The 243,793-nt window shown below is 42.4% G+C and overlaps 11 protein-coding genes across 22 annotated transcripts in view; 7 read left to right on the forward strand and 4 right to left on the reverse strand.

Annotated features, from left to right (window-relative positions):
• LOC311017891 (myelin transcription factor 1-like) overlaps positions 1 to 18,342 on the reverse strand; it is a 22,091-nt gene extending 3,749 nt beyond the window's left edge. For 2 of the 3 annotated variants that reach the window (XM_084016538.1, XM_084016536.1), the window contains exons 1-19: positions 18,143 to 18,342; positions 17,136 to 17,204; positions 16,819 to 16,873; positions 16,186 to 16,228; positions 15,849 to 15,917; positions 15,398 to 15,630; positions 12,322 to 13,431; positions 11,105 to 11,224; positions 10,752 to 10,842; positions 9,911 to 10,024; positions 9,603 to 9,820; positions 7,898 to 8,100; positions 7,604 to 7,819; positions 7,346 to 7,494; positions 5,475 to 5,537; positions 1,609 to 1,677; positions 1,355 to 1,417; positions 1,182 to 1,265; positions 1 to 85 (exon numbers count right to left, since the gene is read on the reverse strand). The exon at positions 1 to 85 is cut by the window's left edge and continues 137 nt beyond it. In XM_084016538.1, coding sequence (XP_083872664.1) covers positions 1 to 85; positions 1,182 to 1,265; positions 1,355 to 1,417; positions 1,609 to 1,677; positions 5,475 to 5,537; positions 7,346 to 7,494; positions 7,604 to 7,819; positions 7,898 to 8,100; positions 9,603 to 9,820; positions 9,911 to 10,024; positions 10,752 to 10,842; positions 11,105 to 11,224; positions 12,322 to 13,431; positions 15,398 to 15,630; positions 15,849 to 15,917; positions 16,186 to 16,228; positions 16,819 to 16,873 — 2,985 coding nt within the window. In that variant the 5' untranslated portion in view covers positions 17,136 to 17,204; positions 18,143 to 18,342. The remainder of the gene's footprint in view (positions 86 to 1,181; positions 1,266 to 1,354; positions 1,418 to 1,608; positions 1,678 to 5,474; positions 5,538 to 7,345; positions 7,495 to 7,603; positions 7,820 to 7,897; positions 8,101 to 9,602; positions 9,821 to 9,910; positions 10,025 to 10,751; positions 10,843 to 11,104; positions 11,225 to 12,321; positions 13,432 to 15,397; positions 15,631 to 15,848; positions 15,918 to 16,185; positions 16,229 to 16,818; positions 16,874 to 17,135; positions 17,205 to 18,142) is intronic. The other variant, XM_084016537.1, reaches the window with a different exon arrangement.
• A 3,183-nt stretch (positions 18,343 to 21,525) lies between these two features.
• Positions 21,526 to 35,927, forward strand: LOC311016736 (protein-serine O-palmitoleoyltransferase porcupine-like). Its single transcript, XM_084014655.1, has 13 exons — positions 21,526 to 21,605; positions 22,212 to 22,348; positions 22,591 to 22,783; positions 23,302 to 23,345; positions 25,243 to 25,424; positions 25,506 to 25,636; positions 27,949 to 28,074; positions 29,927 to 30,027; positions 31,025 to 31,101; positions 32,681 to 32,744; positions 33,066 to 33,151; positions 33,975 to 34,085; positions 34,588 to 35,927. Exons 2-13 carry the CDS (start codon positions 22,213 to 22,215, stop codon positions 34,687 to 34,689), a joined length of 1,353 nt encoding a protein of 450 aa, XP_083870781.1. The 5' UTR covers positions 21,526 to 21,605; position 22,212; the 3' UTR covers positions 34,690 to 35,927.
• Positions 35,928 to 36,767: 840 nt separating this feature from the next.
• LOC311017132 (organic solute transporter subunit alpha) lies at positions 36,768 to 46,604 on the forward strand. Of its 3 annotated transcripts, none has more exons than XM_084015300.1 (7): positions 36,768 to 36,959; positions 41,918 to 42,069; positions 42,839 to 42,912; positions 43,051 to 43,206; positions 43,364 to 43,499; positions 43,812 to 44,064; positions 44,974 to 46,604. In XM_084015300.1, exons 1-7 carry the CDS (start codon positions 36,893 to 36,895, stop codon positions 45,393 to 45,395), a joined length of 1,260 nt encoding a protein of 419 aa, XP_083871426.1. In that variant the 5' UTR covers positions 36,768 to 36,892; the 3' UTR covers positions 45,396 to 46,604. The 3 variants fall into 3 exon arrangements, with proteins under 3 accessions (XP_083871426.1, XP_083871427.1, XP_083871428.1); XM_084015301.1 differs by having other exon boundaries at positions 43,388 to 43,499; XM_084015302.1 differs by having other exon boundaries at positions 43,391 to 43,499.
• A 903-nt stretch (positions 46,605 to 47,507) lies between these two features.
• Positions 47,508 to 60,269, forward strand: LOC311017141 (histone-lysine N-methyltransferase SUV39H1-like). Its single transcript, XM_084015313.1, has 6 exons — positions 47,508 to 47,616; positions 48,316 to 48,464; positions 52,481 to 53,137; positions 56,352 to 56,498; positions 58,145 to 58,274; positions 59,476 to 60,269. Exons 1-6 carry the CDS (start codon positions 47,598 to 47,600, stop codon positions 59,607 to 59,609), a joined length of 1,236 nt encoding a protein of 411 aa, XP_083871439.1. The 5' UTR covers positions 47,508 to 47,597; the 3' UTR covers positions 59,610 to 60,269.
• A 5,579-nt stretch (positions 60,270 to 65,848) lies between these two features.
• On the reverse strand, positions 65,849 to 76,248 carry gpr173 (G protein-coupled receptor 173). 2 transcript variants are annotated; one of them, XR_014597628.1, is made up of 3 exons: positions 75,445 to 76,248; positions 70,652 to 72,877; positions 65,849 to 70,555 (listed from the first exon to the last, which is right to left on the reverse strand). XR_014597628.1 is itself a non-coding variant. In XM_084015719.1 (2 exons), the coding sequence occupies exon 2, from the start codon at positions 72,675 to 72,677 to the stop codon at positions 71,493 to 71,495; it is 1,185 nt and encodes a 394-aa protein (XP_083871845.1). In that variant the 5' UTR covers positions 72,678 to 72,877; positions 75,445 to 76,248; the 3' UTR covers positions 65,849 to 71,492. The 2 variants fall into 2 exon arrangements, 1 of the variants encoding a protein (XP_083871845.1); XM_084015719.1 differs by having other exon boundaries at positions 65,849 to 72,877.
• A 24,053-nt stretch (positions 76,249 to 100,301) lies between these two features.
• Positions 100,302 to 127,428, forward strand: foxp3b (forkhead box P3b). Of its 5 annotated transcripts, none has more exons than XM_084015924.1 (13): positions 100,302 to 100,324; positions 100,656 to 100,697; positions 109,942 to 110,099; positions 112,940 to 113,000; positions 113,266 to 113,431; positions 114,968 to 115,060; positions 116,315 to 116,402; positions 121,218 to 121,292; positions 121,409 to 121,559; positions 123,553 to 123,629; positions 124,358 to 124,459; positions 125,778 to 125,899; positions 127,173 to 127,428. In XM_084015924.1, the coding sequence occupies exons 3-13, from the start codon at positions 109,944 to 109,946 to the stop codon at positions 127,201 to 127,203; spliced, it is 1,122 nt and encodes a 373-aa protein (XP_083872050.1). In that variant the 5' UTR covers positions 100,302 to 100,324; positions 100,656 to 100,697; positions 109,942 to 109,943; the 3' UTR covers positions 127,204 to 127,428. The 5 variants fall into 5 exon arrangements, with proteins under 5 accessions (XP_083872050.1, XP_083872048.1, XP_083872046.1 ...); XM_084015922.1 differs by having other exon boundaries at positions 127,190 to 127,428; XM_084015920.1 differs by lacking the exon at positions 127,173 to 127,428 and adding an exon at positions 126,985 to 127,150.
• A 1,682-nt stretch (positions 127,429 to 129,110) lies between these two features.
• Positions 129,111 to 133,889, forward strand: trappc6b (trafficking protein particle complex subunit 6B). Its single transcript, XM_084015925.1, has 6 exons — positions 129,111 to 129,316; positions 129,403 to 129,470; positions 129,844 to 129,961; positions 130,078 to 130,161; positions 131,582 to 131,675; positions 132,165 to 133,889. Exons 1-6 carry the CDS (start codon positions 129,236 to 129,238, stop codon positions 132,194 to 132,196), a joined length of 477 nt encoding a protein of 158 aa, XP_083872051.1. The 5' UTR covers positions 129,111 to 129,235; the 3' UTR covers positions 132,197 to 133,889.
• Positions 133,890 to 134,998: 1,109 nt separating this feature from the next.
• LOC311017316 (guanylate cyclase activator 2B-like) lies at positions 134,999 to 139,291 on the reverse strand (the record flags this gene model as incomplete). The annotated part of the gene is made up of 3 exons (XM_084015567.1): positions 134,999 to 135,063; positions 138,327 to 138,522; positions 139,220 to 139,291. 3 exons carry the CDS (start codon positions 139,289 to 139,291, stop codon positions 134,999 to 135,001), a joined length of 333 nt encoding a protein of 110 aa, XP_083871693.1.
• Positions 139,292 to 142,253: 2,962 nt separating this feature from the next.
• LOC311017871 (putative beta-lactamase-like 1) lies at positions 142,254 to 152,585 on the reverse strand. 3 transcript variants are annotated; one of them, XM_084016508.1, is made up of 7 exons: positions 152,450 to 152,585; positions 152,149 to 152,289; positions 146,797 to 146,900; positions 146,561 to 146,714; positions 145,913 to 146,133; positions 143,457 to 143,562; positions 142,254 to 143,281 (listed from the first exon to the last, which is right to left on the reverse strand). In XM_084016508.1, exons 2-7 carry the CDS (start codon positions 152,241 to 152,243, stop codon positions 142,303 to 142,305), a joined length of 1,659 nt encoding a protein of 552 aa, XP_083872634.1. In that variant the 5' UTR covers positions 152,244 to 152,289; positions 152,450 to 152,585; the 3' UTR covers positions 142,254 to 142,302. The 3 variants fall into 3 exon arrangements, with proteins under 3 accessions (XP_083872634.1, XP_083872632.1, XP_083872633.1); XM_084016506.1 differs by having other exon boundaries at positions 146,561 to 146,718; XM_084016507.1 differs by having other exon boundaries at positions 146,561 to 146,718; positions 152,149 to 152,303.
• An 11,977-nt stretch (positions 152,586 to 164,562) lies between these two features.
• On the forward strand, positions 164,563 to 222,815 carry LOC311017870 (ephrin type-B receptor 2-like). Its single transcript, XM_084016505.1, has 16 exons — positions 164,563 to 164,725; positions 196,639 to 196,703; positions 197,696 to 198,380; positions 208,034 to 208,189; positions 210,230 to 210,565; positions 210,684 to 210,808; positions 213,722 to 213,884; positions 213,981 to 214,089; positions 214,524 to 214,591; positions 214,741 to 214,863; positions 216,201 to 216,448; positions 216,731 to 216,946; positions 217,077 to 217,226; positions 217,575 to 217,768; positions 219,625 to 219,780; positions 222,325 to 222,815. Exons 1-16 carry the CDS (start codon positions 164,626 to 164,628, stop codon positions 222,431 to 222,433), a joined length of 3,003 nt encoding a protein of 1,000 aa, XP_083872631.1. The 5' UTR covers positions 164,563 to 164,625; the 3' UTR covers positions 222,434 to 222,815.
• Positions 222,816 to 232,944: 10,129 nt separating this feature from the next.
• Positions 232,945 to 243,442, forward strand: lrrc38a (leucine rich repeat containing 38a). The gene is made up of 2 exons (XM_084015212.1): positions 232,945 to 233,782; positions 243,116 to 243,442. Exons 1-2 carry the CDS (start codon positions 233,155 to 233,157, stop codon positions 243,361 to 243,363), a joined length of 876 nt encoding a protein of 291 aa, XP_083871338.1. The 5' UTR covers positions 232,945 to 233,154; the 3' UTR covers positions 243,364 to 243,442.
• The last annotated feature ends 351 nt before the right edge of the window (positions 243,443 to 243,793 follow it).

Here is a 243,793-nt window from a genome sequence, read left to right on the forward strand (position 1 = left end):
TGCCAGCGGACAGCCGTAGGCACTGCGGTGGGTGGCGTACTTCCCGCTGATGTGGCCCAGACTGTCACAACCAGGGACTGGACACCTGGAGAAGAAAGATCTCATTGGTTGGACTGAAGCAGAGTAGTGATGGAGGTGGCAATCTAAATGTGGTGTCTCAGGAGTGTGTAGTAACACGTCGGTTACTCTAAGCGTCCACTATAAAGTGTAGTTACTGACTTAAAACTACACCGAGGATGCAGTGATGCAAGAGCACGGAGAGAGAGTCTGTAAGATAACTGGTTCACTTCAGTGTTCATCTCCAGCATCGGACAACTGAACACTGAGAACACCATGTCACTCCACTCATCAGCACTAAAATGACAGGCAAGGTGCACCACGGTATGTAGTTCCCTATCTAAGATAAGGAACAGAATACATAACATATGAATGTAGTTATCATAATGTCAATTATTTCAATGAACCTGAGAATGTAATCCACAAAAATAAATATTTAAACCAATCTTACAATAGAAAGAGAATAAATTATGTCCAAGTATTATTTATGACATCAATAAAAGATTGATTTAGATTTTTAAAATTAACCTTAAATCACATGCCTTAGTTTATTGAAAATAATCTTATTTTACTCTCCCATTTACTTTTGACTAAATGTCCTAACATTTCCTATTTTCTCAACGCTACAAATCTATCCTTGATCTCGCTTTCCATTTTCCCTATGGGGCATTTCCATTGTATCTATATATATTACATCTAAGAGAATGAGTTTACAGTTTGAAAATATAACTAATATAAAAAATATAACTGAGTTAATGCCATGACGACTTGCCTGTCATACGGCGGTATTTTCTTGTACACATTTGGTCCTGAATGAAAGGTCAGACTTGAAACTAGAGATTGAGACCATAAACTCATGTTTACAATTTTTACTGAGATAATAAAGCAAGTGAGGATCAGGGTCATTTTTCTCATTGACTTCCATTCAGTCAGACTACCGGAGGAGTTGCCCCCTGATGGTCAGTAGAGATAAAGCAAGTTTAAGCTACTTCAGCTTTGGCTTTACTTTTCAGAATCGGAGGTTGGAGTCTGGTATGAATATCTACAATAAGTGAATTCATAGCTGCGGTACAGTGAACATGACGTATTAATTGCTTGGTTGGTTTGTAAGAACAACTGTTCACCTCAAGAGCTCGGAGTCTTCCTTGTCATCCTTGGTGGGGGTTGATTTGACCCCGCCTTTCTTGGCTCGAGGGCAACCGGACAGACTGGCAGAGAGGAACAGAGAGAGGACTAATTACAGTGTCCGTCTGAATAGAGACAGCGGATGATACAGCAGGCAGAGCAGATCCCCTACCTTCTATGTGACGCGTAGTTCCCGGTGATGTGTCCTGATCCATCACAACCTGGAGTCGGACACCTGAGACACACACAGACGTTCTCTTACTCCAGAGGCGTACGTTGTCAGCAGACTGTCTCACTAAATCATTAGGGCTCAGTGTTTTGACTAGCGTATATTAGTGTTAAAGGAGAGCAGGGACAGAGCTGTAGCTGCAGACTGAGTGCTCAGTGAACATGTTGGAGGTGAGAGACAGGAGAAATCAGACATACTTTAGTTCAGCTGTGTGGGCAGCCATGAGGGTCCGAAGTGATTTATCAGCAAGAGGACAGCCTGACAGACTGGAAGATAGGTCAGAGAGAGAGCGTCAGAAAACCAGACTGAGAACAGGATGTCTGAGTATGAGTGAAGGAGAGAACCACAACCTGAACTGGACTACAGAGCCAGGACAGGACTGGGCAGCACACACACAGGGCTTATCTGGTCTCTAAAGTAGTAGTAGGGTGTGAAAATTAGAGAGGCTAAGTCCCGCCCCTTCCTGTATTCCCCTTGGGACCTTCATTTCGTAAAAATATATATACAGAAGTCGATGGTGAGAGACAAATAATGTTCTGATTCCGTTCGAACAGTGCAATGTCACGTTTGTTAGTTTAAAAGATAATTTTGCAAATCAAGAAAATTGCTTTTTGTGGTTGTATTGTAGTTGAAGTATGGTCCCTTTCACAGCTGGTAAACTATGAGGATGTGCGTCTTTGGCAACAGAAGTATGACGGAGTGCAACAGCTTGTCAAGATACAGAAGAAACATTAACCACCAAAGATGGCGAAGCAACCTAAACAAATAGACTTACCAGATCTGTGCGTAATTAGTGAGTGAGAAGAATGTTTTAGCAATATGGCCACATATGTACATGTATTTGTTGTGTAACATTACACCAGCGAGATCATAGAAGTCACTAGATGATCTAGCTACGTCATCTGTGGTCATATACAGAACGTCAAACACCACGTAGATAATAGCTTTGAGTTTGGCGAGCTGTTGGCCGGGGCGGTGTTATCGACTCGTATGACAGCAGAGCAGAGTGGCATCTGCACCGCTGTCATACGGCGCCACTAACATGCACTAAATGCTCTGCTATGTGTGCTATATGAACAAAGCAGGGATAAGCTGTGATAACAACACATACAGAGGGAGAGTAACTTCTGACTTTGCTCAGCTAGACATTACTCAACTATATCTTTACACAGACAATAGTTGCTGATATATTAATGCTCTGAATGATAAATACAGCTCTTTTAACAAGTCCTTCAATCTATTTTAATATTTGTGTTTACAACCATTTACTGAAGTTACTACAAGCTGAAAGTCACCAGTTAACTTTGATTCTGACAACCGAACATATAATAACCAGACTCAAACTCGTCTGGATGGCTGGGATAACGCAGCAAATATGTAAATATGAAGACGACACATCCAAAAGTGAGGTGTGTGTTCAGTACCAGGATGTAACGTTACTATAACAACAGGTCTCTCTCTGTGTTGGGTACCAGGATGTGACATTACTCACACTAACAACAGGTCTCTCTGTGTGTTGGGTATCAGGATGTAACGTTACTATAACAACAGTTCTCCCTGTGTGTTGGGTACCAGGATTTAACATTACTATAACAGGTATCTCTGTGTGTTGGGTACCAGGATGTAACGTTACACACACTAACAACACGCTCTTTCTTTCTCTTGCCGCTGATAAAAAGTTGCTGGATAAAACACATCAGCTAAGCTTACATTACATTAGTAATGGAATGTAGCTAAATTAGCTAGGTAGCTAGCAAGACAATCTAACGGCTCTGATAATGACGTACCTAGCTAAGTTAGCTAGCTAGCTAGCAAGCCAAGCAAACAGCCGTGTTGGTGACAAACCTAGCTAAGTTAGCTAGCTAGCAAGCTAAGCTAACTGCTATGTTGGTGAAGTACTTTGTGCGAGAAAGTTCACGGAACACTTGCACAAGAAACGAAATGATACAACTACAAACCTACGACACACTGAGACTTTCTGGACATCAAAAATGATCTTTTAAATTTACAAACATCATAACATCATTTGAGTAATTCAAAGTACAATTCAAACAGGATCAAAAGATTATTTGTCTCTTGCCGTTGACTACCGCACATATTTATTCCTAAATAAGGAAGGGCCGGGACTATAGCTTATAATGAACGTCAGTGTGTGTGTGTGTGTGTGTGTAGAGTCATCTCAGTCATCCAGACAGAATGATATCAGGTGTAAGTGAAACATCCCACTAGAAGATGATTTCGTCAGAAAGACTAAAGGTATTTCTCCAGGTCAGATGGTACATGGAGTCATGTTCTTGCTCCAGGTGTTACAGTATAGCCGTCTCATTCGAACTGAACAGGCCATATTTGAATGGAGGTGAAACATCTTCAACTTCAATTCAGTAAATGATTTTACTTGGACCCATTTCAATGAACACAAGTCATATCAAATCATCTGAATATAGTAGCCTAATATATGGAACTGTGGCAAAATTCTTCCAACTCCAAGAAACAAAGCTAAAAGACAAGAGTTTATTTGTTGCAGATACTTATGCCACAATTAATTCATGCTCCTTCTGTAACACAAGAGAGCAGCTGGTCAAGCCACTGCTTACACAGTTCTACTCACAGTCTACCTATAATCTATATTCCGCATTTGGGGGCATTAGAAAGTGTAAAAATGATGAATTTGACTGATTCATGTTTAATATGAAATACATGTAGTCATAATGAATGTGTATAAATTGCATTAAAAGATCTTTGCTATCTGCCAGCCTGTGTACAGGGCCTGATGTATGAGGCTTATCCACCAACTTTCCAACTTCCAACATATTGCACTTAAAGAGGAACTAAACCCGAGTTTTGACTCTAATCTTGAAATAAAAAAAATGTCTCAAAAAGGTGAAAAAAAACTATCAACATGCAGGGGCAAGTGGAGAGACATGTCCAGTCACGTCTATCTTTGGCTCATTTTCAACAACCAGTGTATCATTCCAATCACAGCACAGGCCTTTTCTGTGGAGGTCAAATTAAACCATCAGCATTACATCTGGTGAATCAGAGTTACTGACTATCTGCTGATAGGAATGTGTTTTCCTACACCATGACAAGAGTGTTGAAGCATAACTTTTACTGATTTAGAGGCAGGCTAGTTAGCTAGCTTGCTTGCTAATTCCATGCTACAGTAACAGAGCATTAAAAAGCACGGGGTCATCCCTATGTTCCCTCAGCACAGGGGTGACCCTTCCCTAATGCACACACCATGTTGTTGCTGTTTGAACAGGCACTGCAGTGTACAGAATAAGTAATAGTAGTAATAAGTAATAGGTAGTAGTAATAAACAATAGGTAGTAGTAATATGTAATAGGTAGTAGTAATAAGTAATAGGTAGTATTAATAAGTCATGCAGTAGTAGGACTGAGGGAACATATCCCAAAAGCACCACATGAACTGCTGGGCTGGTCTACTTGAACATGAAGCTGGGCATCACTGTTTTTGACTTACCCTTCAAGAATGCTCTTTACATTAGCTTATGCTAGTCACTGGCGCAAATGCTAACTGCTAGCATGCTAGCTGTTGTTCTGACTCTGTTTGTTGATAACGGAAGCTGACTCCAGATGGGCTAATAGTATAAGTAAATCGCAACAGCTGGGTTTCAACCGGTAGAGAGCAGTCGCTATGTATATTGATAACACAAATCATTTGCACTATAACACAACTAAATACACAGATACATGGGTTTTCAGATGAATAGAGCGGTTTGGGGGTTTAGTTACTCTTTAAGACAGCTGTTTATTTGGCCTCCTTGTGGCTTGTTTGAGCATAAAATGTATCTATTTTGGTCGAACACTTAAAATAACTTCAACTGCGTTCATTAGAAAGAGGCCATACTGAATGACAAGCAGGCATCCGTACTGGTGAATACTGGCCTTATTTAAGCTCTGCGTCATTCTTATCTACCAACTATTTCACCAGGCTGCCAGTAGATGTGTTGAGTCTTTCCAGGAAGTAGAATTTAGTGGAGCTTGTCATTCATATTAAACATACTTGGCTGCTCATTTCCAAGTCAGGGTGCAGGTCTTACCTTCGATGTGATGCGTAGTTGCCAGTAATGTGTCCACTGCCATCACAGCCTGGGGTGGGACAACTACGGCCAAGACACACACTCACAGATCAGTGATCAGTCGGCTTATACTGACTTGCCAGAAAAAAACAAACCATAGGCTATTTCTACTTGTTTTTGTTCCACAAGAAATTTAAGTTGTCAATATTGAATCTCACTTCCAATATGTCTTTTTTGGCGACTCTGAACCTGCTGATGGTAAGGATGGACATATTTGATAAGTTGTACGACTGCAAGTTTAATATACTGTGCATTAAAAATATAGCAATACATTCATGTGATGAGGACTGTTTCCCATTCATTACCTGGACTGTGCAGTTTCACAATGAACTGTACATATTTGACTCAATTTGTCTGCCTGGGGGATTCAAATGTTGCTTTTAAAGTGCACCAGTTTGATGCATTAAGCTTTAAAATGTACAAAATATTCAAACAGTACCACCATTATTTATTAAACTAGGGTTAACACAAATGCAGTGGTTCAATCAGCAACATCAGCAGTGAACGCAGTGTATGGATGTGTGCTGTGGAGGTGTGGAAGTTGCAGAACCAAAACACAACGATGCAGAGTGGAAGCAAGCTGTGGGAAGGGAGAGACAGCTTTTATATCCTGGAAGGCTCATGTGAGCGGAACCAAGCCAACAACCGTGGGAGCAATGTCAACGCTACTTACACATTGACATTTACAGTAACTGGCATGTGACATGAACACAACATGAGGTTTAGAGAAATGCATTTTGGGTCATGGTTGCTTTGTTGTTTGATGGACTTATAAGCGGGTGTTACCACCTGAACTTTGATGCTCTTGCTCCCTTTAAACTCTCTTTGACTGGTGATAATGTTTATATATTAATGTTCCAGGCATCTCTTCTGACTAAAGGTGTGTTCACGCCAAACGCAAAGCATTTGTGTAACTCGTGTGAGTTTGACCGTGAGTTCATTGGTGGTTTATTTGTCACTCGTGCTAGACATTCCAGAGAGGAGGAGGCAGGGCTTCCCTCCATGTAGACACCAACCAGGTTTCCTCCATCATGGCTGAAATCACCACTATTACTGCTTTATGTTGTAAAGTCCCAGATACGGCGGGAAACCAAATGCCATCCTGTTCATGACATCATCCGGAGGTGCTCGGTGGATTTCACCAAGCTTGATTCACTGGAGTGAGACTCACGTCGGCTAGTTTACCACAGCTGGAGGAACCCAGAATAAACAATTTAACTGTGATTTAATATAAATAATCAGATGAAAAGGATGCTGAAATAATTCCATAATGATGGTGATCGGTAAAAAGTGTGAAGTCGTGCTTTGTTAGGTCCGTCTGCAAGACCACAAGCTAACTACTTTTAAAACGCTTGTTTTCTGAATGGAGTCTGGTTGATGGGTGCTAGGCTATGCTAACATTTGAGCTGCTCCATCAACACTCCAAATAAGGTCATCTCGACATAAATACGTAGAGACCTTGTTGTTTGGACCACAGACAGTCTCTGGTTTCTCCACATAGTCTGGTCTGGTCTCTGGACTAATGTGAGCTACTATCTAGACCTCTGGGGGACCACAGGACCCAGGAGACAACATTTATTTCCTCCATTTCTGATTCTGGAGACAGAAGGAGAATCTGAAATGTCCCTGCTCAAGTTAAAATATTTCAATCCGCAAATTTTGCTTTTCTGACTTTTTGCCTTGCCTTCTGCAATGTGACGTGATTTGTGCATTTGCATCGTGCCGTGCGGAAAATAAATTTGCTTTGCATTTGGTGTGAACAGAGCATAAGAAAGATCAGTTAATAACTGAACCATATTTTGATTGGATATGTGGTGAACATTTTTACTTACATAAGAACCTCTTTTTTGCTGTCTTTGGGCTGAAACTTGACCTTGAAGCTGCTGGTGGTGACCTCACCGGGGTACTTCCTGTCCTCTAGGTTCTCCTGGTCCTCTTCCTCGCCATCAGATGAGGTGTATGATGGAGCTGCATATTCCACCTGAAGCAGAGTCAAACAGGGGGGGACAAAATCCGGTAGGGTTTTTTTTAAATCATTTTTTGATCAGAATGTCTTTTCTCCCAGTGATGTGATTTCTGCAAGCTTGTACCTCTTCATGGTTTTCCTCTTTGACTCCACTTGGTTTGGTGAAGTCTAGCGGCCCCTCCCACTCTGGCTGAGTGTGGCCCTGAGACAAGGTGGCTCCAATGTGTTGAGAGGACGAGGATGAGGAGGATGAAGGCTCTGAAGGCTGCACGCCCTCCCTCTTGGTCTTCTTCATGCTGAGGTCCAAGGTGCCGTTCTCATCCACTTCAATGTCCGACTCCTACCGGGTTCAGACATTCAGTCACAACTAAATCATGTCCGAGGAGAGGAGAATGTGTGTGAATGAAAGCCAGCGTACCTTGGTGCAGGGCTCCCTGGGCTTGGTGCTGATGGTCTCTGGTCTCTCCCAGCAGCGGGTGGACAGGTTGAGGATGGCTGTTGCTGCCATGTGGGCTGCCTCTGCATCTTGGCTGTAGTCATAACTACTGGAGGATGAGGCGCTCTTCGAAAAGCCTCCCGACACACTGTGACTGGGGGAGGAGGCCTTCGGGAATGATTTAGCTGTGTGGGAACGGAGCAGAGAGCAGAGCATTCAGTGGCCGCATCCTCATCATTTGAAGACAGAATGCATCATAGCTGCCAAAACATTTCAAAGACTCCTTCCAATGCAGCCTAGAAATGTGGCCTTATTTTTCCTGGATTCAGAGGATCCAGCTGATGGATCCTTTACAGCCCAACCTATCCCAAAGTTCATTGCGTGCCAGGGGGTGACTGGATTCTAATCAACATGGCGTCTACGAGTGGAACTGCAGCAGGAGATGAAGCAGAATGCACTCTCGGCCTGAAATCTATCATGAAGCATGTCCTCCATCAGAATAAACAAGTAAGAGATCTTATATGATCTCTGGCTCCATTTGAATCCAATGACGTTAGTTACTTCTTGTACCAGTAGTTGGTTGCTAGGCGACCGGAGCAGCAAAGGTGACACAAACAGGGACACGGTAGCTAAATGTAGCTATTTAACTCATTCACACACATTCACACGCCAACACACAGGGGCACTTTGTGCTAGTGGACTGGAGGAGCCGGGGATCGAACCACCGATTGTACGTCAAAGCCACAGCCGTCCAGTTTGTGGACTACGGTTTTGAAATCTCGAGTTCAGCATTTTGGCTGTGGTCATCTTGGAATTGTTTTGCAAGCAGTGAAGGAAGTGACCATATTTGGACTGTGGAGGAGCGACGGGTGGATCTGATGAACACAAGCAGCAGAGCGTCCCCCTTTATGATGTATTTTTTACACTGTCCAGGATGACCTTTTTATAAAGATAATTTATTCTCTCCTTTCTATGAATCTGATTTTTAGTTAGACCTTGTGTGAATACCTGTTTTCATTTTGATAAAAGTCTGTGAGACAATCTATAGAAATAAGTTCAGGACATAAACAATTCATTCAAACCCAGTATCTATACAGAAGAAAAACTAAAGGCTACACATATCTTGACATTTAAAATGTTAAATGCTATTCTGAGTCCCGAGGCTTAGATGTGTTTGTGCTCTGTCATAGTGGAAAGTAAATGTCACATCACAGAGAGATTATTACTGTAAGAATGCTGTTGGAGCATTTACCGTGCTAATGTTGCTAAGGTTCATCAGTGGTGTTTTACTATTACTGAGAATGTAACTGATTTAACTCCATCATTGATTAGTCATTGTGAGGGATACACCGGAGAAAACTGATATGGAATTATGTCATCAGTCCAGTCAGTGTGTTTAATGTTTCATCGACGATCATCTGTTTTTGTGCCATCCTATGGTCCATTTTGACTTTTGGACTGAGATATGTATGCAGTGCCACTTCAACAGCTTCAACAGCAGGTGATGATTGCACACAATGTCCCTGTAAGTTATTAATAATAATATTCTGAATGTTATAAGTCACTCAGGCAATGCACATCACAGACAGCTACAAGCTTACAGAATTTCTGTTCAAAAATCCTGTGCAGTTTGAAGTGCAACATCATGTGAGAATGAAACAGAGAATGGAGGTGGAGAGTGTCTTACATTTAAAGGCTTTGGGTGATGTTTCAGTGCTGCTGGGTGTCTTTGGAATTAGCATACGCTTTCCAAACACCTGGACATCAAAGCTTGCATAGTCAAAAGACACCTTGGAGTATTTCTCCAGCTCCTTAGCCAGGTTAGCTCGAGGCGTGGTGGTCACCGTGTTGGGCCGGTAGCTGCCATACTGAGGGATCTCCAGCTGTTTCACAAAACACATGGGCCTGCAGGAAATGCCATTAGTTACGCACTTTCCCTGTGACACGGATGTAGTTGTGTGTACGATGCATTTACATGGTGAAAACAACCCTCACCTGAGCACTCGGTCAGAGTTGGAGGAGGGTTCACTGGCTGAAGGCTGTAAAAGAACCTGCTTGTCCTGGGTCTTGTTCAGCTTCGTTGCCGCTGCGATGGGGCAACCGGACAGACTGACGGGGAGACGTAGCCAAACATTCGCATTTAATGGCACAAACCTCTCATGAATAAGAAGACATCTAAGACACAGACAGGAGTTTGAAGTATTGCTACGCCTTCTAGAGGCAGTGTAAGTATGTGTTAGTAGTATTAGATAAGATCGGCTCCTCTCTGGGTTTCATTTCATATTTTGTGCGAATATTGATAAATATTGGTTTTCCCATATTCCAGAATGTGGACCATTACTGACAACTGAACATCTGCCAAACCATAGATTACATAGGAGCATTGATGTGTATCACATTCCTCTCAGAGCTCAAATACAAACTCCAGCCTTTTCCTTATTTGTTGTCAGCAGCCCATGGCAGGTCAGGAAATAATCACAAAATACAATTTACTGGTTTCTCATAATCCTCAACATAGTCCTCTGTTTATAAGCTAACATGTATGTAGTTTACTAAACCTAACTGTACATAGTTTTGCTTTACGCACTCATTTTACGCAGATATTTTAAGCCCAACCGAGATGTTTTTTCGAACTTTGCGTAATTCTGCCAGACTGACAGAAAAACAAGAACTTGGAGATTCAATTTGGTGACTGAGTTACCGAAACGACAGAGAGGCTGTGATGATAGAAGTAGACACAGGTTCAATGGTCACCTTTGTTGTGCTGGTCAGGCCCGTGTGGTGTGTGTGTGTGTGTGTGTGTGTGTGTGTGTGTGTGTGTAGGTGTGTCATTAACCTGCGGTGTGTGTTGCGGTTACTGTTGACATGGCCTTGGCCTGTGCAGCCAGGAGTCGGACACTTCAAGACGTTCTCATGCATGGCCAGGACTACAGACACACAGCAGACACACACTCAGTCCGTTTAGCTCGTCCAGATGTTTCACATCATTAGCAGCAGGAAGACAACATTTCAGTGTTGGAAAAAACAGTAGTGGTAATCCAGGTAGTAGTATTAGTATAGTATGTTTGTCTATAGCAGAAGGAAGTAGTAAGAATACAAATGCTGTAGTAGTTGCTGTTGAAGTGTGTTCTTTGACACCAGCAGTGACTTGTTCGTCCTGGCGGTCTATGAAAGGCATCGTGTACTCACTCTCTGGAGGGATCCGGTCTTTGTGAGGACATCCGGACAGACTGCGATGGTGAGGGTACAGCCCAGTCACATGACCTGTCCCGTCACAGCCCGGGGTCGGACACTTCACCTCCTTCTTCTCTGAAAAGAGGATGGTGTGATTTAGATGGAGTTACAATGAGTTCAATCATGACAGTAAGTAGTACGAGGACGCCACAAATGACTAAGTAAATAAAGTATGGACCTTTTTTCTGATTAAAAGCAGCAAAAGGACTCCCATGTTGACTTGTCTTTTAACCCTTCTAATACAAGACCGGATTATTGGTAAATAACAAAAATGCTGAACTAAAATGGTGAACAATGCACACACGTCCAGCAGTGTTCATAATCCTACTAACACTAATACTGATAGTGAACATCTCATAGATATGTATAGATATAGATATCTATGTTATTATCATGAAGCAGTGTGTCAAGTTCTTCTTGTCAAATAAAACAATAAAACAAATGAATTAACCAATTCAAAATAAATTGTTAAGGTATAAGATGGAATGACCGAGTTCATAATGACCATCCCCATGCTCTATCATGTGTCATTCAGTTGTTGCAGCAGTGTTTGGAGATTCGGTGTTAAATTAAAAATGTTTTGCCACTTTTTACCAGAATTGATAAAAAATGATCAAAATCCCTTCAAATACCACATTAAGATACCAAGACCTTGAGGAACACCACAGTATAACTGCTGCGATTTGGCATCTAAAAGTTTTGACATTTCTGCAAGAATTGTAGTTTGGCTGATATTCTTCTAACACAGCGAGGAAAGCCACCCGTCCTCTGAAGACCTTCACGTGTGGATGTGAAGGAGCAGGTGGTAAGAAGACACAACAAGCACCATCATTGGGGACGTTTTATAGACTGATTCCAGTATTTTTTGACTTTATGTGTTTGATTTTGACTTTTAACTTTTAGCTTATATAGATGTTTATTACAGGGCGATCACCGGACAGTATAACAAAATCCAAATGATAACTAAAATAAATAAAACCCTAAGGCTTCTTGTTGTTTGTGTAGGAGTGGGGACTCTGCATATAGTCTTATTGGTCTTGGAGTTGAAAACTGAATCAGTATCGAAACAAAATAAATGGATTTGGGTGATGAATCGAATATTTAGACCTCATATGTAGTATTTATGAACTTGACCACTTTGAGCTGTTTGATAGTAGTATGAGGAAGGGTACCTTTGCTGTAGTGGGCCGTGCGGCGGCCTACAGCGGCAGGCTCTGAGCCCTTGCTGGAGCTGCTGTATGGTTGGTAGTCCGGGGAGCTCCGGGCCTCCTGGCCTCCCTTCACCTCCTCTGCCTTCAGGGCGATGGCCTGCTCCAGCAGCCCCAGGTTCCCCCGAGTCATATCCCAGTTCTCTGAGTCATCTGTGATTCCTGAGCCCTCAGAGACACGATCCTGCTCCTCTCCTTCCTCCTCCTCCTCCTCCTCCTCCTCTCCTTCCTCCTCCTCCTCCTCCTCTTCCTCCTCCTCCTCGTCTTCATCCTCGTCATCGTCCTCCTCGGAGCGGAGTTCTATAACCACTGTGGTCGGGGAGGCTTTGCTGGAGTCTCGGTCCTCCTCTTCTTCCTCCTCCTCCAAGACCTCGCCTATCTCCTTCCCCTGCCTGTCATCCTCCTCTTCCTCTCTTTCATCTTCATCCTCCTCCTCCTCCTCAGTCATAGGAGTGATGACCTTTTCTTCCCTGAGTGACATCTCAGCCTCAGATTCCTGAGTGCGTGGACTCAAAGTGTAAATCTCTTGGTGAACCTCACTCTCCTCTCTCTCCTCTCTGTCCTCACCCTCCTCCTCTTCCTCCTCCTCCTCCTCCTCCTCCTCCTCTTCCTCCTCCTCCTCCTCCTCCTCCTCCTGTTCCTCCGTCTCACTCTGCTCCTCGGTTGGATCTTTGGCCTGATGCTTGTAATCTCCACTGGAGTACTGGTGATCAGAGTTTTCCTGGCTCATCACATGTCTTTCTATCACCTTCTCTTCGACAGTAACCTCGTGCCTCTCTTGCTGCTCCTCCTCTTCCTTTTCTCCTTCTTCTTCCTCCTCTTCTTTTGTCTCTTTGAGCTCAGGTTCTTCTTCAGGTTGCTCTGGTGCCTGATCCTTTGCCACCAGCTGACCTTCCGCCTCCTCCTTTGTCCCTGTTTCCTCCTGCTGGTGATCGTCAGTGACTGTGACTGGCTTCGCTTCCTCACTGGTTTTCTCCGTTTCGTTCTCAGGCTCTGACTTGGAGCTTTCGTCGTCTCCAACTTCAGCTGGAGGACGAACGGTTGTCTCCTCTGTTGTCACCAGTGAGCATTCTGCTGTGGATTCAAAGTACAGATCAATGTTACTGTCATTGTCCTCCCTACATGGTAGCATTGTGACCGGCCTTATCTGACTGCTTTAGCATTAATGACTCCTGACTCCAGTCTGTGTCTACTCACATCCTTTCCTCCCGTCAGCATACAGCACACCCAAAACCATCTACTGAAGCTGTCAGTCCTCTGCTCACTCTCTTAAAGCGCCATTTAAAATGGTTCAACAACTTCACTGAGTCGCCTGGTAAAAGTTTGGGTGTGAGAGCCTCACATTACCTTCATAACACCAATACATATATATATGTATATGCAATTGCATTTATTTGATGTTTTTTTATTGTCTCATTTGAACGTCTTCCATGTTCTTGCCTTACAAGATGAGACGTAATTGTCAAAAAATAAGTTACCCGTTTTTGTCATTACAATACCTGGTTGATTCCTCAGATTTCATGTGATTTCATGAAACGTCCTTAATGTTTCTTTGTAAATTGAATATGCCAGGCTGAACACCCATGCGCCGTCCTCTTTGTTTACCTTTTTTTTGTTAAACACTTCTGGTAACCCTTTGTTTAACATCACAATGCTATGAATTGTGGGTAATTGCCACAGCCAATGTCGCAGCAGAACTGTATTTGCACAGTATAAGCTGGTCACACACTGGAAAAACAACACTTTGCACTGCACACAAACATGTTGTAGAAGTATAATCTCCTGACCTTTGACCACTTTGTGTGTCTGATGGTGGTTTAGTGTACAAAGTGACCAATGATGTGGCTCCTCCAGCATTAATCAGATAATGGGAGGAGAACGGGGAGGACCAGCACAGGTGACAGTGTGATAGCCTTCTCTCACGGTATCTCAGTTATCTCAGAGTGTTTACTGATTTTAAATTCAAGAAGAAATCATGTAATCAATTGTGGTTTCTGTTGTGCTGCGTTAATGTTGCTCTTGTGTTGTTGCTGATGCAATCGCCTCCTGTTTTGTAATATTGGATATATACTGGGAGTGGACTTGTTTTGAGGCGCGACCAACATCACTTTGGTCGTTTTCCCCGGGTGATCCATATTGGTGATCTTTTACTTCCAGCACCGTCATCCGCATTTTCATGTGTATGTGCGTTATTTTAGGCCAAATACCTTCAAAACGAATGGCATTCTCATCATGCCATCATGCTAACACGCTAAACTTTAATATCACACTAAACTATTATGATGGCCAACGTAAACGAAATGAAGAGTCTGTTAAACATCAGCATGCTAACAATGACAATGTTAGCATGTTAGCATTTAGCTCAAAGCACAAGTGCTTAGTACAGACTGTGGACTCTTGGAAACCATTCAGCTGCGGTTTTCAGACATCCTTAAATCTGGTTATTGGCTGCCGTATTGCAACAATTTAGTTATTATTATTTAAAGCAGCCTAAAAATTAGGTAAGGGATGTTTCTCCTAAACAGGGGTGTGTTCCAGAAAGCTGGTTGAGCCCCTGGCCTTGAGTTACTGCTGTGTTAATGGAATAGGAACAATTACAACAATATTCTTCTGCTACATAAACACACTTCATTTTTGTTTTTGTTATGTTTCTATAATGTTTACTTTTTGGTGAATTATTAAAGTCGAGCTGATATAAAAATGAACCCTTTAGATCAGTTCCCGGTCATTTTCTTCACATATTTAAAAATATACGCTGAAGATTTACAAAACAAATGTTTCATATGAAAATCGAATACTTTTTTCTTCCAGCATTATGTCCCGCCTCCTATCCTGTTTAACCGGGACATCGGACGCTGGAAATGCCAATCAGCTCCACTGTAAATGGTTCTAATGCTGCAGGCATCTAGCAGTGATTCAAACCAAACGTTGACGTGTTGAAGTGAACTGGTCTGATGAGAACCACATGAAAGTGAGTCAGGTTCCTTCTTCTGGCTCTACCTGCGATCTCTCCAATGATTCATCGTTTGGTTTCACTCACTTTTTGTTGACTCTGGGCTGCTTTTTGTTTTGTCTTTCTTATTTTCTTTGAGGTCTTCATCTTCCTCCTCATCCTCCTCTTTTTGTGCCTCTTCCTCTTCTGCTGCGTCGCTGTCTGCATTGAAGCCTTCATCTTGTATGGCAGGCTGGTTCCTCCTCTTGGGAGCAGACTGGTTCTCTTCAGCCTCCGCCTCCTCCAGTTTCCTCTTCTTCACTATTGGGCATCCCAGTATGCTGAGGAAGAGAAGGTGGCTATGTAAGTGAATGCTAAACATCCGACATGCTGACACTTTTAGCATGTCAGGCTTCTAGCGGTGCTGTACCGTTAGATGATAACAATACAATACAAGGCTTTTGTCTTTCCAAGTGCTGGTTCTGTCTGCTTTTTAACGTCACAGAAGCATGAAGCTCTCGGTATGTGACCTGTACAAAACACCGGTAAGAACACCTACCTTCTATGCCGAGAGTATCTTCCACAGACGTGACCTTTGCCATCACATCCAGGGGTGGGACAGCTGCTGCTGACACACAGCAAGACAAACACACACTTTAGACACACAACACACACTGCATACACCTTGATAGTGTTCGGTCGAAGCATGAAATAGATTAGACAGACAGACAGACAGACAGACAGACAGACAGACAGACAGACAGACAGACAGACAGACAGATAGATGATAGATAGATAGATAGATAGATAGATAGATAGATAGATAGATAGATAGATAGATAGATAGATAGATAGATAGATAGATAGATAGATAGATAGATAGATAGATCACGTACCTTAACTCCTGCTTCATCTCTGGTCCCACAAGGTCTGATGACACTGAGAGGAAAAGCCACAGGAGAGTCAGCAGTGCAGAAATAAAAGTTGCATGAGAGTTTTGAGTGTGAAAAGGCAATGGTGCTTTTATTTCCAGGGACTTTTACTCATGAAGCATTTACACATTCAATCCTTGTACACTGAGCACAATGTTCCTTTCTGTCTTCAGGAGGTGTCTGAAACACTGGATGACCAATCAGCCACTGACCTCCAGGGTCATTGTCTGCACAACAACCACTGCACATTGTCGATCAAACTCGTCATCTTCTAAACATTCATTCATGTTTGGAGCCAGCACATATAAAATGATGATATTCTAAACATACATTATATCTATGAAGCGGTGTATCGATGACTCACTGTGAGGACGTAGAATTAGTTTGCTTTTTTTTTACTGACAGCCACGTCTTTTTCATTGTTGCAGGGTTTGTTTGTTTGTTATTCTGTCATGTATGCATTATGCAGCTCATCAGTGTCACATCCAATGTGATGACTGTGTGTGTGTGTGTGTGTGTGTGTGTGTGTGTGTGTGTGTGTGTGTGTGTGTGTGTGTGTGTGTGTGTGTGTGTGTGTGTGTGTGTGTCTATACTAACCCCGATTTCCTTTTGAACGGGTTCGTGTTCGTGTCTCTGCGGTGTCTTGGCTCATCTGAATAATAAAGGGAGACAAGATCCATAAGTGATGGATGGATTAAATAGATAGATAGATAGATAGATAGATAGATAGATAGATAGATAGATAGATAGATAGATAGATAGATAGATAGATAGATGGATGGATGGATGGATGGATGGATGGATGGATGGATGGATAGATAGATAGATAGATAGATAGATAGATAGATAGATAGATAGATAGATAGATAGATAGATAGATAGATAGATAGATAGATAGATAGATAGATACATACATTGATGCTGGTTAATTGGCTCTCCCCAGGTCCACCGGTGCCTCAGTGTCTGACCTTTACACTCATTGTCTGTTGAGTGAAAAACAGAAAGAAACTTTTAATTAAAATAATAATTTCACTTATTGACTTAACGGCCCTGCTATGAAGCATTGCTGCAAACAAACGATTGATTGAAACGATGATTCTGGCATACATTTTGGAAAGTGTTTTGGTTTTAATACATTAAATCAAGAGTTCAGTACCATAATAACATATATCATTAAAGATGAACTATGCCTATGATAAACGAGTATATATATACATCTATACATACATATATATATATATATATAATGTGAAGATACATTACAGACAGAAAATATATCTGTAAATATACCGTGTTATGTTGTCTCTGGGAGATTCCTCTGTGCTCTCGGATCGAATACAAAGGTATGTAATGGCTGACAGCTGACAGCGGACAGCAGTGGCAGCCTTTAAACTGTCAGCATGGCGTCACTTTCTATGTGAAAAGCTACATTTCAGGCAGATTTCACACAAAAAGGACCATCCAGCGGAGAGCAGGCTCCCGGGCTGCTGCCAGCGGAGACGCAGGCCGGCTCGCTCACCAGGACGAGGCCTGTCTCCGCTTCGAAACTGGCACTCTGACAAAACACGAAACATACAAAGGCCTCGATCCGCTGTTTACACTTTGTTTGGGTTTTTTTTTTAATATCGATTGGATCGACGCCGGGCCGCTATTGTACGGGCCGGAAATAATCGCCGACAATAATAATCTGTTTAAAAGCTTGACCGTGCGCGCGGTCGGACCGTGCACGAACCCGTCTCCGCGAAAAGGAAACCGCGAGAAAAAGCGTGCTGACATCCGCGGTGGGAGAGCCTTTATGTCGCCTCGCCGCGTCCTCCTTGCTCGGCGTTCAATCCACCGTCAGGCCTGTAGCCAAGGCCCCGGAAAATACCGACAAACAAGTGCGCTTCATGCTCTTTGTCACGCAGACATAAAGCCTTACCTTACGCTCAGACTACAGCACTCCCCTCCCCCTCCGCGTCCACATCTCCGGACAAGCAGATGGACGTTCTCCGGCGACTGCGACCACAACAGAACCCGGGGGAAGGGGCTGAATCAGTGACGGCAGCCTCGGACCGAGCCCAGCAGCCGCGAGATGTTCAGCACCATGGACAGAGCGAGCCGAATCTTCAGCACCATGGACAGAAAACCCCGCTGTACTGCCCCCTGCAGGCGCACAGGAGAGCTGCAGCCGGACGCAGCTCGTGCAGGGGCCGCCCAGCGTGGCTGCTGGAGACGGTCAATATTTCAGGAGCTGCAAAGCAGCTGGAGGACGGGGACTAGGAATCACCGAGAACACCCCTTAGTCAATAAAACACCCAGTAACTAGTTCAAACCAGCTGAGACGTGTGGCTGCACATATCTAGCAGTTTCCATTCATATTTATAACCCCAAAGCAGTGACGTTGTTTGGCCTAATTTAATTCATCTAATTAATAATTTGTCTTTTTATTTTATTTTTTAATTAAATAAAAATAATAAATAAATAAAATTCAAATTCAAAAATTCTATTTTTTGTCTTTATTTTCAGAATATTCTCATACTGATGAAAGGGTATACATAGAGTTTTAGGATTATAACATCATAGTCTGTAGAAAGAATAAACTGTACTTTTCTCTCTTTTTTACAGACATTGTATCCTCATTTTGCTGGAATAAATACAGAACAAATACATACAAAATACAGTAATCTGGGTAAAGTTCATATTTATGGTGTCAGATTTCACTGTGGCCTTTAAACCAGTCTTGGTTGATTCTACTGTATACTTTATGACAGAAACATGACTGAGCAGAATCCCACTCTGATTGAACCAATCTACAGGACAGGAACTGTAATTAAAGTACATTCATAGACCTGCAGTTTATCTAATGGAGAGAGGAATTAGATACGCTATCACTTTAAGACACATTTACATCATCAGGTTCTCAGCATGCAGCTAATGTGTCTAAAAGTTACCATGACAGTAACTCTTGTTCAACAGAAGAGACTGGAAGAAGACGATGTCTGCTGCTTTTAACTGGTTACTAGCTGGACTTCTTCACTGGTTGTTGTTCTAATACAAGATTGTTTATGCTTCTACTGGGGGGCTAAGCCCCCCCTGTCTTAAAATCCTAGTGACGTCGCTGCCCCAAAATCACAAATTTGCCTCAGAGGGCTTTAGAATCTGTACAGCATACAACATCCTTTATCCTGGAAGAGAATAAGGAAAATCTCCCTAAAAACACCCTTTAAAAGGAAGAAACCTCAGGGAGAGATACAGAGAAGGGATCCCTCCAGTTTGGACAGAAGTTAAATAGAGTAAACAATAAAAATGAACAACAAATAACATCGTCAATCCATATATAACATAAATTACACATGTAATGAGAGCAGTAATAGCAGGAGTAAGAGTAATGGCTACTAATGATAACAGCAACAGTGGATAAACTTTATTTATATGGCAACTTCTTTATTACATGGGTTACAAAGTGCTGTACATTAACATAAGCAGAAAAAAACACAAATCTTAACTATCTACAAATAAACGAATGCCGAGAAGAAAGCAAACAACGACCAGTGAGCACACAGATGAACACTAGACCTTCGAAATGAGAGAAAAGTCCACTTGAATAAGTGGGTTTACATACATTCAACTCGCCAGCCAGTCACATCGTCGTTTGTTGCTGCCCTCGATATCAGCCAATCAGAGCGCAGCCCTTTGTTTTCCTGCTCAGCCAATAACAACAAAAGAAAATTATTCACAATAGAAAAACAACTCTTAAAAATATACCTATTCAAATATGAACATATAGCTTCATTGTATTGATATTTAGTATTTTGTATAAAACTTCCTTATTATTGCTAGCAGTTAACAATAAATACATTATTATGAATGAATGCCTTCCTGTTTCTCACCTGTCTGATAATGGAACATTTATAACATTGAGCCAAGAGCTGTGTAGTTTTTTATAGTAATACTGTCATATGATAACATAACCACCTTTCCATACAGCTTTCTTCATTACTTAACATGAGTACCTGGAGGCTTGGTTCTACCATATATATATATATATATATATATATATAGTTTGATTTGACTGTGTGTATTGAGCATCTCATTAAACATTAATCCAGTCCAGTGAAAACTTTTGTTCCCAGTGACTGATGGGCAGCATATGCTCACATCAGCTCCTGAAAAAACACAGCAGATGCTCGAGCTGCAATACCCCCTCATCCCTTTACACACACACACACACACACACACACACACACACACACACACACACACACACACACACACACACACACACACACACACACACACACACACACACACACACACACACACGGGCATTAATCCAATTAGTCAGCAATAATACATTTCACACAAGCTGCTAGGTCAAAGCAGCATATGATGATGTTATCAATATACATATACAGTACTCTAGTCAAAGTCAAGGTGTTTTATTGTCATTTGTTCAGAAAACACAGGGTCATTCCGTACATTGAAATTCTTTTTGCAGGAAAACAATACGTATTATGCATGAAATGTACATAATAAAAATATACATAATAAAAAATAAAAACACAAGAACATACTATAGAATACAAATATTGAGTAGAATAACAATGGACAATGAGGAATATACCTATTGAATATAATAAGTAAATAGATATGTAATTGGCCTAGCTTACAGTGGGGGAATGTGGGTACAGGGCTGTACCAGGATTACTCTATACAACAGAAGGTACAGTATTAAGAGTACCACCTGCATCTGTTTTTAGATGGGAAAGCCTCGAAGAAACCCACCCAAAGAGTAGAACATTGAAACTCCATTTAGAAAAGGTCACTATTTGAACCCTGGACCCAGGAGGTGACAACACAAACTACCATGCTGGTGTAGAAGCAGTAACAGTTCCTGTAGCATTAGCGTAGTAATGGCACTATCAATAGCCAATGACCATATTATTAATAGTTGTGCCAATAGTAATAGCAGTAGTTCTACACAATCACAACTCGTCATTTCATTATGATATTAAATCAGGTGTCATATATCATCCCATGACGTCTCAATGACATAGCATAGTATAACACATAAGCAACATAACATATCATAGCATAGCATAGCATAGCATAGCATAGCATAATAATAACATAAGAATGACACAACATAACAATTACATAACAAAGCATACCATAGCCTGAGAATAACATAAGAATAACATACAGTCATAGCCTTACATATCACCATAGGGTCTCATTGCAATACAATCTCAGCTCCAGCAGGTGGCGGCAATGTACCGATACGCTGGTTTTTCAGACAACCATCCCACCACCAACGAAGAAGAAGGTGAAGAAGAAGAAGACGACGAAGAAGAAGAGCGAGGCGTGACAAGAAGAAAAAGTAGAGGAAGAGGGGACGGAAGGTAACTGTCCAACTTTACTTCTCAGGGCCCAGGCTGTTATGACTAACAGTGATAATATTAATAATAAAAAAACACGTCGCTGTCGTTAGCCTCGACAGTTGAGCTCGCATCGTCGGGCCCCGCCACATTTCACTGAACTGCGCTGATTTGTGTTGAGGTCTAAAGTCAACTTAACCACGGGAAAGTCAACAAGTTAGAGGTAGCCACGTCTAACTAGCTAAGTGGCTAACGCTATGTAGCTTCTGTGTCTGTGGTGACAAAGTTAGAAAAGTTAACTGTAGCGTTAGCTTTGTTCAACTTTGTTACTTATCAGGGAGTTCGGCGTTGTTCTTCCCGCTCAGGCCTAAAGGTGGCAGGCTGCGAGTCTGCGGAGGAGCCGTCCGCTTGGTTCACCGAGCTCACACTAAAGCCCTCCATATCGAAGCCAACTTTATTTATATAGCGCCTTTCGTGCAAAATTGCAATCAGGGAGCTTGACATTACCATCAATTCCTCCCTTTATGGAGGTTTGTGAACTAATGTTCAGAAGTGCTAACTTATTAGTCCAACCCTGTGGCTGTTATTTAATTCCCCCCTGTGTAATAGTTTGTGTGTGTGTGTGTGCAGGATGGACATGTCAAGTCGGCTGGAGGTGTGGCAGCAGCTGGCTGAGAGCTGTGGGCTCAGTACAGTCCAGCAGGGCGTCCAGCAGGTCTGGAGGCTGCTGCTGCTCTGTCTGATCTGCAGAGTCTGCTTCCGACTGGGTGAGTTGCACTGACTGCACATCAGCACGCCTTTTAGTGTCGGCCGAGATTGCATTGTAATGATTTTCTACTGCCTCGTTAATTAATGGTTAATTCATTTCCCAACCAGTCAGTAGATTTTCAGTGTTGTACATGTTTATTTCACCTGACTAGAATCACACGGATTCAACTGATGAGATGTGTTTCAGTCTCACGTAGGTCTCATTAATGGACACTTGTGTCCTCCTGTTTGTGTGTCTTAGGAGACGTGTCCACTGTGAAGCACGCCGTGTCTGTGTTGACTGGGATGTACGGCCTCTTCCTGTTCTTTGAGCTGCACATGCTGTGGGTGCTGTTGCTCAGTGTGCTCTGTTACCTTATTCTGCTCCTCACCCGACGCTCCAGCAGCAGAGGCGTCTTCCTCTCAGCCATCATCCTCATCTACCTCCTCGTTGGGTGAGAACATATAGTTTCCTGCAAACTGAAGTTAATGAAGGAACTTTAAAAAAACAAACCAGGCGTCAATCTCCGGTTCTGAAAAGTGAAGCCAAAGCTGAAGTGCTTTTAACTCTCATTCTGTCTACCGGCCATCGGGGGGGGCGACTCTGATCACTTTATCTGAAATGCTTCGCTAAATTGGAGAAGTCTTGATTTAAATCAGGAAGCAACTAAGTAAGTAATTAGGTTGGTTGGTAGCCGAATGTTTGAGGCGTAAAAGCGAGCCGCAGTGACAACCCTTCCATATGGAGGTCATGTCCAATGTACTTGGATGTGTTGTTTGTGAGTGAGATGTGTGTCTGCCAGCAGTAGTATGTCTGTACACTACCTCTTGGAGATGAACCATTACCTCAGTAACTTTGTGCAAACTCCCCATTAATCAATTGTAGAAGTAGTCACTAGTCATGCAAACTTCCACATTGCTGGTGCAGAATGTAAAAGTCTTCTCATGTTCGTTTTCTTCCTCTTCTTTTCAGAGAGTTGCATTTGATCGACATCGTGACCTGGCATAAAATAAGAGGTAACTGTTCTCTAATTTGGTCAGAGAATATTAATCTTGATTTCTACACGACTGCAGTGTTTCCATGGCTACTACATTGTGTCTGGGATAAAGCTTCTGGGTCATTCCGTGTCATTTCATCAAATGCCTCCCACCTGACCATCTCAGAATGTCCTGAAAAAATTCAAGTACAAAGACACACTTGTTAATAGGACAAATCCAAAATATTAGGTCTCTACTGTCAACAGTTTTCTCATGAAACATCATTGAATGAAGGGTAGTTTAGACAGTTTTTGGCATCATGCTCTGAAAAGCCATTTTTAAACAGCAATATCTGGAAAACTATCTCACCTGTGGCCTTCAAAATTTCTACAGTGTATATCTGTTACTAATAGCCTCCAAACATGAAATATCAGGGGTGTAGCTCAATGATAACCTAGTATGGTAGGTACTTCAAATGTGGCTTGTTGAAATAAAGTAGTACATTTGAAGAGTGGCTGAGCTCCCATTTTTGCAGAAAAAAGACTTCTATCACTTCTGCCTCTATCTCTGGTTCACAGATATTAAGGCTCAAAAATGGAAGTAAACACATCTTTGCCCAACTTCAGAGTCATATTCCAAAAAACACATATCAGGTCCAAACTTACTTTTTTTGAAAGATCATATTCTTGTTAAAATCATATTAAAAAATCTGGAGGGTGTTTTGCCTCATTTTGTCACAGTGATTTTTTAAAATCCTGATATTGGTGGGGTTTTTGTGGCTGGTTTTGGTACTGCATGTCCTAACAGCCTACTTGTAAACATCACTGCAGGGCAATTCAATTGTGTTTTTTACCATTTACCAAAGACTTACATGTGACTAAATGCTACTGATAAATTTAGCCTTACGAAAACATTAAAATGTAGCACAGTTGTAGTTACAGAGGCAATAAGTCCTTGAATGTGAGTTAAACATGCTGAAAGCAGCTTTTAATGTCTTGAACCATGAACAAACACAGCATAATATTGAAGACTGCACATTTTGTCATACTTTAAGTATATCAATTACACAACCAAATCAAATAATCTTAATTTGAGCCTAAAGATTTTACATTACAGTAGAAAAGTCTCCAAAGTTTGATATTGAATAACAGTTTGTCTCTATGCTCACTTATATTTTGGATTTGCCCTATTAACAAGTGTGTCTTTGTACTTGAATTTTTTCAGGACATTCTGAGATGGTCAGGTGGGAAGATTTTCAGAAATTTGATGAAATGACCCTTCTCTGTTAGATGTCGACAGCATCAGCAGGGATTTGAAGAGCATCTATTGAACTTTTTCTACAACTATTTACAAACAGTAACTTGGAGATTATTTTTAATGGAGATTGGAAGGATAATTAAAAAAATTATAAATACATTTTTAAAAGGCAACATTGTGACAGTCGTGTCTATCTGATAATTCCTGGAGACATTTTTTAAATCGGTTCTATTTTTCATTTCTCTACCATAGTAGTGAGTTTGACGGGTTATTCAAGTCACTCTTGTGACCATATTCACGATTATCCCGATAATGGACCTTTTTCATCGCGATCCACAATAAAACCCACCGTCCCGTCCCTCGTGGCGACATTCCCGGGAAAAGACGATGCTGTTTGGATCTCTAATGCTGTGAACACTGTGGAGATCTTTAAGATTGTAACTTTTCTTCAAATCAAGAAAAGTAATATTGTTGAATGTGTTTCTACCTGAAATGCATTCACTAAAATGTTGCCACAACCTCAGTATTCAGAGGGAAACATCGGTATGAATGTTTGTTCGGATCAAACAGCCACATAATGTTTCAACTCAATAAAGCAAGATATCAACTTTTTCAGTGTGTCCAGCCTTGGTTCTGGTAGATCCGGTGGGTTTTTTAAGTGTGTGTGTGTGTGTATTAGGCTCTCAGATGGTGGTGGCCATGAAAGCTATCTCTCTGGCCTTTGACCTGGACAGAGGAACAGTGGGCAGCCTGCCCTCCCCAGCTGAGTTCCTGGGCTACGTTCTCTTCGTGGGCACTGTTGTCTTTGGCCCTTGGATCAGCTTCTCCAGTTATAAGAACGCCGTTGAGGGCAAGAAACTGGTGAGTAGTCCAGCTTTGTCTGTGTGCATGCTGTTAGTTGTGTATGGTACTGTGGTGTTCATGATGGCGTTTGTTCCTCAGAGCTGGTTGTGGCTGCGGAGTTCCTCCCTCAGCCTCCTGAAGAGTCAGATCTGTCTGCTGGTCTCCACCTGCGTCGCTCCCTACCTCTTCCCTTTGTTGATCCCCATCCATGGAAACACAGTCACCCAGAAGTAAGCACTTTTCATTTGAACATGCCAATACAGCAGCAGTTACAATGCACAGGTGTGTGAACATGCGGTCTGTCTTTCTTTCCCTGCTTCCAAGATACATTTGAGAAAGTAAGACTTTAGAATTCACAGGCTCCCATCAGTCTACTGCCGTGTGTTAGAAATAGTACTGATGGGATCATGCTGCTCCGCCCCTAATTATGTTCATATTTCTAAAAAGTAGCTAGGTCAGTTTAAGAGTATTGTGCTTGATAATCAGTATTATGTTAGTAATCGATGATCAGGTTCGTTGACCAAAGATTCTGAACTCAAGGTCCACTTGAGTTCAGAATCTTTATCCGTTGATGGCCTAAAGGTGCTAAATGCGACATTCAGAGCATATCTATTCCCTCCGCACAGCTCTCAACATGGCGACGGCTGAGCCAGCGGCTAGCAGCTAACAGTGCTAACAGTGCAAACAATGGCAACAGTACTGACGGAGCTAACCGTGTTTATCTGATGCGCTATGCTTTCTCTGCTCTACTCCACTTAAAGGTGTCATTAACACACTCATCCAGTACAATGTGTGCTAAGATAAAAATAGTCACATCAATCCAATGAAATACTTCAATCCATATTTGTTTAACCTTTCACAAACAACATCATCACTGCAGTTTGTTTTGTTAAGCTTTTGTCTAAAACCCTCAGAAGCAGGTACTTATTTGGCTTTACGGTGCAAAACCTCTGGTATAGTCCTTTTATGTCATGTGATAATACAGGATCTGTTATGGTGTGTGAAGCTCCTCCCCCTGCGTTGTCTACCTTATGTGTGGCTACATGGAAGCCCCACTGGGCTGCTGTTGCACGACTTTTGGGAGTGTGCGACTCCACTTCCTGTAGTCTCTCTTCACCTGCCTTCCTTTCTAGGCGTGGAGCACCTGAAGCCAGGCTGGGTATAAGAGGGCCCCTGAGAGGGAAGATTCTCTCTCTTTTTGAGAGCCTGCACAGCACAGGTGTGCTTCTTCCTTTGGGGAATTTCTTGTTTTTTTCCCCAATTGGTTCCCTCCCCATCATGTCTTTGGACGTGCTGGGTTTTGTGGGTTTTGGCAAGGAGACGACCGGTAGCCTAGTTATGGGGTCTACTTTTGGTTCAATTTAATCTTCTGTGTTGATGGTTTAGGGCCCATTGCGAGGTTCACCCCCTATCTTCCCCATCTTTTGTTCTGTTTGGCTGCAATCTCCAACCCCTTTTGTTTCTCTCATTTGTACTTTGGGTATGTTTTTTCTAGGGCTGTAACGATACACCAAACTCACGATTCGGTTTGTATCACGATTTTTGACTCACGGTTCGATACAAATTTCGATATTATTATTTTTTTTAAATTAAACATTTGATTTATGTAAGATGCAGATTTGGCGTGGAGGGCGTGTCTATCTGTTAACTGAACAGGTCCCTCACTCAACTAGTGTAGTGATTACTACAGAGAAAATGTCCCACAAAGCAACGTTGCAGAACCAAACTAAGGTAACGTAGTAACTGTAACTGTCTTTGGCAACGTGGAAACAAATACCGTAGCTGTATGTGGAGAAGCGTCCTTCCTCCCGCCCGTCCTACCGACTCCTCCTCACATTTCTGCCCGATAAACAGCGTCTGTCACCGGCAAAAAAAACTTTAACTCACCGAGTGTTTATGATGAAAAAAAATCTCTGCGACGGTCAGCCCTCCGGACCGAGACTTCAGTGAACTTTAGCCTCCGTCGGGTTTTGAGTGACAGGGAGACTCCAGGGAAACCCCTTGAAAACGCACACACGTCATCATCATGACGTGTACCGGGACGTCTCTTTGCGCTGCTCTCTGTGAATTACACAGCGGTTCGTCTTTACTCCAGCGGTGCTTCGCTCCGTGTGAACGAACAACGGCGGAGAATTAGCGAACGACCGCTGCGGTGTTAATGTGGTGTTACTTACAGCTCATAGTGCTGATCTGGACCGGAAGTTGTGTCGCGATTCTGCCTTCTCGTGGCGCGAGACAGGTTCGTGGATCTGAGTGTCGCGATTTCAGCTTCGATACGTATATCGTTACAGCCCTAGTTTTTTCTTTTTCTTGGTCCTAATGAATGAAATACAAAAAGAGTCTGGCATCAGTCTCCACATGAGCCTTTTATTGTTTAGGTAACGGTCTGTTTCTAAAATCCTGTTACTTCACAAAGTGGGAATAATCAGATCACTTTAGTGCCTGTAAGTAATGTGTGCCAGAGAAGCACTTGAGTTCAGTTTAAAGCAGGTTAAGATTGAGATCAAAGAAACTAAAGCTGATGTGTCTTTGCCTGTGACAGGTGGCTCCGTGCTTATGAGAATGCAGTATCCTTCCACTTCAGTAACTACTTCGTGGGTCACCTCAGTGAAGGCACCACCATGCTGGCTGGTGCCGGCTTCACCGAAGAAAAAGACAACATCAGATGGTAAGCTGGGCTGAGCTGATGATGGTCGACTACAAAGTGAGATTAGTGGCTTAGTGTATGTTGAGATGGGGGAATATTAAAATTGAATCGCCACGATTATCCTGACCAAAATATTTGCAATTCACGATATTATCATGAGAACTTTTAAAATGTGCTTAAACTCTTAAAATGGCACTAAAACATACTGGAATCACTTCACTGTACATTTAGTTTAGTTTTATTGAATCACAGAGATAACTTTTATTTTAGTTGACATCCATTTTAGTGAAGAACAAATAAAATCAAGCGTAGCGTTAGTTCTGGCAGGCCACGACGTCAAGCTCTAAATCAGCAGCAACAGCGTAGCTGTCAAAACCGAGGAGATCAGCTGACGGCTCAGCTGACTCCCCGTACCCGCTTCCTATTGGGAAATTGCATTCAGAGCGCGCTATTTAAACCGCTCTAGCCTGACCTCCCTCATTGCTTCTTCTGCCGGCTTTTTCAACCCACCTCCACCCCAGCTCCTCCTGTCATCTGTTATGTACCCTACCATTGTTCTTGTTGGTCTGCTCTGTCTGGGGTTTTTCTTGCTGCTACGCTCCCTGCTTATGCCGTTCATGATGGCTCATGAAGGGCAGGAAGGTGCTCTTCCTGCCTCAGGCTTTCCACGCAAGCGCGTGGAAGAGCAGGGAGTCCCAGAACAGTACCATACCGCCAAATGAAACTTGTGCAAATAAATAAAGATTCTTTTTGACAAAGTGGTCCTGACTGAACCATTTTAATAAGGTAATGATAAATCATAAGATCTCCCTGCATAAATAAAACGTTTTTAGAGTTTTTTTAAGACGTGTTTTACTTTCTGAATATTTTAAATGGGGCTGAAATCTTTACTTATCCACCATGACAGTGAACTAGACAGCTTTTTCAAGTCACTCATGACGATATTCACAATTATCCCAATAATGAGTGCTTTTTATCCCTACCACCCCTAGTTGACTCAGAGGTCAAACAATGTCACACAGCTGGCAGTCTTCTGAGCTGACCCGACCGCCACGCTGCTCTGGAGGAGCTTGTTCAGAGATTTGGATTGAAATCAGTGAAGCGTCTTTCACTACTCTTCTCTGTGCCCAAATTGTAAGAGCATCTCTCTACTGGAGAGGGTTTAGAGACCCACTACATCTGCTGGGGGAGTACAGTATAAATACAAACTTGTAGCAGTACAGTACTAAGCTGTGCAAAAACAGTCGTGAAGAGTGTTTGACAAGGAACTTGCATGCATTCTGTTAATAAGTTATAACACTGTACGTCAGGCTGTTCACAAACGTGTTCTTGCTTTCACTGATCTATTTAGTATCTCTGTAGAGAGTTCTCTGGCCATTTAAGGCTCTCCATAAAGGCTCTCATTTCTTCCACTTTGCTTCCTGTAATGTTAACACTGAATGTTACACAAAACACCATCCATGCAGTAAAAGAACGGTGTTTGTATTTATGCTTGGTCCTGAGTTGCTGAAGGTGGTATTGCAGCTAAACAAAGATAAGTCAATTGGTATTTGTTATCACAGATAACTGAATCCATCAATCATATTGATTCCACTTTGATTTGGCCACTTAAAGTGATTTCCATGGATCCTTCATTATGACACAGAGCTATAAAAGTATGATGTTTGAATGTGTTTCATCAGGTTTGAAGTGCAAGAGCATTGAGTGGTTAAATGAATATATGAACTTAATAATGTCCAGCCAGCATTCCTCTCCTGCCTCATTCGTATGGACTGTGTTGCATTTTGATGTAATCATGTTTTTCTCTTTGCTAGTTCAGTTAGAGCGACCTGTTCCTCTTGATGAAAGGATGCAAACGTGTGTTCTTCTGCAGGGACATGAGTGTGGTGAAGCCTCTCAGTGTGGAAATGCCTCGCTCCATGGTGCTGGTAGTGACGTCCTGGAACATCCCCATGTCCCGATGGCTGAAAACCTGTGAGTCCTAGTTCAACACTCCAATTACCCCAAAAAAGCACACACTCTTTTTACCACTCTCCCCGTCTTTATTCAGTGTCTGGGTGTTTTCCTGTTTCGAGAATTATGAGACAGCCATCTCCATTAAAATTTGGCCATAAAACCCTGTCGGGTGTCTTCATCGAAAACACTACTTTCTGAGAAGCGGGTGGATTTCTGTCAACGGCAGCATTCAGCCAACCTGACAGTCTCTGGTTTCTCTACATAGTCTGGTCTGGTCTCTGGACTAATGTGAGCTACTATGGTAGACCTCTGGGGGGCCACAGACGGTCTCTCGTCACAGACAAGAGACAACATTTGTTTCCTCCATTTAGGATTCAGCATCAGGAAGAAAATCTCATTGCTGATTTGCTTTCAAAACACAGTGTCACGCAAATTTCACGACCAAGTTGAATTATTTCAACTTGACTCGATTTCAACCCCACTTTGTACCAGGCTGATCAAATGTGATTTTAATCTTAATTAGATTGAAATCCTTCTTGTAATGGTACATTCTTCAAATCTTCTGTTTCACTCTGAAGCACGTCACAGTACAGAAGCTGAAGACGCCTTAACGTCCGTTTCATGGTCCCCAGATGATGATTTCTAATTTTTGGGGGATTCTCAGTTGCCCATAACCATTATCAGACTGCCTTCTTCACTTAAACACATGTATTTGTGTTTATCTGATCTTAATCTCCTTGTATGTCCTAACTGTTGAGTGGGAGATTTTGAGCAGTTTCATCTTATTGTGTTGAAGCTGCAACAATGAATCAGTTGGTTGACAGAAAATGATTTGACAATGATTGTCAATTCATTCTATCATTTTTATTTAAGCAATAATTAAATTAATTAATTCCAATTCCAAAATACTTGCTGTTTTTCTTTGTTTTATATACATAATAGTGTTTACATGTTTTTATGAAAGTTACATTGAGCCATTCTGATGTTTTCCTGTGTTCTGTCCCATGTTCTCCAGATGCCTTTAAAAATGCCATGAAACTGGGGACTTTTCCAGCCATTCTGGTGACGTACACAGCCAGCGCCTTACTGCACGTGAGTAAGATGACGCAGAGCGCTTTACAGACGGCCCATTCTGAGATGATCTATGGTGGAGACTTTTATAAGCCCATTGTCTTTCATTTTATTAGTTATAGTAAGTTTTATTAGTAAGTTAACGCATAACTTCAGGCTCTTGCCATCTATGTGGGTCTCTAAGTGTTGAGCTTTAAGGTAGACCATGGTTAGTTGTACACTAGATAGGAGGGGTGTAACCCGGCCACACACACGCACGCACGCACGCACACTATGGCGTCAGAATCGTTTCATATTACTTGCGCAACTATCAACTGAACGCGTCACACCCGCGTGCTTTGACGCCTGTGCAGCACACAGCGCCTGACGTGTAATGTAGTTTCCTCATTGACTTATAATGGTCACGCGTTCACGCGCACGTTCACGCGTGATGGCTGCTGCACGCCTGTGATCACATTACGCGGAGTAACAGTGCGTAACATTCATGCGTTTTTTAGCGAACGCACGCATTAACGCTCGCATGAAGATAATTGAACATTTTTGTCAGGCGCTCACATGTACGCGGAAACGACGTGCGCAGACTCTGTCACGCGTAACAAGAAGCTGCGTACATATGAAGCAGCGTGCGCACGTCTGTCTCTCACTGTTTGACAAATGTTGTTACGCGTTCACACGCACGTGCGGTCGCAGATTCTGATGCTGCGCGGCCGGAAGTTGATCTGCTGTGCGCACCTACTCCGCGTAACATGAGCGTGTAATGTAGTTGCCTCCCCTGGTTGACTGAAATGAACAGGCCAACTACATTACGCGTTCAAGTTACGCGGAGTAGGTGCGCACAGCAGATCAATTCCGGCCGCGCAGCATCAGAATCTGCGACCGCACGTGCGTGTGAACGCGTAACAACATTTGTCAAACAGTGACAGACAGACGTGCGCACGCTGCTTCATATGTACGCAGCTTCTTGTTACGCGTGACATACAACCTGCGCACGACAACGCACACACGCACGCATAACAAAGTAACCATGCGTTCACACACACGCTGCTGCGCATCTTTCTAAGTGTTTTGACATCGATTTACCTTCACACACACACACACACAATTTGGTTGTAAATCTGACGTGAGTGAGACACAACACACAGGATCTGGCTTCTCATTTACATTGGCCATGACGTAGCTAGCCTGCTAGCTGGTGGAGAATGTGTCGTGAGTGTCCTCGCTACTAGAGACGCATACTTCCTGTCCACTAGAACGCCGTCACCAAGAATGAGACCACAAGTCCTGTACTGAAAATGTGGAGTAGGGATAGATGTACCAGCTACAGCCCTAATAGACACTGATGCTTTAATGAGAATCCATATAATAATAATAATAATAATAATAATAATACATTTTATTTGTATAGCGCTTTTCAAGGAATCTCAAAGACACTACATATACAGTTAAAAATCAATACATTTAAACAAGTACTATTAAACACAGGGAGGCTACAAGTGAGTGCATATCATATCATTGAACAATGCATTAACATAGAGATATACATATATATACATATGTGGGCAGTAGATCTTGAACTTCATGTGCTGTTGGTTTTCTTCAGGGTCTGAGCTTTCACCTGGGAGCAGTTCTACTCTCGTTGGGCTTCATCACATATGTTGAACACGGTATGAAAAACATATCAGCTTGTACATGAGAGTATATTTAACTGTTTGAACCATTGAATATAGAGTAGAACTATTATAATAGAGGGAAATTTTACTTTTACATGCACAGTCTCTCAATCAATCAATCAATCGACGGCACAGTCAATCTCAATTGATTGTGCCGTCGATTGATTGAGATTCAATCAATCGACATTACATTTTTGTGACTTAGTCCTGGAGGGCTGACCCTGACTGCCCTGAGGCCGATGACTGTGCTGTACTCTGACACTACTGTGACGATGTTAGCCAGTCATAGTTGTTTGTTTCTCTCCTTATCCTCAGTTTTGAGAAAGAAGCTTGCATCCATCTTCAGTGCCTGTATCCTGTCCAGGCCCTGCACCTCTGACTGCAGCCATCAGCACAAGAAGGTACAGCTGTGTGAGCAATGCTGAGCAATCCAAACATGCACACACAATCAGGTTATCATAATAACAGACGCCTCGCAGTGCAGCTGAGCCTGGTCTGGGAGGGCGGGTCCCTTCAGGGTCATGGAGACAATATTTGGGGTGGATTGTAAAGCTCCTTGAGACGAAGGCAGTTTATTTGGCCCTGAGACACTTTCTCACAGCTGTAGTCATGGTGGGAACACAGCACGGCCCGGTGCCTTGCTGCTAGTGGGCCAGATATGGCCCCAAGGTTTTTTCTGTTGAATCTGGCTTCGTCATCCCACAGCAGATTCTTCTGTTTTTCAATTGTGGCCTTTTTGTTTTTACATTCCATTTGGGCGGCATGAGGGCGAGTTGTCCACCAATCAGTTCGATTCCCTGCTCCTCCAGTCCGCATGCCGTATCCTTGGACAAGATACTGAACCCCAAATTGCCCCCGAAGGCTGTGCCATGTGAATGTGTGTGAATGAGTTGGATAAGATTAGGTTCCTCTGCTGTCAGTGGATGAATGTGTGAGTAAATCCACTGAATGCCGTGTAAAGAGACATGTGTATTATGCTTATACTCTATATTTATTTCAGAATATTCTGATTCTGTGTTTTAAAAGCCTCAATTCTTTAGCTGTGAAACATAAAGGCAGATTAAGTTTCACCATCGCTGGTTTAAAATGTGCAGTGATGTCACAGCGTCCTGTAATACTCCCTTACATCACTAGTTCTCAGGACCATTAAAGGTTAAAAAGATGGAGAGAGAGACTGAATACGTTGTTGCGGTTGTTTCACAGTTGTTCTTCTCTGCTCTGTAGGAGTACTGGGTGATGTTGCTGAACTTGGTTTTCGGTTTCCTGGCCATCTTCCACCTCACCTACCTCGGCTCTATGTTCGATCCTGGAGTCGATGAACAGGAAGCAGAAGAGGTCAGTACAACTCCAGGACCAAGGAGTATTTGTATGCCACGTTCACGCTGATGTTCCAACGGATTCAGTGTTTTATATTATATTCAGGCAAAACTGATTGTTCTCTGTGAAGTTTACAGGAGGTGATGTAATCATCAACTGTCCTTTCATGATAACATAAACTATTTTACATCGAGTAGAGAATTGAGCTGTAGTCCTTCAACATAGCTGGTCTGCTAATTAGGTTTTCATTAACACAAAGTATTGAAAATGTAGTGTTTTGGTATCCGAGTCGGTATTGTAAAGTTTCAAATGAAACCCAGGCTTAGCAGGGAGACGAGCTGATTGGCTCCAGCCGCCCATATGCAGTTATAGATAATGGATGGATTGTTGTAATAATGTCTCTAATATTAGCCCGATTCAAACAAAGGGCTGGTTCTCTCAGTTGAGGCAAAGAAATTGAGAATTGACAAACTGCATATACAATTTATATTTTGAGTCTGACTATTGCTTCTGTCTGCAGGGTTACGCAGCCATCCACACCATCCAGAGGTGGTCTGAACTGAACTGGGCCAGCCACTGGGTTGTGTTTGCCTGCTGGGTCTTCTACCGTTTAATTCAGTGAGGTCAATGGAGCAGGTGGGAAGGCTGGCAGACACCAAATACTGGATACAGTTGGTTTGTGCGTCTCATGATCAGATGGGAAGTAAGGACGAGGATCTGCTCAAGTGGAAAGGACCGTGGGACGGAGGGTGGACGGCGTCCGTACTGAGGTGGACCTCGTCAGACCGGTTTAGAATTATGACTAATCTGTTACGGAGAGAAGGATGGAGGCAGAGTGAGAACATAGCACATAAGTATAGGGAATGAGCCCTGCAGAAAAGCATCCAGTGATTTGATTGCATTAATAATATGACTGGAGGAAAGAAAGAAGCAAGGAACACATACAAAGGCATCCATGCTTTTGGAGACGGGGAGGTTGTATTTGTAATTAGTTCCATTGTAATGATGGTGTTGCAATATCCAAAAACATTTCAACAGTTTTGCATGCGTAGGTACATTTTATCTTTAAAGGGTCCATAACTGTAAATGTTCATATGTTATTCATTTATTTTTGTACTGCTGCTATTATGTTTTTCTCTTAAATGTGTCTATGAATGTAAACAAGCTGGTATGTGTTTTTTACGGAAACAGCATAGAAACGGTTTGACAAAGCCGAGATGTAACCCTCAACTATGATTATTATGGGTGTTTTTCTGTTTTTATAATCACCTACCTCAATTAAAAAAAAAAAAAAAAACTTAATAAAGTATATAATCAGATATGCAGCAGTGCTACATAGTGCTGCATTTACAGTTTCACATTCTTGTGCGTAGAGTTGCACATTGTCAACCAACAGAAACTTCTCCTGTGTGCCAAACTGTTACCACGTAACGGCGGCTATCACCAAAACACAAATAGTCCCACTGAGAGCCACTGTTTGGGTTTTCCCTTCTGGTTGCTGCCGGTCCTGTGATGAGGACCAGCTCCTTATATAGATAACAAAAACACAACACTTGTTATTTTCAGGTGATTTATATTCTAAAGAAAACAAACTTAATAGTTATATAATCCATTTCTGCCAGTGGAGCCCCCTGAAATAATCATCAACAATCCAAATGTGGGACAGTCCCGATGTCCACACTCCCAGACTAATTATCGTAGAATTATTATTATAAGTTTTTACTTATGTCACATGCTGCCTTTTAAATGACTGTTTTATACTATTTTTATTTTTCATACTTGGATGTTACATTGTTGGCATTCTGTGGACAGCAAAATAAGAATTTCATTGTCCAGACAAACAGGCTTCCTTATATGACAATAAACACTTTGAATCTTGAATCTAATGCTAAGATTCTTTTGATGAAAGCAAGTATTCAAACAAAAATACATTTTTATTTCTTATTTGAACTCTGTGTTGTTATGCAAATAAGCAAATACCAACGTAAAAAGGATCATATTTGAGTTTCTGAAGATTTACACTGACTTTGGGACGGCTGGAATCATTTTTTAGGACCTGGAGTCCTGCTGTCAATTATAGTTCCTAGAAACAAATCTGATTGGACAGGTCACGCTTAAAACGATCTCGACTCATTATACAGCATAACGAAAGGATCATCTATTACTCCCGACTTGTTCTTACTGAGACGTATGATTCTGCCCTTTAAAGGAGCATGTAGGTGAAACACATCCAGCAGTCACAACACATTATCATTCAGCTGGAGAGGCGATTGTCTGATCTGATGAATGGGAGCTCTGTGTTTTGGTCTCCACTAACTCCTCAGCTCCTGAATGCTCCACTATGTTTACCAGCTCATCACTGAGTCAGTCTGGAGTTTGCTGCTGAGCAGGCTGTGAACAGTTAGATCAGAGCTTGAGTAAATGAAAAATATGCATATGCAAATATTAATCTGACTAAAATGTAACCAACTGTTGATTTAAATATAAGTAAGTAGGGTTTTGAATGACTGGTTCTTCTTAGATGAACTTCTCACCGCTCACAGAATGGACTTAGATCCCCCCACCTGTCCACTTACCTGGATCTAGTCAATCATTAACGTCTCCAGCCAGACAAGAACCGCTCACGGCAACGCGGAAACACCAGGACGCAATCCAAACACCGTGGACTCTCATCCCCAATCCAGAGAAGCTACAAGGTTAGCTTGGTGCTGTGTCAATTGCTCGGCCATTAGTCAATAGAAGGCTTTTGTAGTTGATTGTGATACATTGGCCTGCTGAAGTGTTGTGTGTCAGGAGGACAGTGTAGATGACCTTTCAAATAGAGAATGGGAAGAGGGGCCAACTGTAGCTGGATTGGGCCTGAGATCCCTCTGTCATCACACTTCTTCAACGGTAAGTAAAGGTCTCTACTTAAAGGTTTTTATGTGGGTTTTTTTACAATCACTAACATCCTTTTGAATCTGTAGCCACATTTTCAAAACACATTTAACACAACAACTGCCTGTTGTGGGCCGTTAACCCACTTCATGTTGTTCACCGTCATATAACGTGTTTCTAAAGTGCTTCAGTTTGCCAACATGTCTTATTTACAAATGCTTGAACACAGCATGCCAGGGAGTACCTAACGTAATTAAAAACAGATGTATCTGTACACCAAATAGCCCCCATTTAAGGGTTTATTTGCACTCTTCTTGAGATTGTTTGTAAAACCTAATGTTCAAAACCTCGAATACAGTATGGAGCTATAACAGCGGATTAGCATTTTTATATGAACACATCATGCAAACATTGAAAAACAGGACAGGATTTTGTGTTTTCTTCCCTAGCTGTGTCTGCTGTTTTTTTTGCATTTTAGTTTTATACATTTGAAATCACCTTTGTTTTTTTGTGGATCACTGGCTGTTTTTCAATGTCGTCGTGGTGTGATTGACTATTTCCTCCTGGATAGAAAAAATGCTTGTGTTTTGAAAGATATAGATTTGGTATTGAGTCCAGTTTGCTATGTTATGATTGTATGGAATGAGTTTGTATAGGTTCTCTATGTTCAGGGCATTAAAAATAGCAGAAAACAAGTATTGTCTATAGAGAGGCTTTCCCCATCCAGTGTGCCTCATGAAGAAATAAAACTACTGGGAGATTTGAATAGTAGGCCTACTATGAATTACAAATATGATGTTTTTTCAATTTAAAAGATCACGTTGAATGTGAAAATACTCTCAATGTGTTGTAGGTTCGTCATTGTATCATTTAGTGTGAAACTGCTCAGTGAACTTCTTCTCTGGTCTCTCACAACGTACGTCACCAACATGGCCATTAGCTAAGCTAATGGCCATGCTAGCTAACTTAGGTTCCATCCCTAATGTAACATTATCTTGAAAGAAGGTGAGAGACCTGTTGTTATAGTAACGTTACATCCTGGTACCCAACACACAGAGAGACCTGTTGTTATAGTAATGTTACATCCTGGTACCCAACACACAGAGAGACCTGTTGTTATAGTAACATTACATCCTGGTACCCAACACACAGAGAGACCTGTTGTTATAGTAATGTTACATCCTGGTACCCAACACACAGAGAGACCTGTTGTTATAGTAATGTTACATCCTGGTACCAAACACACAGAGAGAGATGCCACTTACCACACTGTTGGTGGAAACTCTTTATAAATATGTATTTTCACTGTATTATACTTCAACAGTTGCACTATAAAATTAAACTTTTTCAACACGGAAAACGATCCTTTTAATTGAATAAAGACATCTATCAGTGTAGTCAAATTAAATGGTCATCTGACAATGATCTGGAATGCATTGGTGTAACTGTAACTCTTTCACCTCAAATGTCCTTTGTCCTTGTTGCTTTGTACCGCCCACCCTCCTCCAACACTGGATTCTATGAACATCTGAAAATCTTGCTAAAAGAATGTGATTCAAGGAAAGAGCTCATACTGATGGGTGATTTCAATATCAACTGGGAAGATAAGAAAAATAGGAAGGCCCTCAAACAAACTACAGACCATTTTGATCTAACGCAATTGGTTAAAGGGCCTACCAGAATAACAACTTCTTCGAAAACCCAGATTGACCTTATCTTTTGTAACAGACCTGAAAGAGTAATTAAGTCATTTAACTTCATTACTGGACTCTCGGACCACAATCTTACCCTAATATCTAGAAAACTCACAAAGAAACGGTTCCAAAGTGGTGGTACACGATTTGAGCAATTCAGGATCCCTAAAAATGAGCTAGATAATTTTAAAAGTGCTGTACATCAAACTAATTGGACTAACTTAATGCCTAAATGTGGGCTAAATGTGGAAGAAGATTGTAGTATATTCACAAATGAAATTGAGAGCATAGTACATCATTTCACAAAAAAAGTCAAAGGTAAAAAAAAATCAAAAGAGGTTGCTACCATGGTTGAATTCTGAAGTACTGAAATTAATGAAGGATAGGGATCTTGCGCTCAAAAGGTCGTTAATGTCAAATCGGGTGAATGACAAACGCATATTTGTTACTTTACGGAATAAGTCCACTAAAGAGATGAGGAAAGCCAAAGCAAATTTCTTTATAAGTATCATTAATGAGGCGAAAGGCAATACAAAATTAATTTGGACCCAGATCCAGAAGCTCATGGGGTCGGATAATCGAAGGCGCAGCAGGCAATTAGAACTAAAAGACAATGGTAACCTGTTGCAAGATCCAGCAGATTTGGCTAAAGTATTCAATGAATACTTTATTGATTCTGTCGCTGAGATTACACAATGTTTCCCTCACACTTGTGTGAATCTCATACCAATTAATATTACTTTGCCCGTTTTTAACATCAATTGCATCACAGACAGTAAAGTTCAAATGCTCGTAAATTCCCTCAAACCCTCCACAACAAAAGATGTTTATGGTATGGACTCAGCCATGCTCAAACATCTTAAAGATGTATTGGCACCCCCCATTACACAGATCATCAATCTGTCAATCTCACAAGGGGTATTCCCAAAGGTTTGGAAGACAGCCGTTGTATCACCTATTTTTAAGTCAGGCGATTCTCAGGCTATTTGTAATTACAGGCCAATCAGCATCTTGCCCGTGGTGTCCAAGGTCGCAGAGAAGTGGGTAGCAGAACAACTCATTTCCCATTTAAACAACAGCCCCTTTTCACTGCATCCCATGCAATTTGGTTTTAGAGCCAATCATTCTACAGACACTGCCAACTGCCTCTTAATTGAAAAGGTTAAGTCTATGATGGACAAGGGAGGTACTGTTGGGGCTGTATTCTTAGACCTTAGAAAAGCTTTTGACACAGTAAATCACAACATACTCATTTCCAAACTCTCCTCATTCAATTTCTCCAATAACGCCCTCAAGTGGTCAGAATCATATTTAATGAACAGAATCCAGTGTGTGAATGTCAGCAATCAAAAATCTTCTGCGCTGGATACACTAACTGGTGTCCCACAAGGGTCAATACTAGGTCCACTTCTGTTCAGTCTTTATATAAATGACTTGCCCTCTGTGTGCTCTGATGTAGAGATTCAGCTTTATGCTGATGACGCTGTGATTTTTACACATGGCAGCAATAAACTTCAGGCTGCAGCAACACTCACCAATGCATTGAACCGCATCTCAACTTGGCTAATTCAATCATGCCTTCAGCTAAATACATCAAAAACAGTCTGCATGTTTTTTTCCAAAAAGCAATGTAGCACTCCAGACCCAGCCATAATGCTGTCAGGAGTAAAATTACAAGTTGTCTCTGAGTTCAAGTACCTTGGCCTCCTAATCGACTCTCAACTGTCATTCAAATCTCATGTAAAAAAAGTTGGTCACAGGGTTAAGTTTAACTTATCGAATTTTCGCTTTATTAGAAATTCAATGACAACTGATGCAGCAAAGATTTATATGCATGCCATGATAATGTCACATTTCACATACTGTTTGACCAGCTTCGCACAAGCCAATAAGACAGCACTTAAACCACTTGAAACACTGTATAAACGAACCCTGAAAGTCCTGGACCGGAAGTCAAACACCTACCACCATTGTCTAATTTTAAGAAAGTATAAACTTCTGAGCTGGGAAAACCTAATAAAGTATGCAAATCTTTGCCTTATTTTTAAAATTTTGCACAACAAAGCCCCCCCACCACTTCAACAGTGTATCACTCAGAGGTCAAATACAAACCGGACAACCAGAGGCTCGTCCCGGGGAGACTGTGTAGTACCCTTAAGAAAAAGTGCCTTTAGCCACTCAGCGTTCTCAGTTACAGCGTCGCAGGAATGGAACTCACTACCATCTCATATTAGAGAAATTAGTTCTTACCGTCCCTTTTCAGGACAGCTGAAAATATGGCTTAATGGTCACCAATTATGTACACACTAGGACTGCAATTGCTTCTCCTGCCGACTTCTTGGTAAATGCTGTGTCCTGCTTGCTTGTCTCTTGTGTGCTCCTGTCCTGTGCAGGTCATGTTCTAAGTTAATTGTGCTGCATGTTTGTGTTGTTATGCTGCTATATATGTTTGTTCTGCATGTTTGTGTTCTATGCTGCTGAATGTGTTTTTATTGTAGGTGCATTTGTCCTGCTCTAATCTACTGTTTTGTGCACTTTCGTATAATGTTTAATGTACACTGTGTTTTATTGTCTGCTTATTTTATTGTTGGTTTGCCATTGTCTGTCAATTCATTCTTACTACTATGTTGTTTTTTAATCTTTGTTTATATGCATTTTATTTCTGTAATTTTAGGTTGCCTTTTGAATATCTGGCAGGGGACAACAGACGAAAACTAGCCTCTCAGGCTAACTCTGGCTCACTTACATTTTGAATGTTGATTAGTGTGCAATGTCCCTGAACTAAACCAATAAAATAAAAATAAATAAATAATTGACAAGCATCACATGAGTAATTCATGGCACAATTCAAACAAGAACAAAAAAATCCCATTTTATTGAGTTAACAAAGCTTCGGTAACAGTTTTTAGAGCTAGTTATATTGACCTTAAACAAAAAATACCCACTACCATATCACGTTTACTATTTATAAAGTGTCATCGTATGTAGTACCTTTCTCTCAAACTATTATACTGGCAGGCTAAGCTAATATTAGCTTGTCGTAGCAAGACGCTAATGATGGCTATTGTAGGTCAGAGGTCAACTAGATGTTCAGGTCCTGCCCCCTCACTCCTTAACCCCCTGGTCTACAGGCTGCAGCTGGACCCTTCTTGTGGGTTGGGCTGTTAACGCTGTTGCTGTGTCGAGTTAACTCTTTGGCTGTCATTGTGTGATGTATAGTGTTGCCGTAAAGTTTAGTGTGTCTTTGATCACACTCACTAAGAAGATGTATTTTCTCAGCCATTAAAGATGAGCTGTGGCTGTTCCTCATCCCTGCCGGCCTGGCTGTCATCTTATTGGGAGTGTTTCTGGAGGAGGTGGGCTTCTTCCTGCGCCACATTCCCTCGTCCAGACGAAAACGCCTCTACCTGTGGATTCTAGGGATGTACCCGGTAATGTCAACCTCCTCATTCCCACACAGAGCTCCTCCTCTGACAAAGGGCCGGAGCCAGATGTTGGAAAGATTCAGGGCTCAGTCCAAGCCCTATGGGGGAGATTATTTTCACATTTACAGTGATAGCTTTATGCTCTATTTTAGTTATTTTTGATAATATAAAAAAATCTGTACATAATTAGGGAAAGACAGTTGAAAAAAGGTCCTGTTTAGTTTATGATCATTCTCCACTTCCGCCACCAGAGGCAAACCGCCTACTCTACACAGGTTAGAGTAGGGCCCTATAATGTCCACGATGCATAAAACGCAGACAGAATCATGGAATTTGACACATGTTCATGGTCTCTGAATGACAAGGAATTAAAATTAGAATATTTCTTCAATACATTTCTCATATTTTCTTCTTAATTTTTTGAATTTTGATTAATCAAACACATGATTAGACACCATTTGATGGAAAAAAATCTCTTTAATTCTAAAACAGAATTTAAAAAAATTAAAATAGAAAAATGAATAGAAAAAAGACCAGGGGGATAGTACAGTAGCAGGAGTAGTATTAGTGGTGACAATTTTAGAGCGGACAAAGATGACAATCTTTTCCCAGTTTCTAGGTCAGTCGGGGAAATGACATCAATAATTTTACGATTTGGGGCTTTTTAGAAACATCCCCAGAAAGACTTTCCCCCTCACAGCTGGAGATGTATTGCATTTGTTTTGCTCTATGGTGCACTGACATTACGTCTCCACGAATGTGCTTTCCTTCTCAGGTCTTTGCCTTGACCTCCCTTATCGCGCTGTATGTGCCGCGCTCTTCCTCGCTGTGTAATTTCATCGCCTCGCTGTGAGTTAACAAGATTCAAAGGTTCAATTGACAGATTTTACTGCCATTCTAAAAACAAAAACAACAAGATCTCTGCTCACATAAAAGTACATTAAGATGGATTTAAGTGCTGAGAGACTGTTGTATATTGCTGTGCAGATATCACTCCATCACCTTGCTGAAATTCATGGGCCTGATCACAGACTTCTTTGGAGGGAAAGCTCGTATGCTGGCAGCTTTGTCTGGACAGCAGGTATCTCCAGATCCGTTCCCCTGTTGCTGCTGCTGCTGTTTCCCAATGGTAGCCATCAACAGGTACACACATCTGAGTAACACACTGCACTTCACAGGAGCCACGTCTTCAGAGAGCTTTCAGTGGCAGCCCGGGTCACATATCTGTGTAGAAATATGGACAATATCACAATGGAGTCTCATGTGCTTGTATTGATTGTATGAAACTGACATGTTGAAGCTTCGTCCCTTCTCTTGAGGTTAGCAGCAGCCGTGGCTGGATGATGGCCGCCGTGCTGCAGCTCTCCGTCGTCCGCAGCATCTTGTTCTTCGTCACTCTGGTCCTGTGGACCGACGGACAGTATGACTACGGTGATGTGAGTCCTTGATTTGAAATGAATCTGTGTTTATTTTTAAGCATTAGTATGAGGTTGTAATTTTCCATATTCCCTGTTTATTTATTATCAAAGTCAACACTAGATGTTTTTACAACCTTATTCTAACATTTTAGAACATTGTCAAAATAGTATGACTCAGCAAATGTTTGCATTGAAATGAGTACAAAACTAAAGGCTAACAAAACGTGAGGCTGAAATGAAGTGATGGTCAGGTCGTCTAACGGTGTGTTAACAGTTTGGTGTGAGGGATGAGTTGAAGGGTAAAATGATAACCACCTTCTTGTCCTCCAGGTGGATTCAGTCAACCCCAACCTGTATGTGAACGGTATTATAGGTGTGTCGACCTTCGTGTCCTTCTACGGCCACCTTCTCTTCTACAGAGCCACGAGGAGCGCTTTACATGGCTACGGACTGAGAGCCAAGTTCATCTGCATCATTGTGGTGTTGGTGCTGTGTGGCCTGCAGAGTGGCATCTTAGAGACCATGGGTGCTCTGGAGGTTATCCCCTGCACACCACCCTTCTCTGTCCTGACCAGGTCCCAGTGTAAGTCCACCTCACTTCATTGTTCACTAAGCCTGGTCTGGCGTGTGAATGACACGACGCTGTGTAAGTCATTAAGTTTGCGTCTGTACTGACTGCAACTTAAACACATACGCAGGAGGACGCTATGCTCAGACACATGTGATGTGGTATCAACAGCGAGAAAGGTGGATTCCCAAAGTGTCGCTGAAGTTTTTTTTAGTGATGATTGGCTTGGTCAGTGCTCCTGAGCTTCACATATCACGCTCTACATACACCTTCAGCATCACTGATGCATGTGTCACTCATGTGTCAGTTATGTGTCAGTGACGGCATGTCAATATACGCTTGTTACATGAATAGTGTCATTTCAAATGAAACTGCCGTCTTCACAGGAAGTAAGGTGCACAGTGTTCACACATTTATCGACACCTACAGTCACTGTGTGTTTTCATTTTGGTCTGCATGTGAAAGTCAATGAGAACCTTCACAGAACCCACACTTGACAACACTTACATGACACTGACCTTCATGACTACAGACACGGATTATCTAGTCTGAAATGGCTGCTTAATAGAGAGCTACATGAGAAATTACTATTAGATGAAAACTAGCCATTGTGCTAAATAAATATGCACTGTCAAATAAAATAAATAAATTACAAGTTCATTTAAATACTGAAGTTCTAACATGTCATTTTTTAAAGTTTAAAGGTTTCTTTACTAACCCCTAAAATAATGTAACCAAAACTAATAGACATAATTCTGTTGAATAATTACAAATAAATGCTTTGATGAATGAAAACTGATATGGCACTTTGGCAGCCAAATTGAAAAGAAGGTAACGATGATGTGGCTGTTTCCTCTGTAAGGAACTGCATTGTAGATGTTGAACCCTTTGAACCGGTGCCTTGTGTCCTCTGTCCACCCTCAGTGATCTACCACTACTGTGTGATCGTGGAGATGTTCTGTATCGGCCTATATGCCCGCCACACTTTCCGCAAGGTGGAGCCGAGCGTAGTGCGGGAGGTGGAGGGGCCTGTCGGTGTCTGGCAGGTGGAGAAGGCTGTTCAGACGGACTACGTTCAGGTGACGCATCGCGAGCCTGGCCTGCGTGGCCGCTGCCCGGGTGGCGCCGCCAATCCCATGTACCGCAGCGACAGCGAGGACAGCCTGTGCAGGATCGAGCACGCTCCTCTGGATGGTTTCACCTTCCCTCAGGCCAGAGTTCAGCAGGCAGGCAGACCAGAACCAGTGGAGCCCATGTCTGCAGAGGAAGCTGGTGTAGATCTGACCCACATTACTGTCAAGGCTGATATTAACCATCAGGACTTTAACGATGTCACTATGGTTTGACTAACTATGGAAGACCTTTAACAAAAGACTAAAGTTTAAGCTTGAGGGCTGCACACGCTGTCCTATGATGAACAGAGCAGATAGTGACACATTTACCTTCAAATTACAGGAAACAGAATGAGGAAGTATTCACCATTTGCTCTCACCAGTATAAAAGTATTGATACGTCTTTCACTCTTTAATCCCTAGATGGGTGTGCAGTGACCTAGTCCTATTTTTTGCATTGTGGTATATATCATGTGTAAATATCATATTAAAAGGCATGAAGAATACATGAGAACTTATAACCTACGGATTTCAAAGGGCTTGAAAATCCTGTACCTCAACATACAGATGAATATCCCTGCTGCATGTACCAGCAACATGTGCTTGATGTACTCTGGCTTGGATAGTACCTCATTTATACACAGTGTTGGATGAAAGAGTCAAATAATGGTCCTTTTTGCCCAGGTTTACAACTGTTTGTACACTGGTGTTTCATTTAAAGGCCAACTTAAACAGATCTGATGTGTAAGTCACATGACTGGTACATCCTTTGATAGGAAAAAAAGAAATATATGTTGGATATAATTTTATTTGTGTTTGGCTCTCTGTCTAAACCATTTGGGGGACTTGGGGAGTGGAGCGGATCCCAGCTGACACTGGAGCAAGAGTACACCCTGGACAGTTGGGCAGGATGTTCCAGCGCAGGATTTACACTTTACCTACTTCGGCTACATTTATTTTCAAAGTATCAGGATGTAACCTACTTGTCGAGTTGACTGACAACAGAAAAAGAAACATATTTAAATGAGAATAACCACACATGCGTAAGGCACAATGACACTGATGTCTGACTGACAAAGAAGGAATAAATTATCATAGTATAGCCATTTTTGTATCATTTTGAATTCAACACGGAGAGGGAAGTTTTCAAATGTCTTGAAATGATGTGGACACGTTTTCAAACATAAATGAGCAAGTTCAACATACCCACGGTTATCTGGCTTATCTAACCCGAACAACTGTGATCCTGCTAAACGGTCCTACGACAGTGGTTATCAACTCAGGGTTTCTCAGTCTGACGTTCACTCAAAAGGGGCTGAGGTTTTCAGCATCTGACCAATCACAAACATGCAAAAGTCTACTGTCAGAGTGGCATACTTTTCAAACGAGGAGCAAACAATATTAGACAGATATGAAGACATTACACACATAATCCAGACAGAAAGCAACCGTGTTGCAGCTACCAAATAAAGGAAGACAGCTGGCAAAAAATCACTGAGTGTGTGAATATATAAATGAATTTGACTATATTACATTTGTCTGTAATATTAAATTGGTGTGGTGCTTAGATGTATTCTAATAGATTAGAATAGAATAGGATTATGCAGAACTGTAAAACACGACTCGGATGCTCTGTAATCTGGTTGACGAAGATGACTCAAGGGGATTTATGATGTGAATATTTGACCAGAGAATATAAACTGACCCCGGGGCAGAAAGAATAAGGCTTAAATATTTTCATACATGCCATAGGACACAAGCAACCCATTCATTATATATAAAACTCACATGTAGCTCATTATAGTCAGATCTATGTCGCTAGATGGGCAATGAAATAAGTATTTTCATTTACTCAGTCAGTGATTCTTCTTTTGACTGCTGTCCTTTCTGCCTGTGGCAGTTTAAAATGTTTATTTAAGTCTGATGAGCCTGATTTGTGTGTGTGTGTGTGTGTGTGTGTGTGTGTGTGTGGGGGGGGGGGGGGGGGGGTCTTAACTCCCATGGAATATAGCCACGCGCATGCGCACAACTCAAATAATGTATTCTCGTAATTTAGGTTATTTGCGATTGGATAATGTGGAATTTAAAAGGGACTTGTTCAACCGGATATGAGCGACGCATTCGGCTCTCGGCTAGTTTTAAAGTTCCCCTGTTGTTATGCGGAGGAGGAGCTATGGGGAGTTGTGATAGTTACGTCGACAGCGCACAGGCCGCTCCGTCCATCCTCGGAACTAGGAGGTTCGTAATTCTTTGTGTGAATTCAACTAGCGTTAGCTTCGTAGGCCGTCTCTTCCGGCCGACCCTCCAGACTAAATGTGAACCAATGAGAAGGTTGACATATGACGCTCGTCCAATCAGCAGCCGCTACAGTCTACTCTGCAGCAGGATCCGCCCCACCGATGTAGTTTCTCCTATTTTGGCGGCTTTGTGGAAAACATGGCGGAAAATTTGAAAGGTAAATTATGAGCACTAACTATGACTTTATATTTCGATATATATGTATTTGTTGTTATTTGGTACACTTGTAAGCGTAAAGATCTACGATATACACGCTTTGTGGCCCCCACTTCACACAACACGACCGAGAGTTGTTGCATTATCGTGACTCTGGGAGGCAACTCAGTCGTTCGTAGTACTTGCACTTTCTCACAGCCTCTATTGTGAGGAAAGTCTCCGCTTGTGAATCCAGATCAACTTTGAGTCGGTTTATAAATAATGCTGAACTAGTTAGTTTAGCGCCTTGCTGTGTGGTTTACCGTAACGACCGAGCCGTAGCTGTTGTTGGTGGTTTAACGCGCCATTCAGCGCCACGTACATGTAGACATGGATTTAAACGCGTTTCTGCTTAACGTGATGCTTCTGTGAGGGGTATGTATGCGACGGGGTTCACTGGCTCGCCATCAGACTTCCGTGTTTTGCGATAAATTGTTCAGTTATCAGATCAGAAAATTAGATCTTCCTTTTAGTTAAAGCCCTCTTGGCACGGTTACATGTACGCCGAATTAACGCGTGCATCTAAACAATATTAACTACATTTGTGATGCTGCTTTGCGCGTCCAGCAAATGAGCAGTGTGAGAATCGAGTGACTTTTACGTGGAGTTTGGTGTAGGCTCGGTGCGTTTTACTCTCTGTTAAGAGGAGTTGCTGTGTCAGTTTGCAGCGTGCCTTGGAAGATGTCCTGGGATGAGCTGGAGGCGCTGTGTCGCACAGAGAGGCTCCACTGTCAACAGCTCGGGGTGAAACGAGCCAACGTCAACGAGTTTGATGTGGAGTTCCTCTGCGACTACAAGAGGACCAACAAGGTAAACCATCTGTCCACTCACCGTTACAGCTCGGCTCATCACTATATGGCCTGTACACTTTACAATGACTTATGTCCTAGAAACTGTCTGAAGCTCCAGGCCACAATGAATCCTTGAGATGATGATTCCTGCTGAATCAGTTTAGGGTGATGGTGTAAATGTCCCAGTATTCCTTGTGTAATTATTATAGCCATACACACTTTATAATTCAGACTGAGGCTAGTACTTGTCTACTCCGTGGGTTCTTAACTTTTTCCTCTAACGCCTCCTCACTGTACTATCTTGCATCCATGCTTTGCTCTGTAGTCAACTGTGCACTCCTGGAGACGTGGTGCACATCGCCTTCTTGGGCCTTATTTATGAAATTGCATAGGATTCATTCAATCAAATAAAACTTTATTAACGACACGTTATTGGCAATGCAGCATACTGTGAAGAGTATGGACTGGTAGGGAGGCAGGCAAACAGACTGGCTGACACCCTCATATTAGTTAAGGTATATGTGTCACACTGAAGTGACTGGAGAAGGTGCAGAGATTATGATTATAATAATTGCATCAGTTAGTTAATGTGTTTGTTAGGAAAGTGAATCTGATTTCTGTTTTCCTAGATCTTTTAAAATGTTTTATGGAATCATTGGATTTCTGCAATAATACATGTACTATTAAGTTGACTATTAGAACAACAAATATTATCTCTAACTATGTATATGAAAGTAAGATGCCCTTGGAGTCATCCTTTGGATTATAAAACATTTACAAAGAAGTCTTGAACACCTTTGGGTCATTCCGTGTCATTTCATCAAATGCCTCCCACCTGACCATATCAGAATGTCCTGAAAAAATTCAAGTACAAAGACACACTTGTTAATAGGACAAATCCAAAATATTAGGTCTCTACTGTCAACAGTTTTCTCATGAAACATCATTGAATAAAGGGTAGTTTAGACGTTTTTTGGCATCATACTCTGAAAAGCCATTTTTAAACAGCAATATCAGGAAAACTATCTCACCTGTGGCCTTCAAAGTTTCTACAGTGTATATCTGTTACTAATAACCCCCAGACCTGCAATATCAGGGATGTAGCTCAATGATAACCTAGTAGGTACTTAAAATGTGGCTTGTTGAAATAAAGTAGTACATTTGAAGAGTGGCTGAGCTCCCATTTTTACAGATAAAAGACTTCTATCACTTCTGCCTCTATCTCTGGTGTTAGCTTAAACATTCTACAAAATATGGTTTCTCTCAGATTATTAGTTTCACAGATATTAAGGCTCAAAAATGGAAGTAAACACATCTTTGCCCAACTTCAGAGTCATATTCCAAAAAACAAGGATCAGGTCCAAACTTACTTTTTTTGAAAGATCATATTCTTGTTAAAATCGTATAAAAAAAATCGGCAGGGTGTTTTGCCTCAATTTGTCACAGTGATTTTTTAAAATCCTGATATTGGTGGGGTTTTTGTGGCCGTTTTTGGTACTGCATGTCCTAACAGCCTACTTGTAAACATCACAGGAGGGCAATTCAATTGTGTTTTTTACCATTTACCAAAGACTTACATGTGACTAAATGCTACTGATAAATTTAGCCTCCCGAAAACATTAAAATGTAGTGCAGATATAGTGAGGCAATAAGTCCTTGAATGTGAGTTAAACATGGTGAAAGCAGCTTTTAATGTCTTAAACCATGAACAAACATAGCATAATATTGAAGACTGTACATTTCGTCATACTAGTATATAAATTACACAACCAAATCAAATAATAATCTTAATTTGAGCATAAAGATTTTACATTACAGTAGAAAAGTTTGATATTGAATAACAGTTTGTCTCTATGCTCACTATGAGGGATCAAACATTTTTTATCTTTTAGATCCAATTCCTTCGTCACATTCATTAATTTGGCAGTCACTTTACAAATTGTCTAATGTACATCTCTGCTCTGTTGTGCTCATATTTTTTTTACATGCGCCCAGTTTCTGTAGAGGGAACGTCAATCCTTGCAATTCTATGCTGCAGTGGGACATTACACATGTCTTCACTTCTTGGCCAGTAGAAACTCTTGGCAGGGCCATGTGGGTGCATGAACTGCACCAGTACATCTTTATCTGAAACATCTCTGATACTTCCTATCCACCATTTCTGATCATAACTCACATATTGTCTCATAGTGAGCATAGAGACAAACTGTTATTCAATATCAAACTTTGGAGACTTTTGTACTGTAATGTAAAATCTTTATACTCAAATTAAGATTATTATTTGATTTGGTTGTGTAATCTGTGTGTATGTATATATTTAAAGTATGACAAAATGTACAGTCTTCAATATTATGCTATGTTTGTTCATGGTTTAAGACATTAAAAGCTGCTTTCAGCATGTTCAACTCACATTCAAGGACTTATTGCCTCTGTCACTATAACTGCACTACATTTTAATGTTTTCGGGAGGCTAAATTTATCAGTAGCATTTAGTCACATGTAAGTCTTTGGTAAATGGTAAAAAACACAATTGAATTGCCCTGCTGTGATGTTTACTAGTAGGCTGTTAGGACATGCAGTACCAAAAACGGCAACAAAAACCCCACCAATATCAGGATTTTAAAAAATCACTGTGACAAATTGAGGCAAAACACCCTCCCGATTTTTTAATATGATTTTAACAAGAATATGATCTTTCAAAAAAAGTAAGTTTGGACCTGATACTTGTCAGTTTTTTGGAATATGACTCTGAAGTTGGGCAAAGTGTTTACTTCCATTTTTGAGCCTTAATATCTGTGAAACTAATCATCTGAGAGAAACCATATTTTGTAGAATGTTTAAGCTAACACCAGAGATAGAGGCAGAAGTGATAGAAGTCTTTTATCTGCGAAAATGGGAGCTCAGCCACTCTTCAAATGTACTACTTTATTTAAACAAGCCACATTTTAAGTACCTACCATACTAGGTTATCATTGAGCTACACCCCTGATATTCCATGTCTGGAGGCTATTAGAAAGAGATATACTCTGTAGACATTTTTAAGGCCACAGGTGAGATAGTTTTCCAGATATTGCTGTTTAAAAATGGCTTTTCAGAGTATGATGCCAAAAAACGTCTAAACTACCCTTCATTCAATGATGTTTCATAAGAAAACTGTTGACAGTAGAGACCTAATATTTTGGATTTGTCCTAGTAACAAGTGTGTCTTTGTACTTGAATTTTTTCAGGACATTCTGAGATGGTCAGGTGGGAAGATTTTCAGAAATTTGATGAAATGACACGGAATGACCCCTTTGGTAGATGTGTGAGTTGTCTGATTGAACACTGCAACATGCAGTGCAAGACATTTTAGTCAAGACAACTTAACCATCTAAGACGGCTATGAGAGCAGAGTTGTAATACTTTTCTGCAACAGTTTTCTTAACTCGGTAAAAAAAAGCTCCTGACGAACACTGTCAGGAGCTTAGTGGATGTGTTTCAATGTGTTGCAAACCCAGAATATGCTCTTTTAAATAGTCTTTCACTAACATAACTGTTGTTCCAGACAGTATATTAATATACAATGAGACAGTATACCTTTATCATCTGTCAAGAGATTTAGCCATTTACCATTTATACTGTGTTCTCCAGGTATAAAACAAACACTTCATACAAAGTAACTATTTACAAAGAGGACTTTCTGCCATCTTAAAACATTACGCATTTAAATGGATTCAAATATAGAGTTGCCCTCTCAGACACAATCAAGCTTTGCTGAAGGGGATGACAAACTTCCGTTAAAAGTTTAACATAGTCGTGTCACATAGTGCAGATGAAGAAGTGCTTTATCTTGAGGTTTCCCAGAAAGAAAATGAACTGGTGTACATGTTTATGTTTGGAAACATTCAGCAGGCTCAGAGAAACATTAAGCCGGGCGTGCTGGTTTGGGACCGAGTTGTCCAACCAATACAACCCATCTGCATTGATACATAGATTAGAATTAGAAATGAGAAACAATATCCAATATTTGCTCTGAATGGAAGTTGTGTGTTTCAGGAGGAGTTCTACCTGGTTAAGTGGAAGGGCTTCTCAGAGTCTGACAACACCTGGGAACCCAAGAGGAACCTCAAATGTCCCAAACTGATTAAGCAGTTCCACCTGGACCTGGATCAGGAACTGAGGCGTCACAAGAGACGTTGCAACCCTAAAAAACTGGATAAGGAAGTTGCCTCTTTCCTGGTCCAAAAAGCCAAAGTCCGCCAGCGTCTGCAGCGCTGGGAGGCCCATTTAAACCAGACACGTAACCACCCAGGTCGCATTTTTGTCACAAATGAAGTTGACTTTGAGGGCCCTCCAAAAAACTTCACCTACATCAACAACTACAAAGTAGGCCCGGGCATCGTGCTAGATGAGATGGCTGTGGGCTGTGAGTGTAAGAACTGTTTCGAGGAGCCGATAAATGGCTGCTGCCCGGGGGCCTCTATGCACCGCATGGCCTACAATGAGAGAGGGCAGGTGCGGGTCCGGGCAGGAAAGCCCATATACGAGTGTAACTCCCGATGCAGCTGTAGCCCCGACTGCCCCAACAGAGTGGTGCAGAAGGGCATCCAGTTCGACCTGTGCATCTTTAAGACGGAGAACGGCCGGGGCTGGGGCGTCCGCACACTGCAGCATATCAAGAAGAACACGTTCATCATGGAGTACGTGGGAGAGGTAAGACCTGGGCAAAAACGGGTGTCAGCTCTTTTTTTTAAGTTTTTTGACTGGGGTCGAGAGAGACTGAGGAAATCCTGTCTGTGACAGCAGAGTCACTCGCCATCTTCCGCAAAAGACTTGAGACTCACCTGTTCAGACTAGGGTTGTCACGATACCAGAATTTCAGTAGTCGATACCAATACCTGTGAATTTCCACGATTCTCGATACTAATTCGATACCACAATTAAAAAAAACAAAAAAACAACAGGACCCATGTACTTTTAAATTCACTAATTTATTGAAAACTGCTTCAAACTGTCAAGTATTTAACACCACTGTGCTTTAAGATCTTTTTGCACAGAATTTAAATTGCAGTACCAGCTGCCAACAGACCTATAGCCATCCAGTATAAAAACAAACAATACTGTGCTTATAAGGCACTTTTTGCATGTCGGCTTGTTTGAATCAAGAATTGCTCCGGATTCATCCGCCTCGAATGCAAAATATTTCCACACGCGACTCTTCGCACCTGTCTTGTCGACGAGCCGACGTGTTGTGCTTTCGCTCCCACCTGCTGAAGCCATTTTTTTCGAAGACGGCAAGTTTTCTTCTTCAGCGCCGCTTACTGCGCTGTGCTGCTCACACGCGTATACTGCCCCCGTCAGTTCCGCCAAGAATCGACACGGCTCGCCGAGTGAAAAGTTGTATATTCGGTTCTGACGTTACCAGAAAAAAGCAAGTATCAAATTATTTTTTTCGTGTCGGCATCGAATTGGTACCGAAGTATCGGTTCTTGTGACAACCCTTGTTCAGACTTCACCTCGACTCTGCATAGCATGACCCACTTTCACAAAAAACAACAAACAAACAAACAAAAAACGCACTTTTATGTTCTTACCTATAGCACTGATCATAGCACTGTTGTTCTTAAGGTATCCTTGCTGAACAGAACAGCTACTACTTTACTCAGACGAGGAACTAACACTTGTCATATTTTTTAGCTCTTACTTTATCGGCAATGATAATGAGAAAGGTTTCTTTCTTTCGACAAATGTGCTTATTGTAAGTCGCTTTGGACAAAAGCTTCTGCTAAATGCCTTAAATGTAAATGTCCAAAGTCTAATAAGTGTATATTGTGTCTGTATGAGTGCAGTACTCAATATTAAACAATCTGATATGGACTGAACTAGAACTAGACATGCTTAAATGTAAACGTAAGTTCAAAACTTTTGGTGAGCATTATCTTGGTACACCATATTATTAACCAACTATTCACTGAAACTAACTACAAATCCTCGAGTAGAATTACAACAGGATGTAAAACCTCAAGACTTTGTTCATAATTCTTTGGTAGCTGTGTTTATTTAAATTTAAAGCTTGATGATACAATACACTTCATAATTCAACCTTTGCCAAGCACATAACTACATACATTTTTTTAATATATATAGTTAGGCGTTATTGAGCAGGGCCAAAACAAACAAACAAGTTGACACGACTCACCACTTGTGTGGGTTGCTGAAGTACTTCTGCTATTTCTCTGCAGGTTTTTTCTTTCTTTACTTTTGTCTTGACAGTCCTTTGAGGAAACATCAAAGAGGCAGGAGCGGTTGTTGCCATAGTAACAGAAATGTTTCCTCCATTTCACAATTCACAGCAGCAACATTGCTTGTCTTTTGCTCCGCCGTTGTTTACAGTGTGCAGATCGCTCTGTGCTCCTATTGGTCAAAGAGATGTGGAAGGCAATAAAAGAAAAATCAAACATGCTCGACGTTCCGTCGGGACGGCGAAGACGCGACGACGGCAATCGTCTCCTTGGAAACATGACATGGTCTAACACGATTGATTGTCGCACATGACACCGTCTTTGACTACACCATTGTTTAGAGTTGTGCGTGCCTGTGTGGCAGATTATGTGCTCCTATTGTCAAATAGGTGAGATATCAAAAACATTTTAGTTTTACAGGAAGAGGGATTATGAATACATAAATACCGATATTTGCGTCTTGGTGCAGGGACACAAGATAAGAACTTGAAACATTCACTGTGTCGTGAATTCAATTTAATTTCAACTCAGCAAGCTCAGCATCTGCACACAGATAACGGAGTCATCGCTGTGAGCCTGGAGTCGGATCTAATCCATCTCGTCTTAAACACTCCTTTCTCTACTGACCTCTGCTGGTGTTGCTCTCCTTCGTGACAGCCAGGTCTAACAGTGCAGCATTTCACTTCTCTGAGAGTGCAAAGGTCACCAGGGGAATGTCACAAGGTGCTTCTAAGTAACGTGAAAGTAAATCCTGTGAGTACGTTGGCGACGAGCTGGAAACTAAACTTGTCTGTCCATGAAGTAAAAGAAGCTTCATTCTGTAGCATTGATATCCACCTGTGGGTGACTGGGTGCCTCCGTAGTTCTGTTGTATGACTGCTACAAATGTCCAAAGTAGTCATAGATGGATGGATTGCTACTGGCTACATACTGCAGCGCCCGTTTGGTTTGCTGCTGGAAGGTCAAGCCTTCCCATCATGCTTATTATTCTTATGGAGAGTGCTTCTCCAGTGCCAACGGATTCATTACATGTTCATGATTCTTCAGTCTCATTCTTCCAGTCGAACTTTGCTTTGAGTATCATTATAATCATTTAAATTTATTTATCAACTTCATAGATCAGTATCAAGTAGTTTGTGAAAATAATGTACACCAACTTCAGAAAGCTGCAGCTGTTATTTCATTGAGTCAGATACATATTTAGGTAAATAAAAGTATCAGATCAGGTTCGGTATTGAAGATACCTGATATTAAAGAAATTGTATCAGGCACTAGAGTAAGCATGGGGCGAAAATGTCATGGCACATTTATCCTGCCAAAATAATTGCGATTATTTATATCCTGATAATGATGAAAATGTGCTTGAAATGCTTAAAATGATAGCAAAGCATACTCCCTTTTACACCTTTTTATTGCCTCACAGACAAGACATCTCTTTTTACTTTACATCCTTTTTTAGTGAAAAATAATCAATCTGAAATAAAATAATCATAAATCACAAGGATGAAGGATCAATACAATAAAGAAAATGCTGATTACGTCTATCAATGTTCCTCTGTAACCGTTTTTGAGAATTGATTTCTTTAGTTTTGTTTCTTGTGCATGCTGTTATTAATATTTTATTGGAATCACTTGTTACATTTGTGTTGTGTCCTAAAATATCTCCATGTCCTCGTTTCCTCCAGATCATCACAACTGATGAAGCAGAGAAGAGGGGTCACGTGTACGACCGCCAAGGCTCCACGTACCTCTTTGACCTGGACTATGTGGAGGATGTGTACACGGTGGATGCAGCTCACCAAGGCAACATCTCCCACTTTGTGAACCACAGCGTGAGTGTTTTCAAACTGGATCCAGAGTATACTGTACTGCAGGCAGCTTGGTTGGTGGAGGTCGCTGTGTGTCAACAGGATCTCTGGTCTCAGGTCTGTGTGCATCTCAAAGCTTTAAAACAGGGCTTTACTCCTGGAGTATAACGGAGCATAACATTAGAGTCATTAATTCATAATTAAGCTAACAGAAGTCAAGTTAACATTGTTCCTTTTCTGTATTTGAATATTAATATGTATATATTTCTGAGTATTGAAGATGATCCATAATGCCTGGTTCAGACTAGATGTGGTCTTGTGTTGACTCGGCTGGGTCTCGGTGTGTGATGTCATCCCTACTCATCGGAGTATTTCTCTTTATGATATCATAGGACCCTCGAGGAAACATCAAAGAGGCAGGGCTGTTGTTGCCATAGTAACAGAAATGTTTCCCCGTTTAACAATTCCGCCCCACAACACAACACCGCTCCTCTTTGGCTTCGCCGCCGTTTACAGTTGTGTGCACCTGTGCAGCAGATCTCTCTATGCTGCTGTTGGTCAAAATGAGGAACATGATGTGGAAGGCAAAAAGTCAAACATCGGGTCCTATGATCACCGCGACGAGGAAAACGGGCGGTATCGCAGAATCTGACAATGAAAATGATCAACTGTAACGTGGAAATCTGTGGAATTTGTCCAAAATCTGGATACAATTTATAAAAATCTATGTTTTCTCTCACATTATGTTGTTTTTCACCGCACCTAAGCTGAAAGAAAAGAAAACGCACGTTGTCGAGAGTCTGTGTGTTAGTGTAATTAATGTGTAGTGAATTACAATTAGAACTACTTCAGTAAATTTCTTTATTTTGATTCATCAACCACATAATTAGACACAATTTGATGGGAAAAAATGCTCTAAAATTGTAAAACACAGAATTTAGAAAAATGAAAACATGGAATTTGGGGAAAAAATACATGGAATATGTAAAAAAATAAAAGCAAATTTCATAGGGCCCTAGAAAGTTTAAAACATGCTCTACTTTGTCGTGAGGCACCACAGATCGGTTGTCGACCACACCTCCCATATTTAGGATCTGATAATGGTCACCTGCACTGGGGTTGATCAGTGAGATTAAGGGTGATATGAACACCAAGTATGCATCAAGAATGTTATACTGACAGAACCTTTCTGAGAGACACACCGTGCACACACATGCAGTTGTGACTGAAATCACTTTGATCAGAATGCATGGAAAATAATTCCAATAGAATAGATTTGTGAACGTTTCTCACTTTAACCCTGATGGTCTAAATAAGTTGCTGCTGCCTCGTCTGTCCTGTCGTACTGTTGTATATCTGTGATCTGTGTGGTGTCGCTATGAAGCCTATTTGTTACCAGAACTGATCGGCGGTCAAGCGTGAATGACCGGCCGTAGTTGAATATGTTGGCTCTGCACAGCATAAAACGAGTGATGGTCGAACACAACACTCCTTATGGCTCTGATGTGAGGCGACATGACCGTCAGCCCAGAATCCGCTGATATCATGTAGAATGAACCAGACTTAAGTTTTTAAAACAAGTAACTTTGTAACAAGTCTGTTTCTTTAGATTTTTGCTGTTTTAAAGTCTGAAAAGCTGCTAACACAAGTTGTGTTTTTTCTCTTTGCAGTGTAACCCCAACCTGCAGGTATTTAATGTGTTCATCGACAACATTGACGAGAGGCTCCCAAGAATTGCTTTGTTTTCAACACGAGCTATTCGGTCGGGAGAGGAGCTCACCTTTGACTACAAGATGCAAAGTAAGTGTGTTTGATTGAGCAGATTTAATGTTGGCACAAAAGCTGGCCTTAAAGGGCCGTACCAGTGTAAGTCTGTCTTCTGTCCATCAGCAGACGTCCCTCCTGTCTTCATCAGTGTCTCCCTGTTTTAACCTCCGTTCATGTTGATGGTTAAGTCTCTGGGTTTAAGGGTAACTCATCCTTGTAAAAGTCACAGCGTTGTTTATTTGATCTATAATTACTGTATATCTCTTATTAACCATTAAATGTGCGCATTGATATCAAATCGTGTCTACGTCTGAAGCTAGGAGCAGGTTCTGGGTTCACTTGTTTTTATGTCCGGCTGCTTCCAGTTTACGTCAGTAGAGTCTGGCTCTGATTGGACTTTGTAACCAGGAAGAAGTGTGATAAACAAGCTTGTATGAGATTCAGAGTCGTATCAGTACGAGCCTCAAACTCACCCGAGGTGTAACTTTCAGCCAATCGTTGAGCCCCTTTATACTTTGGCTCCGCCCTCTGAGCTGTCGATCACAACAGAGCCAAGAGAGCCGTTGAGAAAAATAGTTCCTTACAAGAACAAGAACTGAATTGGAATGGAATAGAAGCAAATCACGGAGGCTTTTAAATGTTTTATGCCCCCCTTTTTATTGAATACAATAAAAATATTTCATGACATGATTATCATGGTCGGAATACTTCTGCTTTACCATATTATCTCGATAATCATCAAAATATTCTTAAAATGGCACCAAAACATCCTGGAATACATTTTGTTGAACAACTATTGTTAAAAAGTCAAGGCTCTGATTCTATGTCAAACTACGTAGTGTATTAATAACAACGCTGTGTCTGTTAGTCGACATTATTGAGCTGATTGACTTTCTTTGGGGTTCTGATCTGATGCAGCAGAGACTCTGGCGGAAGGGAAGGAGGCGCCGTCTGCTTGTGATGGATTATGCATACATTTGCCACAGGAAACCGAATGTTTCTTGTGTAAACTGATGACTGTCGTCTAGACAAAAGAGATCTGTAAACACAGAGCGGCGCTTAGAAAAGCAAGTGTGGGCCTGATCTCCACCGGCTCCACCAGAACCCCAGACATATACGTCTGTCACCCTGCAGACCACCTCAGTCTTGGTCCTGCCCTCCGTATGGGCGAGATGAATATGTGAAGCAAAGTAAAGCTGCTGGCCGTTGAACTGGGCCCTCTGTTTGTTTCCAGTTGATCCGGTCGACACAGAAAGCACCAAAATGGACTCCAGTTTCAGTGTAGCGGGGCTCCCGGGCTCCCCGAAGAAGAGGGTCCGAGTGGAGTGTCGGTGTGGATCGGACTCATGTCGGAAGTACCTGTTCTGACAAAGGACTGCTGGGAAGGCACCGCCGTCATCTGTGTAAAGATGGGGGAAATTGTACAGATTTGTATATGAATTGAATGTTTTTTACATGTTTTTTTTCTCCACCATAATCGGTAGATTATTTGAGAGCTTAATTCCGATGATTGGAAATATCTTTCTGTGAAAATAGCTCTGGGAGCGTATGAGTCCACAGAGTGCAGGACAACAATGAACCCTTTGTAGCAAAAGCTTTCTCCGTCCTCAATCAAGTATTTTAGAATGACACGACATATTTCAGCCCGAGTCAGTCATACTGTACTCACCACAGCCACACACAAACCCAACAGGCTTCTTGTCCCACAGTTGATCCTGTTTTTAAAGGACGGACCGTTTGTCTTTCCCGTGAAACCTGATATGACAGACTGAGTGTCTCAGAACTCAGCAGGTAGAATCCGTCTGCATGGCCGAACGCCACCAAGGAGAAGTAAGAAGATGTCTTTATTTTGACTGGTGAAGTGAGGATCAGCATAATAACCGTTTCTGTCGTTTCTGACTGTACAGTATCTGTATTTTGTAGTCAAATAGGTGATTTTCTTAAGGTGTGTATATTTAAACTTTTTAGTTGTTAGTACTTGATTGCATGGATTTTTATAGGACAACAAAAATAATGTAAATAAATGGCTTTAAGGACAAAGAGAGTGTGAGTCACATCTAATCTGTACACTAAGCCTGACATCACCACACTGCTGGCAAACATCCTGACATTGTTTTAATCCACTGGTAACGTGGAGTCACTGTTTTTATGAAAACTTCAAATAGGAGGAAATTGTCCAAATGTGTCATGTGACTTTCCTTTGACGGTGTAAACGATATGTCATAGGACCGTTTAGAGCACAAATCCATTTCTCTTCCCATCCAAAGGTTTTATCATATTGGGATTTCTTGATGCCTTATTTAATATGATGCATAATATGTTGTTTGTAGCATGAAGTGAATCCTGAAATAGTCTGAAGGGAGAAAAATGTGATACTACAGAACATTTCATTATCTTTGATTGCCTGTGTTTCCAGTATGTTCCCTCTGCTAAGGCCAGTTTAAATGACGATGCTAAAGGTGCAGTTCCTCTTCTAGCTGAGTCGTTTTAATCCTTTCAAAGTATGCAACACTTTTTACCACTAGATGGCGTGTCTGGCCAGCTGTGGCTGTCTGCACGTTGAGGAACATGTTTCCTCTTCCTCCAGCACACTGGCTGACATTTCTACAGTATGACACAGTTCTAACAGAAGTCCCTCTGCTTCTTATTGAAAACACATTCAGTACTTACACTTCACTCACTTTACAAAAACAAAAGATTGAAAAATGAAACAAAACTCTAACGTGACGTTGTCCAGACAGAGTTGTATGGAACAGGTCGACAAAATAATTCCAGTGTGGCCTAATGAACTAATTTAACACTTAATAGTGCGTCATATGCGTTTGCATACGAACCCAACTCCTACACTTCGACTGTGTTTACTATAAATAGCACACATACTGGCGTAGGTTCTGCCCCTACCCAGAAAACGTGCCTCTTTTTCTACTTCCTGTCTCTCCAGAGTCGACGTTAAAGTGCAGTGTTGCATTCAGGTGCAGTTGGAGATCTGGCCCAGAAAGGTTCAAGGACGAGCTTCCACAGTGGTTGGAGGTTGGAGGAGTCGCTTACTAAAGAGAGTCAGGTCTTCGTCTGACTTGGATCACCGAGTCAGTCAGTCAGTGACAAGTGGTTGTGGAGCAGTGAACTCCGAGACCAGCTGACACAAACAACTCACATCTACAGAAAGTAGCTCAATTAGACTAAACAGACTTAGATTTTATGACGGTTCAATCAAAGTCAATTTCAAATCAAAGTCAAAAGGGACAAATATGAAAATTCATATTCGGTTACTAACCGATCTTGTGGGTGAGTTGTGCGGCCCGAGTCCGACGGTCATCTCGGAGCCGGGACACCATAGTGGCTGCTTCTCTGACAGCAGGGCTCTAGCCTGTAACTCCCGAGTCAGAGGCCTTTCACTCGTGACTCACACATCACTACTTCGAGCGGTAGTTTGTGTCTGATATGGTTTTTCCATCACAATCGGCAGATAACATCACGTTTCTCATTGAAACATCCAGAATCTGTGAATATGCAGAGTGGAGTAGGTGATTCTATTCAGAAACACTTTGTTATATTACTTGGAATCCTCGTAACATGCCGATAGCAATGAATACATTACAGTTTTTCTCCATTGGTTTGGCTCATTTCTTGAAACAGAAATGACATTCTCAAAACTCTAAGATCATTTGGCATAACAGTCTTACAGTTCAGCACAACACCATAGTTCACTTGCAAAAGCTCATATCTCTCCCAAAACTGTTCACTTATGCTTCAAAACTAAATTCCTTCCCCATATAAAGAGTCAGTGCCCCCAAAAGACAAAAGATCCTTCTCAATTGCTTCGGCTCATTTCTCGAAACAGAACGGACGTTCTCAACACTCTTGGTGCTTTTGCCAAAATAACCTGGATGGTTCAGCACAACACCATGGTTCACCTGCAAAAGCTCATATCTCTCCCAAAACAGTTCACTCATGTGTCAAATCTAAATTCCTTTCTCATATAAATAGTCAGTGCCCCCAAAATGCATCATCCCTTTGGCATTGTGTAAGCACTGCAAGTCAAAATGTTTAGATGTTTTGTCACTATGGCAGAGGACCATTGAAATATCCCTCATGTCCACCACTAAGTCTTAGCCCAGTCCTTCATTGACAATGGTTACTGTACTCGTTTTTTTGTCTAGCTAACAGAATACAATTGTGTGTAAAACTGAAAAAAATGGGATGTTACGGTAAGAGTAGCCACCCGTGCGAGGTTGTTGTTCAAACATAGAATTCAAAGGACAAGACTCCATTCGTAATGTATGTCTTATGTATTTCTTACAGAATGAGTTACCAATGAAATTGCATTGTTGCTTTACTTTTTACCACTATTCTAATGCATCACTGAGCAGTGACTGGAATACTACTGTATCCCATTGAGGTACATTACGACAGGGCTATAACACACACACACACACACACACACACACACACACACACACACACACACACACACACACACACACACACACACACACACACACACACACTAAATGAATAGGTAAATGCACATTTCTTGCTTTATGCACAGTGTCCAGTCCTACAGTATACAACATATAATTCAATTATTGACTGATATGAGTACATACCTGTTTTCCCTGCGAAAGGTTTGGATGATGGAGGAGACTGTAGAGCGAGGCACATTAGGCTGCACTCTGCGACCTGCCTCCACCATTGTGAGACGGTGGTTGACAACATGGTCTATAATTGTGGCCCGAATTTCATCCGGGACAACATGGTGTCTTCGTGCTCCTCGGCCTCTTCCCCCTATTCCACCACCACGCACCCTTACTCCTCTTCCTCTTCCTCTTCTTCTTCATGGAGCAGGCAGTTGCCCTTGTTCATTTGCTTGGCCAGGTGCCTCCATGTTCAGAAATGGTACTGGTCCTGGTCAACCTTTATATATATATACTGTATATGTTTGGCAGCATTCACAATCATAGACAGCACCTGTCAGGTAACTAAACATACGGTTTGATTGGTCATCTGAGATGAGTGAAACTCCTCCTTCGTTAGTCAAGTTCTAGTTTCACCTGACTGTCAATGACTGTACTCAATTTATCAAACGTTCCAAGAGATTCATATATGGTATTCATGGTATTATGTTCTTGACTCATTTTGACAATTGATCAGACTATTGTGCAAGTGATGACTTACACAATGAAATGATGCCGACATGTTTTGAAGAGAACAACCATTAGACTGAGAATCGACAATCAGTTTAGATCAACAAGATCTATTCACCTGGAAATTGTGCTAAATGTAGGCTACCTGTACTTAATCATTGGCAAAGATGTAATGAGATATTGAGACATGTACTAAGACAATTGCAATTTGATTAATGAATGAGAAATGCAATTCTGTTGTGGACAATTGCCAAGTGGTTTGGAGATTTGTCCATGTTGTTTTGAGAATGTAATTTCTGTTTCAAGAAAAGAGCCAAACCAATGGAGAAAAACTGTAAATGCTCTGACATAAAGAATACAAATGTCATCTGTGGCCGTGGCAGGACTGTAAAACCCCCGTCCAATCAAACACTGGGCTGGAGAAAATAATTGGACGGCCTGCCTGTCTGTCAATGCTTACTTCCTTCAACTCTTCAAGTATGTTGATGTATCCAAACTGACCCATGATCCCTGGTATGCGAGAAATAGGCCCGACACCATAGTAGGACAAACATCCCATATCATGACGCTTCACTGTCTTCAGTGTCCCGAGGCTTGAATTCAGTGAGGTCAACGTGAGGCTAATTCTGTGAATCAGAGTTTGCTCCTGGGTGGAGAATGTAGGCCAGACTGGTGTTCAGCGTGTCCTCAATTAAAAGCCAAACATTTAGCTCGGCTCATGTGACAGGGATTAATTTGGATTTGGTGGATTTGTGGAGGATCAAGACTCCCCGAGGTCCATGTGAAGAGACACAGGTGGTTGATGTCAACCAAAGGTGAACAAGCTGGACAGTTTGTCTGCTCGGATGAAACCACAGCAGCGCTCAGGAACGGATCAACTGAACAGATTTTAGGACCAATTCAGGTTTTTTTTTTCTTTCTCATCTTTCTTCTCTCTTTGTGGATGCATGGTCACGCCCATATGTGAACACAAGTAGTGTGTCTAGAATATTTCTCTATTTAACTCTTTGTACATTGTTAGCACTGAATGAGATAACGTCAGGATGAAATGTAAATTGCTTTTACATCACATCCCCATCATTGGACATATCTATTTAACATTATGCAATCTAATATGAAATCTAGTCATCTTTTCTTCCTTTAAAACAAATGACGCACGCTTACATCGGCTAGCACCAACTAATTCAAACCAATAAAATCAAGACATCGATCCACCAATCGATCTGCAACTTTTAGTGATAAACAGGTTGTGTGGAGGGTTACACTATAAGCACGCCCACTTTATTGGGGATCCAATCAAATGCAATGATTTGATTGAAATCCCTCTTGTAGCCCTGTTTCACTGGGACTGTGAGGCGTCATATGAAGTGTGATGCTGTGTTCACACCAATCGTGAATTGAATTTTCACCAGAGGTGCTCGGTGGATTTCACCAAGCTGGATTCACTGGATCTAGTGAGACTCATGTCGGCTGGTTTACCACAGCTGGAGGAACCCAGAATAAACGATTAAACTGTGATTTAATATAAATAACCAGATGAAAAGGATGCTGAAATAACTCCATAATGATGGTGATCGGTAAAAAGTGTGAAGTCATGCTTTGTTAGGTCTGTCTGCAATACGATAAGCTATTATAAATGCTTGTTTTCTGAATGGAGTCTGGTTGATGGGTGCTAGGCTATGCTAACATTGTAGCTGCTCCACCAACACTCCAAATAAGGTCATCTAGACATAAATACAGCAGAGACCTTGTGACAGTTTCTAGTTTCTATAAGTACATTTCATTCGTGTTCATTTCGTCAATGAAAATGAGATGAAGTATATTCAACCCGTGTTTCTGAGAGAGACGATGTCTCACATCACAAGGAAGATCTGCACACTGATAAGGCCTTGGCATCACAGCATCACTTCTTGCTCGCGTGTTCGCCTCATTCACATCGTGTCATTCTCACCCGCTGCCACAAAACTGTGTCTACTTGAGTCTTTGCATGGACTTTGTAGGCTTCAGAGCCGAAAGCTGTTTGGAATCAGTTAAACCACGATTCAGTTGAACTGAAAGTCAGTTCACTTTGCGTGCACTGTAAATAGTTATAGTGTCAGTTGGTATGAAAAGAAGTGACAGCAGTTGAAATTGAGGTATTGAACTACCGAAGAAGTAGTCCCCAGATTTTCTTCGGGCCGATCACGCCGAGACACATTACTAGTAAACGCGCCATCTGCTAATCCATTCTCTAGCGCTGCACGTGTCTATCTCACGGTTTTTCACCAATGTCACACTCCCTCAGACAGGCCCTCATGGAGCAAGAGGCGGGCCTTTCTACTTCACCACTTCCTTCCTGTTTTGGTGGCTGTAGATGTGGAAGGACAATGGAAAGTTGATACGAGTGGTTTTTAATTCGGAGGAACCGAATAAATGTCCAGGACTGGGAAGACCCTGCCGACGGTAGTCATAGTAATGTTCTGATCATTTCAAATTAAATTTATTTTCATTACAAAATCGACAACAGAAATCATAAATCGCCAGAGACATGCGTAATAGCTCAACCATTTAAAAAAAGAATACAGAACAAAGGGAAACAGCAGCGTCTGACTCCCCCTGTGATTTGGTGCTCAGAAGAAATTCCTTTCACATCCTCCAAACCTTTTGATGTTTTGTGTGTATTCTTATTTCAGGATGCACAGCGATGTAATGAACCTGACATTAAATCATTTCTTTCAAAGTTAAATTTAAACATCTTTATAGGCAGGCCTCTCAGACGCTGCAGTATTCAGTTATTTCCACAGATCCGTTGGATATGATTGTGATTTCTGTTGCTGTGTGTAACACAGGTTTGGACATTCACTCATCAAACTGCGACCTGGCTCGTTAGCGGCTCTAGTTGAGCTAGCGGTAGCTGCTAGCCTCTGGTTGTTCTCATGTGACCATTATAGAGCCAATCTGTCCATTATAGGGCCAATCTACCTACTTGGCTTTATTTCATTTGTATCGGTCTCTTCTTAGATGTGGCAGCGCGGTGACATCACTGCATCAAAAGTTGAACAGGTTGGAAACAAGCCGCTATGTGGAGGTCAAAGGTCAAAGGGCGTGTCAGTAATAATCCCCTCACTTAGCAGGTGGATCAGGTTCAAACTGAAGCAGGAAGTTGGATGTGAACTGTGATGGAAGTTTGAGTCCAACTAACCTGCTGGTTTGTTTCCAACCGGCCGGTTTTATCGGACTATGACTACGTTTACATGCACACTCATATTCCACTATTATTCCCAATATGACAATATTCCTTATTTGATACGTGTAAACATCTCAGTCTGGAGTCTCAGTTGGAGTTTGTACTTTGTGACACGCTTCCTCTTTCCTGTTTCCACACGTTATAAAGCTAAGATGCCAAAGGACAAGGCGGAGAACACACCTACTTTTAATCCCCATGGAGGACTTGGATTTCAGCAGGTTTTTGGTGATGAACAAATATCACAACACCAACCTGTTCAAGTAGGCGGCTGAAGGGATGAAAGAGGGAAGCTGAGTCCACCGCTGATGGACTACTTTCAATGCAAAGTATCTAAATGTGACAAGCAGCTGCTGCCGTTCCACTTTTCATGTTCTGATGTGATGAACGGCGTGCTCGGGCATCGACCCGTCAAACACAGCAGAGAGCGGCGGTGACGTGATTCACCGCCCGGTGGTGAGGGCGCGGAGGCGAGCTGGTAGAACAGGGCCAAAGACAGCCATGTAAACGGACTCGTAGGAATATTGTCTTTTTAGGGGAAACGTCATATTTGGTGAATGAAAACGAAGTCAGAGTCACTGTGTTCACAGATCTGTGTTGCTTATCATTATGGATGTTATCCTTTAGAGAAAAGAACCATTTGTTGCCGAGTGGAACTGTTTGTATGTACAATTCTTGATTATTCCTCATCATGAAAATTGTAGTTTGAGACGTTTTTTTTTTTTTTTTTTTTAGTGTATTAATTCTTCAATGACACATTCAGAAAGAGGCCAGTGTATCACATCTGGCCCCTCCGGATTCTCTTTTACCTTCATTATCCCTAAATATGTACAAAAAATCCAATTAATAATAATAATAATAATAATAATAATAATAATAATAATAATAATAATAATCTATTACATGTTTTACAAAAGGAACTTTTGAGTAAACTTCATTGGTTTGAAAACACATTCAGATCTTACTGAGGAAGCATTTTGCAGGAATGATATCTTCAGAGTGCGACATGTCGGGTCAGTATTCTCCCTCTCGCTTCATCCACGTCACACAATCATAGAAACACACACACACACACACACACAGTAAAAATAGGATGATCAGGAACTCTTCGGTTGCATTTCAAAGTTGGTTTGCTGTCAATATAATACACACTTAATAGTACAGAGGTCACAGTACATTTACAAAAGAGAATCTGCCGGAGGCAACTGAAAGCGGCCGGGCCTCTCCAGCATCGACGCCTTCCTCTGGCTGAGTCTCACAAAGAAAAGGGAAAGACCAGTCGTTATTCCTCCGAGAAGAAAGCCATCCCACACAGATCCACAGTGGGGTTCCTTCACACTGAAGTCTCTTCCACTATAACGTTTCTCCTCATCTGTCCGTGAGCACAGTTCCTCCACGCTGGGATGTTCCAAATGTCTACACAGTGTTCTGTTTCCTCCTGCAGTGCATACAGAAGAGACAGACGTCTCCTCTTTGTTGCATTGGTTGGATGTTTTTTATGGAGTAAGGCCATAGTTACTGAAAATAAAAACAAGGTTAGCGGTTCTCTGTGGCATGCTGTCCCCCAAACACGCCGTCTTCCCTCAGCCTTAAGGACGGTATCGTGTTTCACACATTCACTGACAACTTACAATCAGGTGTGCCCCCCTCCCCCCCTCCTTTACATCCACCAGTTCATTTTCAGAGACACCAGAAAGGAGCACACTTCATCCATTTTTAGAGTTTGTGCAAAAATAAAGCAGCAGATGTGCCTTCTACCGCATCCTCGTGATCATTTATGTCTAATTTCACATCGTGTCTGCTGAACGATCAAACGGTCTGCAGGTTGATCTGGTTCTCTTATGAGCTGGTCTTATGAAGATTTAGCGCCATCCATGTGGTGGCATGAACGCCGTATGTAGCACCTCAGGGTTTCGTTCTGTCCTGCGTTTACTTTCAGCTCTTACCACGTTTGATATGTATCCGTGTGTGTGTGTGTGTGTGTGTGTGTGTGTGTGTGTGTGTGTGTGTGTGTGTGTGTGTGTGTGTGTGTGTGTGTGTGTGTGTGTGTGTGTGTGTGTGGGGGGGGGGGGGGGGGGGGGGGGGTGTGTCTGTGCTTTGGTTGTATATTTTCACATATCACTTGTATATTTACTGTTGAAAGAAACAAGTGATTGGAGAGCGACATGCAGTTATCAGTGCCCAGTCACATCGCCCACAGCAGGTCTCAGATCAGGGAATACCGTAAATAAAGACGGTTTTGTCAGGCGTACATCGACCCTCAAAATAATTCCTTATTCTATGCTTCTTGTTGCACGACTGTGATGACAAAATGCTTTCGGCACGGATGGAAGTTTTTGTCTTCTCATCGACAAACAGAATGAAAATGTGCCGAGACTTCCTCCTGTCTGCTCCTCAGCTCACTCTGACTTATTCATCTACCTGTCTGTCTCTCCTCCCCCACGCAGCTGCATGTTCTCTGATTTCCAACACACGTTTTCAATCATCCTAAAATAACGATCAAGATTTCATTCCTGCTGGACTCTTAGAAATCACTCCGGCTGCGTCGCTCCCTCATAGCACTCTGTGGTGAGGAAGCAAAGTGAGAAATCACATGACTGGGATTTACAGAACAGCAGAGGCCCAGTGACGCCAGCTTTTCAAAGTGAGATTCAACAGATCGAAACGAGGAGGCAGAGAGAACTTCAAAAGTAAAGTTCATCAGCTGAAAGAAAAACTATCTCAACACCTCTGACCTTTGAGGGAACGGAGAGCCGGAGAGTCCAAAAGAGTCGATCAGCCGCGTGTCGCCATCCAGGCTTCATGCAACCCTCCTCCTCTTCCCCAGTATCAACCGAGACACTGAATTATAAGCATACTGAAAACACGTTTTCAAATAACAAATATCAAATACATTGCAGCCGTCCTTTCCTGGTTTTAATGAGCAGTCGGTTCTGTCTGATGCTTTGTAGTGACTCACAGCGGAAGGAAAGCTGTGGAGTTCCTTCAAAGAGAAGTGACGGCAACAAACAAGGAAATCTCACGTTGCGGTTTTCATACATAAAGACAAGTAAAAATGAATTATGATTCATTTCAATTCGCTTGTCAACAAATACAGGCATTTACATACATTAACATGTGAATTTCATGCTGCATAAAGACAAGCTGTTTGGACAGAAATAGACTGACAGCATAAACGATATCTGCTGTGGAAGCTGAGAGACCAGCCGTCTAGTAGAGACTGAAGGCTTGTTAGTATGATAGTGGTATGATAGTGTTTTGAATCTCAACTTCTTAACATCGAAACCAAATAGTGAACAGCGAATTAAGTGCAGCAGGCATCCAATGGGATGGGATTTCCAGCACATCCTCAGTATTTGACCATAGCTACGGAGGTCTAAACCTCGATCACACCTAGACGTCGCAGTGGATGCCACGTACGTCAGTCAACCAGCTGATGATCCCGTGTCGCAGGGTGTGAGATCATCAACCAGCTGATGTGTAGTGGGGGTTTGTGATCTACCAAGGCATCACGATCCACAAGTGATCAACAATGCTGTCGGATGAAGGGAGGGAAAAAAGAAACGTAAAAAGATACTGGAAAAAAATATATAGTACATCATAATTAAAAAAACACTAATTTCAACCTTTCATTGTAATTGTCAAAACAGGAAGGTAGAAGTAAACTGGTAAAACTCCACTTGATGCACTTTGATCAACTTTTATGTGCGTTTAAAAACTGTGATTTACATCATACCGAAGGAAAACATTGGTTTTGTGGGCGACGCGTTCCCGGCGACCTGTCTCGGCGTGATCGGCCCCTATGACAAGCTTTTTATGGCACTGGGCACTGTGTTCACACTCAATATGCTGTTAGTGAGAACCCTCTGAAGGCTCTTCTCTTTGTCTTCCAGTGAAGCCCAGAATGAACAGATCATGTGTGTGGGTGGTAGAATTCCTGCAGTCACCTGGTTTTAGTCAGAATCAAACAACAGACGGACTGAGAAGTCATGGACATGGATAACTTTACAACAAAGATGAGACCAAAGAAAATAGATCCTCACCGTCACAAAAGCTTTAGACAAGTAGCTTTAGGGTCCTCGTTCAGTGAAGGACATTCACATCATTAGTAACTGAAGACCAGTTTAAACCATCCCACTGTCCTCCGAGTCAAAGCACCTCAGCATGATATTCATAAACCTTCATGAATCCAGTGTTCCTCCCATTCTCTAAAAACTCCAATTGATTTTAAAATCATTGTCAGCCCAGAATTTGACATTAGGTGTTTAAATTTGAAGTGATTACCGACTTCTACTAGGACAGATAAATGACTCTAGTTATACTATGGGAGGATATTTCTTGAAACAAGTTTTCAAATAGCAGAAATGAAACACTAATAAAACAGGTGCAGGTTAGGGTCAACCATCGATCAAATCTGTCCTGGGACCTTCGTTGCGACTCTCTCATCTCCTCCCGTCATTTGGTTTACCAACTAATCCAGCAGGTCAGTGAAATTTAGTCTGTCCTCTGTGGGAATCTTTTTGTTTCGCCAAATAAACTCAAATATCCTTTGTTTTTCAATCTGTTTCTCATTCTTTATGAAGCAGCTCATGTATTCAGTCGGTTTTTCTGGCTTGGTTTCCACAATGACTACATTTTTTACTTGCATGTGTTGCTATTAAACTATTTTTTTCTTGACTCTGTGTCTGCTGTTGTTTTGAGTGAAAAAGGGTTGGTTGATATAAATACATGCTAACCATTCCAGTGTTTTTACCATGACCGTTTTCACTAGTTTGCACCCACGGCTTAAAAGTCGATCGCATTGAATCAAACACCACAACAGCTCAAGCAAACACTCCCACAACACATCTATTGGCCGCCCCTCGTTCAGATCATCGTCTCTGCTTACATGACACAATAAGGCTCTCGTGGCAGATGAGGTTTAGTCCTGCAGCAGGCTGGTAGGTGGGAAAGGAGCCCTTTCTTCAAGTCTTTGTTAAGGAAGAAACAGACAATGGGGTTGACCCCGGCTTGGGCGAAACTCATCCACACGGTGGTGGAGAGGTACCGGTGTGGTATTGTGCAAGCCTTGACAAACACCCTCCAATAGCAAGCCACTATGTAGGGAGACCAGAGCACCAGGAACAGCAGAGTGATCACGTAGAACATCCTACCAAGCTGCTTCTCTGCTTTGAACTCCTCCATGCCCAACAGGCGCCGGTTCTGGTTGTGCAAATTCTGCCGGATTCCCAGCAGAGTCGGAGGCATCGGGCCCCTGCCAAAGCCTGCAATCCAGTTGGCTGCTGCTTGGCCAGTGGCCCCCGGCCCGTGGAAGGTCCAGTTCTGACTGATGGCTGGCACCATCTGGACCGGCTTCATCTTGCGGTGCTTGTACTCGAAGAGGAGGAGCTTCATGTAGACGACGTGCGTGGCCAGAATGAGCACCGCCAGCATCAGCATGAAGCCGAGTGTGTCATTGGCTTTGAAGTAGCGATGCTCAAAGATGCACTGGTCCTCCTCGCGAATGAATTTGTAGGTGCCCACGTCAAAAACTGGCGGGAAAGCCATCGCCACCGACAGCGTCCACACCATGCACACCACGGCCACACATGTCCAGAACGTCATGCGCTTTGAGTAGAAGCGGTGATGTGCAATGGCCATGTAGCGCGTGACGCTGATGCAGAACAACATGAAGGCCGCGTGGAAGCAGAAGAGCACCGCCATGAAGGCCACCACCTTGCAGCTCAGCACGCTGTAGGTCCAGGCCGAGCCGTTCTTTATGGATACCAGCACGAAAGGGAAGCAGATGGCTGAGCGGATGGTGTCTGCCAGGCACAGGTCCAGGAGGAAGTAGTACGGAGCCTTGTGCAGGGCCCGGTCCCGCAGTACAAGCAGGGAGACCACCAGGTTGCCCACCAGGCTGATGCAGATGATCAGCCCCAGGAGCACCAGTTTGATATAGGTAGAGACAGCTGAGGATGGACTCTCTGCCACCAAACCTCCTGCAGTAGCCACCACCGCCGCCATGGGCCCAGCAGGCCCTTCGCCGCTCTCGTTTCTATTAGCCATCCCGAATGCCCCCCCACCCATACCAGCTTTTCTTCAAACCCCAAAGCCGCCACTCCTCCACCGCCTCCTCCGTCTGTCGGTCGTTCCTTCGTCCTCGTGGTTGCTTCCTTCCTGCGGTTCACAAGCAACAGGAATGCCTCAATCCACATTGCCCCATTTCCAGCACGGTCCCTTTGTCGGTGTACGATGTCGTCTCACCTCCTGATCGTCTCCACGAGCAACTGGAAAAGACAAACAATTAGTTTGGATAAACCTCTCTTGCATGAGTGAGTGGAGGATCTTTTCAGTCATCAGGTCTTACTTTCACTTTTCAACCCAGAATAAAACTGATTTAAAGTAGATGTCTACAGACAAATAGATGTGGGTCAATCAGTGATACACGGCAACTCAGTTAGTGCAGCAGGTGAAATGATATAATTACATAACTAGGATACAATAAAACACTATATTGAAACTCTGAGGCTGAATGAAAATGTTTTCGCATGCTCAGTAGTTGCCCATAAAATGAGAATATTTTGCCTCATGATGAATTTGATGCACATAAAGTAGAAAATAAGATATTACCTGATAAGACCTGACTGAGCAGAATGCTGCATTTATAATATATTATCAAATAAGTGATATTTTCTAATGAAACAGAACAATGATATTACTTAATACTGATAACAAAATACTTATTTCCACATGCCATCACAAAGTGGCCTTACGTTATTCTAAGTAGACAGAAGAGTGTGAAACCATGTACACTGTCAGGAACGTCAGGACGCTAAACAGCAGCTCATCCCATCCATATCAGTGACACCTGTACTGGCAGCAGGCGCTGGGAAGCAAACCAAAGCCAATGATCCACAAGCACTTTGTTTAAGCATGCTGGCCCCTTAAACCTGCGTCTCATTTGGGACTGTTAATAATTGATAGGGACAGTCATGGAAAGCTTGGCGAGGCAGCTGAGGGAGGTAAACCCTACATACATTTGTCAAACCAACCGCTAAAGCTGGATTTATAGCTTTATGTTAAGTGACAGCGTAGCTAAAGAGCCTCCACGTGTACGAAGAGCTGCGATTGGCCAGCATGGCTGTCGCAAGGGGAGTGGGACTCCAACATAATTTAACATCTATGCGACTTTTCCTTTCTGGATTAATGTATCCGGTGGCAGATGAGTGCAAGCCGATATAACAGACCATTTTAATGTCACGGTTCATCAAACGCTCACTGTTCTCACCGCCGCTTCACACGTTCGGATGCCTCGTTGAACTGATTCAACTGAAGTGGAAGATATTGATGTGTAACAGATGTGTGTAATATATGTATGCATGTATGTATATATATACCTGGAGATGTTTTTGCTCTGAGTAAACTGCTGGTGTTAGCTGTGTAGCATGTCAGGAGTTAAAGATCAGAGTTAGAACATTAAAGGGTTAGTTCACCCAAACTAGAAAAGCTCACACTCATTTCCTGCTAGAGGTATCTGATAGTTTTATCCGTCCAGCTTATGAAATGACTAACTTCAATCCTATTCAATTCCAAGTTCAAACGTGAATGCAATTTAAATTTGTTCTGCTCACATTGTTTAAAAATGAACCAAATCAACAGCAATGATTTCATACATCGGGTCCTCTGAGCCTGGCCGTGCTTCAAAAACACACTGTCCAAAGATTAGTGTATTACCTGCAACACATCAGCGTCTTAGCTCTGTCCTTGTGAGCGTGTTAGCACGCCGGTGTTAGCATTTAGCTATGTTCAGGCTAACACAGCTGCTGGTGTGCGTGTGGACTTGTCATGTGGGTGAAACAACCCTTTAATATGACAGCAGAGGCTCAAACGTTTCTGCCTGCAAATGAAGAGATGAGATGAAAGTAACAAAAAAAAAAAAGATCTAAAAACATCTCAATTCATCATTGAATGAAACATGAGGTTGATGTGTCGGTACGGCCACATAACAGGTTCATGTCAGTTCTTGAGGAAATTCCATTCGGAAAAAGCAAACTTGAAGAAATCACTCGGCGCTCCGCTAATCGACGAGCTGAACAATGAAGTGAACTTGATGCCGTGATTTCTGAGCAAACAAGAGATCAAATGGATGGAATAAAAATGGCACTTGGATCAACTGTTGTTATCGGGTTGCAGTGCTCACAGCTCCACAGGCTTGGGAGCTGTATGGATCCGGGAGAGAGGCTGTGTGTCTTGAAGGAGGGGCTTTGTGAAGCTAGAAGTTGGTTGGCGGCGGAGGGCAGAGTCACTGTCAGGAACTGGGTAGCAACAGCAGCCCCAATACCTCTGGCTTGATGTCGGTGGGAGGAGGCGACAAAGCTCACTGGATGAGATGTAGACAGAGCTGGTCTCTGACAGCGGGGCCCAGCACCAGGCCTCCACACATGGACCCTACAGGTCTGATGAGATCTATAGAGCCAGCAGCTGCTGCAGACCAGCATTAAGGAGCCACAGCAGCACCAAGCCTGTACTCCTTCAGGAGGTGGCGCTCTGTTCTTTAGGGGGCACATTACACTAAATCACTTGGCTGTCCCGGGCTGAGCCGGGCCCTGCAGCTGGTGGAAGCCCTGTGTTATTCCCCATCAACACACTGACCACTGCATGCTGCTGTGATGCATGCATCAAACATTTAGCTCTGCATAATGGGGGCCCTCACACAAAAGGCAGCCGGGGCCCGCTACAGGGACACGGCTCCTTACAGTCAGGCTCACGGCATGCAAGGGATGCAGAGGCGGCCAACGTGACATGTTGCAGACCTGTAGGCAATACAAAATGGTAGTCATGTTGTGCTGCTTACCTTGCTGTAGGCTGCTTGTCCTCCACACTATGGCAGGCGGGCCCGTCTGTTGCAGTCCACATGAAATGTAGGCTACAGCGATCCACCTGGCTGTTGCCACACAGAAACGACTAGCTGGAAACAACCGGTACCCAAGAAAGACGGCAGCACCTCACGGGGTACTGGCAACTGTGTCAGCGGTCCAAAAGAAGCCTGTTGCGGACTCCCTTTAAAAAACAAAGGGTTTAAGGAACCCAAAGCTGCGCTTCCTCTTTTTTCTTGTGCATGTCATGTCTCCGTTTTGTCCACAGAAGCTCGTGCCGGTCTCGGATGGGGGTTCATCACCATTCAGATCGGGTTTACTGCCGTCAGCTCGTCCCAGCCTTGGTATTATAGTCTCTTATAGCAGCGCTTAGGAACTCATCTTTTCTAACAGCTGACAGACACCAGCAGACGCCCTGTGGAGCTTCTCCTGCTCCCAGAAACCCTGTCGCTCCGCCGCCGCATTGTTCCAGTCAAGCCGAGTCCCGTTTGTTGTCCATGAAATCCCGATCCGAGGCTGGCAGAGAGGATGCTGCTAGCTAGCTAGCGTGCTGAGGCCAGGACGCCCCGAGCGGGCAGGGCTGCGGGATGATACCGAGGCCAATCCTCGTTCTGTCCCGCAGCCCGTCAAGCAGCCAGCCGGCTCACACACCGGCTGATATGTGGGACAAGTGTCCGGTGCGAGGCGCCTGCTCCCGCGGTGTCGCTAGCAGGTGGAGCGGCTGTATTCTGGGCAGGTTTCAGGAATAAGCGCAGCATCCAGTCGTCAGAACAGACAGCTGCTGCTGCTGCTGCTGCTGGTGGTGTCGGCAGAGATTTTAATCCCGTCTGAATGGTCCCTGGTCAGGGGCGGCCCGGAGCTTTCGGGGGACGTGGGCAGACCCATCCCACCAGAGAGCCCCAAATGCATTCAGGGTTTATTGTCATTTGCTCTTGATGTATCACATTTTCATTTCAAACAAGTCCACTAGATTTATTTTGTTTCAAGATTCAAAGGGTTTATGATCATATACACATTAAAGAAACGTGTTTTACTTGTACAATGAAATTTGCTGTCCACAGAATGCCAAACAATGTAACATCTAAGTATAAAAATCACCAAATTCTTTAATTCAAATCATGATGTTTTTTTTTTTTTTTAAGAAAAAGTAAGTTAATAGTCGTATAATATGACTGCCCCTTCATAAGAGCACTACTAGATCTGATTGATTAGGTCAATGTGTTAAGTGCACTGATAGCTCAGTGGTAGGGTTACTGCCCCATGTACTGAGGCTCCCTAAGAGACCCTCTCATGATTCAAACTTTTTTCTTATTTATTTGTTTTAATCATCTGTGTACAGAGCTCCACAGGATCTTTTACAAATGCTGATGCCATTTTCCAAGAGAGCTGATTGGTCAGTAGGCGGTGCTTTTCGAAACGTTGATCTCTTATCGGGAACATAACCAGAGGGGTATTCCATCAAACTCACTAAGCGCAAAGCCGGGCTAATTTCCACAAGCCTCGCTACCTTTAGCGAGAGTTGCGTTCCATCAACATGACTTGAGGCACTCTCCGCTAAGTAACCATGGGAATTTATCCGACCAAACTAGCCTGCCCTGGGGCAGGCTAACCATCAGGCTTACTTTAGCAGGGTTTCAGAGAAGTCCGTCTGTCGGAAACAACTGTACCAGCAGAAGGTTCCGCCAAGCCTAGTCCTCGTGATTTCATCACGTGAAAGACCAAAAATTACCAAAATTACATATATGAAGTACAAACAGACTATATTTTCATCAAGCGTCTAAAAATACATGCTTGCAATTAAAAAAATATGAATAAATCGTTTATTTTGTTTAAAACCGACTGGCCATATCTTAACTTAAAGCCCCCAGTTGGGTGAGTGGTGATGCACCTGCCCTTGAATGTGGGCATCGCAGGTTCACATCCCGGCGAGAACATCTCATGTGTGTTTTCTTTTTTTTTTGCCTGTATAATTGTCTTTAGATCAGAGAATTAGACCAACATTTTACCTTAACTATGATAAATATGTCATACAATTTCCCCAGAACCCAAATATAACTGACAAAAACACGATAGATATAATAGCATGTTATAGATCCCAATGACAAAGGCATTGCTGCTTGCAATTTTCAGCCACATAAATTCCTTTCAGGTGAGTTCATTAATAGGTTCATCGAATGTGTTCATTAAATTGTTGAGATAAATTAGTTGGTCAATGTAGATGCATTTACTAGGCCTATCTAAAAAAAAGAGAGAGAAAGAGAGAGAGAGAGAGAGAGAGAGAGAGAGAGTGTTCCGGCCAAAGAAAGAAGTTTCACAATGTTCCATAGTCAGAATTGAACCGTGGGCAGCCGCGTGTAAAGCCGGCGCATTACCTCTACACTATCCTCACGTTTGAGAAATCGTAGTCAGTGTTATATTAGAACATGTTACTCTTAACGGTACTTCCGTATTAAATCGCTCGGCAATTCTTGCCCAAGCAGCCTCGCGATTTTTATTTATCACTACAGTATTCCCTTTTTATGGTTATGATGGGTTTGTACTCCTCATACAGTTCCATCAATAATTTTTGCTCTGGTCTTTTCTGTCATTTTCTCGATGATTCGACATTCACGGTTCTGGTCTGGCTTCATATCCCGTGAACGGCGTAACACACAACAACGTGAACCTGGCTTGAATAAGCCTCAACAAGGCGCGGCTGAAATGCGTTAATGGAATGGGTTTAGCCGCAAGTGGAAGTTGGCGTTAGTTCTAACCAGGCTTAACCAGATAAGCGCCGCTTTAATTAGCGAGTTTGGTGGAATACCCCTCTGCTCCGGAGCAGGTTAAAGCACTTTGAAATGTTGCTGTTTTCATGACAAAAGTTGAGGAACCCCCCCCTCAGACTTAAAATTGTTGGGTGACCCACCCCCCAACAAAGAATATTAACACATAACCCCCCCCCATTTTCCTCCGGTGGTACATTCTATAAATACCAAACGGTCCCTAACCACATCCTTCTTTTCAACACTTGACACACAGACTTGTTCATATACGTTGAACTATTAGTTTTAAAATGATTTTATATTGTCTTCTTTATATTGGTTTTGTTCATATTTCTGTCTTAATGCCTTTTATGTCTTATGTAAAGCATTTAAATAACCGTGTTGTTGAAAGGTGCTTTACAAATAAGCCTTTTCATTTCAAACATGAAGGGACAAAAGTTGAGAATCGGATACAGGTGAAGTCACAAATCTCTCGATGTCCCATATCGGACCTTATGGCAGCAAGAGGTAAAGTTCGATGTCGAGAAACAAATATTTGTTTTATCCTGGTACCGTACACACAGAGAGACCTGTTGTTAGTTTGAGTAACATTACATTTACATTTAGGGCATTTAGCAGATGCTTTTGTCCAAAGCGACTTACAATAAGTACATTTGTCGAAAGAAAGAAACCACAACATATCATTGCCGATAAAGTAAGAGCTAAAAAATATGACAAGTGTTAGGTCTTCGTCTGAGTAAAGTAGTAGCTGTTCAGCAAGGATACCTTAAGAACAGTGCTATAGGTAAGTACATAGAAGTGCTTTTTTTTGGGGGGGGGGGGGGGGTGGAAGTGAGTCATGCTATGTAGAGTCGCGGTGAAGTCTGAACAGGCGAGTCTTGAGCCTTTTTTGGAAGATGGCAAATTACTCTGCTGTCCTGACATTGGTCGGGAGTTCGTTCCACCACTGAGGACCAGAACAGAGAAGAGTCTGGACTTTGCTGAGCGACATTTGTTTGATTTCAGTGATGGTGGTACCAGCCGGCCAGCTGAAGTAGAGGAGCGAAGTGCTCGCTTCAGGGTGTGTGGTTTGACCAGTGTTTGAAGGTAGATGGGTGCCGTTCCATTGATGGCCTTGAAGGCCAGTGCCATCGTCTTGAATTGTATGCGTGCTGCAACAGGAAGCCAGTGGAGGTCACGGAGGAGGGGGGTCACATGGGAGAATTTGGGTAGATTCAAGTAAATTCAATTTTAATTACAGTGTCATATCAGAACAGAAGTTATCTCAGGACACTTTACACGTCGAGCAGGACTAGAACATGCTCATGATTTTTAGAGTAAATTCATTTTGAAAGTCCCAACAACACCACCAGGAGCACTCGCCACACTTTTGGGTGTAAAGCCTTTAGAATTAAGTATTTTTACAGTCTTATACTTCAACAGCTATATGACAAAATGTGACCTTTTCTACATGCATAATATTTTTTTGTAAATTGACAAACAGCACATGTGTAATTCATGGCACAATTGAAACGAGGTTAAAAAAAAAAATCTGTTTCCCATTGAGAACACTTGGAAGGGGAGGGTGAATTGTCACGTTGCGGTTCATCACATTGCGTTTATTCATAAACAATTAAAATAACATAATCTAGGCATAAATATGGCAGTGACCTTGTTGTTTGTACCATAAACAGTCTCTGGTTTGTACTCAGTTTCGCTCGATCGTAGAGCTCTAGGAGACCACAGACCGCTACGATATGTTTTTACTCCATTTCTGACTCAGTGACGAGTGAAAGTATTTCAAGTTGAGCAAATAAAAAATGTGTGCTGCGTCAATGTCATTCGCATCATTCGTGCCGATCGCAACAAAGATATGGCCCGCAAATAATTGTGTCGCGCAAATAATTTGCGTTGTGTTTGGTGTGAACGCAGCCTTTAACCTCTCTGTAGGTTTTAAGTTGCAAATGTTTTCGGTGATCAGAGTAAGGTTTTGACAACAAGGATGATAATTGTCTTGACTAACAAAGCAGCTGCAGTGGTCTTCCATGTATTCTAATGGCTGTCACGCTGAGTGTCTGCAGCCCACTGGGCTGGAGTTAGCAGAGGTCACCGGAACATATGGCACTGGTGCTGAAGTGAAAAGCTTCACAGTATGGCCTGGATCACTGCCCTCCTCGTGGCCCGGCAGTTCTGTGTTTTTGTGTGGTGGAGCTCTACACCTCAACAGCTGTGTGCTCTGCTGGAAGCTACACATTGCAACACACTAACACAACTGTCTCCTCCTTGAATAAGCAAATGTCCTGCACAATCTTGGCTAACATCATTATGTGAAGCATATAGTAGAGAAAGCTGTTGGAAAGATTAAACAACATTAGCATGTTGTCATTGCTGAAATTAACAATCAGATCGTTAGAAATAAAAAGGTGAGCTCTTGTGTTCTGACACAATGGATGCCAACATAGGAGAGAGAGACGTAGCAAGAGTGAGGGACCAGGACCAAGGAAGATCTCTGGTGAGATTCGGACCACTTAGGTCTAATGATGAGGGCTGCTGGACAGAGAGGACAATTTGACTGAAGCAGGTTCACAGTAAGAACTCTACTCCTCACAGTATCTTTGTGTTTTTATTTGGGTATGAAAACTGTATATAGTCATGATTTACATTCACACAAGAGATTTACTATTCACACTAATTTAAAGCATCTTTGAGTATCCAAAAAGCGCTGTTTCTTATGAATTATGATTATGATTATTATAATTACTATTATTATATGAGTTTTACACTCATACTAGTGTTTTACATTCAAACTAGTGTTCTACATTTATATTAGTGATTTACAGTCAGCAGCGGTTAGTCTCCCAGGTGGAGCTACTCACGGAAGATGCCTATGCTGCGTTTACTTGTAATCGTAAATCGGTAACTTCCAGCTGCTGAGTCAGGCTCCTTCTAGTCTAAAGTGTTTGACAATGTTTCACAATGGAGGATCAACAGGCAGAGAAGAAGACCATTCAACTTCCAGTCCAAGAAAAAGAAACAACAAACTAATGGAAGTGAAGAAGGAAAGTCATCAAGAAGCAAAGTGACGCCAACGAGGGGAAACCACAGACCTCCTTTCAGTGTGGAGCATTTGAAGGCATCACACAGATGAGAGACAGTCACACTGTTGGTGAGGGAGATGAGTCCCAGAGGCTCGCCTGCAGTTCCATCTACGGCCAGAGAGGCCGCTAGAAGCAACGCATCTCAAATCCTACTGAGTACAACTTTATATTACAGAAATTGATTCCATGACTTATTCAGAAGATCTATTCATGCTTACATGCAATTTCAATTACTGTCAAATGAATTCATGTTGATGTTATCAAATTGTGAAGAGTATATTCTCCAATAAACTACATCCCTGTCATGGATTATTCCTTATGTACTTTCCCATTGATGATACAAGCTCAATCGATAATGAGCTCATTTTCTCAAGTGACACAACTCAACATTTTTGTAAATAATTACAATACAGGTTGAGGACCAGTCAGATTGTATTGATCAGAATGGAGAACCTCATGCAAGGAACTCAGAGGTGAGGCTGAAATGAACTGCTTCTCAACTGAAAGTGAAACTGCAGATCAAAGTAATGATTTAAAAAAGTGAATGGAACTTGTCCCTCCCTCATGGTGTGAGACCAGGGGTGTTGTGCCTCTTCCGATCCCGAATCCCACGCCGCTCAGCCATGGTCTCATTCTTTCTGGTGAGCTGAGCAGCTCTTACTGAGCTGCTGTTGCTGCGTTTCATTCGTAGTTCAACATGCCCTCGTTCACTTCCCCTCTGCACTTGCCCTCGGGGGAATCCCCGCCGCCATCATAAGTTCATCAGGTTCCATTTGTCTAAAAAAAATGAACTTGGTGAGATCGACCCTCAGAGAGCTGAGGGATCGAGTGAACAATGGTGGATATCACCCACAATGCATTGCAGTTGGTGCAAAAGAATACATCCATGGGTAGGTGGCAGTAATGTACGTAAAACTCACCACTAAAGAAGAACAATAGGCCTATGCAGAAATAAATTGAGCCACTTTTCATTAATAATCATTGCAATACCAAACATGTCGGGGTCTATCTTCAAGTGTAAGTAGCTCTCTGCATGTGTTGATGTTACATGACAACATTTTAATAGCTGATTGTTTTCCCATCTTTATCGGGAAGACGAGGAGACTGAGCTCCGAGCAATGACGTTCTTTTTACAGGGAAACGTAATGCCTCCAAGCTGGCCTGGGAGTGAGTTTTATTTATACTAATTTTACAATGTAAACTCTTAAAAAAATGTCACTATCTAACATGCTTTTCAGTTTTTCTACATAAAATATGTTATTATACATCTGTATTCTTATGTGTAGACTGCTCACTCGCCTATTTAACAGATAGTTTCTTAAGAAAATCTTATTGTTATTGAAAAATAGCTAGTTGCTTGTTTTATTTAAACTATATATAGACAGTTGGCTCACAATCTACAGTTAGGAGTTCTATGCTCTGTGTTTACTGACTCAAGTGACTCAAGTCACTTGTAAACTTGGATCAGACATTTACATTTACATTTTACATTTAGGGCATTTAGCAGACGCGTTTGTCCAAAGCGACTTTCAATAAGTACATTTGTCAGAAGAAAGTGAAACAGCAATATATGGCTGTCGGTACAGTAATGATGTCAATAGAACAAGTTTCAAGTTTCGGATCAGTTTGGTGATTGACTCAGAGATCCGTGAGTCAGCACACTGAGTCGACTTTACCACCTCTAATAAATTGAGCAACTTTTCATTAATAGTCACATAAGTCAAGTGTATAATATACACAACTTGTGTGACTTGTGGCTATTTTGCAAGATATCATACAACCGTAGTTGTTGCGCTGCACGGTGGTAGCTAGCACTATTGCCTCACAGCGAGAGGGTCCCGGGCTCGATTCCCATGTTCATGATTGCATCTTCTCTCCTTGTTCTCTGGCTTCACAGTCCAAAAACATGCAGGATGGAGATAGGTTCACTCTCTAAATTGCCCGTAGGTGTGAATGGTTGTCTGTCTCTACATGTATAGATGTATAGATAGACTGCCCAGGGTGTACCCCCCCATCAAAGACAGATGCAGCAGGATGGTAGAAAAGGCCTTTATCTCATTGAAATTAGTTACATTTTGAACAGCTACTACTTTACTCAGATGAGGTCCTAATACTTGTTTCTATTTTTTCGCTCTTACTTTATTGGCAATGATATGTTGTGGTTTCTTTCTTTTGACAAATTAACCTATTGTAAGTCGCTTTGGACAAAAGCTTCTGCTAAATGCCCTAAATGTAAATGTAAATGTAGTACCGGTATTTCTCATTATTTCTAAGAAGCAGTATAGCATTACGCCTACAACTGGCGGTCGATCTGTGATAGTTGGGCTGAAAGTGAACAAGGGCAGGTGTTTCATTTCAATCCTTTGCTTCTCCCCCGCCCACCTTCGGGTGTTGCTGTTACATAGTACCGAGGGCTGATGGAAGTAAAGGAGAGCATGTTGAACCACTAATGCTGCATATGTGTTTAACCTTACGCTGTCATGTGACTGCCTGGCTGTGTTTGATTGGTGAAACGGAGTCATGTGATAGCCTTTGGTGGAAGTCTCATCTCATCTCATTGTCAACCACTTATCCGGCGTCGGGTCGCGGGGTAGCAGCTTCAACAGGCGATCCCAAACTTCCCTTTCCGGGGCCACATGAGCCAACTCTGACTGGGGGATCCCGAGGCGTTCCCAGGCCAGTGTGGAGATAAAGGGCCCTAGTTTCGTGGCTCGGCGCAGGGCGGCGCAGGGTGGCGGAGCCGGCGCAATGCAAGTTTCGACCTGCGCAGCCTTGCGCACCGTCAGTTTGGCAGTTTGGTGGATCGCCTGCGCCAAGATGGGTGTGGCGGCGCAGTAGGGGGAGGCGTCACAGATTCAGCTTGGCGTAGCGGAAGTTTCGTGGCAAAAAGCCTCGCCGAGACTGCGCTGAAAGCTCGCCAGCTCCAACCTGGTCTACTTTCGGTGCAAGGCGTAAATAAAGTCCATTCATTCAATGCGAATCACAGCTGGCGGAGTGGAAGTTTGGCTGACGGCGCGCAGTGCGCCCACGTCACCGAGACCTCACAGGCAGGTTTCCACAGTTCCAGGCACATTTAAATGCAATAAATAATCACAACAAACACTATTTAATGCAACTAATTGAATCAACACGTGAATTTATATCTATATAGATTGTCCCGTCACATCTGACGTCAGATCAAAGGCGGAGTCAGATCAAAGGCGGATGGCACGCGTAACGGAAACTCAGCCTCTAGGACCAAAACATCTCCCTCTCTCTCTCCTGTTTTTTATAATATGGGCATTGTTATTATTATGATACGCACGCACAGCGCGTGATGCGCGTGGTTGGAGCGGCGGTGCTGCTTCTGTCATCGGGTTGTCAAGTGACGGAACTTGCACTGAACCTCCCCTAATGCATTAAAGGAGAGGAGAGGAGCTCATTTGATTGGTGAAGATCTGAATCGGCTGTATTAATCCCAGTCCACGCCTCGTCTCCTCCTCGTCTCCCACTCACGCCTTCTTCTCCTCCCTCTTTCCCACTTGCGCCGGTGGGCGAGACGGGAGGTGTGCCTGCGAGAGCCTGCGAGGTGCACGAAACTTGCAAAGTCCAGGCGGACACACCCCGTCGGCGTGGCGCAGGTGCGCTGAAAGCTGACTGCGCCTGGTCTACGAAACTAGGGCCCATAGTCTCTCCACTGTAGGGACCTCACCATCAGGACTATACAATGCGACCTACAAGGAGGCCCAGAAGGCTTCACATGCGGTCAGAACAAAGGGACAAAGGGGATAATAAAAAACTACAACCGCCATTTTGGTTTCACTTCTCACCAAGGTGCGAAGTGCAACGTCACACAACTGATGCCCTATTGGCTGACAACCACAGGTACCCCAGGGGGTCCCCGGGAGCAGCCGTGAGGTATAAAACCCGGCGCCGCCTTAAGAACTTTCTCTTCCATCGCAACACCACGTTGCAACAGGGGGTGAGCTCCTCCACCGCAGCACACCGCTGCAACAGGAGGCAAACTTTTAACGTCTGCAGCGTTTCCTTTGTCTTAGGCCACAGTCTTTTCCCAAACTCGCTGGACGAACGACATACTGTTTCCCCCCGTTTTTCGCGACTCTCCCCTTTTCTTTTACTCGTTTTTGGATCCTGAGAGATCGCTGCACCCGCGCGATTCTTTGTTTGCCTGCAGAAGAGGAACGAAAGGTTCCTTTATTTCAGCGACCAACAGGAAGGATAACCTCTGCGCCCCGCTCCTGTCTGAAGTCAGCTGACTAAATCGCCAAGCCGTGCGATTCTATTGTTACCCGTGGAAGGAAGGAACATGAACTGTTTTCTTCATTCGAGTCGACCATCGAGAGACTTAACTGCTACGCCCCGCTCTCGTCTGGACTCAACCGACTCGTCGCGTCCCCCACTGCCGCCGAGGACTCGCGAACCACAAGCCGCCGCCGCTGGCGCGTCAAGAAGCACCGCCGCCGCACATGATGGACTTACGCATATCGACAAAGTAAGAGGCTATCTGTCTGGGCAGAGACATAAGTTTGATAGTGTAGGATATAGGGGTGTAAGAAAATATTGATACACTTAAATATCGTGATATTTTATTTGATGATACCGTATCGATATTCAACAGCACTGTATCGATTTTTTTAATTAACAATAAACATGCAAATATTCACGGCGTTTGTTCATTTGTGTTGCAATTAAACCTCCGGCCGCTAGTTGGCAGCATTCATTAGGTCCTCCGCGCCAAAGGAACAATGAGATCGCAAGATCCCACGAGAGCGCCAGTCTATGGCAAACTGCATGCTAACCGCTAACTTAGCACAGTTCACCGGCGAATGCGAACTATTCAAGAAGTTAACTTTTCGAAACTACCAGCGACCTCAACTCGCGCAACCAAGATAACACAGTCAGTACTTTCTTTTATTTGTAAAGACATGCGTCCTCTGAGTGTTGTGGAGAATGAGGGATTCAGTAATATGATGACAACACTGGAGCCCCGTTACACCATCCCTTCCCGACAACACATCACGGACATCACGGACAAATTAAATTCTTTCAAAGAAACTCAATATATCGTTGTTCCTACAGTATCACAATATATCGCAATATATCACAATATATCGTATCGTTGCCCCTGTATCGTGATACGTATCATATCGCCAGATTCTTGCCAATACACACCCCTAGTAGGATATGCTTGTAATTCTTGTTAACGTGTTTTAAGTTTTGATCACGGACCGCCGTGTCCGTTGCTTTCTGTGTTGTTGTATTTGAATGCTGATTGTGTACCCACGCCGCTGGGTTTCATTTCGGTAACAGTGTGTGTCCAACCTCGGACACATTCACAAGCTCAGTAAGTGATCTTCCATCAGTTAAAGGACCGGGGTCCCGCCGAACGAAGCGCCAGTTACCCTCCACCACCAAAGCCGTCAGCATTTCTGGACGGATCTCATCAATCCCCGGGGCTTTGCCACTGAGGAATTGTTTGACTACTTCAGTGACTTCCATCAGGGAAATTGATGATGATCCTCCATCAGCTTCCAACTCTGTCTCTACCATAGAGGGCGCGTCGGTCGGATTCAGGAGTTCCTCAAAGTGCTCCTTCCACCACCCGATTACCTCCTCAGTTGAGGTCAACAGTGTCCCATCCTTACTGTATACAGCTTGGATGGTTCCTCGTTTCCCCCTTTGAGGTGCCGGACAGTTTTCCAGAAGCACCTTGGTGCCGACCAAAAGTCCTTCTCCATGGCTACTCCAAACTCCTCCCACACCCGCTGCTTTGCCTCCCTCACAGCAGAGGCTGCAGCCCTTCTGCCCTGTCGGTACCTTGCAACCGCCTCCGGAGTCTTCCGACATAATATATCCCGGAATAAATCCTTCTTCAGTCGGACGGCTTCCCTGACCACCGGTGTCCACCACGGTGTTTGAGGGTTATCACCCCTTGAGGCACCTAAGACCTTTAGCCCACAACTAAATGCCGCAGCTTCGGAAATGGAGGCTTTGAACATTGCCCACTCAGATTCGATGCCCCCAACCTCCAACGGGATGCCAGAAAAACTCAGCCGGAGATGTGAGTTGAAAATCTCTTGGACAGGGGGCTCCTCCAGCCGTTCCCAGTTCACCCGCACTACTCGTTTGGGCTTACCAGGTCTGTCCAAATGTTTCCCCAACCCTCTGTCCCAATTCACCACCAGGTGGTGATCAGTTGACAGCTCCGCCCCTCTCTTCACCCGAGTGTCCAAAACATTTGGCTTCAGATCTGACAAAACGAACACAAAATCGACCTTCGGCCTAGGGTGCTATGGTACCACGTACACTTATGAGCATCCTTATGTTCAAACATGATGTTCGTTATGGACAGGCCATGACTACCACATAAGTCCAATAACAAGCGACCACTCGGATTTAGATCAGGGAGGCCGTTCCTCCCAATCACGCTGCTCTAGGTATCTCTATCGTTGGCCACGTGCGCGTTGAAGTCTCCCAGCAGAACTATGGAGTCCCCTGCTGGAGCCCCATGCAGGACTCCATTCAGGGTCTCCAAGAACTGCTGTTTGGTGCATATGCACAAACAACAGTCAGAATTTGCCCCCCCATAACCCGCAGGCGTAGGGAGGCGACCTTCTTCTCCAACGGGGTAAACTCCAACACAGCGGCACTCAGCCGGGGATTTGTGAGTATCCCCACACCCGCCCGGCGCCTCACACCTTGGTCAACTCCAGAGAAGAAATGAGTCCAACCCCTATCCAGGAGAACGGTTCCAGAGCCGAGGCTGTGCGTAGAGGTAAGCCCCGCCAGATCTAACTGGTAGTGCTCCACCTCCCGCACAACTCCAGCTCCTTCCCCCACAGAGAGGTGACGTTCCACGTCCCCAGAGCCTTTGGTGGAAGTCTCGGATAGAAATAAACAGATCGCGCATTGAATAAAAAATGGGTAAAAAAAATGAAGAGCGGAGTAAACGTCAGGGTTTCCTCAACACAGATATACTCAAGTAAAAGTAAAAAGTAGGTTGATTAAAACTACTCTTAAATTTATCAAAAAAGTTACTTGTAAATGTAACGTGTTACTAACCACCCCTGTATACTAGTGATTTACACTCATACTAGTGATTTACATTCATGTTAGTGATTTACACTCATACTAGTGATTTACATTCATACTAGTGATTTAAATTCATGTTAGTGATTTACATTCGTACTAGTGATTTACACTCATACTAGTGATTTACATTCATACCAGTGATTTACACTAATACTAATGATTTACACTCACACTTATGATTTAAACTAATACTAGTGATTTACACTCATACTAGTGATTTACATTCATGCTAGTGATTTACACTAATACTAGTGATTTACACTCATACTAGTGATTTACATTCATGCTAGTGATTAACACTCATACTAGTGATTTAGACACATACTCGTGATTTACATTCATACTTGTGATTTAGACACATACTTGTGATTTACATTCATACTAATTATTTACATTAATACTAGTGATTAACATTCATACCAGTGATTGAGACTCATACTAGTGATTTACATTCATAGCAGTGATTTAGACCCATACTATTGATTTACATTCATACTAGTGATTTACATTCATAGTAGTGATTTAAACCAATACTAGGGATTTACATTCGTAACAGTGATTTACACTAATACTAGTGATTTACACTCATACTTATGATTTAGACTCATAGTAGTCATTTACATCATTAGGCTGCTGTCATAGTAGTGATTTACATTCATAGTAGTGATTTACATAAATGTTAGTGATTTACATTCATACTAGTGATTTACATTCATACTAGTGATTTACACTCATACTAGTGATTTACATTCATACCAGTGATTTACACTAATACTAGTGATTTACACTCATACTAGTTATTTACATTCATGCTAGTGATTTACACTAATACTAGTGATTTACACTCATACTAGTGATTTACATTCATGCTAGTGATTAACACTCATACTAGTGATTTAGACACATACTTGTGATTTACATTCATACTAATTATTTACATTAATACTAGTGATTAACATTCATACCAGTGATTTAGACTCATACTAGTGATTTACATTCATAGCAGTGATTTAGACCCATACTATTGATTTACATTCATACTAGTGATTTACATTGATAGTAGTGACAGACAAGTAACCAGTCTATCACAGGGCTGACATGTAGAGACACACAGGTAACCAGTCTATCACAGGGCTGACATGTAGAGACAGACAGGTAACCAGTCTATCACAGGGCTGACATGTAGAGACAGACAGCTAACCAGTCTATCACAGGGCTGACATGTAGAGACAGACAGGTTACCAGTCTGTCACAGGGCTGACATGTAGAGACAGACAGGTAACCAGTCTGTCACAGGGCTGACATGTAGAGACAGACAGGTAACCAGTCTATCACAGGGCTGACATGTAGAGACAGACAGCTAACCAGTCTATCACAGGGCTGACATGTAGAGACAGACAGGTTACCAGTCTGTCACAGGGCTGACATGTAGAGACAGACAGATACCCAGTCTGTCACAGGGCTGACATGTAGAGACAGACAGGTACCCAGTCTGTCACAGGGCTGACATGTAGAGACAGACAGGTACCCAGTCTGTCACAGGGCTGACATGTAGAGACAGACAGGTACTCAGTCTGTCACAGGGCTGACATGTAGAGACAGACAGGTACCCAGTCTTTCACAGGGCTGACATGTAGAGACAGACAGGTACCCAGTCTATCACAGGACTGACATGTAGAGACAGACAGGTAACCAGTCTATCACAGGACTGACATGTAGAGACAGACAGGTAACCAGTCTATCACAGGGCTGACATGTAGAGACAGACAGGTAACCAGTCTATCACAGGGCTGACATGTAGAGACAGACATGTACCCAGTCTATCACAGGGCTGACATGTAGAGACAGACAGGTAACCAGTCTATCACAGGGCTGACATGTAGAGACAGACATGTACCCAGTCTATCACAGGGCTGACATGTAGAGACAGACAGGTAACCAGTCTATCACAGGGCTGACATGTAGAGACAGACAGGTAACCAGTCTATCACATGGCTGACATGTAGAGACAGACAGGTCCATCCTGCATGTCTTTGGACTGTGGGAGGAACCCGGAGAACCCGGAGAGAACCCACACTTACACGGGGAGAACATGCAAACTCCAAACAGAAGGAACCCGACCCTGGACTCAAACCCAGGACCCTCTCGCTGTGAGGCGACAGTGCGACCACCGTGCAACCTGATTTACAATCATACAAGTGAGTTAAGGCCTTTGCACACTGAGTCCGTTTTTTTCATCCAAAACTGTTGCACGTTAAAAAATAATTTCAACCTCAGGATGTTAATCACGTTTGAACACCGACTCTGAAACTTTCATCCGTCAAAAAGCTTTTCGGAACAGTTTGATTTTCCACATTTTTCAGTTTGATTTTCCACAACCATCCAAGATATCAACAGATGAGCTCATCCACCTCGTCACTCAAAGCAAGGTGCTGTATGACAAACAGTCTGAAGACTATGAAGATGCAGAGATGAAGGACAGATTGTAGCAGCGATCTCCAAGCAGTTTGGGATCGGGGAAGTACTGCAGCCGCGGTTCAGGGTCAGGTGGATCTGGAGATCGGTGGTCTTCTTTCTGATGTGGGTCCCAGTAGTGCTGCAAACTGGACCACCCACATCCTGAAGTCCACCTGGAACTGATCGGGATAGTTGAAAATAAACTGAGTCTTCCAGCAGTGAAGACGATGTTGTTATCGTCTCATTCTTAAAAGAAGGAAAAGGAGGGAGCTGCACAACTCTCCTGCTAACTGACTCCAGGATGTCTGCAGTCCAGGTTGCAGCACTATTGGGACCCACATCAGAAAGAAGACCACTGATCTCCACCACCCAACTGTTGCACAGCTCTTTTTATTTTTTCATTAAGTGTGTCTCCCTCACTGCTGGATGACTTTAGCATTTCTCCAACGAGTATATATAAAAAACGCATCTGACTCAGTGTGCAAGGGCCTTTACACTCAGAATAGTGATGCATTCATTTTACACTCATACTAGTGTTTCACATTAATGTCAAATTCCACTGAGCAATTTGACGTATAAAATAAATTTAAGTTAAAGTGAAACGTTAGTTTAATCATCAACTTATAAATGTCTATAGTCGTTGAAACGTCTAGACTAAGAGCAGACATTCTACACTCTTACTTCATTTCAACTAGATGTCTGCAGACATACTAGTGATTTAATTCCTAGGTTGACAAACGTCTCTTTATGTGTGCGTGTGTGTGTGATTTCAACGCAAAATATGATTTTGAGAAGACATAGTTTTAAATGTTTCATGAGGGTTTTTTGTGTGTGTTTTTGTGTACAATGTTCAGAAAATGTGAGAAAAACTGCAAATGGCAATAGAAAGATGAGCCTACAACATTTAGTTCATTTTACTTACTTTTTTATCATCACTAACTCACTGCATCGCCAACATCTGTGTTATATAGTCAACGTAATGGAAAATGAAGGACTTGATTAGTAGTTGTGTTGTAATCCTTCTCAGACTGTTGCTTCAGTGATATGTATGCTTGGAAATAAACATTAAGCTAATATGAGTGAGTCCTCTGAGCTGGTGATCACTTTGTATGTAAGGCCAGCCTTTTGTGTTCAAAGGAAATCATTTGGTTCAGAAGTTTTGCATATTGAAACCTTGAGTCAAAGCTATCGGAAAATGCTGCATGAGGAAATAATGGATCTTTTTTAAACAAAAGGAACTAGAAAGCATCAGAGTCTATACTTCCATTACATTCCCTGCATTTGTTGGAGTTTTAATCTCCATGAACATGCATGGTTTTATTTTATTTGTAGCAGTTTTCATGTTATACAGAAAAGTACAGCGACCATCTGAAAATGTCCCATAGATACAGCTAACCTGATGAGCTTAATAATAATAATAATAATAACGGCAACACGTTCTAAAAGACATCAGGCTTCCGCTGTGCCTTGTGGCATTCTGCTGAGATGACCTTTCACAATAGAAAAAATAACCTCAGAACAAACTGTTTACACCTGTTAGAATGTCATCCCGCATGTTACTGGGCTTCCCCCCGCTTATTGCTGTTAAGCTTCCTCTTCAACAAGGTACTGGTGTACCATTTGAGGTTGTTGATACTGAAAATGACTGAGATGATGAGTTTACACGGAACATCATACTGACGCCAGGAAATAATATTTCTGAGGAGAACAAAAATGACACGCTGATGATCAAAACGCATCTAGTCTAAAACTTAAATACTTTAAAGAAAGATTAGAAATTGGTTTTGGTGTCAATCTAACAAGTCACAAGGAAAGACAGTTTTTCAGTCAATTACCAGGCGTCATTGTAAAGGTAGTGTTGTTAGTTCATCACCACTCCTGTGCGTGAATTCTGTCACTTTTAGTCTAAATTTGGGTCATTCAGGGTTGAAAAGTGAAAGTTTAGTTGACGTCTTTAGCCTAGACAGTGAAAATGTCTAAATCGGTTTATATGATACACTTAACAGTTACTCTGTAAAAGCAGAGGTGTGCATTGTTTATATTAAATATCAATTTTAAAAGTGATGATTTTTTAAAATATGGTCTATATGGGTAGCCCAATGAATCTTCTCTAAAATATCCGAGAGCATAGAAGCTGTGTTCAGTGAGAGAAAGGTGGTCCGGCAGGTTTGAAAGAAAACTTACTTCAACTTTATTTCAACTCAAGTCTTCATTATAACCTTTATTTAATCAGCTAGTCTCCATATTATTATGAATATATTATTATTATGTATGTGCCGGTTATTCCACATCAGCTTTAATCCAATTTTATTCATGTAGCTGCTAATCATAGCAGAAATGATCTCAGAGCACTTTTGATATAGAGCCTGTCTTCACGTCACTCTTTATAATAGAAATCATATCACTATAAAATATCTAGGTGAAGAATGAGCAGCTTCAATTTCTGTATGTATGAATATGAATGACAGGAAGATGTAAAATAGTTCTGGTTATGGTTTCATTTTGCTTTGTCAGCATTCAGAACAAGCTTAAGGTTCTGCATAGAGGTCTGAAGAACGTAACGAATGGGGATGAGCCATGCGCACACAGGATTGTATCATCTGCATAAAAAGGAAAAATTATTTTTACAAAAATAGTTTTTTAATTCCTATTAGCAATAATAATATATAGCAGTGCATTTATACGTGTCTGACATCATTATGGAAAGGACCCTAACAGTGGAATAAAAGGTTTTTCTTTGCCTTTCGCTTGATCAGATCTGTTTGTTATTTTATTTGTTGTTTTAAAGTGACAAAGTTCACTTTCTGTACTCCAACATAACAAACTCTGTCACTTAGTTTAGTTCTGTTTTGTAGAATGTACGTGCAACATATTAAGGGAAACATTGTCTATCATGTTTGTCTCCTACATTTATCTAACACCTCTAATCACAAGTTCCATTGCAGATACGTTCTAAACAGATTATATGGTTTATACCACAGGATCTAGAGTGCAAGGGCATTTAGGGTGCATCAGACTCTTTTAAATGACGATGCAAGCAGCCTGCACAGCATCGTTATTTTAAATGTTGTGTATCTTAGAAATGATCACATCTATCTTTCCAATACTCATGAATCATTGGAAATGTTCAGATTAACTCTTCCCAGTGAGCACTAGACGTCTTTTCAACCTCGCCTCCTAAATATCGAGATGTTTTACATGTCTCCCGGATTTAGAGCATGTTTTATAATCGTCATTAGAAATACATAACAACCTGCAGATATTTAATATAAGAGTGGTGCGCCCCAGTATTTTTTGTATGTTTCATTTTTGTCATATACACAGATTCTGTTTACAATCCTACAATACAATATTACATTAAATGCACATTCAATATACATTTCAAATTCCACAGCAATTTGACGTCTAAAATAAGTTTAATAGAAAAATGAGATAAGTTAAAGTGAAACAGTTTAATCATCAATTTATAAATGTTTATGTAGTCGTTGAAACGTCTAGACTAAGAGCAGACTGCTACACCTTCACTTCATTTCAACTAGATGTCTGCAGACATGACGTCTCACATGTTCATCTATTAAACATATTTTAGATGGATTTAGATTGGATTAGTTGGATGGTGTGAGCAAATGGATAGAGTGGAAGACGCACAAACATTTTTTACTTTAACAATGTTTTGGTTGTATTAATGAAAATGTGAAGACAATACACAACATTCCCCTCCCTACCAAAACCCTGACAGCAAAAACTGAATGAGGCTGCAACTTTAAAAAAAAAAAAAAAACTTTCTCTGCGCTGCATCAACAACCCTCACGCTCTCTGCTCGCTCACATTCTGCTCTCACATACACTGAGGATGAGGAGCGGAGATGCTGAAACAGACAGACAGACAGACAGACAGACAGACAGACAGACAGACAGCCAGACCGACGGACGGATCGACGGAATGCAGGAAATTAAGTGTTTGATGCTCATTTTCATTGTGAACCCGTTGCATCCTTCTATCTGAATAATTGAATAATGTGCTCTTTCACTGCGGTGCCATTGTTAGACCCTAAAATGTTCCTGAGCCTCCCCAAATAATTTGTCTTTTAATTTATTTAAAAAAAAAATATATATATATATATATTTAAAAAGAAGGAAGCATTTCTGTAAAGCCTATCTGTCTTGTTTTTTTTATTTTTTTTTAACCCTTTCGAAACACTGTATCCTCATTTTGCTGGAATAAATACAGCAAATACAACAACAAACAAATACATACAAAATACAGTTATTTGGGTAAAGTTCATATTTATGTTGTCAGATTTCACTGTGACCTTTAAAACCAGTCTTGGTTTATTCTACTGTATACTTTATGACAGAAACATGACTGAGCTCTGATTGAACCAATCTATAGGACAGTAACTGTGATTAAAGTCCATAGGCCTGCAGTTTATCTAATGGAGAGAGGAAATAGATACGGTATCACTTTAAGACACATTTACATCATCAGGTTCTCAGCATGCAGCTTTAATGTGTCTAAAAGTTAACATGACAGTAACTCTTGTTCAACAGAAGAGAATGGAAGAAGACGATGTCTGCTGCTTTTAACTGGTTACTAGTTGGACTTCTTCACTGGATTTAGTTCAAATACAAAGATTGTGAATGCTTCTCCTGGGGGCTAAGCCCCCCCCATCTTTAAATCCTAGTTACGTCACTGGTCAGCGGCACAATCCCTTTCTCTAAAAACAGTGAACCAGACCACACCTTATTTTAATGCCCATGACTGTACAGATGGGTGCATCATACTCGCACAACACAGGCACGAAACAAGAAAATGACAAGTGTGTCGTCTGAAACTGGCTGTGACAGTTGTGCTGCACTGAAAGTTTCGTTGGGTTGGGCCCGTAGACTCGTAGTCATATAATGGGAGTCTTGGATGCACACCCACGGGCCCCACACGGCTCTCACACACGCAAAAAGAATATGTAATTTCACTGGGAAAGTCCCATTACCGACAGCTGTGGGTACAAATTCAGATTTTTCTACGTGCAGAAAAATCATAATCGGATTTCCTGAGAAATTAGTTAGTATGCTGTGTTAGTGCGTGAAAATATCAATTTGGATGACATCATTGTGTATCACTCCATCTCCATATATGATTACATCACGATATGATTCCATTAAAAGAAGGTCATATTGGAAAATCGCCCGACTCGAGTTGGTGTATCGGCCTCCTGGAGACCACCACCCAGACCTCCTCCCCACGTGGACCTCCATAGACTCATTTGAAATTCATTTGTGTTGTCAAGAACAAACATAATCCACAACAAAATCATTCACAATGCAGTTCAGTTGTGTGGGAACATCTTTTTTTTCAGGAGACCAGGAACCATCACGCCGGTCTGAGACCGCTGCACACATGTGGACTCGTCATACCAGGAAACACAGGTGGCACTTACAATATGAATGATCAACCCAGGAAAGTCACACAACTGAAATCTACTGATTCTTCTACATGGATACTTTTCTTCATGTCACTCAACACGATTTAAAAACAAATGTATTTCTATCAGAAGTATCATTGTGTCTGTTTTTCTGTCAGTCGGGACAATATTATGTTACAAAAGCAATGTTTTTTTTTGGGCAACAAAACCTCTTAGTCGGGTTTAGGAAAACTGGTTGAGATGAAACTAAACGAATGTTCGTTCACTTTGGGACGCTGGAAGTCCTGTGTTGTTGGACATGTCTTTCTCCATATTTAAGACCACAGTTTGTGTCAGCACAAACTGATGGTGTTCCATTGGACTGGATTAGTGGTGCAGGAGTGTAAAGCTTGTGTGGTCGGGTGTGTCGGGCCCGGCTGGTGGAAGGGTCCAACAACACAGGGCTTCCACCGGGAAACTGATTTTTGATTCCATAGTCATTTGAAGCCAAACCATGATGTTTGATGACGATGACCTAACTATGGAATTTTGTAGTGTTTTTTTGTTTTGTTCGTTCAGCACAAACTGTTTCCCTGGAAACCTAAATGAGAGTGCTTTTAGTTGTTGGGAACATCATTTTGTAGGAGACAGGGTTGGATGGACTCAGCTATCAACAGACAACAAGATTTCACTTTCATAAGTACTTCAAGAACTGCCGTGAGACTGTCGTGCTGGCTGACTGCTTACGGGGAATAAAACAGTGTTCCCTGTTATGACGAGTCAACATGTGTGCCGTGGTCTTAGACCAGCGTTAGGGTTCCTGGTCTCCTGAAATATAGATGTTCCCACAAAACTAAACTGCATTGTGAACCAAATGGTTTTGTCTCTAAAACATAACCAAAATCTATTTCATAGTCATTTTAAGTCATACCATGTTTTTTTTTTTATTAAACCAACCAAGTTGTCAAAACTATGTAATTGTGTATAATTTTGTTTTATTTGTTAACCGTGTGTTTGAAACTGTTTGAAACGGTGACAGTTGGGTCTGGAGGAAAACAAGTTTCCCTTTAAAGGTAATTAATAGTGAAATACATCTTTATTTTGTAGACAGAGGTGGATGGTTTCAGTACAAACAGTAGGTTTCGGGGATTTAGAAAATTATGGAAGCACTTTACTGATCTCACATTTAAAAAGTTGCATAATCACTTGAATTAATGCAACTATGAGTCACATTTACTCAACCAACTTGCACATGAGCATAAACATAGAGCGGCCTTATGTATGAAAACCTGACATCGTAGTTGTGAGTTGAGACATTTTCACACACTTTAGTCAAGCAATTCCACAAATGAGTACATTATTTTACCATGTCTAAACCACAGATGGAATAAAAATACTGTAAAGAGAAAGGTGACAAAGATCCTGTTTTCTTTGAAATTCTGAATTGAATAGTTTCACTTTAACATGTCACCAGCGCTGGTAGAATTTGACCTGTAATGAAACAAACCTACTCCGGGCTGAATCGGCTGAGTAAGCCCTCACCTCCAACACCTTCGTCAGGGAAGGAGTGAATCATATCCACGGTATGATCTACACCAGACCTGACAGCGCAGCATCATTTACAGTACACATGCATCTCGTCAGCAAGAATCGAAGCAGGAATCGTCACCTCCACGTCGTGTGCTCGTGTTGTGGGATCAGAAAGAACATTCATCAAAGCTTTTCTCACACTGCTAACACAGTTCACACAGTGAGATGCAGAACTGGCCACACAGATGTTTCCAGCTCACATCTGCATCACGTTTTTATCAGAACCCGAGCCGACACGTCAATGAGTCCTTGCGTGGCTGCCGTCTGTCTGGTGGAAGAAATCCAACAGTTTGCTTCAAAATAGTCAGGAGCTGAGAAAAATGTGCTGAAAATGAATGGAAGTTGGTCAAATCCCATCAATGTGTGCTTTGGAGAAAAGCCAGCAGTTATTCAATGTATAGGACATAGATTTCATCAAGTAAATGATGGCTGAATTCCCATTAGCTGCTTCCAGTTTTTTTCCAGTTTCATGACGGGTTGTGAGATATCAAATGCAATCAGTTGGTTTCATGTACAGGGACACAAAAAATTGAAAAACATGGTGGACACACAAATGACACACATCCACAAGACCTACACAACGTACAGAGCTGGTGGTCTTAAATATGGAGAAAGACCAACAACACAGGACTTCCAGCGTCCCAAAGTGAACGAATATTCGTTTAGTTTCATCTCAACCAGTTTTCCTAAACCCGACTAAGAGGTTTTGTTGCCAAATACATTTGTTTTTAAATCGTGTTAAGTGACATGAAGAAAAGTATCCATGTAGAAGAATCAGTAGATTTCAGTTGTGTGACTTTCCTGGGTTGATCATTCATATTGTTAGTGCCACCTGTGTTTCCTGGTATGACGAGTCCACATGTGTGCCGTGGTCTCCGTGATGGTTCCTGGTCTCCTGAAAAAACAAATGATGTTCCCACACAACTGAACTGCATTGTGAATGATTTTGTTGTGGATTATGTTTGTTCTTGACAACACAAATTAATTTCAAATGAGTCCATGGAGGTCCACGTGGGGAGGAGGTCTGGGTGGTGGTCTCCAGGAGGCCGATGTTAGTGTCCTGTTAAAAACAATTCATAATTCTGTTGAAGTTTTGTCTTGTTTTTCATAGTCATTTATTTCATACATTTATTTTATTTCCACTGAACCTAAACAAGTAGTTTTTTTTTATGTCAAAATGATCTAGTTTTGTAGCATGTTTTGTTTTGTTTCATACTTCTGACTGTTTAGTGTGAAAAAAAAAGTTTCCAAAAGCATTTCCATTCTCCTCGACTGGATTAGTAGAAACCTGAACTACAGTAAACTACAGTAATTACTGCTAAAAGTATGTTCAGAAATACGTGAGTCATTGTAGCAGAAACAAATCCTCCAAAACAGACGTGTTTCAGACGTGTTTCAGTACATGTTACAACTCTGCACATTAATCTGAATACAAAAGTGAACGTAACGTTGTTTCTTGAAGGCAAAAAGACAAACATAACATCAGATATTGAGTATTGTTTAATAAACTGGTCATTGACTAGCCTGACCACTCTTAAAAGTATTGAATCCTTTTTTAAGAAAGCCATACTTTGGAATAGCCTGCCCCTTCTAATAAGAGAGTGTCCTACATTCAACACTTTTAAAACCCACTTAAAACAGTGGCTTTTAGACAACCAGACATGCACTTTTAACTGCCACACATTTCATCACACACAACTGTTTAACTGAATAGAGGTGGTTGAATGTTGTATTTCTGTTTTGTCTTTGCGTGTCTATTCTGTCAGCGTAGTGTATATGTCACCATTCTGTGTTTAATTCCTATCCTATGACTGCTAGCTGCCTTATAAGCTGTTTGTCCTATGTCACCTGCTTAGGGACTCCAGATGAAAAGTAGTTTTTTATTAATTCTGGCATATTTACATGTTTTTTTTATACTTTGTTCATAAATATACATGGTCCCTATCAAATAAACCAATAAATTAAAATAAATTAAAAATAAAATAGTTGATTCAAAAAAAGAAGAATGCATCTGTATTATTTGAAAAGCAGCAGAGAATTTGTTTTCAATAAATGGATATTTCCTTTCATTCATAATCCAAAGAAATCCCATTTGATCAGTGTGCAACAGTGGCATTTTAATAACGTCTTGGGAAGAAACGCTTGATGTGAAGGTTGGATTAGAGGGAGAGATGTGTCTGAACTAATGAAACAAGCCGCTGGCTGAATGCTCGGCACGTTTGGACTGCAGCCGGTAAAATGTGTGGAAAAAGACGCCGTGAAGCTCAGATACAGCTATGTTCTCACTCAGGTATTAAACAGTTTACTTTCCAACAAACATATTTTTTCAGGTTGTCGGAGCGACGTTTGGAAAGTGTTGGTTGCAGTTCTTGTGTTGTGATTTGCTGGAGTCCAACTGTCCTCTGCTGAGTGTGTGTATATATACTGAGTGGCTGTCTCACTGCGCTTACAGGCCGTCTTCCTCTCAGGCTGGCGACAGGTGAGTGTGAGCCTTCATTCAAGTAGCAACGCTTTCTTTTTAAGACAGTGGTACAATATTTGAAAGTGAGGTTTATAAAACAGCTGAACTGAAACTAAAAATATACATTTATACCTTTTTTATACTTTTATACTAAAATGCAAAATTTTCTTTAGAATTTTAATGTGAAGTACACCTTTTTCTCTTTCATCGTTTTTTTTTCCTTTATTCATGTTTTCCAACCTAAATCATACAATCGTGCAGCCCTCTTCATCTGCGATAGTCTTTCTTTGTTGAGTTGCTGAAAACCATATTTCCTGTGGAATAACTCCCCCTCTCAATCATTTCAAAGTACCTCAGAAGCAAAGAGGAGGTTCTGCACGGAGGTGATACGGTAAGCACAAATCTTACTGTTTTACACCCAAACTTAAATCTTCCGACTGGGATCATTGCAGAGTGACTTCACTATTTGCAGGATTAGAGGATGTTTATTGAGAGTAAAACCTTGTGAATGTGCTCTGAGTGCAGTCGTGAATCTCCCAATATTTCAAATCACGTTTTAACAACTCCCTCAGAAACACGGGCCTTGTTGGGTTGATGCGTTTCTGGGTTTCACCACTATCTTGTTCTTTCTCCAACACTGATAGAGGACTCTTGCTGAATAGTTTCAAGCACTTTCTTTTTCTCGTTAAAAAAATGGATGCATCACTTTGCTCAGTACAATGAAATTAAAGTAATTCATCTTTAAAATATGGAGACTGCATAAACGTTAAATGTGTCATTTGCAGCTTGTTTGTAGCTTTAGTTAAGGAACGTGACTTTGTCAGATGGTATGAGAATGCTCAATAATTTATCTAAAGCTAAAATTAATCTGTCAATTTGATCAGAAATGACGAGATTTTATTCATCATCAAAGAGGTTAACATTTAACTGTTTTCAATACATGAAATACATTTCTACCTCAACAACATCACACCCGTCTGTTGGAGCCTCATCATGAGATATAAAGTGTGATATGAAAGACATCATACATGAAGATTATGAATAAGAGAGCCGTTCCCCAGCAGACAAGAGAAATACATGTACAGTGTATTTTTTCCCCTGCCTCTAGTCTTTGTTTTCCCTAAAGGAATTACTATTTAATATGATTTTACTCAAATGAAAAAATACAAATAAAATCACTCTTTGGTCTCTCACTCGCTCTTTGTTAACTGGCGATGAGAGACTGGGGTGCAGTCACATCTGAGGACAGTAGAGATAAACTTTGCAATGACTATTCTTTTGCTGCCAAAACCAACTTTAACCTTGATATAAAAATAAAGACAGCATCTTTGGTATTCCCCAATAAAAGTTAATTTCCATAATTTATAATTCAACTAAATGCTGCCTTTATTTACAAACATGCAGTGCTTGTCTATAGTGCAAGATGTAAATTAAAACGTGTGCGTTTTATGGATCGTGCGTCAGAGGAGGGAAGATATTCATGATATTGAACAAAAGAGAGCTTGACAGCCGACACTTTCATGTTTGAATTTTTCCGTTTGGAAAGTTCAGCTTCGTTCACACCGTCTTTATGGCTGCATGACCAAATGCATATGGAAAATGCAGGATTTCATGTCTCCCCGGTACCTGAAGCGACCTGGCCCCACCAACGCAGCCCCTTGCATGGTCTTTAATGTCTGCAGCCCTGTTGTTCTGCCAGACGAGTGTGGGGAGAGGGGGATTTCAGACGCTGTTTGAACATCCTACGGGAGCTTCTTCTGAAGTCTTCGCACGCCTTTAATGTTGGTGCACAATGCACCAACAATGTAAACTAAAATACTTCTCTGCAAAATAACATGTCAGCATGAAAGTTCATTCTCAGCTTTGGAAGTTTGAAAACACGATCTTGCTCTTCTATGTTCACATAATCCTCATTTTTCTTCTGCTGGGGGAGGACGTAAGGTGTGCTGGAAAGCTCCGGGAAAAAAACACAATAGCAGAAGAGATTCTATTCTAATCATTTTTCTTTAATCATACAGTCTAGTCAGCATAAAGTCTGACATATAATACTACAGAAGTTGCACTCGGCACAGATAAAAAGGTCTGACTGTAGTTATGATGACAATATTAGTGCTATCTCATCATCTCTTGAGAGAAAATGACGATAAGATTCTGTGTGGGCCTTCTTTTTCCTCTTCTCACTGTCATTTTAGATGGTTTTATCTGCAGGGATATCTGAGGGGAATGATGGACGCTACTCTAGATATGAGACCTAAGAGTTTCAAAAAATATGATTAAGTTCTGATAACATAAAAGTCACCCAAAACTCTAAATCTGTTTTGGTTTGGTTAACTGTGTATCCAAAACGCTAAATTAAATTAAATCATGTTCATAAATGAATGTAATTGATTGCTTTGGACATTTCACCCTAAAGTAGTGCATTGCACAGTATTATTATACATACATTTTGAATAAGTCCACTTTGTGTACTTTAAGAACTTATTATTTAAGTAGTAATGAAGGCCAAATTTGCCTAATGTTATACTTGGTCTCCAAGGACACATAAAAAATACTCATGAATGTATGGCATAATTGATTAATTATTATTGGAGTGTTAAAGTATTGTTAACTACACTGTGAAAACAGTTACTTACAACGAATACAACCATTTTGTTCTGAGTTATACATATATATATGTATATATATATATTAGTGAGTTAGTGAGATTTTATAGTAAATGTAAGACTAATATTTGAGTAGAGCCAACAGGAAATAAGCTGATGAAATGACTTCAACCAACAGCTGGAAACCTTTCAATTGGGTGTAACATAAACACGAATAAACAGATTATATGTACATGTTAATGTACAAGCTGTACTCTCTGTACTCTCCAAAGGTCATGTGACAGCAACGTCTATTTTTAGCTGAACAATTAACCCTTAAACACTTAATCGGCATATAAAGATCAAAGACCTGAAAACACATTTCTTTAGAGAATATGAATGTGATTGGGATGTGTGTTTTGAATATGGGAGTTTATGAGTAATAAACCCACACATCATAGTAGTAGTAATATGATGCATCTGCAACTTTCCACACTGTAATGTGGCTGATTTCAGTATTTTTTGTGGCTAATTTCAGTATATTTCCAAACAGGAAATACATCGACAGATGTTGACTCACAGAAATACCAACCACATATCAACCATCACATCGGATCAATTTGAGTTTTGTGTTGTGACTAAAGCTCTCCTCACCTTGACAGAACACACACTTTGATGGGAAAGCCAGAATGAGAGATGACAGAGAGGAGCTGCAGATGGGCTGAGTGCCCTCACTTTCTACTCAATTCCTGCTTCCGTTGGCGTGCATGTACACACATGGTGTTTGGTTTATTATTATTATTGTAACCATGACGATGGAGCTCCCCCAACCTTAACCTTTTAACTGATCACCATGTTTCTCTAATTATAACCCAAAGCACAATGTTTCTCTCGCCTCCCTGAACTTTAACTGCAGCTTTGTCACAACATATCTTTGACGTCCGATGTAGTTTTCTGAGGAACCAAAGTGAAGCCGTTGCCATTTAGTTGTTGTAGAACTGGAAGTGACCATGGCTGTGTCTGTAATGACTCACTACTTAATATATAGTGAGTTAAATTTACATTTACATTTCGGGTATTAGCAGACGCTTTTGTCCAAATCGACTTACAATAAGTACATTTGTCAAAAGAAAGAAACCACAACATATCATTGCCGATAAAGTAAGAGTGCAAGGGCAGTCTTTCCCTGGGATGAAGAGGAGTTCGGTTTTATGCAGGTTAAGCTTGAGGTGATGTGCAGTTGTCCAGACAGAGATGTCTGCCAGACATTCCGAGATGCGAGTTGCAATGTGAGGTTGGGGGAAAAGAGAGGAATAGCTGGGTGTCGTCTGCGTAACAATGGTAGGAGAATCCATGTAATGTGATTACAGAGCCTAGTGATCCGGTGTATAGTGAGAACAGAAGCGGTCCTAGTACTGAGCCTTGAGGGACACCGTGTCCAGAGAACAGGGTTTGGACATAGAGCCATTCCATGTGACCTGAAAGGTGTGATTTGTCAGGTATGATGTGAACCAGGTTAGAGCAGAGTCAGTGATGCCAAGTTCAGCCAGGGTGGAGAGGAGGATTTGGAGGTTGACTGTGTCGAATGCAGCAGATAGGTCGAGGAGAATGAGAACGGAGGAGTGGGATGAGGCTCTGGCATCTCGCAGCGACTCGGTCACTGTGAGGAGGGCCGTCTCAGTGGAGTGAGCAGTCCTGAAGCCTGATTGATTACATATTCCTCTGTATAGTCTATATAGAGGGTGGAGGTGGGGAAGAGTGATGTTCGGTGGAGGCAAGTCCCGTTAGCTAATTAGCATGATAGCTAGTTATAACACAAACTAAGCCAGGAGATAATTCTAGTGCTGCCTTGGTTAAAAAACTGTTTTTTTACTGTAATTCAACAACTGTGATATTATTTGGGATGCTAATTAATTAATTAACTGGCTTTTTTGTAAGGTACAGTATCTAGGAAACTCATTATCATCTAACTTCTACACGTTGGCCAAAAAATGCCCAGTGTACAATTAACCACACAGCAAGCGATATTCTTTCTGATATTACATGAATAAATCTCCAAAAGGTAGCAACACCACAAACACTGCTGAGAGGTTTAGTTCAATGACTCAACAGCAGACAGACAGCAACCTGAGAAGGCCCACACCTGTCACTCAAAGCAACCACGACGTTAATTATGCATTAAGCCTCAATAGAATTTAAACAGTCGAGTCATGTAAAATTCACCAACCACAGTTTCCATGACCAAAACCTTTTATCTGTGCCAGGCTGTTCATTTCTGCTGTAAAGTAGTACATTTTAACATGGTGGTCTATTGGGATTGACTCGCCTTGGAGCCTCGAGTGGCTATTTGAGTAACTGCAGCTATTTGTAGATCTGCAATGGTTTCTGTCCCAGAGGTTGCCACTTCGTGGGCACATCTTAAAACTATTTTTTAATTATTTATTATGAATTATAACTATTTTACAGATCAGTTGTTTTAAAAGGAAATTTAGTTTTGTTAGATTATATTTATTTATTTTATTTGTAAGGGACCATGTACAATATTAAAAATAAATGTTACCATTTGATGCATTGTACCAGAGAAAAATAAATTAATCTTGCCTTAGAGTCTGAAAATGAGTCTGCAAAATATTCCCGGCACATCTGGTAACACCAACAGCACAGGTTACAAAAGCTAAGCTAACTCTTTCCAAATAAAACAATGCTGAGCTAGCATTGACTCATAAACATACATCATTGACTAAACATAAATCATTTGAGTATTAATTTTTTCTTTCTACTACTGAAGTGTGAAAAAGTTTTTTTCCGAATCCAAAAATCAAATAAAAGTTTAAAAGTCAACCTAACTATGTAGTTTTGTAATGATTTGTTGTTCTGGTCGTTATTCACGTGTTTCACAGTTTAACCATTTGGTCCAGATAAATACATTTCCCTGGAAAGGTAATTGAGAGTGCAGTTTAGTTGTATGGGAACGCATTTTTTGTAAGAGAGAGGGTTCCCTTTAAAAATTTAACAGCTTTGAGACGAACTGAGTGTCACACTGTAGAGAATACTACTCCAGGAAAGACACCATCTGATGTGGAAACAACATCCAGGCATCTTCGGCAAACACAAGTCCCAGTGGTTGCAGGTGACATATTACTGTGCTGCACAAAAGTGGAGCAGCTAATCTCCCACTCATTCCGTAGACCTGTGGTGATGCTATCAGTGTGTGTTTCAGCGCACCTGTGAAAAACCACAGCTTTCTATCAGGAGGCCTCGACAGGAAATGTTTTGAACCACTAACACTTTAATCTGTTCATGAATGCTGGATGCTGATTGGCTGGAGTGTGTACATTATTTTCAGACAACCACAAAGCTCCGATATTGAGTTAACTTTTTTTTTTAAATTTAACCTTTATTTTTCCTGGATTAAGATTTAAAATATTGTTTTCTGAGGGAGTCATGTCCATGCCGACAGCGCAAGAGTTTCACTCAAAAACAAAACAGATACTTAAGTGACGTGAAGTAATTACGACGGCATATTAGTGCCACTATAGGAATTTTTTTTTAAATATGAGACCAAATTATCATCTTGATCGGGTGGTTGGGCTAAGATGCTAGCAGTAGCTTTCACTTGTCATAGAGGAAGTAAACAAGTTGCTGGACCGGATGTTTGCCGTTGCTGTGACAACAAGTGAAAGCTACCGCTAGCATCTTAGCCCAACCACCCGATCAATAAACACCCATACGATGACAATTTGGCCTCATAAAAAACAACAACAATAACCATCAACAGCCGTCACCATAAGTACCTTAACAAGGCGTTGTCACATGTTCAGATGGATAAATTAGAAACATAAATGTGACATTCATGAGAAGTTAGCTAGCATAAATTATGGTTGTTAGCATCTTAATAAAGTATCAAATCTGTGATTTTATAAAGTAGCAAATTTGCTACTTTATAAACTCGCAAATCTGCAACTTTTTTTCTTGGAATATTGCCCACCCCTCACTCTCGACTCCATTTTATTTTTTGTCCTACAGTGGCCCTAATATACGACGGCGTATTAGGGCCACTGTCGAAAGAAAAAAAAAAAAAAAAACGGAGCCGAGAGAGGTGGGCAATATTCTGAGATTAAAAGTCACAAATTTGCTAGTTTTAAAGTGGCAAATTTGCGACTTTAAAACTAGCAAATTTGCGAGTTTTAAAGTGGCAAATTTGCTAGTTTATTACGATGCTAACAACCGGCATTTATGCTAGCTAACTTCCCATGAATGTAGCTTTTATCTTTCTAATTAATCCATCCCGTGTGTCAATGCTTTGCTAAGGTCCTTAGGGTGATGGCTCTTGATGGTTAGTGTTGGTTAATTTTATATGGGCCAAATTGTCATCTTACGGTATGTGTGTTTGTTGATCGGGTGGTTTGGCTAAGCTAGCGGTCATAGAGGAAGTAATCACGTAGCTTGACCCGGATGTTTGCCGTTGCTATGACAACAAGTGAAAGCTACTGCTAGCTTAGGCAAACTACCTGCTCAATAAACACAAATAAGATGACAATTTGGCCCATATAAAATTAACCAACAATAACCATCAACAGCCATTACCTTAAGGGCCTTAGCAAAGCGTCACACGTTGGGATGAATTAAATTTGCCACTTTAAAACTAGCAAATTTGCCACTTTAAAACTAGCAAATTTGCGAGTTTTAAAGTGGCAAATTTGCTAGTTTATTACGATGCTAACAACCTGCATTTATGCTAGCTAACTTCGCTTCCGAATGTCGCTTTTATCTTTTTAATTATTTCCTCCCAACGTGTGACGCTTTGCTAAGGCCCTTGAATTGGCCCAGCCATTGAATAAGCAGTGTTCAGTAACAGGACAAGCACATTCAGTGTAGCTCCAAAAACAACCAAAGACAGCACAAGGTGCACAAGATGATGTACATGATACAGTTTGAAGAATCGGTTAACCAATGCTCCATTCAGTGGTTATATAAAGAAAACAGACCAACTCTCACATAAACATTGCAATGATGTGAGCCAGAAACCTGAAGCAGAGAGAAAGTTAATGGTAGCTTGATAGGGAATTTGAACTTGAAATTTGAAACCATGCATATATTAAAGGCTCCATATTATGAAAAATAGGTTTCTACACCTATAAACGGGTCCTCCCTGAGCCTGTCAACTCCCAGAATGAGGAAAACAAGTGACTCCTGCATGGTCTCTACAGCCCCCCCACTGGTACAATGGTGCTCCTACAGGCTGTTCAGATTCAGCTCCCGTTGTTACGTAATGAAGGCAGTCATTTGGCCGAACTCCTCTGATGATAGGAGATATCCGAGGGGGGCGTTTCTACACAGGGGGGAGAGCGCAGCTCGACTTACCAGTCATGGCGCTGGGTGTTCCGGCTGGTGCTCCGTGAATAAATCCCAGTGCGGGTGAAGCTGGAGATAATCCTCCCTCTGTCTCACTCGCTCTGGTGCGTCTTCACTGCTGCCTCTGGTTGTCCGACAGAACGCCGTGCACGACGGTCCGGGTCTGGTCTCTTGCGTTTCATTTTTAATGACAATGTGCCGGCTACAGTTCGTGTTAGCTTGTATGTGTGTGCTAACCACTTCACATCGGACTGCTTCAGTAACGAGGGTCAGTAAAAAGCTGGCTTTGCCTCGACACTGACCCTCGTAAAAGGATCTGTCCCAACCATACGGGACCCAGCATCTTCACCTGAGCCACATAGGCGAGCCATAACGATACATCCACGTAAACATTGGCGCATGCTACCGCTAGCGTAAGCGGCATCCTCTCCATCTCTCCAAGTAGGCGATGACAGACGGAGCTCATTACCATTTAAAGGTGCAGGAACAGAAACAGCCTGTTCTCAGCAGAGCTCATTTGAGCAACTTTTAGACAGCTGAAATTCAGGATCACGGATGGGTTTGGGGCAATGCATATCGAATACAGTGTTGTTGGACCTCTGACAGCTGTGTGGAATGGATGAAAATCATTATAATATCGGACCTTTAATTATGATGACAGAAAAAAGTCCAGGTATTTATTGAGATAAATATTGAGAGATATGTTCAATCACCTCATTAATAACAGTAACAATCTGACACACATCATCAGCTGAACATAATTCGTGCTCTCTGTTTAGACACAGCTGGAATAAATAACAAATAAGAGATTAACACAATCACATACAGCAGTAATATTGGATTATTTCTAATAAATATAGTGGATGGATTTTGAAATGTGATCATGCCCGAGGTGAATCGGGGGAATTGAAACAGATTCACAGAGAGAAACAGAGAGAGGGGAGAGCAGAATTAGATGCTTAATTTCATATCGAATACATCATTTATACAGTTTGTAGGAGATTATTAGTGTATTTTCTTGCCAACTTGGCTCATGCGACATGGGGAAAATAGACCAGTGCTTCATTTATTACAATAGGTGTTTAAATCAAAAGGCAACTTTAGCTCCGAATCAGAGGAGCTTTGATCCATTATCTTTGTGTTTCTCTTTCAAGCTGCAGGCCTGGAGATATAAAATACTGATTTGGGGTATTTGGCATACTAATTTTGTTTTATTGATTCCAGTATCCAGCCTTATTGACTGTAGTAGCACAACGTTATAGGTGCTGAAAGACTTTGACTTCACAACATTCCTAATATTTAGAAGATTATTCAAGCTGTCAGTGAACATTTAATTAACAAATCTCAGAGATCAGTTTCTCCACTACCTAAAACATATCCAATTGTATTGCTGTAGCCTACAGGAGATTTCACTCATAATTGATATCTAAACCAGGAATTGAATCAATGCGTTGTTGTATTCAAAACCTCAAAGCAGTTGCAGTGTAGATGCTTACAGCTTGTGAATGTTTCACTGTAAAAAAAATCACTGAAAGAAATGACCCATTCAATATTAATTTTCTAGATGGATCTTATAAACAGTAAACGTTGCTTCTGAATTAATTGCAATGGGTGCGTTTTGCTTCCAGAAACGTTTTTCTTCGGCTAAGAAGAATTTGAAACACAACCTCTAAGTCACGTTATCGTGTCTCCCGTCAGAGATGCCAGAGATGTCCGGTGAGAGCGTGAGACTTGGACGAGCTCAACCACAACGTGACAGGATCATACAGCTAAAGGAGTCACACTCTCCTCCTCCTCCTCCTCCTCCTCTTGCTGCTCCTCCTGCTCCTCAGACCAGTGGCGCCTCAGGAAGTCAGGTTTGCAACAAATAACCTCATGCAACACACTGCACAAAACAGTTTGGTTGAAGAAGCTAGAATGCATTATCTGAAAGACAGAATAAGGAAGCCCTGGGATTAAGACACTTTCTAGAAAAATGAATGCTCACACGGCCGGACTCTTGCATTTGCACGCTTCCTTGTGACATAATACAATAACGTCATGCTTAAAATATCTGCAGTTCATATGTGGGACTTTGTAAGGCTCTGACAGACAGGTAACCAGTCTATCACAGGGCTGACATGTAGAGACAGACAGGTAACCAGTCTATCACAGGGCTGACATGTAGAGACAGACAGGTAACCAGTCTATCACAGGGCTGACATGTAGAGACAGACAGGTAACCAGTCTATCACAGGGCTGACATGTAGAGACAGACAGGTAACCAGTCTATCACAGGGCCGACATGTAAAGACAGACAGGTAACCAGTCTATCACAGGCTGACGTGTAGAGACAGACAGGTAACCAGTCTATCACAGGGCTGACGTGTAGAGACAGACAGGTAGCCAGTCTATCATAGGCAAGGCAAGGCAAGGCAACTTTATTTGTATAGCACATTTCATACACAAGGCAGACTCAAAGTGCTTCACATCATAAAACAAAGTGAGAAGAAAAAAAGAAAAGAAAAATAGAAGAATTAAAAGAAAATAATAAAAATTTTAAAAATGCATTACAGAAAGAAAATAGAATAAAAACATATTTGCAATAATTAAAAACAGTGCAGACATTAAAAGATTTAGCAGAAAGCTATGGTGAACATAAAAGTTTTCAGTCTAGTTTTAAAAGTGGTCAGAGTTGGGGCAAGTCTTACATCTTCAGGAAGTTTATTCCAGCCATTTGTTGCATAGTGACTAAATGATGCTCTCCCGTGATTGTTGTTTACTCTGGGAATCACTAACAGATTGGTCTCAGAAGATCTTAGTGGTCTAGAAGGCTTATGTAGTGGGAGCATATCAGTGATATACTTCGGTCCTAGACCATGTAGTGATTTATATGTGAGCAGGAGGATTTTGAAATCAATCCTCTGACATACAGGGAGCCAATGTAAGGATTTAAGAATTGGTGTAATGTGCTCACATTTTTTGGTCTTTGTAAGAACTCTAGCAGCAGCGTTCTGAACAAGCTGTAGCTGCCTGACAGTTTTTTTCGGAAGACCTGCAAGGAGACCATTACAGTAGTCTAGCCTACTAGTAATAAAGGCATGTACAAGTTTTTCTAAGTCTTGAGCTGACATGAGCCCTCTAAGTCTTGCTACATTTTTTAGGTGATAGTAGGCTGATTTTGTTACTGATTTAACGTGACTGTCGAAATGTAAATCAGAATCCATAATAACCCCAAGATTTCTGGCTTTGTTTGAGGTTTTCAGGGACAGAGAGTGAAGGTGTTGAATTACTTTAAACCTTTCTTTTTTAGCACCAAAAACAATTATCTCAGTTTTGTCCTCATTTAGTTGTAGGAAGTTTTGGCACATCCAGTCTTTGACTTGCTCAATGCACTGGCACAGAAGATCTATGGGGCGATAGTCGTTTGGTGATAGTGCTACATAGATTTGGGTGTCATCGGCATAGCAATGGTGGTCAATGTTATTATTTTGCATGATTTGTCCTAGTGGGAGCATGTAGATGTTGAATAAAGTTGGCCCCAAGATTGAACCTTGGGGGACTCCACACGTTACATTGGTAGGTTCTGATACAAAGTCGCCAATGGAAACAAAATAGTTCCTATCTTGTAGATATGACTTGAACCAGTTTAAGACTGTGCCTGAGAGCCCCACCCTGTTTTCCAACCTGTCCAAGAGTATTGAGTGGTCGACAGTGTCAAATGCAGCACTGAGGTCTAATAGCATTAATATTGAAGTTTTGCCAGAGTCTGTGTTAAGACGGATGTCATTTACAACTTTAATAAGGGCCGTCTCGGTGCTATGAAAAGGTTGAAATCCTGACTGGAATTTGTTGTGGCAGCCAGTTGAAGCCAGGAAGTGACATGTAGGGCTGACATGTAGAGACAGACAGGTAACCAGTCTATCACATGGCTGACATGTAGAGACAGACAGGTAACCAGTCTATCACAGGGCTGACATGTAGAGACAGACAGGTAACCAGTCTATCACAGGGAGACATGTAGAGACAGACAGGTAACCAGTCTATCACAGGGAGACATGTAGAGACAGACAGGTAACCAGTCTATCACAGGGCCGACATGTAGAGACAGACAGGTAACCAGTCTATCACAGGGAGACATGTAGAGACAGACAGGTAACCAGTCTATCACAGGGAGACATGTAGAGACAGACAGGTAACCAGTCTATCACAGGGAGACATGTAGACAGACAGGTAACCAGTCTATCACAGGGAGACATATAGAGACAGACAGGTAACCAGTCTATCATAGGGCTGTCATGTAGAGACAGACAGGTAACCAGTCTATCACAGGGAGACATATAGAGACAGACAGGTAACCAGTCTATCATAGGGCTGTCATGTAGAGACAGACAGGTAACCAGTCTATCACAGGGAGACATGTAGAGACAGACAGGTAACCAGTCTATCACAGGGCCGACATGTAGAGACAGACAGGTAACCAGTCTATCACAGGGAGACATGTAGAGACAGACAGGTCCTTGGACTGTGGGAGGAAGCCGGAGAACCCGGAGAGAACCCACGCTAACACAGGGAGAACATGCAAACTTCAGGTCTATCAGGCTGAAATGAACCATTAATGACACATTTTTCAAGTTGTTAAGATTACAAATACCAACATGTTAATTCACTTTTAGTTTGTCACATCAGCCACATGTTGACATTTGTGTTTTGACAGAAGCAGCAGAGACCATCAGTGCTACGTCAGGGTACCCAGACAGCTTCCAGACGACAGCACGGTATGCAAACGCTACACACCTGCATCAGCATTATTCCACGTGACATCATTTTATGTGTGCAGACCTTTCAGCTAAACGTCATTCTGTATTTTATGCACAAACAACGGTAGCTTACTGGGCCATTCTTGCATCACTGCTTGATGTTATTTATTTTTTGATCTGAATAAATCGACTGATTTAAAACTCACTCAGCATAGACAGTGGCACCAGCTCCTCTAGCAGATCAAAAGTTTACATCTATACTTTCTTCCCCTTGTGCTTCCAGAAAGTAGTGCAGCCATCTCTGTTTGCAAGGAAGAGGTGGATGCAGTCTGTCTTCCCCAGTCATCTTCAACAAACATGAGCACCTCACCGAAGCAGACTCATCACTTCCTCCCCTCGAGGAGAGATCATCCAAAGCAGACCTTCATCGAGGCCAGGCTTCATGATGGGTGAGTTTGGCATACATACTCTATGACACATTTCACAAATGACTCAATGCATCATAAGCTAGTTTATGATTAACTAATGATCATGTCCATTTGGGGTATATGGTGGGGGGTAGGGGTACTACTATGGCTGTGTTTAGAGACAAATAATGTCTCGTGCACAGCCTTGTCCCTGGTTCTGTTTGTGACATTCCTGGTCAGAATGTCAATGTGCAGCAGAGACACAAGCAGCGTCAACTTTGGTAAGCCCAGGACGGTTCTGTGGCACTATAGTGGCAGAGATGAGTGCCAGCAACTCTAAAGTGAAGCACTACGTGTATCTTGAGGTCATGTTTCCTGGTGAGGGTAAGATTAAATGGTAGGTTGACAGGTAGATCCATGGTTATGAATGAATCCCATATATGAGTATCCCTTCGCAGGGTGGTTCAGTTGGCGCTAATGTCTGGTTCAGACTACCTTATATCGGCCTGATTCCAGACCGACGGTCTCTTTGGCTCAGATGGATAATAAACGTTGCAGGCAACAGTCCGTTGTTTTATACCTTGTAGTGTGTCACCGTAGACCAAACCCAACGCCATATCTGGGACGTCTCACAACGTCCTGACAGAAAGGCTAGTATGTTCAATTTGTTTTTGCGTCACTTTGACTAAATTGTAAAGAATGGCGAAGCCAAAGAAGAACAATGTTGTTGTGAAATAGAGGAAACATTTATGTTCCTAGATACAGATATATGCACAATTTGCGAAATTTGGTTTCATCCAGCTGTGGTAAACCAGCCGACATGTGTATTGCTAGATCCAGTGAATCCAGCTTTGTGACAGGACGTTGTTTGGTTTCCCGGCATATCTGAGACTTCACAACACGTACAAACCAGGAATAGTGGTTCATTTAGCCATGATGGATGAAACCTTGTTGGTGTGCACATGGAGGTAAGCCCTGCCTCCTCTCTGGTGCATCCAGCATGAGTGACAAGTGACGCCAAGAGAAATGATTGATGATTCCAGCATGATGTTTCAGTTTCAACACAGCAATCCAAATGGACACTTTCTGATCTGGCGTCTTTATTGGTAGGGAAACATTGTTTATTAAAATGATTACAAATCCATCCAAGACCGTACAACCGTTTTCTGATCTGCCATTAAAATGAATGTAAAGACATCATTAAAATAGGTTTATCATTGGAAACAGAAGTTATCAGGTGATGACATGTGATAGATAGTCTCTCAATCTGGCTGGGCAGGACAACACAGCCGTGGCTTCATGTACCATTTAGTTTTGGAATTTTAGTTTGTGAAGTTGAAAAATCACTAATACAGCCCAAACAAAGATTGTATGTTCATTTTCCAAATTAGAGTTGCTAAATCGGCACACCCAACTTCCACAAAAACTGGAAACCTGGAAGCTATGAAAACTGTATTAACATCTTTAAAATTATTCAGCTTTTTATCCAAAGGTATATCCTTGTAAAACACTTAAAGTCTGAATGTACTATTGTTACATCACAACATGACATCACTGACACGTTTTTGTTCCCGCCAGCATCCCTGAGGGGATCACTGCTCTGTTTGCGAGTGGTCTCTGCCGCTGGCCTGGCTGTGATGTGGTGTCTGAAGACTTCCCTAATTTCTTAAAGTAAGTCCACTCATGAATACTTCATTCATGGAATCACTCACTATGAAGTGGTCCCGCCTTCCAGTGGACCACCATCGGAACTTCATTTTGGAAAAAATCTGTACTGTAGTCAATGGAGAGAGACCAATATTCTTTTGATTCCGTTTGAATTGTACGATGCATTACAATGAAAAGGAGAAAATACGTAAATATGCAGATGACACCCAACAGTGAGGTTATTTGCATCTCTCTCTGTTTTCAAACACACACGCAGAATATCATGAGAATATCGTCAAGCCTGGTAGCCCCACTGAGACAGACACTATGATGCCAGAACATTCTAGATAGAAAAAACAAAACAAAAACAAAACAGATGATGATCCTGTGGAATGCAACATGGTGGTTAAATGTGATTAACGGGTGCAAATGCATTCAAGCAGATGTGCAGCTCTTGCTGTTGCTCTGCTGTTGGATGATGAGAAGGGGAAAGATTCATCCTAATTAAAAACCACTAATATCAACCTTTCATCGTTCCTACCACATCAACCGCCATCAAACAGGAAGGAAGTGGTTCAGAAGTAAAGCCCGCTTCTTGCCTGATTAAAGTTGAGAATATATTAACTTTATGTGCATCCACCCACTTCTGGAAAAAACATGTTGTGCGTCAGCCGCGCCGTACAATAGGAACAGAATGGGTTTGGAGGCGACAACAATGCAAGCAACACATTTCAGTGTGATCGGTGTTCGTGCGACTCGAAAATGTGTAGAATGTAATCATTGAGTGGTTGTGAGGACCCATTTACAGCACAGGGCATCTCAAAGATTGTCTCCAAGAAGAAGACCAAAGTGATGTCGTACCCAAGCTACCCAAAAATATATGAATGCATTGTGAAAAAATAATTTAATAGAAATGTCATAACTGACTATATCTTTTGTTTGTTATCTTTAGCAATACATTCTGAATAGTTTACAAGCAATATGATTTTAGACATAAACGCAGGCCAAAAGCTGAATACATTAGCCTGCTACGTAGTTCAGGAGCACTTTTGCAGAGGGAACAAAACGTTTCCATCCCCAGTCATTATCTTGAATCTGCTGGGCAACGGTTGGTTTCTGGTAGGAAGTAGGAAGACACACAGGTTGATGGGGACAGGACTTGTCCACAATGGTGGACCGGTTTCTGGACTGGACACAAAAGGATTCGAGCTTCTCATCAGATAAATGTATTTTCCTTACAACACTGGACCATTAACCTTATCCTATTTTGTGTTGTAGGCATCTCCACTCTGAACACAGTCATGGAGACAGAAGCATTGCTCAGTGGAAGATCCAGCAGGATATTGTTCAGTGCATGGAGAGTCAGGTGGGACCTCGAAAAACCTCAAAGCTTTACAACTGAATAAACCAAATTCTCAAAAGAAAGCCCACGTACTGTGTAAATATATTGAAGTAAGAAACCAAAAATATGAAAATTACAAACAACAGTATCATCTGGCAAAAACATTGAACCTGGCTCAACTTTTGCCGGACTGCGATTCAACCTCTTCTGGTAATGAGCTGCGTTGGCCAATCAAAATACACATTTCTGTTTCTGTCTACATAAAGTGAATGTCATGTTTCTCCTGATCTTTCAGGATGAATACAATGAAACTAAATAGTCCAGTGGTGGACTATTTAGTTTCATTGTATCTGTGATGTAGAATGGTGGAAAGAGTATGAAGGCGTATTAGGGCCACTGTTGGGGAAAAAAATAAAAAAAATGGAGGCGAGAGAGGTGGGCAATATTCTGAGAAAAAAAGTCGCAAATTTGCTAGTTTAAAGAGGCAAATTTACAAGTTTATTATGATCATAACAACTGGGATTCATGCTTGCTAACTTCCCATGAATGTTGCATTTATTTTTCTAATTAATACATCATAACGTGTGCCAACGCTTTGCTAAGGTCCTTAGGGTGATGGCTGTTTATCGTTATTGTTGGTTAATTTTATATGGGACAAATTGTCATCTTATGGGTGTTTGTTGATCGGGTGGTTTGGCTAAGCTAGCGGTAGATCATAGAGGAAGTATACATGTAGCTTGACCCGGATGTTTGCTATGACAACAAGTGAAAGCTACCGCTAAAAGTGACATTCATGGGAAGTTAGCTAGCATAAATGACGGCTGTTAGCATCAGAATAAACTAGCAAATTTGCCAGTCTAAAACTAGCAAATTTGCCAGTCTAAAACTAGCAAATTTGCCCCTTATACACCGTCGTAATAGAGAGAGTTGATGCTGCGGTATTATGAACCTGTGGCAACTGAGAAGCATTATAATGCTTTTTTTTTTACACAGGGCTACTTTATGTCTTTATAAGCACTTGGTAAATGAATACAAAGAGAGAAATGTAAGGAGCAATAGTTGTGTTCATGGTTCAGACACTAAAAGAGCAGCATGACGACACTGTTTCCTGACATCCACATGCACAGGAAATACAGTGAGGTTAAAGTAAAGTAGGGTGTGGAGGTCCTATCACATCCTGTCTCATACTGGGATTTAGTTGCCTGACTTTAACCTTCATTTAAGCTTACATTAGTTGAAGGAATACTCCAGTTGTTATCATTGTATATGACAGCTGTTACTTGTTTTGATTAGCAACAAGAGACTTGGCTTTAATTCTGTCAGGAGTCAGGACTAGTCAGGCCCACAACCACAACCACTGATGTCACCCCGCCCCCACAGCCGACATCACAACAGTATAAGTGCATGGCACTATAGACTACAGCCTCCTTTCATCACATGAAAGCCGCCCTTCAATGTTGCTATAATACATTTCAGTAAAGAACTAGACCATGTGTCATTATTCACACATTTGATTTACAACAAATAACTTTATCTCACATTCGATTATCAGTAACTATTCTGTTCAATGACTAATCACTGTGTATAATAATCTTGAAATGTTTTTCCTCTCTCTGTAAAGAAAAAAATAGCATGTCTTTCTTTTCAAGCATTCTAGTCCATCAATGCCCCCCTCCAGCCCCTCATGTTTTATGAGCAATAAAGGATAAGGCTCAGAGGTTGTTAGCACGTAACCCTTGATTGAAGCATGACTTTTGCCATCTACTCGTCAGAAAATCTCTGTACCTCTATCCTTTGTGGTCCAATAACTTGGCCACTTCTGGTTTGTGCAGGCTTTGATGTGGATGAGGTCTCAATGTCAACAGTCTCTGTTGTACATGTGACTGGTGGTGTGGCTGCTAAGAGCTCTTTCTTAATTTGTGCATAGTGCATAGTTTTCCTCGGTCTCTGTCAGATCCGTAGGCAGAGACACGCCTCTATGCCATCTTTCGACCCATCAGCCTGTATGATGAGCTGTTTCTTTGGATCAAAGAACCTGAGCACAGGAGCATTTATGAGGGCATCTTTCAGTTTATTAACTGCATCCTCATGTTGCCCTGCCTTGTCTCAGTGGTGTTGTTAACAGCATTCACTGTAGTCCTGCTTTGTCAGTGGGAGATGGCATCAGAGTGATGGCCTGGACTTCTCCCTCATCAGCTTTAACAACTTCTTATGTGACAGTGTGGCCCATGTAGTTGACGTTGCTGACTTTGTGCTGTAGTTTCTCTTTATTGAATTTCATGTTGGCTTCCTTTGCTCATGTCATTACCTTCTGTATTATCTCGTCATGCTGTTTCTCTGTGGAAGTGGCAATGATCATGTCATCAGCTATGAGTAGTTGCACCAATTGCTTGTATTTGTGCTCTTGCGGTCTCAGCAGCTCGACAATCCTAAGATTTGCTTTCCTCAAAGGTCTGTGTTTAAACTAGCTAAACTTTCCGTTGCTAGTCTTGTACACAAATCTCCCACTCTGAGGAATGCATCTGCTAGCTCACTTACGGCTAGTGAAAAATACAGCAGCGAATGCTATCCAAGGCAAAATGACAATCTGGAGCGACTTCTGAGACAATGTTATCATCATTTTATATATATGACTGTTACTTATTTGTTGTAATGACTGGAACTATGACCCCTGACCCCCCCCCCAAACACCCTACAGTATAAGTGCACGACACTGTAGACTACACCAGTAAAAACCAGACTGTCTAGATGGACAGCATGTTTCCACTTCCTCCCACTGTACAAAAGTGAAGCCAAGAAATCCCCCCCCCCCCCACACATACATTTTATAGCATTGATAAACAAAGCAAACTCGTCAGAAAAATAAAACTTCATCACACTATCAATGTGATATAAATTTCCTAAAATGAAGGAAATCGTATCACATATCGATTCATGAGCCAATATGCATCGTTGACCTGAGATAAGCTACTGAGGACAGTATTGCTTACTTTATTTATTTATTTATTTGTTTATTTCGGGCATGTCAATTAAATCGTCATCATCACACTTCATCTTTGTTCAAATAATACAATACACATGGCCGAAAGAGAAAGCGGGAGAAGCCAAAGCTTATCTAGTCCCGCCCCCATTACCCACAGGATAAAATCTTCATCATAATCTTTTCTTATCTTTTGCATTTTACATTTTGACATAACATTTTCTTTTACTTATGACATTTTGACATAACATGTTACAGCAGTAGGTAGTATACAGAGCTGAAGTCTAGCTCTAGATAGTACATACAGATTACGTGTGTATTAGACAAGTCTCCAATCGAGTGACCTTAGTGTGTAGATTTACAGGGCTCAGTTGAGTTCTTTACAGCTCAGAACTTCTGATCGCTCACAGTAGTGTCACAATTTGTATTCGTACCTAATTTATCTCCACATTGTTGATACACATTATAACAACATCCTGCTACGTACAACTGACATTGGCCTTGGACCAAACAAGTTTCTGGTTCAACTTATTGTTTGGGTACAGAATGTTTTTTTGTTATGCTCCCATGCCGTCTCAACACAGTGTCTGCTGATTCGTGCCTCTGACCTTTATCAACCCTCATGTATTAATCTGTACCGGTCAACGGTTGAATTTACATACTTTTTCTTGAAGCCACTTAGTGTTGCTGATTTTTGGACTTCTTCTTCTAACACATTCCATTGTTTAACACCTGTGACCGATAAGGAAAAGGATTTTAACGTAGTTCCTTGATGTGGCCGAAGTTGGTGTATAGACTCCTGCTATTAAAGTGAATTAGAGACAGTTTCCCGTCCATCTCAATGCTGTCGTTGTATTGAACTTCAGTGTTGTACTGACATTTTCCAGTCATGTTGAAATAGAAGTGGTTGTCCGGGTCATTTCTTTAATTCGGGTCAGATAAGGTATGATTCACATGTTGATTTGTAATGAGCTCCACACTTCCTTGCTCAGCAATCCTTTCCCATCATACTTTCAGTCCGTGTAAGAACCGTTGAACTTTGCTGTGCTGTAGTTATGGAGTGTTCGTGAGCCATACCTTAGTTATCGATTTCTCCAACTCATCGTTACTCCTGATCTGGATTATTTTGACTTCTTCTGCTGATGCTCCATTTGTTTTGATGTAGATTTTGCAGTTTGCCGTCCAGGTGTGTTGTATCTTGCCATCCTTCTTCAGTTGGCAAGCTTTTCTGGCGATGTCTGCGTTCTTTTTGGTGAGGTTATCGTTGATGTAGACGTCCGAGCCTTTGAGCTTCCTGCCCTGCTTCAGCAGTGCAGTCTTGTATTTTCTGTTGGTGAATTTCAGCACAACAACTCGAGTTACAGACTCTCTCCTTCGGGGTAAGAGGTGACATACTTCAACGTTGTCGAAATTCACCACGATGCCTTTGCCAGTCAGGAACTCAGACACCTGCATTTCCACAGGTTTGATCTCAGATTCATTAGGCTCCGGGGCTGCATCCGCAGCCACCCTTGCTTAGGTTGGAGGCTTGATTTTGAGGCCAGTCACAATCACCTCATTCAGTTTTCCCTGTTGGTCCAGCTCCTCCACTCTGTTTCCCAGCTCCTTTATCAGCTCGTCTTTCTTCGCATTCTCCTCCCGGAGTTGTTTGATTTCCCTTTTGGAGAGGTTCCATCTTTTTCTTCATATCTATCAGCTCCGCCATCAGTTCTTCTTTCATTCTTCATCAGTTCTTCTTTCATTGCCACCAGGCTTTGGACCTAACCCTAACCCTAACCCTAACTTTAAACTTTAAATATATAGAATAATAATGAACTCACTTATTTAAGTTAAACCCTGGGCCTTCTCTTCTCTTTCAGCTCATCCTGGAAAGGCAGAAACTCATTGCGATGCAACTTCATCTGCACCTCTCTGAACACATACACAGCGACTTGGTAGGTTTCTTTCACTGTATGATTTACTTAGTGTAGGCTAAAGAATTTTAAAATGTATAACTCTTGAAAAATGTAAAGAAAGCAAATGAAGGCGTGTCCATCGTTGCATGCTGAAGGCAGCTTCAGAGTGGTCGTACAGCCTTCCTCTGTTCCTGCCCCAGCCTCAGGTAACAGAGGGAGACAGAATGCCAACGTGGGGCATCAAACATCTGGAGGAGTTGTCTCAGCATGGCTACAGAGCTGTTGGTCCAGCCCACCTTCTTCCAGGTAAAAGCCTCTCTAGGTTTATTCTTAACTAAATTGGAAAGTAAAAACTAAAGTAGTGAAACCTTGAATGGTCACATTCTGAGCTCTGGAATGTGTGAGGACGAGAAGGTACAGCTACATATATGATTGACATAACATGATTCACATGCATTCTTTGTTAACCATAATAGTGTTTTAGACTGATAGAACACATTGCATTAGATCAGGCTGCTGGAGTTTGCATGTAAAGGAATAACAATTAGTGTTATTTGTGCTTATGCACCAAACAGCAGTTCGGAGTATTCGGCCTTGGAGACCCTGAATGGAGTCCTGCATGGGGTTCCAGTAGGGGACTCCATAGCTCTGTTGGGAGACTTCAATGCACACCTGGGCAACGATAGAGATATCTGGAATAGCGTGATTGGGAGGAACGGCCTCTGAGTTGTCGTTTGTCATTGGACTTCTGTGCTAGTCATGGACTGTCCATTACAAACACCATGTTCGAACATAAGGATGCTCATGGTACCAGAGCACCCTTGGACAAATTTTGTGATCGTTGCTTTAGACACTTGGTTGAAGAGAGGGGCAGAGCTGTCAACTGATCACCATCTGGTGGTGAGTTGGGACAGAGGGTGGGGGAAACCTTTGGACAGACCTGGTAAGACCAAATGGGTAGTGAACTGGAAACGGCTGGAGGACCCCCCTGTCCGAGAGATCTTCAACTCACACCTCCTGCGGAGCCTTTCTGGCATCCCTGTGGAGGTTGGGGGCATCGAACCAGAGTGGGCGATGTTCAAAGCTTCCACTGCCGAAGCTGTGACGGTGAGCTGTGGTCTAAAGGTCTTAGGTGCCTCAAGAGGCGGCAACCCTTGAACAGCGTGGTGGACGCGGGTGGTCAGAGTTATTCCAGGATATGATATGTCAGAAGACTCCATAGGCGGTTGCAAGGTATCGACAGGCCCGAAGGGCTGCAGCCTCTGCTGTGAGGGAGGCAAAGCAGCTGGTGTTGGAGGAGTTAGGAGTAGCCATGGAGAAGGACTTTCGGTCGGCACCAAGGTGCTTCTGGTAAACCATCCGGCACCTCAGAAGGGGGAAATGGTGAACCATCCAAGCTGTATACAGTAAGGATGGGACACTGTTGACCTCAACTGAGGAGGTAATCGGTCGGTGGAAGGAGCACTTTGAGGAACTCCTGAATCCGACTCTATTGTAGAGGCAGAGTTGGAAGCTGATGGAGGATCATCGTCAATTTCCCTGGTGGAAGTCACTGAAGTAGTCAAACAACTCCTCAGTGGCAAAGCCCCAGGGATTGATGAGATCCATCCAGAAATGCTGAAAGCTTTGGTGGTGGAGGGGCTGTCTTGGATGACACGTCTCTTCAACATTACGTGGTCTGTTCCCCTGTTCAAAAAGGGGGACCAGAGAGTGTGTACCAACTACAGGGGTATCACACTAACTCAGCCTCCCTGGTAAAGTCTACTCCAAGGTGCTGGAAAGGAGGGTTCGGCCTATCCAGTATTGAATGGTACAAATACAACAACATCAGGCCTCCGTACACCTACGCCTACTTGATTAGATGGTTGAGTTTCTTTCTATTATCGTTGAAGCTTTTTTTTCATTGATGTGCTTTAAGAAATCACTGATTTCACGAGAGAGAACCATTCACACTCTTTAGTTTTAAGGAGTGGCAGACTAGGGTGGTGGTCCCCCGGTTCAAAAAGGGGGACCAGAGAGTGTGTACCAGCTACAGGAGTATCACAGCACTCAGCCTCCCTGGTAAAGTCTACTCCAAGGTTCTGGAAAGGAGGGTTCGGCCGATAGTTTAACCTCTGATTGAAGAGGAACAATGCGGTTTCCGTCCTGGCCGTGGAACAATGGACCAGCTCTTTACTCGAAATGTGATTGCACCAGCACACTGGAGTACTTTCACAAAGATCAGAAGATCAGTTGAATGAATCCCAATCTGATGTCTTTGATGACATGAACTGATGACATCATCTCTGTTGTTGTTCAGACTTGGTCCCCAGTATTGAATGTTACAAATACAACAACATCAGGCCTCCGTACACCTACGCCTACTTGATTAGATGGGTGAGTTTCTTTCTATTATCGTCAAAGCTTTTTTTCATTGATTTGCTTTAACAAATCACTGATTTCACAAGAGAGAACTATTCACACTCTTTAGAAGAGTTACTGTCAATTGTAAAGTTGCTTTTCAGAACTTTCATGGTAATTTCTTTGAATATGTTCAGATACACAGCTGGATTAAATGGAGCAAAGCCTGTGAGCTGGTTCAGTCAGACAACTCAACCTGCACTTTCATACTCATGTGACATGCCTCATATTTCAATAATCTTCTTCCATTCACATCCTCCCAAGTTGGCGGTCTACTTAAGCTACAATATTTCACATCTCCCACTTTTGGCCTACATCAGTATTGATGTCAGCTTGTTTCAACCCCTACCCCTCCCTGGCATCCACCTGCAGGCTCCCGGGGGGTTTGTGATACTCACTTCCCATCATCTAATTATATTTGGGGAGCGTTGAGGCCGTAACCTAGACACCTACTAACTATATTCTGCTGCTACAATAAACATTTAAACGTGAGTTGTCTGACTGAACTGGAGAAAATGAGTTTCAATTAGCAGTTAAATGGTATTATGTTTATCCAGAGCTGAAAAAGTGATTTTCATTCAAGTCCAGACAATTGTTTCATTATTATTTATAATTATAAGCTAATCAGTGCAAAGACGGGTGTTATTTAAGTTTACAATGTTTGTCTGTCAACTCTGTTTCTCACTGTGTCGGACGGTTTGCAGTCCATCCTGGAGTCTCCAGACAAACAGCGCACTCTGAATGAGATATACAACTGGTTCACGACCATGTTCTACTACTTCAGACACAACACTGCCACCTGGAAGGTTCGACCCACTCAGATCACACAGTCACTCGGACACCTGCTCAAACCATCACACTATATTAAGTTCATTCTACTTGCTCGTGTTACTACTACATGTTGAATGTGAACTTTAGACATTGAAATAGAGTGAGTAGTTGTTCCTTCATATAGAAAGTAAGATGTCAGTTAAGTCACAAGCAGCCCAGTTGGCAGGAAAAAGTGTTGACATAGTACATTTCTGTGAACAACTGATATGTTGAATGTCCATGTTTTTCTCATTTGGTCAGAGAACACTGACGTGGTATATTGAGCGCTAAGTTAAGTGGTATAACAACAAATATAACAAGCAAGAAAGTCCACTTAGGGCGGCTAGGAGCAGCGGTGGATGGGGCAAACAAACACAGGACATTGGAGACAGCTGTTCGTGTGAAACATTGACTTCAAACTTGTTATGTAGCGTTACATAAGAAACTCTGTTAAAGGCGGTTATCATTCATTGGCACTCAGTGTGTTGTGACAGCTGTTACGATTTGTTGCCTAAACCTAACCAATGGTTTCACAACGTTAACCCATGTGGCATTGTGTGTTTCTGAAAATGTGACACACAGCTGATAGGAAATATATTTATGAAACCTACTTTTGGTTCAGAAATGTCAACATTCAGTGCGCCACAACATTTCGTACATGCAAATTGATCAAGAAAAGAACAAGAGTATGTTGTGCTCATTAGACAAACATTTGACCAATCAGAGTGATGATGGCTGATTAAAGTTGAGCTGAAATGAAAACAACTTTTTATACCTTTAAGATTACATTCACAGTCATAACTATTTAACAATATATCCAGAAAATTGACAAACAATATTTTTCTTCTTCATATTTTTTTCAAAATCAAAATCCACTATTATTTTCTTCCTGGAAAACACAATATGATGTGTGCTTACATCAGCTAGTACCAACCAATTTCAGCCAGTACAAATCCAATTCCTCCCAAGGTTATATCCCAACCGCTTATCCTGCTTCAGCTTGACTTTCAGAATGGGGTTGTCATCTTGCTACATAGCTAGCTGAATGTGTGTTTACTTTCAGATATATCTGAGCATTCAGAAAAATCTGAGATTCTCCTTCATAATAACGACTTTGCTATGAATAAGTCAGAAGCTAAACAATGTAACTCTATATGACTTGAACACAAATTAACGCGACAGGAAGCGGTTTATACTTGGAAATATGCTCTTCATTTTGCTACACTGTTTAAAGCCAAGTACTATAATTCAACATATCGCGATACATCTATAACAACACACCTTGTCTCCATACAATTGTACTTTTCCAACCAGAATGCAGTGCGGCACAACCTCAGCCTACACAAGTGTTTTGTGCGAGTGGAGGGAGGAAAGGGAGCAGTGTGGACAGTGGACGAGACAGAGTACCAGAGGAGGAAGGGACAGAAGTATCACAGGTACGATACCCTTGATGATCCTGCTCTGCAGTTTGACTTCCCTATGGCACTGGAGTGCTTTCATGGGCAGATATTTGTGGTTGGAAGTATTGAATTTGGATCACTCCTGTATTTCCTCCACCAGAGCCAGAGGAAGGCACTAATATGATATCCCAAGTTAACAAGGAAAGAAGAGGTAGGGAAGGACAACAGTAGGTAGGAAAGGAAAGAAGGGGTGGAGAAGAAAAGGAGGATGTAGGGAAGGAAAGGTAGAACTTTGAACTTAATTCCATTTCAGACTCAGCATATTTCCAGCATCAAATGTCCGCCCATAGATGATAGAATGTAGTGACAGTAGGCTTGGGAGGCATCTGCTTTTCATACTGTCATAGCTTCCTGATATTTCACCAGGGTGCACAGTATGTAGACTACCTGTCTCCGTCTCTTGGCCACACAGCAGGTACCCACACATCTCTGGGCTGAACGGAGCTGATGGTGGCGGCAGACTCTCAGTCAATCATGTGACCACAAACTAGGGATGTCAATGTTAACATGGACATTTTTGACGCTATAGGCTAATTGACTTCTGTATTTTAATGAACTGAGCTGCTCAAGCTGCAGACGAGGCGCACCATCTCTGTAGGCCAACACAGCTGCACACACATCAAATGCTCCGTGGTGGTCAGTGTGTGCAACACTGCTGGACACACACTTATTCACCCACACACACCCCATCTCACACACAGTCGGAGCAGACAAACAAGTATTGATGTTTCAATTCAGAATCTACGAGTCATCTGATCGGCTCTTCTGATCAGGATTTAGAGAGACCATTGATCAAACTATTTAGTACATATAGCATCTGATTGGGAACAAATATATACTACATAACAGCAAGACATTTACAACACATAACATTCAAACTGGATGGATATAAGCTCATTAAGTCAGTGGAGTGCCAGAGTAAAAAGAAAGTGCCTCTTCTATATCACTTTAATTTACAGGAAGAAAAATTATCCAGAAGTGACATCCCTACTATAAACTATACAAAAGATGGAAACACTGAGTCTCCATCTTTCTGAACTCAGCTTCCTGTTACACTATAGAGAGATGACCTCTGGTAGTGTCTTCTGGTCACTACAACACATCACATCAACAGCATCGCAGAAAGAGCAGCGTCTGCATGTATGACAGTATTGAAAATTGTACCATCAGGCTTTCTAAATACTGTGGTATACCGTGATACTAACCAAGCCTAAGTGACAGCCTACTGAGTCAGTGTTCTGTGTCACAGTTACTGTGTGTTTTCAGGGACTGTCCTGTGAAGTGGCTCACATCCTACTCCCATTACTGTCCAGAGGAGCCCTGAACAGCAGCAGATGGCAGCACAGAGCTGCTGGATAAGGAACTGTTGTAATGCCTCTTCTTATTTTATTTTATTTTATTTTAACGCTTGTTAGGCACTTCGGTGTCATTTGCTGCAGCAGTTTTTGTACTCACTGATGTATCATTCCAAAAGAAGTCATGCAAAATAAATGATGCCAACATTTGTGGGTGTTTTGTCTTCTGCCTAATTTGACTCATTCATGAACGAGTGCTACCCTTCAGTTATAGATCTGAAGATCTATGAGCTTGACTTTCACTAATACTATTTGTTCCCACATCGATCCACGCAAAATCTTCAACTTCAACTGCATATTATAACACAATTGTGCTGAAATGTCACCATGGCAGCAGAGTTGGACTGTTGATTTCTGCAGTGTGTGGGTCTTGTTAGTGCATTAATGTATCTGCTTTAAGGGTCCATGTTTAATGTAATCATTAATATTTTTAACAATGCACCAGGTTAGAAAGTTCCATCTTTGTACAATATGCACCATTGGTTCCATGAAAATCTCCTTCCTGTTCAGGCAAAATTGGCTTTTAAACTGAAATATCTCTAACTTCAACTTGTGAATGTGAAGGAAACATTATTTTGCAGCCGCTGTCCTTGGAAATCCTATTGGATCATTGGGGCAGTGAGGGTGGAACTGGGGATCACGTGAAGCACATGCTAGTCCTTTTCTAGGACTCGTTCTGACTCATGAACACAGTGACCCCATACTGCTATCCCTACTTACTGCAGTGGCTGATTTTAGATTTAACAGATTTAAAAAAAAAAAAAGGCACAGTGAATGCAGATGTAGAGTAAGGAGTAATCTAACCAGATCAAACAGGTTTTATTCCTTGTAGACAAGGCACTAATAATCTTAGGAGAACACCCAATGTTATATCATGTACTAATAATCCTCAACATGTTACTCAGTTGAGAATCTCAGAAGGCATTTGATAGGTAAGTTGGAGTTTCCTAACCATACACTGGAGGTTTTTGGATTACATTTAACTTTCATAGACTGGGTGAAATTGGTTTATAGAAATCCCAAATCACAGATCAGGGTTAATGGGTGTTGCTCAGATTTCTTCATGTCTTAAAAGAGGAGTCAGACAAGGGAATTCAGGTTGAACGTCGGCAGTAGATACGCATAGGATATCTGCAGGGGATTTTCTGCGAGATAGGATCTGTATCTGGAATGGTTCACATAATGCAGATCCAAAGATAGGCAACATCTTCTGAACATGCCTCCTCATGTGTGGAAAGTTCTCCTCATTGAAAGAAGAAGAAGAATCCAGCAGTGATACTGACTGAATGTGCTCTGTATCCATCACACTGCAGGTCAATGGTTGAGCTGAACATCACTCAGTGCACTATTCACGCTCCAGTGAAGGGAGAGGAACCATGTGCATTACATGCTCGACTGTTTTGAATATGCAAATCACCGAAACATATAGACTCTACATGTTTTTTATCGGCCACAAATCCCATGAAAAGACCCAACTTGTTAGTCAGTCCCTCTCTACTTCCTGATTTATTGTCTGTGGCAGGCTTCCTAAAAAGGCCCAGTTGCTGTAATGTTTAACAAACGTTACTCAAACTGGAGGAAATTTGTTGGGACCTATTTTCAGCGGCGGATGAATCTGTATTTGGCAGTGATAGCTGTGGCAGCAGCAGGACAGTGTGTTTTTGGGCAACTTAACATCATATTATATTATAATATTCTGGCTTCACTTTTCATTATAATGCACAGACTGAACATGGCGTGTTGTATTTGATATCGCTGCTTAATTCCAGGCCAGCAGGGGGCGGTAACGCAGCAGAATAAACGCACTCTTCTTTCACCGGCGGATGAACAAGAAGAACGAGGAAGTAGCAGAAAGCGTTCATCGTCTAGTGTTTTACTTGAATAAAGAGCCTGTCTGTCTGTCTGTCTGTCTGCCTGCCTGTCTGTCTGCGGAACCGCAGTCTGCGGAGCGAGAAGAATGGCAGACGAAGCTCCCTTCCAGTTTTTACACAACGAAGTGATCCAGTACATTTACAAGTCGGCAGACAGCGGAGAGACGGTGAGAGTGAGACAGGCAGGAAGCGTTCGTTCTCTAGAGGTCGGTAACTGTCTGTCCTTCATTCGTTCTGTCTGTCGCTCATTCAGGAAAATGGGAGAAATATCGCCAAGCTGGAGAATATGGGATTCCGAGTCGGCCAAGGACTCATAGAGAGGTGTGTGTGTGTGTGTGTGTGTGTGTGTGTGTGTGTGTGTGTGTGTGTGTGCGCGCGCGTGCTCGTGCGCGCGTACTTGTGTGTGCGTACATGTGTATGTATATATAGGTATACAGTATATGCGTGTGTGTACGTATTTATATCTGTGTGTAAAACATCTATCTATCTATCTATCTATCTATCTATCTATCTATCTATCTATCTATCTATCTATCTATCTATCTATCTATATTTATCTATTTATTTATTAATTAGTGGTCGACCGGTTTTTCAATGGCCATGCCGATATTTAGAGAGCAGGGCTGCCGATGGCCGATCTATAATGCCAATATCATTGTATTTATACATTTGTCTGTCTATTCCTTTCCTCTAGACTAACAAAAGACACGGCACGGTTCAAAGACGAGCTGGACATCATGAAGTTCGTCTGTAAGGACTTCTGGACTTGTGTGTTCAAGAAGCAAATCGACAACCTTCGAACCAATCACCAAGTAAGCTCATACCCGCTTACTTTGATTTGAACAGGTTATCGTTAACGAGCCAACCAAACTCAACATGCTTCATGCATACTTTATATGCCTGGAATATAAATATATTGTCATTTCAGGGCATCTACGTTCTTCAGGACAACAAGTTCAGATTGCTGAGTCAGCTGTCGGCTGGGAAACAGTATCTGGAACAGGCCCCAAAGGTTGTTTTCACACTATTATACTTTATTATGACTTTGTGTTCTGTAAGGCTCTCTGTCCTCTCACAGAATATACAAAGCCCCACGATAAGATGTGATACAATCTTTTTGTTATTTTAAACATTTTGCCATATGCTGTGTATCAATAACTTATATTACAATATATTTTGTATTTTATGACCTATTTTATACTCATCCATGTCTTTATGGACCTTGCTTTGTGCTCTGGTGCACAGTCATGTTGGAACAGGAAGGGGCCGTCCCCAAACTGTTCCACAACGTTGGGAGCATGGAATTGTCCAACATCTCTTGGTATGCTGAAGCATTCAGAGTTCCTTTCACTAGAACTAAGGGGCCAAGCCCAGCTCCTGAAAAACACCCCCACACCATAATCCCCCTCCACCAAACTTTACACGTGGCACAATGCAGTCAGACAAGTACCGTTGTCCTGGCAACGGCCAAACCCAGACTCGTCCATCAGATTACCAGATGGAGAAGCGTGATTGGTCCCTTCAGAGAACGTCTCCACTGCTCTAGAGTCCAGTGGCGGCGTGCTTTACACCACTGCATCCGACGCTTTGCATTGCACTTGCTGATGTATGGCTTGGATGCAGCTGATCGCCATGGAAACCCATCCATGAAGCTCTCTACACTGTTCTTGAGCTAATCTGAAGGCCACATGAAGTTTGGAGGTCTGTAGTGATTGACTCTGCAGAAAGTTGGTGACCTCTGTGCAATATGTGCCTCAGCATCCACTGACCCCGCTCCGTCATTTTACGTGGTCTACCACTTCTTGGCTGAGTTGCTGTCGTTCCCAATCACTTCCACTTTGTTCTAATCTCACTGACAGTTGACTGTGGAATATTTAGGAGTGAGGACATTTCATGATTGGACTTGTTGCACAGGTGGCATCCTATCACAGAACCACGCTGGAATTCACTGAGCTCCTGAGAGCGACCCATTCTATCACACATGTTTGTAGAAACAGTCTGCATGCCGAGGTGCTGCTTTTATACACCTGTGGCCATGGAAGTGATTAGAATATATACATGTCACAAGACGAGACAGAGAAACTAATAACAAGGAAACAGAAACAAACAAACAAACAAACAAAAAGAAGAGGGGGGAAATACAAAACAGCAAAAAGACAAACAGGGAGAAGGTGTGTAGTGTGTGTGTGTATATATATATATATATATATATATGCCAACAGTCATTATAATATTAATCATCATTCCATTTTCAGTGTTTTAGCAGAACACGCTGTTGTAGTTTGACAGCTGATGTCCTGGAACAAACGCTCCCTTGAATTTTCCTCAGGATCAATAAAGTATCAATCTATCATTAATCAGGTTTTCTGAAGCTGTGTGATGCCTCTCTGTGATGTCATCCTGACTCATGACACGGATGCTTGTCTCTGCAGTATCTGGCCTTCACCTGTGGGCTGGTGAGAGGAGCTCTGTCCAACCTGGGAGTGAAGAGTATTGTGACTGCCGAGGTGTCTGTCATGCCTGCGTGTAAGAAACACTCCCAATTATGTTTTTCAGGGACGGGAGTGTTTTTCCCAGACCCAACTGTCTCAGTTGTAAACAGTTTGAGAAAATGTGTCAAACAAACAAATCCGAACTCATCACAAAACTACATAGTTAGGTTTGGACAACAAAACCACTTGTTTGGTTTTAATAAAAAGCAGGTGTAACAACGTAAATAATAACAGACATTCCTCGTTGGCTGCATGCCTCTCAGAGGAAATAGTAATTGATCTCTTCAACTATCGCAAAGTTAAAGTCCATCATGAGCAGCTCCACACTACTAGAGTACTTGATTGCTTGTTCACACTGCCTGCTCACAGTGCACATGACCTCAAGTCTCGCCAGAACAGTTCACGAGATTTACACAGAAACACAATATTTGACAGAATATGTATATATTAAAATGAAAGAATATGCAAGATAATAATGCAATGGCAGCAATTACAGATGCGATGCTTTCTCCTCTCTCTGCAGGTAAATTCCAGATCATGATCCAGAAGATGTAGTGATGAGCTGTGGCCGCACTCACTCTGCAATGCTCTGCCTTCTACCGCCTGGAGTTTTAGGCATTAAAGGGAAATGCCACGCATTGTACTTTTCTCTACAGTTACAATTCCAATTCAATACTTTGTCTAGAACATCAACATCCCATTTCTGAGAACAGTCTTTACAGTCTTTCCTGATCAGTACTATTGAGGAAGCAGGAAGTGACCGACACAAACCTGATCTAAAGTCAATGAAGCGGTATGTTACAGCTGTTATTCAGATAGAAAGATACGCCTGCATAGGTGGGTTCACGACAAAAGTTTGCATCACACTACATTTCCTGCATTCTGGTGAGTATTGATACACCAATTTATGGTGGAAATATTTTATTTTAAAGGCTTTGGCCCCGCATGTAACAAAATGTGTCATGATGAGTCTATGTGCTGTTTTACGTGTGTGCTCTGTTCGTCTCTCTGTACGTGAGAGGAAACGTAGACTACTTGAGAGTTTTGACTACTTCAGCAGTCCTCATGTAAGCCTGCTTCTCATGCAACATCTGGACCCCCCCCCACGAACAGCTACAAACGGTAAACAGTACCCTCCCGATCAGTACACAGAATATAAGACTCATCAATACAAGGCAATTGTTGTGCTGTGCTGAACAGTTGGAAGCTTTGAAGCGTTACATGAATTTTCAAATTCTAAGACAATGCTGTACAGCTATTTGTTGTGTTGAACGCTACTATTAATTCACAGAGTTACACTAAAGGATTGGTAGAATTAGATTCCGGTGATTGTAGGATCGTTTCTGACTCGTGTGACTCAAACATTTCCAATAACTCCAGAGCGCTGTAAAGGCAAAATTTAATGAAGAAATATGGATGTCATCATTTCCAAAATGCACAATGTGCTTCTTGCAGAAACAACATATTCTGCATCCATATGTATTTTCTGGCTTTTATTCTTAAAAAAAAAAAAAAAAAAAAAAAAGAAGTTTCACTGCAGAATAAGTCATTTAAATAACAATGCAACAGGTGCACATGTGGTGGCTTATAAAGGGGAGGAGAGATGCACTCTGATTGGTTAAATTCATGTGACACTGAAAACTAAATCAACCCTGTGCCTTACCTCGATCTCGCTCCGTTATAATAGCAGATGTGCCATTCACACCATGTTGAATAGATGGTATACGACTTTCTAACAAAGTGAGTGTGTGAATTTTGAACATGTTAGTGCCCTCTGGTGGCACAAAGGTATACTACATAAACAGTTTGCATTGCTACACGGTAAACTGTTAACCAATTTAAAAACAAAGATACAGCCTGAATAATATGCTCTATTTAGATCTTTAGTGTGTTACAGAAAACGATTTTATGTTTAAGAAGTTTATTAAGAAAAACTAAATAATGTATATATAATAAAGAAATGTATGAATGACAATTAAGAAATGGGGCCCCAGCATAGATAACACAATGTCTACGTCTGTACAATTCAACATTTAACAAACCAACCGACAGTAGAAGGCAGGCAGAGTTCCTTTCCATCCTCAGATATGACTCTATGTGATTTCATGAGTGAATGACTAAAGACTGATCACTGTGTTCCCCATGAAGATATTAACTGTAGCACTAATACTGTTGAAGCATGGTCAAATCCAAAGTGTTTGTCTTATATGTCCATTTATTTTGTTTTTATTAAAGTTGCTTGACTACAGGTTGTGAAATGTCTGTTTACATTCCAGCTGGCATGACTTTTCATTTTATGGTAAAAAAAACCAACAGAAAACAAGCCCGGTCATAAACTATTCTGGCAGACAGATCATACAAGAAGTGGGCGGAGTCACGGTGGGTTTGAAGCCTCGAGTTCAGCATTTTGGCCATCACCATGTTGGAATTTTTCCTATCAGTGAAGGATATGACCATATTTAGACAGGGTAGCCCCGCCCTAAGCATATGTGTACATTGTCCTGAAACAACTTTGAGATATTTAATTTCTGTCTGCAAGATGACCATCACTTTACATCCGATCCAGGCAGACCGAATAAACCATGTCTTCAAACTTTTTACAAATTGTCACCATTATTGAGTTACGTCCTTTTTATCGGTTTTATTGCAATGAGATCCTAACAATGTTGTTTATTTTGGGTTAATACAGAAGTAGGAAACCAGCTGAAGGGCTTACTATTCACAACATGTACAAAGCAGCAGTGGTTATTTCAGCCATGATGGATCAGTGTCTACATGGAGGTAAGCCCCGCCTCCTTCAGTCCGGTGACATAAATACAACTGTGACCAAACGTGTGCGAGTAATTCAAGGTGAACATCCTCTTGGTGAACGTAAGAGTTAGCTTTAGTTCTTTCACTCTAGTTCCAGAGGACTGCTGAGTCATGTTTGTCGTATCACACAGGAAACGCTCTGTGGAAGCATCACACTTATCACATCAGCATCTTCACAGTCAAGGTTTCTCAGTTCAGTCTCAGTGTTTGATTCAGCATTTAGCCTCGCCACCACATATATAAACAAACAGACAGTTTATCAAGAAATGAAAAGAAAAATATACCTTTCAAATACTTTATTGAAATTTCATTCACAATGAAAAGATAGATAAAGCTCTGCCAACATGTATTGTTCTCTGTTGAAATGACACATCCTTCAGTGTACGATCAAACAAAACATAGAAGACATATTAGAAGAGACGTCTAATTAGTAAGCACACAAACAAAAGCTATTCAAAGTTTTGTTTTGTTGAATATCATAGTTGATTATAAAAGCAGTTGGTCAGTCGATCATTCTGTGAAAGGACCACGGTGCAGGATTCCCGTTCAGCAGCCGGTGCAGGCGACAGATTCACAGATCTCACAGGCGTCAGAGTGGGTCGCTACGAATGCTGAACAGGAGGGGGGACAAAATCATTTGTTGGGGAAACAGGAAATGATAACAGAAATGGCTACTAGAAGTTGAGGTATCTTGAATGAGGAACACCTCAGCATGTTTCAAACAAAGTGTGCATTCAGAACGGCTACTAACACATTTGGTTCATGCTTACTAGTTTACTTGTTCAAATATAATACATCTACTCAGTCCCCATCAGTAATCATCACAAGTGGTTTGGATGGGTGTCACATGGCTGAACATAGTACGGATGAGACGACTGGTTGGTTACGAACGTCAAACTGTTAAAAAAAAAATGTCAACAGTAAAGTCTGTCTGATATAAACCTCCATCAATATTCACTGTCGACCCACTTCCTGCTTCAACTTTGACCTATAGCGTATGTGACCTGTGCAGTGAAGGTTGTTAGCAGCATCTGCCACCCTCTGAACCACCGGGTGGCATATGTCATACTTTGATTTCCAAGAAGAATGAAATATTGTATTTTGATTAGGGTTGTCAAATGATTAAAACATGTTAATTAATCACAGGGTAGCTGTGGATTAATCAGGATTATTACTCATTTTAAATATACCTGAAAATTCCCATTTCTCTGTATATTGTTGAGGGAACAGAAAGATGAATGACAGAAGGTGTATATGCACCAGAATTTGAAGCCTCGACAAATGGAATACTTTTGATCAGACAGAGTACACATACTTACATTTCAGTTCACAAGATTACTTAATACTACCTAACAATATCTAACAATAACTTTGAAAACATTCAACTTTGTGTTTTCCTGATATAACAGAGCAGAGTTTAGAGAAGTGATATTAATAATTAACTGTTTAACTGTGCTGTCAGTTACACAGTTAAAAGAAATAGCATTGATAAAAAAGCTAAGAGACTCAGAAAGCACCTTAGACTCGCTAACTTTCCATCGGCCTGTCCATCAGTGAGTGTCATCATCAGACACACAGCTGCTAAATGAACTGATGTGGTTGAGACTCACGGAGGGAACTTCCCATCCATGGAGCCAACAGCGCTAAAAAATAAATCAAATGAATCATCTCGCATTAACACATTCATTTTGACAGCCCTATTTTGGATATGGAGAAAGATTTTTTGGCATTTTTTTCCTGCATATATTGTCAGACAGGGCTGCACGGTGGTGTAGTGGGTAGCACTGTCGCCTCACAGCGAGAGGATCCTGGGTTCGATTCCCAGGTCGGCCCGGGTTCCTTCTGTGTGGAGTTTGCATGTTCTCCCCGTGTGAGCGTGGGTTCTCTCCGGGTTCTCCGGCTTCCTCCCACAGTCCAAAGACATGCAGGATGGGGATAGGTTAATTGATGACTCTAAATTGCCCGTAGGTGTGAATGTGAGTGTGAATGGTTGTTTGTCTCTATATGTTAGCCCTGTGATAGACTGGCGTCCTGTCCAGGTGAACTCTGCCTTCGCCCAATGACAGCTGGGATCGACTCCAGCCCCCCGTGACCCTAAATACAGGATAAGCGGTAGAAAATGGTTGGATGGATGGATGGATATTGTCAGACAGATGCACAATATTGATAGGTGATGTGATGGAGTTAAAATGTTTTTAATGTCATTTGCTCGACACAACATCTACTGGTGACCTGTGTGGACATGAGCTTGTGAGCAGTCAAACTAACAGTGATTATTCCTTCTCAAATACCTGACGTAAGTATTCCATTTTTCACAAACAAACATTTGAGAAACATCAGTAATAAGCATAATTCTACATAACTTTGTGTAAATATTGGTCGGGCTTTTTCATAGAGAGGCTCAGCTCCACCTTTCTGGTGTTCTCCATGGGACCTTATTTCAGAATAAATATGTACGCTAGTCAACGGTGAGAGACAAACATTGTTTTAATCCTGTTTGAATTGTACCATGAATTACACATATGATGTTTTTCAATTTAAAAGCTTGTCTCAGCTTGTCATAGGTCTGTCGTCATATCATTTAGTTTGGTGTGAACGTTAGCTTGAATAACGTTACATCCTGGTACCGAACACACAGGCATCGTAGCTCCAGAGAGAGACACACTTATCACACTTTTGGGTAGAAAATCTTTCTATTTCTGTATTTTTGATGACTTTACAAAATCAGACGTTATTAACATGTAGTTGTGCAGGGGCTGTCTTGGATGACACGTCTCTTCAACATTGCGTGGAAGTCAGGGACAGTGCCTAAGGAGTGGCAGACAGAGAGTGTGTACCAACTACAGGGGTATCACACTACTCAGCCTCCCTGGTAAAGTCTACTCCAAGGTGCTGGAAAGGAGGGTTCGGGCCAATAGTCGAACCTCTGATTGAAGAGGAACAATGCGGGTTCCGTCCTGGCCGTGGAACAACGGACCAGCTCTTTACTCGCGAGGATCCTGGAGGGGGCCTGGGAATATGCCCATCCAGTCTACATGTGTTTTGTGGACTTGGAGAAGGCGTATGACCCCTGGGAGATTTTGTGGGAGGTGCTGCGGGAGTATGGGGTGAGGGGGTCACTTCTTAATGCCTCAGGATCCCCCAGTCAGAATTGGCTGATACGGCCCAGGAAAGGGAAGTTTCCCCTGCTGGAGCTGTTGTCCCCGCGACCCGACCACGGATAAGCAGTTGATGATGATGATGATGACTTTATTCACATTCATAATGATCTTTTATAATGACCATCATCATATGTGTAATTCATTGTACTATTAAAACGGGATCAAACTAGTATTGGTGTCCTGCCGTTGACTACCGCACTTTTCTTTCTTTCCAAAATAAGGTGCCATGGTGGTCCACTGGAAGGGGCTGGACTCTATAAACCTCTGGAGGTCTGACTCCTCACGTTTCTGTTGGGACTTGGAGTTATTTCCAGACCTCACGTATTAGCTTACAGTATTATAATAAGTTAACATCCATGGTGTAATCAACCTTAAACCAGTCCCTCTCTATGACATTTTGGAATATATGCTGTATGAACCCCGGGTGGCAACAGTCCATGCTATAATATACTATATGACTGGATATTGATATATTTTTGCTAAATCTTTTGTTAAATGGTTGCAAGGGATGTGATCTTAGATGGTTAAAAAGGCATTTCATCTGGACAGTAGCAGAGTTTTCTCATAAAGGAAGCCACTTCATCCTTTAGTTAATCACAAACATTCAACATCAACACATTTGGAGATATGTGGTGGGGTAAAAATACAATATTAACCTCTGATATGTAGTGGAGAAGTAGAAAGAAGCATGTAAGCATGTATGTGGACTTTACCCAGTCTGGCCAGAGATGCTCCGGCGTCTTTCCTCAGACACAATGGTTTGAAGTCTTCGGGCAGAGCCGGATTTGAACACACAGCTGCTGCTCTCGTCTCCACCATCCGGAGTAGCTGCTCCGCTGCTGCATCGTCTCCAGTCATCAGAGCCCCCAGAGCCTTCACCGACTCCAGGGAGAAGTGGAAGTCTCCCTCCTGCAACGTTTCACTCTATTAGCTGACTGCTGGTCCTGGTGTGCATCAGGATCCAGAATCTGGTACTCACTAGTAATCTTTTCTGCCTGATGTGTCTTTAGGAGCTTCATATTAGAAAGCATTTTGTTTTCAACAGTTAAAAGGGATTAAAGAGTTCAAACAGTTCTCCATTCCAGCAACTAAGAGTTAACAGAGGTGAGTTTGTGCAGAGGTGAGACAAGAGCCTCTCTTTTTTCATTTTTGACACAACTATTTCTGTCATTTTTCATGTGAACAAGTGCATTATCCTACTTTAAATGTCTTCCAGGAGACTGTCTGTATGAAAATGTTCTCCGTTACCTCCATGTTTAAGTAATATCACATCTCCCCTCTCTGTGTCGGCTGGCATGTATAGTTCTTAATCAAAATACCCCGTTTCTTACCCTTTACAGCGGCTAAGAACAATATATCACTTGAAACAGGTGGAAAATAATACGCTGCCACCAACATGTTGTATGTAAAGGTGGAAGCCTCACTTGAAAAGTTGCTTCAAATAATTTGCGATGAGTAATCATCAGAGTCGAGGCCAGGGAAAGCTAAACCAACCACTCATATATGACTCCTATCCTTCAAACCGACCAGATTACACATAAACAAGAATACCTGGGTGATATTTCTGGCGGGAGTTTGTTTGAATGAAGATTTCAGGTGTTCTTACCTTGACGGTGGCAGTACTGCAAGACTGGCACAAAACCAGGAGGAGGACTGACACACAGATGGTGGTCTTCATCTTGTTGCCTGTGATGTCAAATTAAATTGTTGTTGGTCGTTTGTGAGCGTCTCTCAGCCCTTCTCGGTATTTATTGAGCCCTTCTCGCACAGTGGGCGAGGCGAGGGTAGTTAATGATAAACAACAGGTAATGTTTATGATGCCATAAAAGCTGCACTGTTGTCCCATACCGTGGAAAACTGAGAAGAAAAATTATGGCTATTAATTGTATTATATTACCAAGTGTACAGTACTCTGATAAAGTGGCGTCTTGCACTCCCCTTCGATAAGGTGCATACGGGTGGCTTCTTTTTCCTGCATGGGAACAGCTCTAAGCACGTGTGCTCCAATTAGTCTAGATTAGAACAGCACAGTTTTTCTAATCAGACACAACATTGCATATATTTAGGCCTTGGTTGTTATCTTAGTAACAGTCAGTGGTGTAGTGGAGGGTATCTGCAGGTATACAGGGTATACCTCCCTCTTTTTCTGGCAGTATACCCACCTATCAGCCAGAAAGCCATTGGCATATATAGGAGAGTATACCCACGCCCTCCTCTGTAACCTACCCATCTACCTAGCAGTACACCTCATCAACTACCACCACACCACTGGTCACAGTTACTGTGTATATGACTCTCCAGTGCCTATACAGTTGGGGCAGACTCATCTCTCCATGTCAGAACACCAGTGCCACCTGCAGGAGGCAGCAAAACAACAGGCTTAGTAGTTATTCAGGGGTGCTGGGTAGCCAAATCTCCGAATGCCCTCTCGTCCATTGCTTCATAGAGACATCTTTGTGGCTCATGTCAAGACAGTCTGTATCAGACTTCATGGTCAAAGCCCCCAGCTGGGGATTTGTAATGCGGCCCTGCCAGAGCCCATACCAACCAACGCACTCAATGGCCATCTGCTCTGCTCGCTCACTTAATCAATGCACCCAGTATGCACCCTTTACTGGGCTTCACCTGGCTTAAACTTCACATCCCTCACATAGACTGTTCTTCAGGTGTCACTTCTCTGGACCAGAGAGCCAGCCCTATAGGTCGCTCTGTCGCTGAGTAAGTAAGTTGACTGATCAAAGCTGCACAATTGGTCAGTCGAGTGCACTACGTCACCAAGGGGCATTGTGGGATTCAGAGGATCAGAAACAGTCACATTCAAAACTTGATACAGACACATGGACATCACTGCTGCAGTGTTTGTCCGTTGTTAGCACGCCTGCAGCCAGCGTCTAAAAAACGATTTACCTTCACCCCTGTAAAGGTAAGCAAAGCATCACAAACCTCAACAACATCTTTAGGTGATTAAGTGGCTCGTTGGGTACGTTGTTGTTGGACAACACTGGACTTTTTTTACTAGCATTAGCCAACACTCAGCCACTGGCTGCTCCTGGAACTCCTATTTAGTTATTTAGGTATCTAGTCACCACTGTGTGAGATTTATTACCTTAGCATACCAGTATTCATGAATTGAAGACTATTAACGGGGAAATATGGTATGACAGTATGAAGTACAGCAGCGGTGCTAATGCAACACCACAATAATGTAACAGGAAGGACATCATGTGATTCATCAGCATCATCAACAACAATGTTGCCCTGGTGACTGATAGGCTGCAGCGTGTAAAGATGGTTTGAGTCAAGAGAGATGGATTTTACTTTGTGTGGTGTTAGAAAATAATTCAAATGAAAAAAACAACGTTGAGGTTTATGAGTTTAGACTTTTTTTTACTGAAGAAATGACAAGTTTTTAATTTTTCAGACAGAGTAAAGTATCTGTTACCGTTGGATAACAGAAAAACAGGAAATGCTTTCGACTTCATGGGCTCATATCTTCCACTTTATAACTGTATTAAATACCGACTAATTAATTAACTACCATTAAATGAGTGTCATATAGATATAGATATGAGTACGAAGTTTTAGTCTGGTAAGTGCATTTGTGCTTCAACATGTCATGTGATTTGCAATTAAGCACATTGACCACACACGGCCCAGCTATATATAAGGTTTCTCCTGATCTATTTATACTGCATGTAAAAAACGGCATGTTTATTGCCCAAAACAGCATGGGATTATCATAAAATGATTATGTCTTTCAAGTGGAAAGTTGTGGGTGCCCAACGAAGCCATTCTCATTCACATATCTTCATGTGAGTGTCAACAGAAGGCTCTGAATATGGCCATTGTTCTCATTTTGAGTGCTGTTCTTAACATTATATTGATTAATGTTTCTATTGTTTTCTGCCTTGTGTAAATAATAAACCCAGATGTATTAACTATGGATTTAAGGCTTTTACAAGGACACCTACATGTTCTCTTGGTGTTTCACAGCTGATCTCCGCTGAGTCACCAGTTAACACGGTCACTCCTTTCATCCAAACACCGGTGGCATCGCTGGCTGCAAGCTATCAAATGTGTTGATTTCCACTGACCGTTTGCAGCAGCCACAATAAAGTCAAACCTCTGAGTCTATGTCCTGGTATTTGAAATACTGTGCATGACCGATAATGACTGTAATATTCCTAGGTTTCTCCACCAAATACATGTATCTAGGTAACGTGCATATGCATTCATACTGATGGTTACATGTACATTTTTACTTAATAGACAAGTAAAAGACATAACATCAACACATTGTTGTATTTCACATATTATTTTGTATCCTTTCTCTTTACTGGTCATAATAAATATTCACATGCTTCCCTGGTGAATTTAAACGTTGAAAACTTGACCACATGACATTTCAATCAGTCTCGTGTTTTTGCTCTTTCTGGGTCACTGTAGGCACTTAATGGTGGAAGAGGAATCCTGCTACACTGTCTAATCTCCAGACATTTATACACCACCGTCATCAGTTTTGCTCTGCTTGTCCTCGCTCAAAGAGTCCTTTGGATATTTGGACAAGAATGAATGATAGATGGAAGCAGAGGAGATTAAATAAATACAAGATCAGATTAACCCCTTTAAACTTAACCTAACAGTTGAAAACTGCCATATCAAGTTTCATATTAAACTGAATTTCAGTCTTTATGTAGTAAAGAATGGTCTGCCAGCCATCCTTGTGACGCCGTAAGTGTTGAGTCCTGGGGAATCAAACCCTGGTGACAAGCCTTTCTTGTTGAAGAGGTAAAAGTTGAACAGCTGTCTGTCCTGAGCCTCCAGGGAGACCGACGCACTGTTAACCTTCAGCTTGCAAGGGTACGGGCTCTCAAACACCACCCTGAACACCCTGTCCAACAGGTAATCCAGACGAATAGTTCGATACTTGGACAGGACAGTTGTGTCCACCTGTGGTCCAAATTGCTGCATTACCAGCACCCCGTCTGAGTTCGCTTTAATCTCATAGAAAGTCATATTCCTGTAAGTAAAGAAGCCCACATATGGAGCTGCATTGGGTGGCGGTTTGAGAGTTCGTCGAGCCTCTCTGTAAGCCCTCTCCACTGCAGGGATGAGATAGCTGTAGGCCTGGCTTACCAGGTCCTGGTGTGCAGGCCGAACCCCAGCCATTAGGACCACCAGTCCCAGTTTGAGCCGTGGCACCAGGGATAAGGTGGCGGCATAACCATCCAGGTCACCGTCCTTCCTCACCACGTCATAGCCAAACTGCTCGTTGATCTCCCAGGGTGTACCAGTGGAGTTGGCGAAGTAGCCAGTGTGGCATCGTAACACTGGGGTCACCATGGTGTTCAGGGTGTCCTGGCGGAGCAGGGTCCCGCCGTAGGCACCAAGAAGGGCCATCATGAGCTTGGCCATGTCAGCTGCTGTGGAATACATCTGGCCTGCAGGTCGGTACCAGCCCAGGTTGTAGAGGGGAGCTGGCTGGCCACTGCTGTACACACCCACAGCCATCTGCTTCTGAACGGCTGGAGTTATGTTGAAGCCAGTGTCCTCCATGCTGAGCCGCTCCAGAATGTTGTCTGACACCCAGCTCTCAAAATCTCTGCCAGTCACCCTCTGGGCCAAGACGTTGGCCAATAAGGAAAAGGCAACATTGCTGTAGTGGCATCTGAGGGAAAAGAGTCAGTAGTGATTGCAGGTTCCCTCTGGATACAAAATGCCAAAAGGACCTTTGTTCTATAAATAGACATCAACATCTTATTTCCTTTCAAACCATATAAATACACATAAGGTCTTAAGTCACTACAGTCACAAATAGAACAACACAGGAAGGAAACACCTACTTAGTGCCTGGGTCTGCGACCAGGACATCATCTTGTAACAGATTAAGGGCTGTCACTGTGTCGCCACTCCAAAGAAGATTAGTTGACCTTAATCTTCTGGGTAACCCTGTAAAAATATCAGAAAACCTTAGTGAGGACCTGAGCTGCTTTTAAAGAGGGGAATACTGTGGACTGACGAGAAATTGTTTCAGGATCCAAAACCTGAAGGCAAAACGAGTTGAATCCCCCCCGGAAAAAAAAAACTATGTATAGACTCATATAGTCATATTCCACTTCTGACCCACAGCTTGAAAAAAATGCAAATAGAGCTTCAAGAGGTACAAAACTCGTTCCAAAATGAGAGTGAATCTGTGGTTGCCTTACCAGACCAGGGGCCAACAACCACTACCAACAAATTCTACTCATTGTTTTTGTTCTATAGGTATTCATTTACTTATTTGTTGACTCAACATTCAGTTTCAAGAAATGCGTTTCCACAGGAAGACATTCTCAGGAAGACGATGTTGGTTAGTTGATCACTTTAGTCAAGAAAGACATCAGAGACTTCCATAGTCTTTTTATCTAGCACAACCATCAAGGTCAAACTTTGCACTTACAATGGAATATCTCAACATCGACTTGATGAATCGTCACAGGATTTTATACAGACAGTCATGGTTCTAGACAACGTATCCAGTGACTATTCCTCTAGCGCCATTATTATATTTTTTTCTTCAGAATGAAATGTCTGAAAGGAACCATAAGTGACAGTCAGATCATTAATATATCATCAATGGAAATGTAAAGATATTGTGAAGTAATATAATTCACCTACAGTTGTTCACATTGTGTAATGAAAATGTTTTTAGGGGTAAGACGGACCCAAATCTATTGTTCTATCTGTGCTAATTCAAATGTATGGTGATGTGTGAGCTCATTCTTCAATAGGCGATGCTGCCTAAACAATGTTATCACTTTGGCTGTGTTGGTGTCACATTGAATGAACACATGCAATGCAATTCAGCATTACAAAGCATCAGCTTGGCCCATTATCCAACTTGTACAGTCCCAAAGATGCTCTCGTAGCTCTCCTTAAATGAACACGTTTCAAAACACGCAACCTTTACTTTGAAGATGAGCTGACTCTGTTTCCATCCCTCGACTGCCTCGCTCCATTTTCAGTTTACAAGTTGGATAATGGAACAAGCTGATGCTTAGATGCACTGAAGTGTTTTGTCGTCTTGCGTCAACAGTGTTTAGGCAGCATCGGTACTGCAGAACGGGCTCACACACATCACCACACATTGAATCAGGACAAGTAGGACAATGAAATTGAGCAATACCCCAAGAGATTTTTCATTATGTGAACAACTGCAGATGAATTATTCTTCATGCAAAGGCCACGCAAGCTCAGGCATCACCATGTTGAGAGGCAATTCAATGCTCCCAAAGCTGTGGTATTATGCATCTTTAACAACTATTAGATGGATTACCTGTGGTTACATGTTTACCTCTAGATCAATTCTAATAACTGATCCTAACAGCAGGGCTTCCCCCTCCGTTAATCCCTCCGTTTCATTCTGAGCACACAGAGCTGATTAGCTCTATATCTGGACGGAGCTCAGTGTAAATATAGCTTCTCTCTCCGTTCATGTGAGCTGAGGTCAGCTACAGTGCTTGTGGCTGGTCGGGACGTGTCCTTAACGTGGCGATGTGAGAGTCTAGACCTACGCCTTGACACACTGCCGCTTGTAAGTTATCACATCGTAATAGGACACACGCATGGCTTTACGTAGTTTCCATGAAGCGCCGTCTCAGAGTCATCTCAAGACAGGGACAATGCACAATAAGACATTAATCTGCACAACAAGAAAAGATGGATTGTGCAAATGCCATACAGTGCTGCAGGAATGATTCCTAAAAGCAGGAAATGAGTCAGCATTCGTACACTTCTTGTTCCCCCGTCTCAAAGTCAATGTGTTGTTGGTTCGATGCCTGCAATAACGTCTGTGGTAAATAAAAATAATCAGGCTGGTAAATACTCCTCTGGTGAAGTAATAAAAGAGATGAGTAAACGTCATCACTGGAACATTAGTTTGCCTTTAGTTGAGTGGTGTCGACGTTAAGTCACGTGACCGTGGTGTAGTTGACTCTTCAAAAATCAGTGGTCTTCATTAGTTGAGATGAACAAAATGTGAAAGAATCATAAATATTTGTTTGCCACAGAGATTTCGTTTTTGTTGCAGTGGAATAAACCCAGAGCCAGAACCAGAGTGACCCAAACACCCTGTTGGACAACAACCATACGTCATCCCTGCAGCGGAGGCAGAGGAACCTGATGTTTTCTCATATTATCCATCTCATGTACTACTGTCAGAATTAAGTTTGAGTAAGAATGACAAAAAAGGTATTTCCTGTTTTGTCACATGAATGTTAATTTTCCATGTCCTTCGAAACATGGGACATGTTGTGGTTACCTGAGATCTGGCTGGCCATCCTGCGCAGGGTCAGTCCAGGAGAGCGGCTGCCCATGGTCCTGACTGTAGAGGATGCCGGTCCCCCGCTTTTCCCCAGCGGATGCTTAATAGTGAAGTTGTCTGCATATTTGTCCAGAGGGTCGTCCAGAGAGTCCACCAGGCCGTCCTCCCACATCTTGTACAGCATCAGTGTGGGGAAGATCTTAGACAGGCTTGCAATTCTGCAACCACAGTGATTAAAGTGAGTGCAACACATTGTGATTGATTCGACATATCCTGGTTTCATATGCATCCCCACCGCAGCTGCACAGATCACATTTAAGCTCTTCATTAACTGAGTGCTTTAGTCTCATTGATCACAGCTCCTATATGAAGCTTACTTAATACAATAAAGGTCTAATCCTAATTCGGACTCCGAGGCCTCAGATCAAATCCAATAGAAGAATTACACTGCAGGTCACATCATGTGATGACTGATCAGATGGAGCTGCTAATATTAAGGACTGGCTGGGCTTTGTTTAAGACCCATATTATTATTAACTAAGTATATGGCATTTAGACAAATCACTTCCCCTTTCTCATATCATATGTCATACTTGAAGTTAATCTCTCCCCGTTCCACACACTGTGTATGACTGTAAATCTCACCTGTACACAGTGTACTCGGTTGGTGCGGGTGAGGACGGGTCGCTGATGTTCTTCTTGCCAAAGTTTCCATTCCACAGAACAGAGTCATTTAAAACCACGATGGCTGATATCGCTGGCAGCTTGGTGGCGTGAATGCTCGACCTCAGGAGAACATCTATCTGTTCAGAGAGACGTCAATAAGACCAACGATAACTCGATCCACATGCTTAACAATTTGAAGAGTGACAGAGATCCACCTTTTCTAAGGCCACCCTCAGTGATGTGATGGGATGTTTGAGAGGCACCGGCTCGGGAAAGAGAGGGCATATCTCCTCCACTGTCGCCTGGGTTACACCCACTTCTGTGGGAAAAAGGGCAAATCATCACATATGAAACACAACTTATCTGTTACTGTTGTGGATATACACCCCAATAACCTTGTCCCCAACGTCACGTTCCCATACAACTAAACTGAATGCTCTATCACATTTCCAGGCAGATGTCATTTTTCCAGACCAAACTGTGGCAGTTTGAAAAGTTTGGGAAGAGGAAAGAAGAGACACACAAAACCTTAACGTTTAGTTGAAAAAACGTGTTTAGGTTTAGGAAGAAAACACCATGATTTGACTTAAAATTACTATCAAATTGAAACAAAAGAAAAGAAAAATACAACGCCTTGTTCTAACGGAACACTAACATTTCATTGTGTTTATGACCCGTCGACCCCCCAGACCGGGGGTTTTGATACATGGAGAGCAAACGTGATCCACAACTAAATATGATTCCCTCAGAAAATAATTAACAATGCCAGTTGTGTGGGAGCAGTATAACTGTTGAAGTAAAGAACATAATTTTCAGAAATAATAATAATAAAATATCTAGGGATGCCTAGTTCTCTATATAATATTGAACTGTATGGTATACCACAGTTCAATCCACACTTGTGAATTGAGGTATTTTCGGTTTTGCAATTTCGAAAACGTTTCCATCCTTGTATTTCTCTCTGAATTGGCTATTTCGGAGCTTTAGAGGAGCACATGAACGCAGCATGTGTAATTCCAGACTTCTAAAACAACAGAAAGGCATCGACGTGGAGCTGGCTAAAGCAGAGCTGAGCACTGACCTGGATAGTTGGACCCCTAACAGAGAGTTATCTCATGGTGCGCTATGTGTCCGAGTGGAGATGAAGAGCAGTACTGCAAACTTAAAACGGTGACTTTATGTTTATTTCAAATATCTACATTTACTTTTGAAAACGTTTACCCCCTTTTATCCCATACCAGTCATCAAGGCTAAGAAGCACTTTTGCATTTGAAAGTGTTACATTTTATTTATTTATTTTTTTACATATTTATTTATTTTATTATTCAATACACTTGAATGTGTCTTGATTTTTTAACAAATCTTAGCTTATAAGCAAAATAAAGAAATCATTTTGGAATATATAAGTAGCAATTTTTCTCCTTGCGCACAAAATATGTACGAGACAGAACCATTACCGAGGTACGTATTGAACCGTGGGCTAACTGTATTGTTGCACCCTTCGTCAATTCAAAAGATAACTAACACAGAGAACGTCTGATTCTGTGATAACTGCTCACTCAGTCAGAGGTGACATACCTTCCAGCAACTCATTATTCTGTCTATTGTTCACAGGCACGTGCGGGTGGGGGGGTGGATGCCCAAAGTGCCCTTTTGTCAAAGTGATTTTTTCCCCCTAAGAGTGTGTGTGTGTGTGTGTGTATGTGTGTCTGTGTGGCCCAAAATAATAATAAATAAAACAAAATAATAATAATTTAGATCTACCTTGGTCGGTCACATGATCCACAACGTGCCCTCACTCTGCCGTCACTGGCCTGACGTGCCCAGACATGCCCTGCTGCTAAACGCTAAGCTGTTGGAGACGGCCACTGTCTCGTGAAACCTCACTTTTTGACAGACAGGGAGTAAACAACTGGTCCGGTGAGTAGGTTTTGCAGCGGTATTCGTTTGTGCACGGTGTATTCTTGCAAGATGACTGACGAAGTGAAGTGAGCAATGAGCATTCTCTGTGTCGTCCAACTCTGCACACACACCTCTCACAAGTTAGAGCCGTTAGTTAAAGGAGAAATCCGGTCATTTTTGACCCCATTTCCGTTGTCCTCAGGGTCATCCCAACTTATGAGAAGCAAAAAACCAGACAAAAATTGAAGTTGCCTAGCCCGAGATCTGTACGTGCCTGGCAGCCTTCCAGACTCGCTCCAATGCTAACCTATTGGGGCACGTTATATCTGCTTTCCTGGGCCTCAGAAACCAATTCCAAGACCTATGCAACACAGGTTGGGTCCGTACGAGACACCTCGGCGCTCGTTTAGCTCAAATAGTGTTGCAAAACGAAATAAATATGTGTGTTTTAGCATGAAGTTACTCACCTCAAATCACCCTGTAGACATTAGCAGTAGACAGCCGAGTGCCTGTCGTCCCTCCCAGTCACCACAGAAACGAAAACGCTTAAATCCAGGAAGCTGTTATGTCCATATGTATGACTGTTACAACATAGCAACGATAGCTTACAGCTAACGTGCCGGGCGCTCGTCCGTCCCAGTCACCGCAGAAACGAAAACGTTTTCCTCGTAGTTTTGATTTTGTATCCATAAAGAAACGACCGAGGTGTGCAGTCGTCATGTCCGTAATAAATCCATGAAGCTGTTACGTCCATATGTATGACTATGTTACAACATAGCAACGATAGCTTCAGCTAGTAACGTGCCGGGCGCTCGTCCGTCCCACTCACCGCAGAAAGGAAAACGTTTTCCTCGTAGATTTCGTATCCATAAAGAAACGATCGAGCTGCGCAGTCGTCCTGTCCGTAATAAATCCATGAAGCTTTTATGTCCGTATGTATGAATATGTTACAACATAGCAACGACTGCTTACAGCTAAACAGTAGCCTGGAGCCAAAACAATGCAAGTCTTGCGCAAGTTCCCGTCTGCCGTCCTCACTCTGGAGCTGTTTTCAGCCAGTACAGTGAAACATCTTGGACAGTCGCGCGAGGGCCACTTTGATCTCACTCTGTTGATGAGAGACTGCAGTCTGCACACGCGACACGCAACTCCCACTCGTGCTGTCAACACAACTAGCCTACTGAGACTGCGCAAGATTTGTTGTCTTTGTAGCAGGTTCAACTGTCACACAGGCTAAGCAATCTTACTATGTAGGCTAGCGCTAGTTACACTGTCATATGGACATGACGGCACTGCTCGATGGAAAGAAGTTTTTCACTGTATTGGCTTGAAAACAGCTCCAGAGTGTGACTTGCATTGTTTTGGCTCTCGGCTACTGTTTAGCTGTAAGCAGTCGTTGCTATGTTGTAACATAGTCATACATATGGACATAACAGATTCATGGATTTATTACGGACAGGACGACTGCACTGCTCGATCGTTTCTTTATGGATACAAAATCAAAACTACGAGGAAAACGTTTTCGTTTCTGTGGTGAGTAGGAGGGACGAGCGCCCGGCACGTTACTAGCTGAAGCTATCGTTGCTATGTTGTAACATAGTCATACATATGGACATAACAGCTTCCTGGATTTATTACGGACAGGACGACTACACTGCTCGGTCGTTTCTTTATGGATACAAAATCAAAACTACGAGGAAAACGTTTTCGTTTCTGCGGTGACTGGGAGGGACGACAGGCGCTCGGCTGTCTACTGCTAATGTCTACGGGGTGATTTGAGGTGAGTAACTTCATGCTAAAACACACATATTTATGTCGTTTTGCAACACTATTTGAGCTAAACGAGCGCCGTGGTGTCTCGTACGGACCCAACCTGTGTTGCATAGGTCTTGGAATTGTTTTCTGAGGCCCAGGAAAGCAGATATAATGTGCCCCAATGGGTTAGCATTGGAGCGAGTCTGGAAGGCTGCCAGGCAGGTACAGATCTCGGGCTAGGCAACGTCAATTTTTGTCTGGTTTTTTGCTTCTTATAAGTCGGGATGACCCTGAGGACAACGGAAATGGGGTCAAAAATGACCGGATTTCTCCTTTAACCACACACCTGCTGTGGGGGAAAAGTATGTCAGGCTTTTTTTTTTTTTTTTGGTTTCTGTACGTTTCTCTTGTCATGGGCAAAGAGAGAGATATCATGTGTAATTTATACTGTCAAGCTGTTTTTTCCTATGTTTCTAGAGGCAATGAGGCCTGTTATTTCACTAAAACTATGCAATTTACATATTCACATAACTTTGGATTTTACAGTATAAATACAACAATAATAGAAGAATTAGAATTTTGATTTTCTCAACCTCTCATTTAACAAATTAAATATAATATGCATACAAATTATATAACTTTTAGAACCTTGCTGTCTTGCGCAAAGTCGATAGTCAAACTGAATAAAAGCACAAAAATATTTAAGTACATGATTTCTATATCATTTAATTATTTTTTACTTTAATAATTTAGCACTAGGAATAATAAATGGCAGATTATGAATGGATTAAATTTGTGGCTATACAGTACAATTTTTGAAAAGGTATGAAATGTCACTGTGTGTGTGTGTGTGTGTGTTTTATGTGCATCAGATTGTAGTTTAACGATCATATTTCATTCTGCAGAGATGCCTCGTAAGGAGAGGAGGTTAAAGAAAAAAACTAAATTTGTGCTCCATGTGCCCCCTTTTAACTTTGAGCACCTGCCCCTCCAAAGGTCTCTGCACGGCCCTGATTGTTCATAGGTTGTGTGATTAACAAATTGCTCAGCATTTCATGTTTGGCAGTTGATTTGATTAACTTCCAGCAGAAAAACTGACAAAAAGAGCCAAGTTGGTTTGTAAACATGACTGGGATAAGACGGACCTGTGTGATGAATGATCTGTCCATCTTGTACTTGACACGTTTCCTGTCTTATCCTTTTTTTCATAAATCAAATTCATTCCACTGTAGACTCCTTCTGCCTCAACCTCAAAACTATTTTGTTACATTTTTCAATGTATTATTATTATTTTTTAAAGTGATATTTGTTTTCCTGTCAATTTAAGAGTTGACACACTAACTCTGCTAGATCTGTTACGGGTATCTAAGACCTGTCTAATAATGCAGTACATTATACAGTCTAATATTAGACAGGGTTCTGCAGATTGACATATTAATTAAGGTGCTAAAAACACAATTTATAGTACTAAAGTTGGTAGGTAGTGGATACAGCCGTAGGGTACGCACTAGCTGTAAAACAATCATGTTGTGCTGTAAATGTGTTAACCTGCTTGCATTTCCCCGTCGGGTCATGAAGCTGAGTTGTTTTTATGGTGTGACAGTCAGACACCCTGAACACTGAGCCAAATTCACGTTTATGGTCTATCTATGCTGAAACATCCAGCAGTGCTTAGCTCCACTTCCGCTCCTCCTGTCTCCCAGCAGGATTTAAACCCTGCTTTAATCCTGCTGCTACTATTTCCAGCTTTGTGTAATCCTGCTGCACCTTCTGCAAACGAGCAATTACACCAAAGAGGCTAAGGAAGGCCCGGGTCCAAAAGTAGCCGCAGGTTGCAAAGTCATGCTGTATGTAAAAGTCCATGTGTGGGAGGGGAGGTCGTAAACGTGTGTTGGCCTGATGAACGCTACCTGTCTTCAGCTTGGGCATCCTGTACTGCCATATGAAGCAGAAGGTCATGACCACGGAGAGCAGGAAGAAGACGACCATACCCAGCATGGTCCATTTCACCTTCATCTTGTCCACCGGTTGTTACGGGCAGCAAATGCAGTCTAGAAAACAAGATCTTAGAGTTTGTTAAACAGAATGAGCACCTCCACATGAAGCACGAAGCTCTTCGGCATGTTTTTCATAACGAGTAAGACTTGCTTTTCCACTGAGACGGAAAGGTTATAAACACAGCTTTCACAAACAGCAGATTATTTATCTTACCAAAGGTAAGGAAAACAGGCCTCAGATGTCTCTCATTGTCTTTGAGTCACTTTTCATCTTCAGACTGAGAAAATCCACAATTTCCTTTCCTGCGAGGTCCACTGGGAACATGCCAGTCAGCTCTGCTGCTCCTGAGCATTCACTGACTACGAAGCATTACCTACATGCACTTAATCCAGATGAAGGGCTGACTCTAGTACCACTCCAGTGTGACATCATAATCTGCTGGGAGCCAACTGTATGGGCAGCCGTGGAACGGAAACCCGCAAAGCACTCGTTCTCAACAATCAAATCACTATCATGCTCTGGGGTTAATTCCATGCATGCATCACTCATCCACCGCTGGATGGACTTCATCTCCACATCAGAGGGATGGGGGAGGGTTAAATGACATGTGGAAATCCAAATTTAACAGATATGAACAGACACGGGTCACGTCACGAGAAGCCATGTAGAGCCTGGATGGTTCCTGCAAGGGAACACTTTTTACAGTCCAATTGTTTCTGTAAATGTGTCTTCACACTCTGATTGAACCAATCTACAGGACAGTAACTGTGATTAATGTCCATTCATAGACCTGCAGCTTCTCTAATGGAGAGAGTAATTAGATACGCTATCACTTTAAGACACATTTACATCATCAGGTTCGAAGCATGCAGCTTTAATGTGTCTAAAAGTTATTACAGTAACTCTTGTTTAACAGAGGAGAATGGAAGAAGACCATGTCTGCTGCTTTTAACTGGTTACTAGCTGGACTTCCTTACTGGTTGTTGTGTCATTCTAATACAGTACTAAAAAGATGCAAGTGCAAAGATTTTTTATGCTTCTCCTGTACACTTAGACTGCAAATAATCCTGCATCTCCAGTGCACCTCCCAAAAGATTTCCTAACGTTGATTCAGACATTCTAAAGTAAAGGTCCACTTTTAACTGTATTCATGGCTTTCTTCAGTGACTGGAACTGATCATTGAAGAGTAACTCAACCCTAAATCACTCCTTTCAGTTCAAGACCAACATATTTGGGTATGTATTTGTGTTGATTGATTCGTCCGGTCCAAATATTGACATATAAGTGCATCATTTGAATTCTACATGTCTTACAAATGTGCATAACCGCTGCCCTCTACTGGTTGAAAGCCATCTATTGCAACATAATTTGCAATGCAGTCGCATTGTGGTAGAAAAAAGGCAACCATCAGACCGACTGGACTGATGAAACAATCTTGAATTCTCGTTGCTGCAGCTCATTTTATGTCAGTTTTCTCTCGGTTGTCACACACAATTATAAATCAGCAATGGCATTGATAACTGAGTAACAGCCATAGCCTCAAACCTGCATTCTCAGGAGGCTGTTTTACAAAACACAAACTTACTTTTCACTTTCTGACACAGTTCAGCTTCACCCACAAACACATCATCACTGTTTACAAACACAATAAGGTTTAAGTCTATGTAGGCAGCTTTAGTCCTTTAGTCACCAACCATCAATGGCCGCTGCCTTGCCTGTAACACCAACGTCTCCAGTCTCTGCAGCCTGTGGACAGAAGTTTGCATGCAATCACTTTGCACTGTATTTTTTTTTCTGACTGTAAATGGACCATAATGTACTAAATGAACATCATGCTGGATTAAAGAAGACTTGAAACTGGAGATGCGACCATAAACTCATGTTTACAATGTTCACTGAGATAATACATCAAGTGAAGATTGGGGTCCTGTTGGGTGGGCAGTCAGAGCAGGATTCTCATCATTTGGCCTGCAGGGCCCCTCAGACGAGCTGCACCTGCCTCCCTTTATCCTCCTTCTCATGAGGATGAGAGGACGTAGTACTCCTCACCCGTCACCCTTCAAGTTTCACATTATTTATAGTTTTATGAGAAATAATTAGAGAGAAGCAGTCATCAATAGATCTCAGGCAATGAAAATCTTCATCACAAGTTCAAAAGAGCATTGATATAAAATAAAATAATATAAATTTGCATTGGACAGGAATTGCAAATCAATAAACTGAATGTAGGAATGGAGGGATGTAATTATGTGTAATGCGTAAGTTATGTATAAAGAGGTGGTTAGGGTTTGAATTATGCTCCACCCACATAAAGCCCTGAATTGTTAAATAGATGTACAGGTTAATGTGAAAATACACAGAACTAGAAAAATAAAATATGTATTAATCTCTTTGATTAGTTATATATTTTTTAGAAATTTGTTTCATATTTAATTATTTCCCAATGTATTTTTTTCTGTTTACATGTATTTTAGCTTTGAATTATTTCCCTATTATAAATTATGTATTCATTAATTTCTATTTTAATAATTTCTCTTTTTATTTACTTCTGTATTTGTACACCCCTATGTAAATTATCTCTGGAATCTCTCTGTCCTGTCCAAATGAAGGCAAAAAGGCCAAAAAATGACTTTAATTTTTTTTATATATCATTAAAACAAATACAAATATTTTATTATTAGGACAAACTATTAAATATGAAAATAAATTAATAGAAAATAAGTACCTGGTCAAATAAATATATACATTTTATTTATTCAGTTTTCTAATTCTGTGCATATTAATTCATGTTCACATTAACCTGTACATGTATTTTATTATTGAGGCTTTTATTTGTATATTTCTTTCTTAATCATGTTATTTATTCGTTTATTTATTCATTACAATGTCAAATTTAGTAGTAGTTTCAGTCGCTCTGTTCACAATGTTCCATGAACAAGTTGCCTCCTACTGATGTCTTGTGTGCAGTTACCTCTCCAACCACTAGGTGGAACTGTAGACTATAAATACGTCTGAAAAAAACGCTATAGCATTTCTGCTTCATGAACAGGACACAAACACATTTTTTTTTCATTATGAATTATACACTCATAACTCATCACCTCACATAATAAGGAAACGCTGTTTCAACATTTATCTTTCTTTTTAATATTTTGGGGTTAAAAAATGACCTGTGGCTCAGTTATCTAACAGAGATGGCACTTAATTCACTGAGAGAAGGTTTTATGTGTAACTGCTAAGGATTGCAGAAATGCATTTGTGCCCCTGTGTGCTATTTGGACAACAAAATGATGAGTCATTAGTTATTAACCATAATCCATAACGTGTCAACATGTGGCTTCTATTTTACCCCATCTTTATCAACACAACACAGGCACAGCATTCAAACAGCACAGTTTGAAGAGGGATTACATATCAGAACATATTCAATAATACATTCACCAAAATACCATTGAACATGGAACATGTCATTTCCTACTGAAATTGTGCTATTTATAATTGTTGATACATATATTATTTTTACAACTATTTTGGAATAACTTTCTCTTTTATTCGTAACATTACTCATGAACGTTTCATTATTTAATAAATAACTTGTCATTTTGGAAACATGTTACGTCTGTGTGACATTAAATGTGTGACAAAATCAATCATTTGTGTTGATTGACAAAATTTCATGTTCATGTTCTTCATCAGTATTTGCTCAATTGTTTTGTTAAACTACTGTTTTCAAGGTCAAGAATACATGTCATGCTTAAACGCACTGATCATCTGAGCAGAGACAAACTGGCTGATTTCAGTGCAACGGCTTCATTTATGTAATACATCGCCATCTTGGACTTTCAGTGAAGGAAGTGATCATATTTAGACTATGGAGGAGCAACGGGTGGATCTGACACAAGCACCAGACGCAGCACCCTCACTGGATCTGGATCCATCTGGATTCTGGTGTGAAGCTGCTAACAAAGTTAGCTTCTTAATTCAAGGTCAACTTTACAGCTAATTGTTAAAGTCATCTTAACTGCATTGGTAGCATGGTAGTGACCGTTCAATCAGCAGGTAGCCCCGCCCCTAAAGCATCCCCTGCTTTCTGGTCTGTTGGACTCTAAATGGACCATAATAATCAAAGTGTTTTTATTGAGTTTTCAAAAAGTATATCATTCATACAGAAAAACACAAACTCAAGTCCTACAGCACAATGTAAGACTAAACTACGAAACAATAACACGACATACCATACTGGAACCAGACATACCCAGACAAACAAAAGGGGGGGGGGGGGGGGGGGTAAAAAGCTGCCAGTTATGTTGGAGCAGACGGAAACTCATTTTCAAAATAGGAAATAAAAGGCTGCCAGACCTTGGAGAATTTCTTGGTGTTGCCCTGTATAGTAAATCTAAGATGTTCGAATTTGAGGTGTGCCATCACCTCTTCCACCCATCGTTAATGAGAGGGCGGTGTTGCCTTTATCCAGTTAAATAGGATCAGTCTCCTAGCCAACAGTGAGGTGAATGCTATTGCCTTCCTCTGAGAGACTGTTAGTTGAGTTTCCCTCGGTGCCACACCAAAGATGGCTGTCAGAGGCACTGGCTCTATATCTTTGTTATAAATGAATTAGAACGTTCTAAAAATTTTGGCCCAGAACTCTTTCAGCCTGGAACAAGACCAGAACATGTGGCATAAGTTGGCTGGCACCTGTTTACATCTGGGGCAAGTCGTATCGGCCCCCTGCTACATTCTTGCCAATTTTTCCCTTGACAAGTGGAGTCTGTGTAACACCTTGAACTGTATCAATCCGTGTCTCACACATACAGAAGAAGAGTGTACTAGTTCCACTGCCCCTCCCCAGTCAACCTCCGATATGTCCAGCCCCAATTCTTCCTCCCATTTCCTTTTTACACCGTCCAGGGAGGGGGAAGCCACCTTCTGAATATCCGCATATAGCGTGGAGACTGTCCCTTTAGCAGTCGGATCTGTGTCCATCAGCTCGGCTATCCATCCGCTTTGTGGGTGCTCGAGGGAGGGGCTGAATGTCTTTTTCACAAAGTCTCGAACCTGGAAATATCTAAAGTAATTAGTCTTGGAGGAGATTCCATAGTCCTTTTCCAGCTGAGCAGCAGACATAAAAATACAATTTTTAAAAAGATGTTTGACACATTAAATGGACCATAATGTACTAAATGAACATCATGCTGGATTGAAGAAGACTTGAAACTAGAGATTGAGACATAAACTCATGTTTACAATGTTTACTGAGATAATACATCAAGAGAGAAGTAGGACCATTTTCTCATAGACTTCTATACAACCAGACTTCTATTTGCAACCAGAAGAGTCGCCCCCTGATGGCCGGCAGAGAGAATGCAAGTTTGAGGCATATCAGCATGTTCTTTGAAGTGCTGCTCTGTCATTTAAAATCAGATCCAGCCGACGGTGGTCAACAGTCCAAATATGGTCACTTCCTTCTCTAGTTGCAAAAAAAAAATTGAAGAAGACGGGTCGTCGAGTAGTTCACAAACCAACGGGTGACGTCACCATGACACACCCACTTCTCTGAGACAGTCTATGGTTTAAACTGGTGTCTGCAGTGATTATAGAGACGCTGCTCTGCTACATCAACTCTACCACTGCCCTTTAGTACAATTTAAAAATTTGATTGTTGACAATATGTATTTTACCAGAGTAATATTTTATTTATATATTATTATACTTATATTGTTATACTTCTACTCCATTTCATCAAACATTCTTTTTTAATCATGTGTTGTTCCTCTACATACTGTGAGATAATGTAATTCAAATTCACCCCGCCTATACCAAACGCAACATTAAACAAATCAACATTGTGAAAATAAATAGAAATTCTTCAGAAATGGGCCCTTCTGCATAATGAATACTTTTGGTACTTATGTATATGTTGATGCTAATTCTTGAAGTATAATTTTGAGTGCAGAAGTGTATTCCTGCACTGTGTGTACTGGTGTAACTGAAGGGGAATTAGTGATTACCTCCTCCACCTCGGTTAGCTCAGACTGGAGCTCCGTCAGTGAGCAGCCGCAGAAGGCCACCAGCTTTACTGCTCAATCTATGACCCACAAGTCAACACAGATTACGTCTGATTGGATCGCTGATGGCGCGTCTGACCTACAATATGCTGCATTCCCATCGCCATTTCCCTGGGCTAATGTTTCCATGGAAACAAGGCCTAGGCTTCTCTAATCTGTTGTTTGCAACCCTCACTCATCTGGAGGAAGACTGGATTCCTTTCTGTCAGGCCCATATTCTTCTGCTCTATTTCCTCACCCAGCTCTGATGTCTCTCCTCCTCTCTCTCTTTCTCTTAGGCTCTCTCTCTCTCTCTCTCTCTCTCTGTCCCCCTTTTATATGTCTCCCCCATGTCTATCTCCCCCCTTCTTCTCCCCCCCCCCCTCTGTCTCTCTTCCCTCCCTCCTTGTCTCTGTCTGTCTTTCTGTCTCTCCCTCTCTTCTCCCCCCGTTTCATATATCTCCCCCTCCTGCCCCCCCCCTTTTCTATATGTATATGCATATCCCTCTCTCTCTGTCTCCTCTTGTTTCTCTCCCCCTCCTCCATCTGTCCCTCTCTCCCCTTCCTCTCTTCCCTCCCTCCCATTGTCCTCATCTTTGTTCTGTGTATTCCTCCATGTCTCTTTGTCTCTCTCTCTCTCCCTCTCTCCAATCCCTCTCTCTCTCTCTCTCTCTCTCTCTCTCTCTCTCTCTCTCTCTCTCTCTCTCTCTCTCTCTCTATCGTTTTCATTTCAAAGGCTTTATTGGTAAGATGTTGTAGGTCAAACGTTGCCGAAGCAACGGGTCACATTTAAATTATAGGATTTGAACAGTGAATAATGAAATTAAAATAATAATAATAATAATAATAATAATAACAACAACAACAACACATTACAGTGAAATAGCTGTTGCTCTGACATGCAGCGTCCCATTAAGTCCCATTAATGATTATTATTATTATTATTATTATTATTATTATTATTATTATTATTATTATTATCATTATTATTATTATTATTATTATTATTATTATTATTACTATTATTGTCTGTGTGTGGAGATGTGCTTTAAACTCATTACTAACTCTTCTTAGTTCAGGGGTGGTGGATGAACACAGCACTTTCGTCCAGGCGACTGGTGTTCGTGTCATGCGCAAAACTAAAAGTTAATGTTGACATTTCACCAGAGTCACTAGAAAGTAAACATTAACAAATGGTTTTGTTACCTTTACTTGACTTCCTGTGAAGACAGAAGTTTATTTTGAAAGGACACTATGGATGTAACAAATCACTCCGTCCCAACACCTTAAGATCTACAGTAGAAGGGTTCCTAGTGCAAACTCCAATGTCAAGTGGTGGTGATGTGATTTGGATTAGGACTGAGAATGTGGGTTAGGTGTTGGATGTTGGAACCACCTGCGACTTTTCCACCCGTTCTGACACGAGAGCATCAGTGGGGTCCAACACTGATGTTGGCTGATCAGGTCTGGCTCCCAGTCAGTGTTTCACTTCATCCCAAAGGTGTTGGATTGGGTTGAGCTGCAGGTCTGACACAGTTCTTTCACACTTTGAAAAACAGTGTGAAAAACCGTTGAACTTTGTACTGAAACATTGTCGTGCTGAAACAGGAAAAGGAAAAACAAGACACAAGCTGTGAAAAAACAGCCAGTTAGTGGAAACTGAGTGAACATTATTTTGACAAACTAAGTAAAACACTTAATAATAAGCACAAACTCAGTTGTATGAGGCAACAGATTTGTATTTAAATAAATATCTGCCAGTAATCCATCACTGAAGGAGGCAACACAACGATTAAGCCGACAACCAACTGATCAGAGTAATGCAATATTTATAAGTTTGCGAACAGGGTCTTTGTGGCAACATTCCTGCTTGTTCTCTATTGTACACACACAAAAAAATGGAACTGTGCTCACAACTGTGAAAACGTAAAACTAACATATCAAATAACACACAAACAGTGAAACTACTACTTACTAATGTATGTCTCTGTATATTATTAACACTCTCACTCTTATCATGTAAGCATAAGTAGAATCATATCAGTGGTCTTAATCCACACTGAAGAACATTCTATGAGAAATACTGATAGATTTAATTTGGTTTCATATTCAGATTTTATTGGCTTACTCTGTATCAATCTATGATGCTAACAATTAATAATTTCATAATTTCTTAATGAATTGATAATTTCTCCTCTTCCAGTCTTTTCTCCCCTCTTTATGTACTTGGTATGATACATGACAATTCTACGTTTACGGTGATTTAGTATTTGTACTTTGCTACTTCCCACCTCTGAAAAAACATCATATTGCATCTTTAATGTTTGGGAAGAATAAAATGCAACCTGAATAGTTCTTAGGATCTTTTTGGCAGAATGAATGTCTGAATATTGTTTTCATTAGTTCATCTCTCTCTGAAGAGGACACAGTGTTCTCTGGCTTTACAATCATTACCATAACAATTTCCATCTCTACTGTATGGTAGCTGAGTCTGAACATTGTTAATATACATCTTTGTTTGGGCTTTTTAATGCTGACAAGGCAAAACTATTCACTCTTCAATAAAATACAACAATCTCATTTGGTGCTGGATGATGACATTTTGCCAATATTTAATGGATCTATTTTGTTTACCTTGTCAATTGTTTTTAGATGTGTTTTGGAGAGGTGAAGGAGTCAAGGTATATATCTTTGTTATAAATTATGCAACCAACATTATCTTACCAATTGTCTTATTCATTTCTAGACATCATTTTCAACCATTAATCCGAAGTACCTTCCAGAATATACAGGATATTCTAGCTTCCACATAATCAAGTAACAGAGTCCATATCTGATCAAATGGACCAGTTTAACCTCTGGACCAGTATGTCAGATATTAAAGGGTAAAAGATTAACTGCAGCATGCTTTTACATGCAGCATATGTTACCACATTCATCCATTTTTAATTTGTAGGTGTGGCATACGGAACGAAAAAGTGGTTCAAAATCTAATTATTTATTCAAAACCACTTTTAGCTTTGTAACTACTTCCCCCAGAGATGCTGGATATGAAAAAAGGTCCAATAGTGTGTGTAAACTGACAACTTCCTAGTTACACCTTACATGAGGTTACATGAGGTTGGTTTGCCTCATACCTGGCCAATCGAGAGCAACGTGTTAAAATAAACACAGAACTCTCAATGCCACTTCAGTCGACAATGGGTGTTCCACAGGGATCCATCCTGGGGACTCTGCTGTTTAGTCTGTATATCAACGACCTACCAACATGCTGTCAGTCAGCAAACTGACAAATGTATGCTGACAATACAGTCTTATACGCACCAGCTAGAACACCAGGTGCAGCAGCAGAGGTCCTGACCAAGGAAATGGAGGGAGTATCCCAATGGCTCAAAGATAACCACCTGACACTTAACATCAAAAAGACTGTCTCAATGTGCTTCTCTATAAGAGGTAAAGCCAAATGCACCATTAAAATAGGCCAAGAGGCTATAGAGGAAGTGGATGAATTTACATTTTTAGGTATTATTTTAGACTCACAACTTAATTTCAAAAAACATGTTAAGAAACTTTGCAAGACTGTCCGGACAAATCTGAACTGCTTCAGAATGATAAGACATCACATCCCGGTCAAGGCAGCTTTATTGTTCTTTCATGCAATGATACTCTCTCACTTATCATACTGTATTACTGTATGGCGCCAAGCCTCCCAGACAACCGTCAAACCACATCATTATACAAACAGGCACTGAAAATAATGTCCATTTGTCATGAAAACAAAGGCAAGGAGCGCGGCCACAAGGGGAGCAGTGGGTGGGAACTTCTTTCGGCGAGTCATGTTTTTCAGTAATAGGAACCCGCTTTTGGAACAACTTACCGATAGAACTAAAAACACAAACAGAACTGAAAACATTTAACAGTAAGGTAAAACCCTGGCTGAAAGTAAACCAGGGTTGTGACCACTAAGACACACGCACACACACACACACACACACACACACACACACACACACACATACACACACACTCTATTGTCTATGTTATACTGTACTGTCTGTGTTGATGCCTGGCTGTTCGCATAGGTGAGAGTCTGCGGGCGGTTGGGTATCTGGGGGTTGTGTCGTACGTGATGTTATGTTTTGTTGTCTGTGTTGTTGTGTGTGTGTGTGTGTGTGTGACTGGCTGTTCGCATAGGTGAGAGTTTGCGGGCGGCTAGGTATCTGGGGGTTGTATCGTATGTGATTTGCTGTCTGTGTTATTGTATTGGTGTTGTGACTGGCTGACCGTATAAGTGAGAGTTTGTGGGCGGCTGGGTGTCTGGGGGTTGTGTACGTGACTTATTGTTTGTGATGTTCCTATGTATGTTGTGGTTGTTCTGTTGTGTATGGTTAGGGTATGAACACTAAAATTACCCTTGATGTTTTGTTGGTCTCTATGTGTATAGAGAGGTGTTTGCACACATATACTACACTTTTTAGAATACTTTTAGACTACAACATGTTTTTAGAAAGGTCTGACCAGGGACTGGGGTTGTAAGGCTAAATGGTTGTAGAAACCTTTTATGTAACACATCTACAGACATTGCTATGGCATTGATTGTGATAGCTATGTATGTAATAATGTGCGCTGCATTGTCCCTGACAAATAAACTGATAAATACAAATAAATAAAAAAAAAACAGAGCTTACTTCTTTGGATCCATCCTATTTCTGAGTTAAGGGGACTTCTGAAAAACGACATAGAAAGTAGTGTTGTTGCTCTGTTACATTAAGAGATATTATTAACATCCTCCCATAAACCTTCTGTAGCTTCATCTGTCTCCACCCCAAGAACTTAAGTTTGCAAGACTGCAGTCTATACTTGTAAAGGGCCTTCCAGCGTTGTCTTACTTTACATCTATTGCTAAGTATTTTATAGAGTCATTACTAAGTTAATGACATGCTTCACCTCCATACATTTAGATGGGTTGAATTTTAGTCAGATTTTAATGGAGCTTATTACGTAAATTCCTCATGCGAGGAGCAATCTCTAGTTTCAAGTCTTCTTCAATCCAGCATGATGTTCATTTAGTACATTATGGTCCATTTAGAGTCCAACACAATCCATTTATATAATTTACATGGCGACAAGAACTGTACTGTCTGTGCAGTGTGTTTTGATTTACAGTGATGTTTTTTGTTTTGTTTTGCTTTGTTTTTATATGTTTTAATTTAATTTTAATTTATTTTAATTTTATTTTTTGTTATAATGATGCATTATTATAATTGTATGCATGTGTCGGACCCCAGGAAGAATAGCGGCAGCATTTGCTGCAGCTAATGGGGATCCTAATAAATTAAACTAAACTAAACTAAACTAAACTAAACTAAACTAAACTAAACTAAACAGACCAGAAAGCAGGGGATGCTTTGGGGGCGGGACTACCTGCTGATTGACAGATAGCTACCAATGCAGTTAGATGACTTTAACACTTAGCTGTAAAGTTGACCTTGAATTATGACGCTAACACATCAGAATCCAGATGGATCCAGATCCAGTAAGGTTGCTGCTCGAGGTGCCGCTCTACTGCTTGTGCTCATCAGATCCACCTGTCGCTCCTCTGCAGCAATATGGTCACTTCCTTCCTGAAAATGGCTGAAACATAAACCAATGGTTGACATCAGGATGACTTTGTCCACTTCTTACGTACAGTTTGTGGAAACACATTTTTTTTTTTTAAGTGTGATGAGTGATAGCAACAGGCTAATATCATATAGGCTACTGATAAATTGCTTAAAATGGCAGCTATTCTATTAAATGGTCGGGCTGGTCAGCACAAATGAAAATTAAATTAGGTGCTTCATGATTAAAGTCATGTTGTGACTGTATTCATAAATAATGTGTGTAAATGTATTCATTAATGAGACCATAACCTTTTGTTTGCTCCTAAATGCGACATAGGGGGCTGCTAGGACATCAAGCTCCCTAGGGGCTGAATGTGCTAGCTCCACCACTGTTACTGAGAAACTGGACAGAGAGAAAAGTGTGCCAACCAGCCCCGGTCTCCCCTAGACCACAAGCCAAGTTCTCGTTTAGTTTAGGATGATGACTAAATGTACCGTTGAATAACTTGACACCTAAGTAATCTGTGGTTCCAGGTGAACCCTGCAGTCAGCCGAATGCCGGTGTCCCGCGGAATTTTCCTCCCCCTCCTTTTGGTTTCGCCCAAACTGGCCCAGGCAGCAGCTCCACAGCCATTATTATCCCTCTGCTGCTGTTGCTGATGATGAGGAGGAGGATGAGGAGGATGCTCAGCAGCTCTGAATGAATCCACAGTCAACGAGCCGCTGCTGGACGGCTGCGCGATGAACGCATTGGCTTGTGACAGGCCGGTGCCTGGAATGACTCTGATTATGGATATCTTATATTTTCTATGGATACTGCCGACGGTGTGGGCTGTCGAAGGTAAGCCGGCGCTTAAACTCTTGTTTCTGTGCGGATCGAGTGTTTGCGTGGATGGCGCGGTGCGCGGCAGAGCTCACTACTGTCATAAACAGTAGACTGTTGGATCCACCGGGGAGGACTCGTGTGGAGAACACCGGAGTAGTTAGCGGCGATACAGCTCACTGGAGCCGACTGTGAAACACGGAGGCTGCAAACATGTCTGTAGGCAAGGCTGGAATTAATCTGCTTCTCTGGCTTTTCCTCTATTTGACATCATTAAAGGCCGCCGGGGACATTTATAAGAGCAGGCGCGTTGTCTCCAATCTGATCTCCTGGTATTATTATTATTATTATTATTATTATTATTATTATTATTATTATTATTATTATTATTATAGATGTTATTGTTCACTTTGAGCCGGTTATGAAACATGGCGAGTCTGCAGTTACACTGAATGCCTCTGCAACATGTGTGCTTATAGTCGATACTGGATGACATACATGAAAGTCAAATTCTAGGGAAAAGCACAGAAAGAGTGCTGATGAACTGGTGAACCTCCAGGGTCCAGAACAGATGAGACCATTTAGCAAGTCGAGATTAAAGCACTGATGTATAGCATAATAATTCCCTATGGATAAGTCACAAAACCAAATATATAGTCGTATTATTTGTTTGCCTACTTGAGCTCTGCAGCATTACTTGATGTTGTGAGTCAGGATGCTGAGCACACAAACGAGCCAACACAATTGTGTGTTCAATTCTCGTTTCCAAAGATGCCACATCTGTCTGGTTGGGGAGATGATGATGATGAGGCCTGTCATAGTAATTATTGTATCTTCTTATCGTACCATATATTGAAGCGGCCTCCATCATTTATGTTGTCGACTCATCGTATCGTAAGTAGATATGAACATGATAATTTTTACGCTAACGACTCATCATACCGTAAATGGACATGAACATGATAATGTTTATGCTGTTTATGTTTATATAATGGCTTGATGCAGCCATAAAATACAATGTGAAGATTGCATTCTTTTCAAACATTAGTGGTGGGAATCGTAAGTGACCTCACGACTCAATTCAATTACGACTCCGGGAGAGTCTAGATGCGTCGCGATGCATCTTTATTTTATAATGAGAATTTTCCTTCAAATCTTGCAAACCAATTCATGTTTGTATGATACAGTTGATGTGCTACATTACTTATACAATGTGGAAGATTGCCCCAAAAAAATAGATGACTGACTTTACTGCATCGACAAAGCATTGTGATGCATGACAGAATGGATTATTTCTTCCACCTCTAGTAAACATCATATAGCCTAAATAAGGTGTTGCAACAAGGTAATTAAAACACATGTGATTCTGCTAGACACTGATGTCCGATGATTTTGACAGCCTTCAAGCTTCCCTCAATGGAACAAAGGAGAAGGATGTTGTGAGCAGAAGTTAGTGAAGTCCAGATCCACTGCTGTTGTGAAACACCTGTCGATCAGAAAACCAATATTGTGCCAATGTGCCTTAGTTTGCAATATGTTCACATTTAGCCTACAAAACATAGACATAGCATGTAATTATGTCTCTGCTAATTAAATATTAATGATGACAGAAACCGAGAACGGGTTGGTACATGACAATGCAATTCTAAACTAGACTAAAACTTTTTAGATGATATGGAAAAACTGACAATGCAACCTTTTTTTTGCGATATCTATAAAATGTACAGGAAGAGTCACCCTAAGTTTACATTATAAAGTTAGATGCCTCAATGTGGTGCACTGAGAGCAACATTTAGAGGCTAGAGAAACAATCAGGGGCTCTAGTAAACACATTGGTTGTATAAATATGAATGGTGATGACATGGCAAAAAAAGTCACCCCAGCCCAGCATGGTAAACAAGATGGCATTTCTGGAGAGCCCTCACACTGAGGAGCCCGGGTTTGGCCCCATCCATCCCAGCAGGGAGAGAAGGCACAGCAGGTACGACGTCCAGACAAGAGGTTTTGTAAAGCTCACAGCTGGAGCCACCTTCACCTGGGCCTTTCTAGGCCGCTCACCAACTCAACGTTTTCAACTCAAACTGGACTCAAACTCACACAGGGCTCCTCTATGAGGCAGGGCTGGGGAAACAGGAAGGAGCCACTTTAAAGGTCCCATCATTTCAGTTTGCCTTGTGCCTCAGTGGTGCATATTACAAACACATTTGTCATTCATCAAAGTGCAACAAAACAAAGTCATTGTCAGAGGCGATCAGAGTCCCTGCATCTGCTGACGGCTGCTGTTCCTGCTGGCAGAGAAGTGTCCTCTAACTGCAGTTTTTAGCTGTGTCAAAAATGCTTATGGGTCATTTTCCATTGGGCAGGCACACGTGGCTGAAGAACCTCTGTCTGCTGGTCATAATAATTCTAATTATAAATAGTAATTAGCATTATTAATATAATATTTAAATATCTGATACTAAAACACCACATAAACAGAAAGCAATCTCACACAAATATGATTTTATTTAAAATGAGAATCAGCTTTTCTGACCAAGTATGTCATTTCATTGTTCTTACACAGAAACAGACATACAGCTAAAAACGAAGACAACAACTGTTTACATACAAATAGATGCGTGTACACTATATAGGTGTGTGTGTGTGTTTTAATGTATATATATATATATATACACATTAAAACACACACACACACACATACACACATATATATATACATATATATATACATATATATATATATATATATATATATATATATATATATACAGTTGCACCCAAAATTATTGCAAATTAGGTTTATTAGCAATATTAACAGATTTTCAGGAGTTTTAAATAAAAACAAACAAACATCCATCCATCCATCGTCTACCGCTTATCCTGTATTCTCCCTGTATCACAGGGCTGACATGTAGAGACAGACAGGTAACCAGTCTATCACAGGGCCAACATGTAGACAGACAGGTCCATCCTGCATGTCTTTGGACTGTGGGAGGAAGCTGGAGAACCCGGAGAGAACCCACGCTAACACAGGGAGAACATGCAAACTCCACACAGAAGGAACCCCAAACCGGGAATCGAACCCGTTGCAAACATGAACAAGTAAAATTGCTCAGCACAACTCATGTTACAAGCAGTTTCTCTAAATTAAACAAATAATGTCACTTTCAAAATTATTCAACCTCTTCATGAGAGACATGTTTAGTACTTAATAAAGCACCCTTTTGGTCTTACGACTTCCTGCAAACCTGATTTATAGCCAGAACGCAGCTTCTGGCAGTGCTACTGAGGAATCTTAGCCCATTCCTCATGAGTAAAGGCCTCCAGTTCTACAATGTTAGTTGGTTTGCACGCTACAACCGCCTTTTTCAAAGAAAACCAGAGATTTCAATTGGATTCAAGTCAGGTGACTGTGATGGCCACTAATACCTTCCAGGACTTCTGCTGCATCCAAGCCTCGGTGGACTTCGAGGTATGCTTTGGATCATTGTCCTGTTGGAAGTTCCAATGACGACCAAGCTTCAGCTTCCTCACAGATGGCACAACATTTTTGTCTAGCATTTCGTGATACTTTCTCAAATCCATCTTGCCATTCACACGGTACACATTTCCAGTTCCAGAGGAGGCAAAGCAGCCCCAAAGCATCACGACCCACCGCCATGCTTCACTGTAGGCATGGTGTTCTTTTCAGCATACGCCTCATTCTTCCTCCTCCAGACACACCGCTGATACATAGGCCCAACAAGTTCTAGTTTTGTCTCATCAGTCCACAGAACAGAAACCCAAAACCTCTGTGGCTTATCTAAATCATTTTTCTGCAAACTGGAGCTGACTTTTTTGTGCCCATGGGTCAGCAGAAGTGTGTGCCTTTTATATCCTTTTCCTTGTCTGTTCAAGGAAATAATCTCCCTTCTGAGTTTAATGGGTAACTCTCTTGACTTAGCTATGTTTCTACTATGCATCAGGTGTGTTTGAAACCACTCTTAATTGCTTTTATTAGGAATTCTGTTCAGGGGTTGAGTAATTTTAAAAACAGCAGTAAGTAAGTAAGGTAACATTTTGTATTGAATATAAAGAAACCGCTTGTTAGTTGTGTTGAGCTTGCTCTTGTTTAGTTTGTTTAATACAAACCTCTGAAAATGTGTGGACAATGCTGATGAAATATGTAATCCGAAACAGTTTTTAGTGTTACAGGGTCACTGACACTGATGGCCGAACTAACTCTCTTCATCGTGGCTAGTATGAGCCATGTGAACAGTTTCTCTTTTTAAAGTCTGAGAATGTAACCCCGATGATGGCATAGTGATGTCATTAGAGTTATCGCTATTTGGGATGTGATACATGAGATTTATTTCTTTAATTTGCTCTGACCTTATGGAAAAGCAATCCTATATTGCTGGAGTACTCTGTAATGTAGGAAACTGAATTTAAGACAAATTCAAAAAACATATAGACAGCTAGCAAAGTAACAATCAAGTCCTGCCCTGATGAACACTGTGCAAAGCCTGGGCAGGATGAGAAAAAGAACGTTGGGACATTATTTTTAGATACTTTTCATATACTTTACATAAGTCTGCTTTGCATCAGTGAACATGCAGATGACTTCAAGTGGAGAAATCGGGAATTGAAATACTATCATTTTGAAAGAAACATTGCAAATTTATTTGTCTACCTTGTTTTGAAACTGTCAATGGAACTTTATGATTTTACAGAAACATAAGTCAAACATAAATCTGCATGGAAAAATAAACTCTATATGACTGCATTGAAGACACTGAAGGACTTTAACAGGCATTCTGGATGGTTATGTGATTATTTGAGGCTTGCCTCTCAGGCTGGAAGCCAAATTGTTTATTTGCCATCATCAGAGGACAGGCTGCTCCAGTGATGATGAATCGCTGCAGGGCTGGAAAGTTTTCTCCATCCTTCACAGCCAATGATTCAGTGAGTCATTTATCAGGATTCTAACAGTGTTGAAGCTGTAAATGTGCTTGTAAGTTAACATCCCGTCTGTTGACTGTGGCTGGACTGTTGGCTTGATGTCCACATACATTTGGCCATTTAGCCTGTAACTTTAAGGAAGAGATGGAACAAGCTCATAGACTATTAAAACATAATTTATGCCACATGTTTAGTGTTATGGATCTTTTGACAATTACCAATATGTCTTCTTCCGGAAACCAATTTGAAAATTACATTTTGTTTCTGATACAGTTTTGAGGATTAAAGTGTTCTTCATGAAGTTCTTGATCTGCTAACAAGTCAAATATTCATCCAGGTTATCTAAAGTATTTGGAAATTAAACTGAAATGTGACTAATAACTGTTGCACCTTGTATTTGACCTTACTGGGGTTAATTAACTAAAATTAGTGTATCCTTTGAATACATAGATAATGTACTATATTATCCATTGATGGTGATGTTGTGGAGTACTTTTATTATCTATTATTATCTTTAGTTGACCTTTTTGTTGTGGTGGTATTCATTTGACAATTGCCACAGACACAATAAGAGTTTTTGAAAGGATAAACAACTGACAACTAACAAACAATGTGAAAAGTATATGACCAACATTATTCAGAATAGCTACCTAAGAAAATCCCTAAACCTGCCTTCTTTCTAATGGCCATCAGGGGGCGACTCCTGGTTGCAAAAAAGAAATCTGATAGCATAGAAGTCTATAAGAAAATAACACTAAATCTCACTGGATTTATCACCTCAGTGAACATTGTAAATGTTTAATCTCAATCTAGTTTCAAGTCTTCTTCAATACAGCATGATGTTCATTTAGTTAATGATGGTGCCATTTAGGGGGCTGCACGGTGGTGTAGTGGGTAGGGCTGGGCGATTAATTGAATTTCGATTACGATTACGATTTTGGCTTCCCTCGATCATGAAAACAAGATAATCGTAAAAAAACGATCATTCTGCCGCACGCCGTGTCTTGTATGGTAAATGTAGCGAACCCTTCCATCCCCACCTGTGCACTCCGCTCCGCCCCGCCCCTGCCTGAAAAGTTTCGCTTTCAGCCACGCCGGTGCGTATTGCCAGTAGGTGTTTGGGAAGAAGACGGTAGAAAATGGCAGAAAGGCAGCCTTTGGTCGCGAAGAGAGGGAAAGCAACTTCTGTGGTGTGGAAACACTTCGGTTTCGAGGCGTCTGACCCGGATCAAACAAAGATATTGTGCAAGATATGTCACGCGACCGTGTCTGCCCCTCAAGGGAACACGACCAATTTATTTAATCATTTGAAGTCCACACACCAGTGTTAATTTCGTTAACAAAAACTATGACGAAATATGTTCGTCAAAAGCATTTTTCTATGACTAAGACGAGACGATGACGAGCTAAAAATAGATCCTTGATGATAAAAACTATGACGAGATGTCTGCTTCGTTTTCGTAAACGAGACGGGACGGGACTAAAATGTTTATGGTGTGTTCTACGGACATTAAAAAACTAGAGAAACGGGCCTAAACAACGGAACCTTGCTTGTCCATGTGAGCGATTTATTTCTGACAAAACAAATGCGTAAAGATGTGACTAGATGTCTCCTCTTCTCTGTTTTGTTATGTATATCGATCAGTATTTTCATCCGCCATCTTGCTCGTGACGTATAGAATCACGTTTATGCATCGGACGCTCGTATTGGCTCCCATAGCGGCTTTTACAGCCAATCGGAAAGCCTGATTTACGTTTGGCCGCGAGTCGTTGTTTGCCCAAACGGGAGACACAGGAGTTCAGAGCAGAGCAAATGACGGTCAAAGAGTTATTGAAGTGATAGAGAAAGTTAAATACATAAATGGCACAGAAGAAGTACACTATATATACACACATATTTAGGGCAGGGAGTGGAAAGGACCATTCCTTTCCTTTCCTTTCCATTTTATATAATATATTTTTCTCTTATTTATTTGCATTTTTCTTGTTTTTCAGTTCAAACTTATCGTGTTAAAAGAAATACCAGAGTTCAAAGTTCAATAAATGCTTGTTCTCAAAGCAATGAATAATCATCTTTAATAATCGTGATTACAATATCAATCAAAATAATCGTGATTATGATTTTTGCCATAATCGAGCAGCCCTAGTAGTGGGTAGCACTCTCGCCTCACAGCAAGAGGGTCCTGGGTTCGATTCCCGGGTCGGCCCGGGTTCCTTCTGTGTGGAGTTTGCATGTTCTCCCCGTGTAAGCGTGGGTTCTCTCCGGGTTCTCCGGCTTCCTCCCACAGTCCAAAGACATGCAGGATGGGGATAGGTTGATTGGTGACTCTAAATTGCCCGTAGGTGTGAATGTGAGTGTGAATGGTTGTTTGTCTCTACATGTCAGCCCTGCGATAGACTGGCGTCCTGTCCAGAGTGTACCCTGCCTTCGCCCAATGACAGCTGGGATTGGCTCCAGCCCCCCCGTGACCCTAAAATACAGGATAAGCGGTAGAAAATGGATGGATGGATGGTGCCATTTAGAGTCATATAGACCAGAAAGCAAGGGATGCTTTAGGGAAAGACTACTTTCCAAAACCAAGATGGCTATAGCCAAAAACCAAGATGGTGATGGCCAAAAATCAAGATGGCGACAGTCAAACACTTGGTAACGGCCGAAATCCAAGGAGGTGAAACCAAAAACCAAAAAGACAAAGCCAAATTCCAAGAAGGCGATGGTCAAAAACCAAGATGGGGATGACCAAAAATCGGGAAAGGCGAGGCAAAAACCCAAGATGGCGAGGACAAAAAACAAGGAGGCTATGGTAAAAAAAAAAACTATCGCCAAAAACTAAGGCGACAGTCGAAAACAAGAAGGTGACGACCAAAAATCTAAATGGCGACGAGCAAAAATCAGGAAGGTGACTGCAAAAACTAAGATGGCAAAGGCCATTGGGTTTGTAGACGTTTGGCTCTGCTACCATTTTCCCTTTATGTAAGCCCCCCCAGACTTTGCAGTTTCAACCACATCACTGGATGTGATCACTCAGCCTTTCTACTCTGTCTTTTTCTGCTCTGCTTCCACTCTCCTTTCACTCACACACACACTGGCCATTTTTACCTGGCAGGACACATTTGCAGCAGCGGAGCAGAGTATCATGCATCCTCGCTTCCTCTCAGCGGGAGTTGCATTGCACATAATTGCAAAGTCTTGTACCAACCGTTGCTGTTGCTGCCATTCACACTCCGTTGTCTCTCCTCAAGACGCTCGCACGGAAACGCTGCCATGTGTGGTTGCATGATAATGGTTTCCTTTACAACAGGGAGACGTGCGATACGACACAGCACATGCTGCACCAGCCTTCAGAAGTAATATAAGAAATTTAATATTTTATGCCTATTTTCATTTCAGTCCTTTCAGCCATATCCTCGTTCAAATTATTCCATTACATGTATTATTATTCTTTAGTTACTTTCCTTTTAATCTTAATATTAGAACCGTAGATTTTTACACCAATCTTGACTGACGCTGGTTAATTATCCAAAACCAAATATTTTCTTTTTTTTAGCAATTTTCCTATTTAGCAGGTGTACATCTTTGTTACCATCTGATGATCTCAGTACTCTCATTGGTTTTATATAAATGTTGGTCTGCACTCAAATGGTCTGTATATCACTTACAAATTGTCAACAGGCAATTCTGCTTTAGAACTGTTTTATATAACCCAACCAGTCATGTATTCTATACAGTGTGGCCGTAGAAATAGAACAGACATTACACCACATCCACTTCATTTTCATATTTTCATAGTTGCATTATTATCTATATTTCCTGACACAAAATGAGAAGACTTCCCATTTCAGTTCGACCTTAAAACTATGATTTGAACTTGTTCAACCTAACGCTTGTCCTCATTCCTTGTTGCTAGGGTTAGAAGCCAACCGCTCCCAGTGGGACGCAGTTATCTAAGCCAATCAATATTCAGTGTTAGGAGCAGCAAAGTGCTCTTTAGCCTCTGGGAGCAGCAATAGAACTCATCCAGCATCACCCGTGCCCTCAACAGCCCATGACCCACTTCTTCACTGGCCCATGGTTGCTTCACCAAACTTGGGAGCTGGATAACAGAATGTGTGAGCATGACAGAGAGAGTGTTACATCAAAAGCCGGACCATGTCCATCTTGGAGCAGCTAGTCCATGAAAGGTCTCCTTTAACATTTAACTGAAGTGTGTTTATGTTTTATTTGTGTCTCATCTGTGTCTGACTTGTTGTCTAGTTCCCTTTCAGTTCAGTGTATAGATGATAACCACATTCCATCTGCTATTATTTCAACAATGGAATCAACTCCTGTTGGACCTGTCATTTCGCAGCATTTGGCTTCATTTTTCCAGAGCTTTTCTCGTTATGCACTACCTCTCAGCCCCACCTTTTTATCTGTCCTTCACCACCACTTACGAGGATGGAAAATCCTATTAAAATGAAATATTAATAAAGTGGCTCTGATAGAGAACATTATTTGACAGTAATGCACTTTATCCTTATTGTTTTAAATTTTGATGTCACTGCTGTAACATATTTAAAGTTCCTCCAGATCAAGGTGTCATGATTCGTAGAGTCATCGGTGAATGCGACCAGTGTCACTGAAGAATGGATCTGTTGTTGTTGATGGGCCATGTTGCATGTGATATTCAGTGAGCTGAAGGACAGAGACACTGTGAAGTACAGACGTGTCATTGTCTAAATACTTCACTGACTGTCCAGTAGGTCATTTCCCATGATCCGATAAACAACTTACATTTATATTGTTCATTACAGTTTGCACATTTGCTCCCACAATCTCTTTCATGTTCACTTCAGCATTTCAACATTATTAATAAAATCAGCTGATACACATGCAGGGAGGGAATTTTGAGGAGATTAATTTGGAGACAACAACCGACTTTAGTCACACTTCTGGCAGGCATTGCATTTACCCAAATGTTCAAGTACTTTCCCCAACAAGACATTGAGACTGTGAAACCACTGAAGCGTGACGTTTTTGTAAAGCATAAACCCACTGAAGCATGTTGCTTTCCCCAGGAGATCAGTAGACTGAGTCCATGTGACATCTGTTCAATCAGACTTTGCTGCAGCAGTCCGAGGCCATGCCAAGCGATGGATGAGTTATCAGGACTTGACAGTATTCATTTAATGAGTTGGAGTTGAGTCATTTTAGCAAAGTGACGTGTTCACATTCAAAGCCCGGTACTCTCTAGAGCTGCTTTCATGAAGATATTTCAGGAAAGATATTTTGTGGCGGTTTTAAGAGATTGACACTTGCAGGCATTTTCTCTTTCACAATGTTTCCTCCAGTATTGCCGATAGACATCTCGTCTCGTTGGCTTAAAAGATAAAGCTTCAAATTTCACTCTTGGTCTTTGAAATGATTTTGACATAACAATCCCAACTCCAGGTACCAGCTGTTTCCAGGGCTTTCAACTGTATCCCAATGTTCATTAGCAGATGGAGTCGCACTGTAATGTGAAAGATAAGATAATATTGTAAACTGAAAGTACAATATATAGGTGTAATTCCTCCATACTGGCCATGAAGTGATGCCTTCCAAATATGACACAATGAAAGGGGTCCAAATCCACAGTCCTCATTTTGGGTGAAAAATATTTTGCAGCTCAGATGAAGTTAATAGCTGAATCTGAGTTGGACCAAGTGGGCAAATTAAAAACGTTTCTCGTCAGTGTGCTGTGATATGGAGAATCTTCAAGTGAACCATCCAGTACGATCTCCAGCCATATATTGTTTGGTTGTTGAGAATGGACAATTGTTCTGAAGGACATTTTTTCCAAAACGCCAAATTCCCCACTGTATTGAAAGAAGCCCAACAGCTTGTTACCACAAAACAAATTCCCGATTGCTCCAAAAACAAACAGAAGTAGGTAATAATAAGGATCTTCTTCACTGGCTCTAAAACTGGAAACATGAAGTCAATGGAGAGGTCAAGGGTGCCATTAAAACTGCCAAATTGAAATACAAAAACCAGTTGGAGGAAAAACTTAAGTGAGGGCAGCATCAGTGGCCGTATACTGAGGTACTGCGCTGAGCAGCTAGGTGGCGTGTTTCAGCTTATGTTCCAGAGCTCCATGGACAGTGGCACAGTCCCCCAGTTGTGGAAACACTCCACAGTTATACCCAAGAAGGGCACCATCAAGGACCAAATTACCTCAGGCATGATGCTCTGCCCTCCTTGTAATGAAGGCTATGACGTCATCAAAAAGTACATCACCAAGGCAACCTCGATCCATGGGAAACCAGTCGAGATAGTTGAGGAGTATTGTACTCGGGGACACTCTTTGACGACCTACCTACCTAAGTTTGTCTCCAACACAGAGGAAGTCATCAGGAAGTGTTAAACAACGGTAGTATCCCTGAGGAAGCTAGAACTAGAACATTCTCACCACCTTCTACCACTCCTTCATCCAAGAGTGTCATCACATTCTCCATTCCCTGCTGGTTTCACTCGCTCAGCCTGCAGAGACCGTCTACAGAGCACAGTCAAAGTGTGCCACCCCTAAAGTAGCAGTCCGTAAGATTTGAGATGCGTTGCTTCTAGCGGCCTCTGTGGCGGTAGATGGAACTGCAGGTGAGCCTCTAGGACTCATCTCCCTCACCAACAGTGTGACTGTCTCTCATCTGCGTGATGCCTTCAAATTAGGGATGCAAACAATTAATCGATTCTCGATTAATTGTCGATAAGAAATTACTCGAATAAAATAAATTGAATGAACCCGTAATTCCCCGCCAGTCCACGTGAGGGCGCGCTTGACGCCAGACGTACTTGACGCACATGCGCGAACACAAGCGAAGCAGGACTCTGACGACAACAACAGGCAAAACGAAAAGCGGGAGCAGTGTTTCCCACACATTAACGAGACTATGGCGCACCGCCATAGTCTAATTTCGGCCGCCATAGTCTCGATGTTCGCCCAAAATTATTTCATCAAGGCAAATGGACTTAACTAGCGGCTCTAATGATAGGCCTAAACAGGAGGGCAGCAGCGCTAATTATAAGGGGAAACCCTCGCAGCTGGTTTGGCTCATCAACGTTCTGTTTTTCCCCGTCGCCATGGCAAGGCATCCCCTGCGCCGACCCCCCCTCAGCTGGCGAGTTTGACGGCACGTATAGCCCCGCTCACATATGTCGCTATTCGCCCGTCACTCACTTTCTCGCTGAATTCTACTCGCTGGCAAAAAAATGTCACTGCCGCCGACGGCTATTTTCAAGCCGCAACTCTCTGTGGAACTCTCCGTTGACTTCAACTGTCAATCATCTCTATTCTACATTCTGATTGGTACGCGCTTCACTCGCATCGCAGAAAGTTAAAATTATTTTCTCTCTGTCCCCGCCCACATCGCCTGTCCTGACCACATTCCTAGAACACATTCACATTCATTGACAGCTGTTGCTCAGAGATGGGCGAGTGGCGACGTATGTGAACGAGGCTTCAGTCAAAACCAAAACACCAAGGAAGGCTGAGGAATAGTCACCCACTTATATTAATAATAATAACAGTTATAATAAACTAATAGTATAAAGGCTCAGCACTGTGTTTTAGTCATTTTTGTTTTCATCTTTTCTTGAATGCTTAAACTCCTCAACCCCATTTAGTATGTCAACATTTGGATCAGAACCAGCAGTTTGTATTGGTCAGGAAACAATGTCATATTTTGGTTCTCAAAATTCCCCAAATCGATGCATTAAAATGAAATTATTCAAAATATGATTTGCATTTTTTTCTTCATATCATAAGGAAGATAGCATTTTATGTTACGTATACAGTAGGTAGAACCTATTCAGAGGGAAATTCAGCTTCTCAGAAGAATTGCCGCTTATCAATTAATCGATCATCGATCGATAAGATGAAACAACTATCGATTAAAGACCGTGTAAAGCAGCAAAAAATTTGTGTTATGAGTTTGTCACACCACAGTAATATGCATCATTGACCACTGAGCCAAATTTGAAAGATTAAAAAAAATGCTAAGTATATAAAATTAGGTCTCAAAATCATGGAAAAACAAGCACTTCTCTCTGCTGTGAAACGCTGGGGGCGTGTCAGTTAGAGGCGCTGAAACCACGCCCACCGCGGGAGGGGCGCCGCCTCCGTGTGCTGCACAAGGAGGTGGCCTACAGCAACAATGGAAGCTAGTGCAGTGTTTCCCCTACCATTGTACAGGCCTGGCGGCCCGCCAGGCCAAGGAGACCTGCCGCCAGGCCAAAAAAAAAAATCAATATACCAAAAATAAGCCACCTATCAATTAATTCATAAATCAATAATCATTTACATTAGGAGCGCCTCCGCGCAGCACAGCAGACTTGCTCCGCAAGACGCGCGGCCGCAACAATCCTCGCCGCGCGCTCCCGCTACGTTTTTCTTCCGTGTACTTTACACGCTTGATGTTGTTCTGATGCCGTTCCGCCTCGTTAAACCACCACGATGTCGCTTTCTACTTTGAAAACACGGAAAGTTGACACTGTATTTTGATAAGCTGTTGCACTCTTTAGACTCGTGGTGTGAGCGGAACCGGTCCATAGGGTCCATAATATTTATTTTATTACATTACATTATTATTTATTTTTACATAATAAAAATGCCGCTGTGTGTCTCCGTCCAAAACCCGCTGCGCTCGCGCTGCCTGCTCGCACAGATCCGCTCGTGCGCACATGCGCTGATGCAGGTCGAGTGTTGTCGAGAAATATAAGCAGAGACGGCGCTCCTTAAAAACAACATCACGCCATGTGTGTGTAGTATTAGGACGTGATGACGTATGTACAACCGGCCAAAGCCCGTTTGCCCCCCGGGGGAGGATTGTTTTTGATAAGATGTGGAACTTTGAGTTAACTGCTGTTGAGTAAACCTATAACTTATATTTTACTTGATAAAATAAGACAATATATGCACTCATATGTCGTTGTAGTGTTTTACAGTATCTGTAGCTATTAATGTGATGCTCATCATTTTCCAGCCATATTTTTCTGGACCCTGATCATTTCCATCAACCAGCACCTTAATAAGTCACTCTCCCCTTGTGATCTTGAATACACTCTGGTTGAACAAAAATGTTGAATGCAAATATAATAATTGCAGAATTGCAGACTGCTTGCTGTGCCACCTGACTTTATCCAACTGCACCAATACACCATCCCACGCGTCTCGTCTGTTTAGGGTTTTTTCGGTGGGTACCACCGGGCCTGAAAAAAATTCTAGGGGAAACACTGCTAGTGCTAGCAGCATCATTGGGAGGACCCAGCCCTATCTGTTTGAGCCATCGGAGCCAGAAACTGACTCTGAGTCAGACACCGATAATGCTCAGCCTTGTTCCTCACAGTCTACATCAGAATGGTAATTTAATTCTCCCATTTATGCAATTTAGCAATATGTATTACTGGCTGTTTATACAATCATAATAGTGATGCTGACTAATGTATACAGTGTATTTTATATAAACTGAAAAAAAGGGGTACTGCTTGACTGTAACCATTTTAATCCCTCATCTTCCTCAGCCATATATATCCACTCTCATGTAGGACAGATTGCTAACAATAAAGACTGGCTCATTCTGGAGCTGTTTTTCACATGGGTCTCTAATCATATTAAATCAACCAACATGTACATTACACTGATATATAGATGTATATATTAAATGCACATGATTGGACATTTTTAATCACTAGATGATTATTCTTTCTGAAAATGTAGATGTGTGGTTGTGGAAGTTCCATGGAATAAAAAAACTGCTGTCCATTTTCTTGTCCATCCATTCAGCCAATATGATGAGGCAGACTCAGGTTGATGAATCAAAGTCATCTTCTGAGGTCCCGATCTGTAAGACATGACAAAATGTGGAGGGAAGGGCTTTTGTTTAGTACATCAATCAAATTTTTCAAGTTCAACTTGGTTTCAGATAGGTTCTTTTAATGCATTTAATTAAACGAGTACAATATTTATAACATAAGCACACACTTACACTCTCTGGCGGGCACGTAATGCCGGTGGTCGTGATGGTGGCAGCCGCTGTCGGTGGGAAGGAGACGGTCGGTGGCGGGCACATAATGCCGGTGGCCGTGATGCTGGCAGCCGCGGACGGCGGGCACATATTGCCGGTGGTCGTGATGGTGGCAGCCGCTGACGGCGGGAAGAAGAGGGTCGGTGGCGGGCACATATTGCCGGTGGTCGTGATGGTGGCAGCCGCTGTCGGTGGGAAGGAGACGGTCGCTGGCGGGCACATAATGCCGGTGGCCGTGATGCTGGCAGCCGCGGACGGCAGGCACATATTGCCGGTGGTCGTGATGGTGGCAGCCGCTGACGGCGGGAAGAAGAGGGTCGGTGGCGGGCACATATTGCCGGTGGTCGTGATGGTGGCAGCCACTGTCGGTGGGAAGGAGACGGTCGGTGGCGGGCACATAATGCCGGTGGCCGTGATGCTGGCAGCCGCGGACGGCGGGCACATATTGCCGGTGGTCGTGATGGTGGCAGCCGCTGACGCCGGGAAGAAGAGGGTCGGTGGCGGGCACATATTGCCGGTGGTCGTGATGGTGGCAGCCGCTGTCGGTGGGAAGGAGACGGTCGGTGGCGGGCACATAATGCCGGTGGCTGTGATGCTGGCAGCCGCGGACGGCGGGCACATATTGCCGGTGGTCGTGATGGTGGCAGCCGCTGACGGCAGGAAGAAGAGGGTCGGTGGCGGGCACATATTGCCGGTGGTCGTGATGCTGGCAGCCGCGGACGGCGGGCACATATTGCCGGTGGTCGTGATGGTGGCAGCCGCTGTCGGTGGGAAGGAGACGGTCGGTGGCGGGCACATAATGCCTGTGGCCGTGATGCTGGCAGCCGCGGACGGCCGGCACATATTGCCGGTGGTCGTGATGGTGGCAGCCGCTGACGGCGGGAAGAAGAGGGTCGGTGGCGGGCACATATTGCCGGTGGTCGTGATGCTGGCAGCCGCGGACGGCGGGCACATATTGCCGGTGGTCGTGATGGTGGCAGCCGCTGTCGGTGGGAAGGAGACGGTCGGTGGCGGGCACATAATGCCGGTGGCCGTGATGCTGGCAGCCGCGGACGGCGGGCACATATTGCCGGTGGTCGTGATGGTGGCAGCCGCGGACGGCGGGCACATATTGCCGGTGGTCGTGATGGTGGCAGCCACTGTCGGTGGGAAGGAGACGGTCGGTGGCGGGCACATAATGCCGGTGGCCGTGATGCTGGCAGCCGCGGACGGCGGGCACATATTGCCGGTGGTCGTGATGGTGGCAGCCGCTGACGCCGGGAAGAAGAGGGTCGGTGGCGGGCACATATTGCCGGTGGTCGTGATGGTGGCAGCCGCTGTCGGTGGGAAGGAGACGGTCGGTGGCGGGCACATAATGCCGGTGGCTGTGATGCTGGCAGCCGCGGACGGCGGGCACATATTGCCGGTGGTCGTGATGGTGGCAGCCGCTGACGGCAGGAAGAAGAGGGTCGGTGGCGGGCACATATTGCCGGTGGTCGTGATGCTGGCAGCCGCGGACGGCGGGCACATATTGCCGGTGGTCGTGATGGTGGCAGCCGCTGTCGGTGGGAAGGAGACGGTCGGTGGCGGGCACATAATGCCTGTGGCCGTGATGCTGGCAGCCGCGGACGGCCGGCACATATTGCCGGTGGTCGTGATGGTGGCAGCCGCTGACGGCGGGAAGAAGAGGGTCGGTGGCGGGCACATATTGCCGGTGGTCGTGATGCTGGCAGCCGCGGACGGCGGGCACATATTGCCGGTGGTCGTGATGGTGGCAGCCGCTGTCGGTGGGAAGGAGACGGTCGGTGGCGGGCACATAATGCCGGTGGCCGTGATGCTGGCAGCCGCGGACGGCGGGCACATATTGCCGGTGGTCGTGATGGTGGCAGCCGCTGACGGCGGGAAGAAGAGGGTCGGTGGCGGGCACATATTGCCGGTGGTCGTGATGCTGGCAGCCGCGGACGGCGGGCACATATTGCCGGTGGTCGTGATGGTGGCAGCCGCTGTCGGTGGGAAGGAGACGGTCGGTGGCGGGCACATAATGCCAGTGGCCGTGATGCTGGCAGCCGCGGACGGCGGGCACATATTGCCGGTGGTCGTGATGGTGGCAGCCGCTGTCGGTGGGAAGGAGACGGTCGCTGGCGGGCACATAATGGCGGTGGTCGTGATGGTGGCACTTGCTGTCGGCTGGACGGGAGGATGCAAGCCGGGGACGGAGAGGGTCGGTTCGGCCCCACTGACCAGCATCAACGGACTATTCAGAAATCCAGACTTTACCTTGTGATAGTTGCTGTAACTATCGGGGGTAAAGTGGACACTGCAGAGACGGGTGTTGGTGGTGATTTTGAACTCTCCACAGCTCCTCTTGACAAAATCGATCCACCGTTTCCTTAGGTTGTCGTTGGTAGGAAACTTAAATAAGCTAACTGAGCCATTACCCTGCACACTGTGGCATCCAGGAAAGATGCAAGAGCGACTTGGAGGAGACATGACTGGTTAGCTGACTGGTTGACTGGTTAGCTAGCTGCAAACTATAGTAAGCGATGCTAGAGACTCGAGACGAGAGCGAGCGGGAAAACCACCGAAGCTAGTGCGCTGAACGTATTTATACAGATGGCGCAGCAGGGCGGGGTTTATGCTAATGATAGCCGCGTTACGTAACGCGGCTATGCTTAGCTGACCCGCCCATTAAATCCTGGACACAGAAATGTAGAAAAACAGTTTGGCAGCCTAGCTCCATAATTACATTCTAAATGGTTGAATGACTTTTTACATGTTTTAAGGGAATACATTTATGACCTATTTAATGTGTTTAGAAGAAAATGGCTGAATTTGCTTTACACGGTCTTTAATGAATTACTCGATAATTTGCATCCCTACTTCAAATGCTCCACACTGAAAGGAGGTCCGTGGTTTCCCCTCGTTGGCGTCACTTTGCTTCTTGATGAATTTCCTTCTTCACTTCCATTAGTTTGATGTTTCTTTTTCTTGGACTGGAAGTTGAATGGTCTTCTTTCTCTGCCTGTTGATCCTCCATTGTGAGTCATCAGTAATGAAATGTACCTGGTCAAACACTTTAGACTAGAGGGAGCCTGAATCAGCAGTTGGAAGTTACCGGTTTCCGATTACAAGTAAACGCAGCATACGTCGGTGAATAGCTCCACCTGCAGACCAATTGCTGCTGTCTGACGTAGAAAGCATCACTCATTTCGAATTTTAGAATAGATGAACATGTTACTGTCATATTGCAGTTTGTATATTTAAGTTATTGTTCACTGCAATTATGCACTTGTATAATTATAATACGGTGTATATATGGCTGCATATGTATATACGTTTTTTTCCATTTATAATAATTGTTTTTATTCATGTGCATGGTCTTGACTGCAGTACTTTGCTTTATTGTTTATTCTTTGGCATTATTGTAGGTCCTGAACACCAAGGCATTTTCCATGTATGTGAAAACGTACCTACAAAATTGATTACTATATCTCTGTTGTTTTTATTCCACTCTACTGGTTAATATATTTCTTCATATCTGTCTGTATATTTATCCAGTTATACTTGCTCATAGATTAACCATTGATATATGTGTTTAGTCAGCACCAGTTTGTGTTTATACATATATCTATTCCCATGTTTAAAGACGCTGCTGTTTGTTTACTTGTACTGAACATTTACGCTGATGCTGGGTTTTTCCCCATATGGTATCATCTTAATCAGTTTTTTTTTTTGTAATTTTTTAAATGAATTGAATCAGTTAAAACACAGGATTCCATTGGTCAAACACACATTCATGCAGGGGGAAATCTGCTGAAATTGGTCAGTTGAACAGAATTGTAATTAATCACACAACCTAAACATATTGGGCCCTAGTTTCGTGGCGCAGCGCAGGGCGGCGCAGGGTGGCGGAGCCGGCGCAATGCAAGTTTCGACACGCGCAGCCTTGCGCACCGTCAGTTTGGCAGTTTGGTGGATCACCTGCGCCAAGATGGGTGTGGCGGCGCAGCAGGGGGAGGCGTCACAGATTCAGCTTGGCGTAGCGGAAGTTTCGTGGCAAAAAGCCTCGCCGAGACTGCGCTGAAAGCTCGCCAGCTCCAACCTGGTCTACTTTCGGCGCAAGGCGCAAGGCGTAAATAAAGTCCATTCATTCAATGCGAATCACAGCTGGCGGAGTGGAAGTTTGGCTGACGGCGCGCAGTGCGTACACGTCACCGAGACCTCACAGGCAGGTTTCCACAGTTCCAGGCACATTTAAATGCAATAAATAATCACAACAAACACTATTTAATGCAACTAATTGAATCAACACGTGAATTTATATCTATATAGATTGTCCCGTCACATCTGACGTCAGATCAAAGGTGGATGGCACGCGTAACGGAAACTCAGCCTCTCGGACCAAAACATCTCCCTCTCTCTCTCCTGTTTTTATAATATCGGCATTGTTATTATTATGATACGCGCGCACAGCGCGTGATGCGTGTGGTGGGAGCGGCGGCGCAGCTTCTGTCATCGGGTTGTCAAGTGACGGAACTTGCACTGAATCTCCCCTAACGCATTAAAGGAGAGGAGAGGAGCTCATTTGATTGGTGAAGATCTGAATCGGCTGTATTAATCCCAGTCCACGCCTCGTCTCCCACTCACGCCTTCTTCTCCTCCCTCTTTCCCACTTGCGCCAGTGGGCGAGACGGGAGGTGTGCCTGCGCGAGCCTGCGCGGTGCACAAAACTTGCAAAGTCCAGGCGGACACACCCCGTCGGCGCGGCGCAGATGTGCTGAAAGCTGACTGCACCTGGTCTACGAAACTAGGGCCCATTGACTGTGGGTCCACTCTACTTTATGAGGTATTCCCCAAAGGAGCTATGTTGCTCTTACAACAACATCCTATGTAAACATGTGGATTAGCCATTTTCATGGTCGTACTGCCAGAATCAGAGTTTGGGGACAACCGTTTCCCACCCTCTGATTGTTTGGATTGTGTGGCAACATTTTTTTATGGCAGTGTTATTATTTATATTTATTCCAATCAAGCACTCAGCGATTGCTTTGACTTTGCCCTTGCTGGCCTCTCTCTCCCCCCATTTTCTTTGTTAAAGTCCCAGTCGGCAAGTCCGGCAGATGGAGGGCACTCTGTCAGATTTTGAATGTTTACAACTCTCACGCTCCTCCCCCACGACCACCGAGCTCCTCCCCCTCGACTTCCTGCCCTTTGAATTCCGTTAGATCACGCCACCTTTGAAACGCGGGTCCGATGTTGACTCTGGTTTTATCACGGGCACCGTCGCAATCTTTCTTTTTTTCCTTCTTTTCCACCTGTGTTTTCTTTTCCTTGGTTGTTTTGGACCTCCTCGTTTGGGTTTTTAACGAGGAATTGGAAGCTTGTTCCTACTTCCCTCTGCCTCCCCCCTGTGATAGTGGTACGACCCGAGGGAGGAGGGGCTCTGTGTGTGCGCGAACACAGCCCTGCATGCTGATTGGACAGGATGATCTGGGTGCTGTCGATCTTTGCAAAACAAACAACAGGCTCTACGTGCACGTTTTTTTTCAAACCGATTTATGTTGTTCTATCGGAGCATAGTGTCGGCTTCAGTGAATATGATCAAAAAAATGTTGCCGACTGGGACTTTAACTCTTTTAACTCATGCCATATGATAAACCTACTGTATGCTGCTTTAACGAGTGGAGCTGCTGATTGCGTGGAGGCCAGCAGGCAGCTTGAGGCACAGATGCCACAGTATGTGTTGGGATGTGAAGGAAAGCACACCATGTCCACACAGGACACTAGTCCTCCTGAGAGTTTACTTCCATCTGGAGAAAACTGAAGAAAAAGAGAAAACAACGGGTGTTATTAGGAATTATGTTCAAATTGGACAATTCTGCGGCACATAATAAGTAAGTTCAGGGCCAGTGCACTAACACAAAACGTAGCCAAATTTGCCCAATCATCATGTAGCACCAAGCTGTTGTATAAAATCCTTTCTAAAAGCGTTGATACTGGATATTTTTTAATTCAACATTTACAAACATCTTCACTGAATGTTACCTCATTGGCATCTGACAGCGACGCTCATTTAGCATGTGTATGTGATGTACCCACCCATTGCATTATGGGTAGAGCAACAGACGAAGGTTAAAGAGAGAAATTGTTCACAGAGGCCATGAGGGAGGAGTGGACAGGCCAGACCAACTGCAGGACTTTAGTCAAATATATCCTTGTAGTCTGCCTTTTCGTTGTGGGAGTATTCCGCCGTCATTCTGCCCCATAATCAGTCTAAACGCTCACTAAGGCGTAACAGAATATTACGAGTCGATACGGCGTGCTATCTAAACACTCCTAAGGTGGAAACGACGTGACGTAGTGAAGACACGTTACCAGGGCAACATGTAAACGCAGACACCGCTGCAGCGTAACGCCACAAACAAAGTTCTATCCAAACGCTCCGGTTCGTGGCACATTTTGACTCGCCTTTCCACCATTGCGGCGGAATTGTCTGTCTAAAAGGCCTGATGTCAACCACGCTCTTTCCCTTGTCCTAACTCAGTGGTTTTGTTGCCTGAACCATTTTTTTCCATTTATGTGGTTCAATACTGCTGTCTGTTAAATAACAATTTACTCGTAGTCACTTTTACTTTGTCAACAGGATGAAGAATATTAAGTTGTTTGTTTTTTCTAGCTTCACTTGTCTCAGACTTGAGTTCTGGGTGAACTTGAATATAGTCTGCTGAATGTACCCACATAGGTTGTGTCAATTAGTTTGAGGCAGTAAAACACAACTTTATTTAAATACATAAACACTCTTTTATTAAGGTGACCTGGCAGCATAAAACGTTTCACAAACCCAGGGGCAGTTTGTGTATTTGGGCGACACACTACCAATGGGGAAAAAGGAGGGAATTTTTCTGACCAATTCTATCACCAAAACAGACGTTATCAGTGTTCTAGACGTTTGATCTGCCAAAAATATAATTGTCCAATCAGACTCAAGACGTGCTTCAAATGGTCCCACCTCTTTTAGGGCGATTCCACTCAGGTTAAAAATTGCCCCAGCGGTCTCTCATAGACTCTCATGTAAAATCCATTTTTTTCAAATATCAGAGCTTTTAATGCAATCTCTATGGGTTCAAGGAGGGTTGCACTTATGTGCTTTCGTCATACAGAGAAGAAGAATCACCCAAGTCTGAGCCAATCAGAGGCAGAGTAGGGGCGGGCAGTCATCTCTGATTGGCTCTGACCCCATGGTCCTAATGCTTATATCACCAAAGAAAACAATTGAGATTTATTATTTGTGTTGAGATGTATTCCTGTTTATTAAATGACCAGTGTCTATGAGAACTGTAAAGAAAAGGTAGAATATATGTATTATTGCAGTGCCATACGGGGCAGTGAAAATGTTTGCATGCACCTAAATGAAAAAGTTAGTCTGGAGCCCTGATGTACCTATTGAATGGGTCACCTTAATCATTATCAGATCCCCCCCGAGATTTCAGAAGCCGCCGCTGCAAAAACCAACAATAACCACGAAAAAACACCAAACAAAGACATATAGCCTGATACCTTCGCACAGCGCCAAACACCAACCTATTCATTCACCATTTTAATTCTGAGCTTTAAAGTCAGGCAGAGAACAATTCTCTTAATTTCAAGTCTTTTCGAAGGTGTTTCCATGTAAGGGGAACAGAGCAAACCAAAGCTTTGTTTCTCTGTTCAGTTCATGTACTTGGAAATGTGTGATAGAAGTTTGCCCAGACTGGCTTTATAAATGAACAAGTACCAATGACTGAGCCAAGCAGGCCCGGACTGAAGCAGACATGGGCGAGGGCTTCACAATGTGGAACAAATCTCAGGGCCCTGGTGTCATATACATATAGCAATACATACATGTATCAAGCCTGTGCAAACAGTGTGCAGAAACATTCATGGACTATCATAATCAAGAACTGTTTAAAAAAAAAAAAGGTGCTGCCTGCTTCTGGCCTCAAAGGGGAAAGAGGACCTCAGCTGTTAGATGATCAATCTGAGGTTTAATGGATTTTCCGTACAACATCACGCAAAAAAAAAACAAACACAAAACAAGTTTAGTTCTTTTGTCTGTTTGTTTGTTTTGTCAATAACATATTTGAGTGTCTTAACTGTTAAACTGACAATAAATTACTTAATTACAATTCATTAATTGATTACTTTCCGAGGTAATTTAACATTAAAATATATTTTCTGCCGTTAACTTACCGAAAACGTAACGAACCATGAGCCAAAAACTGAGGTACATACCGAACCGCTTCACCCCTAGTTAGAGGTACAGGGCTGGGTAATACCTGGCAAAACCCTGTGGGCTGACATAAGTGAAGAGTTGAAATGCCCCTTAAAATGTGGGAGTTATTAGGACCCTTAAGTAGGACTCCTACATCTTGTTAACAATTAGAAATTATATTTTACCTCTAGCAGCATATTTAATGGATGCTAGGATGGTGTACTGGTGGGTGGTGTACTGGCGGTTGTGTACTGGTGGTTGGTGTACTGGTGGTTGTGTACTGGTGGTTGGTGTACTGGTGGGTGGTGTACTGGTGGTTGTGTACTGGTGGTTGGTGTACTTGTGGGTGGTGTACTGGTTGGTGGTGTACTGGTGGTTGGTGTACTGGTGGGTGGTGTACTGGTGGTTTGTGTACTGGTGGTTGGTGTACTGGTGGGTGGTGTACTGGTGGTTGGTGTACTGGTGGTTGTGTACTGGTGTGTGGTGTACTGGTGTGTGGTGTACTGGTGGTAGTGTACTGGTGGTTGGTGTACTGGTGGTTGGTGTACTGGTGGTAGTGTACTGGTGGTTGGTGTACTGGTGGTTGTGTACTGGTGGTTGGTGTACTGGTGGGTGGTGTACTGGTGGTTGGTGTACTGGTGGGTGGTGTACTGGTGGTTGGTGTACTGGTGGTTGTGTACTGGTGGGTGGTGTACTGGTGGTTGTGTACTGGTGGTTGTGTACTGGTGGGTGATGTGCTGGTGGTTGTGTACTGGTGGGTGGTGTGCTGGTAGTTGTGTACTGGTGGGTGGTGTACTGGTGGTTGTGTACTGGTGGTTGTGTACTGGTGGGTGGTGTCTGACCGATTGTGGCCACCTTGACCAAAAATGCTAGGACCAATTTTTGGGGTACAGGTGAATAAAACAGTGTGGAGAATATCATCAAATAATCAAATAATCCCTCTGCAGAGAGAATAGGCTGTAATTCCAGGATTAAAATGATCATCACGTCATACAGTTTGTATAATCCACACAATAGGCACCACATAGGCACCACATGTATTCTCAATAAGTCAAATGACTTGCAACCAATGTGCAGTAAACCTGGGGCGTTTATGGGGTTGTGGGACACTTTGTCTGGATGGTAATGTAGTATTGTGTAACCAGTGAGGCTGCATGCAAATCTCTCCATTATATCTTAAATGTATAATAAGGTCAGGTTATATGTAGGATCAATAATGCCTGATACCTAATTCAAAAAAAGAATGTGAATAAGGCGGGAGACTGTGTGAGAGCTGGTACTGAAAGCAGCATGGCGGCAGCGCAGTGACATAAAAAGAAGTGAATTTCGCTGATGTATCCCTGTGGGTTTAATCCAGCGTGGCATACAGAGCGTGGCGCAGCCTACAAGGATTATGTGTGCTGGACTTGGCCCACTCTCTCCTCCTCTTTGCCCTACTTTTCATTGAATCATGCAGAGAAAGGCAGAACAAGAGCTCACTCTATATATATACTGCAGGAATGCAAGGACAGATGGAGCCGGTGGGAAGGGAAGGGAGCCATTATTGGACAGAGAAGAAGAGACAGAGTGAGCTCGACGACACACATCACACCCAAGTCACACTCAAATATATCCACATAAATAAGAATCAGTGCGTTTTGAACGGGATGAAATCTGCGTCGCCGTTCCTTCATGTCGTGTTAATTTCTGGCAGCATATTGTGTCCAGTCAGTTGTGATCAAACTGCAGAGACTCAGGAGCCGCCATGACAAATGTCTAGTCACGAAAGGAGGGCAACATATACTAATGCACCCCCGCCCTCGCCAGCCCTCGCCAGCCCCTGCTGTCCCCATTTCCCTGCTCCAGCTCCCATCAGCACTTCCAGCCAATGGCAGCCCGTCTGCATGTTAAATACAGGACTGCAGCTCTGCTCTCCGTTATTAACAAATATTAACTTGTGTTTGCTAAGCTCCTCTCTCTCTCTCTCTCTCTCTCTCTCTCTCTCTCTCTCTCTCTCTCTCTCTGAGTTCGTGTTTGCTGTATGACAGAATACAGCTACACAGGCAGTAACGTGGCCAATTCCAAGGATGAGACCAACTTTCAGCTAGCGGAACTGCAGTGTCTAAAGTTAATATCAATCAATTAATATTTATTATAAATATGCAAGTGTCAAGCCCATATAAAGCCTCACTAAAATACACTCACAGGAATATTGCAATAATACATTCAGTATTTGTACTACCGACTTTTGTATTTCTTTCAGGCTGGCTGGAAGTCCTTATTGTGTCATTTTCTTTTTGCTAAATTGCATTGATATATTTTAGTATATTTGTAGATTGAGATGAGTATCGGACCTTAATATTCTATCATACTGACGGATGTAGCATTAAGTATTGAAAACAGCCATTGGATGTCTGCCTCACTGCTGTACTCAGCTGATCAGGTTTAAAGCTGAATGAGATCCCATGAGGGACACAGAAAGGGGCGGGACTTAGCATCTCTACTTAGCAAACAGAGCAACTTTATAATTGATAATGAACTTAGATCAGTTTTGTCAGCCAGGTTGATGAGACTGAAACAAACAAGTAAGGATGAATGTTGTAAACCCAAAATAAGCTGAAAGACACTAAAGCAGACTTTGACTTAATGCTCCGTGTGCTATGCAATATAATATATATAATATATGTGTCACATTAAGTAAAACCTTCCACATTATAGATGTATTACATTACATACATTTAATGTAATATGTGAGAACTTCACCTTAGCTTATCAGACAAAAACACTGTTTCATAGAAAACATATTTATATTTTTCAATGAATACACCAAGTTCTACAGGAGAAGATTTCAGTGTCATTTTGCTAATTTGGATGACTGGAAATGTTGTGGAAACAGATACTTTTACAATGGGAATAAACAATCAAGCAAAAACACCATAATTACAGAACGCTGTTCCCTTTTAATTCATATGATAAGTTCCTTGTAACTGACTCATGGACATGTAAAAGACATAAGCTGTGTCACATTCGGATCTGCAGTCTCCTCAGTCTCCTGCTTCCGTCTTGGTTGAGTCTGTGGGGATTCTGTCTGCGGGTTGCGGGTCAGTGCCCATGGCCTCTTTATTCCCGTTTAGTGGCGGGTCTGACACCTGGTTCGCTGCTCCCTCCCAGCTCCTCATTAATCGCTGCTGATACTAACAGGAAGCGAGCAGTCGGAAAAATGGGCCATTTGGGTGCAACAGTGGCTGCTCACATCTCGCCCTGACTCTGAAAACCAATACAAGACGGACATTAATAATATAAAGTTACATCCTTTTTATAACACAGATGCTTTTGTTGGTTTGTGTATGTTATTGTTGCTGTGTATATAGTCCGTATGTGTTATTTTCTGTTCACACCAATCACAAAGCCAATTTTCCGTGTGGCGTGATTGCATACAAAGTCCATGATAAGATGCGACCGGACATGAAAGCCTATGAGCGTCGAGCTCTCCTCCTGTCGTCCTGACCTTACATCAGAAATGGAGGAAACAAATCTTGTACCCTGGGTATGTAGTCACTCAAACTGGCTGTACTTCAAAACATGCTCACTTTGTTAGGGAAAACATTTGTACGTATTTTAATGCTGTATTTTAAATAAAACCTGATAAACTGACCAGAATATAAGCTCCTTCTGAGTCTTGTGACTATCTATAATTCACATGAACCTATGTGGTTCGGTTAAAACAAACCCAGACTCGTTTGAAAAAGCAATATTTCAAAAGATAAACTACAAATAAATCCAGTCTAAATAGAAGGGTTTGACTTTGTGTCTCAACGTGTTGCTGTGAGGTGATGTGTTATGATCGATTTTGCTAAACCTAACAGAGGTTTGTTGTCTAAACCTTTACTTAGTTTAAGCCCAGCCAAGATGTTCTTCCTAAATGTAACGACATGGTTTTGTTGCCTAAAACTAACTTTCATCGTGTAGCGTAATGTCATCCCAACTAACAGAAAAAGAAGTGCCATGGAAAGGGCGAGTGGAGACGTGGATGTGTCCAACAACACAGGACCTTCAACCACCACACCGGTGTTGGACACCACATGTCCCAAAGTCCATCGTCTAGTGATGCATTAGTGACAATTTTCCTAAACTTAACTCAAGTTATTTAAGTCCCAGTCGGTAACATTATTTTGATCATATTCAATGAAGCCGACACTATGCTCCGATAGAACAACATAAATCATCCGGTTTTAGAAAAAAAAAAAGAGCCTCTACGTGCACGTAGAGCCTGTTGTTTGTTTTGCAAAGATCGACAGCACCCGGATCATCCTGTCCAATCATCACGCAGGACTGTGTTCGTGCACACACATAGCCCCTCCCCCCTCGGGTCATACCACTATCACAGGGGGGAGGCGGAGGGAAGTCGAGACAAGCTTCCAATTCCTCGTTAAAAACCGAAACGAGGAGGTCCAAAACAACCAAGGAAAAGAAAACACCGTTGGAAAAGAAAGATTACGACGGTGCCCGTGATAAAAACCAGAGTCAACATCGGACCCGCGTTTCAAAGGTGGCGTGATCTAATGGATTTCAAAGGGCACGGAGTCGAGGGGAAGGAGCTCGGTGGTCGTGGGGGAGGAGCGTGAGAGTTGTAAACATTCAAAATCTGACAGAGTGCCCTCGATCCACCGGACTTGCCGACTGGGACTTTAATGCCCGAACCTAACTTTAGTTTTGTTGCCTAAATCTAACATTGGTTTTGTTGCCTAAACCTAACGTTGGTTTTGTTGCCTAAACCCAACGTTGGTTTTGTTGTCTAAACCTAACATTGGTTTTGTTGTCTAAACCTAACGTTAGTTTTGTTGTCTAAACCCAACGTTGGTATTGTTGCCTACACCTACTTTGGTTTTGTTGCCTCAACCTAACGTTGGTTTTGTTGCCTAAACATAACGTTAGTTTCGTTGCCTAAACCTAACGTTGGTTTTATTGTCTAACCCTAATGTTAGTTTTGTTGTCGAAACCTAACATTGGTTTTGTTGTCTAAACCTAACGTTAGTTTTGTTGCCTACACCTACGTTGGTTTTGTTGTCTAAACCTAACGTTGGTTTTGTTGCCTAAACATAACGTTAGTTTTGTTGTCTAAACCTAACGTTAGTTTTGTTGCCTAAACATAACGTTAGTTTTGTTGTCTAAACCTAACGTTAGTTTTGTTGTCTAAACCTAACGTTGGTTTCGTTGCCTAAACCTAACTTTGGTTTTGTTGTCTAAACCTAACGTTAGTTTTGTTGCCTAAACATAACGTTAGTTTCGTTGCCTAAACCTAACGTTGGTTTTATTGTCTAACCCTAATGTTAGTTTTGTTGTCGAAACCTAACATTGGTTTTGTTGTCTAAACCTAACGTTAGTTTTGTTGCCTACACCTACGTTGGTTTTGTTGCCTCAACCTAACGTTGGTTTTGTTGTCTAAACCTAAAGTTGGTTTTGTTGCCTAAACATAACGTTAGTTTTGTTGTCTAAACCTAACGTTGGTTTCGTTGCCTAAACCTAACGTTAGTTTTGTTGCCTTAACATAACGTTAGTTTCGTTGCCTAAACCTAACGTTGGTTTTGTTGCCTAAACCTAACGTTGGTTTTGTTGTCTAAACCTAACGTTAGTTTTGTTGCCTAACCTAACTAGATAGTCATTTTAAGCCCTACTATGATGTTTTTAGAAACCTAACTAATTGTTTTTTGTTTCTGAGAACTTATGTTTGTTTTGTAACGCGTGTTGCTCTGCATGAAACCAATTGATTATCTTTTGTGACTGTTTTACTACAAAGTTTTACGAGGCTGTGTGAGTGTACACATAACGAGCTACACTAGAATGGCTCTATTACATTCAGTTATCTCAGCTTTGTAACTGCACACAGTGGAGTTACAAAGAACATTCAAGGGCTACAATGAACTGGTTTGTATGACGCTGAGTCCTCAGGTCTTCTTTACCTGCTGTGAATGTGAAAAGACTCACATCTGACTCACTGAGCACTCTGCATCTTTAACACGTCTTTTATTCTCATCAGATGGGGATGACATTTCTTCATGCAGCATTCATATATGTGGCACTCGAGTGTGACACCTGCACTCACCTAGCAGCATGAAGCGTTTGTTTTCAGACATACAATATATGGGTCATTTTGATTCCTTCAAGGTTCTGGAAGTAGAATAATAAATCAGTAGCGCCTTTGACCCAGTTTAGTTCAGTATGAATATCAGTATGAAAATGTTGTTAATTTGACGATTAAAGGAGCTGAAATCAGAAAATGTTTGGTGATTGAAATAATAAGTAGATTACAAAATAGTTTTCTGTTTATCGACTAATTGATTTCTAGATTCAGCTTTCCAGGGTGAACATTGGTGCTGTGCAGAATAATTCAAATAATGGTAGTTGACAAACGTGACGTGTTACCAACGGTGTTCGTGTGAATGCTACAGCTCTGGTTTCTGGAAACTGAAAGCAGAATGTTTGAGAGTGTTCAGTGAATTTCTTCTGCTCTGTTTGTAGGCTAATAGCAACTTTTATGCATAGACTCATTGAAGTGGGCAAATTGTGTGCGTGTGTGTGCAGATCTGTGTGTACGGGGTGGATCACAAGCAGACAATAAAAGCATATTAATTTTAAAGTGTTGTGTCTTATTTCTATAAATCTATTTGTTTTACCGTTAAAGCGCTCCTAGTTTTGTTTTTGTTTTTTACATTTTCATCATTGTATTGTCTTGCATGCATTGGTCTTAAATTGCTGAATGTGCTTTTGTCTTTTCTCTTTGAACTGCACGTATCTGTTTGAAAGGTGGCAGACAAATAAAGTCTGATTGATCGATTGAAAGGATTTTGTAATTGGATGCGGGAACGTGGAGGCCGTGAGGAACTGTGAGCTGTGATTTGTAGCTCCTCACATCTTCTGATCGTCTCTTCCTTTCCTCCGAGCCACTAAAGGAAGAGCTTTACTCAGCAGCGGTGTGAATAATTGAGGATGTGTCGGGTACACGGGCCTAGCAGCATGGTTTCACCTGACATGGTTTCTGCTCTGTGGTGGGGGGGTTGGCACGGAGATTATGGATGTAGTGACAGAGAGAGCAGATGTCTCCAGGCAGCTGGGGCGGCGGTCTGGATGTTGTGGTACACAGCTAAAATTAGCACTGCGTGTTAAAGAAATGCAAGGGGCGTTTTTTGGTGTGTTGTTCAGCCTTCTCTCCTAAAATTATGTTCCCACACAACACAACGGAATTGTGAATTACGTTCTGAGTGAACGTTTTTTGTATTAGATTACATTTACTCTTGATGTATCACATAGCTTTTTGTAGTCCATCTTCAGCACATTGTAGTTTCACCACGGCAGACTGCGTCCATAATCAGCTGTCACATTATAAGCACATAACTTAGAGAAAGTGCAGTTCTCCTTGTCATCTTTCCTTGACCTCATGAAGCGTCCATCGAGGTTGAGGTAAAAACAAGGATGTTTTTTTGGGGGACTTTTCGACTGCAGTCAGGGTTCCACCGGGAGGCTGCTGTTAGTGTCCCAATTGGTTTTATTTGCTGAAATATACCCAAGTACATTTGGTTTTGTTTCACTTTCATAGTCATTTTAAGCCAAACCAGGATGTTTTTCCTAAACATGACTCAGTAGTTGTGTTGCCTCAACCTGACTTTGTAGTTTTGCAGCATGTTTTGTTTTGTTCCTTAATCACATGTTGCAAACTGCAACTGTTAAAAATGTTTCCCTGGAAACGTAACTGAGAGATTTGTTTTATCGGGACGTAATGTTGTAGGAGACAGAGTCGTGTTGTTTTAGGAACCAGTGAGATCATTAAATGTGACCCAGACGTCCAATTTGAGCAATTGATTCATGAGTTTGAAGGTTTACCAGAAGGTAAATAAAGGAATGAGATAGGATTTAACATCTCTTAGGTAAACGGCAGATCGTTCAGCTGAAACGTGATCTACCAGGAATGTGCACGCATGTAGTATGTTGGCCAAGTTGGGAGTTCTTCTCTGCTTCGCTTACATCACGAGGAGACACACTGATGTCCGTTAGTTAAAGTCCCAGTCGGCAAGTCCAGTGGATGGAGGGCACTCTGTCAGATTTTGAATGTTTACAACTCTCACGCTCCTCCCCCACGACAACCGAGCTCCTCCCCCATGACCACCGAGCTCCTTCCCCTCGACTTCGTGCCCTTTGAAATCCCTTAGATCACGCCACCTTTGAAACGCGGGTCCGATGTTGACTCTTTGTTTTATCACGGGCACCGTCGTAATCTTTCTTTTTTTCCTTCTTTTCCACCGGTGTTTTCTTTTCCTTGGTTGTTTTGGACCTCCTCATTTAGGATTTTACTTCCCTCCGCCTCCCCCCTGTGATAGTGGTACGTTTTTTTTCTAAAACCGGATGATTTATGTGTTCTATCGGAGCGTAGTGTTGGATTAATCCCACTGAAGTCTTCCTGTATGTGATTTTGTACCAAGTTAAAATCAAGTAAACAGGCTGGTGTGGTTTTTGGACAGAAAGAGTGACAACATTAAATGGGTTGGATGATTTGTTTAGGAATTCAGGAAAGTCAATCTTTCTAATGACACGTTGTATATCCCAGAACAATGACGACCACGGAAATTATAAACTAATACCAGTTTGGTAGAAAAAAGAATTAAATGAAATATTCTGTGATTAACTCTGGATAGAAGATCAAATATTTCATACAAACTCTAATCCTTTTCATTTTTGTCCCCTGCAGAAATATTAATGGATTCAACGACAGCAACAGCAGAGCTGGGTTGGATGATCTCGCCATCACAGGGGGTGAGTGGAACAAACCAAACACAAGGAACAGTGGGAAAAACATGCAGCCCATATGCAAATGTTGTGTTATAATGTGACAGGAGCCATGGGGACTTAGAACATATCAACATCCTTTGACTGACAGCTGGACACCCATAAACAACCAGTGATTTGGTTCGAAAACATCATTGTATAAAAAGGTTGTCATCATGTCCAATGTAGCTTGTTTTAGAGGAGGGAGAAATAATCCATTCTACGATGCATCGCAATGCTTTGTTGAACGATTCTGCAGCGATGCAGTAAATTCTGTAATCGATTATTAATTGTTTTTTGGGGGGGCAATCTGTCATACACATAGGAACTGGTTTGAAAGAAACATTCTCATTATATTTAAATCCCAAATAAAATAGTTATTGTTAAATAATCCCAATCGTAATGGAATCAAATCGTGAGGTGACTGACGATTCACAGCACTAGCTTGTTTGTAATCCCATTTTGCTACATAAGAACACTCTCACACACACACACACACACACACAAACACAAAAGGGAAGCTAAAAAACATATTTTAATAATGTTTGACTGTGTATACATTAAAATAGGCAGTTGCATTATGAAGTTGGTGTTAAGCTGAAGTCAGTGAATGCTATATGTAACTCCCTGTCTACAAAATGTTATCCTCCAGAGTATGAATGTATGTTATATCCACTTCCAGGAATGCACCAACAAACGAACACAGAACTTTCACCCAGGAGAAAAATATAAACCTCAATCTAACTCTAAGTAGTTTTGTTGCCTCAACCTAACTTCCTGTGAAGACAGAAGTTCATTTTGAAAAGACACTACATGTATAACAAGCACACTCTCTTTTATCCTCTTGTCTCTGAGCGTTTTGACAATCTAAAGGTCAGAGAACTTTTTGCCCTGAAGAAAAACTGTTACTGTCAGATATATTTGTAGTTTTTGTTCATGTGTCACTGAATAAATTGCTTTGCTTCTTGTTTGTCTTCTAGTGGGAAGAAGTCAGCGGCTATGATGAAAACATGAACACCATCCGGACTTACCAGGTGTGCAATGTCTTCGATGGCAGCCAGAACAACTGGGTTCGCACCAAATACATCCGCCGGCGTGGTGCTCAGCGCATCCACGTGCAGATGAAGTTCTCCGTGCGTGACTGCAGTTCTATACCCAACGTCCCTGGCTCCTGCAAGGAGACCTTCAACCTGTACTACTACGAGTCTGACTCGGACACGGCCACTAAGTCGTCCCCAGCCTGGATGGAGAACCCCTGGGTGAAAGTGGACACGATAGCGGCGGATGAGAGCTTCTCTCAGGTCGATCTTGGTGGCCGCATCATGAACATTAACAGTGAAGTCCGGAGTTTTGGGCCTGTTTCGCGCAATGGATTCTATCTGGCGTTCCAGGATTACGGCGCCTGCATGTCCCTCATCGCCGTGCGAGTCTTCTACAGGAAATGTCCCCGTGTGATCCAGAATGGCGCGATCTTTCCTGAGACTCTGTCTGGAGCAGAGAGCACATCTCTGGTGGCAGCCAGAGGGGTGTGTGTGCCCAACGGGGAGGAAGTGGATGTACCCATCAAGCTGTACTGTAACGGGGACGGGGAGTGGATGGTACCCATCGGGCGCTGTATGTGCAAGGCCGGGCACGAGGCGGTGGAGAATGGTACAGTCTGCAGAGGTAAGGTGTCTCCTGCATGCCAACTGTATGCCACCTCTCTTGTTTTCTTGACTTCTTGTCAGATTTGTGTCTTCTTAGCTGCTTTCCTTTTGTGTCAGTAGCTGAACATTTCATTCAGTCAGTTTAGGATTTAGTGATAAACATGATTGAGCTGTTTAACACGTGTTTCCAGGAAGGTGAGTCGGTCAACTACAATGGTCCAGACTAAAATGCATCTCCACAAATGTTGGACGTGGCAGTAAAATCATGTACATTTGTGCGTCCCTCGGCATGATTCCATTTAACTTGAGCAGGTCAAAGATTTTACTTATTGAGTGAAATATACTCTCATCCCTCCCACAGTTCAAAGACATGCAGGATGGGGATAGGTTCAATGATGACTCTAAATTACCTGTAGGTGTGAATGTTAACAGTTTGAACTGCTTTAGGGTTCAAGTCTGCTTATTCTAGCCAGTGTTTCAATAGTAACAGGTTCTCCAGTAGACAATAGTACACCAAGAAAATCTGATACAAATAATGTTCTCTAATCTCAGAATAAAGACCATTAAATCAATGTGTAGGTCAGCATTATTGTCAAGGGAGCCACAAGGAACAGTGCCCCTCTTAATCCTCTTCTAAGCAGATGTAATTCTGCTAGAGGCTTTAAAGTTCTCCTCTACATTATTTTTAAGTGTTTTTTTACTCATTTAATTCCACATTGCCCAAAACTGATCCTGGACACCCAGATCTTTGTTACTAGGATGTTTCTGCAGAGCCCTAGGGACCATTGGTCTCAATATAATAAAGAGGCAGTGTCTTTAAATTTTACTTTAATAAGTTTTTGTTGCAATCAAACATAAATTGCAGGCATTGGATGGGTGAATTTGTTCATCTCTAAATCATATTGCCTTAGTTATACCATTTTACATGACAGCCAATATAAGCACAGTGTCATTACCAGACAATCAGATTTATGGGAAATCTCTCACAGCATTGGGGATGATGTTGTAACATAAATCAAAAGTTCAGAGTTTTCACTTCAAATCCCTGACAATGAAATGCTTCAAGAAAATGTAATTTAAGGTTGTGAACCACGGGATGCATTTTGCCTCGTCTTCTTACCTGCTGGAGGGCGGATGTACACTAGAAAAATCTAGAGCTAGTGGGCCCTAGTTTCGTAGACCAGGTGCAGTCAGCATGCAGCGCACCTGCGCCACGCCGACGGGAAACTTTGCAAGTTTCGTGCACCGCGCAGGCTAGCGCAGGCACGCCTCCCGTCACTCCCACCCGTACAAGTGGGAGACGAGGAGGAGACAAGGCGTGGACTGGGATTAACACAGCCAATTCAGATCTTCACCAATCAAATGAGCTCCTCTCCTCACCTTTAATGCGTTAGGGGAGGTTCAGTGCAAGTTTCGTCACTTTACAACCCAATGACAGCAACGCCACCACTCCAACCACGCGCTGAGCGTGCGTATAGTCATAATAATTATAATGCCGATATTATGTCACTATAGAAATTGTAGGCACATTTTAGGCATGTATATCACAAAATAGGGTCAGGGTGCACAGCTCATCATCTGCGCTCCACAGCTGCACCGGATTCCCCGTCCAACACCAGAACGGCGGGACACCGGGACCTCGCGTGCCTCTCAGACCAGCTGCAGCCCCAACTCCGGCTCCAGCTCGCGGCAAAGTTGCGCGTTTCTCCATACTGCGGAGGCGCAAAAACCAGGCACGAGCTGCTGTATTTTTTTTTTAAATATTTTTTCAGGCATAGACGCATTTTATTAGAAGTGGATAGATATGAAAAACAGGAGAGAGAGAGGGAGATGTTTTGGTCCGAGAGGCTGAGTTCCCGTTACGCGTACCATCCGCCTTTGATCTGACGTCAGATGTGACGGGACAATCTATATAGATATAAATTCACGTGTTGATTCAATTAGTTGCATTGAATAGTGTTTGTTGTGATTATTTATTTCATTTAAATGTGCCTGGAACTGTGGAAACCTGCCTGTGAGGTCTCGGTGACGTGTGCGCACTGCGCGCCGGTCAGCCAAACTTCCACTCAGCCAGCTGTAATTCGCCTTGAATGAATGGACTTTATTTACGCCTTGCGCCGTGCGCCGAGAGTAGACCAGGTTGGAGCTGGCGGGCTTTCGGCGAAGTGTCCGCGAGGCCTTTTGCCACGAAACGTCCGCTACGCCAAGCTGAATCTGTGACGCCTCCCCCTGCTGCGCCGCCACACCCATCTTGGCGCAGGCGATCCACCAAACTGCCAAACTGACCGTGCGCAAGGCTGCGCAGGTCGAAACTTGCATTACGCCGGCTCCGCCACCCTGCGCTGCGCCACGAAACTAGGGCCCTATGTGCCAGTACTCATGTTTGCTGTCATCAATCTCTTGCTACTTATCGCTGTTTATTCATTATTTATTTGATTTCTTTGATTGTTATTCTCTCAGTCATGATTTTATTATTATACTTGAGCTATGCATCTTCTATAGTCGGGCTATAATGCTCCTATAATATTCCAACTGACATATTAGGGTTAAGGTGGTGTCTTTGTATTTGTACCCAGGGGCGGGGTTAGGGGACGGCTACTTGCCCCGGATGTTTTTGCCAAAGCCCCAAATGTTTACAGTAGGGGGGGGGGGGGGGGGGGGGAGCTCAACGCGGTTTATGTCAGTCTCCCTCCCCTGACCGCACCTGAGTCTGGTGTAGCCTTCCTGCAGTACCGGAGTCCAACAGAGAGGCAGCAGCAGCGGGAAAGTAACCTGCGTTCATAGCCTGTCCTGCCAAGAAGAAGTGTGTCCTCTCTCTCTTTCCTGTGTTGATTCCGCCCGCGGGTTCAAATCGACATGTCAGATGGACGTAGCTACATGATGGACAGAAGAACGTTTTTCTCAGCGGTGGCGCAACGACCAACAATTAACGACCAACGTCGGAACAGATGTTTTAGGTCTGTGAATGTTAACATTAATACTCGGTGTGTGAGAAGTTATTGACTGACAAAGTAGTATCTTTCAAGTGTGCAGGTGGCCGAGTGGTTAGAGCGCATGCCATGAATACCCGTATACGCAACCGACCCCAGTTCAAATCCAGGCTGGTGGTCTTTTGCTGCATGTCACACCCCCTCTCTCTGCTGTGTTTCCTATCTGTCCACTGCTAATAAAAGGCATCTATGCCAGAAAAAAATCTTTTAAAAAAAAGATTTAAAAATAGAGTTTTTGTTAGATGGTTTTCATTACCGTCGGTTGTAATAACAGTTAGCATACGCAGAATATATGCCAGAACTTTGCGCATACATCTTTCGTCCCTCTGGGCTAAGCCTCGGATCTCCCATAATCCTAGATCCGCCCCTGTTTGTACCCATAGTGAAAATACTTAAACTGTGTTATTTTTAGCCTATGTTATCGCTCTATAATATAGTATTGATAGTTCCTTCCGCCCTACCCACTATCCAGGAGGTCTATGACTATATAGAGGACTTTGTAGAGGACTATGGAGAGGACTACATAGAGGACTATATAGAGGACTATATAGAGGACAATAGATAAGACTATGTAGAGGACTATATAGAAGACTATGGAAGACTATAGCAAGGACTATATAAAGGCTTTCTAGAGATCTATGAAGATAATTTCATAGAGGCATATCTTGAGAATAAAATACTGGACTGTATAGAGGACTATATAGAGGATTATATAGAGGACTATGCGGAGTATACAGGACTATGTAGAGGTATATATAGAGGACTTCATTGAGGACTATGTAGAGGATTATATAGAGGACTATGTAGAGGACTGTGTAGAAGACAATATAAAGGACTATGCATAGGAATATGTAGAGCAGTGGTCCCCAACCACCGGTACCGGTCTGTCTCCGGCCGCTTTATTCACTATCAGTGCCTGAAAGCTTTTATTTTTGAACATGAATGATGATTCTCTTCTGTCATGTCATCTGCTCGCGCTCATTTGCTCAGCGGCTCTTGGTCACATGACACAGTAAAATTGAGCCCAAAAGCTAGCTAAAATGAGTAAACAGGGAAAGGGCTTACTGAAGAGAAAGAGGATGACCCGTCTCATAACAAGCTCACAGCTCACACTAATTCTGCATCATGTCGAGTTGTATTTTTTATGCACTTTATTTTGTGGGATTTGAGATAGTAGAACTGTTTCTCTCACTTTAGCGCAGTGTTTGGATGGTGAGTCGCGGCGCCGTTGTTTGTACACACACACACGCTTCTTGTAGTATCCTACAAAGTTTCCTAGCTCTTAAAATAAATCATGAGTATTAACTTCTTTACAACATGTTTTTCGCAATAAATTTAGTTCCACATCCAAATCCCGTTTTCTTTATGAAGGTTTATTATATAATTAATCATTTCCGTCATATGTTTGCCTCACACCGGTCCGCGAAAATGTTGCCTGACATGATATCGATCCTTAAAAAAGGTTGGGGACCACTAATGCAGAGGACTATATAGAGGACTATATAGAGGACTACATAGAGGACTATAGAGAGGACCATGTTGAGGACTATATAGAGGACTGTATAGATGATAGAGAACCATGTTGAGAACTAAGGAGTAGAGGACTATATAGAGGACTATGTAAAGGACTGTATAGGGACTATATAGAGAACCATGTTGAGGACTATATAAAGGAGTATATAGAGGACTGTGTAAAGGACAATATAGAGGACTATATAGGGAACCATGTTGAGGACTATATAGAGGACTATGTAGAGGACAATATAGAGGACTATATAGAGAACCATGTTGAGGACTATATAGAGGACTATATAGAGGACTATGTAGAGGACAATATAGAGGACTATATAGAGAACCATGTTGAGGACTATATAAAGGAGTATATAGAGGACTATATAGAGGACTATGAAGAGGACTATATAGAGAACCATGTTGAGGACTATATAAAAGAGGATGTAGAGGACTATGTAGAGGACTGTATAAAGGACTATATAGAGGACCATGTTGAGGACTATATAAAAGAGTATATAGAGGACTATATACAGGACTATATGGAGGACTATGTAGAGGACTATATAGAAGACTATATAGAGAACCATGTTGAGGACTATATAAAGGAGTATATAGAGGACTATATACAGGACTATATACAGGACTATATAGAAGACTATATAGAGAACCATGTTGAGGACTATATAAAGGAGTATATAGAGGACTATATACAGGACTATATACAGGACTATATAGAGGACCATGTTGAGGACTATATAAAGGAGTTATTTAAGCTATTTTGTGACCTTTTGTGGCCTCTTATCAGGAATTTAATGTAATGCATGTATCTAAGGCTTTTATTGTAAAAGGTTAGAACAAAAGAAGTGGTTTGCTGCCCTTGTCAATGTGGAGACAATAAGCATATTTTCCCAAACTTATGAATACATTTCATGTTTTTTATGACCATCTGTGTTATGATGATCTCCTCACATTAAATAGATTATTTTCAAAGATTCCTCTTAATCACTCTGCTCTCTCTTCTCTCGTCCGTCAGTCATTTATCCTTCAGAGCAATGCATAATGGTATATGTATTGCTCGGTTAGTCATTAGTTACAACTAACACTAACACTACTTTTCAAGATGCATTGTGGGATACTTTGAGTCCACTTTATAGGGTAAAATAGTTATTACTATACATTCAGACAGCACAAACTTCTTAGAAAATAATTTGTAGTATTATTATAGATATAATTCCCCAAAAAGACAAAACTAACTGTGGTTTTAATGATTATTTACACATATCACCACCTTTTTCTGAAGAGCAGATTAACTATTAAACAATAATTCATGAATTATGTTTATTAACAAATTTGTTGAGGTAAGACGAACATTATTAACTTTAATTTCCCATAAATTAGCTTTAAGGTTGTTACATAAACACAAGACAAGTTGCATTGGTATTCTTTATCATTTTATACACATTTCCCTGGACAATGTTTGGCAGCAAAGCATTATTTTGCACTGCCCATTGGGGTCAAAAAGGTTAAATGCTCTCATATGCTTGGAACGGAACAGGCGGCAACCTCCTGTTCTGAAAAGTGAAGGCAATGGTGAAGTACCTTACACCTGCAGTCACTCTACTGGCCATCAGGGGGCAACTCCTCTCTGATTGGAAGTCTATGAGAGAATAACCTAGAATCAGAGGTGGGTAGAGTAGCCAAAAATTGTACTCAAGTAAGAGTACTGTTACTTTAGAATAATATGACTCAAGTAAAAGTAAAAAGTATTGTCACCCTGTGTTACTTGAGTAAGAGTAAAAAGTAATGGGTGAAAAAACTACTCAAGTACAGAGTAACTGCCGAGTAACCTCCTTTATAAATCAGGTCAAATAATGTCAAATAATGCACGGAGAATTCCCTTAGACAACTGAAACAGTTTATAATAAACAATAATAAATAAATAACTCCACTTGTTTCGGGAGACACAAATGGCAACGCATAATGCAGCTGTTTTTTTTTTTTTGCCTGGAGTGTGAACATTTCTTTTATGTGGGGCCAGGGGTGTTGTGCCTCCTCCTCTTCGGCTTCTTTGGAATTGCATGCCGTCTCCATCGTTTTGTTTCTGCGCTCTTTTCCGCCTGTTTGCCGCGGGGAATGTGTGTGCGGTCATGTGATGGCTTAGGCTCTGCCTGATTGGTGAAACGGAGTTAGAGTCGCTAGTGGCTACATTTGATTGGTGAGATGCAGTCATGTGATAGTCACAGAGCCTCTGGGAAGTCCCGACCTTAAATCATTGCTCTGGTCCCCACATAAACAAAACAGACCATGCAGCAGACGGATCGATAAAAAAAAAAGAAGTAGCGAGCAGAATCAGCCCAATGTAACGGAGTAAAAGTACCGCTCCTTCTTCACAAATTTACTTAAGTAAAAGTAAAAAGTATGCTGCTTTGAAACTACTCATAGAAGTACAATTTTTCCAAAAAGTTACTCAAGTAACTACTACCCACCTCTGCCTAGAATTATTATTTCAGTAAACATTGTAAACATGAGTTTATGGTCTCAATCTCTAGTTTCAAGTCTTCTTCAATCCAGCATGATGTTCATTTAGTACATTAAGGTCAAACAGACCAGAAAGCAGGGGATGATTTAGGGGTGGGGCTACCTGCTGATTGCCTGATTGCTATCACGCTACCAATGCAGTTAGCTACTAAGATGTATTTAATACATTATGTTAGCAGCTTCACACCAGAATCCAAATGGATCTAGATCCAGTAAGGGTGCTGCTCGGGGTGCCGCTCTGCTGATTGTGTTCATCAGATCCACCAGTCGCTTCTCCACATTCCAAATATGGTCACTTCCTTCACTAGCTGCAAAAATTCCAAGATGGTGATGGCCAAAATTCGAACTCGAGGCTTTAAATCCGTAGTCCACAAGCCAACGGGTAACATCACCATGACTACCTCTACTTCTTATATACAGTCTATGACTTGGATCGCGACTGCATGGTGGTGTAGTGGGTAGCACAGTTGCCTCACAGCGAGAGGGTCCCGGGTTCAATTCCTGGTTTAGGCTTGGGTTCCTTCTGTGTGGAGATTGCATGTTCTACCCGTGTAAGCGTGGGTTATCTCCGGGTTCTCTGGCTTCCTCCCACAGTCCAAAGACATCCAGGATGGGGACCTGTCTGTCTCTACGTGTCAGCCCTGTGATAGACTGGTTACCTGTCTGTCTCTACGTGTCAGCCCTGTGATAGACTGGTTACCTGTCTGTCTCTACATGTCAGCCCTGTGATAGACTGGTTACCTGTCTGTCTCTACATGTCAGCCCTGTGATAGACTGGTTACCTGTCTGTCTCTACATGTCAACCCTGTGATAGACTGGTTACCTGTCCAGGGTGAACCCTGCCTTCGCCCAATGTCAGCTGGGATCGGCTCCAGCCCCCGTGACCCTGAATACAGAATAAGCGGTAGACGATGGATGGATGGATGGATGGATGGATGGATGGATGGATGGACTTGGAATGCGAGCTGAAAGAAGTTACAACATGCACTGTAACGTACGGAGCAGCTGCACAGCCACAGATTTTGTCTGCGCTGTTTGTCCTCACTGTGACCTAATACTAATTTGCAGAAGTGTATTGCATTCACACAAAAAAAGAGAAGACAAAGAGACCTTTATAATGAGATCTTGAGATTGTAATTATGAGATATGGAAGTCTTCTTCTTTATAGCGTTTATCGATAACAATCGTAGCATCTTCTCAGGATCTCATCATTACAAGATAGTGTTCTCAGTATTATAAGATATGTTCTTCGGATTATGGCAGAGTAATTATGCAATACAGAAGTCATATTTAAGGCATCCAATTTAAACCAATAAAACAATCTGACTTTTGCCTGCGTTCAACCATAGCCTGCCCAAACACGATTGGTCAATACACACGGATACCAAAATCCAGTCCAGTTTCCAGATTCTACATATGAATGTCAGCGTGAGAGGTAGCCTGAGAAGATCTGTTCACTGCTGGAAGCTTCACCCTTCACTGTCTCCATCACCCTTTAGTGTTGTTGTTTAATGGAAGCATAGTGGATTTTAATTTCAGCTTATTGGTGGCTGACATTGTTGATAAGGTCTCACCATTCTGAGTGGTTCAGAGACAAAAATGTAATTCTTACACTAGTCAGTTTCATGGAGTTAGAAAGTTACAGGCTGAATATGATTAGGAATGATTGTCCTGGTCTGGTGACTTTTCAAAAATCAAAGTGCAGACTTTTAAACTGGTAAATGGTAAATGGCCTCATTTATATAGCGCTTTTGTCCAAAGCGCTTTACAGGAATGACTGACATTCACCCATTCATTCACACATTCACACGTTTAATACCACGCAACCATAGAGTATATGTCTGCATTTTGCTTCAATGGGACGATATTCTATAAAAAGCAAGATCATCTTTTGTTACGATCCTGTTCTGACATTCCACAGCCCAACAAGACATTTTGATTCCACAACATATCGTCTCTTTTGACTGTTTTTCTGCCACCACAATGAGCACACAACTGCACTGATGTAAATGTGACGTCTACTTCAAATTGGTTCATAGACCAGCAAACCAGAAGCAAACAAAGCATCCGCACACTCAAATGTGTGCAAATATAATTTCAATAAAGTCTGCTTTGGTCTCTTTTTAATTCTGTGGAGGAGTTTTTTGAACCATATTTATTATCACATTAAAGTCACAGTGTTGAACAGTAAGCATCTACCGTCAAACACTCACTGACAAAAAAGGGAAAACACTGATAAAATACTGCAACCTTCTTGCTTTGTCCTGTTCTTTCTGTCTGGTCTTTTGTAGTCCCAGACAGTGTCCTCAGCTCCACATGTTGGGACAAGTTTTATAACCCTGTGTGACAGCATCTGAAGGAGTCCCAGTACATGTCACTTCAATGAGCTGACCTTTATGAGATGCAGATGCCTGGCCTATCATATGGTCTGCGGGGGAAATGTAGAAATGAATAATCTCTATGATATAGTATTTCTGGATCGGCTACCAATACTGATGGTTGTAAAGCAGCCAATAGCCTTTTTGTTTTGAAAGGTATACCATGCATTTTGTTCCTAAGCTTGCTGGTCTCACTTCTTTTTTTCTGTCCTTCCTCTCTTCCGTGTGCACGCTGCTGTATTTCTCCCACACAGCTTGTGCATCAGGCTTCTTCAAGGCTGCACAGGGAGACAACAAGTGTCTGCCGTGCCCCATTAACAGCCGGACCACCAGCGAGGGAGCAACTAACTGTGTCTGCCGTAACGGCTACTATCGCAGTGACTCCGACCCACCACAGATGCCCTGTACAAGTATGTATGACAGTATATCATACCTGCTGAAAACAGCAGCTCATATCATTCCACATGAACACCTGGTCATCTCTGAAGTGCACAAACACTACAAAAACATGGGCCAGGACCAACAGGAGTTAGATGCTACCATTTGGCAGCTCACGTTACCACAGCTTCACAAGTGTGTCTGAGAACTACGGTGGCCTTCAGCTATCGTAGAAACATGAAAGACCCATCTCTCTGTTTGGTTCGTTCGTTCGGTGTTGTAGAAACATGGCAGTGAACTTTGGCGGACTCCATGAAGAGGACCTGCTCCCTGTGTAGATATGAAGTGCTAATGAAATATTATATCCCATTTAAGCTAATAGATCCCGCTACACACTGTAAGGCAATAGGCACAGAAATTAATGCTGCCGTGTAGGCATAATGTCATGCAGATCACACATGAATGGATAGAAAATGGCTGCAACTGAAAAGGGGAAGGCCAAACAGAACAACAACTCCACCATCCAACAATTTTTTTTAATGCAGATCCACTTCATGGCATAGTTGAAAGCTTTGGAGCTTTGACCAAGCTGCATTATTTGATGTCTTATCTTTCTAGTGGGATCTTTGTTTTTGATTTGACTAGAAGCTAATACAGGAGAAATGTGATCCCTTTTGCTAGTTTTAGTCAGAACAGGCGCTGCAGCATTCTGGACCAGCTGGAGAGATTTAAGGGATTTATTGGAACAGCCTGATAATAAGGAATTGTAAAAATCCAGCCTTGAGGTAATAAAAGCATAGACTCGTTTTTCTGCATTTTTTTGAGACAGCATGGGTCTGATTTTAGTAATGTTACGCAGGTGAAAGTAGGCTGTCCTTGTAGTTTGTTTAATATGTGAGTCAAAGGACAGGTCCTGATCAAAGATAATTCCAAGGTTTCTTACAGTAGTATTTGAGGCAATGGCAATCCCATCAATTCCATCAATAGTAGCTATATCAAGAACAATGATTTTCAGGAGAGTTTAGGGCCAAGTACAATAACTAACAGTCTTATATGAGTTCAATTTGAGGAAATTCCACGTCATCCAGGTTTTTATGTCATCAACACATGCCTGGAGTTTAACTAGCTGATTGGTTTCTTCAGGCTTGATCAATAGATATAATTGAGTATCATCTGCATAACAATGGAAGTTTATAGAGTGTCTTCTAATGATATTGCCTAAAGGAAGCATATATAAGTTGAAAAAAAATGGTCTGAGCACAGAACCTTGAGGAACACCATATCTAATTTCAGTGTGCCTGGAGGATTTCTTTTTAACAAGCACAAACTGAGATTGATTTGATAAATAGGACTTAAACCAGCTTGATGCGGTTATCATGGGTAATGGTATCGAACGCAGCACTGAAATCTAGCAGGACAAATACAGAAACTAGTCCTTGTCCTAGTCCCGGATGCTATAAGAAGGTCATTTGTCATTTTCACCAGAGCTGTCTCTGTACTATGATGTACTCTAAATCCTGACCGGAAGTCCCCAAGTAGACTGTTGTTATTTAGAAAGTCACACAGCTGATTGGCGACTACTTTCTCAGGATCTTAGAGATTGAAGATTTGATATAGGTCTGTAGTTTGCCCTCCAAACCCAAAATCCCTCCATCTCCATCCAAAGTGGGGTGGATGCCATCTCTCCTGATCAGACCAGGTTTTCCCCAGAAAGGCTGCCAGTTATCAACGAATCCCACGTTGTTATCTGGACACCACCTCGACAGCCAGCGGTGGAAAGATGACATGCGGCTATACATTTCATCACTAAAGTTTGTCAGGGGACCAGAGAAAACTACTTTTTCAACTTTTGGTGACGTCTGATTGGCGATCAGTATCATTACCGCCAACATGAATAACAATCTTACTATATTTACATTTATCCTTAGCCAGCAGTTTTAGTTGTGATTCAGTGTTGCCCACTCTGGCCCCCGGAGTACATTTAACGAAGGTTGCTGGTGCCGCTTATTTCACATTTCTTGAACTATCTATGATCAGAGTTGGGTTCTAATTGCCTTCTTTCCTTTTCTCAGCTGTTCCATCAGCTCCACTAAACGTCATCTCCATAGTGAACGAGACGTCTCTGCGGCTGGAGTGGAACCCCCCACAGGAGGGCGGTGGCCGGGAGGACGGGGTCTACAACATCATTTGTAAGAGCTGTGGCAGTGGGCGGGGGGGCTGCACCCGATGTGGCGACAACGTCCAGTTTGTTCCACGTCAGCTGGGACTGACCGACAGCCGCGTCCACATCAGTGACCTTCTGGCTCACACCCAGTACACCTTTGAAATCCAAGCTGTCAATGGAGTGTCTGAGCAGAGTCCTTATTCACCACAGTACACGTCAGTCAATATCACCACCAACCAAGCTGGTGAGGCTAACGTTTTGCATCACTTCAAGTCATCATGAGTTGGCCAAACATTTCAATCCATAGCATGTCAGTACTTTCTCCACAGCCTCTAACTTTGCTTCCCCTTGTTTCCCCTCAGCACCATCAGCAGTGTCCATCATCCACCAGGTCAGCAGAACCCCCAACAGCATTACCCTATCCTGGTCCCAGCCTGATCAGCCCAACGGAGTGATCCTGGACTATGAACTGCAGTACTATGAGAAGGTACATCAATGCAAATGATGAAGAGTCGATCACTTGTTGAAGAGAGAAAGGCTTCCTTTCCACAATGACTGGTTTTGTCAATGGTATCAGTTACAACAAAGGTGGGCCCAAATGCAGAAATCAAAGCAGACAGGTGAAGTACACAACAAAGTACAAAGGATAAAAACAACAAAAAGACTGAACTAGCAGCAAACTAGTATGTAACTCAGGTAGGAACACAAGGAACAACTGCAGGAACATAGACATCAGCAACTGCCTGTTTAAACCAAACGGCAGCTTTTAAAGACAACTTTTAAAATGCTTGTTTCCTGAATGGAGTATGGATTGATGGGTGCCCGGCTAGGCTAACATTGTAGCTGCTCCAGCAACACTCCAAATAATATCGTCTAGACATAGATACGGTAGAGATGTTTGGACCATAGACAGTCTCTGGTTTATATTCATACATTTTGACACACAGTATGGTCTGCTGTCTGTGCTAATATGAGGTACTATCGTAAGGCATAGAAGATACTTTGTTTCCTCCGTTTGAGATTCAGCAATGTCAGGACGTCAGTGACAAAAGGAGGTTAGGCTTTTGCAACACAGCAATTTTACGGGAATAATGACAATGGCGTTAAAGGAGAAATCGGGTCATTTTTGACCCCATTTTCATTGTCCCCAGGGTCATCCCGACTTATTCGAAGCAAAAAACCCGACAAAAATTGACGTTGCCTAGCCCGAGATCTGTACCTGCCTGGCAACCTTCCAGACTCGCTCCAATGCTAACCCATTGGGGCACGTTTTATCTGCTTTCCTGGGCCTCAGAAAACAATTCCAAGACCTATGCAACACAGGTTGGGTCCGTACGAGACACCACGGTGCTCGTTTAGCTCAAATAGTGTGGCAAAACGACATAAATATGTGTGTTTTAGCATGAAGTTACTCACCTCAAATCACCCCGTAGACATTAGCAGTAGATAGCTGAGCGCCTGTCGTCCCTCCAAGTCACGCAGAAACGAAAACGTTTTCCTCGTAGTTTTGATTTTGTATCCATAAAGAAACGACCGAGGGGTGCAGTCATCATGTCCGTAATAAATCCATGAAGCTGTTATGTCCATATGTATGACTATGTTACAACATAGCAACGATAGCTTCAGCTAGTAACGTGCCGGGCGCTCGTCCGTCCCAGTCACCGCAGAAACGAAATGTTTTCCACGTAGTTTTGATTTTGTATCCATAAAGAAACGACCGAGGTGTGCAGTCGTCATGTCCGTAATAAATCCATGAAGCTGTTATGTCCATATGTATGACTATGTTACAACATAGCAACGATAGCTTCAGCTAGTAACGTTCCGGGCGCTCGTCCGTCCCAGTCACCGCAGAAACGAAAACGTTTTCCTCGTAGATTTTGTATCCATAAAGAAACGACCGAGCAGTGCAGTCGTCATGTCCGTAATAAATCCATGAAGCCGTTATGTCCATATGTGCGACTATGTTACAACATAGCAACGACTGCTTACAGCTAAACAGTAGCCGGGAGCCAAAACAATGCAAGTCGTGCGCAAGTTCCCGTCTGCCGTCCTCACTCTGGAGCTGTTTTCAAGCCAGTACAGTGAAAAATCTTGGACAGTCGCGCGAGGGTCACTTTGATCTCACTCTGTTGATGAGAGACTGCAGTCTGCACACGCGACACGCAACTCCCACTCGTGCTGTCAACACAACTAGCCTACTGAGACTGCGCAAGATTTTTTGTGGCTGTAGCAGGTTCAACTGTCACACAGGCTAAGCAATCTTACTATGTAGGCTAGCGCTAGTTACACTGTCATATGGACATGACGGCACTGCTCGATGGAAAGAAGTTTGTCACTGTATTGGCTTGAAAACAGCTCCAGAGTGAGGACGGCAGACGGGAACTTGCGCGAGACTTGCATTGTTTTGGCTCTCGGCTACTGTTTAGCTGTAAGCAGTCGTTGCTATGTTGTAACATAGTCATACATATGGACATAACTGCTTCATGGATTTATTACAGACATGAGGACTGCACTGCTCGAACATTTCTTTATGGATACAAAATCAAATCTACGAGGAAAACGTTTTCGTTTCTGTAGTGACTGGGATGGACGAGCGCCCGGCACGTTACTAGCTGAAGCTATCGTTGCTATGTTTATACATATGGACATAACAGCTTCATGGATTTATTACGGACATGACGACTGCACAGCTCGGTCGTTTCTTTATGGATACAAAATCAAAACTACGAGGAAAACGTTTTCGTTTCTGCGTGACTGGGAGGGACGACAGGCGCTCGGCTATCTACTGCTAATGTCTACGGGGTGATTTGAGGTGAGTAACTCCATGCAAAAACACACATATTTATGTTGTTTTGCAACACTATTTGAGCTAAACGAGCGCCGTGGTGTCTCGTACGGACCCAACCTGTGTTGCTTGTTACAATGAAAATGGGGTAAAAAATGACCGGATTTCTCCTTTAATATCCACCTCATCCGCGCAACCAAGTGCAAATGTGTGTCTTTTCGACTTTTTATGCAATCGTGCAATGTGAAATATTTGCTTTGTGTTTGGTGTGAACACAACATAAGGTAGACGAACTGGCACTGACACAGGGAAACACACAAAATACACAAGAAACTAATGAGACAAGAAGACACAGGTGGGCAGACATGAGGGCAGGCTGGAAACAAAGGGAACCAACTAAGACTGATATGAGTAAAAGTTCAGGTGATGGACAGAAAAAAGGAGGGAAAAACACAAAGACAGGATGCAAACAAAGGACATGAAGGGGAACTTCAAAATAAAACAGTAAATCAACTAAAGAAAACCCAAGACTATGACACACTCCTGATTTGACAGTGACAATTTTACTGCTTCGATGACTGATTGTTTTGCAACATCCGATGCTTGTGATTTCAGAACCAGGCAGAGTGGAACTCATCTCTTACGAGGAGTCAAACCAACACTGCAGTCGTACGTGGCTTGAAGCCTGGAACTATCTACGTCTTTCAGGTTCGGGCTCGGACTGTTGCTGGATTTGGACGTTTTAGTGGCAAAATGTACTTCCAAACCATGACTGAAGGTACAAATCAGATTTACTGACCAACTATGAACTACTATCAGATTTACTAATGCAGCCATGTAACACACGTCTGTGTTTTCTGTCATTTACGTGTAGAGGAATATAACTCCAGTATCCAGGAGAAACTCCCCCTCATCATCGGTTCTGCTGCTGCAGGGGTAGTCTTCATCATTGCCATCACTGTCTTCATAATTGTCTGCCGCAGGTGAGCCAGGAATGTTACAGGCCGTGAAACAACACAATAAGAACATATGTGTTTCCATTTAAAGTGGCAGTCCGTAACATGTTCATCTATGTAATTGTCTTTTAAGTTCCTATCTATCAAAGAGTGAGTTAAAACAATGGTGATTGATCATGTGACCCACTAATGAAGTACCTTGTCACATTGAACCCAAAGTTACTCCCCAGACGCTTTCCACTGAATTCTTAGTAAGGTCAACTTTCACTAGGCTGTGCTGTGTGTGATTGAATGTAACAATTTAAATGAAGCTTAAGTTTAAAACCACAGCACTGATAACCAAAACACTAAGCTGTTTCCAGATCTTCATCTTCATCACATGGTTTTCATCAGGGCGAGGAGTTGCACAGGTCTTGAGGACGGATTTGTTGACATGCAAGCCTCTGTGATTTTGTCCCCAGCAGGAGAAGTTCTGACAGAACAGAGTCAGAATACACCGACAAACTCCAACATTACACCAGCGGCCACAGTAAGTATCACTTCTTTACTGCTGCGGTACGTTGTGAGCAGAAAGACTCTGCTCTTCCATGTGGCAGGTTTCTGGTTTAGGAGAGTATTTTTATGTTTCAGTTTTGTGTGTGTGTAGCTCTTGCTGTCTCCTCTATCTCTCTGTTGAAGTGTCACCAGGAATGAAGATCTATATCGACCCCTTCACATATGAAGACCCCAATGAAGCAGTCAGAGAGTTTGCCATGGAGATTGACTTTTCCTGTGTCAAGATTGAACAAGTTATTGGTGCAGGTAAAGTAAAGTGCATGACAAGGGAAATTACACTGAACAAAAATATAAATGCAACACTTTTGTTTTTGCTCCAGTTTTGAAATCAAATATCTCAGACTTTTTCTATGTACACAAAAGGCCGATTTCTCTCAAATTTTGTTCACACATTTGTTTAAATTTGTGTTAGTGAGCACTTCTCCTTTGCTGAGATAATCCATACACCTGACAGGTGTGGCATATCATCATGTGCCTAAGGCTGGTCCCAATAAAATGCCACTCTAAAATGTGCAGTTATATCACACACAATGCCATCTGTTTTGATGGAACAAGGAATCAGCTCGCTGAATGCAGGAATGTCCACCAGAGCCGTTGCCTGTGAATTTGATCTTCATTTTTCTACCATAAGCCGTCTCCAAAGTCGTTTCCAACAACATCCAACCGGCCTCACAACCACAGACCATGTATAACCACGCTAGCTCGGGACCTCCACATCTGGCATCTTCTCCTGCAAGATCATCTGAGACCAGTTTCTGGACTAGCTGTCAGAATCCGTCTCAGAGAAATGCATCTGCATGCTTGTGGTCCACATCTCGACCTGACTGCAGTTCCTCATCGTAACCACCTTCAGTGGGAAATGCTCACCTTCAATTGCGTCTGGCACTTTGGAGGCAAGGTGTATATATATATATATATATATATATATATATATATATATATATACTTTTTTTTTTTTTCATAGCACCTTTCAACAACGGGGCTAAGTGCTTTACATAAAACATTCAAAGCATTGGAGAAAACACATTAAAACAAGCAAATAAAATAAAAAAATCTATAAAATAAATAAAAAGAAGTGATCTCTTCAGGGATGAATCCTGGTTTTCACTGTACCGGGCAGATGGCGTACAGCGTGACATCATGTGGGTGAGCGGTTTGTGGATGTCAATGTTGAATACAGAGGTCCATGGTGGAGGTGGGGTTCTGGTCTGGGCACACAGTTCTTACATGGTCTGCATACTCACTGGACATGTCACCCATTGAGCATGTTTGGGATTCTCTGGATCGGCGTATACAATCACCACAATCAACAACCTGATCAACTCCATGCGAAGTAAATGTGTTGCACTGTGTGAGGCAAATGGTGGTCACACCAGATACTGTTTTCACAAGAGGATATTTCAGGGTACTAAGAACCCTTTAATAGGACTCTGAAGGTACTCACTGAGGGCACATCAGGGCATGCCTTGCCATATCAATGCAACATGTCATATTACTGTCTAACAAGATAACAACACTTTATCAACTATTAGTCATGATTTGTTTGAAATGCCATCCACTGACTGCTCTCATCCTCCTGTCAGGTGAGTTTGGGGAGGTGTGCAGTGGAAACCTCCGGCAACCTGGGAAGAGGGAGATCCTGGTGGCTATTAAGGCGCTGAAGGCGGGCTACACCGAACGCCAGAGGCGGGACTTTCTGAGTGAGGCGTCCATCATGGGCCAGTTCGACCACCCCAACATTATCCATCTGGAGGGGGTGGTAACCAAGAGCAGCCCTGTGATGATCATCACAGAGTTCATGGAGAACGGATCCCTCGACTCCTTTCTCAGGGTAAAGAGACACTTGAGTGAACTATTTGGCTGGATTCTGCTCATCTTCTAAATAATCACAGAAAATTACATGGTCATTTTTGACGGAATTATCTATCCTTGAGTTGATTAGACAGGAAAGGATTTTAGGAGATCTGATCCCAAGTCAGCAAGTATATGTAGTTGATTTGCAGTGGATTTATAGAAATTAAAATATACAGTCCCATTATCAAGCACACATTGTTCAGGCATTTCTTTGTTAATCAGAAAAGACCAACACAAATGGATGTTTTTTCTCTTGCAGCAAAATGATGGGCAGTTCACAGTGATCCAGCTGGTGGGAATGCTTCGTGGCATAGCAGCAGGAATGAAGTACCTCTGTGACATGAACTATGTCCATCGAGACCTTGCAGCGAGGAACATCCTGGTCAACAGCAACCTGGTGTCCAAAGTGTCTGACTTCGGTCTGTCTCGCTTCCTTGAGGATGATACTTCAGACCCCACCTACACCAGCGCTCTGGTGAGTCTTCATAGACTACAGCTGCTGTTCAAGTGTCTTAGTGTCTTGGCAAGTAGGTCAGTAGGTCACTAAAAAAGCATCAGTAATGGAATGATGGATGTCTTTGTCTTTCAACCATCACACTTTCCAGGGAGGAAAGATTCCCATCCGGTGGACGGCTCCAGAGGCCATTCAGTTCAGGAAGTTCACCTCCTCCAGTGACTGCTGGAGCTACGGCATAGTCATGTGGGAGGTGATGTCATATGGAGAAAGGCCTTACTGGGACATGAGCAATCAAGATGTGAGTAAAGCCCTGTGGATCAGCCGGCCTTATATATAGTATATACACAATATAAAATGAATTATATTCCAGTAAAGTTCCGTCATTATGAAAATATCCCTTGTTTTCACATAAGTCATATAAGAATATTAATCCCAGACCCAGAACTACCTCTGCACGACACAGAGTAGAAACCAGCACATTTCTAATTACAAATATTAAAGTTATCATATGGCACCATCTATCATGTGGTCTATCTCAGAAAGCAACAAACAAACATTGGTTTCACCTCCTTTCATTTGGGATCTGATGGTGTGTCTTGTGTCATGTTCTGAGTTTCAACATTAGTTTTCATATACATTCTTCTAGGTCATCAATGCCATAGAGCAGGACTACAGGTTACCGCCCCCTATGGATTGTCCTAGTGCACTGCATCAGCTCATGTTGGATTGCTGGCAGAAAGACCGCAATAACCGGCCCAAATTCGGCCAGATTGTCAGCACCCTGGACAAGATGATCCGCAACCCCAACAGCCTCAAGGCCACGACACCACTGTCATCAAGGTATGAAACAGAAAGGACCTCCAACCCTTCACACTGTGGTTGACCTCTCACACATCCAGCGGCGGCACCAGAAAATTATTATTGGGGGGGCAATGAGGGAGTCTGATTGTTTATAGGAGGTGCTAGTGAATTCTGACACCAACAAATAATACTATAATAGATATAGATGTACTGTTCCCGTGGCCGTGCTGATACACTACATATTGTCGAATGCATGTTACTAAACGTTTATCATAAAACAAACACAAGCATATTTAACTACTTTTAATGAAATGAAGTGCCAAACAACAAGCACAAAAAACAATACAAATCCACCACAGAGAACATCTGTGGATTTACAAGAGTGTAACTGAGAATTGTAGCACAGTGTATAGTTGTATACAATATACTCTTACAACTGTCTCCTAACTCGCTAAATATGTTTTCTCTCTCCTTCTGTTCTCCTCTCCTTCACTCTCCACTCCTGTCTTCCTCCTCTTCCTCTCCTCTAAACTCCTCCTCCTCACTCTCCACTCCTGTCTTCCTCCTCTTCCTCTCCTCTAAACTCCTCCTCCTCACTCTCCACTCCTGTCTTCCTCGCCTCTAAACTCCTCCTCCTCACTCTCCACTCCTGTCTTCCTCCTCTTCTACTCCTCTAAACTCCTCCTCATTCACTCTCAACTCCTCTCTTCCTCTCCTCTAAACTCCTCCTCCTCACTCTCCACTCCTGTCTTCCTCTCCTCTCCCTCCCTTTTCTCCTCATCACTCCCCACTCATGTCTTCCTCTCCTCTTCCTCCCTTCTTCTCCTCCTCACTCACTCTCAACTCCTGTCTTCCTCTCCTCTAAACTCCTCCTCACTCACTCTACACTCCTGTCTTCCTCTCCTGTAAACTCCTCCTCATTCACTCTCAACTCCTGTCTTCCTCTCCTCTAAACTCCTCCTCCTCACTCTCCACTCCTGTCTTCCTCTCTTCTAAACTCCTCCTCATTCACTCTCAACTCCTGTCTTCCTCTCCTCTTCCTCCCTTCTTCTCCTCCTCATTCACTCTCAACTCCTGTCTTCCTCTCCTCTTCCTCCCTTCTTCTCCTCCTCATTCACTCTCAACTCCTGTCTTCCATTTCCTCTTCCTCCCATCTTCTCCTCCTCACTTACTCTCCACTCAAGTCTTCTTCTCCTCTAAACTCCTCCTCACTCACTCTCCACTCCTGTCTTCCTCTCCTCTTCCTCCCTTCTTCTCCTCCTCACTCACTCCCCACTCCTGTCTTCCTCTCCTCTTCCTCCCTTCTTGTCCTCTAAACTCTGCTTCAGTCGCTCTCCAATGCTGTCTTTCTCTCTTCTCCTCTCCCCTCCCCCTCCTTTCTCTGTTCTCCTCACCTACTACCGCCCCTTCGTCATCCTCGCTTTCATCCTCATCCTCCAAGTCCGTCATCACTCTGTCCTGCGTCCGTAAATCACCACCACCATCGTCCACTCTTATTTGCTTTTTGGCTATCACAAATCGGTCCATTTCGCTCTGTTGACACAATCGCTAACTAGCCGCTATGCATCAACCACCGCTAACGTGAACGTCAAATTCAGGCTGCCGTCTGCGTGCAAACCAGCCAATCAAATCACACGACACAAGAAAAAAAAAAAAACCCAATCACCATAGGAACGTTATAAACAATATTTCTTCAGATGATTGATTGTTAATGTCTCAGTGTCTTAATTTGTTCTATATTTGTTATAGTTTTTAATCCATAAATATTTCGAGGGGAGGGGGGGTAAAAGGGGGGGCGCAGCCTTTGACAGGAGGCCCTGCTTGACCCCCCCCCCGCACCGTCACTGCACACATCCACTTTAATAGGTTCTTCTTGTCTTCTTTCTGTCCACCAGTGTTCACTTACCTCTCCTGGATCGCACGGCTCCAGACTTCTCCTCATTCAGCACAGTGGACGAGTGGCTGGACGCCATCAAGATGGGACAGTACAAGGAGAACTTTGCCAATGAAGACTTCACCAGCTTTGATGTGGTGTCTCAGATGACCATGGAGTATGTTAGATACTTTGATACAGCCATGCTGTAAAGCAGACATTTACCCATAGAGAGATGTGGTGATGACACTGTTTACTTCAATCGTATTCACATGCCAGGGCTCCTAGTCTGTAGAAAACTATGATCTAGTATTCATATCTTCAACATCTAGAATGACATTGGGACCCTGAAAGAAAAGCGCAAGTGAAGCGGCTTACACACTGACACACTGATTGTATACACCAGGAGACAGGAAACACACTGACTATATACACCAGGAGACAGGAAACACACTGACTATATACACCAGGAGACAGGAAACACACTGGCTGTGTTTCGGATCGCATGCATTTGCGCCGATGCATGAACGAGACTTGAGAGGATCCGCCGGAACTCGTCATAAACACGCCAAGTTCCCACCACGTCCAAGTCGGACACAGGTGCACTTCACAGACTTTTTTTTAAATTTAAACTTTATTAATAATTATATACATAACAAAAACTATCACGGACTTTGCACAAAGAATATGGCCTGCCCAGTGGCGCTGGCTTTCTTTGTTGCTGACGAACTCGAGCCGAGGCATTTGAAGTCCCGTTGTTGACGGAGGCTGAGGAATTTTCTCACGTGGGAAATACCACGTGATAATTCTAACCAACTAGGGCAACGTTGAGGGGAGTGTCTTATGTCCGCACTTATTTGAGACCATCTGCACAGAAAAGCATGCAGAGGGAGGTACCCAGGAGATACCGCAAGTTTTTAAAGTCATGTGACATGTCGCAAAGGGAAGTTATCACCAGCTTTTGTGACGTTTTTTTCCCAGAATGCCTGGTTTTGCGAGGCAAATGCATGCGCATGCTTGATTCGAAACGCGCCTACTGACTATATACACCAGGAGACAGGAAACACACTGACTATATACATCAGGAGACAGGAAACACACTGACTATATACACCAGGAGCCAGGAAGCTGACGAGGAACAGCTGAAACACATTGGGGCAAGTAGGTAATCTACACGAGAGGTCAAAAGAGTCAAGACACCAGAAACGACAAGGAGCAGGAACCCAACACGGGACAAATCTACAAATTAAAACAGGAAAGGAACCTACGAAAAACCAAGATCATGACAGTAATATGACATGTTTTAAAATGGCATGGTGGTAAAATAAAATAAGGAGGGGGGATTTAAAATCCGATCCTTTAGATTTGATTGGTCAAAAAGTGGGCCGGGCATATGTGGTATGGAGAAATATGGAGCATAGAGGACTTCCACCCAAACCTCCCTCACACGCATTGTTAAATACATTTTATTTGATTAGAAAGGAGACATACAGTTCATTTGGCATATTCCAATTATACTATTTTAGTTGTATATATATTCATTTTATATATCCTCCTTCCTTGTTGACACAGTATACATGTAGAGACTTTGTTACAGTACATTCATTATTATAAATCATTTTTTTTATCTCACTGTGTCCTTAAAGCAACATTTAAGAAGTTTTCCTCTTCGGTCCCCCTACAGGTTGGAAGGGAATTGTCCATTACTGCCGTCGTAAATAATTTAGCCTACCGCAGCCTACCGTCGCACGCACGTTATTTGTTTGTATGCAGAACCGGCTCTGGAAACGATGAACGAGTTGAACAATGTCCAGGGACAAGGTGGAGTAGCTAACACCTTAGCTAAGATTAGCTAACATGAGCCATAGCGATACTTACATATATTAGCACAATAGCTAACGCCTTAGCTAACATGAGCCAATAAAATAATCGACAATGTATTGTACACAGATGCACACTGTTGGAAAAAAAATGATTACCGGTATTATTTACAAGTCCAGCAGCAACAAAGCCAAGTCACCATCCGTCTTGCATTTTGTAGCCTCCTTCAGCTCTCGCCAACAAGTGTGAGGCGGTCCGATATTCACTCTCGTTCAAGCTCTTTCTTTGTCATGTTTTCTTTTCTTCACCTCATCGGACATTATACTCCTCCTTTTCTTTGCAGGCTCATTCGTGACGCCAATTTAAAAACTACCTAGCTGCAAGGTATCTTCCACGCACCTGCCGTGTGTTCTCCCACTGATCTCCACGCAGAGCCTCCACCTACCGGCTTTTGTAACGCTTGCCGTAAAGCAGGTCAAATTCGTAGTCTTATTAGAACTACAAAACCGCTACCCGACGAGGCAAAGTTACAGCTGATAGACGGCTGCAGAGTGAATGCTGAAGTGCCGTTCACCCGGTTTTGAGGTGATGAACCACTGAAACTATTTTGGAAACATTATTTTAAGGCACTAAATACTCTTTAGTGTTGCTTTAAAGCTGCAGCGTGTAAGGTCTGACTAAATCCTCCAACCATTAAGGGTCAGCAGTCTTCTTCAAAAACATGTAAATACATTTTGACAGTTTTTTGAGCCCCACTCACTGCTGCTATGTATACGATCATTTTATTAAAAAAATAATTAAAAAAAAACTTGGATTTCCTCATCCAGAAAACAGGATGTCCAAGAAGATTGGTTAGTTTTGTGGTATTCAGAGGTGGAACTGACCCGAGGTTTCTCTTCAGGGACATCCTCAGAGTGGGAGTGACGTTGGCCGGCCACCAGAAGAAGATCCTCAACAGCATCCAGTCCATGAGGGCCCAGCTGAACCAGATCACTTCAGTGGAGGTGTGATCTGGGGGACAGGGAGCACACATGCTCTGTTTAGTAGGGAAACCCAGCAGCCACCAACCCTGCATTCTCCTGAACCCTCTGAGGACACAGACTGTGACTTCAGACCACCTCCACCCTCCTCCAAACTCTCCAGAAGGTTCCATCCGTCTGCAGCACCACACAGATGTTTGCTCGTTTCCTTGTAGCTGCTGTACGTTCAGGGACCAGTCCTGCTAGGGGGCATAGTGTTGTAGTTGACCACAAACAGAGCCATACAAACCCAGTCTTCAAACTGCTCTGGCCATGTCTATTTCATGGGACACCTTGTTTTGGGGATTTATCCTATACAGTGAAAACACACCATACTTGGCTGCACTACTACCAACAAATCAGTTTCCAAAACCAGCCTTGCACTTTGATTTTTTACCAGACTCAGTGTTGTAAATGAAAATGAATGAATATGAAAAATAGCAAACAACTAAATTCCCCCTACCTTCTGAGGTAAAGCTGGTAGAACCCATTATTTTCTTATGTAGAACTTAGAGGTGCTTACCGACAGTAGGCTCTTACTGCTAGCTCTGTCACACACTGATGCTGCTCTTCCAGACTTGACTGAGAGGCCACAGGGCACAGTGCTGGTACCCTGTTTTTTTTATTCAAAGTTATAATCCCCAACAATTTCTTCATATCAAACCCCAAGTTGGTGCTCTTGATGGTAGGCAGTTTATCATCAGTAGGTGGAATCAAGGAATCACACACACACACACACACACACACACACACACACACACACACACACACAAATAAGTATATACACAAGCACTGGACAATGAAATTGTCAACAGTAAATACATTTGCGTTATGTAATTGCCTCTCTTTAAATTATTTGTATTCTTTCTGGAATACTGAAATGCACACAGAATTCAATAGCATGCCTACGCACAAGGGACTTAGGAGGAATGATGCACTTTTGCCTTCGCAAAGTAAAAATATTCAACACTTGCTCCTCTTCTGCAGCCAGTAGCCAATAGGTCTGGGCTTTGTAATATAATTCTAGATCCATATTATCAAAACATACTTGCTGTTACAAGTAGCACTCACAGGTGGCACCAGACCAAGCAGGACCTTCATTTTTAATGATTATAGTTTACCTGCAAATAATGAAATGAACTGTAACTCCTCAAAGGCACATAATGTCATAAAGGGTAGCCATCAGCAGCATGTGCTAACCAGCAGTGTGCTCTTCGCTCGATGCTACTGTGTTGCGGAGGCAGAAGCGGTAACAGCTTGCTCTTTGGAAGCACCTGATAGAGAGAATCGTTTACAACCTTTGCAAAGTTGTAGCACAGTGCTACAGTGGTTTCTGTTTGGTTCAGTTTGACCCCCTGTTAACACTGCAGCACGTTTAGACGTCTGCTGGTTGTGTTGGGTTTTTGCTCATTGTGTTTGTCGGCTCGCGGACCCGAATGAAGTGAAGAGATTTGCCCTTTAAAAGGGCTCTTTAAAAGGTCACCACATATTTCAGCGTCCGTGCTGTCTGAAGCTGCAGATGCTGTTTTCACTGCACGTCTGAGACAAATGAAAGATACTCCCTCAGTGGCCTCCTCAAAATGAATCATGTGTGAGCTGTGCATCTGAAAACCACCACTCATATATCCAAAAGCCAATTGTTTGATGATCTTATTTTTGACAGACATCGTCTTAACATTTTTGACCTTAAAAAAACCCACTTCAGCTACCTGAAACGGACCATATATGCAAACATTTGGATTGGACCACACACTGTCTGTCCTGCACTGAGTCCACTGTCCCATTTACTGTGAAGCTCCACGATGTGTGAAGGTAAACGAAGCTTAGAGCTTTAAAAGTTTTACCGTTCTACATATCAATATACTTTATTTTGACTTCAACCCCAACAAGCTGAATGGCGTTTGGTTAACACTCCATCACAAATGTGCAATCTTTGTTTCAGTGTTTAAGAATCTAAATATACACAAAGTAATCTCAAAGCTCAATCGTGCTGTGGATTAAAACTCAAAACACAGGTTTCACAGAAGTGCATTGTACTCCCGAGAACAGATGGTATCGCCCATTTGTCTGATCCTGTGTTTGAACTGAAGGTCTGGTATCTCTCTGGACTCACTTGCTGCAAATTCATTACAGTCAACAACAAAGTTTAGCCTTAAGCGTTGAGCCGAACCTCTGCTTACCCCTTCTGAAGAGGGACAAACACACATATGGTGTTCCCATAGGGCTGCATTGGTTACATCGATTCATGCATGTCGTTATTTTGAGATAACATTTTTTGAGCAAGTCTTTTTCTTGTTTGTTTTTTAGATCTAAAGCCTCAGCAAACATCATTTCCGTCAGTTACTTTACAATCCATTTGGCTGTCGACAGCTATGGTTCTGGTGTGATTAGGTTTGGGCAGCTAAAACGGGTTGGTTCGGGTTTAAGGCATCACAACAGCGTGGCCTGGCTTGTGACAGACATCTTAATTATCTATTAGAGCCATTGGAGCTTTGAACCGAGGGTGTAATAGGACCAAACAGCTAATGTTGCTGTGCTTCTTGTGAGGACAGTCTTTGCAGGACAGAAGGCTGTATGAGCTCCCTCAGAATGAGTGTTTCTCCTCTCAGGTTTTCTGTAGGACATGCAGACACCATGGAATATGAACCCTCCAACTCTCTTCTGATTATGTACTTATAGACTGCATATTTGCTTTTATGGTTCAAAGTGATCCAGCTGAGGTGAGATGCTGATTTCAGAAATGGGTTTGGATTCTAAAGGGAACATGATTTTTAGGCCTCACAGAAACGGTACACTATCACAACTCTATTTTGTTGCTTTTTAAAAAGTTGAATTTTGATAAAAAAAAAACACAAAAAAACTGCTCTTTTTGTATAAATGGTATGTGGTTGTGACAATAATTTTTACTTCACAGAACAAAAAAACATTTATTCTCACCTTGGGTCATGTGATGTTTGAGTGATTCTTTTTTGGTATCAGGACATTTGGCATGTTAAGCCCTTCCTTGTACTCTTCTAGCATAAAGCACATTTTACCCACTCACTGTTTACGTCCTGTACATGACTCCTTCCTATCCTCAAAACCCATGAACCTGGTCTTTTTTTTTTGTAAATGGTCAGAGTGTCGTCCGTTCCTTTTAGGATTCTGTGATCAGCTCTCCCCCGGCTTGATGTTTTTAGATTCAGTTCTCTCTTCCTTCCAGACGTTATGATCTGTGAAATCATAATGTGTGAGGTAAAACAAAAAACAAACTCTCGCTAGAAATGCAGTGAAGGTTTGAATTTGTGTTATTGTTCATTTCAAGGCTGGGAAACCAACTGGGCAAAGTGGGGGAAAGGCTGCAGTTGGTTCACTTTGACCTCCTCTCCTGTTCCATCCTAGTGCACAGTGACGTCGCACGCCAGAGTGGAGATAAATGCACTGAGCTAACCGGTGCAATATTTAGCGGTGCATGTTTATGTTCCAACATGTTCTCTATGTTTAGTAGACTGCACACGACTATCTCATCTAAAAATCTCATGAGACATGTTTGTTTCACATGTCCCATGTCTAAACGGAGTCACCATCATGACCATCATGCTTGGTCATTTTCCATAAAAACAGGTGCTTCCACGTCCACTCTGAAGCTCTTCCAACAAATGACTTTTTTTCACGTCTTCCTTTTACCTTTTGATATTTAGTAAATGTTGTTCAGTCGGTTTTTTTCAATGCCAGCCTGCAATATTTTGTCATACTATGTTTGGCATTATTGTAACAATGGTCATATATGTTGTAGGGGTGCACAAAGACATTGTACTGCACTGTACATATGCATGATATGCACATTTCACTGATCAGCTCGTCATCTTCAAACTGGCATTATTTGATGTGTATTGAGATATCCACCTAACTTACTACTCTTCACAAAAAAACACAGCGTGGTCCCACTCCCTGTACGTGTGAATGATTCAGAGCCTCTCATACAAATGTGAGCATACAATCATGACGGCATAGTGGCCAGGATTTTATTATTTGTGCTCTTCCAATTTTAGAAAAATGAGACAGAAGAAAAAACAAACGCCCTTCACCCTAAAGCATCTCCTCTTGTAGAGGAGCCAAACAATGAGGTCTCCTTGAAGACATCAATCAATCTGAATGTTGCCTTCAGTGACAGCACATGTGATCCTTCTGCCAGCCTGGATGAATGTCTACTTTAAACATGGGCTAAATTGGGTTTCAATAACATCCCAACAATTCAAGATGTGTTTCCCACAACGACGTATTCATTTTGGAATAGTTAAGAACGCGAGGTGACTATTTTTAAAGTTGTTTCATGTGGAAAATGTCTCACAAGAACCTTGATTATTCTGTGACGAGCTTTGAATGGACCCAATAAATCTGCAAATTCTGTAGCAGTGAGAGATAATCCTGCAGCACACGTTGACTCATGATTTCCATTTGTTTGTGTTTATGATGAATTGACCATGTGAGTTCAACCACAGATGCACTGCTATAGGGGAATAGAAACAACCTCACTTGAATATGACCTCTCTATGTACAGTTCAAATAGAACAATGGTTTTGTGTGTTTCGGTGTGTGTGTGTGTGTATGTGCGTGCTCCGTTCATATGCTGGCCCATGTTTGAGCTCGGTACTCTCATAGAGCTGAAATGAGACGTTCTGGTTCCCTGTAGACGAGTTGGAGACCCTCACCTTCTACACATTTGGACTCTAAGGGAACATGGTGGGGCGCTTGATTTCATTGTGATGGTTAAGTGTTCAGATCCGCCTTGTGTCTGTGTGTGGAGTGCACAGCTGGAATCTGAACACGGTTAGCCTAGCTTAGCGTAAAGGCTGATTTGTTTACCCAAAGAGAAAAGGAGGAGGGAGCGAGGAAGCAACACTTTCCAGATATCATTGATTAGCACATTGGGTTTAGATTTGACCGACACATTGATCAGTGATGCTACATATGGCAGCCAGCTGATAGATTGCAGTGTAGACTTGGACCCATGGTCTTGCCATTTGTTTAGTTCATTTTGTGTTTTATTTTGAAGTTCCCTGTCTCTTGTGTCCTGTTTGACTTCCTGTCTTTGTGGTTTTGTTCCCTCCGTGTTTCTGTGTGTCACGTATTGTTTTAGTTTTCTTAGCCTGCCCTCGTGTCTGCTCACCTGTGTCTTGTTTCCTCTTCTTCCTGTGTCTGTGGGTCGGCCATGTTTGTTCTTCATGGTCCTTGTTACGTACTAGTTTGTTTTAGGTCAGTCCTTTTGGTGTTTTTTCCTGTGTTTCATAGCCAGCTGTTTTTGGTGATTGGTTGATGAAGCTCACTTTTGTATATGTACACACACACACACACAGTACGACTGCTGTAAAATGAACAATATCTTTGTGTCTTGCTGTTGTTGATTTCTCTCTCTCTCTCTCTATTTCACATCATGTTGAACTATTCCTTAAAGCTACTCTGTGTACAGATCAAAACTTCATATTGAGGGTAGTGTCTTACTTTAACAAAATTCTGAACAACTGAACTGAATGCAAATTGGCGTCTTCCGCAGCCCCATACAGAGCAGCTGATCTACAGTCTGAAGTTTATAGTTACGTCTCAGAATCCAGTATTTCAGCTTTATGGAGTACCTGATCCCTTTACTGCACAATCTTCCTTTTTGCCTGACCCGGGTGACCCTGAAAACATTTCTACTCCAAAGCACATGACACAAGGGTCGGTGTTAGAGTCCAGAGGGGTCACCCACAGCCAAACACGCCTCTCTTATCAGCCCTTACCACTGTGATCTCACTGGAACTTTTGTTTTTCTATTTGATGCTTTTCTGTATAAATGTATATTTGATGGTATACCTGTGAACGATGTATCAGTTTTAATTATTTGTAATTCTGTTATTGGTTTATTTTGTAAAAAACAAGAAAATTAAAAGCAAAGAAAGAAATGAAAACATGACAAACTTGAGTTTTGTAGCAACTGTCTTCAATAAAAAACAAAAACAATGGGGACTATACGCAGTGTTTCCTTCTTCACATGAACTAACCACATTGATTATGAGCAGATGAGGATAACACAATTTTATTTTATACATGAGACATGTTGGCATATACATTCTATTTGCGGTAGTGACATTTGTATAAACTACTATATGAAACAATTCCCATCACAACCTTCACAAACAATTTGAGATAAAAACGTCACCCAAATGCATTCATCACATGGTGGTTTTCACACTGTGATGCAAGCATTGGACACAAGAGGGAAGTAGAGAGTCACTCTTCAAATCCCACAGACTACATTATACTTATAACAGGAGCAGTAAGACACGTGGTAAGACACGTGGTGCCTGCTTCTTTATTTGGATCCACCAGCAGTGATTCTTCCTGCATCCATTTAAACCATTTTGTGTTTGTAAACAGCGATCACGCATGTTATGGGCGGAGCCAACTAGTGACAGAAAGTGACAAGTGTGACCAAAAAGACAAAGAATATGCATCATCTGGACACCTTCTCTGATGATTTGAATGGTTTTCCCCAGATTCACCTCCAACATTAACACTAGATGAAAATAAATGTGAAAACTATTCTCAAGATCTGAAATGCTCAATCATCCATCCATCATCTATCCATCATCCATCCATCCATCCATCCATCCATCCATCCATCCATCCATCCATCCATCCATCCATTCATCCATCCATCCATCATCCATCCATCATCCATCCATCCATCCATCCATCCATCCATCCATCCATCCATCCATCCATCCATCCATCATCCATCCATCCATCCATCCATCCATCCATCATCCATCCATCCATCCATCCATCCATTCATCCATCCACCATCCATCCATCCATCCATCCATTCATCCATCCATCGTTTACCACTTATCCTGTATTCAGGGTCGCGGGGGCTGGAGCCGATTCCAGCTATCATTGGGCGAAGGCGGGGTACACCTGGACAGGTAACCAGTCTATCACAGGCTGACATGTAGAGACAGACAGGTAACCAGTCTATCACAGGCTGACATGTAGAGACAGACAGGTAACCAGTCTATCACAGGGCCGACATGTAGAGACAGACAGGCAGCGCCGTCGTATACGGGGGAAAGGTGATGACAATTCTAAGGGCCCACAGTCCGCTAGGGCCCACACACAGCCCCCAGTAGGTGGCAATGAATGGGTAGAGGGGCCCACACCGATATTCTTTCAGGGGGCCCAGAATTCCTATTAACTGCCCTGCAGACAGGTAACCCGTCTATCACAGGGCCGACATGTAGAGACAGACAGGTAACCAGTCTATCACAGGGCTGACATGTAGAGACAGACAGGTAATCAGTCTATCACAGGGCCGACATGTAGAGACAGACAGGTAACCAGTCTATCACAGGGCCGACATGTAGAGACAGACAGGTAATCAGTCTATCACAGGGCCGACATGTAGAGACAGACAGGTAACCAGTCTATCACAGGGCCGACATGTAGAGACAGACAGGTAACCAGTCTATCACAGGGCTGACATGTAGAGACAGACAGGTAACCAGTCTATCACAGGGCCGACATGTAGAGACAGACAGGTAACCAGTCTATCACAGGGCTGACATGTAGAGACAGACAGGTAATCAGTCTATCACAGGGCCGACATGTAGAGACAGACAGGTAACCAGTCTATCACAGGGCCGACATGTAGAGACAGACAGGTTACCAGTCTATCACAGGGCCGACATGTAGAGACAGACAGGTAACCAGTCTATCACAGGGCCGACATGTAGAGACAGACAGGTAACCAGTCTATCACAGGGCCGACATGTAGAGACAGACAGGTAACCAGTCTATCACAGGGCTGACATGTAGAGACAGACAGGTAACCAGTCTATCACAGGGCCGACATGTAGAGACAGACAGGTAACCAGTCTATCACAGGGCTGACATGTAGAGACAGACAGGTAATCAGTCTATCACAGGGCCGACATGTAGAGACAGACAGGTAACCAGTCTATCACAGGGCCGACATGTAGAGACAGACAGGTTACCAGTCTATCACAGGGCCGACATGTAGAGACAGACAGGTAACCAGTCTATCACAGGGCCGACATGTAGAGACAGACAGGTTACCAGTCTATCACAGGGCCGACATGTAGAGACAGACAGGTAACCAGTCTATCACAGGGCTGACATGTAGAGACAGACAGGTAACCGGTCTATCACATGGCTGACATGTAGAGACAGACAGGTCCATCCTGCATGTCTTTGGACTGTGGGAGGAACCTTGAGAACCCGGAGAGAACCCACACTTACACGGGGAGAACATGCAAACTGGACCACCCACATCCTGAAGTCCACCTGGAACTGATCAGGATAGTTGAAAATAAACTGAGTCTTCCAGCAGTGAAGACGATGTTGTGATCGTCTCATTCTTAAAAGAAGGAAAAGGAGGGAGCTGCACAACTCTCCTGCTAACTGACTCCAGGATGTCTGCTCAAATGAGCTCTGCTGAGAACAGACTGTTTCTGTGTCTGCACCTTTAAATGCTAATGAGCTCTGTCTGTCATTGTCTACTTGGAGAGAGATGGAGACGATGCCGCTTACGCTAGCGGTAGCATGCGCCAATGTTTACGTGGATGTATCGCTATGGCTACTATGTGGCTCAGGTGAAGTTGCTGGGTCCCGTATGTGGGACAGATCCTTTTACGAGGGTCAGTGTCGACGCAAAGCCAGCTTAGTACTGACCCTCGTTACTGCAGCAGTCCGATGTGAAGTAGTTAGCACACACATACAAGCTAACACGGACCGTAGCCGACATAGGAGCCATAGGCGGCACATTGTCATTAAAAATGAAACACAACTACGGTCTCTTCTGTTCTTCTGTAGCTGGGACAGAATAGAAGCACATGTTGATTTGTACAACCAACAACAGAGCAATCTGCATGTCTAGCTCTGAGTGACGACATCATGAACCACTGCTGTCTCACTGCTGTCTCACCGCAGGATACACCGAACTTCACCTCGGTGATGAACGCTCCCTCTCGGATATCTCCTATCATCAGAGGAGTTCGGCCTATGTAAATGACTCCCTTCGTTACGTAACAACGGGAGCTGAATCTGAACAGCCTGTAGGAGCACCGTTGTACCAGTGGGTGGGGCTGCAGAGACCATGCAGGAGTCGCTTGTTTTCCTCATTCTGGGAGTTGACAGTCTCAGTGTGGACCAGCTTATAGGTGTAGAGACCAGAGAAAACATGTTTTTCATAATATGGGACCTTTAAGAATGGGATGTCACTTCAGTGCATATGTGATTCAAGGCAGGTGAGCGAATACTTGTAGCAATATAGTGTATGTATTCACCATTTCACCACAGCAGTTGTTCTTGTAATGCTTGTGTCGTTTTACCTGTAATTGTGGGTGAAATCACAACAGAGACCGGTGGCTTTCTTGAGGACATGAACCAGTCACTGTCACTGATTGACTTCGTCACTCTGGTGGTCCGACCATGGCTGCCCTTCATCGTCCAGACTTGGTGTGACCCACTTCTTTCATATGATCGAGATCACAGCAGGAGCACTTAGTGAGAGATTTAGGAAGACTCTGGATATTTATGTAATGTTTCATTTTTCGCTGGTCTGACGTCATGTGCAAACAGAAGATTGAAGGATTTAGAATTAGTATTCCATTGATTCTACCCCGACAACACTGACATGCACGCTCTAACGAATGACTGTGTGCAACTCATATTAAATTCATTGAAACATGCACATGTTTTAATTGAACTAACCCCAAACACTACTTCACATGATGCATGATATATGTGTATATATATATGTCGATGTTATATTGCAATATACAATATTATTCACAAATATGGATAATGGTATCAACCTCAGTGTCACTCTGCGATACACACAGCACTGTTTTTAACCTTCGACCAAGTTAAATTGAATTGCAACATGTGACTCAGCCTGCAGGAGGCTGCCTAGTGACACCTTCCTAAGTGACACCTCAGATCCTGCACATTCTGCTCCTTGCAGATGTTTCGGAGCTGTTGTCATGGCGATGGGACACCTCTTCTTCTTCATCCTCATCCAGTGAGTGACGCCGAGGTGAGAAAAAGAAAAAAAAGGGGGCTAAAGGAGGAGATGGGGATGAAATTGCGGTGATTCCAGAAGACGGCATCGCTTGTGAGTCACGCGGCGTCGGACATCAGCCTCGTCACTTCAGCTCTGCCTGTGTGAAGGAGGAGCGCCGCCAGCGAGGAGGAGTTTGGCTGTGGTTCTGCCCGATGGTTTCCCTCAGCAGCTGACTAACGAGGCGTGGAGAGCTGTGACACGCACAAACACATCTCATGGCTTAGATCACAAACCCCGCCTCCCTCGCCTCTGGTTCGTTAGTCTCTGTTTACCTCAGTGTTAATCCCCCCTCCCCCTCCCTGCTCTCTTGCTCGCTGGCTCTGTAGCTCCTCCCCTCTCTTGCCTCAAAGCCAGCAGGCTGCTATTTGATCCAGACTGCTTGTTCCATGATCTCCTGGAATACAACGCTTCCTTGCTAAACAATGGCTTTTTGGCTTGTTGTTGCTTTAGAGTGCAGAGAGCATGGGGGGACGCCGGTGCCACGCTGAACCTACATCGTCTGGCTTTTCCTTCCCCTTCCCCTCCTGTGATCTCAACCTGTCTATCCATCCGTCTCCCTGACCTCCCTCCTCACCCCCATCTCCTGTTTAATGCTGCCGCCCCCTCGACCATGATACCATGCATTAACTGGCTGCAGCCTTTCCTTGCCCTGATCTCCTCCACCTTGCTCACGCGAGGACACATCTGTCCGTCCAACTGTTTGTGTCCAGACCACCACACCGTGGACTGCATCGGCCGAGGTCTAACCAGAGTGCCAGACTTCATCCCTCTGGATGTTCGCCGTCTCCTGCTCTCCAACAACTGGATTCCCTGGATCCCTTCAGACTTCTTGGTCCTCTACAGCGATCTGGTCTACCTGGACCTGAGAAATAACTCCCTTTCCCAGCTGGAGCCAGGGACCCTGACCACCTCCTCTAAATTAGTCTTCTTGGACATCGGGAGCAACAACCTGACAGAGATCTCCTCGGGAACGTTTGGGGAGTCCAGAAGTCTGATCAAGCTACGATTGGGGAACAACCCCTACCTGAACATGGTTGGCAGGGACGCTTTCACAGGATTGACTTCTTTGAGGGAGCTGGAGCTGGAGAGGAATGGCCTCACAGCACTGGATGTCATGGTCCTGGAATCCCTGCCCTCCCTCCGGATGCTGCGTCTGGAGGGCAATCCATGGCTCTGCAACTGCAACTTTGCCAAACTCTTTGTGTGGCTGACAGAGAACCGCCACAAACTTCCAAAGGGTAAGACATAAGCTGAGTAGTCGTCACTTCACTGAGATCCATGTCCTCTTAACATTTGATCCATCAGCTGCAATGCCAGACACTAAAAGTAATGTGTTACATATAAATGTATTGAAAGGTGTGTTGTTCTTCATAGTCACAGCAAAATGACAGAATACTGTGCAAAAGAGCCGATGCTCTTCTTTTCTCTGCACTGAGAAATGAAAAGGTCCATGTTGCAGACATGAGTCCAGGTCTTCACTGGTTAACAGGGTGACTGTGTTCATCACAGGTGTATCTTGTACTCTTTTCAACTCTATTGTTCAGGGGGGCACCTTTTCAGAAAGCTGAGGCGCTGGAGGCCACTCGACCCCTTTCTGGCCTCATGAAGTAACACCTTTTGGACTCTTTGCTAATTTGTGTTTGCTGGGTACCATTTCTGACATCAATCCACATATGACATATATTTTTCTTTAAAATATAAGATAATAAAAATCTATGCTCCTTATCCTGGATACGTTTTTTAAAAAGGGAGACTAAATATGAGGGATATTGAATAAATATTGTAATTTAAAGCAAATTTCCTGCAATTCTGATTACACAGTCACCAGATCAGTTCAATTGAGGCCGCTACGATGACCAAGTAAAGACTATGCATCAAGAATCGTCTATTTCCAGAAAGTTTCTGAGAGTGAGAGAATGAGAGCGTGCACGTAACCATAGTAACTCACTCACTCCTGCATGGGTGTGCCTGTGTGAGGTAGAGTCGCTGACTGAAAATACTCTGATCAACATGGTCTGATCACTTTCACCCTGATGCTCTGAATAAGTTGCTGCTGCTCCGCCTGGTCTGTCCGTGTCAGGCTGCTGGTGATATTCCTGATCCTGCCTTGTCTGTCCGTGTCAGGCTGCTGGTGATATTCCTGATCCTGCCTTGTCTGTCCGTGTCAGGCTGCTGGTGATATTCCTGATCCTGACTGCTGCTCCGTGCTGCTCTCACTCGTCTGTCCGTGTCAAAGGCTTCTGTTCTAGCTATAATCCATGCGGAATCAGAGATGAAGAAAAGCCTCGTTTCATGCCACAATATTATCAGTTATGCATTTGTGTGTCACTGTGCGAGAAAATGGATAATAATATGAATAATGTCCATTATTTGCAGGATTTTCCCCCCTGCCTCCTGTTTTGTATGTGCAGTAAATATAGAAGACATTTATTCATATTTGATTAATCCATTCCATTGGGGAAATGCATTTATCTTTCACTTTCATCTTGGTTTCAGTGATTCAGGGATCATCTATTGTCATTGTGCAACACAGGGATGCACAATAAAATGTTCTCAGTTGTAGCCCATTTAAGCTACATGGGAAAAATAGGACAAACAAAACAAGACAACTAGTACTACCAGTGCCATGCAGGATGTAGCACCTCACAGCTGCCTTCCACACTATGTCCATACCAGCTGGTTTGTGCTGGACATGAACCAGTCACCCTCCATGTCCCAAGTCCAGGTCCCAAGTCCAGGTCCCAAGTCCAGGTCCCAAGTCCAGGTCCCAAGTCCAGGTCCCAAGTCCAGGTCCCAAGTCCCTACGGACTGAATGGATGACTTTCCGATTTCAAAAGTAAAGTATGTCGCCACATGGCAGAAATCACACAGGCACAAAATCTACTTTGGATACTTTCAGTATTTACACATAATGCATAGCTGGAAAAAATAACATAACACTGACCCCTTTTACTGGAACTTTGAATCTACCGTTCTTCATCAGCAGTTGCAGTTATTCACAATCAAGTATGAAGCAGTCACGGGAAGCAGGTGGCCATATATGAGGGAGGTGATGACAAAGAGTCTTCTCCTGGACGATAACATTGACCTTGTTGATGTTATGACCAGTTTAAGTCTGATGTTCACAGAAACACACATCAAAGCTAGCTTACTTCTACACCTTAGCCACACTTTTAAATATGTGTATGCTGCCTGATATGTTACTGAAAACAATATATCAAGTATAACAAACTTTTTATGCTGCAAAGTCGTATTAATCTGTTATCTGCAAAGTAACTAACATCTGTAGCTGATCAGTGTAGTGGAATAAAAAGAACAACATTTACTTGAAATTTTGTAGATTATATGTATGTAGTATGATTTAAATAGACAAGCAAAGTACCTGAAAATTGTACAATAACATAATAATTCAGCAAATGTTCTTAGTTTCTTCTTACTTTCAACGATTGGTTACACTTAAACAAAAGTAGGCCTATATTATCTTGATCATTTTTTAGGGTTGCGATTTCAGTATCAAAGTTCCATCACTTTGCAGGGAAGTTGACTAAGTTTATCCAAAAGTAACTAAGTCATGGCAACGCTTTACTTTCAGGTCACTAAAAGACAATGGCCCATTTCAAACAGTGAGAGAGTGAAATCCTGTAAATGTTTTGCTGGTTTTGACCTGGATGTGGAGCTTTTTAAATAAGAATGAGTTACAAGGTAACCTACATTCTGTAAACACAACAGCAAACAGGCAACATGCTTTATTCAGCATCGGGCCGACACCAGCCACCCTGTCTCCACTCCTTCCTCACAACCAGAAGACACTTTATACACAGCTACAACACACACACACACACACACACACACACACACACACACACACACACACACACACACACACACACACACACACACACACACGCATACACAGACAGATGTACATCAAGAGGCCATTGTCTTGCAGTCATTGTGTCTCTGTGGTCCATTCAGTGTGTTTGAGTGTGTATACATGTGTCTCTATATCCCTGTCTTTATTGCCATCGTTTGTTCCTGTCAACATTATCCTCTGTGTGTTTGTATATGAATAAACATACATTTGCACATTCTATTCCAGTTTTTTTCGATTGCTATACGACAACTACAGCTACAGTTCATGTGGACCAAACTCTAGCTCTTTTTTCATTGCTTGAACACAGTTTTCAAAACTCTCCACACTTCTCTCCTGACTTTAACCACAACCTGCACAACACTGTGGATTTACAGCACTTTGTTCAAATGTTAACACACTGCTATCAAAACTGTAAACCTCACATTCAAAACGCAATGATTTCAGTTGAGGGTGAGAGTTTCATCCTTACAGTATATGTTCAAATGAGCAGGAAAATGCTATTGTTGTAGTAACAATAGTAAATGACTACAGTATATCCACTTTATTGCCAAAAGTATTCACTCCCCCATCCAAATCATTGACATCAGGTGTTCCAATCACTTCCATGGCCACAGGTGTATAAAAGCAGCACCTAGGCATGCAGACTGTTTCTACAAACATGTGTGAAAGAATGGGTCGCTCTCAGGAGCTCAGTGAATTCCAGCGTGGTACTGTGATAGGATGCCACCTGTGCAACAAGTCCATTCGGGAAATGTCCTCACTCCTAAATATTCCACAGTCAACTGTCAGTGGGATTAGAACAAAGTGGAAGTGATTGGGAACGACAGCAACTCAGCCAAGAAGTGGTAGACCACGTAAAATGACGGAGCGGGGTCAGCGATGCTGAGGCACATAGTGCACAGAGGTCACCAACTTTCTGCAGAGTCAATCACTACAGACCTCCAAACTTCATGTGGCCTTCAGATTAGCTCAAGAACAGTGTAGACAGCTTCATGGATGGGTTTCCATGGCGATCAGCTGCATCCAAGCCATACATCAGCAAGTGCAATGCAAAGCGTTGGATGCAGTGGTGTAAAGCACGCCGCCACTGGACTCTAGAGCAGTGGAGACGTTCTCTGGAGGGACCAATCACGCTTCTCCATCTGGCAATCTGATGGACGAGTCTGGGTTTGGCGGTTGCCAGGACAACGGTACTTGTCTGACTGCATCGTGCCACGTGTAAAGTTTGGTGGAGGGGGATTATGCTGTGGGGGTGTTCTTCAGGAGCTGGGCTTGGCCCCTTAGTTCCAGTGAAAGGAACTCTGAATGCTTCAGCATACCAAGAGATGTTGGACAATTCCATGCTCCCAACTTTGTGCAACAGTTTGGGGACGGCCCCTTCCTGTTCCAACATGACTGTACACCAGTGCACAAAGCAAGAACTTGACTGGCCTGCAGTGCTGGTTTCTTTAGTCTCACAGAAATGGACACTTTTGGAGAATATACTGAAACTTTTGAAGACTCTGATGAGGAGTTTTTTTCCACCCAAACCCAACCGTACCTGTACGAGCCTGAATATACAGAGGAAGAATTGCGCGAGAGGGATGCTCAAAGGGCAGAACGTGAACGAGCGTCTGTGGAGACCAAGATAGCCCCCGCTGGAGCTGAGAACCGGGACCGAACAAACATATCATATCCGAACAAAAGTATCTTCCCAACAGGAGGTAGCTACTGCTAGGGCTCCAGTGCCACCACTCACGAGTCAAATCATGTTACTGAACAAAAGTTACCCCCCAAGCCGGCGAGTTTGACAGTGCGTGCGCGTATAGCCCCGTTCACATACGTCGCTACTCGCCCGTCACTCGCTTTCTTGCTGAATTCTACTCGCTGGCAAAAAAAACTCACTGCCGCCGGCGTCTTCAAACGGCAACTCTCTGTGGAACCCTCTGTTGACGGCAACTGTCAATCATTTCTATTCTACATTGTGATTGGTACTCACTTCACTCGCATCGCAGAAAGTTAAAATGATTCTATCTCCGATCGACCACATCGCATCGCCTGTCCTGGCCGCATTCCGCTAGAACACATTCACATTCATTGACAGCTGCCGCTTAGAGATGGGCGAGTGGAGACATATGAACGAGGCTTTAGTCAAAACCAAAACACCAAGGAAGGCTGAGGAATAGTCACCCACTTATATTATTATTATTATTATTTAAAATAATAATAATAAACGAATTGTGTTTTAGTCATTTGTGTTCTCATCTTTTCTTGAATGCTTAAACTCCTCAACCCCATTTAGTATGTCAACATTTGTATCAGTACCAGCAGTTTGTAAGAAATTGGTCAGTAATTGATATGTCATATTTTGTTTCTCAGAATTCACCAAATTGATGCATTAAAATGAAATTATTCAAAATTTTCTCCCGGGGGGGCATGCCCCCGGACCCCTCTAGAGGATCGCAAGCCCCCCCACCATAGTCTCCAAAGATCCTGTGGGAAACACTACAAACCCATAATCGGGGCTAATATATTTAAAGTTAGAGGTAATTAAGGACCGTGAGTCCTAAAAAGAACACTTGCACGCGCTTTCATTTATATTCTGTACAAGTTCAAGAAACATTCTTATGCATTTTCTAAGTCGGTCATCTTTATTTTAGGCACAAACTATATATTTGGGCTGGTAAACCCAACCTATCACAGTGGCTGATGGCCGTATATATATATATATCACAGGCGGAAATCTCAACCCCCCCAATGTTCAACTCAAAGTTACGCCCTTGTCTGCATGTGTGGATTCGTGGAGCCGCCTGCTGCCCGGTGTTGGTCTGCGGTCTGTGGGCTTTTCACCCAGCTCTGAGGGCACGAGGCCCGACTATTCGTCGGTGTTCATGTGTCTATTTACCGGAGGGAATCCCCGCAACGTGTCCGAGGGTTTACGGTTCTCCGGACGGAGCAGTCCGGGTTCGCGGTGCGTAATTGTTGCTTCGCGTGGCCGTGGGCTGCCCAGTGTTTGAGTGAGCTCCGAGGGCTTTTCAGACAGCCTTGGGGGTATAAGTGCCGACAGTTTGGCCTGGTTTGATTGCCTATTTACGGGCAGTATTTCAGGCGGCGCGTCTTAGAGTTCTGAGTCCGACGGAGCAAAGTAAAATTCCGCTGCTGCTGAGAAACTAGTCCCTCAAAAAATGGATGATTCATGCGATGCGAGGTTAGTTTTGTTTCAAATATTATTCTATCAACACAGATATGTACATCGACAGTCTAGTGTTTTAATGGATTTGCCTCGGGTGCACTGTGGAGTGGGCAAGACTGTTTTTAATGCCTGTCTAACTAGAACCATTGACTTGCGCTAGCCATAGCACAAGCGAACTCGGCAACTAGAAGAACTGAATGAAATTTCTTGAAAACGTCTCCAGACGTCTCCAACACACCGGCTCACTTGGAAAATAGGTCTTATGTCCAAAATTCCGAACTATCCCTTTAAGTTCATATGCGAGGTCAAGGCAGGTGAGCCAATACTTTTGGCAATATAGTGTGTATATATAGAAGCAAACTGCTGATTTTCATTCCTTCTTGTTTACTTAAAAAACACTTTTACAAGTGATGTGATGTTTAGCTCAGGTGAGTGTTGGTGATGCAGACTGAGTTAGACTTTTACATGTAGCTGCAGTTGTGTCGTTTAGCAATCAGAAAAAAACTGTAAGCAACTATTTCTGCATGTGTCACCAATGCATGCGTTTGGGGACACGCTGTATTTTTTGTTCATGCCTATATGAATGAAAAACATGAATGATTTTGCTGTGTCTGTTCCTGCATATGTCTTGCATTGTGACTATACTCAGCGGTTGTGTTTAGTGGCTCTTGTGCTACTGTCTGTGTGTTTGTGTTTCCTTTTTTATGTTGCCCTATATGTGTCCCTGTGTGTGTGTGTGTGTGTGTGTGTGTGTGTGTGTGTGTGTGTGTGTGTGTGTGTGTGTGTGTGTGTGTGTGTGTGTGTGTGTGTGTGTGTGTGTGTGTCTATGTGAGCATGAGTCTGGCTGTCTTTTGCAGCGCCACGTGACTGGAATATCACCAAGTGATGAGGTCACTGAGTCCCTCTTCATGTGGAAAACCCCTTCTGGTCTTACAGTGACTGACACACACACACACACACACACACTTGACAGTGATGTCTAGTGACTGATGGGTAGAGCAGTGCTACAGATGAATCAGGTTAAAATGGAAGTGCAGTAGACCATATTTCCGAGGTGTATCAGTGCATTGGTACCAAAAATACTTTCCATTTCTTAGTTTAGAAAACTCATGTTTGTAGAACATGGCCTGCAGGGATTACAACAAATACACATTGAAAATAAAAATGGCTTGGTGAAGAGTCAGTTACTATTTTTGATGTTACGCTTTTGGGTTGAAATATTTATATAATGATAATAAAAATCGGACAGCTCCATGCTAACTTAATCTCTATAAACAGATCTTACATTCACATCTCAGATCAGGAGGAAATTGGTTTACATTGGTAGTCCGGGTAGTATTGACCAATCAGGTTGGAGAATGCTTTGGTTGAATGCAGGTGAACAATCCAAAAAAAGCCCCCGGCCCAGATAACATCAGCCCCTCCGTTCTCCACTACTGTGCTGCGGAGCTGGCTGGGGTTTTTACCAACATCTTCAACTCCTCCCTCTGCCAAAACTCAGTACCCAACTGCTTCAAAGAAACCATTATCATCCCAGTCCCCAAAACCAAGACCATCTCCTGCCTCAATGACTACAGACCCATTGCCTTGACATCAGTAGTTATGAAATCATTTGAGCGCATCATACTAAATCACCTGAAATCTGTCACCACCCCCCTCATGGACCCATATCAATTTGCATACAGAGCCAACAGGTCAGTTGAAGACACCGTCGTCTTAGCAACTCATCACATTCTGAACCACCTGGAGTCCGCCAACACATATGCCCGCATCCTGTTCATGGATTTCAGCTCTGCATTCAACACAATAAACCCGGCCAATCTATTCAATACATTACTGGACATGAACATCGACCCATGCATCTGTCACTGGATTCACAGCTTTCTCTGGAACAGGCAACAAAAGGTGAAGATCAAAAATACCACATCCTCCCCTCTCTTCCTCAGTACAGGCACACCCCAAGGCTGTGTTCTCTCACCCTGGCTATTCTCCCTTTACACAAACAAGCTCACATCCCACCACAGCTCTGTCAACCTGTACAAGTACGCGGACGACTCAACCATCATAGGACTCATCACCAACAACCAAGAAACAGAATACCGTGCACAGATCAACCAAGCAGTGACCTGGTGTACAGACCATGATCTCATACTCAACTCATCAAAAACAAAAGAACTCATCATCGACCCAAGACGCCAACCATCCCCCAAAACTCCTGTGCTCATTAAAGGTGAATCCATCTCCATCACTGACACATTCAAACGCCTTGGAACCCACATCAGCAATAACCTCAAATGGAAAATAAACGCAGACCACATCTACAAAAAAGCCCAGCAAAGACTTTTCCATCTCCGTCAGCTCAAGAAGTTCAGGGTAAGGTCCCATCTTCTGCTCCACTTTTACACAGCCATCGTAGAAAGCATCCTCACCTTCTCCATCACAGTCTGGTTCGGCAGTCTAGACTCACTCTCCCGGAAGAAACTACAACGCATCATAAATAGAGCATCCAAAATTATTGGCACACCCCTTCCATCCCTTGATTCACTCTACCACAAACGGACACTACGCAGAGCACGGAAAATCATCTCCGACCCCACTCACCCTGCACACTATGCCTTCCAGCTACTGCCCTCTGGGAGGCGTTACAGGACAATTGCTTCCAGAACATCCCGGTTAAAAAAACAGTTTCATCCCAACTGCAATAAACTTTCTGAACTCTGAACATTAAGGATTAAGCATGGCCCTTATGTATTGTGTAGTGTGTATGTCTGTATGTATATCTGTGTTATATGTTTTGTAAGTTGGAACCTGTACCAAGCTGACAACAAATTCCACCAGCCTGGCTGTGTGGTTATTAAAATGAATCATCAATCAATCAAATCAAAAGAGGTGGGACGCATTGGTTGAAATGTAACATCGACTATTGTCTGAAGATGGTTTACCTTTTCATTGATTTAAAATTAAAAACTCGTCTTTCATCTGCAGCTATCTCAATTTGCTAAACAGTACTGTACTGTAACCAAAATAAGAAACATCATACCAACAGTCAAACCTCTTGATTTTAGTGTGATGAGGCTGTTTTGCTGAAAACACACAAGCAAGTCCAACTCTGACTGGCTCAAAAAAACAAAATGAAGGTTTTGGAGTGGCCTAGTCCAAGTCCTGACTTAGATCCCACTGAGATGCTGTGGCGTGACCTTAAAGGGGCAGTACTGTCCATTGTGGCTGAATTAAAACTATTCTGCAAAGAGGAATGGGCTTCCACAGTGATATGAAATTGCCAGTTATTGCAAATGTTTGATTTCAGTTGTGGCTGCCAAGCGTGGTGCAACCAGCTATTAGGTTTAGTGGGGCAATTACTTTTTCACTTGGCTGATAGGTTTAGAATAATCATATACAATCTGTATTTTGTGTTCATTCACGTTGTCCTACAAAAAATAAAGAAATCAGGAAGGTCCATTCTACAAATGATTCCATTTCTATGGCGACTGGTTCACCTGTTGTTGTCTCTCTTGTTGTCTCCAGGTATGGAGGGGATCGAGTGCTCCCTCCCTCTGGATGGCCGTCGTGTTCCCCTGAGTTTACTCTCGGAAGACAGTTTTCGAGAGTGTCGTGGTACCCTAACCCTAACTGACTACCTCATTGTCATCTTCTCCGGTATCTCCGTCTCAGTGGCGGCCATCGTGGCCAGCTTCTTCCTGGCTTCCACAGTCCACTGCTTCCAGCGCCTCAGCAAAGGTGGCAAAGGAGATGAGGAAGAAGGCAACGACTGATAGGGGGAAGGGATTCGATCAAACGCAAATGTTTCAAAGCTCTTGCTCGGGACTTGACCAAACATGAGAGCAAGGAGAGATTGTGCCACACCAACAAAGCTCTTACCTTGTCTCATCCCAGACCACACTTGAGCTGTCGTGAGAATCTCAGACTGGTTAAGGTAACATGTGAACAGTTATAGCATTTACCGAATGTAGCAATTTCCACTTTTGCACACAGCGACACCGCATGCATTGCAAACATTGCAATGGTTTCCAGTTGGGAACAGAAGAGCTGCAGCTTTGCAGGGCAACTGCACCATTTGTGTAAAATACATGCATTCCTCGTCATTTAGTCTGAGATCGGTAAATGTCTTCTAGATGGAGGGGAAGTGACAAATATGTTGCGGTGTTGCGATACTGGGGTATCAAAGGTCAGTAAGCACTGCAA

The sequence above is a fragment of the Eutrigla gurnardus genome (genome assembly GCF_963514095.1).
Source record: "Eutrigla gurnardus genome assembly, chromosome: 8".
NCBI classification, from domain to species: domain Eukaryota; kingdom Metazoa; phylum Chordata; class Actinopteri; order Perciformes; family Triglidae; genus Eutrigla; species Eutrigla gurnardus.

Excerpts from the sequence above, each read along its gene's own strand:
- LOC311016736 (XM_084014655.1), top strand. The coding sequence starts at position 22,213 with ATGGACATGTCAAGTCGGCTGGAGGTGTGGCAGCAGCTGGCTGAGAGC. Across the intron at positions 25,425-25,505 it reads CCGTTGAGGGCAAGAAACTG|AGCTGGTTGTGGCTGCGGAG; the intron begins GTGAGTAGTCCA and ends TTTGTTCCTCAG. Across the intron at positions 31,102-32,680 it reads CAGCCAGCGCCTTACTGCAC|GGTCTGAGCTTTCACCTGGG; the intron begins GTGAGTAAGATG and ends GGTTTTCTTCAG.
- LOC311017132 (XM_084015300.1), top strand. The coding sequence starts at position 36,893 with ATGGGAAGAGGGGCCAACTGTAGCTGGATTGGGCCTGAGATCCCTCTG. Across the intron at positions 43,500-43,811 it reads GACAGTATGACTACGGTGAT|GTGGATTCAGTCAACCCCAA; the intron begins GTGAGTCCTTGA and ends CTTGTCCTCCAG. Across the intron at positions 44,065-44,973 it reads TGTCCTGACCAGGTCCCAGT|TGATCTACCACTACTGTGTG; the intron begins GTAAGTCCACCT and ends GTCCACCCTCAG.
- LOC311017141 (XM_084015313.1), top strand. Across the intron at positions 48,465-52,480 it reads ACTACAAGAGGACCAACAAG|GAGGAGTTCTACCTGGTTAA; the intron begins GTAAACCATCTG and ends TGTGTGTTTCAG. Across the intron at positions 53,138-56,351 it reads TCATGGAGTACGTGGGAGAG|ATCATCACAACTGATGAAGC; the intron begins GTAAGACCTGGG and ends CGTTTCCTCCAG.
- gpr173 (XM_084015719.1), bottom strand. The coding sequence starts at position 72,677 with ATGGGTGGGGGGGCATTCGGGATGGCTAATAGAAACGAGAGCGGCGAA.
- foxp3b (XM_084015920.1), top strand. The coding sequence starts at position 109,944 with ATGCCAGAGATGTCCGGTGAGAGCGTGAGACTTGGACGAGCTCAACCA. Across the intron at positions 121,293-121,408 it reads AACACATACACAGCGACTTG|GCAGCTTCAGAGTGGTCGTA; the intron begins GTAGGTTTCTTT and ends TGCATGCTGAAG. Across the intron at positions 121,560-123,552 it reads TCCAGCCCACCTTCTTCCAG|ACTTGGTCCCCAGTATTGAA; the intron begins GTAAAAGCCTCT and ends GTTGTTGTTCAG.
- trappc6b (XM_084015925.1), top strand. The coding sequence starts at position 129,236 with ATGGCAGACGAAGCTCCCTTCCAGTTTTTACACAACGAAGTGATCCAG. Across the intron at positions 130,162-131,581 it reads ATCTGGAACAGGCCCCAAAG|TATCTGGCCTTCACCTGTGG; the intron begins GTTGTTTTCACA and ends TTGTCTCTGCAG. Across the intron at positions 131,676-132,164 it reads GGTGTCTGTCATGCCTGCGT|GTAAATTCCAGATCATGATC; the intron begins GTAAGAAACACT and ends CTCTCTCTGCAG.
- LOC311017871 (XM_084016506.1), bottom strand. The coding sequence starts at position 152,254 with ATGAAGGTGAAATGGACCATGCTGGGTATGGTCGTCTTCTTCCTGCTC. Across the intron at positions 146,901-152,148 it reads GATGCCCAAGCTGAAGACAG|AAGTGGGTGTAACCCAGGCG; the intron begins GTAGCGTTCATC and ends TTTTTCCCACAG. Across the intron at positions 143,563-145,912 it reads GATGGCCAGCCAGATCTCAG|GGTTACCCAGAAGATTAAGG; the intron begins GTAACCACAACA and ends ATATTTTTACAG.
- LOC311017870 (XM_084016505.1), top strand. The coding sequence starts at position 164,626 with ATGAACGCATTGGCTTGTGACAGGCCGGTGCCTGGAATGACTCTGATT. Across the intron at positions 208,190-210,229 it reads ACCACAGATGCCCTGTACAA|CTGTTCCATCAGCTCCACTA; the intron begins GTATGTATGACA and ends TCCTTTTCTCAG. Across the intron at positions 214,592-214,740 it reads ACATTACACCAGCGGCCACA|TGTCACCAGGAATGAAGATC; the intron begins GTAAGTATCACT and ends TCTCTGTTGAAG.
- lrrc38a (XM_084015212.1), top strand. The coding sequence starts at position 233,155 with ATGATACCATGCATTAACTGGCTGCAGCCTTTCCTTGCCCTGATCTCC. Across the intron at positions 233,783-243,115 it reads CCGCCACAAACTTCCAAAGG|GTATGGAGGGGATCGAGTGC; the intron begins GTAAGACATAAG and ends TGTTGTCTCCAG.